General features: G+C 41.5%; 9 protein-coding genes and 2 long non-coding RNA genes across 21 annotated transcripts; 7 read left to right on the top strand and 4 right to left on the bottom strand.

The window, feature by feature from the left end:
- Positions 1-3584: 3584 nt before the first annotated feature.
- Positions 3585-11512, bottom strand: LOC118125389 (CD276 antigen-like). Its single transcript, XM_035183895.2, has 10 exons — positions 11474-11512; positions 10450-10510; positions 10092-10348; positions 9086-9182; positions 8532-8798; positions 7350-7460; positions 5577-5645; positions 5090-5137; positions 4620-4743; positions 3585-4498 (listed from the first exon to the last, which is right to left on the bottom strand). The coding sequence occupies exons 1-10, from the start codon at positions 11498-11500 to the stop codon at positions 4033-4035; spliced, it is 1527 nt and encodes a 508-aa protein (XP_035039786.2). The 5' UTR covers positions 11501-11512; the 3' UTR covers positions 3585-4032.
- Positions 11513-14823: 3311 nt separating this feature from the next.
- Positions 14824-22643, top strand: plgrkt (plasminogen receptor, C-terminal lysine transmembrane protein). Its single transcript, XM_035184279.2, is given in 6 exon segments — positions 14824-14890; positions 15386-15486; positions 20899-21029; positions 21296-21405; positions 21808-21905; positions 21908-22643. Coding segments are annotated over 5 exon segments (543 nt in total). The 5' UTR covers positions 14824-14890; positions 15386-15405; the 3' UTR covers positions 22031-22643.
- A 231-nt stretch (positions 22644-22874) lies between these two features.
- On the top strand, positions 22875-24675 carry rln1 (relaxin 1). The gene is made up of 2 exons (XM_035184277.1): positions 22875-23331; positions 23781-24675. The coding sequence occupies exons 1-2, from the start codon at positions 23136-23138 to the stop codon at positions 24116-24118; spliced, it is 534 nt and encodes a 177-aa protein (XP_035040168.1). The 5' UTR covers positions 22875-23135; the 3' UTR covers positions 24119-24675.
- jak2a (Janus kinase 2a) lies at positions 24669-50600 on the bottom strand. The gene is made up of 24 exons (XM_035184276.2): positions 50211-50600; positions 41568-41853; positions 37424-37547; positions 37222-37342; positions 36378-36523; positions 35596-35890; positions 35259-35378; positions 34728-34885; positions 34525-34636; positions 34012-34198; positions 32909-33030; positions 31400-31534; positions 31221-31308; positions 30569-30696; positions 30314-30452; positions 29969-30120; positions 29309-29459; positions 29061-29194; positions 28450-28639; positions 27868-27992; positions 27544-27716; positions 27169-27286; positions 26886-26999; positions 24669-26463 (listed from the first exon to the last, which is right to left on the bottom strand). Exons 2-24 carry the CDS (start codon positions 41827-41829, stop codon positions 26356-26358), a joined length of 3402 nt encoding a protein of 1133 aa, XP_035040167.1. The 5' UTR covers positions 41830-41853; positions 50211-50600; the 3' UTR covers positions 24669-26355.
- A 2750-nt stretch (positions 50601-53350) lies between these two features.
- LOC118125932 (zinc finger and BTB domain-containing protein 26-like) lies at positions 53351-56781 on the top strand. Its single transcript, XM_035185016.2, has 2 exons — positions 53351-53666; positions 53909-56781. Exons 1-2 carry the CDS (start codon positions 53358-53360, stop codon positions 54959-54961), a joined length of 1362 nt encoding a protein of 453 aa, XP_035040907.1. The 5' UTR covers positions 53351-53357; the 3' UTR covers positions 54962-56781.
- A 905-nt stretch (positions 56782-57686) lies between these two features.
- Positions 57687-83488, top strand: rc3h2 (ring finger and CCCH-type domains 2). Of its 3 annotated transcripts, none has more exons than XM_035185060.2 (20): positions 57687-57955; positions 66273-66595; positions 66704-66821; positions 67045-67278; positions 67935-68110; positions 69601-69801; positions 69929-70061; positions 71255-71373; positions 72724-72836; positions 73168-73488; positions 73787-73986; positions 74105-74415; positions 74599-74745; positions 75957-76094; positions 76990-77154; positions 77246-77522; positions 77810-77894; positions 78966-79176; positions 79288-79451; positions 79606-83488. In XM_035185060.2, the coding sequence occupies exons 2-20, from the start codon at positions 66365-66367 to the stop codon at positions 79733-79735; spliced, it is 3474 nt and encodes a 1157-aa protein (XP_035040951.2). In that variant the 5' UTR covers positions 57687-57955; positions 66273-66364; the 3' UTR covers positions 79736-83488. The 3 variants fall into 3 exon arrangements, with proteins under 3 accessions (XP_035040951.2, XP_035040952.2, XP_035040950.2); XM_035185061.2 differs by lacking the exon at positions 57687-57955 and adding an exon at positions 63477-63633 and having other exon boundaries at positions 74108-74415; XM_035185059.2 differs by lacking the exon at positions 57687-57955 and adding an exon at positions 63477-63633.
- A 1342-nt stretch (positions 83489-84830) lies between these two features.
- LOC118125959 (rab GTPase-activating protein 1) lies at positions 84831-148858 on the top strand. 3 transcript variants are annotated; one of them, XM_035185063.2, is made up of 27 exons: positions 84836-84958; positions 93729-93964; positions 95996-96025; positions 96939-97197; positions 97565-97778; positions 97913-98087; positions 101860-102020; positions 105443-105553; positions 106469-106535; positions 106624-106726; positions 107184-107353; positions 107535-107703; positions 108868-108961; positions 110344-110494; positions 128684-128797; positions 130624-130698; positions 131275-131400; positions 131555-131698; positions 132056-132097; positions 132302-132430; positions 135492-135584; positions 136946-137056; positions 137594-137698; positions 138880-138963; positions 142467-142538; positions 144974-145174; positions 146752-148858. In XM_035185063.2, the coding sequence occupies exons 2-27, from the start codon at positions 93812-93814 to the stop codon at positions 146872-146874; spliced, it is 3276 nt and encodes a 1091-aa protein (XP_035040954.1). In that variant the 5' UTR covers positions 84836-84958; positions 93729-93811; the 3' UTR covers positions 146875-148858. The 3 variants fall into 3 exon arrangements, with proteins under 3 accessions (XP_035040957.1, XP_035040954.1, XP_035040956.1); XM_035185066.2 differs by lacking the exon at positions 93729-93964 and having other exon boundaries at positions 84831-84958; XM_035185065.2 differs by lacking the exon at positions 95996-96025.
- On the bottom strand, positions 86759-89371 carry LOC118125963. 2 transcript variants are annotated; one of them, XR_004698900.1, is made up of 3 exons: positions 89059-89371; positions 87678-87767; positions 86759-87274 (listed from the first exon to the last, which is right to left on the bottom strand). It is a non-coding gene; the product is annotated as an uncharacterized LOC118125963 (long non-coding RNA). The 2 variants fall into 2 exon arrangements; XR_004698899.1 differs by having other exon boundaries at positions 86759-87767.
- On the top strand, positions 117241-124210 carry LOC118125961 (probable G-protein coupled receptor 21). Its single transcript, XM_035185073.2, has one exon. It carries the CDS (start codon positions 118117-118119, stop codon positions 119347-119349), a length of 1233 nt encoding a protein of 410 aa, XP_035040964.1. The 5' UTR covers positions 117241-118116; the 3' UTR covers positions 119350-124210.
- A 6795-nt stretch (positions 148859-155653) lies between the features above and the next one.
- Positions 155654-235276, bottom strand: LOC118125960 (spermatid perinuclear RNA binding protein). Of its 6 annotated transcripts, XM_035185068.2 has the most exons (20): positions 233085-233297; positions 232304-232562; positions 209941-210044; positions 191149-191328; positions 180887-181137; positions 179641-179815; positions 178028-178307; positions 174841-174956; positions 174028-174123; positions 173800-173911; positions 172810-172907; positions 171500-171605; positions 169972-170055; positions 169128-169336; positions 167706-167882; positions 167376-167510; positions 166738-166878; positions 166159-166288; positions 165476-165529; positions 155654-161794 (listed from the first exon to the last, which is right to left on the bottom strand). In XM_035185068.2, the coding sequence occupies exons 4-20, from the start codon at positions 191149-191151 to the stop codon at positions 161700-161702; spliced, it is 2262 nt and encodes a 753-aa protein (XP_035040959.1). In that variant the 5' UTR covers positions 191152-191328; positions 209941-210044; positions 232304-232562; positions 233085-233297; the 3' UTR covers positions 155654-161699. The 6 variants fall into 6 exon arrangements, with proteins under 6 accessions (XP_035040959.1, XP_035040960.1, XP_035040958.1 ...); XM_035185069.2 differs by lacking the exons at positions 232304-232562; positions 233085-233297 and adding an exon at positions 235183-235276; XM_035185067.2 differs by lacking the exon at positions 232304-232562.
- Positions 159554-170856, top strand: LOC118125962. The gene is made up of 3 exons (XR_004698898.2): positions 159554-159667; positions 169136-169851; positions 169982-170856. It is a non-coding gene; the product is annotated as an uncharacterized LOC118125962 (long non-coding RNA).
- Positions 235277-239428: the final 4152 nt, after the last annotated feature.

The raw sequence follows: 239428 nt of genomic DNA, 5'->3' as shown, positions 1-239428 counted from the left end.
CATTTTCAGGCCTCATATTTCTATCAAGCAATTTTCCTCGGAAGCCAAAAGTCACAGTTTCTTACAATAAAACTGATTTAATTTTTTTAAATCTGCTATTGCTTAGGTATTTTGCGAGTCGTTTCCAATACACATCGGACTAACTTCACCGAAACAAGAGAGAATAAAGCAGAAGGCTGCGCGAGAAGGAAAAAGACGACACTTGGAATCTCTTGCTTGACATTCATTTGTCCTGGAACGTCTCCCTACACGGCCAGATTTATTTTGCAGTTGCTTTTAAAAAAAGATTCAGATTTTTCAGATCCATTAATAGACATGAAAATAACTCTATGAGGGTTTTTGCAGTGCAGTAGCCACCACTTCCAGGACATGTAACTCCCATATGCTGCAGCTCAACAAGACAAAACATACGCTGCTCAAATAATGAGGCGTGGAGGCTGTTGAATGTCAGGAAAAAGCATGAATGTGCACACACACAGACACGCTGTTGTTTTGGACTGAGTCATTGTTCATTACATGTCCGCACATATCAGCACCCCCACCCAAACCTCAACCTCCAGCCTGCAGCGTCTCATCCATCCTGAGCAGAGTCATTCATCCTCAGCAACGTCACCGCGTGCTCGTAAGTACAAGTGACCGTTAGGAAGGCAGCGGCCAACGGATTGGACAGGAAGCCTGTTAATCTGCAATCCAATCCGGTCCGAGTCGAGTGAAACGCGGCTCAGCTCGGCCAATCCAGGCCTTCGCAGGAAGGAAGTGAAGGACTCAGGAAACAGTGTTCAGAGCTTTCACCAGTCATATCCATCACAGTGTGTGTGTGTGTGTGTGTGTGTGTGTGTGTGTGTGTGTGTGTGTGTGTGTGTGTGTGTGTGTGTGTGTGTGTGTGTGTGTGTGTGTGTGTGTGTGTGTGTGTGTGTGTGTGTGTGTCCGTCCCTGTTTCACCAGTCATATCCATCACAGGGCTCTGTCTCCACGCCTGGGCAAAAGAACTGGAGAGTCATTAGAGGGGCTGGGCTGCAGAGCTGCACTTTAACTAAACATCTTTTCCATAAAATAAATGCTTCCAGGTTACCGTGGGTCCCAGAGAACCCAGGTTGCCTCGCTTCTGCTGCCACTCATCTGATCCCAATTACCCGACAGGCCGAGTCGGTGAGTGCAGAGTGTGGCTGCAGACTAAAGTCGTGTGTTCAAACTCCAGAATGGAACCCACAACTCAAAGAGCAGCATCGGTTTTTGGGCTTTAGTGGACACATCGTCACCCAGTGTTACCCCCGGCCCAGTCCCACCTGTGTGCTGTATCATTTAATACAAGCCATAACACACGTTTATAACCAGTATGGTTTTTTTGACACTTTTTTGTTTCAGCATCTTAATGTTATGAGTATGTGCAGATTTTAAGGGAGATGAAGTGGTTGTGGTGATCAAACCTGTGACCTTATCTGCAGTGGGAATCTAACCACTAAGCCACCATGCCATTTATCTCGCTGCCAAGTTAAAGCATTTGACCTTTGAGTTCCGTGAGCCTGTTTGACCCGTTTCACTGTTTTTTCCACATATGATAATATTTACACTCATTAGCTCCACTAAGCAGATTGTCTTTTCATTCCTGTGTGTTTGTTTTGTTTGTTTGTTTGCCAGCAGGATTACATCAATGTTGCACAATGGATTTCCAACAAAATTTGGTGGAAGGATGGGCGGTTTTTTGTTTTTTACACAGATTTCCCAGGGAATAATTTATTAATCATGATGAAAAACATCAGGCATAATTAAAGGATGGATTTCTGCGAGTGTGTGCGATTGGGTGCAGTTTGATTGAATTTCAGGGGCCTGTTTGGAAAGTATGGGCTCGACTAAGTGTCATTCATGTGTTTCAACTATTGTCATTGCAGACATTCATTCTAGTTAAGTGGTATTTGTATGGCAAGGTTATTCAAAATGTGTCTCAATCGAAATCACATATGTGTATATGCTTCTAAAACTCTACATGGGCTTTTAGTAGCTTTTTAATGAAAACATAACAGTGTATATCATGGTGTGTAATGTCTTTAAATCCTTTTGCATGTATGTCTGTAGTAAAAAACCTTCTATATCCCATGATTGCATCTGATATTTATTGTCATATCTGTTAACATCATGTATACATGACATGAGCATCATGAAAAACCCATCACATAGAAATGTTTTTTTGTTTAGATATAATTTCCTTAGGGAACACTTGTAGAAACATTTTCCAGCTTCTGTCTCCAGCGGCACACTGAGCACATCATTAAAGGGAGGATGGCACCATCTAGTGAAATTATGAAACCACACATTTTCCTCTTGGAATAGAAATCTTGTAGAAATGAATGGTAATACTTGTTTTTTTTAAAAAGCAGCTTACAGTTAGACCTCATGGTTGGGGAAACACTTTTTTGACAGGCTTCTCGTCAAACATCATAAACCACTTGTTTTTGTTTGTTCCGGTATATTTGTGTTTTCCAAAATGTTGCAATATGTTTGGTGTTTCCCTTGATTCTGGCTTTTCGCAGTAATTCTTCTTAACAGTTGTTTTTTACAGAAATTTTACTGAAATGAACAAAGCAGTCATTTGTGATGGCTGTCAAAACATTTTCACTGAAAAAAGCTTCCTACTACTGTGAATAGAAACAAAGTGAATGACGGGGGGGACTTGAATAGGAAAGTTTTAGGCCATAAAACCTGAACAATTAGCTGGAAGATGCTAAAATGAACTGTAGAGCTAAGAGGAAGAGTTGGATGATAATTTTAAGATCAAAAAACCTTCCATTACTTGTAATTCTTTGACCGTGTGCTATCATAAAAATGTGCATGATATATATATATATATACAAGTGCAGCTTTAAGCAGCATTTGCGGCTTATCTTTTGGGGGTCGTGGGGTCGGCTGGAGTCGATCCCACCTGACGTTGGTTATACCCCGGGGACGTTCAGGGGATTTTGAGGAGTGAGAGAAGGGGAGTGGAGCTCACATGGGGTCAGCTACAGAGATAAATCACACAGACATTTTGAAGTTTCCTCTCTCCCCATGTGTGAAGGTTGATTTCACAGTTGTTGACACACAGCAGAATAGGATGCTGACCAAAAGAAAAAACGACTGATTCATGAATTTGTTCGCATTTAAGAGAATTACCAGAAAATAAAGAACAAACAGAAATAAAATCCAATGTTACTGGCATCAGCAGTCTCATGCCAGGAACACTGAGTCATTTCCCTTTTACTCTAACAGCTAATAGAAACTGTTGCTGCTTTGATTGCAGTAACTGACCCTAATCTCTTTCTCCTGCTCTGACACAGAACAGAAATTGAAACAACTTTTGCAAACTATCACATCTAATGGAGCCTGAGTTTAAAGTATAGCTGAAATCACTACCAGGGGTTTCATGACTGGTGCAAACTGTAAAGGGATAAAACTGGAATTATCACCCTTCAGTTGTAAGCCTCCACCAATAAGTGCAGTTTCAGTTCAAATACATTTGTTTTCCAGGCACATATGGGGTCACTGTGACCTTTGACCTCTGACCACTGAAATCTGATAAAGGCAGACTTGAGATATGTTCAAGAGGCCAAAAACTCTGATCTGCTCATTCTTCAGTCCAAGTACATGTTTTTGTCAGATGTAATGAAATTCTCGATGGTTGTCCCTGATATATTACTTTCACAAGAACATGAGGTCCCCATGACCTTGTACTTTGACCTTTGACCGCTAAAATCGAATCAGTTCATCTGGGAGTTCAAGTCGACGTTCCTGAGATGTTGCGTTCACAAGCTGAGACATAATAAAAGATGTAGCTACTTTCGTTTTTTATAAACTTTTATAAACTTTATAAAAAAAGTTGACATGTAACAAAACATAGAACACAAAATGTAAATTAATTACATTTCCTATGTAAACGGAATAATACTTTAAATTTACATTTTGCAGCATTTGGGCTTTTAAAAAATTGGACGAGACAACAACTTCTTGAATATAAAAAGAATAAAAACGTAACAAGTGCATTGTTGTCATAAATCAGTATCACACAGTTTGTGTCTCGAGCCTCAGGATCCCTCCTGTTCCACATGTCGCTTTGAGCGTTGGGCAGTTGGCAGGAGAGGCCATGACCAGCACCCTGCATCCCCCCCTCTCAGTCAGGAACCTCTTTAAGGACTCATCAAAAGTTCTGCATCCTTCTCTGTACCCGTCCAACAACAGCAGAGCCTCGCTGCTCCTGGTTAACACTGTCCTCAGCTCGTCCTCTGTCGTGTTTATCAGCGAGCGTTGAGACAATACTTCCTGGAACAGTTCGCCCTCCACTGCACTGCAGTCGACGTAAACGAGAAGTCGGAGGGTGCTGAGATCGATGAGGTTTGTCCGTCCCTCGGTCCAAGAAGAGACCAGGATCTGGGCTAGGGTCGTCTTCCCGCTCCCTGGAGGTCCCTCGAGGAAAAGTGTCTCTCCAGCTTCTGGGAGCACAGCTTGAAGTTGTATGGCCTTGCCCTCACTGAAAAAACAAAACAAGAAAATGTATAAACTACAGGCCTGAAAAAATCACAGAATACAGACTTTAGCTTTGAATGTCTTGCTCCCTATGTTCCGTTCTGAAATGACAATTTGTGACTCACTTGTTTTGGAGCCTGCGAGGTAACTCCTCCACGGTGAGAACGTCCCACGAGCGTCTCGACTCTTTACTGAAGGAGTCGGAATAATGCTCTTTCAGAAACTCCCCCAGATTTTCCTCCATGCCACCTACACACAACACAACACACTTGATAATGATCCTATCAACACTTTTGATTAAGACCAATGAAATGAACATTGACGTGAGGTAATTGGCTGATATCTTTGTAATAAAGGATGATTGTTAATCGTCTCCAGTCTTTTTTAAAGGGTTGTTCAAAACTGTCCATATGTTGATGTCGGTATCTCAAGTGTTAAACATCTGAGCTCAGTCTTACACTAATCCTTTTTTGACTGGTATTGCTAAACAGATAATTAATAAAGAAAACACAGAAACCTATAAGATGTTATTTAATTATAATCATTTATACTGAAAATCATAAATCATGTTATAAATACTCTTAGAGTCACTTACATTTTAAAATAGTTCTCTCCTCCTCGTTTTCTGTATGTATTTGTAGACCTGATGGAGAGAAAAGTGTTGTTAGAACACACAGAACATTCACATAATGTATTTTAACTTTATGTAATTTACTTTATTAAATAACTTATTTCATATATAACGTGTATATAGACGGGTGCGTAGGAGAATCATTTTTTAATAGCTTTGTTTCAGTCTATCAAACCTCATCAAGCTTTTATAATGTACAGGGTGAAATGAATCACCACGGAGACAGTACAGGATGATCTCAGCCTTCTGAACGCAACACAAAACTATCTGTTGCAGAAAATCTTTCGTGTTCACAGTTTCCACCTCTCACAACCTGAGGCTGTATATGCTACCCTCAGCTCTGTCTTTGTAAAGGGAGCACTGAGCTACTGAGTCATCGTAAGGTAATGCTGACAGTGAGCAACAGATGAGACTCAACAGTACAAATAAAAAGAGCTGTGTTCAGACTTACAGGTGGCAGAAGGACAATATCGACCCAGATCAACACCCAGAAGGTTCCTGGCACTCAGAGCGCTGGATCCTACACAAAACACATTTCTTTTAATACAGGTACAGAGTGTGTGTGTTTGTTTAGAGCAGTGACAGAGGGGAAGTCATTATCTGTACATGTTTGTTTTAGCCCTGTATGTGGTTTCAGTTAATCATTTAAATCAGCTTCATTAAAATGCGACACAATTGTGTGTGGAGAAGTGATTAACATGAACTCATCTCTCTTCATGTTTGACAGAATGCTGAGCTCATGTATCCTCTCTATGTCATGACCTGTCCCTTCTGTGACTCGACACGTGGACTGCGAGTTATAACCTGTTTTGTTTTGGGAAAATCACCTTCAACATGTGGTTCTACTTCTTGCTCCGACGTGTTTTCCACCTTTGTGATTACCTTATACTGTTTTCCATCATGTTTTGAATCTGCCTGCCTGTCTGGACCATCTGAGTCTCTTAGTAAAATATCTGTCTCTACCTGCCTTGGGTGGGCATCTGGGTCTTATGCTGTTATGATGATATAATAAAGAACGATTGTAATGTTTGAATATTTGGTATATTTTAGTACCGATACAACATTCTTGCCTGTGAGTCCATGTGCTATACTTATTTCCTTTTTTTAAGGTTCACTCTTTCACAAGTTTCTATTTTCCCACACATTTCCCGACAAGTAATTGAGGGAAGTCGTCTTGTTATCGTGTTCATACATTCATACAAATATAGAAACGTGTGATTAAGTCTTCTGTAGAAACGATGGAGGTGTTTGTTTGGGGATTACACAAACGTGCAACACTTAAAAACCAGCCATGCATTTACAAATAACCCTGAATTCCCCTGACACACACACACACGTACACACACTAATAACGGGATGTTTCTGTAGTTTTTTTGGTTGTGACACATGTCAGTTCCAAAAGAACAAAGTCATGTGCTGATAAAATTCCCTCGAAAGGAAGATGACAGAGCTTTACGGTACCTGTTCTGTAAACATGTCACAACACTTCCTCTTTTCAGTAGGAGAATGGTGTAGGTCAACTTTAATCTCAGTAAATATCAGAGCTCACGTGGACTTTACTGTGACGGTTACATTTTTAATGCTGAGTAACGAATCCAGTGATAGTGTAAGTTAAGGTGAAACTAAAGATACGTTTCCAGATCAGGTTTGACAATTAAGTTCTTTTGTTAAAGTTGTTCTCTTAAAAGTTTTTCTCTGTTTCAACTCACTGCAGTATTCTCACTTTTCTTTTCTTTTTTAAACTAAACCATTGTTAAAAACAAACCAGTGTGAACACCTACAATGAGGAAATAATAAAGTTAAGAGCTGGTACGTCCCCAAATAACTGGATTCTACACCTTCCTTTCCTAAAAATAGTTTGAGTGTCAACATGCCCATCATAACCACAGCCTGTTTATTATAAATTTAATAATCTTTTGCAGTTGTATCTGTTAGTTTCTGTTGTTGTGTTACTTCCACTGTGGCCGATGTGCGTTAATGTTCTGCAGGATTTATCGCTTGTATTGCCTTGTACTGCCATTTGTCACTGTGTCACTTTAACATTTCACTGCAGCTGTTTTGAGTTATGATGCATTGCTGTGCCGAGTGTGCACGTGCCAGTGGACAAGACCATTTTTATTCTGATTTAGATTTTCAATATTTTTCTCCTTTCTGCACCTGCGGTCTCTGTGTTGTTGACTTTAACGCTTGTGCTGTACACATGAAGAACAGAATGAATCGTTACCTTTTCGTCGTCTGTAGATGAGCACCGCAACGATGATCACGGCCATTACGGCTCCAATGCTCAATATGATGTAGAGAGCCTCGTTTTTTATCTGTGGAATAGGTATTTCATCTGTGGAAAGAGGGACAGAGTCAGGACAAGTGTTGGCATACAGTCATTTACACCCATGCTTTTAAGATGTTAGGCCCATAGACTGCATATAAAGATGGACGACACTTCCCCACTTCCTCCCGTTATCCAGAAATAAAGCCAAAATATCTACGGTAATAATGCTCATAAACATAGTGTAAAAACTTAACACTTAAACATTTATCAGTGTGATTAAAACTACCTAAAATGAGAAAACATCTTTGAGAAAAGTTTGGTCCATGTCCCATCCACTAACATGGAGGAGGTGGGGTTTATGACCTACACTGCAGATGACGATCGAGACGCCTTGCCTTCACTTGTGGGGAGCTGTCATGTCTGTCTGATTTACAGTCTATGGTTTGGCTACAGTGGAAATCACCAAACATACCAAAGACCAACACGACAAACTTCCTCCTATCTCAAATAAATGCAGCTGTTAAAGTTTCTCATGCTTTGCGGAATTGTTGTTTGGATTAGTATTGCTAAACCTTGGTCTTTTCACTTTGGTCCATTTCCCTTTATTCATCAAAAAATTAACAAACAGCTCTTATTTGATTTCAGGTGCAGTAACCGCTGAGAATAATATATTCATTTAAAATACTGACGTGCAGCAGCCAATAGAGCAAAAATAAGCATTGGCACAAACAGGAAAAGCCTTGATGTCACACGGCCCCACACATGAAAATACCTCTTGCGTCAGACCTCAAACACCACCTACAGCTTCACTGCTCATACAGGAATCTATACTGTCAGATGTCTCTATCTCAGAGAAGTTATGTAGACCATGGAAACTGATGATGTATTTCCTATGCACACCCACAACTTCTAGCTTATCACACATCAAACTGGGACAGTTTTATTTTATTTGTAGAAAATGGCCGGGACGTTGACGCGTTGGCTTGCATGAAACCCCAAAAACTCCAAATAACAACACAGAATGCAGAATTCAACTGATTCTTTTTTTCTTTTTTAGATTTTGTTTGAGCAGCAAACAGGGACTGAGGAGAAAAGGGGGGTTATATGTCTTCATAGAAAGGCTCAAAGGAAACGTACCTGGAACTCGAAATGTTGCGACGCGGCCGTCATTTGTAAAGTTGCATGTGTAGTTGTTTTTGTCCCGTGCGCTGACACGTATCTGACTGGTGACTTTAAACAGCTGGTTTGCTGTTGGTACAGTGGTGGTGTTGGGTCTGAGTTCCTTCAGGCGTCCATCCTGCCACACAACAGACGACTCGGGGTATCCCTCTGATTGACAGGTCAACAGCACGTGATGCCCCTCTGCGGTCTTCTCTATGCGTTTAGTCACTGATTTATAAGGTGCTGGAGGAGAAGTGCAGAATAAATACAAGAAGAGAAATTAGAACCAGAGCAGATGATGATACGATCTTGCATAATGTTGATGGGAAGAGGCAGATCTTGAGGCATGTTTAAATAAGCCAAACAGACACTCGCTTGTAGGTTTCATTTTCAGAATGATTGAGATTCTTCACTTCCCAGAAATGTCAGAACACAGATCATTGCCAAAGAGCCTTCGCAGAACTAAGCCCCCGAAGACTTTACTTTACCAAAGTTACTGTTGCACTGTCACAGATGTGGTGTGTACATACCTACAACGGACAGAGTTATTGTTTTATAGTCGGCTCCTTTTGCCGTCGCCACCAAACACTGATACGTCCCAGAGTCGTTGATCCGGAGATTGGAGAGCTGTAAAGTGAGCAAAGAAGAACATTCCTGAATTATCCTCACAAGTGACACGTTAAAGTCACATACACGAACGGTTTGAATTCTGTGTTCCATGTTTTAAATATCAACAACTTTCTGAACACTTCATTAATTGAACTTTCATCGACGTAATAACATACTTTTTATGTATCTGCGAAGATTCTTATTCTCATTCATCCATTCTTTAAGAAAAGCAAGTAAGTCCAGTATCTTATGGACACATGTAGAACTCTTAAACTTTTGACAACTGCATTTATTTGAGTTCTTCACCAGAAAGAGGAAGTTTATGATGATTATCTCTGGTAAATTTGGTGATTTCCATAGTGGCCAAACCATAGACTCTAAATAAAGATGGACGACATGACCGCTCCAGAAAAGTGAGGCCAAAGCAGCTCCTAAACCCCACCTCCTCCAAGTTAACAGATGGTACATGGACCAAACTAAAAAGTCAAAGTACATGTTGGATAAATTTATCTCAAAGATGGTTTCTGTGATTGTAAGTAGTTCAAGGGCTCATTTTTCTGGAAACTTTATCCACATGTGAGACTGACTAGTGATTGGTCCTGTGTGTGTGTATCGAAGAGAAGCGTCATCCATCTGTAGAAACAGACGTTGGTACAGTTGCTGAAAATACCAAATTATGGGTTGGTAAAGTGAGAGAGGCACCAAATCTTAACAACTGAAAGATGGTGATACCGCAGATATTATTTCCTGGATAAATATGAGACTTTTTCAACTGTCAGCTGTCTGGCCCCTCCGCACGACAAGGGAGAAAGTTGACCCTCACATGAGTCATTCCCAACAGGATGAAAAGGAGACGGCTCATGTTTTATGTCACTTGGGAACATTTTACAGGAAATAACCTGCAACAAATGTTATATGAGAAATCACCTTTAGTTTGGCCCAGCCATTTCTCAGCTGCTCTGTCAGGAGTTTTACTCTGCCCTGATACTCCGGAGTTGCGGACTTCTCCACGCCATTATTCATCCGGTACACCTCCCGGACATCGCCACTTTTGATCCAGTGCCAGGTCACCCTCAGCTCTGGGTCAGGATTTGACAGTTTAGGCTGAAACCTGCAGCCCATCACCACGTCTCTTCCGAGCTCCGACTTGTACGTGTTTCGATCCGCCTCAACAGTGAACAGGTCTGCACGGAGATAATCCAAAGGTTCATGTAGAGTTTAGGTTGAACAAGTCTCATGTAGATTCAATTTGTGCTTTTAATTACATTTCAGTTGTTGTACACACCTGAGAGCGATGGCTGAAACAAGACTTGCAAAATTACAAACAGGGCCCAGTCCATTGAGAGCTAAGGGAAACACACAAAGGGATTTTTTTCAGATGCTGACTCATTTAACCACGTTTGACCTCATGTTATTTACAACATGAGTCATTTTACTGGAGAAGACGCGATGTGGGTTTAATCACTTTGCTATTAACCCTGAACAACCATGAGGAGCAAAACACATGGTCACATGATTATGAGCCAAAAATTGTTTACCCCTATCTAAGCATGACTCAGCAGCAATACTTCCTTTTTTGGTTTAATCAAGATAAAGAAACAAAAATAGCTCAAGAATGCTGCGGTTTGGCTCTGTGTTCAACCGTCACCTTGTTTACATTAGCATGACTGTTTATGTTTAGTTATTCCTTCAGGACAATGCTCTTCCCATACATACAAGTAAAGCTTTTAATATATCATACACACATTTTGACTTGAGTGAAATGTTGACGTGAAAAGCACAACAGTTTTTATTTTCTGTGCTGTTTTCCTTTCAAATGGAGCCACAACTGTAGACTGTATATAATATAAAGATATATATTCTTCATATACAGTCTATGGCTGCAGCTCGGCACAACTTTGCAAGCATTTGAATGAAGGTAAAGCTGTCACTGACTAAGCTTGGTGACCTGTTTTTCTACTCACTGTAGGTATAATTAAAATAAAAAAGGTTAACTGCATTTCTTTGTGTTTCTTGCACTTAGAGTCCATCCAAATAGTTTGTTCTTATTTGAACCTCAAAGTTAAGTGACATGATCAAACAGGTCGGCAGGGTTGTCTACAGTAATTCTAAACACACACACATGACATATCATAACTAATTCCTCATAAATAAACTTCTACTAGCACCAAATGATTAATAGTGAAAAACAATACAACAATACAATAATAATAAGAAACATGATAATATATAATAAACATATGAAATAAGAACAAATTAAGTTTTAAAGTTGCTGTTGTTTTATATGAGCTCATAAAATGCGTTCTTACCTGCAGTGACAGTAAGTGGTATTTCATGTGGTGTTTCCTTCTTCCTGTAGCTGTGAATGATTCGAGCTGCTGCATGAGCTTTTTATATGAAGGAGTTTCCTCTGCCGTTTAACACACCCACTCACAAACAGAGGCTCCTACTCTCAAAACTGATCTTTCAATAATCTGACATAATCTATTGATGGGAAACATTAAAAAGATGCCTGGCAGCTAATGATTGTTCTAAAGGAAGTAAAGAAGTTTCATGACTGTAAAGAAAGAGGCACTGTTATTTCATAATGCAACTGAACAAACCCTGGAAATAACAGCTGGAACTCTATGAGACTATCTACCAATCCATCTATCTATCTATCTATCTATCTATCTATCTATCTATCTATCTATCTATCTATCTATCTATCTATCTATACAACTACCTATACATATATATCTATCTATCTATCTTTCTATCTATCTATCTATCTATCTATCTATCTATCTATCTATCTATCTATCTATCTATCCACATATAGAGAGGTGCAAGAGAGAGAGAGAGAGAGAGAGAGAGAGAGAGAGAGAGAGAGAGAGAGAGAGAGAGAGAGAGAGAGAGAGAGAGAGAGAGAGAGAGAGAGAGAGAGAGAGAGAGAGAGAGAGAGAGAGAGAGAGAGAGAGCAAGAGAGAGAGAGAGACAGAGAGAGAGAGAAAGAGAAAGACCGTCAGTTTTAGAAACTGCCTGACTCAGTCTCTGTGATCAGTTCTGTATTGTGTATGATATGTCATAAATTCAGTTTAGTTTTACATCAGCAGTTCACGTTTCACTGTGTCTGACAGTTTACAGCGTCATGTAAGGGTAATACTGTGGTTTACACTTCAGTGAGAGTTATTTCTGTCAGGTGATGACATGTTGCCTTTACTGTAACTGCTTTGGTAAAACCCATTAAAACCTAATTTGATGGAATCACAGCAGCAGCAACTAAGTATTCAGGTTTGCATTATCATCAAAATCTGCTTGAGGAATCAAAAGTGAAAGTATTTCTTATCCAGCAACATGGCCCATAACAGATATTTAATAACAAACATACATAGTTTGCCAGTTTAATATAAAGAAATCCATCATATCTTACAAGTTGATCTCATGGTTTTTGTTTAAAAACCTAACCTGCAAAGTAAATCACAGAAAAAAGTATCTCATGAAACTTTCACAGGTTCTTTCAGATCCATCTCACTGTCTTCATCAGCAAAAAATGTTGATGATTTTCATCCAGGCTTTTGAAGACCATGAGATATACTTAAAGAAAAACATAAAATCAAGATAGAACATTTTTCTCTACACACTACAACAGAAACAGATTTTAGGCCATGGCACTATTTATATGTAAATGTGCTTTATAGACGGCACCCATAAAAACACACAACATGGATATTGACACACAAAAAGTCAACACACGTCATTTGGGAAACCTGGAAATTTGACACAGCACATCACAGACAGAAGTTTTACATATAATTTCCATCATAAATTCCCAGAGTTAATACGCAGATTAAGTGGTTGGACCAGAGATCTGACAGAGTCACGTTATCCGGTTCACTGTGTGACTCTGTCAGGGATTTCCACCTTTTACTTACTGGTGCTCACATTTCATGTCAGTTCTTTTTTCTAATATGGGAACATGACTGAGCTTAATGTTGTTGCTGTTGGAGTTTATTTAGGTTTTGTTTTGTAGTGCTCAGTGTGTTTTGGAAACCCCTCCAGGGCTGTCTTGCTGCTGTAACGTTGCAAATGTCCGCACTGTGGAACTAATAAAGGATTATCTTATCTTAATGTGTTCACTTACTTTGATGTAACCAAAGTTAGTTTAAGATGAACATTTAAAAAACATTTTTACTCTGCAAAGTTACTTCAGATATAATCAGAGGAGAGAAAATTGTAGCAGTGAAGTAAATTTATATCTAATTTATTTTATGTATATATTGCTGGCTGTGTAGATAAGTGATATTTTAATAACATAACATAAGGATTCTAGAACAACTTTTTTGGGGGGTTAGCATCAGTCCACTTTTAGTTCTGACACGATCAGACAAAGTGAAAATGCATTCGATGTGACAACGTCATGCTTTAATCAGCCACATCAAACCAAGCTCTCATTTTTCTGGCAAGTCATTACTGATCATTTTCATCACTATTGTGAAATCTCATTCGTCCTGATCAGATCACACCTGGTTTTCCAAGAGTATCAGATGTTCCCTGGAAGGGTTTCCAAAACACACTGAGCATGACAAGTTCGTTAGAAAATACTAAAACAAAACCTAAATAAACTCAGCCAACAACAACAATAAGCTGAGACGTGCCGCTGTCATGTTCCCATATTGGAAAAAAGCCATGAACTGACATGAAATGTGAGCGCCAGTAAGTAAAAGGTGGAAATCCCTGACAGAGTCACACAGTGAACCGGATAACGTGACTCTGTCAGATCTCCAACCAACCAACCACTTAATCTGCGTATTAACTCTGGGAATTTATGACGGAAATTATATGTAAAACTTCTGTCTGTGATGTGCTGTGTCAAATTTCCAGGTTTCCCAAATGACGTGTGTTGACTTGTTGTGTGTCAATATCCATGTTGTGTGTTTTTATGGCTGCCGTCTATAAAGCACTTTTACATAGAAATTGTGACATGGCCTAAAATCAGTTTCTGTTGTAGCGTGTAGAGAAAAATGTAATAATAGTTAAACCTAAAGTAAAGGTTAAACACTAATATGAGTACATTTGTAAACCAGTGCATACATAGGCAGTAACTCAATTATTTTTTTTAAGAACAAAGTTAGATTTCAGCATCATTTCAACAATTCAATTCCAATTCTTCTTTCCTATGTGATTCCTGTTATTAACTCATTGAATTTACAATCTTTGATTTCTAAAACAACACAATGACCAACAGCGGGAGCCGTTTCTAAACTTACAGCATCCAGCCTGGAACCACAGTCACTGCACCTCTGTAACACATCTGTAACACAATGTGTGGTGGAGTGTGTAATTCTGCAATCCTAGTTTTTCATTCACTCAGAGCAAAGGCCTGCTCGTGGTTTTGTGAACTTCTTACATGAAACTCTCTCACAGTTTTCATAGATTGGACCTGCACACATTATTGTAACATGGTTCAATAATGTATTTGTTTATGTTTATTAATTTATTATCCTGTATTTATCATTTGTCAGATTAATGTGAACGCACAGCACGTTTTAACCTGTGCAATAAAATTCTATTCCATGACTATGATGTTAATAAAATGCTAGTTTGGACATTTCTAAATCTTCCTTCTTGTCTAGCATTACAAGTGCATCTTTTTTGTTTTATTTTTGAAAGTCGGACCGGAAGCACAGTCCTTGCCTCTTCCGGTTGGAGGCTGGTGACATTGACAGAGGAGAGAAGTCCAGGAAGTGAGTTGTGTTTTAATGGCGGGTTACTTTCTCTGGTTTTAATAAAGACATGCCCGTTCAACTCCTCGTTAGCCACGTAGCTCTGTGACCAGCAACATTAGCTTAGCATCTCCGGAGTGTAGCAGGTATGTGAAGCTTTTATTTTCGGCCATTAGGAGCCACGATTCAAACCGAGCAGGGTTCACACCAGGTGACGCACGAGCAGCTGTTGTGGTGACACACATTAGCACGTGTCGTTGGCTAAAACTACAAAACTACAAAACCGTGCGTTAATGTCTGTTGTTAGCAGCTAGCATGTCAAAGCTAACTGTGTGTGTGTGTGTGTTTGACAGTGTTAGCATGTTGGTATCAGATCAAGTTCAGACTGGTTAACCAACACCAATGCCTGTGTAAGGTGTGTTTTTGTTTGTGTGTGTGTGTGTGTGTGTGTCTGTGTGTGTGTCTGTGTGTCCCATGTTGTCACTGCAGCATCACTGTGCCTCCTTGTGTCCTCAGGTGAACAGGAACAGGCCATCATGGGGTTTCTTCTGTCCAAATCCATGGATGCCAACTTCAAAAAGCAGCAAGAATTCATGCTCCACAATGGACGGCTGCAGGTGAGTGAGGGTCCGAAAACAAGGTTGTTTCCTTGCTTGTCATTTAACATCCATGCACCTGCAGCCCTGTGGTGAATGTGGTGGACGACTGGAGTGAGGGCTGCTTCTCCTTTCTTTTAGAACACAGGACAAGACTGTCAATGTTCGTGTGATGTTACGTGTGTCCTTCGCGATTTAACTCACTTCTCATACATACTGTATTTTTATGTTATTTATTATAATGCTTGGCAGTAAAATAATATCGTTTTCATCTATATCAACATAACAAAAGTAGAAGTAGATTTGTCATTGTGCAGCACAGTGAGGTGGTGAAGCACCGTCTACCTCTGATTTGTAAACGCGTTTGAGTGGGTTGAAAATAATAATGTGACATTTATCATGATAATTAACAATACTGACTGATGAGAACATTTTTATCTCGATGTAATATTGACCATGTTTTCCTGAATCTGTAAAGCAGCCTCGGGAAAGATGCTTTTAAGATGAATTATTATTGTTATAATGTAATGTAGAAATAACATCTGTTCACCACTGTAAATATAGAAAAACTGGCAAACCCAACAGTATCGGTGAACCCTATCAGATCTCTTTGATACTCTTTCCATCTATCGTTTATTTCTATCTATCGTTTCTTTCTATCTTTTGTTTGTTTCTTTGTTTCTTTCTCTACATATTGGTGAATTGTAGCAATTGTGTTTTTTTGTATTGTTTTTTTCCTGTTCCTTTTTATAAAGAACAATTTGCTGTGATTTATGTTCGCCTGCGAGCGGCTGAGCAGCAGGTGGGATGTGAGTGTCATAACACCAATGACATTACCCGACTCACACCCAGGAGGTCTGTTTTGCTGCCTTCCCGTAAATTTTCTGATGCCCTCGCAGCTGTAAATGCGCTAAATGATGACTAATATTATTCAGTGGTGGCAAATGTTTGGCAATTGAGTTTCAGCGTGCCCTCATTCGGATCAGGACAATGAGTCACCTGTGAATATTGGATTTGTTTAAGCATTGCTGTAGTGGGTTAACATAGTACATATACTTTTATATTTATTATACGTATTCATTCAGCATTCATATTCGAGCACAAATGAATGAGATATTTCTTCTAGCTGTTATATTGGTAACTTGTAAATTAATTCATGCTTTTAACCTCTCAGACCTTGGTTGAACAAAATATACATGGAAAACGTCAGATGTTATGTTACTGCCTTTTATCAGAAAATTATTATTCTGCCTTATTCCACATTCAACATTTGAATTGTGTTTTGACATTAGCAAATTGAATGAGTAAGATGGACACCAGCAATTTTAAAATATATATAAAGCATCACTGTTGCCTCCCCCTGCATTAAGATGTCAAAGGTAATTGCTTCCCAGTGTTATCAAGTCACATCAGTCATCGCTAATTGATTCTGGCCACACTCTGGTCTTGTGGATTCTTAAGTCAAAGTCATTGGTCATTGTGTTTGAGTCACAGGTCCATCTTAAACATCACCTTAAGATTCACTGGCTCTGTGTCCGCTCGCCTGACGCATGTCTTGAGCACAAATGGTCGATCTGAAATGACGTAGATGATGTTTTTGTTCATTTAACATTTAAAAAAAGGTCTAGATTGATAATAATATGGTTGTGCTTTTTATTCCCAGTCCCTAGACTTAAGTGGGTTTGAGTTTAAAGCAGATCTTCCCACAAGATATTTAAAGTGGTTTAACCAAATCCCAAAATAAATAGAAGCTTTGTTTGTTTAGCCATTTTTAAAAACTAGCTAATCCAGAAAAAGGGAATAAAATTAACGAAGTGAGTAGGATAATGAAATATAACTGGTTGGAATTATGAAAAAACGCAGAGGTCGAAGGTGAATTTGAACCTTCAACCTCTCTCACACTGGAACACTTCAAGTCAATATTGGAGCCATGTAGGGGAGTGATAATAATTGTAAAACAAATTCTTATTCTAGCCCAAACACGTAGCATGTAGTGGACAAAACAGCTCAGGATCCGATCGAAGTTAAAGGTCATGATCAAAATAGCAAAAGACGAAGGCATAAATCTATATTCTCAGTTTTTAATTTTAAAATCTGTTGTTAAACAGCTATTCCAGAACGGAGGAAAGGACAATACTTCAAATTTTGTTTCGTCTGGGACCAAGAATGGTTCCCTGAGGAACTCCTACAATTGATCAGATATATCATAATAACCGATGAGCAGGCTTTTTGTTGCTTCAACCTTAAAAATGTTTTACATCCACTATTGTTTGTTGAAATGATTTATAAATTATTCAAAAAACAAATATTCAGGTTATATAAGACTTAGACAAATAACACTGTGGCTACAATGTCTGTGTGTGTAATTTGCTGCTCCTCCCTCTCTCTGTCTATAAGGTTTTACGTATTTCAGAATGTGCCTTTAGAAAATGTCAGGGAACTTTCCCACCTTTACATTTCACCTCTGATTTCACTCTGCCACCTTCATAGTGGACTCACAGCGACTAGTGTCTTATGTTTCATTCTTTAGTGACGTCACTGCGTCTTCCAGTCTCCGTCTGACAGTAAATGTGTCATCATCCGCTGCTCATCCAAACTTTCTTCAAAATCTATTGCTCATCCCTTGTTATTTTGACAAGAGACATTACTTTGTGTGCTTTTAAAGTACTCATATGTAAAGGTAACACATTTATAAAGTGTCAGGTTGGTTAAACCTCACCACATACAAATGTTTTCCCTTACACAAAGGTGACTGAAAAGAATTAGATAATACTAGTGACAGTAATTGGGTATTTTCCAGATCAGTCTCTGTCGTCCCCTTCCTGTTTTCTGACCCCGATGAAAGCCAGTGGCTTCACGAGAGGTGAAATCTCACTGTCACCTGTTATTACACATTTCCCACTCTTGAGGACCGTAATGGCTCTGGGAATGGAAATGTAATTTCCCCTTGCTGTCATTGGAATGGGGTCTAATGGAAAGATAATTAAATTCTTGGCTCATGAACAACACCTGCTGTATTTGGTTTCTATTTCAACTTTGTCTAATTTTAATGAGGCGTCCTTGGGTTCTCTATTTGTCACTAATTTCCCTCAGCGGTCACCACAGTGAGAGAACAAATGCTGTTGATTACAGAAGCTGTTCCTGTCATTTCCAGTTCGTTGAAACCTTATTCCACTCAGTCTATGTCTAGTATGTGAAACTCTGACCATGGTGCAGCTTCCTCCCTGCCAGATGAGGGGGGGTTGTAGAAACCTTGGTAACAGCTGTGGATTCCAGAGGGTAGCAGGTTTCATGATGAACCAGAGTTTTAATATGAGTATGAAATGTTTCATTAGGGATTGTGTCTGTACTCTGTAGATGTTCTTTTCCCACCAAGCTTCGTGAAAATCCCATGACTAGTTTTTGCATAATCCCACAGACAAATTAGAATGGCTTTCAAAGAAAGTGTAAAAAAAAAAAACAGGATCCTCTCTAGAATTGAATTGGCTCTTTCTTGCCCCATGTCCCATCCTTCCACCAAGCTTTGTGGGAATGTGTCCAGTTTGTCTAGCTTGCAAGTTCTTGTCTTATATGTGAAGTTGATCTACTTTACCTTCACCTACAAAGCACATGTGCAGACTGTCACGTACACACACATATATATATATATATATACAGCACCTGCCTCAGATATGCTGTATGTTTTGTGCCATTTAGTTTTTGTTCAAATTAAAAAGACTCTGTTGATTATACTCTCCATAATCAGGTTAACAGCATGCTTAAAATCCACATTATATCAAAGGGTTGATTGCATTCATTACTTTATTTAAACTGTGACGTTCATGTCTGAATGTAGTTTAACCCTCCTCCTCTTAATTTGAGGCCTTTTCTCCACATCTGTAACTGACTTCTATTAGAAGCCAAGCACTTAAATTAGCCATCACCCAACGTGATGGTCATTAGTTGCTCACAGCAGGAGAACAAACGATGTCATGTATTAGCCTGTGATGGTATTTGATTCATGCTCTTACATATAATTTTTTGAGATTAGCCCACCTGTGTAGGGATAAGTGACAAATGTGGAATGCAAAACCTTTTTTAGCCCAATTAGAGAGCGATGAATCATCAAGTGTTATTTCAAGTAGTTCAGCAGGGAAACAGGACTTTTGGATGTTTGGCCTGGTCTTTGCCACATTTGCCACAAATCACATTTTCATGGTGGTACAATATCATATTGACTTTGTATGATATCATGAACCGTTTACACCAACTAACTGTTTTTAAATTGTAAAAATATGGCCCATTCATCAATCCAGTCATATAGCTGACTAATTTTCCGTCAACTAAAACCTGTGAAGCGCTGACCAAAGAGTTAACCGATCATACCTGCCAAGATTCATCCGGCTTATCCAGTTAAACCACTTTTAGAACCACAAGTTCATCAGTTTCATCCTTTGTTCAGAATCTTCTTCCCGACAGTTTAGTTCATTTCAGTTTTGTCCCTCGTATCTTTTGAATGATGCACAAAAACAGAACAGGGCGAGAAACCTAATAATAATAATTTTGTAATTCAGTCAGGAATCAGTTTTTATTCATCCATTTCTACAAGTGTTTCATTTTGAAATGTTTACCGTTTTATTTCCTTTACTATAGGAAATAGCCGTTTAAGAGGCAAGTCTCCATTAGTCTGTTCAACAGGCTCCATCTATGTAATGGTGATGGTGAATATGGGCAGAAATCAAAATGCTGTTTGGCCGACATGTTGTAATTTATGTCTCTGACTCATTTAAATGTCACTGGCCTTTTTTTTTCACAATCATTATTGAGTTAGTGTCATATTTCTTTTATGTGGGAAAAAAGACTCATCTTTGACACATTCCCTTTAAGAGAATAAAGGCTTTTTAAATGAGAATGTGACTCAGTCCGCTCAATACGTGTAGGAAGCATGTGTTTGTGTGCACATACATACATACAAGTGTGTGTCCAAGTAACATTTAATTTAAGTAATTTTATAACATTAATACTATTTTTAATACCATCTTCTCCAGCCTTGTGCATATCAGTTGTGACATATCTACTCATGTCTTTCCACAGAAAGACATGAGTAGATCAACACGTTACCTGGAAATTACCTCCACCAGCATGGTCATGTTTTCATTGCTTCCTGTCTCAGCAGGATTACTATGTGACTTGTGAAATTACTTCCACAGAATCTTTGTGTGGGGTGTGATCCGGTCTGGATAAACAGGCGGATCCAGGAATTAAATGTTCTCTGTCTTTAACATGGCGAGATAAGGTGTTGGGAGAGTGAGGAGCTATGAACTCTCCACGAGCCCTTCTTCTTAAGAATTGGGACTGTGATGTGTACAAAGTGGGACATTTTAGCTCTGGAAAAATAAACATTTAACGTCTTCCGTTTCCTTTCTGTTTCCCTTTGTTTGTGTGTGTGTGTAGATGGAGCGTCAGATGCTGTTGCAGAACCAGATGAGGGAGAGGCAGATGGCGATGCAGATTGCTTGGTCCAGAGAGTTTCTGAAATACTTTGGTACTTTCTTCACAGTGGCCACAGTGGGACTGACTGTAGGGTAAGTTTTGTATCTCGTCCCCTCAGAGGTTTTAGTTTTAGGATGATTCAGAGTTTCTAACAGTAATAATCCACAGTGAGGGGCCCACCTGTAAAGTGTGATCCTCACTGAGCTGATTCTTCAGCTTCAGGGTTGAATATGTCAAACTTTGTGGACCAGTGGTGCAGCTCTGTGTTTGTTTAATAAGTGTTAGACACAGCGGTCACATCCATAGGTGGCAATCAACTCAGTCGTCATGGGTCTGACTCACCCGCTCTTTTCCACAGTGCCGTGAAAAGAAGGAGGCCGGCGCTGTTTGCTCCCCTCGTTCCCCTCAGCTTGATAATGGCCTACCAGATGGACAGCGCCTATGGGACGTTAATTTACCGTATGAGAGGTGAGGACACAGTCACCGTCCTTTTTATCATCACAGCCAAAAACAAAGGTTCAATATCACCTCAGAAAAAATAAGCCTCATTCGGTTATCATTAGTAAAAGTAGTATTTAAACATCTGCATCATCTTCACTGACCAGCTGTTTGTTTTTCTTATTTTCTTTTCAATGTTGTCTTATTTATTGGTACCAACAACATAAATATATATATATATATATACTACATATACTAACAATATATCACATCTACATCTCTTTTTAAAGGCAGAAACCCAATAATTATAATTAATAAGTTGACGCTTTAATCGATCATCTGGATATTTGTGATCGAACAGAAAAACGACTGTGCGTGCAGGTGAAGAACGACTGGTTCCACATCGTAACGTGTTTGTTCTTCTGCCTTCAGGGGAGGCTGAGAGTATCATGGCGTCTGAACGTGACCGTCTGGACTTGCCTCAGGGGACTCCGACTTTCGACAGCATAGAGAAGGCCCGCCGCGCTAAGAGCAACCTCACCTCCCTCTTGGAGAGATGATGTGTTGGTTGTTTGAGAGAAAATCAGAGTCGTCCTGTCGGTGCATTCACCAGAGCTGCTTTTCCATAGGTATGAAAAAACAAACTATTCAATAGCAGCCGCCTTTTTTTTTTTTAATAGTTATCAAGTCCTTGTTTTTACACAAAAGCTTCGTCAAGGCTCTCACGTCAAATGAGTGTTATATTCTGTAAATGAATATAAAAGTCTTATCATTTATTTATTATCAGCTTCGGTTTCTTCAAACATCTATTTTCATATATACAGTGATTTTTCTTCTAAAGCTGCATGAAGTCATTTCTCACCACTAGGGGGCAGAAAGTCTCCAAAATTCAAACTCGCTCAAGAAACTGCTCCACTCAAACAGTCGTGACAATGTTGATGTAAAAAATGATTTAACGTAGCTTTGATCGTGAGGACGAAGCAGACGTTTGTCCCGACAAGAGGACAGATTTTAATTACTCCAAATGATACTGATGAAAATCTGTCATAATAATTAAAAGACCAGTTAATTTGCCAAAGTTGAATTTGAGTGTTAAGAGTTTTATATGAAAGCTTTATTTAACCATGGTGCTCCTGTATCGTCTATTTGTATCATCATGGAAACATTACATGGATGTAAAATATTACACGGTGCTGATATTCATGCATTATCTATTAAAAATAGAAAACACATTTGTAAAAACGAATGAATAAAAAAATGTAAGACAAGTTGTTTCTTTGATGCAAAATGCAAAGCCACTCTCTTCCCCCCTGTTAGAATCACAGTGTGAATATAAACCTAAACTGCTAATCGTCTGAATTTCTTCCTGGTGACATTTACAAGAAGCCGCAGATGAATAAAAAATTCCTCTAATATCACTCATAACAAACAAAGAAATAACTTCAAGTACGTCATTGTCATCAATCTAAATGACATGTGAGTGTGTGTGTGAGAACGAGAGGCAGGGGAGGGAGGGGTTTGGGGGTTGAAAGCACAGGTTGATGAATGAACTACTGAGTAAGACTATAAAAGGCTGCGTCCACTGACCAAGAGAGAAGAAGAAGAAGAGGAACCAAACGTGGTTCACAACGACGAGAAGAACAGAAAACCTCAAGGGAAGCAGCAGCAGCAGCAGCAGCAGCAGGAGATCCAAGCAGATCTGTGCTCCTCTGACCCAGACCGGCTCCGCTCGTCTACTCACTTTCAGGAAAAAGTGCAAAATGCTCTGGAGATTGACTGTTGCCGTGGCCGTGGTGTGTGTCGTTGGCATGTGCAGCTGTGGGAAGGCGCATGTCATGAGCAGGCTGATCGTGCCGAGGGACTACGGCGTGAAACTGTGCGGGAGGGAGTTCATCAGAGCCGTCATTTTCACCTGCGGAGGCTCCCGCTGGAAACGAGCCACAGGGGGCGACTCAGGTGGGTTTGACATTCCTCCGCTCCTCTGCTCGCTGACCGGACAAATGGAAAAACATCCACAAGAGTTACTGTAAAATCTACTTTTAAACATTCTGATGTGGCTCAGAAATAATGAGAAGATTGAAAAGGTTTTCTATTGACAAAAATGTGTAGTTGATTACAAATGATAACATTATGGTTTAAGATTTAAATTCAAGATTGTGGTCCATTTCAGTTTTGAGAATTAAGACATTACATGCTCAGAAGTGGAGGATGCCTCAGGCTTTTCACCAGGCTGATTTGCAGAGCTTCATATTTCAGCACCAACGCTAATGTTATAAATTGTTAATAATAACATGAACCCTTTATCACCATCGTTCCTCCAGAAATCACCTTCATCACCACGTCTCTATTTACCTTTGACATGTGATGAACAATTAGCTTTGAAGTCCTGTGTGCTTTTCCTCCAGATTCTTTCCAGTGGAGTTCTCTCAGCGACATCACAGTGGGTGACAGCCTGCACAGCTGGCAAAGTGACGCCGAGCTCCCAGAAAACCGCTCTCCTCCCCAGATCGTCTCCTCTCAATCCCTGGCAGACCTCCTGGCTCTGTACGCGGCCACAGGGGAGCGACGGCAGCAGCCGCTGGAGAGATCTCTGCCAGCCACACTTTTAGGTGAGCAAGATGGGAGTCCAGGGGAGGACGACTGGACCATGGTGAGCAAGAAGAAGAGGAACTTTTCTCTGGGTGTGGCGGGGATGTGCTGTAGCCAGGGCTGCACCAAGAATGATATCGGACGATTGTGCTGAGTCGGAGAAGAAGAATGGAGGAGGGGGTGACATGAAGGTTGTGTGATGGACAGTGATAGACAGATGTGGAAAGATGGAGGAGAGCAAGTGCACATCTATTTATTCTCAGTCATGTCTTATTGCACAAATCCCTGTGTTGTCATATTTTATTTATTCTCCATATTTTGTCCCGGAGATCCAGTTGTGTGTGTACGTTCAGCATCATTTACAATAAAATTGAAATACTGTGTAAATAGGAATATTGTATATTGTCTGTGACCCTTGTTTTTATGTGTTGAATGGATTTGGAGCCTCTGTCGTCTCTCCTGCAGTGTCTTTGCTAAAACAGGCAAATATCCCACTTTAATGTCATTTAAGCTGCTGTGAACGTATCGTCGTCGTCTGCTCACAACGTTCCGCCGCCTGATCATTTTCTGTCAACAGCCTGAGGACACTGCTGAGTTTCTTAAACCATTTCTGACTCAACAAAACCCTCTGAACAAAACCTACGAGATCGTTTGTGGCCTAAATGTAAATAGATGAAGTTTAATGTGAGGAAAAAAAAGCCACATTTAGATTTTAAACAGTATAATTTTTAATGTTCATAGTACTGCATTGTTTTGTTTAGTAAACGTATAAACACTCTTGGACTATACAACATCCACCTCAATATTTACATCTATGTACATGTATTAAAAGGTAGCTGCATCAGATGACAATCCATTTATTTCAAAGTCAAATAAAATTGAAATGAATGCAAAGAAAAAATATCACTTTAACATTCTGTTGTTCATATTTCACAATAAACTGATATTTGATGTAACACAGCCAAAAACTTCTATCACAACAGAAGCTGTGGGAGTAAAAAAAATGACAAAACAGTGATAAATTCAGTCACCGCAAACAAAAAGCCTCATTCACGTCACACTTGACTCAGATCTTCAGGACGGTCGGATCTTCAGTATTAATATGTCCCAGAGGTTCAGGAGCTCACAGACACACTTTGTGTGAGAGAACTTTGCTCTCAACAGTGACTCATTCATGCAGAGGGGACCCATCCTTTGACATTTTGTGTGCCTGCGTGTTTGTGTGTCTCAATGAACCTCGGAAATTCAAATCAAAAGAGGCCGTTCCACAAATTTCGAGTTTCCTCTCACGAATCCCACACTTCATCCAATAACATTTGATGTGTAAAGTTTTAAACTTTCAAAAAAATCGAATCAAACAAGCTTATGTTTTACAACAACAAAGACTTCCCTTCATTACTTTCAACACACTTTTCACATCATGTATCTACAGGCTGATATAGCATTGTAACATTAAAAACTTCAAACTGTATCTATAAAATATATATTCATATAGTAATTAGTAACAAAAACAATGTCATCATTTCCCTGGGTGTAATCCCTCAAAAACAACTGCTATTGTCCCTGTCATTGTCTGTACTTCGTTATCAAAGAGCTTCATGAGCAGGTATTGCTGTTTGAAACATTTCAACTTCACGTATTGATGTAAACAAAGAATTTGAGTTCCACTGAAACTGAACTTCTGCTGCCTCAGCACAGGATCATCCCCAGTGGGTCATGAATATCTGCCAAGTCCAGGTTCACGGCACAAATGTGACTTCAGCTCCACCTGTAGGGATCTTCATAGAAGTACAGCAGAGGCGTGATGTCCTTCATCAGTCTTACAAAGTGTTGAGCAGGGCTGACATCGTAGCCGAGTGGTTTGGGAGCTTTTTTGTTTCTAGTGGAATCCTCCATCTTTAGAGACACAGTCTGTGCTCGGCATTGTTTTTGTCAAATAAATGCTACGACAAATACTTGCAAAAAATATGCATCAAGCAAGAGTCTGGTCAAACAGTCTGTTGAGAATCCCCTCGTCTCTTTAGTCGAATAAAACAAGTCGCTGCTCATTTTCCAACAAACCAAATCCAAAATAAAAGGTTGGGAGTTATTCACAAAATGATGCTTGGTGCTGGTTCATTTTCAAACCAATTACTTAAACTGCAGGAAATATTTGATCCACAAAAAGTATTTCCTTTCTCCAGTCCATGACTAACGTATGAAACCATTTATCTCACTGTGAAATGTAATCAAACGCGTCATAAATGATTTGTTGTTTGGTGTCGAGACCAACGTCTTGATTTAGGTGCTTGTTAAGGAGGCTGAACGGCAGGTAGAGCACAATGAGAAGGAAACAAGTGAGTCAGACTCTGGACTGAACTGCTGCGGTGGACGTCACAGAGACATTCATCCTCATCCTTCCTTAGCCTCTCGCACCGACTCCACACTGTTGATTAATGTCTTGAAAGTAGGCCGCAGACCTGGGTCTTTGTTCCAGCAGTCGGCCATCATCTTGTGAATCTGAGGGAGACAGAAACACAGAGAAAATGTAAAAAAGCCAAGTCTACACACAGTGCTGTGAGCTGGAAATGTCTCGCTACCATTCGGCTCAACGTTCACACCTTTCTTCGACAGCTGTGGTGGAAACGGACGGGAAATATTTCGCAAGAAAGTAATAGAGTAACACGTGAAGCAAAACGTTGGTCCATTGAACCGTGGGACCCAAATCTGTGGTTTAGAGTGAAATGTCTCAAACTGTTGGATCGTTTGTATGAGATATTTGTTTCCACTTCAGAATTCATCATAATTACTCTGGTAAATTTTTATTTATCATGATTTAGATTTTCCATTATAAGGTCTAAATTGTCATTCGAATCGCTCAAGTGTTTTATTCAAACATTACTGGGAAAAAACATCCGTTTTTCTTGACTGTTGTTGCTGACCTCTTTCGGACAGTTGTCAGGAGCCGGCAGCCTGTAGCCTTGCTTCAGCAGATCTATCAGATGGTAGACGATCATCTGGCCCTGCTTTTCATTCCCCATTTTGTCCATGAACACCTGGAGCAGAGGAGAATGTTTCAGAGCAGAGTCCTCAATCATGTGATTTCTCCAACTAATTACACAGCCATTGTTTTACAGCTGGATTATAAACAATTGTGGTCAGAAGAGGAAAAACGGTTTCATGACAGACAAGTCAAACAAAAGTAAAATAAAAAAAGTGTTGTACTGCTGGTGGGCTGCAGTTCTTGTCATTGCAAGTGAAGAGTTCGTAGAGGACGACTCCGAAACTCCAAACGTCCGATGCCACAGAGAACTTGCTTTCTGTCAGTGACTCGGGAGCATACCTGGAAAAACAACACAACACATGATTCATACACACACAATTGCAGTCAACACTAGTCGTACAATCTACGTAGACGGGTATGAAGGAGTGAAATAATCGGATGTACGAAACAAAATCCAACTTTTCTCTCTGTGTGAATCTTACAATCTCATAAGAAATGCCAGTAAAAGCAGTGTCAAATCTTTATTCTTAGAAAAATCAACCGAAAAAAAGGTGGAAATACTTTTTGAACAATTGCGTGCAGTGTGTCATCCTCACCAAAAGATGGGGCTTTCTCCCGGCTCTCGGACCGTGTAGTACTCTTTGTCCTGCGGCAGCACCTTGGTCAGACCGAAGTCACCGATCTTCACCCTCATCTCGCTCTCCACCAGGATGTTCCTCGTCGCCAGGTCTCTGTGGATGTAACGCTTTATGGCGAGGTAGTTCATACCCTGGAAGAGACGAGTTCACTCAGGTGTCGTTAGTGTGTGTGTGTGGGGGGACAACTGCTGGACAACTGCTGCTGGGGACAACTTCAAATCCTCACAGCAAGAGTAAGTATGGACTGATGTCATAGGATTTAACACCCTGCACCTACGTTACCTTGCAAATCTGTGACGCGTAGTGCAGCAGTTTCTTGGAGTCAAAGTGGTCCTTGTGTTTGATGAGATAATCTCTCAAGCTGCCGTAGGGGAGGTATTCCATGACCAGACGCAGGTTCCTTCGTCCTGCACAGGGAAAATAGTCAACACATGAGAACAACACATGACGTGTGAGTGAGTTAGTGCGTGGAGGCTTTTATAAGGAAATCTAGACTTATTTGTTTCACAGACTCGGTAATTGAGACCTTCAGCAGTGAATGTGGAGACTGTGACAAGGTTTAAATCGTAATTGTGTCGTAATTTTGCTTGTCAACATGTTACAACTATTATTTAGTATCAAATTATTTTGTGTTTATTGTTTATTAGGATCCCCTGTAGTCATCACAATGCAACAACACCTCTTCCTGGGGCCCAAGCTAATAATTTAATGTATAGTCATGGGTTCACATACATGCATGTGTCATAATAAATGAAGTAATGTTAAAACAGAAGAAAATGGAGCAGGATATCTAATCTCACCACTTATTGTGATTTTTCTAAACCACGTCATGAAACAAATGGAAACTGGACAATGTGCTCGTACCTGCGCTGTAGCAGACGCCTTTGTATTGGACGATGTTTTCGTGCTGGAGGGATTTGAGGATCTCAATTTCCCGCTCAAAGTCCCTGATGTGCTCAGCCGTGCTGTGCTGCAGCTTTTTCACAGCCACCACCTCCCCTGTGCTGTCCTGCAGGGGGTCGTACCTGCACATCTCCACACTGCCAAAGTTCCCCTGCAGCGTGGAGTCAACGGGAGAACACACTTAGCGATTCAGAAAGAAAGAAGTTCCATCATTTCAATCGCAATATCTAATTTGATGTGTTCCCACCGAATAGGATGGAATCAATCAGCTGTGTTGTCAAAAGTAAAAGAAGTAGTTGTTGTAGAAAACAATACACCTCCTCGACACAGAGGGAACAAATTCTGCTTTGTGTCATAAGTCATGAAAATAAAACTATGATAGCAGCAGACACTGGCAATTCATAAGTTATCTAAAAAAAAAAATCCATCACCAATTTACAAAATTAGCAATCTGACAAAAGCAAAAACCCCAACATGAGACTGTGAAGCTTTACGTTTTAACAGATTTAGCCTTTTTTGTTTTAATAAAAAGTATCTCCACGTTAAGTGTCTGTGCCGTGTGCATATCTCACTTTGCCCAGCTGCTTGAGAAAGATGAGGTGTCTCTCCTCAAACTGTGCGGGCTCCTGTGTCTCGGAGGACCAGGGGAAGCCAACGCCTCTCGTCCTGCTTGGTAACATGTCGCTCTCCACCAACAGCTCGTAGTCTGCAACACAACAGGATGCAACAAACCATAGATAAACCCTGGATCAATAATATGTGTGGGACACGATCTGTAGATCTGCCTGTCAGACTGGACAAGGAAGTGTAGACTTCCTACCTGGTGTGAAGAGGCTGTTGAGATCTCTGATGATTGCTCTGAAGGACGGTCGGTGCGAGGCCTCGTAGTCCATGCAGCTGTTTATCAAGTTGGCCAGCTCTGTCCATTTGGGAGCTGGGAGCTGGTGCCTGTCTTCGTAGAATAAGTTCTTCTGCAGAGGAAATGAAACAAAGTCAGGAGAGGAGCCAGGGAGAGAAACGATACTAGACTTTCCTAAAATAATAACAAGAGTTTGTTTAGAATTAGCACAAATATACGCACAATTTAAAGGAATTGTTCAACATTTTGGGAAATGTGATAATTAGTCATCTTCGTGAGAGTTAGATGATAAGAAAGACAAAGCAGCCAGTTCACTTGACTGGAAGCAGGTGGAAAAAGTTAGACTGGCTTTGTCTTACATTTTCAAATGTTCTACCAGTACCAGCAGCTCTAAAGTGGAATAACTGACGTGCTGCATCTAATTTGAGAAAGAAAAGGACACATTGTTGGTTTACACGTTTTTTTGGGGGGGGTTTCTTGTTGAGTAGTGACCTTTTGGAGCGGGTGAGTTCAGGCAGCCAGCGGCAACTCCATTTTTACACTTAATTCAACATTTCCCTTAATGTTGAACTCTTCCTTTATTACAAGTGGTTCTCTCAATGCATCCTTTGTGTTTGTGACCTTGGAGCAATCGAGAGTGCTGAGTGGTTTGTCTCCACCACTACAGATCTCCCACAGCGTCGTCCCGAAGCCCCACTTATCTGTGGCTGAACTCAGGTTCTGGGGATTCTCAATGCACTCGGGGGGGACCCATGGGATACGCTCTACCAGCACTGATGAATGGACATGTATAGAAAAAGAAACGGATACATAAAGGGAGTTAGAGATGGGAAATACAAAGGTAGAAACTGTGACTGTCGGCGGCTGAGACGATCACACCAAAGGAAAACTTGGTGAATGTTAATCCAACACGGCTTCACATAGGTGTGTGTGTCTTCTCTTATCAGATCAATACATGTGTCTCACCTTCTTTGGGCAGGACAGTGATGCTGATACCAGGATCACTGAGCTTTATGAATGGCGGGTTGCCTGTCTTGCGATCCTCCTCTCGGATCAGAAGGACGTTCTTGGCACAGACGTTTCCGTGAATGAGGTTCTTATCCTCCTGTGTGCACATATGACAGGGACGACGTCAGCTGTATGGTGTGGAGGCGTTTCTCATTACAGTTTTCTGTCTGAAAGAACCTGGCGTGTTTGTGCTGCATGTGTCAGCAGTCTTACCAGGTAGTGCATAGCCCAGGCCAGCTGCTTGGCCACTTCCAGTTTCCACGTGATGTTGACACAGCTTTTATTCTTTTTCAGGTAAATGTCCAGAGAACCAAATTTGCCACACTCCTGCACCATCATATCTGACACGCAGAGGAGAGAGAGAGATGATTTTATTATTCAAACTATTACCCATCATCTATATCTTTCAAACAACACTAAACACGTTAATGTTTTTCTGAACTGTTATATGCCCAACAGGAAAGTGTTAATGACCCTGGCCTGCAAAGAAACCGACAAAAACCTTGGCCCTACAAACAGTTTCTAAATCACTTCCCCACTCTTCCAATATGTGCATCATTTCCTTCCCGTCTGAAATCTGAAGAGTAGTTTCCAGGTCTTAATCCAGTCCAAATGGGCAGAGCACAAAGCCGGTCAGCAGGTCAGAAACCTTATATCCTCCCTGTTTGATTCTCTGTATTGATTCCTCGTGGGTGTTTGACGGACCACCTGACTCTGTTTTGTGTTGTTCTCAGCATCTCTCTTGATTACACAAATCTCTTCAAACTGTCCCGTTTACAAGCCACAGGTGAGAATAACCACCACAGAGCACTCCTTTGTTACATCTCTGCGTGTGTGTGTGTGTGTGTGTGTGCTGTAAACTTACTCTCATCGCCGTAAACACACACGCCGTAGTTGAGTATTAGGTGCTTGTGGGAGAGCTGGCTCATCATGCTGGCTGCTTCAAAGAACGACTACAAGGTAGAAAATAGACAGAATTTGATTTAAAATGTTTATTTAAATCAGATCCAGTCACTCCCTCATTCAGCCAGACGGCGAACCAACCTCTGAATAGCTGCGATGAGCCTTGTCCAGGATCTTGATAACAACGTCCATCTGATGTATCTCTCCGTAATCTCTCAGCTCCTTCCTCACACCGCAGAAGATCTTGGTGAAAGTTCCTTGGCCCAGACTGTCATTCTACAACGGTTTTAAATACAATGTCAAAAACCTGCTTTGGAAAGGAGGTTAAATGCATCATATTCATAATTGCTATGAGTAGACAACCAGATCTGTTGTCAGCATAGTTGTTCACACACTTACTACATGTGTACTGGGTATATATGAGGTTACTCTATCATTGCTTCTGAGATTGCGGCCCTTCAATGATCACTATCCCTACACTGCCGCTACTGTTCATGCACGAGTTATATCTTGCAGATGTGTCACATTCATTTCTGAAGATGTGCACGACTGATGTAACAAACTGTGCCGGATGGACACGAGGCCGGCATGATGCTTACTCGTACACTCGGTTAGAAGCAAATATATCTCCAGCCTAACCAGAACTCTACCCAAGACCTAGACTGTATACAATGACAGATTACCAAATATGCAAGAAAATATTTATAAGACAAATAGAGAATCATGTGCACCACAGCTACTCAGTTTAGGATTTCATGATGAAAAATAAACATTTTTTAATGCCTCTTTACCATCTTATAATGTTATTTGCTAAGTTTTCAGTCTCATTGTTGCAATTTCAAGTGTCAAAGGGGAAATCCTTGGAAACGTGCACCAGACTCTAAAGAGAAGCACCAGAGAGAAACTAATTCATTCATTAAATCTCGGTCATGAGAACCGAAAACAAACTCAATCATGCCCACCCACCCCCCACGCCTCCACCAAGTTGTGAATCAGTCAGCTAGAACAAAAACCAAATGGTTTTAACTGCTTCACATCTCACATCTCACACTAAATTTGAGGTCACGATGTCCAAGCTCTAAAACACTGCATGAAAAAACATGAAGATGAAACACTAAACAGACTAAAACATGAAGACAATATTGTAATGCAGGAAAAAACCCTGAGTACTTTGATTACTGGAACTGCAAAATTGTGGTTTTCCTGTGACAGACCTGGCGTAGAAAACATCAAGAGCTCAAACAGCAGAAACTGTGCTGAGACGGAAATGGACAAACCACTGAGGTGAACGCATGACACGCTGTCACATGGATTCACGCGACGCACACAGGGACTGCAATTGATGATTCTGAGCTACATTAGGAAGCCTTTTTGTTAACTGTGGTGTCCTCACTGACCCTGCACGAGTCCCTCTTGTCCCCCTGAGCTGTGGCCTGATACCTTGTCTACGAAAAGCCTGTGTCAGTATACTTTGGCTAAACAAGAGCCATTTAAATACGGTTATAAGCTTCTACACATAAATATGTGTATAATAAACACTGCATCCTATACATTAATCCATCTTATTAAAACCAATAGTCAGGTTATGAGTGTCTGAGTCTTTTGCTGAGACAAAAAGCTATAGCAGGAAGTGAACATGGGTTCTCTTACGATGGTGAGGTCCTCTTTTCGAATCTTGTGGAAGACCATCTGGCTGACATGTTTGTGGAGGGAGGGCGTCAGAGGAACCTCTGGCCCCTGGTTAGTTCTACACACCAGCAGGTTGGATTTTTCTTTAAAAAACAAAAGTAAAGGTGGACAGGGATTAGGATCCGTCACTCACATTTAGCAGTAAAGCTGGGTTACTGTGACTCTTTACATGGCAAATCAGAGTAGAAATGAAGCTACTTATTAAACTCGTATTGCTTAATCTAGAGTTCTTAATGATCAGCATGAATGAAACCTGAGTGGTTTGTATTTGTTCCCTGAAATCAGGTAATTTGGGTCTTGATATAGTGTTTTTATTTTATAAAAATTATTACAACTAGCTTCACCTTAGCTGATATTTAACCCAGCTGTTTTTTAATGGGTTAAAATGTGATAATGGGAGCATGCAAACCATAAAGAGCTCAGAGAAGGAACTCATGTTGAGGATTAGGAGCTAATGTGCTGAATGAATTTAGAAACCAGGTTATAGCTGCATGGTCTAGGGAAGTTGGACAATCATGTAATTAAATCCAACTGATCAATAAATAGGCTGCAGACATGACGGAACAAAGAGTTGTTCATCTTCATTGGCTCAAATCCAATTTATTAAACAAACTTCTCTTCTAAAAAACTCTTTATTTGAAAAAACGATTAAATAGATGTGAAAAGTTCTCAGCTGTACTTTGAGGGAAAACTGCTGGACTTTTGGATATAAATATTTAGATATTGGATTGTGCAGATTGTAAACTATGTGTTATTACTTCTGCCAATGACGTTATGTCTGCATCTGTTAGCTAGCCGAATTACGCAATAAACACTGAGCAGATTTCCACTCAGACACTTTGCGGAGGGTCGGCGCATGAATCAAGGAGTAAACACTTAAATTTGGGGGCAGATTTAGATAAATGGCCTGATCCAGGATTCTTTTTTTCACTTCTTTAACAAGGTGAGATGCGGTGTGAGCTCTCTGAGCGCCCCTTATCGTTTTACTTGTGTTAATCTCTGTAGGGATACACATCTGCATCAGTGCTCAACTGTACAGCGTGGTCTTGTATGTGAACACTGACCTTTATGGCTGGGGGGGCAGCACCTGGTCAGCTGAAATGTGTATCCGTCTGTGCGCAGCGCCTCCTTCTGATAGCAGTGCAGAAGCTCGCTCAGTGAGCCAAAGCTCCTCTTGGCTCCACTCAGAATGTACTCTCCTGACTCCATCCTCATGATCTGACAGTGCTTATAGTCAACCATGGCTTCATACTGAAAGTCAAATGAAAATGGATGAGTCAAGAGAGAATTACGACAGTTGAGTTGTATTGAGTTGCTCTTAAATGTCAGTCATTTTATTTCAGTTAACAGAAACAGCCGCTCATGCAGCAGTTACTAGAACATTTTATTCCTTACCTGAAATAGGACTATCATACCAGAGCACTACATTTAAATTGGTGTAGTAATAGTGTAATGGCCCTGGTTGTTGTGTCAGCTAATGGAGGAGATAATTTGATAGCATGTGCGCTGAAGCAAAGACCAGGTATTTCTACAGTCATGTACTTCACAATGTTGATGACCCAACATTAACTTCTTACCCCCACAACAAAGGACATGAAGTATTTGTCATAGTCTCTCGGGCTGCAGCGAAGGATGTACAGGCCTTGATGGTTGCCAGAGCGACGCAGCTTACCAATCGTAAAGTCCATCCTGTGATCAAAGAGACAGAATGTGTTTTTGTGCATGCGTGTGTGTGGGTGTGAGTACATGTGTGATCTGCTTGCATACGCTGGATACTCACGACACAGGACCGTGGTAGTAACTCTGAATGCACTCCAGGAGTCTTGGGGGAGCCACCTCTTTACAAAGGTAATGATGGGCATCAGCCACTAGTCTGTAATATCCATCAACTAATGATACAAACGACAGAGCCTCTGATAGAGAATGAAACTCCAGTTCCTTTGTGGACATCGACACGGACACAGGAATCAGGAGAAGAAAAATATACCATTCAGTACCTGATTTGAATTTAAACCACTGTAAACATGAACTTTTCAATCTGTATTGTCATGATATTATCAAACTAGTTGTGATAGTGGTACTAAGTAAGTTGAATTCTTCTTCTTTATGTCCTGCAACTACTTACGTGTTTAAAACTGTCTGTCTAACTTTGTCACTGCTGTAACAAACCACTAGAGCCCTTTGCTTTAACAAGAATGAGGTTACGAGGAAACCTGTCCCTGATATAATTAGATTAGATTAAAAGTAAGTAAAGTAAACTAGCTAATAATCTTCAGAGTGATAGCGGATCATGAAGTGGATGATACTTTACCAGGATCTTGCTGTCCTGTTTGGTCAGGGTAACTATGCGACTCTCTGCAGATCCTTCCTTTTTAGACTGTTTTACGCTGATGTCAATCACCTCTGGGAAGTCACAGAATGTTTGTAACTCCTGGAGATGCAGAAAGTACAAAACAGCAGTTTGCATTTGTATTAGATGAAGATGTATGCACACCCATGCACTCTTATTGTTACAGACACTTTTAACCCACTCCTTGAGCTCCATCTATTGGTAAAAAGAAAACAGCCATGATCGTTTCACAGTGTTGCCAATTGGTAATGTGCAAATGCATTACCAAGGCAACATGAACCGATCTCCTGGTCCTCACCTCCTTTGCTCCCTCTTCCTCTGTCCCTTTCGACCACTGGATGCCCTTGTTGCCCATGACAACGATGGTCAGCTCGCGCGTGGATAGGCCGGTGACTTGAAAGCGCTCGGAGTAGAGGGAGGGCAACAGCGTCTCCAGGTTCATCAGGTATTTGAGCTTGAGGTTACACACCGTGGCCTTGCATTCACTGAACTGCTGGATGAACTTCTTGAAGCGATAGCGGATCCTTTTCCGCGTCAACATGTTGTACTCCTGGAGGCGGCTCCGCATGCACCTCGGCAGGAAGGATTTGTAGCTGAAAGCAGGGAGGACGAGTTGATGACGATGAAAAGTGGAAGGAATTGGATAAACTACTTATATGAGTATATACAGTGCATAAGCTTTGAACAGGTCAGATAATAATCACACATTTTCAACTTAAATAGTCTCTCACAGAGATAATTCATTCAGCTGCATGCACACACATAATGAAACTATCTTCATGTGTCCAGTGAAGCCTGTCGCACTGCTGTGAAATCGTTATTCATAGGCTGTAGCACATGCACACCAGTGTAACAGCGAGCAGTTTACATCATTTAGGGAGGAGAGTGTGCAGAGTGAGGCAGGGACTGGAGCTGGGATTTTGGTGTAGACAGTAGCACAAGTTTAATGTTTTATTTTCTACTTCACATTTCTGCACTTATCTGACTGTTACTACCATTATGATGATTCTATCTTTGACACCATTCATCCTCCCCTAGTTCAGATTAAATATTGTCACATTATGGTGGTGAGCATCCTACCTGGTATCGTTGTAGATGTCCACAGGTGACTGACCATTCTCTTTAGCAAGCCTCATCATGTCCAGCACCGCCATGCCCAGACACTCCTCCTGGGTCTCGTGGCTTACCAGGATTTGAACCCAGCCATTAAGAAAGTCGCTACGCCACTAGAAAACAAAATGAAGAAAAGATACACAAAATGTATTAACTGATCATGTCCACAAAAAAATAAGGAGTAGGTTGGATGTGGAAGGAGAATGTTAAACAGATACTAAATACAGGGGAGCAACTGGCTTAATTCCCATGCCTGTAAAGTTCACTTAATTCCAGCAGAGTGTATATGGAGCATGATGAGCTCTTGGCAGATTTTTCATTTATTTAATGATCCTGTCTTTGTGCAGTACTTTAGTCAACTGTTTTTTTTACTTTACAAATACATTCTTAAAATTCACAGACACACACAGACACTGTATTCATGCATAGACAGACAGACACAAACACTGACATGAACCCTAACATAACCTTGTACCAATTATGTGTGACTTACGCACTCTTGCTACCACTTCCTGTTTTCTCAGTCTACAGAGAAGAATGGGTTGACATGACAAACAGACTGTCAGAGAGACATGGGGAAACAAGGACTTTTTTTTTTTTATCTCTCACTACCATGTTTCTCTCTCTCATACTGAAAACAATGAGGGGGGCATTAGTCTTGAAGATTCTGACCCCTAGTTTGCACCCAAAAACACAAATGATGTGGACTAGGAATGCATTCTAATTTTAAAAAACTAAATTACAAAGACAGAACAAACATAAAATACACATAAAAACATCAAAGTACAAAATTCAGTACTTGAAGACTGACCTGAAAAAACAGGTATGCCATCACACAATCATCCATAACAGGGCTCTCCATCCCCTTGGACACACCGTAACGATGGGCATAAAATGAACTGTTGTTGTTATACCAGCCAGGAAAATAGTATCTGGACAGAAAAGAAGATCAGAGAAGTTAAAACAAAGAAAATGTATTATGAAAAATCTGAACCTGCTTAAAATATCTCTACCTTATTCTGAAGTGCAGGTCTTCACTTGCTGACTGGTTGACTTTAAAGATGTGATTTGGAGGGAACCATATCCGGTCACTTTCCCTCATCAGGCCAAACAGGTTGAAGAAGACTGGAGCAATCCCTGGAACGAGTGAGTCAATGTTTACTATAATGCAGCACAGGTTGTTTTATGCTGTTACTAAAGGTCAATGTACTTCACAGAAGATTGTTGTTGTTCCTGCAGTAACTGTAACAGATATGAGGAAGCAAGTCAGCAGTTTTTCCATTTTTGAGTCAGTCTATTTTTACTCAGGCATGCAGAGCATTCTGCCCATTAAACATGAAAAGGGCCTACTTATCTACTACTATTGTATTCATGTCTAACAGAGTTGCCACTAATGACTGACCACCGGCCAATATTTAGACATAAACATAGTCAAGCATATACTGCAACTGTTTCGACAATAATTCTTTAAAAGACACCAGGAAGCACTAACCAAAATGAAGCAATGGTGTGTGGACAGGAGGGCTGTGTAAGAGGGAGTATACTCAACCACAACAGAGGAAGTCAAGTCAAACTACACACTAGAGTTGAGCATATACCTAACTCAGTTGAGCATATACAGTGCCTTGCATAAGTATTCACCCCCTTTGGACTTTTCTACATTTTGTCATGGTATAACCACAGATTAAAATTTATTTCATCGTGAGTTTATGTAATGGACCAACACAAAATAGTGCATCATTTGGAAGTGGGGGGAAATATTACATGGATTTCACAATTATTTACAAATAAAAATCTGAAAAGTGTTGAGTGCATATGTATTCACCCCCTTTACTGTGAAACCCCTAACAAAGATCTGGTGCGACCAATTGCATTCACAAGTCACATTTGCAAGTCACATAATTAGTAAATAGGGTCCACCTGTCTGCAATTTAATCTCAGTATAAATACACCTGTTCTGTGATGGACTCAGAGTTTGTTGGAGATCATTACTGAACAAACAGCATCATGAAGACCAAGGAGCTCACCAAACAGGTCAGGGATAAAGTTGTGGAGAAATATGAAGCAGGGTTAGGTTATAAAAAAATATCCAGAGCTTTGAACATCTCTCTGAGCACCATAAAATCCATCATAAGAAAATGGAAAGAATATGGCACAACCGCAAACCTACCAAGAGGAGCCGTCCACCCAAACTGAAGAGTCGGACAAGGAGAAAATTAATCAGAGAAGCAACCAGGAGGCCCATGGTTACTCTGGAGGAGTTGCAGAGATCCACAGCTGAGGTGGGAGAATCTGTCCACAGGACAACTATTAGTCGTCTACTCCACAAATCTGGCCTTTATGGAAGAGTGGCAAGAAGAAAGCCATTGTTGAAAGGGATCCATAAAAAATCCCGTTTGGAGTTTGCCAGAAGCCATGTGGGAGACACAGCAAACATGTGGAAGAAGGTGCTCTGGTCAGATGAGACCAAAATTGAACTTTTGGCCTCAATGCAAAACGCTATGTGTGGCGAAAACCAACACTGCCCATCACCCTGAGCACACCATCCCAACAGTGAAATATGGTGGTGGTAGCATCATGCTGTGGGGATGCTTCTCTTCAACAGGTACAGGAAACTGGTCAGAATAGAGGAAAGATGGATGGAGCCAAATACAGGAAATCCTTGAAGAAAATCTGATGCAGTCTGCAAAGACTTGAGACTGGGGCGGAGGTTCATCTTCCAGCAGGACAATGACCCTAAACATACAGCCAGAGCTACAAAGGAATGGTTTGGATTAAAGAATGTTAATGTCTTAAAATGGCCCAGTCAAAGCCCAGACCTCAATCCAATAGAGAATCTATGGCAAGACTTGAAGATTGCGGTTCACAGACGGTCTCCATCCAATCTGACTGAGCTTCATCTTTTTTGCCAAGAAGAATGGACAAACCTTTCCATCTCTAGATGTGCAAAGCTGGTAGAGACATACCCCAAAAGACTTGCAGCTGTAATTGCAGCGAAAGGGGGTTCTACCAAGTATTGACACAGGGGGGTGAATACTTATGCACCCAACAGATGTCAACTTTTTTGTTCTCATTATTGTTTGTGTCACAATAAAATTTATTTTGCACCTCCAAAGTACTATGCATGTTTTGTTGATCAAACGGGAAAAAGTTTATTTAAGTCTATTTGAATTCCAGTTAGTAACAGTACATAATGGGAAAAAGTCCAAGGGGGGTGAATACTTATGCAAGGCACTGTACCTCTGCCAAGGCCTCTTAAATTCAGTCAGGCTGCGCCAAATTGCACACACTCATAGATATTGGTCCTTTAAGTATGCCTGATATCTTCTTTATTTCTTGAGAAATAAAAAAAAAAGTCCTATCTTGCAAAGTTTAAGACAGTGAAAAAAATATCCTGGATCCTCCCCCTTGATCAAATCCCTTCCTAAAGTGAATGAGTTCTTTCTGGGCCCATGTCCGACCTTTCCACCAAGTTTTAGGAAAATCAGTTCAGTAGTTTGTGTATAATCCTGCTAACAAACTCAAAATGAGAGAAAATGACTATTTCCACACATGAACAGTTTGGATCCATTGCATTGTATTTTATAAAGCTTAATAATGTACTTATAACATATCTTTCCATTCAAAGGGTGGACTTTGAATTGGCTCAATTTTTTTCCGACTCTCTCTGCTAACTCATCTCCCAGTACCAAGAGTAACCAGGTAGAGAAAGCTCATAGAAATACCTCACATGATTATTATTTGACGTTGGTTAAAGCATGAGTGAGACAGATGGAAGGAAGGTGGACTATAACAATAAAGAGAAAGACAAGCAGTGAGTAGGAAATTACAAAAATGAAAACAAAAAAAAAAGAGGAAGATAAAAAGGGGAGAGAGAGAAGGGTTTGTTTCTTATCAGCTTGAGAGGGAATGAAGCAAGAGAGTGTGGCAGAAGGAGATAGAGCGAAGGCGGAGCGGAAAACAGACACAACAGTCGACAACTTCCTGATTTGAGTTTGCTTAATAGAGAGGGCAAAGAGACAGACTTAGGAATGCAGCTCTAACATTATACACATTTTTTATATACACATTTCCTGACCAAGGCGATGCTTGTGAAGAAACAGGTTTGGGAGATGAAATTACAAACAGGCTTTTTTCTGGATGGCAAGTGATGGGATAGTTGACTGGTATATGATCATTCACGTCATACATATTTACAGTTTATCGGAATTTAAAGAAGATTCACAGGCTGAAGATTCATCAGAAGGATTTTCATCCTAATAAACAATAATACAATACACTTCACATTATAACTGAAGGAGACATGTAAATTAAACCTTGCAGTAACCAGTCTGTTTGATTATTTACTGTCCTACCACTTGCTTGACTGGTATAGGTCTGAGCCAAGAAGATCATGCTCAAAGCTTAAAACTGTAAATGTGGACACTGACCCCAGCTACTAGATATTCGCTCCAAGAATTGCTGTAAACAAGAAGAGACCCAGTTTCTACAGCATAACATGTCTAAATAAGGCATTGGGCCACCACATGCCGCCAGAACAAGTTTGAAATTACATAGAAGTTACAAAAAACATCTTGTTTTCTTTAGTGTCATAGGTATGAGATGTATGTGTGTCATTGCTTGACTAAAATGTATTTCTATCACAAATACCACAGCTGGCTATTGGGACTGATGCTTGGTCGTGCATGAAACTCAAAAACAAGTTTCAAAGACTATTTATGGCCTGGTACAAGATCAACACAGACCAAAGTAATGCAAGTAGCAATTTTGCAACCTAATATTTACAGGTATATGTACTTGTTACTTTAATACAAATAAAAACACTATTTTATTTGGCGGAGAAGGAAGATAACTGGACAAAATGGAATGCAGGAAAATGGGATCCCTGGTTGTGTGGTGGGGGGTGTTGGTGTTCAGGTCGACCACTGTATACCCTCATTCTGAATTTGATGGCTGCAACACGTTATTGAAAAAAATCTTGGGACAAGGGCATGTTTACCACATCATGTTTCTTTTTAACAACACGCACTAAGCGTGTATTTGATTCATGTTTCATTTGTATCAGGTAAAGTCTGTTTGAAACGGATGTTACTCAACAATGATGATGGTGTAATGTGTGTTGGCAGACATCATTACTGAAATCCACTCGTGACTCACCACAAGCTTTTGCCGCAGCGATGCACAGTTCCTCCACGACATAATCCCCAGGTGGAAATGTGAGCACACTTTCTGAGACCTTGGCCCCATTCCCTCCTCCGGCCTTCCCCAGGTAGTAAAGGTGGACAGTGAGACAGGTGGCATCCTCGTCCTGCTTGGGGTTTGGTTCCATGGCCGGGTCTTGGTCAGGCTCGAGGCCATTGTGCTCCGCTGTGGGACCAGAGGTAGGCGGGTCCATGTCTGTCACCAGAATACAGGCCATGTGCTGCTTAAAACACACATTCACCTGTCAGAGAGGAAGGAGGTTATCTTTAGTGAATCCAGAGGCAACTTTCTCACTGACCATTGTTAGCAGCCCCTAGCTGTGTCACATGGCAAGTAAGGTTTTGAAATTTTAATTGATTACTACACTTTTAATCATGGGGTGTGACTCAAAAATTGTGTTTTGCTTTTCACATTTGAAAAAGCTGATTTTCAAGTACCTGCACTTGAATAATCTTTTCACACTGATTACATTTATGCGAATCCTTTTCCTCCAGTGCATTTTATCACTATGTAATGTATATCTCTATATTGATCAATCTGCTCTCTTGTATAGATTCTCTTCCATTAATCAACTACATTTAGTGAAACTAGTGCATGTCCAGCTGGAGCAGAGATGTTTCAGGAGATCAACCACTTAAAGAAAGTGCAGTTGTGGCTCTGTCTGCCCAGGGGCATTGCCAAGGTGGCAGCTGAGTGGCGAAAAGTGGCTATAAGAATGTGACCTTTGATGACATCATTAGTGACGTTGTATCCAACTTGCATTTGATCTTAAAATACTGTTGAAGTATTGCAGTCTGGTAGATTCATGGAGACCACGGCCATTTGGAGCAGGGCCTGATTAAATTGCCTGAGATTCTATTATATCCCTCTCTCTTAACATAAACTGTTAGCAAACACAAGATGATGATCAATCACCTTGTGGTTGCTTATCAGAAAACACAAATTCTTATCACAAGACTGCAGTGCAGTAGGTTCTCTGTACAGACGGCACTGAGCAGCCCTCAGTGGATTTCGTATTCAAACTATTTGCATATGAACTGTCTTTGTTCCAAATTATAATATTGTAATATACAATAATATTGTAGACAGAGGAACATGTTTTATGTGTTTATGTCTTCCTGTATCTAGACATATACTGGAGCATGCATAATTATCTGCTCAAAATGTCTCCTATGCTAATTACATTCCCATCATCAGTGCTGTTTTAAGTTAATTATCAATCTAGGTATACCATGTAAGTGCTAAACTAAAATGGTGACTAATGGTAAACATTATACCTGTTTATAGCAGCAGCTAAAAGTATTGGAACTAATACTAAATGAATACTGAATGTAAAGGAGGCTAAGAGTTAACAGAAACTCATGTTCAGTGTTGTAGAAATGGAACAAATCTATTGTATGAAAATGAAGTTACCCGTATAGGAATGATCTGTTTAATCCCAAGACTTGTACAGCATGGTCCCTTAACCCAGTTACAGTACAAGGAATGTCACAGTAACCTGATATACTATATGTAAGCCTAAAGGAGCATGCAGTATGTCAATCCAATTTTCTTTTCCCAAAGCTATTAATTGTAGCTTGTAAAATAACCTATATTAAGTCTCTTTAAGCTTTTGGCTTAGTTATGTCCACAGTACATTGTTTTTGACTTTGTTCTCCTGGTTATGTTTGTGTGCTTTGTTTGTTTTATCTCTGTGTTCTTATTGCTGCACTTCCTCTTTATTGTTTTTCGACTGTTATCAGTAACACCCTTGTCTGTTTGGGCCACCTCACCTCAATGGTGTGAGAGCTTTTGAATGTGTTATTGTTTTGTATGTCACCATGTTCTCCTGGGGTTTAGCCTGAATGACCCCACATTTTGATAATCGTCTCCACTGTACAGAACAATGATATGTAATTCATTTTTCTGCCTAAAAACATAAAACATTAAAGCTGAATAGTATTTGTTTCCTTAAATGTGTATGAGCCAACCTAGATTTTAGATGGAAACATGACTTGTTTAACTGTAAGAGGACTAAGAATATAGGATGTTGCATGTCATCTGCGTCTGCCATTCTAATGCCTGCGGTAATGAGAAGCAGACTCTCAGTGCAGATGTATGTACCAGACGAGTGAGTCAGTTTCAGTACTTTAATTCAACACTCGTAATTGTCTTCACAGATTCTGTCTACTGTGTAAAACCTCTTAACAATGGCACTAGCTCTAAAATACATACAATCATAACATTTTATTGCAAATACAAGCAGTCAAAATGAGTTTTCTCTGTTGGGCGTGGAAGACGATATTGATGGATTCAATAAAAAGGATTAAAAACATTCTTGGTCTAAAGATGTGTGCACGTTGATCTGCAGCTCAGGGTTTAGTGAGGCTTTTTTCATCATGTAAAGTTCAACAGTTGTTTGTTTAGAGAATCTGTGTTTGTCAAGAACCAAGGACAGTGGACATACGAAAATATATTGATCCAAAGCTGCATATCTTTACTATGATGAAAACAGAATATGGTACAGAGATTTGCATAAAGCAAGGATCTCTATGCACAGTTGAGATCTGGTACTTTATCGGTAACTGTAAAAATGCACAATATGTTCATTTAGAAGAAGAAAATCTGATCTGTCCAATGTGCTGTCTAAATGATGCAGGTCCATTTGGTTTTCTTCTGTCCCTTTTATTGCCCTGTTTTGTAAGATAAAAGAAGAAAGTGATTTTGTAACTATAGAGGCTGCATAAAGACTTGCCTGCTTACATTATGAAAACATAAATTAGCCAGCTATCTGGAAAAAGCCTGGGAGAAAAGAAAGAATTGCTCTTTATCGAGTCAGTCCACAGATACGTAACATTTCTTGCTTTTTGAATTTGCTTTGCAGTAGGATTTGGATAGTGTCATTTCCTGCATTACGTAGTTTACGGTATTAAAGCCGGAATTTGAAATGAATGACTTAAAATAACCTCATCAATTGTATATTGTGTACAAAGGATGTCTGGATTCGCTGATTCGCTTCCATTCCTCCCCTCTGGTGCTGTGGTGCACAGAGAGCACAACTGTTTCATCTTAAATTCTCTCTCGATTTTAGTAGGATTTAATAATTAAAAAAATTCTTTCAAGTTGTTCTATTAGCATATTTTTGTGGTCTGATTCAGGCCCTGGGTCATTGGTGGCTAAATCATGATGTGGTTGTTTTTGGCGTTATTCACTGTATATCCATTACATTTAGACAAAAGTGCAGCTGTGACTCAAGGACACTGAGCTGATGGTCTGTTTCTTTAGCCCTAAATCTGTCAGACTACAAGGGGAAGTTTCTCTGTCAGTGCAGACATCTACTTTTCCAATTATCTAGAACCTGGTCTTATGCCATTTTGACTCGTGCTTTGACTCACTATTTGATGAAATGTTCATAGTTTATATTTTGAAATCTTAGTCTGGCAGGAGAAAGACTTTTTGGCCAATGATCACCATAAACATAGAGAGACACACAATATGTAAAGCCAGCTGCTGATCGGATTGATGTGCAAACATAACAGTTTGATAACTGAAGATAAAACTCCAATGCTTTGGTTACCATGTAAATAGTTGCCATGTTCTCAGTGCTTGTTGCTGCAGGCAGCTCTACACTTTGAATAACCTTGAACCAGGTCCAAAAAAAGGTGTAACATGGCATAACAAATTACTTCTAGCTGTCTGTACTTATACTGCTCCGTAACATTTACATGTAGGCTCAGTGTTGCACTGTTGCCTGACAGCAATAAGATTCTGGGGTTCAAACCTTATGTGGCAGACTGGCGACCTATCCAGTTGGGATTGGCTCCAGCCCTTACATTCTATATATATATATATATATAGCTGATAATGACTATAGCTGATGAATGACTATAACTTGATGATGGTTAACCAACCTTATTATGATTCTGGAAAAGATGAGGATTTATAGGATAGGTTTTTATGGGAGAAAGAAGGTGTGCTTGTTGTGATGCAGCTAATCAAATTAGAAATTAGGTCCCATATATACCTTCTGTTTTTGAAACCTTGATGCAAACAATGATGCATTAAAAACAGGAACTAAGTTACAAATGCTGGCAGTCAGATTTTAAGTGCAATTTAACTGTCACAATCATTCAGTGTTTGACCTACTTTGTGTAGGGTACAGCACAGACGTGGACCTATTGTTTTGGTTTACGAGCCCTCAGCTGCTGAAGCTACACAGTAGGAGACCTTTGAGAAAAGTCTGAGAAGAATACAGGGAAACACTGCTCTCTTACCAGTGTGTTTACACACCCAAAACGTTTATCATGGGGCAGACAGGCATAGAGTTAGATCAGCTCCTCACTGGGTCTTATCAGGGCCTCGGTGCTACTAGAGGTCAGGGCTATCAGCTCTGACACATTTTTTAAGTGGCTCTGCTCCACAGCTGGCTGCATAAACCACTACTTTAATTGCACTCTGGATATTTTCTATCAATCAACTTTGTTTTGTATAGCCCATATTCACAAATCACAAGTTGTCTCATAGGGCTTAACAAGTCAAGTCAATGATAAATTATTCTGCAACAATTCTGAGTTTTTGTTTGATTTGCCCTTGAGCAAAAATACAAAGAAAATCCCTGGATTCAACCTCTCCTATCTGTAAATATATGCTGGTTTTTAGTGGTTTAGTTATTTTCAGTGAACTCAAATGCTTTAGGTTAAGCACTGTTGGTCTGACAAAGGAAGCTGATTGAACAAAGGATATCACTTTGGGATAATGATGAATCCAGACAATAGCCATCACCTTTTCCTGTGAGACAGTACGTAAACAAAGGCCAATTACCATGAGACATATGATAACTCTGACAGAGATACAGGTTTCCAAGGTTGCTTTCAAGGTTGCTTCATCCATCACAGCTTTATGAAGCAATGACTGCTATGAGGCAGTATGTCTACTAATACCAACACATAAGCACATCAGCCCCAACACAGTGCCTACCACAAAAATGAAACAGAGGACAACTCTTTATACTGTGGGCTTGGTACACAGGAGCGTGTGGTAATCAATCATCCTGCTCCGTGTCTTCAAGTCTTTAAACAGCTGCTCTCACACTGGCACATGATGGAAATACATCCATCGTCTGAGGGGTTCCGAGCAGCGTACGAAATGGGACCGCACAGCAAACACAAATATGCAGTGAAAAGGCAAAAAACATATAAAAATGCTGGAAAGCAGTGTATTGTGTAGCACTTGTTGCTGCTGTGGCCAGAGAGGAAGTAGCTGACTGCCTGATTGTACAGCCAAACAAGACTTTACGGGAAGTCAGAAATTACTGGATGATACCTGTCATAACCAGACATTGAAGATGGTCTGATTCGATTTCATATCCCTCATCTTGACTACTAAAAGCTCACAAAGAACATTGGTTCAATTGGGTGATGTAATGTTGAGTCACTGACCAAACACTACAATGAGAGCTTTGTGGCAAAAGTTCATATGTTCCTTTGTGTGAATGCTAACCCACTTCCGACTTCCAACTACATTGATGTAACACTGTGGTTGATTCAGAATGTTGGCACTTCCTCTAAAGGTGTCTGGAAAACACAAGAAGAAAGAAAAGAGGAGTGGGTAAAAAGCATCACAGGCAGCTTTGTCAGAGAAACTTCTCATAAAGCTGAAGGTTATCCACATGTAAATAAAGCAGTTAATATTGCAATAAGTCTTAGTTTGATGAGAAGAAAGTCATAATACTACGAGAATAAAGGAAAATCACACTTTGTCTTGAGAGACAAGTCGATGTGATTCTTTCCTCAAAAGAGACACTGTTTCTTGCTAAATCATTTCCAAATCCTGATACTTCTGATAATGTGGTGCTGATGATTTGAAGTATTTCAAAATTCACGAAACCTATAACTTAACAAGATGCTACACATTCCTCGTTTTAATGCAGGCTACTGGCTGACCTTCTGATATTCCGCCTACAAAATGACACGAATCCTAAAATTACGACCTTATTCTTTAAAGCTCTGTTATTTTCCCCTTAAATTGGCCCTAAAGTCCGCTGAAGTTCAGCCCTGACACAAAAGGGTAAATGCTGAGGTTCCACTAGAGAAGTTAAAATAAATATGTGTGGCTGTTGGAGCAGAAATATGCTAAAGCCTCTAGTACAGAGGTAGCCAACACGGTGCCCGTGGGCACCTGGTCGCCTGCAGGGACCCCGCGAGTCGCCCGCAAGGCATGCTCTAAATTAAACAAAGAAAAAGAAAACTGAAATTTGAAATAAAAAAAAAAGTCAAACCGCCATCTCACTCTATGCTGAGACAAGCTAGCGGGAGCAGCAACGATGGCGAGCTAGATGTGGTTTTTACCCCCCAAACTAAAGAAAACATGGCAGAAAAGCGAAAGAAAACATACTATTTTCATAATGAAGAAAAATGTGTGTGTCTCATTTGCGGGGCAACTGTTGCGACGGCAAAGCGGCACAATGTGGAGCAGTGGTCGCCAACCCGTCGATCGCGATCTACCGGTCGATCTGCCAGTCTTCACTGTCGATCCCCCAACTCTCTGGACTCACTGGCTGTGTGTCCGCTACTGGCGTCTGAGCTGCTGGTTTATCTCCTGCATTTCCTTCAATACAAGTCGGATTATGTACGAGACTAGATGTCAGGACTCCACGGTATTAAGATGCGCATCTTTCGGTCTGTTGATCAACAATCAAAGCCCCATTGGAACAAATGAGTGGATTCAGAAAGTGAAACGCTGGAGTGCTTTTACTTTGAAACGTGTTCGGAAAGTGTTGTAAATACATTTGTGTCATAAACAGATAAACATTTTGGTTCACAGCAGAATAAACAGAGAAAATGATCTTTCCCCTGAGTTTTAATGCTTATCTGATGAATTTATGTCACAAACAAATGGTTGCAACACTTTCTGTAAGCCTTTTCAAAAATAAAAGCACTCCAGAGTTTGTTAATGATATCCATTCCCTTGTTTAAAAAGGTTTTTTTATTGTGAAATATTTGCGGGAGCGGAAAGATGCACGGCTTCATACTGTGTAGTACTGGTATTTATTTGAGTACAAGGGACTTCTTTCATACAAGGCAATAATCAATAATTTGTGGCCATATTCAAATCAAAGCCTATATGTAACAACATTGTGCTGCAGTAGCAGCTCCTCTGCAGAACATGATGTGGAACTGAGAAGCTACATATTTTGCATTGTAAATATGAATTGATATTAATTTGAATATTGTCATTGAATAGAAAAAGTTGCACAACTGCCTCTCTTTGTGTATATTTATTTCTTGTACATTCAGCCTTTAACAGAAATTGCAAAAAATAATAAATATGACCCTCCTAAGTGGGTTTTTTGGAAGATATCAGGGTGGTAGCTCTCGGCTTACGTTTGGAATTAAAAAGTGCTCTTGGGCTCGAAAAGGTTGGTGACCACTGCTCTAGTGTGTCCTTTAAACATCACTTATTATCTCAATCAAAGTGAAATGGGAACATAGAGGCATTTTCCTTCCCCTGATCCAAACTGTGTGTGTTTACCCAGAGTTGGCTCCAGCTTTGCTTGAAGGACAGAGGCACTTTTTTGAGAAAGGGCTCCGCATTAGAAATACCTCTTTTTAATTGATTTAACCTTAAGTTATGGAAGAATACACAAGCAAAAGCGTGTTGGCAAAGCTTTTCAGTCACACATCTTTCCCTTAACCACACGGCACCATAGTGTGGTATGTTTTCATTCTCTCTTGTTCGAAACGAGCTCCAAGTCTCCCCATGATCCAAAAAAATCATAGATTGTGCCAAACGTTATTTTTGGCGAGAAAGTGTGTGAAGTGGAAAAAGCTGGAACCTTGCTGCTGCTGCTTGTTCCAGTTCAAACTGAACCGACTCATTTAGTCTCCATTACATCAACTTAAAGGGATATGTGACCTGAATAAAACTCGGAGAAAGTTTGAACATGACGCGATAAGTGTCTGTGGCACTGGTCACACCATTCCAGTAAATAAATAAGAAACGCCTGTAAGTGCTTTGAAAAGAAACCCAACAAATTGCACGAACCTAAACCTCCACATTATAAATAACACAATCGTATCCATGTTTCTTTGAAACATAAACAGGATATTCACAGCATGTACGACCCTGAAATAGACAAGACTGCTAAGTAAATAATGGCTCCCTCGGGCCAGCAGTCCCCTGAACCACAGCACACAGTCAGCTCAGAAACCATATGAGTCTCAAGGGAGAGGGATGACTAAAAATAAAAGCTAGCAAACCGGGCAAACACCCTGAAGTGTGGACTGGAAACTCAACTGACTGTTCTGCGGAGAATGAACTTGGAAATGAATGACTGATGATCAAAAACAGTTGCTGGTTTATTTTCCTATCGATCAACTAATCGATTAAAGTGTGAGTGTAAACGCGTGGAGATGAAATCCCACGTGTTGCGTGTTATTAACAACATGTAATAAAGTTTTGCAACTCTTTATTTGAACACTTCCACGTTGTTGCACATCGACAAGAGGCGCAGTCAGGGACGGGACCTGTGGCGTGCTAGGCTAACTGGTGTTTTACACAACAACAACAACAACATCAAAACAACACGGACACACACACACACACTCACACAACACTTACTCCGTGTTGTCGCCTGCTTCGCTGCGGGACTTGGACTCGGGGAACCGGCTGGTGGAGTTCACCGGGGGACGGGACGGGCTCGCGGGGTTAGCTAGCTGCGGTCCTAACGGCTAGCTGTCAACTGAAGTGCCGCTACTCTCCGTCCGTCTTCACCGCTTCTCCTCCGGGGCATCGTTCACCTCCCAGTCCCTCTGAAGCACCGCCTCATTGTTGTTACTTTCCTCCTCCGCTCCGGTGCTCCGGTGCTCCTCCTCCCCGGCTCTCCTCTCCGCTGTGTGGGCAGAGGAGCGGCTGACAGCTCGGTGATGACAGAGGATGGTGGAGGTGCTTAGGGCGGAGCAGGTCGTCTCCTCTCGGCTCCTCGCTCCTCGCACCCGGGGCTCCGCTTCTTCCGTGTTTCAACTCTCTTGCACATGAATGTAACAAAGTACACGTACTCTAAAGTACTGTGTAGTTTTAAGGTACTTGTACTTTACACAATCGTGGATTTGGATTGAGTGTTGGTGTTTTTTCTCCACAGTTGTTATGTGCATGAAGACAAAGTGATTTAAAGCAGCATCACAGTCAAAATATCAAAGATAAGTATTATTAATATAATTATTGTTGTTAAAGTAGTAGTTGTAGTAGCAGTTGTAGTAGGGGTAGTATTACTGCATTCTCTAAATAAAATATGCACGAGGAAATGAAAAGTGATTTTATAGCAGCATCACAGTCAAATCAGCAAAGATTTGTTGCTTTATTCCTATTATTATCATTATTGCTATTATTATTATTGTTATTATTATTGTTGTTGAAGTCGTAGTAGTAATATAATTGTGGTAGTTGGATGTATGTATTCTGTTAATTATGCACAAGGAAATGAGAAATTAAAAGTGTTTTTAAGGCAGCATCTCAGTCAAGACTTTTTGGGCTTTTTATTATTATTACTTTTTAAGTAGTAGTAGTCATAGTAGTAATAAAATAGTAGCAGATGAGTAGTAGTGGTAGTAGTAGTATTAATGTATCTTGTAAATAAACTATGCAGAAGGAAATGAAAAATGCAGTTCCTGTTTAAATTAGACTGCAGGAAATGACGCTTTTAACACTGTTTAATTATGTGCACAGGGCTCATGTAGTTTTATATAATCGGATAGATGCCAGTATGCTTTAGACAGAGAGTAAACCTCTGCTGTACTGAAATCATTTTATTAAAACACACCAGAGCTTCAGCCAGAGCTTTAAATGGCAAGAAGTCACACAAGATTAGGGCTTAGTTTAGTTTAATTTATTTAGTGAGCTGAAAGCCTCATTTTCATCAGCAGTCCTCTGCCAGATGTTGATACGTATCCTGCTGTGATAAAATGTAGTGCAATGATAATAGGTAATAGATAAAACATTTTCTCCAGCATGTACACAGGTGTTATTTATTTCTGACTGTAAAGAATACATGCAGTAAGTGTTAAAGCAAAGAATGTAAGTGGACATCTATGTGTGTAAGTAAAAAATGGCCTTTTGAAGTCTTTGGCTCAACAAGATAAACGACCCTGACACATCTCACTCTCTGACCCCTGCAGGAGGCAGTTTTCTGCTTTGATGTGTAAAAGCCTCAAGCAACAAGTAGAGTTTTTTCCCCCCCAAACAGGATTCTACGTGATCTCTGAGTCTCAGCTCCTCACAGAGAAGGTTTGATTATGGTGTGATGTGATTGTGGAGCTTGTGTGATGACCAGTGATTTAACCTCATCACATGTCTCAGCTTTCATAAGTGTGGACTGGAAGACGTGGAAAACGATTTGTTCCAGGACAGTCACATGCTCACTTTTCTTTTTGTTTAATATAGTAACTGATAATACATTATGCTGATAAGACTACGGATAATCTTCTGGCAGAATATAAGTACAACAGCCTCACTTACAAAAAACAGACAGATGTCTCACGATGTAGCCTAAAAGAAGTTCAAAAGCCACATCCTCTGTAACAATCATCATAATAAAGTTTATTAGCCCTTTGGAGCCCATCCATCCACTGGCCTATCATGCTTTCTCTTTTGGATCAGTTCAATAAACAGACAACTGTACATATCTTATTTACACGTGAAAGTTGGCAGCATTTACCGTTATATCATTTTTTGTTGTGAAGCGAAAAAAGAAAAGAAAAAGTTAATGTTCTCCACTGCAACTTCTGTTTGATCTTTTGGTGGCGCCTGTGGACCGCCAAAAGAGAAACAGTATAAACAGTATACAGAGTTTATTAAAAAGGTTACTATAAGTGATATTCAAAAGCAGGGATCTTCTATCTTCTATTTTTTATGTTGACACTGGTGCACTCTCAGCTCAATTGCATTGCATTAGTTTTACCTTTAAACCATCACCATATGTTTAGGACCTTATGGAAAATATATATATTTTTTAAAATCTTTTGATTGTGATTATGTTGTATGCAGCACACAAATAAAGAAAGTCACAACCAATCAATCAAGTAAACTGTGCCGCTCTGTTGTATTGAGAGACTTAGAGATTTATCGCCACCATGTGGGTGGTCTTTAGCATTGCATCTGTTTGGGATATTGCACGCTGTGTGCTTCAGTCAAATCTTTAACAGGCAGTGAAGAGGTTAATTAGTTCATGCTCAGCAAAACCCTCCTGCCTCGATTTAGGGTCCTCAGCAGAAAACCACAGGAAGAAGGATGACCACTGCCTGGAGGATGCATGTCGTCCTCTTGCGTGTGTAGCTGATTAACATTTGCTATAATCAATTCGAAGTTAACAGTGGGGTTCGAGCAGCTCTCCTGCAGGATCCATCGTGGCGGGATGAGCCTGTTGTAAAAGGTGAGGCTGGATCAGCATCTCTCTCATCCTCTCTTTGGCATTTCACTGACTTCACTGCGTACATTTAGATTTATTTGCAAACTGCAAACCAACTCCACCTGGTGGAGGAGTTGTTGTATGGCTTTGATTTAATCGATTGTCACTTGTTATCATGTTTACATTTCAAAGAAGATCTCTCACTCTGTTCAAACCACAAGAGGCAGAAAAGGCCCACAACCTATGTGAGATTCAGGAGTTTGATTTAAGTGTTACAGACAATTATGAAGTAATAAAGCTAATCCAACATTTCTGTCTTCACACTCTCGTAAACATGTGTGTTGTTTTTCCCATCAGAGATCATTATGTCAGCCTCCGTTGACACTTTAAAGTTTCGTCTCCCCACCCACGGGGACGCCATCCTTAGCAAAATGAACACTCTGAGAGAGGATCACCGCTTCTGTGATGTCACACTCCTTCTCGGGGGTCATCGGGGCACCGCCGTCCAGCCTTTGCAATTCCATGGCCACCGAGTGGTGCTTGCGGCATCCTCAGACTTCCTGCGTGACCAATTCGTGCTCCACGAGGGCCGGGCAGAGCTGAGCGTGGGTGTAGTTTCCAGCGTGGAGGTCGGCGAGAGACTGCTCCTGTCCTGCTACACCGGGTTCCTGGAGGTACAGTATAAACTACAGAATCTCTGAACTGTACAGTAACAACAGGGCAGAGTATACAGAATATATAAGCAGCCCTAGGTTATAGAATCAAAACAGATGAATAAAAAAGACTTCCATCAGGGGGTTGTGGGTCTGTTCTTGTATGCAACTTTAAAGCATTCAAGTGGAATTATGGCATTAATCTTTTTTTATACATTGTTAATTCTGTGTTTTCCTTTATTTCCATAATACATCTACTCCAGGTCCCTCTGAAGGAGCTGGTGAACTACCTCACTACAGCCAGCGCACTTCAGATGAGCCAGGTGGTGGAGAAGTGTGCCCAAGCTGTGTCCCAGTACCTCAGTCCGACTCTGGCTTTCTTGAATCTGGACATACGATCAGAGGAGAAGGAAATCCTGCAGCCACAGGGTGGTTGGCCAGGCCCCAGTTCCAAAAATCAGGAGGAAAGGGACGGAGCCCAACCCATTACCAGTATCCAGGAAGCAAACACAGAGGGAGGTGGCATGATTGTGATTCAGGCCAAGTCGAGGCTCGGCCAAGGAGCGAGGGCGGAAAGTCAAGGACTGAGGGAGGTTAGAGAGAAGAGGAGGGAGATAAGAGCTAAAATACAGTCATCTGAAGATGCAGCCTGTTGTTTCAATACTTGGGAGTCAGAGGAAGGGAGAGATATCCAGCCAATCGCCCAGGCTGTTCACAAAAATGAGCAATCCTATCAAGTTCACCAAATGTCAGGTGTCCTGAGATGTGCTCAACATGAAGAGGCGCTGCACAGCTCCCAAGGCCCAAATGAAAAACTCTCAGCTCAACTGCAAGAATGTAGGGAGCAGATGGACTCTGGTTTATTCTGTTCCTCTGGAGCACATCTGTCAAAAGGTCCCAGATCTGGAGATGAGCTGACAGAAGGTTCAGACAGCACGTCAGTCCAGAGGCCGTACCTGTGCAGGAGGTGTGACAGAGTCTTCCAGCACCTGGAAAGCTACGCTGGACACCTGAAGGAGCACAGACAGCACCTGTGTTTGGTCTGTGGGGAAGGCTTCTCCCAGAGGAGCACTCTGTCTCACCACATACGTGTCCACACCGGTGTCAAGCCTCTCAGGTGCCCGCTGTGCCACAAGACCTTTTCTCACAAGGCCCCACTGCAAGACCATTTCAACCTGCACACTGGGGAGAAGCCCCACAAGTGTAACTACTGTGCAATGCGCTTTGCACACAAGCCAGGCCTCGGGCGCCACCTGAAGGAAATTCATAGTAAGAGTAGCCTGCAGAACATGCTCGAGGAGGTGGAGGAGGACTGACAATGAAGTCGCAGTTTTAAGCTTGTGTTTTTTTCATGCAGTTCTCAGAAATTGCAAAGTACAGGTATCACAATCGGTATCAGGAAGGAAAAATATATATATCAGATGTTCTCTTGTGATTATTGGAACAAATCCCAACGTTTCCTGGCTTGTTTCCTCTTATTGTGAAAGAAATTGTTAATACAAAGAGATGAATTGATTGATAGACGAATTTCTTCATTCATACATTCTCCCTGCATTGCAGGGAGGCTATAAAGCTTCACCCTTTGACCCGACTGAAATTGTGTGCAGCTCACTGAGCATTACGTTATAAGTGAGTGGGTTGTCCCACATGGCTGAGAGGGTTTTCATGCTCCCTCATTGCGTTCTCTCCCTCCACGCGTCTCCTCATTCTCCGCCTTTTATCCTTTTGGCCCAGAAATGCCACTCATGTAAGTGAATGGAGCACTACCATCTGAGATGCCATGGGCAGGGAGTATGAGACGAAGAATGAATGCATGGTGGAGGAGACACAAAATATAGAGTTAGATATACCAAAGTATGTGAAGTGTATCTCCTAATTTCACTTTGCATCTTTAGAAATACCCAAAACATACCTCATAAAACTTTTCATACATACAGTAATGCTGTGAGCAAGTTACAGCCAACCAAATGTCTCTTTAATGAACATGAGCCATACTTTACATGTGGTTTAACATTTGATTAGCTTTCACGCATTCTTGCACACGTCCATGCACACACAGTTTTACATATAAACACACAAACAGTGAATGTGGAATTAAGGGCAGCTCCATTATGAATGAGAGAGAGAGAGGTTTAAAATATGAGGAAGATCAAGGTCATGGGAGAGATGGAAGAGGAGGTGTAGATATAGTGATGGCATCTTTATATCTTCATATTTAGAAAAGTTGCATTTAGCCCAAATCTTCTTTGTTCTAAAGATAATAAGAACCTGTATGTATATATGTACGTGCATGACCATGACTTTACCTGTTCCTTCTGATATTGGTGGAAAAGATGGTTTTCACACACCCATGCCCACAGTTTTGGCAAAAATGTCCAGATGAGCCATGAGGAAGGAACATGAAGGTGAAAGAGCAGCAGCTACTCCTCCTCCATAACCACAGCCCAGGTGCCCTTGAGCAGGGCGTTGAATCCACCTGCTGCTTCAGTACAGCTGAGTGAAGCTGTTCAGCAGCCAAGAGATCACAGTGGTCGGACAGGTGTCAGGGTGTGTAACTGTGTGTGTCGAGCAGACTGTTCCAGAAAAAGATGCTCTCAGCAAAACTATACCGTTAATGAATAACAACATAACAACAGCTGCAACATTTTGTGTCACAGAAACTAGTGTCTGTTCAGATTGTCGCTGACTAAAGAGATTTTTCCCAAAGCATCGGGATGCTGCTGCAAAAACAGTGATGAGCAGGATTTGGGGTCAAGATATTACATGTTTAATAGAAACACACAGTTTTGTTTTTGAATAATGAATCGTAGCACAAAGACTGTTGCTTTTGACTTCAATAAGATTGTGGCCAGAAGATAAATATACATATATGTTCATAAGTATGACATATCCTTCCTCGACTGCAGTGAACAGCAGGTCATTGAAGAGTTGGTTGATAAATGATAAAAAACACCAGATGTAAAACCACATGGTCAATGAGCCTGTTGAATCCTGTGGAGATGCAAGTCTATTGTATTGTACAGGATCCAGCTCATAGCATTAAAACCTTCATAAGCTATAAACATAATCCATTGTTTTTACTGAACAACACAAGCTGTTGATAATCTAACAGCAACAGATACAAAATAATATAAAAAAATGGGCTAGATTTGAATATTTTCACATAGAAGTTACTTTAGTGAGGCCTACTCATGTCAAAACGTACTTTTATCAAATAGATTTTACTTGAGTGATTATTGCTATTATTTCTTTGGCCATTACTTTTGAATTATGTTCATCTGTTGTCTTTAATTATATATTTTGTATTGTATCAATTGCTGTATTCGATTTTTTGGGATGTTATGTCCTCTTGTATTTATTTGTCCTGATGCTATTATGACTATTATCACTATTATTATTGTTTTTATCACTTTAAATGATATTGTTGATTATAATGATAACTGTTATTAAAATGAACTCAAAGTATTGTTTGTGTAATTGAAGCCTGGTCAAACCCACATCCAGTATTTGGAGTAAACAGAGATGTGGAGGGCAGACTGAGCTGAGGCACTTTCTCTTCTGCTCCACTTCTCCAAACGCAGAGCTGCGATACAACGAGCGGTGCTGCGTGAGTGTTCGTGTGTGTTCGTGTGTTCGTGTGTTTTCGTGTGTGTGTGTGTGAACTTCCTCCTGACAGGCGCACTTGTCGAAGCGCATCCTCCTCCGCCGCCTCTCGGTCTGTTCCTTTAAACGCAGACAGCCCACGCCTCGAAAAGCGGCTTGTTCCGGCTAGCCCCTTTACATCTTTTTTATCCTTGCCCTCAACATTAAAATAGTGCCTCTCCTCTGACGCTCAATGATTTATTCGTATTATTGCCATTAAATAAAAAAAAAAAGGTGGAGGTTTGAGGAAGCATTTTTTGCAGGATGCGTAAACGCGCACCAGCAGCGGCGGATCTCCGGCTGTGCAGCCCGGCGCTGAGGCTGAGTCTGAGGCGCAGTTCAGGCACCATCACCGGCGGAGCGATACCACCATCTCCTCTCAGCTCCGGTTCGTCAAAGCGAGGGTGTGTGGCTGCTCACTGTACCTGAGCGCGTCCGTCACGTACCACAGGGGCGCAGAGGACCAGAGCTGGACCGAACGTTACTCCTGTGCGTAATTCTGTGAAATGCATCAAACGTCGAGGAGGATCTCTGCGCGCCTGCTGCTGCTGCTGCGGATGTTTTGCATCTGATGAAGATTTTTTTTCATTTTTCCGCTCGTTCTTATTTTGATGCGCTCCCGTGGATGATGAATATGTTTATTCTGGTGCTCTAGTGTAGTGCGTGAGGTAAGTGACTTATCCAGAGGTGCGCACTACTTTCTCCCGCTCCTCTCGTTCATGAGTGTAAAGCCTTTTTGACATTTTAGGGGATGCTCACTTGTTATTGTTTTCCTCCGCTTAGAGAAATTAGAGTTCAGTTAGAAATGATCAGACCTGGGAACTGCAAACATCCCCAATTTCTGCAACTGGTGCTGATGGAGTAGAATATCATAAAGATACAGCTTGTACTGAAACTGGGGGCCTGTAGCTTGTGTTCAGCTGCGAATGCAAACCAGGCTTCTCCAGAAAGAGAGTTGAAGCACCTTGAATGCAATGTTGTAATGGTGGAGTCTGGTTGCATCCCATGCATGGTGATAGGGATTTGTGCAAAACGTGATTTCTACAGAGGAACATCTCCTTAGCTCTCAGCATGTTGCTTCTCAGCTCAGGTGGTGCAGCAGTGTCATAAAGTTTAAGTACATGTTGGAGGTTATAACCTATAACCTATAACCTGCTGATTTGCAAGTACAAGCAACCTGATACTCTGACAATATTTTCCAAGGCAGTGATAAACTGATGGCTGCACAGCTCCTGTTACTGCACAGACACACACACACACACACACACACACACACACACACACACACACACACACACACACACACACACACACACACACACACACACACACACACACACACACACACACACACACACACACACACACACACACACACACATACAGTATCTTGTAATAGTGAAGTACAGGCTTTTATTGTATTTGCTGTATGATACAGCAGCTTGTGGGCTGCATGACTGCCCTGCCTCCTATCCAGACACTACCCCCACACACTGTGATGACAGGCCTAATGAATAAGTAATCACACAGACCCACATACCCCTGCTGTACTCTCAAAAACAAGTCGTGAAACAACTGTAGTAATCCTGTACAACACATCCCTAATATGACAGTGGAGCCACCCACTGTGTCACCTTATAAACCAGTAAAACCGTGTAAAAACGAACGATGTGTATGATTGATAATGTCGGCGTGTGGTGTTTATTTGCCTTTTGAAAGTCTTTTACAAGCTTTGTCACTTCTCAACGTTAAAGTTTAACTTTCTCTTCATCATTAATGCTATGGTGACAGGCAACATTTACACTTTACAGCTGAGATATGGAGGTTCCTATAGCAACAGATAAATGAACTTTAGAGGGTTTTTGTTGTTATAAACACAACCTGATTTAATTTGTTTCAATTTTAACATATTTTAGGACTCAATTCACGTCCTTATTGTAGCTTTTCTTTAACTTAAAATTGAGTATTTCAGTGGTTTTTGTTTGGCAATGTGGTGGGTGTGAATTTTCCGTGTTGTGCTTTGCCCAGAAGGCTGTACAATTGAGTGCATGTGAAAAGTCTGGCTGTAGCTCACGTTGTTGAGGGGGCTGCGTGGGACATATTTGCAGAGGGACTTGAAACGTCATTAGCACATTTATGAAAGTGAAGCAAAGTGAGCTTCAGACAACAAAACTGGCTCAAGTTGCTCATATTTCATACTGTGGGTAAAGTACAGGAGTGATATTGTCTTAGATACTTGCAGTCTTAAACTTGAATGATTTCTCTCTTTGGTGTTTTCTGCTGATGAACAGAAACACTGTAAATGGTTAAGAGGTTTTTGTGATTTATATTGATTTTTTAAAAATCGGTGTCCCAGGCCTATTGTCTTCCACCTTTAGCCTCACATTCAAACATGTCTTCACCTTAGAGTTGAATAAATGCATTATAGGGACTTGTTTATGTCCCCATAAGGAAGACGAGTCCCCATAATGTCAGTGGATAAACAGATGTAGGTCCCCACAACACGAGTAATACCTGGTCCACACACACACTCTTGTTTAATGGAATGTTCTAATTCTGGGGTCTCGGTGACGGTGAAAAGAAGCCGGTAACTTGGGAGCTCATATTACTTCAACTCATTTTCTGTGGTGTTGTGTGTGTGTGAGTCATATGTCCACACATCCATTTATTATCTCTTTTTGTGTAAACCTCTTTGTGTTCCTGTAGCAGCGATGTTTCTGGGGTGACATGATTTTGAGTGTTCATCCAACAGATGACGACCGAGGCAGCTCGTTCTGTTATCTCTGCTGCTACTGGTTGTTGTGGCTCTCAAAACGGATCAAACCTTTTACTTTTAGATTAGTTTTTATATTTTCTGGCCTTTTTTGGCGAGATTTTTGTTGGAGATTGGCGGGAAAGACGGTGTGAAAAAGTTTGGATAGAGATACCAAAAAGTTCTTCATTACCCTGGAGGTAGAGCGGGTCATCCACTAAGCAAAGGGTAGATGGTTCGTTCCCTGGCTCCTTCAGCCTGGAAATCCCAAATTGCCCATGATGATGCACCATTGCTATGTGCGTGAGTGTGAACAGGTGTTGTATGAATATGTGTTTGTGAATACCACCTGTAGCGTAAAGCGCTTTGTCCATCAGAATAGCACTTTATGAATGCTCTCCATTTACCATAATCATCCAAGAGATGTTGCATTCAGACCTTGAGGCCATGAGAAGGCTTCAAACCTATAGCTTTGTAAACTGGCATAAAAATCTACTTCCCACTCCACACAGACCTGTCAGTCTTGTTCTTTGTAGGCTGGTTAAAGTGGCGCTGCCGTCCCTGATATGTCTCTGTGCAGATACTGGGGTATATAATAGAGGTAACTGTGACACCTCAGTCAACAGGGTTTACAGGAACACTAAAGAGTTGCAAAGTGACAGTTAAATCCATGGCACAGTACAATCAGAAACTGACGCCTGAGGGTGTGTGGAGAAAGCAACACACACATTAGGCTTGAGGAGGCCGTAACAACCACATCCATCCATCATTACCACATGCCAAACCTTAGCCCTTATTTCAACTATATTCTAATCCTTCACATCTAGTGGGTGTGTACCATCATGATAAGCCTCCTATTCACTGACTGCTGCATTTTGCTTCCTTCTTCCTTCTTCCTCATCCCTTCCTTCAGTTTAAATCAACAGAAGGTAGAGTTTATACCTTGAAATAACAGCTAGTTCTGGAAGGTCATATTTGTCGGCCGCATTTGGAGGAGCCTTCGACTTGGGACAGTCTAGTCGAGGCGCTGTGACATAATTGGTCTACAAATGTAGCCTCCCAAGGATGTATCCCCTGGATAGAGAAATAGCTAACTTAGCGGCTCGCCATAAGAGACAACCAGTTTGCCAATCTAAAAGACAAGTAAAAGAGGCTAAAGGATGCAGGACAGATGCCGACCTGGCGTGGTTGTTAGTAAATCATATTCTCTGCTCGTTTACTTTGTCTTGTGCTGTTCTGCTTGCCTGACGTTTTTATGTTGCAAGTGGGGTTGTTGACTCGCTAGTTTATCATCAGAAATCAGGTAAACGCTTCAATAGAGGTTTAGCTGGTTAGCCAAGCAATTCGATGTGATTTGATACACCAGACATGATAACTGCATAGGCTACTTTTAGCTTGTTAGCTGCTGTTCTACCCTGTGTTGAGTTCAGTGAATGTGCAAACGTTTACTACCAGACATAAAAAACTATGAGAAAGAATGTGAGCTTAGATCCGGACACGTTTTGAAGACACAACGTTAAAAATGCTACGACGACTATTCTCTGTCAGCTTGTCAACAAATGCACTTGTGTATGGCTGTTTGCATGGTGGGGGGGAGACTCAGACCACAACTTGTATTTACGACAGAGTTACGCATCCATCCTCTAGGGGGAGCCCAAGAGTGGCCGAGAGCGGATATTGCATTGTCACTTAAGAAATTGTTATACTGTGGCAAAACTTGCATTGTGCACAATACTGGAGCTTTGTCAACAGTGTGTCACTTGTGGAATTATATTTTGCGAGAGCTCTGTTAGCCTAAGTGCTTAAAGCAGCATGTAAACACAACACTGCCTTTTTTCCAGTTATGCCAGAATCATTCTACCTGCTAAATTGCTAAAAATATTTAATACCTTAAGACTCAGGAGAGAAAAAAACACCTTCAAAATAACCTCTTTCTCTCTCTGTCTGTGACGAGCCAAAGAAAACTCCAGATGCCCTCCCCCACACAGAGGGAGCCAAGTGAGGACTCACTGTCCTGAGCCAGATGATAGCTCGCCAACTGTTGGCTGTAAAGACACAATGTACTTCTCATCCTCCGCTCCTCAGAGTGAGCGGCTCGACAGGTCAATGCAGAAAAAAAAAAAAAAGGTCTGAATATTTATCCATTTCAAGCATATCTTATTGAATACACAGACGTATAATATGCTGGATCTTTCTCGATGCTGTAGCTTGTTTTAAAGAACACATATTCCTGTTGACCCTTGATAAACTGAAAGCATAAACAAGTGCGAGAGACAACAGGTCGATTTCCTCGTTTTAAAATGTTCCGCGAGGAAGAGGTGCCTGATGAGGAAGTTGAGGTCTTCAGTAACAATACAACACACCCACCTCTCCCAGTCACAAGACTAGACTTACACATGACTGTGGGGGATTTTTTTGTGTGTGTGTGTGTGTGTGTGTGTGTGTGCGTGTGCATGCTTTCAATGATCCATTCAGCGATCCAATCTCATGTTGTACTTCCCATGTCATATGAGGTATTTTTGTATATTATTAATCTAGCTGTTTTGTGGCATTGTTTAAAAGGGGGTTTGTGTGTGTGAGCAGTGGTGGGATGTAACAAAGTACATTTACTTTTTTTGTACTGAAGTACATTTTTCAAGTATCTATACTTCACTAAAGTACTTTTTAGTACATTTACTCTCCTACTGTACAGTACATGCTTCATGTATCTGTACTTTACTTAAGTTGACTTATTTTTCGGGTACTTTTTACTTGTACTCCATCATTACTAAATATCTGTACTTAATACTCAATTGTTACAAAGCATGGCATTACATGTTTACATAATGGTTTACATTTACATGTATATATCGGTAACAAGCAGCGAATTGATCCACTGATCCAATCAGAGCAGGCAGGTACCATTAGACCCTTTTTGCTAGAGCAGCAGCAGACACATGAGTTCAGAAGAGGCTGAGACTCAGTCATAATGATGTAGGAGAACGATGCATTTGGAAAAAGGCTTCACTCTGCAAGCACTTTTCATACTTAAAGAATATTTAAAACCAAGTACTTACTTTTAATCAAGTAGAAAAGTCAATTTGGTGATTTTATATTTAAATTTGTACATTTTTGTGTATTTATTTGTACTTTTATGTTAAATGTTTGAGTACTTCCTCCACCACAGGCACAGACAGACAGGGGCTTGGCACAGCAGGATTTTTGAGTTGTGCCATGCAGGGACTGTGTTGAACAGGATGTGGCAGTTGCACAGACCAGAAACAGGTGTCTGTCAACGTGACTGCAGCCAGTGAATGACGTTGAATGTTGAACTCCCCAACTTCTTCATGTGTCCACCCCACCCCACCACCACTCCCCCACCCCACCCCACCACCACCCCCCACACCCCACACCCCCACACCCCCAACCCCCCACCCCCCTCCCTCGTCCTCACATGGTGGCTCAGTCAGTCAGTATCAGGACTCTGTGTGCTGCTGCAGCTCCTTGACGTTTGGGCTCCTTGCAGAAGGAAATATGAGCCATGAGGACAGATTGGAACTGTCCTGGAGACAGAGGAGGACAGGCGGGCACCGCGTGCTGCCTCTGGTTTGGAAGGTGCGTAGAAAACTGACGCGTGGCTATAAATATATATCGGTTAATATTTAATTCCGAGAAAACTAAGGGGGAGTCTTATTTATGGTTTATACAGTATATATCCATACTGTTTCCATAATTAAATAAATAGTTAATAGATAAAATAAATATAATGGTGTGTTGTGACCAAGCAAATGCACTACGTTACTGTACTTGAGTTCTTTTTCACGTATCTGTACTTTACTTTTCGCTAACTACATGTATCAGCAAATATCTGTACTTTCTACTCCACAACATTTTCCTCATTTTGTTTTCAATATTATTAGAAGTAAACAAGAGGGGAACTGGTTCTGGACTCAGCCATAATGATGTTGCTGACCTTTACTCTAGGGAATAGCCTATACAACTTTTACTTTTGATACTTTTTATTTAAAAGCTACTTTTATGCAAGTGGAAGTAAATAAGTAATTACAGATGTAGAATGGTACAAATTACAGTCACTTAATTGTTGTCCTTTATTAGAATAGATTTTTTATTTTTTATTTTACTCCACTACATGTATTAGCGAGTATCTGTATTTTCTACTCTACTCCATTTTTACATTGCATTGCATTAAATGTAATTTTTTAAAATATTATTAGAAGTAATCATATAATTATAAGGGTACTGGTACTGGCCTCAGCAATAATGACATAGCAGGCCTTTGCTCTAAGGAATAGGCTACACAAGTGCTTTTACCTTTGATACTTTAAGTTTTTACTGACTTATTCAAGTTGAAAAGTTATTGTGATACTTTGTCTATTTATTTGCACTTTTACTCAAGTACTTCTTCCACCACAGAATTAACAATTTAAATTCCGAATAAATAAATATACATGTTTTTGTAAATAGTGCTGGTTTTGTGCACATGTAGACAATACACGGCTGCACAGGCTCTCAGAATCAAAAACACTTGGTGCCGAATATTTTGAAATTCATGTAGTCTCTCTTTATCTGTGTGTGTGTGTGTGTGTGTGTGTGTGTGTGTGTGTGTGTGTGTGTGTGTGTGTGTGTGTGTGTGTTTGAGTGTGTGTGTGTGTGTGTGTGTGTTTGTGTGTGTGTCCATCTCTCACCCATTTGAATGGATCGTTTCATGTTTTTGCTCCGTTAGGCTCCAGCTGTTATTTTTGGTGAGTGGTGTGAACAGATGTATCAGAGCATAACAGCAACAGGTGCTCTCTGTCAGAAGGCCATGTTCAAAAACACTTGGCATAATTGAGTCAAAAGAAGATGGCTCTGTTTTCATGTTTGCATGTATTCATGTGTTCATGTCAGATCCTTCCCCTGGCTAATGGGATGATGTGGCAAATAGCATACAGGAGGTCAGAAGAAGAATATCAAAATATACTTTTGTAAAGTACTGTTATGTAAGAGGTGGCATATTTCCTGATATGAAAAGTACAAAGTTGAATACATGCAGTGCACATTACATTATAATTTCCCCCCCCCCATCCATATGGAACTTAATATTTTATTACTGGTGTTGTATACATTTATTGTAATTAGTCTGTATCATGGAGCATTGAGCCAAGGTCAGTCTTGTAAACTGTGACCACACAGAAAGGAAAAACTGTCTGAGATGCTTGGGAATGTTAAAATTTTCCCTTGACACACACAGGATGTTGGTATTATTCAAGCAAATCTTTCTCAACCTGCAGATACTGTCTGTGTGAATATAACCTCTGTACAATGGTTATTATTATGTATGAAAGTACAATATGACGCGATGTGATGCGATATGACAAATATACTCAATCTTGAACCTTTATTTTCAAAAATGTTGGTCAACTGTAATTTATAAGCTAAGATTTTAGCATCTCACTGTCCTATTTGTCATGTATTTTATAGGCTTTCCCTCTTTCTAGAAGAAGTGTGGAAGCTAAAATTAGCGAATGAAGAGCAGTGTCTTAGTCATCAGTGGACCTATTACGATTCAGTCGAGCAACACTAATTCAGTGAATTCAATGACTGATCCCAAACAGTCTGGATTATACTATATATAGCCTATACATTATGATGTGTAAAAATAATTTCCCAAAATAGTCTTTATGTGCTGCCTTTAATACAATGTGGGTTGAATGAGATGCTGGCAGCGGCTGCTTTTGAGAGAGAGATAGAAAACACTTTTATTGCCCACGTTACATTAAATAGATTTATGACTATCATGACTTTTATGACGGCAGAGACTGAGCTCTGCTTGTGTACTTTGCTAAATGCTTATTACTCTTGATAGGACTCGGAAAAAGTCATAATGTTGCTGCTGCTCATTTTTTTGTTGGACGCCGAGGACATTGATTACTGTGACATACTGCGTCTTTGTGTGTTTGTTCTTACGAGGTACAAAAAGATTTTCATTTTTAGTGTAGCTGCTATTGAGATTGTGTTACTGCAAGTACATGCAAAATAGGTTGTTTTGCCATTTGGTGATTTATCTTTAGTAGTTTTTTTGCCATTTTGTGCTAAAAAGATGAGTCAGTTATTCACATTTAGTCACATTTCATTATATTTATTAATCTACAGTATTTTCAACATATGAAGACATATTTTATATTATTAAAACAGTGTTTTACTTTACATAATGTGTTTCTTTACAATGCGTCGTTATGGGCTTTTCCTCCTAGTGGCCGTCGGCGAGCAGGAGCTGTTGTCGGGGCTCGTTGACATGTGTTCCCCCTGAGCTCGACGACGCCCCCCCCGGTGGTGTGGTGACAGGATGCCGGTGCAGGCAGCCCAGTGGACAGAGTTCCTGTCCTGTCCCATCTGCTACAATGAGTTCGACAGCAGCGGCCACCAGCCCATCAGCCTGGGCTGCTCCCACACGGTGTGCAAGACCTGCCTGCACAAACTGCACCGTAAAGCCTGCCCCTTCGACCAGACGCCAATCAGCACCGACATCGACCTGCTGCCGGTCAACTGTGCCCTGCTGCAGCTGGTCGGAGCTCAGGTGAGTCAGGGAGAATGAGGGCGGGGCTCCACGAGGGTAAATGAGACAATCACAATAAGCTCAAACTCAAAATATTTGTTCCATCTCTTGTGTATCTGGGCCTCCTAGATCCCTGATATGCAGCCGGTGAGCCTGAGTGGTGCAGCAGAGGTGGAGAACTATGAGGTCTGCAGGGTGTGTGTAGAAGAGCTGGCTCTCTACCTGAAACCTATCAGCGGAGCAAAAGGTAGAGTGTATGTGTGTGTGGATGTTTGTGAAAGTGAATCAGACTCTTTGTATTTAATGCTGCAGTTGAGTTTGCCAGTGTAACTTGACATTTGTGCTTTTCACACTTCTAATGTCACTGAACTCCTCTGCACTTTCATGGTACTGGAGGGAAGTTTTAGTTCTTATCAAGATGAAGCTCCACAGGCACACTCTTTTACCAATATAGTTGTCACCCGTTGCAGGTGTCGCGACCCTGAGTCCGAGTGTGCTCAGTCGGCCCATGCAGAGGAAGCTGGTGACCCTGGTGAACTGCCAGCTGGTGGAGGAGGAGGGCCGTGTGCGGGCGGTGCGGGCCGGCCGGTCGCTGGGGGAACGAACCGTGACCGAGCTCATCCTGCAGCACCAGAACCCCCAGCAGCTCTCTGCCAACCTCTGGGCGGCGGTGCGGGCGCGGGGATGTCAGTTCCTGGGACCTGGTGAGTGTGGATGACAAAGACGTGTCCTGCTTTAAATACGTGATGCAGGGTTATACATGTAATTGTACAAAACTTCAAAACTATCAGTTAACTTAAAATGTAATGAAGGCTGTTGTGAGAATTTTATTTTACTCCTGTCTTATACATATTTATTTTAATTCGACCTTTATTTCAGCATGGATAATATCAGATTTGATGATTTGATATTCAGTCAGTGAGTCATAAAATGCAGCCCGCTGGATTTCATTGGTAGTGTTTCAGTCGACTGGGCTCGAGTCCAAAACTTCTGATTGTTTAAATCAACGGGGTAGAATCAATATGACGGCTGGTGCTGGTACTCAGTGTCCTGTGATGATTACTCATAGGGCAGATTCTGACTGGGAAACTTGTTTCTCATCATGATCACAGAATGGGTTCATTGAAAAGTCTGAGGACACCTAGTGTCACAGCAGCCTTTGTTTGATAAGTGGAACAAAGTGAAATATGCACTGTTTGGAGTGTCGGCATGCAGATGCATGCACACCTGTGAGCAAACATGTTTGTGCTGAATATGTTTTATCTGATTCCCTCTCCATGCTATCTATTCCTTTGTCTCTGTCTTACTTCCTCCCGCCACCTTCTGTCCTTACATCAACCCTCTAACTCCTCCTCATCAGCTATGCAAGAAGATGCACTGAAGCTGGTTTTACTGGCGCTGGAGGACGGCTCAGCTCTGTCCAGGAAGGTGCTGGTTTTGTTTGTAGTCCAGAAGCTCGAGGCTCGGTTCCCCCAGGCCTCCAAAACCAGCATAGGCCACGTGGTGCAGCTGCTCTACAGGGCCTCCTGCTTCAAGGTACTTTGGAATGAGCATACACACACACATCATGGATACACAACAGACCCACAAATGTGTGCACATACAAGAGATGCATTATTGCAATGTTAAAAGCTCCATTTAAGAAAAACAAGAAGCTCATGTCAGGAACCTTAATTTGCTGATGTCCCAGGAACCCAAACCATAATAAATGACCTGATTAAATGAAGGGTGTTTAAATAGATCCTCATTTACCACCACATGTCTTGCCACAGAGACAAAGCCTCAAATTGATGTTTTTCTAATGCAATCGCTTGTCAGCTGTAAGTGCAATAGTTTCCCTGAAATAAACAACCAAATTAGAATAAACAAAGTTTAACGATTTTCTATGAACTAGTCAAAGTGTCTGAGTGAGCTTTGGAAAACAGTCTCAACTGTGGATTGTTCTCCAGATTAACATGACATTAAAGTAAGGCTGTTACTAACATCTAACAGTACATAAGTCATACTTGTATTACGGATATGGGCTCTGTGGATGTATCCTGTGTGTGTCTGTGTGTGTATTTCTGTGCCTGTTATCTGATGACAGACATCGCTGGTAGGGCAGAAATGTCAGCTATCTGCTCGTGATGTAACAGCGGTCTATATTTGCCTTTCCCCGCCCTGATGGACAGAGACAGACAGTGCAGAGATACAGAGGACGATAGCTGAAAGAGCAGGAGACCCGACCGAGCAGCAGCTTGAATAATCATGAAATGTGATTCTGTTTGATTGATTTCCTTCCACGGGTTAAGTGTGCTGGTGTCTTATGATGATTTCTCATAGGGCAGATTCTGAGAAGGGGAAAATCCCTTTATCTGATCTGAATTTGAGTTTGTAAGTCTGAAGACACCAAACACTGACAGATGACTGAAAAAAACAATCTGCTATGTTCATTGGAAAAACCCAAGTACCACTCAGGAAGCATCGTAAGATTAACCAAACCAAAATACCGTCACATTCACATTGATATTTACGTCACCATACAATTAGTAGGGAGTATTAGGGCCGTATTAATCAAACCATAAGTATGAGATTTTGAGAATGAAGCTGTAATTCCTAATTTAAATTAGAAAATAATCTTAATATTACAGGAATAAAGTCACAAATTAATTTGAAAAAAGTCATAATATTACATGAATAAAGGCGTAATTTTACCAGAATAAAACCGTAACATTACTTTTAATGTGTCTTTCTTCGAGACGCAGTTTCTTGCAGAATCTTTTATTAATATTATGACTTTATTCTTGCAATATTACAACTTTATTCTCAAAAAACTCTTTCACACTTAAATGTGTCTGAGGGCAAACTTTGCGTTCAAAGTTGCTGTACTTATCACAGTAACTGAAGAAGTCAAAATGTAAAATGATCAGCTGCAGTTAACTACATTTTTGATGTTTTTATAACACATACAAGAGTGAGTGTTTGTAGTGATGTAAGATTTTGACTGTTCTCTCCCCCTGCACCGTCTGTCCACTCGTCCCTGTAAGGTGACTAAGCGTGATGAGGACTCTTCACTAATGCAGCTGAAGGAAGAGTTTCGCACATACGAGGCTCTCAGGCGGGAACACGATGCCCAGATTGTGCACATCGCCATGGAGGCGGGCCTACGGATCTCACCGGAGCAGTGGTCGTCTCTGCTGTACGGAGACCTGGTCCACAAGTCACACATGCAGTCCATCATTGACAAGGTACCGCTGTTCTACTGGTGCAAGTGTCGGCATTGTTCATCGATGAATTCACTTTTAGAATTTCAAATGTTGCAGGAGAAATAAATGCCTCTTTGAATTCTGATTCCTTTTCTATCTCGTGCTCCAGCTGCAGTCTCCAGAGTCATTTGCAAAGAGCGTCCAGGAGCTGACAATCGTTCTGCAGAGGACAGGAGACCCGGCCAACCTCACGAGCCTCAGACAGCACCTCGAGCTGCTGGCCGACATAGACCACAATCCAGGTACCTCACTTTGTTTTCCACACTCTCTCAGAATAAAGGGATTCGTCCAGTTCCAAAGAATAATGAGATCAGAAAACAGACGAGCTGTGGCACTCACATGAAAACTGCAATTGTGTTTTGAGTTTTGAGTTTTCATGGCGCGTATTCTGGGGTTCCCTGCCAAACTCTGCACTTATATAGTCATGAAGCAGCCTGGTACTTGTTGCATCATTAAAGCTTCGGACTGTTTCATTCTGCCTCATTGTTGAATCATCTGCATTAGCACAGAAAAGGTCATTTGTCAGACTTGTGTCTCTATCGTTCACTCCGTCCCTGCAGAGGTTCTGTGCCACCTCAACACGTTTAGCCACACTAGTCTCGTGGATGTTGTCAATATCACAACATTTGGAACAGACATTAATGTTTCCTTTAGGATGAATTGGAATATTTCCCTTGACTTTCATTCAAGTCCAAATACTTGAAATGTGTTTCCTTTTCATGTCGTCCCATCATCAGGTAAAAGTTTTCATTTGGCCATTAGGTCAGTTCATGATTAAATACCTGAAAAACTAATAGCAATCCATCACCATCATCAGCACCTACTTTTGATTGCGATAGCCTGCTAGCATGCTAAGCTAAGATGTTCAACTCAAACTTTGCACCTGCTAAACATGAGCATGTTAACGTTGTAAGTGAAACCACGTCAGCATCGTAGATTGTATATATATAAATACGACAGCTCCTCTTAAGTGAACCAAAATCATCTTGGTTGCCACCTGGTGGCTGGCTGCAGTGTAGGTCCCACCTCATCCATGTTAGTGGATGTGACATTGACCTAACTTAAAAGTCACTTTCTAAGAGGAGGTTTCTGTTATTTGAGGTAGTTCTTATCAATTTGATATATAATCACGTGTTTTTTTTCCATTCAGTTTGGTTTTAATTTGTTATTTCATGCTATAAAAACGGCGTGAAATGTCATGATTGACAGCTGAGACTTGCGATTAGCCGAGCACATATATCTGGCTCCAAATGACGTCAAAGGAAAGAGATGGCGGTGCACCAAATTATGTTAGCCTAATTTCTGCATGACGGTAGGAAGTGGAGACGTATCGTCTAACTTTATATACTTGCCTGTCCTTTTGATCCAGGGAAAACCACCGAGACCTCGTGATAAGAAGCTGCACTAAACAGATTGTTTGTTGATGTGTGTGCAGACGCCCCAGCACCATCATGGGAGGAGCTGGAAAGCGTGATGTTGGCTGTGAAGTTGGTGGTTCACGGACTGGTGGAATTCATACAGAACTTCAGCAAGAAGAGCCACGACACGCCGCAGGTATGCTGACACAATGGGAGGAGATCGTAAGAGTTAGATATTTACACAATATTTGCAAGGTGAAAAAGTGGAGGATAGTAAAGATGGATGATCCTGGGAGGAGGAGTTGTGCTGCTGCCTCATCCAGACACTGTGGAGGGCCGTCATAATGGAAGATAAGTTGTTCAGGGTGCAGCAGCACACTATGTTCCTCCAGGCTGGGTCGTCTTAGATACTTAAAAGGACACGGAATTATCTCAAGCCACAAGCAGTTAATGGGTCGCAGTTATCGTTGTGTGCCCGGTTAAATTACCATCAATTATTTAAATGATCCCGCAGCATTAAAATAACTCTTAACAATTTGCAGATAATGCATTTGTGAAGACTGAAACTGGTCTCTAACGGGCTCTCTAAGAGGCTCAGCCAGCCTGTGTGTCAGTATCAACTACTTTCAAAAATATTTTCTCATGCCTGATCAGATCAAATACATGTACATGCAGAGGATCATTCATTTCTATGAATCATCCTTGACATGCTGTCTTGAAATCCTGAGCTACTTATCTTGGAGGGGAAAGTCTTCAGGTCTTTGATGGATGAAATCAGAAATACCAGTTTGCATATCCACCTCTGTGTTTTCCATATTGAAGGCGTATCTTATTTTTCCCCATGCCAGAAAATATGCTGAAGAGTGGGTGAACACACCATGATGCTTTCTGAATGTTCAGGGGTCTGTGTTCTGAGCTTCTTTTGATGGTTTACTTTGGTGTTTTGGAAATGCAGCGCTGCCATGAATACAAAATTGGTTTTCCATTGGGAACGTACCACAACATTGATTAATTTAAGTCTCAGACGTTCTTCGGCTTTATGATGTTTCCAAGCTCCTCTTTTCTGTCCGTCCGTCCCTGTTTGTGTGCTTTGACATAATTTATTCTTCCTAGCACAATGTCTCTGACATTTGTTTGACTTTAACAGTCATGAAATTTTATGATTTTACCTTTTTGGGATCGACTGTAATGAGTTGTAACAATCTGCAAATAGATAGTGGAATCACCATGGATACTATTTGCCAAAGACCGATGTGTAAACACTAATCGAACTTTACACTGCTTTTATATTTTAGTATAATAACACAATTCAAAACCATTTAAAAATATTACCTCACTTTGTGTCAGTCACGTTGACGCACGTGGTGGAAGATGAAATTATCCTTGTATATATATATAACGTATACAATAAACACAGACTCGGTGTGCAATAACCTGAAGAGTTGCATGTTCATTTTCACCCTAGTATTAGAGGATTAATTAGGGGTGATGGTAAGGGTGATGCTTCAGTTAACTTTTACCCTTGTATTGTATCTGTGTTTTGCAGCCTCAAGCCAACAGCAAGTATAAGACCAGCATGTGCCGGGACCTCCGTCAACAGGGCGGCTGTCCCCGAGGAACCAACTGTACATTCGCGCACACACAGGACGAACTGGAGAAGTGAGTGAGCCCTAAGAAACACTAAATTTTCACTGTAATCAAGATAAATAACTCTCAAACATTACTAATATAATTTTAGACAGACGTCTGGTGGTCTAATTGTGTTATTTTATGTTGTTATTCTTTTATGTACTGGCAGTACACAGCCTCCCCCAGCCTCTGTTTTAATTAAATTTGTATTAATCTGCTCATGTATTTATTTACAAGAGGCCCACTGTGGCAATAATACTGCGATAATAAGGCTAGACACACACACACAGACACACACAGACACACAATGTTATCAGAGCTAATCCCTCCCCATTGTACTGATCCTTCCTCCTCTCCCCAGATTTAGACTGAGGAACAAGAAGAGCAACAGCGTGGGCCGCGCATTTCCGTTGGCGCCCGGGGTTATGGGTAAAACCTTCACCATGGAGGGCAGCCTCCACGAAGACGTGTCGGCGGGAGTGGTAGAGGGGCTCAAAGGCACAGGGGACAATGCAACTAACCTGACAGACGGTGTTCCTGGCCTGACTCACCCGCAGTTTATCAACAGAGGGGCTGACATTATCGAGGAAATGAAGAGGGTGGTGCCAAATGGAACCAGTGGGGCGAACGGGTGCAACGGGCTACCTGGTACCAACAGAACCACGTCGGGTGCAACGGAACAGTACGATTTTTCTTTGCGCATTTAATAATGCTTGTATGTCTCCTTTTGTTGGCATATAACCCACGAACAACCCAATATTATTACTATTCTAGTACTAAAAATGTGTTTAATGTCAAAATATCATATCATTTACACGTCACATAATGTGTGGTTTTGTGCACGCAGGGTATTTGTATATGATTTGGGAGAGAAATAATTCTTCACAATCATTTATTTATTTTGGGAAGGTCTGACTTTTGTTATAACCAAGTGCGATTGTGTTCATTCTTTCTCTTTTTATTGACGTTCTGTCCCCTAGGAAGCCCATCTCTCCTCCCAGGACTCCAGTCAGCCACTCAGCATCATCCCCCTTGACCCCAGTCGCGCGGGGTGACGGTGGCGCTCCGATACCCAAACACGGTCAGTTCATGCTGCGTGCGCCACATCCTTCACAGGCGACAGAGCTGTACTATCAGGAGCCCCACTCTGCTTATGACACGCCCCATTATCAACAAACCTGTGAGTCGAGTTTTCAAATAGGAGTTTGAATTTAAAAGCATGAATCCTTGTTGTGGCAAAATGCAAATAAATGTTCTTCTTCTTGTCCGTTCCTCTTCCTCCTCCTCCTCCTCTTCAGCAGGTTCTTATTACCCTTCTACTCTTCATCATCCTCACAAACCCTGCATGGCTCGCTTCCTCAGGTCGTCCAATGTCCCAGAATCCCCTCTGCCGCCCTCCATGGGACCTCCACCAACTTCCTACCACAGTGACCCTCAATCGCCTCACCCACCCTCCTCTTCTTCCTCGGGGTACCCCCCACACCCACCCAGAGATCGGATGGGTCCCGCCTTCCATCCCCACCCGGGGCAGCCTCAGTATGGGCCTCTGGCTCCCGCTCATGGGGTTTATGCTCCGCTCTATGACAGCAGACGAGTATGGAGGCCTCAGGTGAGCCTCCGCCAAGAAGGTTTTGTTTTCAGTCAGTTTGTTTGTTGGTTGGTTGGTTTGTTGGTTAGCTGTATTACTCAAAAACTACTGGACTGATTATCATGAAACTTAGTGGGAGGATGTGGTGTGGGTCAGGGAAGAACCCATTAACTTTTGATCTAACTTTGAAAAATGCCATTGCAGCTATACCACCGAGAGGACGCCAGGAGTAACTCGCTGCCTCCAGAGGTGCTGCATTCCTCCGTCTACCAGCCTCCACTCAGGGAGAGATTCAACTCTCTAGACAGCAACTACTGCTCCGGAGCGGACCATCGCACAGGGCTACACAGGGTGAGGGAAATAATGCACCATCGCTAATACTCACCTCTGACTGGCCAGAGGAATTTAGTTTTTCAGATACTAACACACGTCATCACTGATTTAGTTTAATACGCACGTTGCTACAGCTTCTCCTACTTGTTTCAGTGACGTCTATTCCAACGTGGACGGAAGCAGTGTCAACCCAGCTTCTATTTTCAGCGTATTGGCTTAAAAAACAATATATATTAATTATTGACGTGGGCATGTTATTAGAGAGACAATGCTCTCTGAACAAACAGTAATTAAAAACATAATGTGTTTGATTTCTAAATGTCGTGATTGGGTAACATCCAGTATATCCAGTAAAGCCATCTGTGTTAATTCTGTTTTAATTGACGCAGGTCTGTTTTACACTGAACACATTTATTGCTGCATTTGTTTCAGCATCATTTCCTTTTACTTCGTTTTCTCTCTTTTACACCCACATCTTCTCACCTCTACCTTTCCTGCCAGCCACAGAGCTGCAGTATGTAGCTTCAGCCTCCTCTGTAGTCCTCCCACTCCTCACCCAAATATGGCTCTGCTTCCCCCACTCACTTCTCTCATCGCCATATCGCAGTATATGGCTACTACAGAACAATTAAAAAGTATATTTTACCAACACTGTGATATAGAGACTAATAACACAGTTGAAGTATTTAATTTATGGGCACTGATTGCTCAAAATTAAAAAAAAAATGTTGTTGTTGTAATATAATATAATATAATATAATATAATTTAATATAATATATAAACAACCCAATATTGAAAAGCTTCTACTGAAAATATTATGTATTTAGACTAAATATAAATGCACCACGAAAGAATATTTCATGGAGATTTACAAAGTGTTGTATAACAGATTAGTTTGGTTTTGATTAGTTATTTGATGCTATACAAAAAGAGGGAAAATAATTATGATTGACAGCTGAGACTGACTCAGATGTGCAAGATGGTGGCGTTTGTATCCAGGATATTTTGGCTTCATTTCTGGATAGTGGAGGGAAGTGGAGACATGTCGTCCGTCTTTATAAACAGTCTGTGGTCTAAACCTAAACAACTTAAAACTTGGTAGTTGTCATTTATTTTTGTAAATTCCAGATGGCATCATTGTCACTCATATAAATATATTATTAATATGATAATGTAATGATCAGTTCTCTTTTCTCTTCCTCACTGTCTCTCTCTTGTCCTTTGTCAGGATTACAGTCGTGTTCCTCTGGGCTACGAGGATCTGTTCAGGAGGAAGCAGGAGCAGTGGGCGCATCATCACCACCATCACAACACCAACAGACCCTCCCAGTCCTCCCCCATCTTCACCATCGACTTTGGAACTGAGGTAGAGAGCAACACACACACCCACACAAACACACACGGCATCGTTGAGAGGTTTCATAGGCACGACGATAAGATTTAAATTCCACCATGACCACGTTATTAACAAGCGCGATTAATTTCTTATGCCTTTCACCATTTATTAAATTTGTCGCATTTAATTCCTATCCCTAAAGCTTGCATTTCCACTGTGTCCAATGCTATTTAGGTGGGAGATAGTTGCCTAGCAACTGTGGAGGAAGATATCATAGCATTGCACAGTGGTGGCGTGCATGCATGTGTGGGTGTGTGTGTGAGAGAGAATGGGAAAAAGCGAGAGGAGCGACTTTAACAAGCAGTGACTCAGGCTTTCAGCTGAGTAAAGCTTTGTTTAACACAAAGTCAGATGTGTTTTTTTCTGAGGATAACCACTTTCAAAACGAGGCTGTCATTACTGAACGCACGAGGACATTTTAAGTGATTGTTTACCTGTCGCAGTTTGATGTTGGATGCGTCTGCAACAAACAAACAAATAAACCATCAGTAAATAGACGGTTTATTTTTCCATGTTATGATGTCAGCAAAGTGGCAGCCTGTCAGCACTGGCAGTGACAGTATAAATCCAAATGAGCAGCTAAGACTCATACATTTCATTCATATAGACCTTTTCAAGCTAAAGCACAAAGTTTTTTCCAAGTGAAATAAGAATTAAGATCAGAAACCCGTGAACCATCCCTTGTAGGATATACAAAGTCTGGAGCATGAGTCAGTACATAAATGTGAAATATGTGCAAGTTCAATATTGTTATAAATAAATAAAAAGACTCCAAGACAGAGGAAGCAAGGAATAGCAAGTAGAGTAATATGTCTCCTGGTCATATATAAATCTCTCTCTCTCTCTCTCTCTCTCTCTCTTTCAGCATTTGGAGAGCAGCGGAGGCCAGTGCGCCGGGTGCCGGTTCAGAGGGGAGGAAAGCTTAGCCCACTACTCCCCGTGGTCCTGTGGCACCATCGGCCCCTGCCTCAGTCCCTTTGAGCCTGAGACACTGACGCACAGCTCCGCTCACTCCTGCTCGGAGCACCCGGTGAGACTCTTCAAACTCACCCACTACTTTAGCATCACTGTATGTATGCACGTGCTCTCTTTGTAACAGCCTCCATGTTTTTCTCATGCAGGAGTTGGAGGCTAACGGGGGCAGAGGCGGCGGCGGCGGTGGCGGTGGTGGCGGCGGCAGCAGCAGCAGCAGCAGTGTCGGGAAGCGGTGGCTGCATTCGTTGGATCACTACCGGCGCTTAAAAGATGAGGACCCCATCATTCCCTTCAGCGAGGGGCCCATCATCTCCAAGTGGGGGGCCATATCCAGGGCGTCACGCACGGGCTACCACACCACCGACCCGGTTCAAGCCACGGCCTGCCAGAGAAGCTCCAGCACCACACCCATCAACTTTAAAGGTACACAAGGGGGAGAGGAAAGAGAGAAGAGAGTAGATCATCTCTTAAATCAATTCTAAAAATATAAGTGTAGGTGTCTTATTAGTTTATCTTTCATCATAATAACATTTTTACTTTGATGTATTACATTAAATTAAACATTGATTGTATTTAACCTGATTTTATGTCTTTTTTGTTTTGTTTTTCAACTGTATAAAAGTTGTACACTGTATTTCATCATGTTAACATAATACATACACACGTTATATTTCTATATCCTTGTTGCTTTATTCCTCCGTCCATCACAGATTATAACCCACACTTGGATCACAGTGACTACAGGTGGGGCTCCAGAGGATCAGACTCTTCCAGCCACTCCAGTTTCCTCGAAAGGTACCACACATTTTTACCTTCGCCAAAAAGGTTAATTTTCCCTGTGTGTTTGTTGGTTTATTTACTTCTTAGCAGGATTACGCAAAAACTACTGAACCCATTTCCATTAAACTTGGACCTGGGTCAGTGAAGAATCCATTAAATTGTGGTGCAGATACAAATTAATCTCTGCAACAAACAGCAATTTTTTCCATAATGTTTTTAATACTCTCAGGGATTAAATTCATGAATCTTCATTTTCTTATATCAGATCTATTTAGTGGCCTGATGTTTATGATTTTGTACAATTTAGTGCATATCAAACTGCTGCATATTTTCAGATTCCTTCAAATAATTTGTTCCACAATAGTTGTCTGTTGTTGTTAAAGGGGTCGGCTGTAAATTTATGTTGCAGTGGTTTTCATGTCCACTATTTAGGACAATTTATTATGACCAATAAATCACTACATGTTATATTTCAACGATAAGAACTAAGAATCATGTGTAGTATTATTCGGCCTTGGCGGAGGTATTAGTTTTTATATCCTTTCGTAGCAGTTTATTTTTCAACAGGTCTTATATATTGCTGGACTGTGGGGAATCATACAAACTAATAATGAATATTAAAATCAACACTGTACCACATATTATTGACTATGGAGAGGCACGTACAGAACTTAATATCTAATTGTTCTTCGCACAGTAGCTCTTCCTCCTCCTGTCTCTTCCCTCCTCTGTCTCATTGTGCAGCAGTCATTTCCTCTCAGTGGTCAGACTAAAAATAGAGCTGCTGGCTGCTTGGTGAAAACACACTGAGCAGCCAAGAGGAGTCAGGAAAGCCCTCTGCACGGATCTGGCCTCTCGTGCACTGTTAACATGTTTTCTAATGTACTGACATTGATTTAAACCAGCATTGTTGTTTATATTGTTTTGTTTTAGTGACACATTTTGTCTGACTACGCTGCATCGTGACCATGTTGTTTAATCAGGTTTTTATTTTTTCCTCTTTATGTCGAAACTGCATTTTCTGTCGCTTCATTGCACTTTTTTTAGAATTAGAATTATTCTGTTTGTCTGTTTACGTGTTTTCAGTGAGCAGCTTTGTGCATCGGAGCTTCACGGCCGGCGAACCTCGATAAGCAGTGGAGAGAGAATCGTGACCTGTAATCTGCAGGCGCATCACGCCGTCTACAGCCAGGACCGGGAGCGAGCCGAGAGCGAGCCGGACCCGGGCCGAGACATTGAGCTGGAACTGTGCGCTCTGGACATGGAGGATTCAGACCCCCAGGAGAGAAGGTCTCAGGTTGGTGGGGATGGGATGTATCTTCAGGGATTTTGTATTGTAAACGTAATCCAATTTGTGTACAACCAAAACCTCTTTCTCATCTTTCTTTCCTATCATCTTTTCTTCCAGGAGTCTTTAGACCTGATTACTTCTCCGTCTCAGGATGCTTCCCACCTCCTGCCGCCTCCCTGCTCCTCTCCCCTCCTCTCATCCCCTGTGAAGGAACGCCCCCGAACAGAGGGTACTTTGACAGAAAAGATGGATGCTCACCTGCTGAAAAAGATGGCCTTCAGGTGAATTACCATGGCAACCACTGTTTCACGGGATCTCCCTCACTCTGAGGGTTTTTTGACTTGATTGACATCGTCATGTTTCGAGCTGGAAGTGTACAGAGAGATTTTCACTTTGTTTCCTCTGACTTTTCCTTCCTCTCTGCCTGTTTTCCAGAAAGTCTCTGTCTCCCGGCGGGTTGGTCTCGAGGGGTCTTGGCGTCGGCAAGCTGGTGCTGCGGACCGGACCCTCTCGACTGGGGGACCCTTCCACGCCCGGCACAGAGATGCTGCTGAATGGAAGCTAAAGGGACACAAAGTCAGACAGTGCGACACGTGCTACGTTGGCGCTGAGCTGCCAGCACACAAACAGATCCTGTTTGAAGGCAGTTCCATTGAATTCCAGCCTTCATATATGTAAATCGTATGCCTAAATAAAACCTGACAGATACAGCTCGGCAGTCTGTGACAGGCCCGCGAGACTCCAGAGAAAATCCACTGTCCTGTCTGCTAAGTGCTAATTTTTACTAGTGTATTTACCACAGAGAATTTAGTGGAATCACTGTTAATGCTTAATAAGGTCCACGATCAGTTCACCCTCACAGACGCTGAACTTGTTTGTTAAAAACTGGAGATCTCTTAGCATCTTTACTCCTTTATTGAGGTTTACACATTATCCAGTTTGTTGTGGACATGTGGAAGTTTCTTAAGGCCACTTTTTCAGTTTACTTTAGGATTTCTTTGCTAAAACACTGGTTTATAATCAAACCCCAGATAACTATCCAAGCTAAATATTATACAAACTTGGCATTATTCCTCCCTTTTTGTGGACTCATGGACATGTAACACATTTTTCTCCATATCTCGTAACATGTTAATGAATTTGTTTAGGCCGCTGGTTTCGTTTAAAGGCTTCGTTGTGTTGCTGCGTAACATTTACATAACTATTTCCTGAAAAAGAGAGATAAGCGCAATAATACTGAAAACAAAACTGGACCGGCCGCTCAAACCCTCCAATAAAATAGAACGAAAATTTGCAGACAACAGAAGTTTCCACTGTGGCGACAGTGAAACAAGCCTCTGTCTTTTGTGAGTCATATGATCTTTTAAACGTTGACCTCCAAATTCCCCTTGACTGTCACGAGATCACAGAGCACAACGACACAGTCATAAAGAGAATTTGTTAATGATCATTGATCAGTGAAAGTCACGAGGGAGCAAAGTAAAGATGTAGTTTTTTTTTTATATCCTTATTTATTATTAACCCTCAACATATTCCCTTAGTTCACTCATGTCGCGTAACTAAAGAACACAAAGCAATTCTTGTTTTGACGTAGCTGCATTTTGTCTAATTTAGTCGATTTCTCTGCACGCCACATTAACTCACAGTCAACCTCTCTCTTGTACACATAAAATACATGTGTGCTCACTCCTTCATGCACACACATACATGCAATACAGTGGCCTTCCTGTCCCTGGCGTTGTATAAAACTCAACATTGGGCTCTTCATATTCTCCTTTCAGAGGCGTGATCTCAGAAAATGACCACTGGATGTCACATTTCTATTTGCCCACAGCTTTTTTCATCCCATTTACACACTTAAAAAAATTCAATGGTCGTGTATGATTTTTCAAGCCGAAGCAAACGTGAGGGACGCCATTTCATTTAGCGTTTCTTCGTGGTGGTAAAGTTTTTGTTTTATTTTGTTTTAGGCGTTGCTAACTTCCGTGAAGTTGTCCGATCTTTGTTACTGTCGTTCGTCAAGTTTCTAATTCACAACAAACTGATCACGTCGTCTCGTGTTCCTCTGCGTCCGCTCGTAATCAGATGTGCACCTTAAACCACCAAAGTCTAGTTCACTGTAACATTGTGCGGTATGCGTGATTTCCATACAGACCAGCCTTGCCTCGCTCCCCTTTTTTATAAATATGAGGCGTCTTGTTGCATTTGCCCATCTTATATATTTATATACTGGATTCATGGACTGGAGACTCCGCTGAGTTTGTTTCCACCTCTTCTAAATCTTATGAGATTTGTCTAGAAACAAATCTCTGTATCTTTCAAGTTCCCTCTTCGATTTCCTCTCACCTCAGCTTCCGTACCTTCTCAAAATTTTCATCGTGAGAGGCCAAGCCCTTCAAGTTATATCTTTAATCCAGTTTTAGAGGATGGCAGAATGGCTGTACATCTGAGGAAAGGTTTTGTGACCTTTGGTGGAAGGATTCTGTCTTAGCTCCCACCCGACTGCTGAGACAAGCGAGTGAAGAAAGTGAATAACGGGACTGAACGATCCAGTCTGACTTGATGTGACGATGCTTATTTGCCGTGTTCATTTCTGACCACAAAAAGGCGAGAGCTGCCGCGGGGATTCAGCCGCTCCTATCCACAAAGATAAGCCTCAGCTAAACTGTCGCTCTGCATCTGTTTACAATTTCCCCTTTGAGGTCATGTAAGTGCCATGTTATGTACAGTATAGTACAGTACAATCAATCCCTGCAATCTCTCCTGTTGCTTTTCATATTGCTCGGCTGGGGCGAGGAGGTGGGGGAGGCCGAGTCAAGCTGAGGAATGATTGATACTCCTCTCGCAGTTCCGATTTTTCTCCATTAGAGGAGGCTACATCCTCGTCTGTGCGAGTCGCTCAGGGAAGACTTCAGTTGCTCAGCTGGTATTTTGTCTTATATTCATCACTTCAAATATTCAGTGGTGGTATTTAGCGACGGATCCTTTCGTCCCCGAAGCATAAATGAGTCAAAGTGTTACCGCTGATAAAATTGTTTGCCAGTGTTTGCTTTTGCCTCTTAGTATCAATATTGGCTTTGCTATACTTGCTCTCATGGGAAAGGGCTGGGCACTGCTGTATGTAAAGAAAACAGTATTGCGAGTACTGGTGATACTCAGTGTTTCCTGCTGTAGTGGCTAAAACTGCACTGCACTGATCTCCACTCCATCACTGCCAACAGGTGCACTCTGCCCCCCACTTTCCTTTTTTTACCCCGTCCCTGCATCCGGCCTCATGCATGCGATATAGTCCCTCTTGTGATGGCGGATGAGTACTGATGATTCTGTAGTTGTGATACAACACACCCAGCGCTGTAAGAATTCTGCACATGCCCACTGTGTGGCCACGTCAAGTGCTGAAGTTTGCTTGCGGCATTTTACTCGTTTGCTCATGAAACTGAAGTATTGTTTAATAGAGATTATATTGTTATTACTATGATTATTGTACCACATTTGGTTGTTGCTGTGGTATTTTTTTTCTTTCCTTTTTAGTATATTCTAAGTCTTTGCTTCTTTGTTTTGGATATTGAGAATTTGCTAAAAAGAAAAAAACTATGAAATTTTTTATTAGACAAGAAAGTGTCTCATCAATCTATATTATATGGAGAAAAAGTAAAAAGCTTGTTTGTTGATCGTGAAACTTATGATGAACTGATGTTTTCTGACTATTCATGTCTGTATTAGACATTTTATTTGCGAATCTATTGTTCGATTGAAATGTAAATGAACTATTAAGAGATGGTACACATCTGTCATTGTATACAGTCTGGCACCATCATTAGATGGACTTAAATAGTATAGACGCTCATTTATACAACCTGTGATAATCATCTATATTTAAATGTTTAAGTCATTGGGGCAGCTGTGTAATGTTTCAGAATGAGGAGAATAAAAATCCTTGAAGAGACAGCATATCTAAAATGTCCCCATATTGAATAATACTGTTACGTATTCCATTTATTTCCTTGGAAATATCACATTGTGAAAGGTTTCCCTTTTACTTAACTGTACGGTAATTCAGGACTGGAGTAGGTCTAACCTATGGTGATGACGATTTATTGTACGTGTTATTGACGATTGATGAAACTGTTTGAGTATCGTTTGACTGACTGATTCTTCTGTGCATTTTCTGGCTCGTTCACTTGTATGACACTGACGTAGACAGACAGCTTGGCCAAGCAGCGTTCTGCTTCTCTGTTGCACTGAGAGATGGATTTACAAAAAGCAGGATTTTTTGGCACATGGAATTTGCATGCTACAATAAACCGAGAACAAATAACGCCTGTTTGGCTCTTGTCATCATTTGTGAATCTCAGTGTCCTCTTGTGCCTGTGGAAGGTCACTGTGGGGACTTGACTCCTGACACAGTGAGTAACTGCAGGGACACAGAAACCGTCTCAGCAAGTGATGTTAACGAAAGAGGCTGCGTCACTCATCAACTTTATTCTGCATGGCCATGTTTTCTCAGGGCTCTTGGATTTCCTGCTCAGGGAGATGGTGAAGGTGTCTCTCTCATTGTGACGTGCGGAATTCAATCTGATCAGGAAAACAAAAGAGTTGAGAGAACACAAGGGGGCGTTAAAAAACCCCAAATCTCATTGGAATTCTTTGAGGGGAAACTGCATGATAACTCTTCATAGTCAATTGAACTGTAAACTGTACTTCAGAAGTGCATTTACACTTAAATAGCTGTTTGATTTTGTGTGTTTCCTTAAATATTCTAAACTGTTTGATAAATAAATTGCACAATTGTGTTACCTGGTCCAACTGTGAGGAAACAACAAGCCCCGACATGCTGGGCAGGAAGGACCAACAGGACTGAGACACAATGAGAAGAGTGGGTGTGTTTGTTATGACTGAAATCTGTGGTTCGGGGATTTAAAGGTGTAGAGAGTCAGCCCCCATCACTTTTCTGCTTTTAAATAAGTGGCCATCCACTAACCAGGGAATTATGTGGGTTTACATTAGATTAACGGGAGTTTGAACTTCAAAAGCAAAGTGTGTTCTGTGTTTTGGGTTAGAGGGGAACATTAAAAGAAAAAGAAGGGAAGGAAATAAAGCAAGAAGATGATTCAAATTATTGTGATTATGGTGCCACTATGTCAAAATAGTTAATAAAAATGCAGCATTTCTTCTGTATGTATTTTAAAATAAACATTAACAACAATATATTGAGAGTTGGACTTATCCTCCATGATACTGTCTTGACTCCATGAATCCTTGACCTGAGTCATGTTTCTTCCCAAGTAGGTTTTTCCACATACAATTGTTAGTTAGTTAGTTAGTTAGTTAGTTAGTTAGTATCTATCTATCTATCTATCTATCTATCTATCTATCTATCTATCTATCTATCTATCTATCTATCTATCTATCTTTCTATCCACTCATCTATCTATCTATCTATCTATCTATCTATCTATCTATCTATCTATCTATCTATCTATCTATCTATCTATCTATCTATCTATCTATCTATCTATCTTTCTATCCACTCATCTATCTATCTATCTATCTATCTATCTATCTATCTATCTACTCATCCATCTATCTATCTATCTATCTCTCTATCTCTCCATCTCTCCATCCCTCTCCACCACCTCCTCTTCTCTCTGACAGGCGCATGCGCAGTGCGGCGGTGAGCGGGTAGTGTTTACAGCTCTGCTGCTGGATGCAGTTGCTGCTGATGTTACTGGGAGACAACAATGTTGTGTCAGCCGCCGTTGGAGTAAACACACCAGTGGGTTTGAAGGTAAGCTGTCGTGCACGTCCGTGTGTGTCCGACCTCACAGTTAAACGCTGCTGTGTGTCCTGTTGTGAGGAAACGTGTGTGTGTGTGTGTGTGTTTGCTGGCTGCAGGGTAGCATGGCTAGCATTCGTTAGCTAGCCCCGCTACATCCAGTAATGGCCTCTCATCTGCGCCCTCCAGAGAGGGACAGTCGGCGGGTTCGTTCGCCACGTTCACTCCAACACGTCCACACAACCCGTCCTGCTAATTGCTTTGCTAGAGACGCGACACTTTGGCTAAACGCCCCCCCTTCCACCCCCCGGACTGTGAATCGATGAGTAGCTGGGTAAGCTAACGCTGGGCAGGTTGGTGAAGCTAGCCGAGGCTGTCAGTGAACTGCACAGCTAGCTACATTAATCCCTCTGTAGCATCGTGGAGCCAACACTGTTCAAGTTCTTTGTGAAACTGTGAGGTTCGATGTGCACTCGGGCCCCGGGAGGCTGCACACGCTGCTTTAACACGGAGCAGGTTCACTGGCATCCAGATTAAGGGCTGTCCAGAAATCCAATTAAAGTGGATGCTAATGTTATATGTAATTTATCTCTTATTACTGTCTGGATGTGAATAACCAGCAGTTATTACAGTTATGGCGAATGTTTTCTCTTTGTTTCTTGCCCTGATGTGTCACTGTGGTTGTTTGCAGGTATAAGTGACAGGTGGATGTGCTCTTGTTTTTGTTTTTCACTTAAAGTGTCTGCACAGGTCTGGAATTACTGATGATGTCACTGCAAGCTATTGTTATTCTTCATGGCACAGTGACTCATTCAGTAATAATTTTACAATACACTGATGATCACATCTGTCCCCCTGTGCAGTGCTAAAGGTGCTTTCACCATAAACACAGGATCATTTTAATATACATAATGAAGACAATCATAAACTTAGATTAAATTAAGCAACATATTTAGCTTGGAGTGTTACAATAAGACAGGATGAAAACAATTCATTGCATTAGTACGTTAAATCTTAAAATGTGAAGCAGTTAAACTCCCCTACAGAGGTGTACTGGTGAAATAACTTTTGACTGAACCTATATTAAATCAAGTTTAAGACACACTGCACATTTAACCCACTCTATTTTATGTCGGTTGTATGTTTATTTGTTGTCAGGTGATATGGGTGGGGGCAGAAGGGACACTTCTACTTGGGTTTCTTGACCATCAAGAAATGAGAGTTGTCTATTGTGAAGCGTTGCCTGATTTAGCTTAATCAATAATTCAACCACTTCCTCCAATTTAATAAAATACTCATAACAACACCTAATATCTGTGCTATAATACAAACTACCTGTTTAATTATATATAGGTTAATTGTGTTTCGTTAACACCATATCTTCTTGAAAAACGTAATGCCTATATAGAGTTAGTCCATTATATATTTCAATGATATGTTTGTGAGTGAGTGGTGCCAACAGACAAACTGGTATTATTACAAATACTACATTCTATATCTGTCTCATTTTGTGATAGTAAGACGTTTAGTTGCATCAGCAAACTCTCTCAAGGTTAATGCCCAAAACTGTTGTGACCATGAAGAATAGGATTGTTGAAATCTACAGCTTTCCTTTCTTGTTCAGATTTTTGAGCTGTTCTCATTATAGACAACATATCTGGTAACTCTGAGCCAAATGTGCCAACTGTCACTCTACTTGACTGAGCTCTTTGTTTCTGTTTGTTTCCTGAACCACAGGTATTGCAGTAAATCATTGTTGTAGGTCATACACAGTTACACATGCATGCGTGAACAAGAAACACAGCAGTCAGATTGGTCTGTATGTAAATATTTGCTGTTTTAACAAAAATGAATACAGGTTGTGCCAAGTGACCAAAATCTCATATCTCAATTTCATATCCAGAGAACAATACATATCTTTACTTGTTACTCTTTAGTCTTACTTTTTTCTCAATGTTGTAAATTGGAGCCATGTCTTTCCAGATGTGAGTTGCAGCAGCAGCTGTGATCTCCTCTTATCTTCGTGGTTCTTTGCCATATGTTGTGCTGCGGGCAAAAGCCTCTTGCAGGGTTTGAGCCTGAGGTATTTCTTTGAGCTCTGGAGTTTACTTTTGTGGCTCTCATTCGCAGTGTTTTGAGTCTGTAGTGGAGGCTGGTCTGCGGCATAGTTTGCAAAAAAATACGGATTCTTAGTCTTTTTATACCGAAACCAAACCGGGACCACGGCTGGTCGGACTTCTGTGACACATTCATTCTCCTCCATGTTTGTTTTTGTTGCTTTCAAGCAAATTCCCTGTCTGCAGCTGTGTTGTGTGGTGTGTCTGCATGCTGAAAAATAAAGTCACAAAGAGTGATTTGCAGAACAATGAAATATACGATAGAGCATAATATGAAACAATAGATGTTCTTCTATTGTTAGATAATGTCACATCCCACAACACCCAGGGCTTCTTCAAATATATTTTCTCAGATGTATAAGACAGTATAAGTATGATATTTTTTACACATTTCCATTGATCGATTGTGCATATACTTTCTTACGCATTTGAATAGAGTTTTTAAAATTCAGTTCCTTTCAGCATCTCTCTGTCAGTCACTCTGCTTTGCTTTGAGCTTTCACATATTTTCTTAGTGTGTTTTCTTGTATTCCTGCTGCTACAGCTCGGTCTGAAACACATTTTAGACTGAGGCCTGAATGTTCTGAAATCCCAACAACGCCCCTCAGATGCACCTGTTATTTGCAGAGCTGGTAGAGACTGAATGGCGGCGGAGTTGGCATCAACTGTAGTGGATTAGTGTTTCCTTCATCCAGTTGCTGAAGCTGAAATGAAAACAGAGTATGTAGGGTCGAAAGCAAAGGAAATACACTTCATAGCTTAGAGTTACACGGGAGGTTAACAAATTTGGGAATCTGTAACATCTGCAGAACTTCTTCCTCACTTATTATTGACTCGACGTGAATCGCAGTAAAGTTTTAAAACATCCATAAAGGAAATAGTTCAATAGTTGACATTATGCAGTGACTGCATGAGTCGTCGTGGGTAGTACTAGAGAGATCTCTTTGCTGATCCAGATTGTTGCCTGAACTTCTGAATGGATATGTCAATTTAACAATTGTGACCAATGTACTACTTGCTATCAACAATTGGTACAAACCTATTGCTTCTACCACCAATGATGACTTTTCCTAATACACTTACTACCCTATCATTGCTGATATTCAATCCTTCAAATATTTCACATTCTCAGTCTTCACCCCCAAGAGGACTATAACCTTAATTTGTGTTATGAGTCGTATAACATAACAACTGTATAAATACCTAATGGAATGCAGATAAAGCTATAATTGTTGTTAGTTCATATTTTCCTTTTTTAAAGATGAACATCCTGTACATTTAAAACCATTATCCCCCATTCTGAGGCCTAATTGATGGGATATAGAAAATTAAATCATTGATTACACCCTTCAATAATGTAAAATATCAGTATATTACAATTGTGTATTACAATCAGTATTTTGAGAGTTATTTAATACATTTCCTGTCATATTTGTTACCCAGAATAGACATAAAATGCTTGTATAGTAAACTTACGCTTTCATCATATCTTATATAAAGGGCGCCTGCTGCTTTCACTTCTATTGCCTAAAGGCCCAACACCCTTAGCAACTATTTGTTCTAAAGGATCACATATTCACTTACACGCAGGTGTCAGGTTTCCAGTATAAGCAGCATAGTTCTAGTCTTCTTAACCCATTGCTATGTGAATCTTAATGAATTGCCACGTTGCACATTGTGCAGCTCAGTATCTCACAGAAGAGGGTTTTTCTAGCCACTGCTTCATGTCCAAAGTTAAAGGCAGGCCTGCACTGTGTCCTCAGGTCATGTGAGATTGTTTTGTTGTTGAGTGCAGTCACATGCAAAGGTTTTCATTCCTTGATAGTCAAATGAGAGCCTATGCTCAGCTGTCAGCCTCAGCGGAAATGATAATTAGCTGCTGTGTGTGTGTTTATATGTGTTTCCAAGTCATTTTACATAATGACTTGATCATTTGGAGCTGCTCTTTCATATCTTTTCTTTCTCTTTCCCTCTGTACTGCACCTTGTGACTGACCATGTGGTATTTCAGCTTTTCTGTCATCCTTTCCGTCCCATCCTTTCTCTGTGGTGTCTCTGCCTGGCTGAAATCATTGCTGTGAGGCGCGTCGAAAGGGACTGTGTTGCAAGCCTGAATGCTCTTTAGCTGTGTCTGGCAGTGTCTTCCTCTCCCTTGTGAGGTGCACGCAGCGCCCAGCTGGCAGCTCAGAACAGGCCATTCAGCTGGAGAGTGGTAGGGAGTAAAAAAAATAGAAAGGCGTAGGTTTCCAGTGTGCACGGTTTTACACATGGATTGGTATATCAACCTGACTGCCTCTATCACTTTGTGTGTTAACAGTTATGTTTTTAAAACTCTAACTCACCGCAGCTTGGATTGTTTATAGCCATCCGTCTGTTTGTGGGCAGATTTTTATCACCATGATAGTGTCATAATTGGGCCAGCTGCAGTCACGAAACTCAGTTATGTAATTGATAAAAATAAATGCAGAGTGCGAAGAAGGGTGTGGTGTGACCTATAAGATTCTTAACATCTTAAAGTCCCACTGAGTACTCATATATCAAAGTACTTGTGTAGTTAAGGTTGTGTTGTTGGATGGAAACGGATACAAGAGGTGTAACATTTTTAGTGAGCCTGAAAATATCATCAAGCTAAATCTGATTTTGGAAGAATCAGTAGCACGATATGAAATGGATCCTGTGTGTTCTGAGATGGCACTGGGGCTAAATTAATCTAGATACTTTTGACATCAATATGCTTAAGTGCAATAATCAGATTGCATAAGCTGCAACTTTTTGGTATGTGCCATGTAACACACCATTATACCACTCTACACACTCTACACCGACGACTGCCCGAGCCCCTCACCCGTCACCACATACTTCAAATACTCTGATGACACTGCCATTCTGGGATTACTCAATGACAATAACTCTGTTACAGACTATCACAATTCCATTGCTCACTTCACACAGTGGTACACTAACAACTTCTTACAGCTGAACATTGACAAGACAAAGGAATTGGTTGACCTTTTCAAATACCTCGGACTCAATATTGACGATAAACTCCGCTTTGATCAACACATCACTGCCATACACAAACGATCACATCAAAGTCTCCATATCCTCCGTAAACTCAGAGCACTGTCCTTAGCCTCCTGTTGCTATTCTAGTAAAGCATAGTCCAGCCCATCCCGCTGTACTGTTCCACCACTGTCTACAACATGCTCTCTCTATGTCACCAACAAAAACAAACTCACCGGCATCACACACACCGCCTCTGAAATCATCGGCCTTCCCACATCCAAAGTCACAGACCTGTGCGACAGAGCCATCACACGCACGGCACTCACCATAGCAGACGACACCGACCAACCCCTTAATTATATCTTCACATTTGTGCCATCCGGACGTAGGTACAGAACACTTAAATGGAGAAGGGCCTGATTCAGTAGGAGCTGCGTACCCTCTGCCATTGCAGCACTAAACAAATTGCCCCGATGAATGTGACTTGTTTTTATGTTTCATGTGATGTTTGGTGGGTTGTCTCTGCTGAAATGTGTCCTTTTGTGTTGACTGTACTGCAGTGACTTTGAAAACAAATTTCCCTCAGGCGGCAATTAGGTCTTGAATCTGAAATGCTGCAGAGATGCCCACATACTGCAGTTTTAGTATCTGTTAAAAATAGTTCAAATATACATTTTCTTCTATCATTGCTCAGCCCTATGTTGCACTAAAAGTGTTGATAACCAACAGTGTATCTTGGCAGGAGCAGGCAGAGAGGTTAGTGAGGCAAAGGAGGGAAGCAGGGTGACAAGGCAGCCATTATGAGCCTGTTAGAGTTGCCAGCCAGTCAGAGACAGAGTGGTAGGTTTGTGTGTGTGTGTGCACGTGTGTGGCTGTGGGTGAGTGCTGACTTGTGCTAGGGGGATGGACCTGAGTCAGGTTGATGAAGGCTAATTATTGTGATTGGCCAGCGAACGTGCACACTACTTTCCGGCTCCGATACAGGTACACAGAGGGGGCCGGTGCTTTGGCGAGGTCTTCCTGCCTGTCTGCTGAGGACAGTAAAAACTTTGTGGCCGTTTTGATGATCCTCCTGATTTGGCGGCATCTCTCCTGGTACTTCCGATGGCCAGAGACAGAGAAAATGACCGCGGGACAAAGCTCTCAAAGTTCTTTATTGTTGTCAAAGTTTTGAGGACTTAGTTGCATCAAATTAGACTATTCATATCTTTTATCTAAGTATGTAACAAAGATTTGGATGTCTGGGGATTCTACTTCAGAGCTTTAAGAATGTAAAGGACTGAAGAAAGTCTCCAATATTGTAGCTTTAATTATTTTGTTGATTAGTTTGTTTTCATGAAAGCACTATTTTGCTAATTCTTCCCCCACTGCTAATGCTTTCATAGATGTGTTCTTAGAGTGTTTATTACACTTTGGGAATCAGCCTTATCAGCAGCAGCCACTGTGGCAAAACAAACAAAGACCAGAATATGTGAAAACAGAAAATTCCATCAACACGGAAAAAAACGACCTTGTCCAATCACTCAGATTACAAGTTTTCTAAAAATAAAAGCTGCAGCCTTTAAGCCAAAAGTAGAGTAAACCTCTTCAAAGTGTCCTGAAGATTAAAAGTATGGGAATCTAACTGAGGACTGTCAGATGCTATAAAATTGCTGATTTATATGATTTAAGAAAGTTCCTATAAGATCCAAGCAGATAATAGAGTTTGTGCCACATTTCTGCAATATTGATATTTGGTCTCACAACTTTCTTTTGGGGTAACATGGTGACATGTATGTAAATGAGTGTTGAGATTTTCTCATGATATTAGGAAGTGTAGAGGAGGTAAACATGGTGTGACGGGCTGGTGTGAGCTCTGTGTATCGTCCAAGTTCCTCTTAAGAAGTAAGGAAAACATAAGTGCTACCTGTCATACATGAGGCCCAGCTGCAGCCTTCACTTCAATGAAATAAACACAAAAGCGATTGTTGCCCATACCTCAATGTCAGTCACGCTACATGTCATGATACAGGACGACAGTCACCACAACAATGAGTGAACTACCTGTCAGGTCATATGGCTTCATGATTACTCCCCCTGGCTTGTTGATAATAAGTCAGTGTTGTCATGGGAAGAAGCAGCAACTGCACAACAGCAATAGATCTTTCTTTCTAAGTCTTTTAGGAGATGTTTTCAGACTTGAACTCTGGAAAATGTACGTGAAGTTGGGCACGTACAATTTCCACAGTTTGCCTTTAAGACAGGAGATTGTTTTGGTCAGACGTATTCACAGTAAGTTCCAGAAAATGTCCTGAGCATCTGACTCTGCTCAAAGTGACCTACTTCTTAATAGAACTTACACTGAGTGAAATTAACTGAGTGGAGGGATGTTAAAGTCTAGATTTTAATTTCTCCACACGGAGATTCTGATCATTCTGATGCTTTGCTACGTTTCGTGGACACGATACATCCTTGTACCCTGTAACTATGCTTTTCAACTGCAGTTTAAGTGAAGTACAACACCCAGGACTTTAGGGTGAATAACAGTCACACATTTCTTTAGTTTGTTTTGAAAATATAAAAAGAGCAACTCTAAGCTGGCAGCTTATCGTAGCCTAATATAGACTTTAATAACTAAAAGCTTCTAGTCACAAAGACATGGCTACTCATTTTAGGGTTATCATAAGTGGGTTAAATTATTAACTGCTTTGGCCTTTCCAATTTGTTCCAATACCAATACCAATGTATTCTTCCTATTACTTCTCCATTGTGTGACCTGATTTGAATAGAGAGGGTGGGTCTTTGACAAGAGAACACAGTCCAAGAATCACCAACTGAAACCTTTTAGAAAAACCTGAGGAGGGAAAGGGCAGAGGAGAAAAGAGGAAAGCGATAAGGTCTGAGATACACCGAAGATTGGAGGGAGGAGGGATAAAGGAGAGAAGAGTGAAAGGAAAAGGAATGGGAGAGAGTGAAAGGGAGGAGTTGAGATATAAATAGCTTGTTATAGTCTCTGTTTAAACCTCTGCCAGAACCGTCTGTTGTCTTTCTTCCCGTGTTACATACAGGGGCACCTCCCCCTTTTCAGTTGTTACCTTGTTCCATAACTGTAAAGATGGAGATTTTCCTCATTTCTGATGGTTCATATGGTTATACACTGTCATATTTCACGATCTGAGGAGTGCATGGAATGCCATTAGCACATTGTGTGTTAAGGTAACAGATCTATGGTTTACATGTCTTATGGGGTGGTTGAATCTTGGCAACAGGCATCACTGACATGTGATAGACAGGATGGTTGTACAAAGCTGCCTTGTTCATTTAATTCCTCACTTCCATATACATGAGTCACCTATACCACCTTTCTGCTCCAGACACCCACAACTCCTTGTTTCTTCATTGCAACCTCCTCTCTAATCTAACACTTTTACATGAACTATAGTTTTTCGCTTGACATCTTTATCGTTCCTCTCTGGGTTTTGTAACGTTGCCGCAGAGTTTCTTTAAGGTTTTAGAAATACCTCTAAAAGTGAAGAATGAATGGTTTCACTGTTTTTAGAGGGTTAATGTCCAACAGCTAAGTTTCCACTTGCCTTAAAAGATGCTTTTCATGGATTTCATCACATCATGACTGTTTTCTGCTTTTTTTCCTTTTCTTTATTATTTTTTTTCTTTTTCCAGGTGATTTTGCTCATCATCTCCCACCACTTCCTCCTCCCGTCCTCCATTCATGAGCAGCGTGGCTGAGTTTAACAGCGGCAGCCATGGATGACAAAGTCTCGGTGGGGAAGATTAGCGTCTCCTCGGACTCAGTGTCCACTCTCAACAGTGAGGACTTTGTCCTTGTGTCCCGCCTGGGGGACGAGACACCCTCCTCCACTAATAATGGTAGTGATGACGAAAAGACAGGACTGAAGGTAAGGATGGTTGGGTGTAGGTATGGACAGACGTACAAGGAAGAGAAAGGTGACTTCACAGCTGTACTTGTCTAGTTAGAGTAAGTGATAAGTACAGTCCTTTTGACATTTGCTTCGTTCCATATCAGGAGGATGCTAAATACTTATAAATGTCACAATCTGCTCTTGATATTAGAGAAATGACAGGAATTGTAAAGTTATATAATTTTTTTAAATATCCAGTCGGGAAAAAAAAGAGATTTGGCAGAATTTCATCTTAACTTGAGCCAGACAGATATCTTGCTTGGCCAAAAAGCTGATTTAAACCTTTAATAAATTCATGAGTATCAGTATTTATTTTTGCTAAGGGTGTTCCGATCAGGATGTTTGGGGCCCATTGCCGATCACCTATCGTTTGAAGTAGGATCGGCCGATACCGATCCCGTAGTCTATAACCCGATCAATCGGGGCACCCTTAATATTTGCTGATATAGGCCGACTTTTCTTGTGCTTATGTAAAACATTTTTTATATCTATGAAGTTCAATATATTTGGCTTTATTTGTGTTGTGTTAATGTTTTAAACTGAAAAATATGAAGCCTCAATTCCACGTCCTTGTCATGAGATAACATCTTTGGAATCATTCCCAAATCTTTATACTGGAAGACAAATTGAAAAAAAAAAATTCACCTTAATCTCATTTTCAACATTAACACCCAAAACTCCATATTGCCTCGGTTTAATTTTGACCTCTGTTAGTGTAACATGTTTAAATTTTGCATGTTAGGGGTCAGAGGTAAAACAGATTACTTTGTCAACGGTAGTTCATCCCTCACCTGTCTAAAGATCTCTTCCATCTTTTTTAACCATGCAGTCTCACACTCTAACCATAAGGCTAACCATTTCTTCTTTTGCCTTTTCAACATCCTCACTCTTCCCTCGTCTCATAGTTGATTTGTGTGTTTTATCCATATTTGCTACTTGCTGCAGGGAAGTTGTCAAATATGTGCACCTCCTTAAAAAATGATAGCATTTTCATCGGCTTTGTTTGTTGTGCAGAACTTGTTCTTGTCGCTTAAACCTGTTTGAGGTTTTTCACTCATTGGCAATTATTATTTGTTTAGTCAGGGTTTTCCTGGCTGAAAATTAGGCAGGAGTGGTACTGAGCCGGCAGCTCCTCTCTGTGTCTCCGCCGCCGGAAAAAGAAAAGGGATTGTCTTCAAATCGTCACACAAGTCAAACAACAGAAGAATCACGTCATGAATTTATTTAGTCTCAGCTGATATTTAACCAATTTTTCATTTGTTTTAATGCGACTGATCTTTAGGAAAACATCTCCCAATCAGCTGCACTTGTTAGTATACAGCATGTGCTATCACGCCGCAGATGCCCTCTGTGCGTCAGTTCAGTGCTGCACTCAGCAGATATTAGTTTACCAACAGCGTGGCATGCAGCTGCAAGTGCTTTGAACTCACTGTCAGGGAAAAGAATGGTGTTTTGTGACCAGGGTGTGCCTGTCTGCAAAGAGAAAGACGACTCTGAAGCAAATGTAGATACGAGCCACCATCCTGCGAGCGTCCCTCATGGATTCAGGTTACCTCCCCTCCTCTCCTCTCCTCTGCAGATACATCTTGTACATGAGTGTACTAGTTATCACCTTTCCTTTTATTGAATTTATTAATCGCTGGCTCACATCTTCACACTCTGTCCATTAGTTTATATGATTACTTCGCCTCAGTTTCATGAATTTGAAAGGAATCTTGGCTTGGTGTTGGAAAGGGACCAAAAGCTGGAGTTTTCATATTACATGATCTTAATGAACTGCAGTTATTTTGATGCACAGTTAAGGTCAGTGTCGTGCTGCCTGTTGTCTCAGCGAAGAAACGCTCTCTTCGACACACATTCACTGTTGTGAAATCACTACATTCACTGACACTCAAGTCATCCAGATATCATGTTTTTGGTTTTCGCCCAACACACTCTTGTGCACATCTCCCCTCCCATCCAGTCAGAGAAGAGTCAGTGTGTCTAAACTTGTTGTTTGTTATGCAGGTGATTTCTGAGGAAGGGGTCAGCTTTAAGGTCAGTCTCTTATCTCGCTATCTTCCCTCTCCACCTCTTCTCTCTGTATCTCTTGCTTGTTTTGTATCTTTATTCCTCTCTTTTTTGATGTCATTCCGTGGTGATTTCTGTCTGTGATTATTTGTGCTTTCTGTATATTTGACAGCTGTTCAGTGATGGCACTAGCCAGTTTATTCAACAGTTTAGTTTTGAGGATGGTAGTGGTAGACGCTCCTACATGTAGGAGTGCAGATTAGCATCACACCCACCAAGGCTTTTAGCAGTACCTGTAAATCCCAAGCCCTAGTATAGCTGCAGAGAGACTCAGTTAGATTTGTGAAAAAAAATTAGAGTCCCTACTCTTAGTAGCCTCCTCATCCCCTTTTTGCTCTGTACAGTAGCGCCCTCTGCAGTTTAAGTCTGCTCTTCACTGGTAGGATGCAGCCACAGCCGTCAGGAAAACTGAGCGTTCCCTTCTTTTGTGGTGCTTCATAGTTTGTCCAGCCTTTGACCTGCTTTTTTTCCCACTATTTGGTAGAATAAGCTGATTTACACATTTACCCACTAATCACTAATATGATTTAAATTTTTTTATCAAGATATATCTCTGACTGCCAACATAAAACAAGGCTTCTTTCCTCCTTCAACCTTCACCACCCTCACTTGAAATTAATCACAAGATCACTGTTGAAGGCAGAGGCACTGCACAGTCAATGGTTGAAGTGGGCCTCGGGTTTATCTGAAAGCTGATTTGTTGTGGTGATTTCAATGATGATTTTGTGGATTAGCATGTGTTCTTGTGTTTAATAATATGTGTTTGGGTTTAAATGTGTTGTTCTCTGTGCCCTCGTTTGTCCCCGCTCCTTGGTGTGGTTGTGTGCACGTGTGTTTCTATGTGTATGTGTGTTTCTGCACCTCTGTGTGTGTCGATCAGATTGTGGGGAATGGAAGTGAACAGCAGCTCCAGAGGGAGTTAGAGGATGTCCTAATGGACCCATCGGTAGCTGACGCTGGGCACGGACCGGGAACAGGAATGGACAGCTTGGGTGTAGGGGGCCGTAGCCCTCTCCCCACGACAGCGTCACCAGTAGCGCCAGGCTCTGACCCTCTGAGTTCATCCCCGCCCAAGTTGGAGATAGTGCTGCCTGTTCAGACGGCACAGGAGAGTGAGCTGAATGAGAGATCGTATCGCGGTGAGCCATCCTACTTTTCATTTTTCTATTTTCATTTTTCCTGTCTTTCAGAGTTTACACAATGGCTCTTTTAGAGTAGTATCATAGAAGCACTCGGGTTTTTCAATTATATAAATATTCACATAACTCTCATTGCTTTTTTTAATCTATATATCAGAGGACTGTTGCTTTTTCTTCTCATTATCTTTGTCCATAGTATTCATTTGTTGCATGAATATCTCTAATTGATTTAACTTTTGTCCTTCTCACCTCTCCTCTTAAATTCCATTCCATTATGTTCCCAGTGAACATAATTGAGATGAGGACATATTTGTTTTGTCATTAATTTCCTTTCTTTTCTTTGCATCTTTCCATTGCCACTTTGCAGGAGACGAATCATCATCCGATGGCAGTCCCGGCAGTCCCATTCCAGATGAGGACAGCGTTGTGTTCAGCCAGCTGACATATCTGGGGTGTGCATCGGTCAACGCCCCCCGCAGTGAGGTGGAGGCCCTTCGTATGATGAGTATCCTCAGAGGGCAGTGCCAGGTCCCCCTGGATGTCACCCTATCTGTGCCAGGCGTGTCTGAAGGCACTGTCAGGTAAGAACATGTGGAGAACTAGTTAAAATAACAGTTCCAGCTGATGGACCAAAATCCTCACAGTGTACATATAACAAGAATAGCTTCAGCTGTAGTTGTGACTATTATGAACATATTTATTGATATTTTAACAGGTTGCTGGACCCCAACAACAGTACGGAGATTGCCAACTACCCTATCTACAAGATTCTGTTCTGTGTGCGCGGCCATGATGGTACTCCAGAGAGTGACTGCTTCGCCTTCACTGAGAGCCACTACAATGCTGAGATCTTCAGGATCCATGTGTTCCGCTGTCAAATTCAAGAGGCGGTGAGGATCATCCATTGATTAATGTGTAACTACGTTTAACACAGACTCACACATGGAAAAAAACAGGTGCCAGTAATGTTGCTGCTGTTCTGATAGAGAACCAGAGGGGGAGCAAAAGCTCCTCTGCTGCACTCGTATCCACTCACGTACTTAAACATGTGTTTCACACTCATATGACCAGCAGTATTCTGGTTGACCTTGCCTGCTGTGGCTGATCTCCCCTGTAGTCTGTCCCTCAGGCTTCAGTGTCGGTGCAGGAGGTTTCTCAGTGGTCCCCAAGTGATTATGTCATACAATGCAGGTTATGCTGAGATGCACATGTACACCACACACAACCCCCCAAGCTGACTTATAGGAGAGTCATTGCTTATATACAGTCTGTTCACCAGACGTGTAAAAGAAAAGAAAAGGGAATCCACTCATGAATCTGGGTTAAAGCTTCGATGTTCAGTGACCTGATTTCTCCTTCATGGAAGCACTCAGTGCCACCAAGCACCTTCAGACAGACGCTGCTTTATCAGTCCCTTTCGTGCAAAAATCCACTTTCCCAGACCTTCACCAGTGACACTCGTGCTCACACTAAAACACGAATGCATATTCACACACACACATCCCCTGCTTTTTATCTACAAATCAGACATCTCTGTCTGCAGCTCTTGCTTCCTTCTCATCTTCCTCTCTCCTTCTTCCTCCCTCCAGTCCTCCAGCAACAAAACAGCTTACACTATCTCTACTTTTTTTTAAATCTCTCACTTGCACTGTTAAAAAGGAGTGAGTCAGCCCATTGGTTGTCTTCTCCTTTACGACCCCCCATTATTCCAAAATTAAAAAAAATTGGTAAGCTAAATAATTAGAGGAAACTTATCTTATTATTGTATGTTATTTTGAGATTTGAATAGAAATGTTCACAAGCAAACCACCTCCCCAGTCCTGCTCCCCCTCTGTAGAGCCAGACCTCCTAGTTGGGCCTCAAGGCCACTTTCTAAACAATTCCAAGTCTCCTGGTGTTGATAGTAACGCCGAGCCCTGCTGAGTCTCATACCCAACCCCTCCCCTTTTTCTCTCCTGTCCAGAGATCCACATCTAGTGCTGTGTGATTGAATTATTACATGTTTAATATATTTGTCTCACTAAAGTGATTTGGGCTCCTCACACAAATGTAATCACATGTTTGGAGAGATAAACAAAAAACGTGGGCTCTGACAAATTGGTGCAGATCGTTGCTTGTGACATCAGTTAAAAAATGTCTCAAAGATGAAAATAACGCTGCAGAGGAAAATATAATAATCGTTCATTAATAGTTATCGAGGTAAAAAAGTCATCTCGCCTCGCCCCAAACCAAAGAGTGGTGTTAAAGGCTGATCATTTATCCTCTGTGTAGGGGCATGAACTTTCCAACACACGCATTAAGTTTCCCTCAGCAGTACAGCTGTTCATATCCTGCTCCTCTCCATCGCACACAATGAATAAAACGGGCCATTTGTAGGCATTCTAAATTTTTCATCTTTGGCTGGAGCATTAATTGTAATAGTCAGAACAATAATACCTTTGTTTAAGATGTCACAATTTCTTCAATACAGGGGGTGACCCCCATCTAACTCTGCTCATCCCCCATCGCTTACATCCAATCCCCGTTGTTTCTGAATAAATAAACCCCCTGCAATCCCCTGACAACCTTCTGCTGTAACAAGAACATAACAAAGGCTTTGTGCAGGAAAGGTTGGAGGCTGCTTTATAAAAGAGCGTTGTTATTTATTGATAACAGCAGTTTACCCCGCACCATCTCGTAGTCACTAACCCCCGGGCTCAACTGTTAACCACAATGAGAGGTGATCCAAAACCACTGTGCTATGAGCCTCTATATGAGGGAGAGCTCTGTTTATTATCTCACACATGTCGCTTTTGTAATAATCAAACACAAAATATAACATTTGCTTGGCAAAGCTTTCAATTCTCAAGTCTTGTGTGTGGAAACTTGTGTTTAATGAATGTAAATATATCTTTACCACTCAGTTTTCCACACTTGGCCATCTGTAGCTGCCCCCCCACCAACTCTGCTCCTCTTTGAGGGGGGGTTAGCAGAACCCTACAGTCTCTGGTAGTAGTTAGTTGAGAATATGTTGATAGTAACAGTACCTTCATGCTCAGATTCACAGACGAATATCAATCATTATCCTGATCAAAACTCAAGATGGTTAATAGTTTGGAGGGTCCACAGGCAGTAGAGTAGTGGGTCATTAGGTAACTTTTCTTGCTGGGGCTTGATTGAGTTTTTAATCGATGCTAATGACTCACTGAATGCTTTGCCAGTTGCCGATAATTTTGGTTACGAAACTCAACTTTCGAGTCATTTCAGCTGCATGTGCTGCTAAACCTTGTGCCAAAGCACAAAACCATCACGATGATTAAATGTCCTTGTCTGAGAATAACGAATAATAATTAACCCATGGGCTATTTGGAGTATTCTTTGTTGCAAATGCAACAACAACAGTAATAGGTCAACCCTAATAAATTGTATATTTGTGTTATCAGACATCCCTTTGATACACTAAACCAACTGAAAAATTGGGTAGGACTGTCTGACATTCCACAATATCTATTTGTAAACTGCTTAAAGGACTGGAAAGACTTTGTTTAAGTTATTACACATCTCAGCAGACAAAAATGTTATGGCTCCAAGGCTCTACCTTGGGGGATATTTTGTTTAACCTCTACATGCTCCCACTAGCTCGATGGAAAACAACAAAATATGCCACCACAATTCCGCAGATGACACACATGTTTGCATGACTTGATCACAAAGGGGACTATAATCACATTCAAGCTCTGTACAAGTGCAATGAACAAGTTAACATCTTCTTTTACTTAAGTAATTGGCTTTGGAGACAAGAAAGAATGACTAAAAGTCAGAACTAGGCTGTAATCGGTGAAGTTAACAACCAGTCCCGATCACAGTTCTTGTGGAATTTTAACAGTCACATAAAGACAATTACAAACAACAACATATCGGGGATTAAAGAACTTATGTGTCAGCAGGATTTGAAAAGTCTTGACCATGCGTTTATCTTTAGTTGACTGGACTGCTGTAATTGTGTGTTTACAGGTCTTTGTTAAAATAACAAAAAAACAGCTGATTCAGAACTGCAGCTGCTCGAGTCCTCACTAAGAAAGAGGATCACATCCCTCCAGTTTTCAGATGTTTACACTGGTTTCCTGTCTGTCAAAGCACCGACTTCAAAGTACTGCTATTGGTTTATAAAGCACCGAATGGTTTCAGGCCAAAATACATTTCTGATCTGCTGCTACCTTATGAAACATCCAGACCCCTCAGGTTGTCTGGTGCAGGTCTGCTTTCTGTCCCCAGAGTCTAAACATGAAATGGTAGCGTTGAGTTTTTATGCTCCACATATCTGGAACAAACTGCCAGAGAACTGCAGGTCTGCTGCAGCTCTCAGTTCTTTTAAATCAAGGCCGACTTGTTTTTGACATGTTTGCCACGGCCTTTCATCGAAGAGAATGATTACTAATACTTTCAATGCACTGTAAATTGTACTGTTGTGTTTCTAATTTGACCTTTTTTGATTTCTATCTGAATGTTTTTTTATTGGTCATATGTTGCTTTACCATTTTTTCCCCCTATCTTTTAAACACTCTTTGAATTACCTTGTTGTTAAAATGTGCAACATAAATGAACTTGCCTTGTTTTGCCTCCCCAGTATAGTGGCTTAACAATAAACTATTATTGTTTGTGTTTACTTCTCTCTCTCTGCAGGTCAGTAGGATATTGTACAGCTTTGCCACAGCGTTTCGGCGGTCAGCGAAGAAGGCTATTCTGTCATCTCAGCAGGCTGCTCCTCTCACCCCTGACAGTGACTTGTTTACCTTCACCGTCAGCCTGGAGATCAGGGAGGACGATGGCAAGGGTACCTTCAGGTGGGACAAATATTTACACATCAACATTTTTTTTGCAGAGCATGGCAACATCATTAATGATGCCTCAACAGCTGCTTTGGATAAACACAGACGTCTCAAATCAAGTAGATAATCGATTTTTGAGGACTTATTGTCTTTGGCGAATGCGGAATGACCAAATCATGATACATACATTCGACATGTCCACTCGACTTCCACTGCTTCATATCTTGTAGCCAGAGATAATATCTTTTGTCAACTCAAAACATTGTGCAGTCTTTTTTTCAGTCAATTTCAGTCTAAGGCTCAGTGCTCACGTTAAGATCAAATCTACCTATTTATAACAAATTTATAAAACATAAGAGACCACAGACATAATGACAGATTTAAACCATTCTAACATTTTAATCGTAAGAATGCCCAAAAGAAATGACTGGAGATTTCTAGCATGTCCACAAAATCTTGTGTGATCCAATTTTATTAAAACAAACTAGTTGTACTCTCTGTGTGTTGTATTGTAAAATGAACAAAAACAGAATCACCAAGACAGAATCAGCATGGCTCATACCTTTGGAGAGTGAGCCGCAGTTTCGTTCAAAATTAAAGTTTATTGTTCGTTTGCAACATCCTGCCGCCTTAATGTTTAACGAGTTCTTAAAGGGGACATAGCATGCAAATTCCACTTTGTTAGTGCTTCTACAGGTTAATGTGGGTATCTGGCATGTCTACCAACCCAAAAACTCTGGGGAAAAAACACTCGCGCGTTTTGTTATAGTTCCTCTAAGTCAGAAACGTCATGCTTGAGCGACTCGATTGCGCTTCCTGGGTATTGTGTCGTAACAAGGAACTGGAAGTCTCCCTACATGGTCTTGGCCCACCCACCCCCGTCCCCCCACACTCGTTACTTCCGGGTTTACACCGGAGGCAGCAGCACCGTTCCCAAGCACGCAGCCGGGCTGTTCACACGGGGCGAGCATTTCTCCGCTGGTCAGCCCGCGATTCACTCACATGTGGCATTTGTCTGGATCGTTGGGACTGGGAGGCTGCAGCAGTTGCTCGGGAGCGACCGCTCGCTCTCCCGTGCGTGAGCTGGAATTTGTGTCAGCGCCCGCAGCCAGCAGTGTGGAAGACTTCCGCAGTGTTCAGCGCTACTGTAACCCCCGAACCCCGACATTCAACGGGTACAACAACAAGCGGAGAAAGCAGAATCGCGGGCTGACCTTATATATACAGTCTATGGGGCTGACCAGCGGAGAAATGCTCGTCCCGTGTGAACAGCCAGGCGGCTGCGCGCTGAGAACGGGCGCTTGCTCGCAGCGGTCTTCCACACTGCCAGCTGTGTGGAAGACTTCCGCAGTGTTCAGCTCTACTGTACGCCGGGTTACAGTAGTTACGCGGGGGTTACAGTAGTTACGCCGGGTTACAGTAGTTACGCCGGGTACACTGACGCGGAAGCGCAGCTGCGAGGCAGCGCAGCCGCCTGCCGCGAGCCGCCTGGCTGTTCACACGACGAGCATTTCTCCGCTGGTCAGCCCCATAGACTGTATATATAAGGTCAGCCCGCGATTCTGCTTTCTCCGCTTGTTGTTGTACCCGTTGAATGTCGGGGTTCGGGGTAAATGATGGTCTTCATAGCCCCCCCCTCTCTTTCTCTCTCTGTCTGTCTGCTTGTGTGCTTGTAGTGGATGGGCAGAGGGGACATTTAATTATGTGATTGGGAAAATTAAAACTCCAGGACAACAAGGGAATACAAAGTATGGGATGCATATTTGATAATTTATATCATATAAAATATGTAATTTATATCGTTTAAAATCATGGGGGGAGAGGGGGGAGGGGGGAGCTGGCTCATTAGCATTTAAAGGAACAGGCACTCAAAACAGGTCACTCTGTGGAGGGCTGTTTTATACAGGGTAAAAAGGGTGCTGTTTTATATGATCCTTGTGGTATTTTGACCAAAGTATGTTACAGACATTTCATTAAGACCCCAAGGAACCATATCAACTTGTGGTAAAATGGGCATGCTATGTCCCCTTTAAGAAAATTTCTTCCTAATGACCAGAGTTTCCCACCAAGTGACCTGTGTCATGCACATTAACACAGTAGAATGCTGCTCCACTTTTAGTGTTGTTCCAAGTAAACAGACTTTTGGGTGACCCAGTTGCTAAAGTCACAAGCCTTCCTGAGGTTAATAGCATGTGGAATAGATGTTGCCCATGAGGTATGAATCATTTAATCATCATCGAAAGAACATGCCAGAAAAAGAAATTATTAAACATGATAAAAATGTACTTATTTAATAATACAATTAAACGATTAAAACCTGCAAAATTATTAAAATATCACAATAGAGAATCACACTAGTTTATGTTTTGAGCACTTATTATCATCTCACACTTGCGCACCTTTTCACACAGGATAAGAGATCATGAGAAAGTTCCTGTGTTTACTCCAGTTCAACCAATCTGTCCTGACCTGTTTTGTTTTGTTTTTCACATTAATTTCCGCATGTTCACAAACAGCCTTGGATACTTGGCTTATCAAGAAAAACAAAACAACATTTTACCAAATGCTTGTGTGTGTTTTTAGCCACAAACATTTCCTCCTCATTAGCTCCTGGTTGATTATTTTTAGTTTGCTAATTTCCAAACAAACAACTTTAACATGCAGGTACATATGTGCTGTTTTTATGTCCAAGTAATGTTTCCTTGTACAAATAACATGAATTAAATGAAATAGAATTTGATTCGCTGTAAACAAGCCTGTTTATCTGTAGTCAACCCACATGTGAGCTCTGGCAGCACGGTATGTTTTTTAATCTTAAATCAGTGGATTCATCGGAAACTCAAGATTCTCTTTATGTGAGAATTTCTTTAATATTTCCTCAGAAAATGTGCGTCAGCGTCAGTTTGGAGGCCGTTGATTACTGTTCCTGTTTCAAATGTCTCTGCTTTCAGAGCAGGATAAGAATCAGCAACAGAAAATGACTTTTAATCACACTTCTATTAACTATTCTATGATCTGTGCAAAACATGAGCCATGGTCTTCATTTTTGTTAACTGATTGCCAGATTAGTGATAAGTTCCACTGATGTAGTTGTCCAACAGAAGAAAAACTATTTGCTTCAATTGTTTGTATAAGTTAGAAAGCCCTTGTATTTTAAAATAGAAACCCCTTTTATTTTTTTCCCTTTCGCAATATCAGTGTAGAACAAATGACCTGTCTTCTCAGCCTGTGGTCAAATATTACGTTAGAATGTAATGTCATTTGGTTATTTTCCAATTTAAGGTTTCAGTTTCAATTGTAAGTAAATCAGCTTTACTGTGTCACCGGTAAACTTTTATCTTTCACCCAATTTAACGATGACTTTGTTACTTTTATCTCTGTTTTTCACTGAAGATCCTTTATCTAATAATCAGTGTTTCTTGTTTTTTCATGTACAGCGCTGTAGCAAAGGACAAGGACAAGCAGAGCTTCAAGCTGCGCGCAGGGATGGACAAGAAAATAGTGATTTATGTCCAGCAGACTTCCAATAAGGAGCTTGCCATTGAGAGGTAAAATTAAGGACATACACTCACACACACGTAAAACAGATTACTGTACAGTGTGATTGGCTCGCTGAATGTTGTTGTTTGTTGTCAGTGGTGACACTACTCTCAAAATACAGTAAAAATGTCCATGAAAACACTGTGAAGCCCTATTGTTCAATGCTCTTTTTATTTATTTAAATGAGAGATCCTTTTGGTATTTAGACAACACTATTTACAGCAGATTTTACAACCTAGAGCATCTAAGACAACAAACTCAGCAGCATATCTCTCAATGTGATTAAAAACATGCACAAGCAGAGAATGATGGAGGATATAAAATTCAATTCTCCGTCACACTTGAGTTGTCGTGTAGAAGGAAAATATCTGGCCTGCATCTGTCAGACTGACCAGACATTAACAAGAAGGGAATCACTTAGCTCTTATTGATAAACACACACCAGTGAACATCTATACATCCGCATTTCTGTCAGGTTTTAAGTGTCCCGGCACATTTGTAAGACAGTGATTAAGGTGAAAATGTCTTCGCGGCTCCTCATTTTCCATGGTTTATTAAATCTGTGGAAATGTAAACATTCCACCACTTTTTATGGTTTGTTATCGCTTGATAAATCCAGAGATGGTGAGGAGTGGAGGGCTGTGTTTAATATTCTCCATATTCTGGTCTTTGTTAAAGGCTCAGTCCAAGAAGCTATTTGCAGTAAAATATGTGGTGTTAAACAACTGGTTTAAATCTATAGAGAGATTTATTGTTCTGTCTTTGGTTCCCGCTCTTGTTTTTTTTGTTGTTCTTCTTCTTACGTAATCTTTTTTCCTTTTGCTTCTCTCCCTAGTCTCCCTCTGTGCATGTGTGTTTGTGTGTGTGTGTGTGTGTGTGTGTGTCTTAATGTGTTTATTTATTATTGTGTTTTTCTTCTCTAGGTGCTTTGGTCTTCTGCTCAGCCCAGGGAAAAATGTGAAGAACAGTGACATGCACCTGCTGGACCTGGTAGGCGGCTGTTTTCATGTGCGTGCGTGTGTGTCTGTGTTGTTGTGTGTTTGTGTTTTTTCTAACTTCCTCCAACTTGTGCCTCCAGGAGTCAATGGGAAAGAGCTCTGACGGGAAATCTTACATCATCACAGGAAGCTGGAACCCCAACACGCCTCAGTTCCAGGCTGTGAATGAGGAAACGCCCAAAGGTGACGGCCAAAATCCTGTCGAAAATTCTAATAAAACTCAACTATTTTCTACAGTTCTTATTCCCTTGGTTCATATTTTACTGATTAGGTGATTGTTTATTTTCACACCAATATTTTCTCACATTCACTAAGTGTTAAAATCACATTCCTAAGTGGTAAATTCCCTTTACACTTGTAGCATAAATCCTAAAATCCTTCTGTAAAAGAGCAAATAATTGTAAAATTATGATATGACGGTGTACTATAAATTAATTTAGCATACTTCATAGAAAGTACAATTTTAACATTACCGTTGTCAAGGACAAGTACACTAGTCTACCCAGGCATACTATGTATTCCATCGATATGCCACATGCAAAACCACCATTAATTCAGCTTTAAACACAGTTAAGTCAATCCGCAGCATTTTTGAATTATTTCCATTTTAACACTGCAACTGTTTTTCTTGTTTTTCTAGATAAATTCATGTACATGACGACAGCAGTGGACCTGGTCATCACAGAGGTGGAGGAGCCGGTCCGCTTCCTGCTGGAGACGAGGGTCAGAGTGTGCTCGCCCAATGACAGGCTGTTCTGGCCCTTCAGCAAGCGGAGCTACACTGAGACCTTTTACCTTAAACTCCGCCAGGTATGTCAAGTCAAGGCACAATTTCTCCAGTCATGATTAAATCGGTCCAGACGATGGTCAGTGGTCATTATGAATGGCACCGGATATCAGCTTTGGGCTTGAATAGTCAGAACAAAAGAAAAGAAGTCTAACATGTGTTTTATCAGCTAATCAGAGGATGTTACCTCATGTGTTGTTTCAGATGGAGCGTAAGGAGCGCAAGAGTCCTGCCTCCGACACACTCTATGAGGTGGTGAGTTTGGAAAGTGAGAATGAGAGGGAGAAAAGGAAGACCACGGCTAGTCCCGGCATCGTGCCCACTGGGCCTGGTACCGGGGTTCCTTCACCACCTGAGGATGATGAAGAAGAAGGTGATTGGATCCTGTCTTACTTTTTCATCACTGTAATTAAAGTCACAGAATACAGAAGGATAAGAATATATAATAAAAAATCAGGATTTGATATTGCAATCGCAATCATTTCTTTATATAAGCCATATGAAAATGTTCCTCACTAATATGACAACATAGAGCAACATGTGGTTCTGACTAGCTAAACCATATGAAAATGGTTTTCCACCTTTTGAAACACTTCCTGTACTTGATCTTGTCAGACACATAAAGCAGCAAACACTTAACTGACAAGATCATATAAATTATGGTGAGCATTAACTTTAGAAGACTGGGCCCTGATGGTGTCCTTGTTCAGGACCAACCTCATTCAGAAGCAAGCACCTTCAAGACACAATAATAAAACTATTACTGCTGTGAAATAGAATAGAGTATGCCGCCTGGAACACTTTTCATCTTCTGACTCATGCTGTAACAGTAAAAGGCTTGTGGTCCACAGGAGTTCAAATCCAGTGGGTGATCAGACACTGTGTTACAGAACTGTATGTACTGTATCATCACAAAGTACTTAGCTAGCAGTGGTGTGTGTGTGTGTGCGGTGGTGTCGGCAGCAATGAAACTATTAGGCAGAAAACATCAGTGAAGTACTTTCTGTATCTCTCTCTCTCTCTCTCTCTGTGTTCGTCTTTGGTCTACTGGTCTTTTGGTACAGCATGTTCAGTGATTGCTTGTTATGAATATTTGGATACAATATTCAGTATAGATAGTACAGCTTTGAACAAAACTATTTGTTTAGATTATAAAATGCCACATCAAGACTCAATTTACTGGCATTTATTTAGAGAGCTGTAGTTCAAGTTCAGTGTTATGTACACAACTCAGATGCAGTTCAGCTTAATCCATCACAGTATACAACATCACAAAACATAAAACGAGAGGATCTATAGTCTATGATATGAACATATCATCCATCTAGAAACAAAGTGCCTCTAAGTGGAATACACCTTGTTAACACCATCAAGCAGGAAGTTTGACTGTCGATGAACACACACATTTTAAGTTAATCATTTTTTATTTCCCATGCATGAGTTTTGGAGTGTTTAAAGGTTACATACATCATGCAAGATGGAAACAACGATCACACAAATTTTGACTGTTGTTTTATGCATGTGTGTGTGTGTCCAGATAACGACGAGCCGCTACTCAGTGGATCAGGTGACGTTTCCAAGGAGTGTGCAGAGAAGATCCTGGAAACCTGGGGAGAATTACTATCTAAGTGGTGAGGCTTTGTTCCCTCGTTCTCTGTGTCCTTCCACTTTTTCTATCACATTTGCAATGAAGGTCTACGCACACAGTATTCATTTTTGTGGTGGTGGGGGTTTAGCGGACGTTCTGCTCATGAAAGAAAAAGCAGCAGGCAGGCATTCTTGATAAGCAGCTTATTAACATGGCTTCCTTCTCCCTTTACTGCATTTGTTTTTAATCAAAAGCTTGTGATGAACTGAATAGAAACTGTCTGGACTTTAATTTGCTGCAAGTTAAGCCTCCTCCACTCACACATGCACTGTTCAGCATGCCTTCCTCTTTCTCCCTCTCTATCCTAATATACAGTATATACCTGAGGTACAGAACATACATTTAAACAAAGGGTATTACCATATATCTATGATAATACATAAATGATAATGAATATATAATAGTGCATCAAATTGTCTTTTTCAATGACTAGATTAGTGTATTTGTAATATCCTTTGATGACCATTAAAGCACTGAATATTTTAGAGATATATGCCTCCGATAAAATGGCCGAATAAAGAAATCATAAGACTAGCCTGTCATAATACCAGGCTTTGTATGTGAGATTGTGTGTTGTGGCATAGTGAGATACAGCGATGTAGTGTGGGGATGCAGCGCAGAGAGGCAAATCACAGAAAGCCCTTTACAAACTTAATGCCCCTAAGGACCAGGCCTGGCATTACTTACGTCATATGCCTGCACACACAAGTACACAGCACACTCTTGTTTCCCCTCTTAGCCTCTGCAGAAAATGCCTCATATTGCATAACCTAACACTCGGAACAAATAAACACAACAAACTCAGAGAGTAAAAAAGTGAGAGAATCATCAGGGATTCAGGGATTTTCTGTCAGCTCCAGTCAAGCGACAGTTAGCTGCAGCTGTGCCTCGGAGTTTATCTCCTCCTCCTCCTCCTCCTCCTCCTCTCTGTATTTCTAATTCTGCCTCTGTCGCTTACAAGTGGGTGGGCAGGTGACTGAGTTCACTTGACACTTCACACAGTTAAGTTTACTGTATGCACAGGATGGAGAATTCCCCCAACAGATTTGAAATTTTAATGTAAGGGAGGAAGAAAGAAAGAGCTGACATTTCCTTCTCTGTATTCTACTGTGATGTTATATGAGTTTCTTGTCTTGTCTATTGTTTTCACATAAAAAATTCAGCAGGGGTAGAATAAGGGAAGTCTAATGTCAGGGGAAAGGGTGCAAAATAATTTCGGGGATGGATTAATTGTTGTGTGTGCATGTGATGAATCTGCAGAGAACCTTACATCAAAGATTGATAGAATAAGCAGTAAGTAAGTAATAAAGTTGAAATAAGTCAAATAAAGTAAAAAATACAATCTCCTTTTCTCTCCTCTATCAGGCATTTGAACTTATCAGTGCGGCCCAGGCAGCTGCCAGCGTTGGTGCGGAGTGGTATTCCCGAAGCTCTTCGTGGGGAGGTGTGGCAGCTCCTGGCAGGGTGCCACAACAATGACCACCAGGTGGAAGAGTACCGCACTCTAATCACAAAGGTAAGACCACATCAAAATATTGTCTTTGTAAAGATGATCAAGAAACACCAAATTGCCACAATCCCCTAATTTTGGTGGTGTCGTGATTGATTAGAAACAGGACGGCACAAACCTTTCACTTTTAGGTGAATCAGCAAACTGTCTACATCATCTCTGACGATTTCTAAATCTTGCACTCAATTCAAACTGGTTTAATGTCTTTGATGTATTTATGCCTCTGTGCCGGTGACAGCGATGGTCGGAGGCTTTATCTTCTGGGGATTGTAGTCCGTCTGTCTGTCCCACTTCTCCTCACTATCTCAATATCTTCAGATTTGGTACAAGTATTAACATGGACTCAAAGATGAGGTGATTTGATCATCAAGGTTAAGGTCACTGTGATCTCACAAAACACATTTAAGGCCATAACTCCACCATTCATAGTATAAATATGACAACATATACCTGGTACCTTTTGAAAAACATTCCTTCAAAATCTTCTTTACATGTCCAATGAGACTTGGAAAACATGGCTGTAAACTGCAGCTTGATAAGTCCGAGGAAGCAAACAGGCGAGGCGTTAATTCTAGTTGTTTTTCTCCTGTGTGTTATTGTTCCTGTTTGTTGGCAACAGTTGCTGTTCAGGTTTATGTCTTTAAAGCATTCCCCAGGCGCCACTGTTCCCTCTCATGTGCTCCAAACTTGTGACGACTGCTGCCATGTAGACAATACCAGCTGATTACTTGGGGCATGAACTAGATTCTGATCCCGAAAGGTTTATAGAACTTATTTAAAAATAAGTTTTGTCGATGTTTCTGTAAGAAGGAATAATCATAAAGATTTGACCATAACTTCTCATGATTTTGTGACTCAGTATAAACCAGTAGTTTTTAACCTATGCTCAGTTCATAAACGGAGAAACAAAATATATAACTGCCTCTTTAAATATGAAGGAATCAGATCGTATGATGTGAGCTGTTCAGCTCAAACAGTCACAGTCAAAAAAGATTCTGAAAACCTGATCTAGTTTTGGGTTGTATTCAGTTTTGCAAATTCCTTCGGGACCTGGGTCAGAAATTTCCTGTATTAGGCGATGCACAATGGTGGCTCTGTCATCGGGAAGGATAATTTCATTATTATTATTCAATTATGGTGATTTCAATTGGGTATTTTTAACATTAGGTTTGTCATAGCTGCTTTTCCTTGTTGTGACCTCTGCCTCATTTCTACAAACCTGCGTCTGTATGTGTTTAAAAAAATGATTTTTTTGTGTCGGTTTGTTAGAGAATCACAGTGTGCTGGCTTACATCTGTCTAAGGGGACATGTGTTAAGGGATCCGAGGTGACTGTGTGCTCTCCTGTGTGTTGGTCTGTGTAATTTTGTTCTCGGCCACAGCTCCGTCCACTGTTCTTATGTAAAGGCAACATCCCCGGGCAACAAGCTGGGTCCCAGGTGGTGACAAGATGTTGGCTTTGCCCTTTCCTCCCCTCTGCTCTCCTCCCCCGCTCTCTTTTTCCTCACTGTCCCTGACCTCCCTTTCATTTCTCCCTTTGCTCTTTTCCTATCTCTTTCCTTTTTACCCTTCTCCTCATGTTCTTGCTGACGTTAACCTGTCCGTCCTGTACTGATTTGAACGCTTGAAGATTGCCAACTCAAATAGAAGTTTTACACCAAAATAATGTAGGAGCCATGCTGGTTTTCCGCTTCCATGAGTGGTATGAACGGAATCTGAACTTTCACAAAGACAACAATAACATTGGATCAGAATGCCACTGTATCGATAGCCACTGGACAGAAAGTTGGATAGGAATTCATTGCAAAAACACTAAAGCATTCCAAGTGTGTACAATAGCCAACAAACACAAGAGAAAAGTGTGGAGAACACGTGCAGCTAAATCTGACTGTGACAGAGTTTTATTTAGTCCCAGAACAAGGCCGGGCAAGGTAGCAGAGAACATTCGCAGAACAATATGATGATGAAGCTTCAAACCAACATACTGATGTTATTTCTTTTTCATCAAACTAGAACTAAGACACAAAAGGTCATGTTCATAGAAGCTCAGAAGAGAGTATTGAAATGTATTGCATAATTGTACTCTGCACATTATATGTATTCATTAGGAAGGAATTTTCCTCCACATTCATGTTTCTATTGGTATTGGTACTAATTAAAGTTTAGCTTCTCATATACGAATTTGTTCTTTCCCGTTTCAGCTCCTATTTTATAATTTGTACATACCACAAACATGTTCCAGCTCCTAATTAGTTTTGTGCGCTTTCTATATTCAGCCTGTGTGTGTCTCTTTGTACTCAATTTCCCTCTATGTACATCATGTCCCAGCAAGTGCCCTCTTTTGTGCTATCCCCATCTGAACTTGGTGTACATCCATATCTGAAAGCAGGGCATTGATGGAAGTGGAAGCAGGGCTGTAGGTCGTGGATATTTAACCGGTTCCTTCCCTGGGAAGCCCTGATGAACTCCCTGATATGAGGGTCCCCGCTGCCAAGTACTGGAAATACCTGACTGACTTCAAATGCTGACTAATTAACACTCCACCAGTTACCAATAAACTCATTAGTCTATTTTAGCCATGGCTCACATTTTGCATCAGCTCCATAAATGATAGTGAGTGGAGGCCAGTCAGAGTTACAGAGTTTCAGCAGCATCCTGGTCCGGTGCCAACTGATTTTAATCGAAGGATGTTGCGAAAGACGAGGTGACATATTGGCTGGCAACATTTAGTTTTGTGCTCAGGGGCTGTAACATCGTGACCCTATTACAGTATTATGGTCATAAATAGTTATTAAAATTATCTTACGCTTCAGTTACCAGTAAGTGTAGCCTTTGAAAGAAATGGCCATGGTGTTTTAATCTAATTTTATGCTATAATCAGTTGTCTGGTGGTAATATTGAAATATAATTTAACCATGGACATTGCAGTTTTATAGATAGGGTTCATCACCAATACAGAAGCATTCAAACTCTCACTACAGGGAGAGCTTGAGAGTCTAGACAGCAACCAGCTAACAGCATTATTCCCATGTGTACTTCTTGAAAGATAATAGGAACACATGCAGATCAAGTGGATCAAGTTGCCACGTGGATGATGACTCACTGATCCCCCCCCGTCAACTTAAGTTCACAATTGGTATCAAACAGGTTGCGCCAACTTTAAGGGAATAAGAGTCTTTTTAATACAATTATAATTGTTGTTTGTTTGTTTTCCATTAATTATCTAGACTTGGCGGCCCGCCATATTCTGATTTGTCCAGCCACAGTTTCATGGTGATCCAAAACATTTTTACATTTCGCATAATAACATAAGAAATCTCTATCTGTGTGTGCAGCAACGCGAGCTACCGTGTTCACGTGCTATGGTCAATAAAGTTTTTACTGTCCATGCAGACAGTCGGACTTCATAGTTTCAGATGGAGTTGTTGCATTCAATGCAGTTCATTCTCTCACGTGAGAACTTATCTTTCACTCTTTTGTCTGTGTCATGTTGGCCCTGTGATACACTGGTGACCTGTACAACGTCAGCTGGTTTTGGCTTCACCTTCCCCCGCGACCCGAGGATAAACAGTATAGATAATGGATTGATGGAGGATTTTTGAGGTTGTATTTTTCTTGTGCATGTCTGGTCAATGGTGGTGATGAGTCATATTGGTTCACTCATTTTTCATATTAAAAGATGTTTTAAACCTCATCTACCTCCATAAGTGGAGCAGGATGTTAGAAATTAGGTTAGGTTCATAGCATAGACACACAGTGACCTGCTAAACACAGGCCCGGTCCCCAGACCCACCGCACCAACCTCCTTTGGAGAGGAAAACAAGCACTCACAGCTACCTGCCTGTCTGCCAGCCTCTGTTGGACCCACATTATGACCTCTCTGTCTGCCTATCTTTTTTTCGCATTTGTATTTGTGTACGCCTGACTCTTGACTCTCACCGACTTCTACTTAGACCTCTTTGTGCTCCTGTTAAGTCCTCCAGCCTCTCTCTTTCTGCCTGTTCATTTGTATTTTGTCACATTAACTACTTGCCTTTTTTCCTCTTTCCTCTCCTCCATCCTAGTGAGTCTGCTTTTTTGACCGTACTTTGACTGTATGCCTGCCTGCCTCTCCCATAGGCCTCTCCCATAGGTTAATGTGTTAATTGCTGGTCAGACTTCTGCTTGCAGACATGGAAATACTTCAAAATGTGCTTTATCTGGCTTCAAAGCCAGTTTGCCATTAAATACACGTGACTGCCATAAGTCAGTTCAAAGGTCACAGTTATTCCTGGAGTTGAATGTAGGGAGTCCTCATTATCCATAGAATTTGTGTCATCTTCAGACAGTAACCTGTTTGTGTTTATCTGCTGACCAGTGTCAGGACCCCTGCCTTATGTTGCTGTTACTTCTGTTCTAGCTCTAGGCTCATTGTACAGAGATAAATATCATTAATTAACGGATGATACGGTGTATTGGCTGTCCACTTCTTTGCTAGTTGCGATCTATTCAAATGTATTTATAGTTTTGTAATGAGGTAAAAATACAAAACATTTGCAGTTTTCCCTCAAATAAGTGCATTCCACCCCAACTGCCTGAACACCAGCAAAATCATTGTTAACTAATATTGTGATTTGATGACCACAACCTTGTTGCCCGTACACCTTTTACAATCTGACATGTTTACATCGATACCTTTTGTGGGCGTTTTGGCAAAACAGCTATCTGCATGTGAATTCAGATAAATTAAATAGTCGACAGCTGATGCATTTCAGTCAGTGTGTTCCACCTATTTTGCTCTCCACACACTGTCCACCATCGGCCAAATTAGAAATGGAAACCAGAGGGCTTCTTGTCCCACACCTAATGATTCTGCATATTCACATGCAGAATCTGTTTATAGAGATTACATGAACAGTAACATGCTTTTTACTAGACATTATTGTAAGCATCAGCTTTTATCTTTCCTCTATAACTGCTATATAATACCAGAGTTCGGGCGGTTGTTTGGTGTGCATCAGTTACAGGCGGCTTGTCCTTGAGAGGAACCGTGAGGAAGCAAACTGTAAGTTCGACATCTAACAGGAGTGTGTGGCACTCAGTTTAGGAGCCTGGTGACAGTATATTCCCAGCTCCCTTCCTTTTTCCTCCCATCTTTTCACAGCTGTATTTTCATCTTACTGTTTTAGTCTCTGCTATCTTGTTTTCCTTTCTCTCTTCCACCTCTTCCCCCTCCCATCCTTGATGAGCTCTGTGTTTTCCTTTGACCCCCTTCCACATCCTTTTCTCCCGTTCCTCCTCTTCCAACCCTTTTCATCGTACTGTCATCTATTTTTAGCTCCTCGTGTGGTGGGCAGAGGAGGTGCGTGAAAGCATGAGAGTGTGTCTGGATCGCGGAAAGGTGCAGGCTGGTGTGCGTGTGTGTGTGTGTACATGTGTGTGTGGCTGTGTGGGTGTGTTTGGGTCTCGATCACGCTACACCAAATTGCCCTGCACGAGACAAACTCTGCAGTCTTCAGAAAGTCATTAGGACGAGGAGGATGAGGCGGATGAGGAGCAGAACTAAATCTGACAGCGATTACTACCCACTAAGTTTGTAATTTTTAGTGCCAGATTCTGAGTAATGAAATGTAAGCATCACATCCTATGATCCAGAAATTACACCGTCATTAATTATTCGTGCACAGGGACAGTAGTTGTTTGTATACAGCTTATATAGTAATGTATTGCTGTTTGTTTAGTTGTTTGTCTTTAAGTATCTTAACTGACATTCTTTTATTTTTTATTTTCTGTGTCAGCCTCAGGAAGAGTGGCTAATGCCCCGACAGCAGGGACTTGCTCATTCTATTTAAGAAGATAGAATAAAATGTTTAATAGAGTCATAACCAGACCTTTGAGAGCCTTGCAATAAAAACCTGGCTGTTGATATTGCTGTGAGGGAGACCTGGTACGGTCATGCTACCCGGGTGTATCTGACTGTATCAAAGCAATTCTTGAAAAGATGTCAAGAGATGCAGCGTGTGCTGATGCATGGTAAATCAGGAGCAGGTGCATAACTGTTTAGCGCCAAATAGATAGAAAGACATGTACAAGCACACACACACAGAAAAATACACAGACTCGCGCACACACACACACACACAAATACATGAACAAATTAAAATATTCAGCAACATGGAAATCATAAATACAATCAGAAGTATTTTGATCTTCCATGTTCTTGGCTTGATAATGTTTTTATGAGTATTCGCCACTTTGTACATTAGATTTACAACCGTGCATAATGTTGGAGTCTACTGAAAACAAAATAACTATTGTTTATCTAAAAAAGCTAAAAGGGAAGATTATTTATAGAACTATTTCCCATAAACTTCCCCCCAGGACATGCATTCAATGGTTAACAGAAACAAGTCATAACATTTCTGGATGCAGAGAGCAGGACTGGGCTAATACTGAGTGTTGCTAATTTTAACAGTGTGAAACAGTATTTGAGGATCCGGGGTAATTATTCGGAACAGTCAGACACACACACACACACACACACACACACACACACACACACACACACACACACACACACACACACACACACACACACACACACACACACACACACACACACACACACACACACACACACACACACACACACACACACACAGGAGGAGTGAGAGGGTGGGGGAAGGAGGCAGCTTCATGCCCTTGCAGTTGATCATTGGTTGAACTCAAGGGGAAGGGGAGGGGCTTCAGTGCCACTGTTTCTAGAGAGAGAGAGAGAGAGAGAGAGAGAGAATAAATGAACACGAGTGGGGGGGGTTCTCCCAGCATCGGTATGCCTGCCTACCTCATTTCCACTCCAGACATAGTTGCTGCTCCTCTGGATAGAAATAACAGCTGAGGTGTGTTTGTATGTGTGTGTGTCTGTGCGTGCATGTTTTAAACATCAGTACCCTGTGCACTGCCTTCATCCTCCCAGCTCACAACAGTCTGCGGGGATCTTACAGCGAAGGTCCGGACAGAAACTGAGACAAGAGCAAGCAGACATGGAACAGTGGTGAAAAGGGGGTAAAGGAGCAGCACGAAAGAAGAGGAAAAGAAGAAGAATCGGGAAAGACAAGCGGGACAGAGGTGGAGTTCCACGACGAATTAAAAGGAGAGATTATCCTGAATTTCTCCTTCCCTCAATTTATGTTCGCAACGCATTACACAGTAATGCCCTCTCATTGGAAGCTGTGTTTGTGACTCTGGACGACGGACAGATAAAACGGCAGCTTCAGTCTGCGCTTTCTACAGCTGTAGCAGATGTGGAAGACATCTCTGACTTTATAGGGAGGGGAAGCATTTCAAGAGCATCGGACGAGAATTCCTTGAACAAAGTCTTTTTTTTTCTTCTGTTTTTGCCTTTTTGTGCCTTCACCTTGGACGTTTGCTTCACTGGAAAAAGGGAGACATTTTTTTTTGTGATAATTTCATTGTGCCTGGTGGTTTTAAATCTTCCTCATCCTTCCCCTTGCTTTGCATCCCTCCTGCATTTGAAATGGCAGATGGCAGCACTCTCCTTGTGGAACCGCAACATGGAGCCTTTATTTTGAACTGAAACCACAAAGATACTTTCAGAAAAAGCTCCTCAGATAAGGATCACTGCCCAAGATGACGAATTTTTCCCTGGATCCACTGAACCTGAGCTCCGCTGACCCATCAAACGCATCTGCTCCCTTCTGCCTGCTGGAGATAGGCTATTCCCAGATTTTCACCACCTGCCTCCTTGAAGTGTCTATCATACTTCTCCTCACTGTTCTCATTATTTCTGGCAATCTGGTGGTGATTTTTGTGTTTCACTGTGCCCCCTTGCTGAGCCAGCACACCACCAGTGCTTTCATCCAGACTATGGCGTATGCTGATCTGCTGGTGGGGGTCAGCTGCCTGTTCCCCTCCCTGTCCCTCCTCCATCACCTGCAGGGCCTCGACCCCAAACTCACCTGCCAGGTGTTCGGGTACATGGTGTCTGTTTTGAAGTCCGTTTCAATGGTGTCGTTGGCGTGTGTCAGTGTGGACCGCTACATCGCCATCACACGACCTCTGACTTACGCGTCGCTAGTAACACCTTGTCGAGTGCGCTGCTGCATCATTCTGATATGGCTTTATTCTGCTCTGGTGTTTCTCCCATCTTTTCTTGGGTGGGGTAAACCTGGTTACCATGGCGATGTGGTGGAGTGGTGCGCAGTTGAGTGGAGGACTAGTCCGGCTTTTACAAGCTTTATCGTTGCACTGCTCTATGCCCCAGCAGCTCTCACTGTCTGCTTCACCTATGCCAATATCTTCAAGATCTGCCGACAGCACACCCGGGAGATCAGCGAGCGCCACGCGCGTTACCGACCCCAACAGCTGCAGGGCCCAGGATTGACTGTGGGATCTGTGGTCAAGGACAACAGCGCAGCAGAACATGGGCAGTTCCCCCAACCACAGAACCTCCAACACCACCAACCGCAGTATCAGGAGCCCACATCAACATACTCAGACAAGCGATACGCTATGGTACTGTTCCGCATTACAAGTGTGTTTTATATCCTGTGGTTGCCCTACATTCTTTACTTTCTGTTGGAGAGTGGAGGGATCTACCACCACCCTGCAGCATCGTTCCTCACCACATGGCTGGCCATCAGCAACAGCTTCTGTAACTGTCTCATCTACAGCCTCTCCAACTCTGCCTTCAGGAAAGGCCTCAAACGCCTCTGCTCCTTCTGTTTACAGCGCAGGAGCAATGGCTTTGGGGTTAGCAACACCAAAAAGACTTTCGTCGGCTCCGTGGAAAAGGGATGTGCGGGGCCAGGGTATGGATACGGCCATGGCGAAATCCGAATCGGCACAACATGTCATGTGTAGAGCACACACAGAGTAAATCCTTGTGCCAAATAGGCAGTTGAACTTTTTGAAAAGATGCCTGATGTCTGTGTCGTCGAATGTCTCCTCTGCTGAGCTGAAATATGCAGATAAAGAGACGGAAGGAGGCGTCAATCTGCCACTGCTGCTTCTGTGGCGTTTGGAGGTTACACAGGCATCCTCTCTGCACAAGCCACAGTTGGCAAATGCAGAGAAAGGGGGTGAAGAGCAGAGCACTGACTTACAGAAAGACCCAAATACCCTTGCAGAGTGTTTGAAATCTGTCACACCATGCTGTGTATACGGACAGGGGTGATTGATGGATAGGATGAGAAAAAGGTGTCTGTAAAATGTCTGGAACTCTTTTGTGGTTAAACAACATTTTTATTAGTTTTTATTTATGGAAAGTGAATTCTTAATTTATTTTGCCGAAACTGTTCCAAAAAGCTGTCTGTGCTGTGTGAGAAACATAAGTGACCAAAAAAAATGAATGGAAATGGAACAGTTGACTCTGTGTTTTAGTTGTGTAGCAATGAAGTGAACTGCCAACAACAAAGTGTTTAAACAGTTGTTACATGCCCTCAGTCTATCTACATACTAACAGTGGAGAAGCAGCCATTTTATTGTTTGTTTGATTGATGAACTGATTCTTGTTTCTCTGCTTTGACATTTCAGATTCTGTGTGGACTTTCATATTATTTATTAATGTTGTAATACAAGATAAACATTCTGACTTTAACCAAGTTGTGGGTTCACACACTGAGCCAGCTGTTTGTAACATATGACGTGAGATGCTGCCCAGCTTTGGTGTACGACTGTTAACTTGACAAAAATCTAATTTTTAGTGAATTTCTAATTCAAATAACTTCTATGTTAGTTTCATTGCACCTTTGTTGTTTGGATTATACAACTAAACCTTTTTCATAACTGTGTCCGAGGCAAAGAAAGGAAATATTTTTACACCGATTGTACACAGATTTTTGGTACATTATAACTTAAATTTTGACCTTTGAACTGTGTTTTGGATTCGGTAGCGACTGAAAGAAACAATCAAATGACCATTACACGATTACACAATGTTTAAATTTCAGATTTACGTATTCTTGCAGACAATTACCATGTCTAGGTCTGCTCTGAATTGTGAATACATTATTGTGCCTGCTTTTGTGACTAGTGCACGCACTCACATGCACACAGGAAGATCATGCGTAAACCGAACAGACAAATAGCCCATTCACTCTGCCAGCAGGCTAACCTCTGCAGCACCATGAAGAGGGACTGACCCCTCGACCATCGGGAATTGCAGTTTCATGTGTGTATGTTTGTGTCTGTGTGCATGCATGCGTCTCTTTCCGTCATCTTGTTCCCATGTGTAGTTTTGGGATCACCTTTTACTCTAACTTATTCAAAACAAACTCATCTTAAACTGAAAAGAATCTATTTGTACATATGGTGTCATAAACTCAATAGTTGTGAAGAAAGTATCTCTTTTTTGAACCATAGAGAATTTCACAGTTCATTTAGGTGCAGATATTCTGGCTTTATGTAACTTATCGACCAAAGAAAGTTCAACAGTTTCAGATTATATTTTTTTCTTAATATTTGATATAATCAAGATTTAGTCAAAGGCAAATGGATTTAAACAATGTCTGTGTAGGTCCACTGCTCTGTGTTGGCTCAGTGCTGCCTTGTGTGCATGACCTTGACTGTTTCTCAGTGTATAGCGACATATTGTTGCCTTGACGCACAAATGAAAATGAGCTGTTCGGGAGGTGGTTTCCTCTGACAGCGAGGGAGGGCTTGATTTATGGACGTGACTGTTTTTTAGAGGGAATGACACTGACTGGCAATCGTACATGTTCATTGGTCAGCCTCTGTCGCTTAATTCCACATTCAAGTCATTTAAAAAAATGTGACTGTTGATCCAGCTACTCTTCAAAAGATCTTTTGTAATCATTGTTTTTCTCTTACGTGAAACTAATCAGGAGCAAACATATGACTCAAAACTGTTAGACTTTTTTTGCATGACTTTGTTCTTAGGTGTACCACTGGCTGAATTGGACTGTTGAAGTTAACATTACATTACATTACAGTTAAGTTAACAAAGTTATCCCCTCTCAAAGCTTTATTAGCTGGACATCACTTCCCTCCAGTACACTGTATTCTGTGAGTGTGATATATATAGTGGTGGTAGAGAGATTGTTGACTTTGTATATAGTTTGGCTTGACATATGTGAAGTATTGCCAAATATTGTAATACTTCCTTTTGGAATGGCGTGTATAGGCGTATTGAATGTCTGATGGCTGAACTACACAGATTTATTTTTGTAAACTTGCTCTTTGTCTAGTTTCTTGTGAAGTGATAAAGGTTGCAGACACAAAGAGGGTTTAGCAGCTCACCTGCTGAAAGGATTGAAACTGTTTCTATAAGAAGATTCATTTTATTTTACCTTATAGTTTCTATTAGGGTTTCTCAACTGTCCTTTTCTATTTGAAAGATTTTATGGTAAAAACGTTTTTCATTAATACAATATTATTTCCTACAGAAGTTAATGGTACAATTTCTCACATTTGTCTAGACTCACACACATGTTGTGATTGGTCACTTTTGGGGACCTCACATAGACTTAGACACAGAATCTGGCAAACCTTAACCACTACTTGTGTAACCCCAACCATGACTAATGACCAAAAATCAGCGGTTCTCCCAAATTGATTGCTTTTTAGTCATTGCTTTTATGCCAGACACACACACACACATTCCCTTTTTCCTGTGGGAAAACAATTGGCTCCCATGTTCTCAAGGGAACAACACTCTCGCTGTGACTCTGTCAAGATATAGTGTGATGTTGGGTGGGGTTACACAGATGAGGTAGAGTGAACACTTGGCATGGTCTGTGTTAGTTAATCCGTTTATCAGAAATCATTAGTAAAACATTTAAAACGCTATCTGCAGATAGTTACATTTGTATTTTGGTATGAAAGTGAAAAAACACAGTAGTATGTGCAAAGAAGGAAGTTTAAACAGTCTCTAGCCTCGATAGCTACGGGTTGTATTGTCTTTATAGAGTCCTTATATTGTCCTTTATTTTATTTCATCTTAATCCCATTAGACTGCAGCTTCCTAGATGTGTATGTCTTGGGAAAAAGCGTATAAGTGTATAAATTGCATCTGTATAAACTCCAGTAACAGAACATGTGAAAATTGGGGCCTTATTTAACGCAAACTCTAAAATCCATTTTGAGGCATGAGAATTGTTCTCCTAAACATATAGTTGATGTTATCAATGAACAACAACTGAGTACTGTTCAACTATTGTATCTTACAGCCTCACTATAATTTGTGCACTTTAACTCACAAACACACACACACATGCCCACACTGTGGTATTTTCTCATGTCTTTTAATGTCTATTGGATTTTATCCTTTGTGTTTTTGTAAGGCTCTGAATAGACCACACCAGACCCTAATAGTGACCCAGAGCTGGTAGGAGACACACATTGTTATCACATTAGGATGAGGCCTACCACAGGTTTTTCACTGGAGCCGATTCTGCATTTCTCTTTGACCACACTGAACGCTTAAATCTTTGTTTCTTTAGATTTCTGTTTACCAAGCCATTACCACGTTCGATCATGCCACACACATGCGGGTGTTGAATTTGTGATAAGGTTTTTGTAAGATGGCTGCTTTCATACATGGAAAATGTTGGGGTATTGTAAAATGATCAAACTAGTCTAATTTCACTTTAATTGAAAGTGATTGTCTGTGACCAATAAGACACTTTTCATTGGATGATGCTTTGCAGGTTACAAACCTGTATGGTATTGTAATTGTCCATGTTGTGTATCTGTACCAGGCAAATAAATGTAATATTGTCTCAAGTATTTAAACTTCCTTGTACTGACTACTTTGCTATGACAGAGCCGTGAATGTGTATGTGTGTATGTGTGTGCAAGAAAAGGAGTGTGAACCGCACATTACTCTATTCATCATCAGTTTCTCTACCTCTGTCTCTACCACAGGTTTAATACCATTAGTAAACACCCCTGTTGTACATTACCACACTGCTATTTGTGACAAATATCATTAACTTTGGTAATAAGCAGACCCTCTGTCAAATTTTTAATAAGGTGGGAGGCTGCTGGCCAAAGAGTAAGTAGCGCAGTTGATAAGAAAAGTAATAGCTCTCTTTAACATGCACACAGAATTTTCCACCATTTGTCAAATTGTGAACAGCTCATGTAGATTTTTGGAGATTAAAATAAATTGCTGTTGCCTTAACGTGCTGTAAATGGACTGTAATACGGCAGCACAATATTTGTGCAAGCGGCCGGTCTGCTGAATATGCGTGCTGGCAGAGCGGCTGTGGGAAACGTTGGTGGACCCGACTGGCAAATAACACCAGAAGAAAATGCCAGCCATTGTAGTGCTGGCACAAAAAGTAGGGCATGAGACAGACAATTAAGATTTAATGACGGGCAACGCTAAGGTGAGGAAGCAAGAGCTATGGGAAGCTTGAGCATCGGTCGATCACAGTAAAGGATAAAAAGAGAGAAGGAATCACTGCATCAAACTAACTAGTGTTTGATTTATTAAAAAATAATTCAACATTTCACCTATCCAATATTAAATACACTGTTACACTTACCATTAATTCAAATTTAAATCCAGTGACATAATCAACGTGTGTCGCTCTGGGTTATTTGAGTTGGGGAACAAGGTTTGTAACAAGCTTGATAAATATCACCCCATGTTCTCTTGGCATCTCAGCAGGGTCCTTTAGGAGCAGAGAAAGAATAACAGAATGACATGTCAGCCATTGTGTTGAGTCAGAGAAAATCAGGGACAGAAAAACAATAGAGGGCTAACTACTCAGCCTTCCCACGGAAGCCCTACTGTGGTACTTTATTCCTAGCTTTAGATGGGCATGTACACACACACACACACACACACACACACACACACACACACACACACACACACACACACACACACACACACACACACACACACACATTGTAACTCTGCCATTTTTGGCTTACCCTCAGTAATGTGTTTTTATTGTAGCTTCGTTAGAGAACATGTTTTGCCTCTTGACGTTCATTAACTTCATAAAGGCTCTTTGATTCCCCTGCAGAACTCCTGAGGCAGTAACATCATGGACAGTTGACAGCGCTGCAACAGTCATAGTATTTGTGTAGCTTAAACTGGTGGATTCTTTGGCTGCTAGACACTTTCTTTTCTGTTAGTATTAATGTGATTTAAGGGCATTGTTAACAGGAGGTGAGCTCTTTGGCTTGTGTGGTATTTTTTATAACCGTTTTTAACTTAAATTTATGACATTCTTTCAGATTTGATTATCATTAATTGATTTTTTATGTTATCCTCAAAGGTCTGAAGCCGTGCTGAAAGTAATGCATTAAACTATTTCAGGAATAGATGCATTGGGAAATTTGGGGAGTTGAATGATAATAGATTTTTCCTGTCCATGCATCAAGTATGTAGCTACAGCGTTTAGCCGTGGAGAAACAGCTAGCCTAGCTTTAATTAGCATATTTCTTTTCTGAACAGTGGCAGAGGCAGCAGATTGTCACTGTTCCTGGCCCCTGGTCACCAAGAAATTCCCTGTAAAACCATAGCTTGAGGTTTTTACCACTATGATGAGGTAGGCTAAATGCGTCCTGGCTCTATATCACGTTATTTGCTGTACAAACATGAGAGTGAAAGTGATCTTCTCAACTAACTTGCAACAAGAAAGCTGTTGAAATAGTTGCACTGTTAGAGCCTCAAGGGGTCAAATGTTTTAAGCATCACTTGTCTTCGTATTTATTCTAATACATTTGTCTTTTCATTGTCTTTTCTACTCTTACATAGAGATACACTATTCTTAGCACCATCCTATATCTTTTCCTCTTAATCACGTTAACTCTCACTTCCGTCCACTGCCATGAGACACTGGATATGTTTTCCCTCCCAACTCACGCTAGCCTCATTCCGAACCACTGTTAAACCGAACAGACAGACGGACAGAGAGGAAGCTAATTGGCCATTATGTCAGAAGTCTTTGTACGTGCTCTCAGCACTTCAGATAAGTATGGCTAAGTGGTGCTCGTGTAAACATGGATCCTTATCATTCACTGAGAGACTGAAGCACGGTGTAATGGGCCCTTCACACTGGATGCAGTAACTCCACCCCTGTGCTTTAAAACACATCAATACCAATAGTTTTTACCAGCCAGAAAGGACAGAATATTGAAGAAGCTAGAGGACAGCTTTTGAAAGGACTAAGCTGACCTCTCAGATCATTGGATGGGATATGTTACGTGTTATGTTGAGTGGTAAAATACTGTTTCTATTAAACACAAACAGTTTAATGGCTGAGAAACAGACCCTACTTAATTCTTAACAATCAACATTACTCAAACTTCTCCAAGCATCTACTCATGTTTACATTGCTTACACACACACACACACAAACACACAAACACACACACTCTCACGGCATTAGCTATGACTTATTGGGTGTGGTGGAAGTTTTGGAATGGACTTAAAAAAGGCCACTGTTGTTGGTCTCTGTTCCTCATTTGTTTGCTTTGTTTTACTATTCCTTTCTTCCTGCATTTCTTCTTATTCTTGCCTTATTTTTGTTTCGCTCTCTTCCTCTGTGGAAGTTGGAACAGTAACCTTGGGAAAAGGAGGGGGGGGGGCTTAATGTATAACAGAGGGAGCAAGAAGGTATAATTAGCTACGAGGGGAACAAGAGAGACATGAAATTGACTCTGACTTACACCACAGGGTTGCAGGATGGTACTGCATGTAGGGAATTTAACTGGAAGTGCCGTTGAGCAAGGCAATGGACGGTGAAAAACTCTACGATTGCTTTACGACTTTCAAGTTCACATCAGTGGAGTCTCACATTAACTGGGTCATTAAACACGAATTTATTGTGACGTACCGCTGACTAAAAGGCAACCCATCTTTGCCCCTGCTGACTGTCTCATTATCTACTGATGGTACCAGAGCAGATTCTCAGCACCAGGCTATATACTTAATGGATTTCTGCCTAACAAGTTAAATGAATTAACTTTTTCTTTGTATTATGTCTTCCAACTGGAAGTCTCTCTGCCTCCAAATGCCACACTCACCCAGTACTTTATTAGGAACACCATATTAATACTGGGTAAAGCCCTTATTTGTTCTCAGAACAGCCTTGTGGCCTTGATTCCACATGATGATGGAAACACTCTTTTGAAATCCAGCTCCTTGTTGACATGCTTGCGTCACATTACTTTGCACATTCGTCAGCTGTACAGTCATGTGACGAATATCCCATTCTGCCACATCCCCAAGGTGTTCCTCTGGATTCAGATCTGGTGAGTGAGGGAGGCCTCTGAAGTACACTGAGCTCATTGTCATGCTCATGAAACCAATTTTAGGGAGGACTTCTGCTTTGGTGCATTATCATCCTAGAAGTAGGTATTGGAAGATGGGTAATTGTAAGGGGATCAACGTATTTGGCAGAAATACTCAAATAGCTTGTGGCCAGAAAAAAGCGTATAGAATGTGTGAATATATAATACTGGTTAGTGAAAGGGTGAAAACGCCTTCTACTGTAAAATGATTTGACTGGTCCATAAAACTGGAAAGGTATGATATAAATACAGTCCATATGTCATATCTGTTTAATATAACAACAGCTGGACTGACACAAGGCAGGAAGGCTCGATGGATTCAAAATTCAGCCTCAACAAAAATCCAGATTCATTAGAGAAGGCAATGTTTTTACGTCTTTAAGTGTCGGATCCTGTTGAGCTTGTGTCCACTACAGCCTTAGATCGCCGTTCTTGGCTGATGGGAATGAAACCCAAACTGGTTCGACGTGTTGTCCCTTCTAAGACGCCTTTCTGTTCACCACAGTTTTGAAGAGAGGAAGTTATCTGAGTTATCGTGGCCTCTCTGTCAGCTCGATCTACTCTGGCAAATTCTTCTCTGACCTCAATAAAGCATTGGATTTTTTTAGTTTTTTTTTTGCCGCATTCTGAGTAAACTCTAGAGATGGCTGGGGAAATCCCAGGAGAACAGCAGTTTCAAAACTACTGAAAACAGCCCATCACGCACCAACAATTATTCCACAGTCAAAGTCATTGAAATCACATTTTCCCCCCTTCTGATGTTTTATGTGAACATTAACCAACGCTCCTGAAATGTATTTGCCCGATTTTATGTTGTGCACAGATTCCACATAATTGACTGATTGAATAATTGCAGGAATAAGCAGTTGTGCAGATGTCTCCAATAAAGCGCTCAGTGAGTGTTTATGAAGACATCTTTAAATGTGCATCTGATTTGTCATGTAATGGCGGTGGTGTCTTAGAGTAGCATTAGTTATTTAGAAGCTGTTTGTTCCAAACACACTGATCATCAATAATGAAATGAAGTGTGATTAATCTTTGAAAAGCGAGGCCGGTTTGGAGTATTTACCGATCTCGCCGGGTTTGCGTGTGTGTGGCATTTCCACTGTTCGGCTCTCCGTCATCACAGTGGAGGGGTTTCCCACAGAATTATGTTTGTCCCAGGCTTGTGTAAGGCAGTTGGTGTTGTTGTTCCACCTCTGTATCCGGATGCTGGCTAATCTCATCTGATCTTGTGTCCTTGTTTTTATTTTCTAAATCTCTATCGATGGTTTGCCTAAAAAAATCCCTGTTATTTTTCCTCTTGTGCCACCGTGAGGTTGATGTTTGGAGTCTTGAATGAAATGCAAACATATTTTTTTTATTAGCATCAGCATGTTAGCATCGAAACTATGAGCATATTAGCCTGTTTACAAAAGTAAAGGAGATAAAGCCGTCCCGCGATTCCTCTATGACCCACATCCAGAACACATGATTACGTAGCCTAGTGTTAGTGCGGACTGACTCTCTTTCTGTTGTCTTTTTCAAAATCCTTGATAATCATGATGTTTTCCATCAAGGTCAAGGAAAGGCTAGGAAAGGATGTGGAGCATAACATCAATTTTGTAAATGTGTCATTTAATATAATGAGTCTCCCCTTGTTTTGTGTTACAAGATGTTAGTATTAGTCAAAGTATTATTTTTGATCTTTTAAAATGAGAGATGTACTGTATACAGTGTGTGTATTATGGAGGATAACACGCTGTCACTGCTAATTCCTCATACCCCATTCTGTGTGGGACCACAACAAGCTTCCCCCACTAGTTTCTATTGAAAACATCCTGTGGATTCTTAAATCTGCCTGTCTGTGTCTGATTCTCTTCACTTGTTTCACCCATCTTGACTTTTTGTCTCTGTTTATCCTCCTTTTTCTCCCTGTAAGGAGTCTCCCCAGGACAGTGCCATCACCAGAGACATTAATAGGACATTCCCAGCTCATGACTACTTTAAAGACACTGGAGGAGATGGACAAGACTCGCTCTACAAGATCTGCAAGGTGGGACTCTAACACACACACATAAAACTCTTATTGATTCCCATCATGGCTTTAAAATGTAACTCTACACCTTCCTTCTGTATTTCAGTTTGGCCCTGACATGCATTTATAGTTTCATGATTGCTGAGAAACTATAGTTTGACATTTAAACCGTCAGGAGCAGTGGATTTCATTACTTTAAACAGGAGGAAATAAATGACCACCTGCATGTGAAATTGAATCACATGTTTTCCAATAATACAGTGTAATTATTATGTAAAAGATTTGCTATACAGTAGGTCAGGTAATAAAGTTTGTTGAGCAATAGCTGGAATCGCTAACACCAAAATGAACTGTTCATTAATTAACTGAGCAGCCACTCTGTTTCTGGGTGGTTCAGCGAGTTCATAACTGTCACCGGCTGTCTAGGAAAGCAAAATAAGTTTCTAATCGAACACACACTCACACACAGGCTCACACACACCAGTCTACTGTAATTAGTCCTGTTGCATAGCCTTCTCGCACATACACACACACTCTGTATGTGCAACCTCACAAGAAATACTTACTGATGGTGAAGTGCTTGTCCTCTCTTTCTCAACACATGAGTTTATAGTTAGCCGTACACATATTTCATCCTATAGTTCCATATTCCCACATGGATGCAGCGTGTTCACACCGTTTCCTTAATTTTCATTTCATTCATTATGTATAACTCAGGTGAGGGCATCCATCTCTTCTCAGACAGGCACCTCCTCAGGTGCGTTTGAATAATTCAGTGGGCCCCCCCCCTTTTTCTCTGTGTTGATTGATCCACACTTTGTTTGACTTGTACTTATTGTTTCGGTTTGTAGCTCAGTAGGCCACACCACCACCACCACCACCACCACCACTGCAGCAGCAGCCATTTTTTCAAATTCTCTCCTTTCATCTCGAGCCTCTTATTTAATCCCCTCTGCTCCTGATGATTTTTCCTTTTTTCCATCCCTACATCCAGCTCCTCACATCATTTATGTCTTCGTTTACAGGTCTAATACCATTTACTGGTCACTTTACCATAAAGTATTAACAAGCAGAGATGACGCTCAGAAGCTCATACAACATAATTCAAGTACTCTATTGTCAAACAAGTGTGTTCTCGGTTCAAAAACAAAATATCTAAGTATAACTGGAGGAATCTGTCTGTCCGTCTGTCTTTCTGTATTTCAATTTTCTCGACAGCCACTAATCCAATCAACTTCACACTGCAAGTAAAGTGCAGTGTGGACTGTGATTATTCTTTAAGTGTGGTTCTTGAGAAAACTTCAATCCTCCCCCTTGATGAGAAGAACAAGATGGAATTCACCACGAAGGCAGTGAAGCACCTGTACAATTCATCTCAGGGTTTTTAAGAAAGGTGGAACTCAAGTGTATTGGCCCTTTCTACACTGTCGGCCAGACACTATCAGAGCAAAGAAGGCGTTGGGTCTCTTTAAATGATATTATAAAGAGCAGGAACAAATTCATAGAAAGTTGAAACTGCCATGGATAGACAGTAGCATTATTTTTTGTGTGTGCCATTTCTCAACTTCTCTTTCCGTTTGAAGCCATGTTACACATACAGTGGAGCTTGAGCAACTTGTTGAATAACAATTCAGGATTTATTTATTCACCTCATGTTTTATTCCCTGGAATCTGTTGATATCATAAATACCATGTCGCGAGGAGACCGTAATATTTGAACTGCCGTCGATTTTACAGTTCTTTTTTTTACATGCACTTTATCATAATTTGATTTCCCTCATTACCCCTTGAATTCACTGTAAAACTGACTCACCGACTCTGTTTGTCTTTGTCTTCTCCTCCAGGCGTACTCTGTTTATGACGAGGAGATTGGATACTGCCAGGGACAGTCCTTCCTGGCTGCCGTGCTGCTGCTGCACGTGAGTTCACATATCAGCAGGTTTCCCCGAAAAGCTTTTCAAACAATTTCACGACCGGAGCGGAAATGTCTTGTTTTCATTAGACGTCTATATCTTTTTGAAATTCCACGAAGGTTGAGAGTGGAGAACTTGTCTGGCATGTTTTGAACATCAGCGAGCCTTTCCTGTGTAGTCAGTTTAACAGCTGATTGATATGATGGACTCTTCTGAATAATAGCAGAAAGATGTTAGATGGAAGGTTGTTTCTCTCGGATACCTACTTTTATTATGTATAAATCATTTTTACGTTCATCTTCCATCCTTTTGCTTATAAGCACACTGTAGTCAATCGATATATCAACACTGCCACCTAGTGGACAAACCGTGTACATGCCTTTTTAGACGCTTATTGAACAGGGAATATGTGTGCCAAGTTATCTAGTTTATTTAACAATTTAATAAATAACCTGTGAAGTCTAAGGCACATATTTTGTCTATAGTGCTACATATGTAATACAACATAAATTTGACTCACATCTTTTATTCTTAGTGAAATTAGAATCAGAATTTGAATTAAATCTCTTGTCTCTCCCTCAGATGCCAGAGGAACAAGCTTTCAGTGTCCTGGTCAAGATCATGTTTGATTACGGGCTCAGGGATCTTTTCAAGCAGAACTTTGAAGATCTACATTGCAAGTTCTTCCAGCTTGAGAGGCTCATGCAGGTGTGTGTGTGTGTGTTGCTTTTATAGATCTGCAGTCGTTTTTCTGATCGCACGCCGTAGCAGCAGGCCCTCCTTAATTTACCTCTCTCCACATCAACCCCTCTACATCTCCTTGTCTCTCTCCCGCTGCCTCTTTTCTTTCTGTCTTTAACAGGAATATATATCAGACCTTTACAACCATTTCCTGAACGTGGGTCTGGAAGCTCACATGTACGCCTCTCAGTGGTTCCTCACCCTCTTCACAGCCAAGTTCCCTCTTTACATGGTCTTCCATATCATCGACCTGCTACTGTGTGAGGTTGGTAATAACAGACAAACACAGACGGATCACAGTTTGGCTACAAGTCACACATACTTTTTCTTATTTGTACATTTTATTGTTTACAAATTAAATTGGTTTCAACCATTTATTAAATTTCTCTATGCAAAGCTGCAGCACACCAGCTCAGCCAAAAGCACTAATATAATTGATCTGATTCTAAATGAATTTGCTTACTGCCTGTCCATTGGTGGTAAAAATATACTAAAGTAAGTCAGTAACTCAGCAGATACACAACTTTTATTTTGTGTGCACACTCCTGTGTATGCATACACACCTAAAATATTATTTTTCTTTTCCACATAAACATAGATTTTCTTTATTCTTTCCCCTCAGGGCATCAGCGTGATCTTCAATGTAGCCTTGGCACTTCTGAAGGTAAGCTGGCGCACACACACACACACACACACGCGCATAAACAGAAATTAAAAATATACCGCTTATTTTTCATATATCATAACAATTTATTTCAACAATTGTGAATTATTGATAAAAAATGCTGCTTCAGAGGAGAAAAAGAAAAAAAAAGAAAGATAATCTGCTCCTCTGATAAACATGCACATTATTAATTTTTTTCCTCAGACATCAAAAGATGATCTGATCCAGACAGACTTCGAGGGCGCACTCAAGTTCTTTCGCGTCCCGGTGCCAAAGAGGTACCGCTCTGAGGAAAATGCAAAGAAGCTGATGGAGCTGGCCTGTAGCATAAAGGTGAGTGTGAAAGAGAAGAGAATGGAATCTCAGAAGCTGGAGCCTGTCGCCCTCACATGCATCTTATAAACTGAGACCTCAGGTTCAACTCTTTAATAACTTAATTATGACCTTAAATGTGCTTAACTTAAAAATCCCTACCAGTACACTCACAATTTTGAGAAATTTAAAGAATTCATTGCCAACCTCCTCAACATGTCTACTTAAATACCAGTAGGGGCCACTGTTGAACTTTAATACAGACTAAATTGATGCTACTCAAACACACACACAGACACACTCACGCACACCTGTGTCCTGACCTGTTTGGAACAGTCTGGCCTAGTTTAGAGGGCCTGACTTTGAAGGTAACTTTGGGCAGAGATATTTATGAGACCTGTAAAGGAGCCCACATGGAGAGAGGTTTTAGCTTTCTGGTTTCCAGTGAGACAACAGCGAGCTCATCCAGCAAAGAAAAATCCAGTTGATGTTAAACCGAGCCAAGAGAAGCTGTGTGCTGCCTTGAAGATGTTTTAGTTCACATCTTATAAGCATCAGTTCATGAGTTTGGGCTGAAGGAGCCTCTCTAATGGGAAGCAAACGCTAAACCCTAATCCTCTTTTGAAGAATCTTATATTATATGCTACTTTTGCCTCGTTTGACATGTCTCTATGATTTATTTAGCTATTAGGTCAAATCTTGATTTTATTTTACGGGTTCTCTGCACCCGTTTTCGAATAAAATCCCTTCAAGTTGGTACATAGAAGCAAATTGAGGAAGTTATTGCCAGAGCATGATTAGGCAAGAAAAAACAATTCCTAGAAGTCATTTGACAAGTTGACCTTGGTGAGTTCAGTTCAGTCAGAGCTGGAAATTCAATCTGAGTGAAGGTAGACGAATCTGAAGCTTGGATGTCTTGGATTTGCTGACTTCTGAGTGATGGTGACCTCACTGACAGATGTTACTGATTGGACCACAAATCTTCACAGGACCTACCTGAGGGAGGATGCATGTTCCTCTTGATGCTGATAAAAGCACAAAATGACAGACAGAGATATTGGCTACATTGATTTAAAGAGTTCATTTTTATAGCTCAGGTTACGGTCACACATCGTCGTCCTTGACCCTTAAGGTGTTGACTTTTTCCTCCCCTGCTTCTGTGCTTCGTTATTCTTACGTTGGAAGCAGCACAGAAAGTGCACAATCAGGATTATAGTGCTCCTGTCACAAATAGAGGAAAGACATAGAGGTTGTGAGGTTAAGGTTTCAGTAAAGCTATATGCTGCCTTTACCCCTGAGAAGAGATGCATCTATTTTAAATATATAACCGTCACTGTCACATGCTTCAATGCGTCGTTTACACTGGCATGGTTGTTAGGCAATACATCCACTAAAGGGCAGCACTGAGTCAAAAGTTTCAATGTTTGCTGTTGGCTCCATCCGATTCTGTTTATCTAAAGTTGAGCTTTTTTTAACTATAGTAGTAGTGTTGAGTTCAAGTGGTAGATATCGGGTGGAAAACTCCATTCCAATGTTTACTTTGTAATTGTGGTTGAAGGTCGTTAGATTTCTAAGGATTTCAGGTGAATATGAGACAAAACCCTTTTGAACGACAGTCAGGTCACATAATTTATTCAGTAAACAAACTTGAGGTCAAACCAGGATCATTTTCTTTTGTCTCAGTGTGTAGTTGTTACACCTTCTGGCTTTTGAAGCTGACAGATGCAAATTGTTGTGGAGATTTAAGAAAAATCATGAACGTGCTTATTTTCTGTCTCTTTAAGTTCCTCCCATAGTGCTCTCTGATTTTATACCAGTATTTATAGGTGTATATAGTTAACAGCTACACACAGTATCAGCTTGACCATGAAAAATATAGTGGATGAGTCCTGCCCTCATTGACCTCTTTCTTGTGTCTGTCTTCCATTTATAGAGCAGACTTAATACACTTAAGAGACCGCACGCACACACACAATGTGCACACACAAGCACTTACAGAATGACAACATGTGGGCCATGCTGTCCGAGTTATGCCAACCTCAGTAGGTGATAAGTGCTGGGAGCATTTAGATCATCAGATATACTGTAGTTTAATACTAAACCTGAGATTGTAACACATACAGGGAGTCGCGCACGCAACACAGCTTTGATGCCGCAGCTGTTACCAGACACAGAAAGGACCAGCAGGTCTCAGTTTGCAGACAGTGTTGGGTTCTTTCTTTCATGCAGAAAATCAGCCACATACTGTTCATTGTATAGTAGCTGTCTTTTAAAAAGCCAATGTAAGGCAGTGGCTGGGCAGTGAAAGGCCCGTTGATGAAGCCGCTTAAATACAGTGTGTGTGTGAAAAGTGCAGCTGTAGGCATGAATGTAACATGTGTGTTTTTAAATGGGAGACTGTTTTGCTTGATTGGCGGTGAACCAGATACGTTTTTCTTTCTTTTTCATCGGATCTGTCACATGTTACAATTGTCGTTAACACGTCCACTTGCTCATTGTGTATTTTTGCACACGGTTTCCTGTTGTATTCTCACATGGGCTCACTTGGACGTTTTCAGAACATTTTACACGGGGGGGGTGGCCAGGAAAAGTTCTTAAAAATGTCTGGAGCAACAGATTGGGACATTTGCGTTCCCACGTACAGCCCCTCTGGATAATTCAGAAAAAATGTGAAAACTTCAGTGCATGTCTGAAAGCAGCTTGAGTGTTATTTCAAAATGCTTAAATCCTCTATTTCTGGATATTGTAGCTCTACATCTTAAACTCAAAACCAAATTGTATGGTTATATGAGTAACGATGGATTGTGTGGACAGAGATATCTCAGTGAACCAGCTTGTCAGACAGAATTCACATCGGAAATCTCTGCACATGTAAAAATTACATCTCATTCCAATGCTGGACTAAAGAACGCTGCAGTCCAGCAAAGAGTTTGAATCCTGTGTCTGTGTTTACTAAAGATTATTATGAGTCCTCTGGCAGCCGGAGACTATTTTTTATCCCCTTTCTTCCTCATGTGTATATTTGTGCTTGTTCTTGGTTTGTGTGATGCAGCTTTTTCTCCTCTCTCACCCCCCCCAACAGATCAGCCAGAAGAAGCTGAAGAAATTTGAGAAGGAGTATCACACCATCAGGGAGCAGCAGGAGCAGCAGGAGGCCCCCATCGAGAGATACGAGGTGGATATAATCATGGGCCTTTATATACATGCACACTAAGCATTAACAATTTGGAATTCGGCCAGATATAAAATTACATCTTGTCAAATTGTTGAAATATGATCTCACAACTCTTTAACAAGGATAATGCCCCTATTACATTAGATAGTATTGCTGTAATCTAAATAAGGATGCGTCATTACAGGGTTCAATTTTCCTCTGTGTTTCATTGATTTTTCAATTAAGATTAATGTGTTAAAATAACCACCACATTCACAGTAAACCTCCTTTATTTACCGTAGAATTTGACAGTCCCTGTTCTAGAAGACAAACTACATAGGACCCAAAAAGCCATTAATTGTAAAATGTCGTAGATCATCTCAAGGGTAACGGGTTGGTTGTGTACAGTACAACATCATCAGTCACAGTGACTCAACTTCTTCTGTGTTTGCTCTTGAAAAATGCCTTCAGCGTGCAAAAAGCTGTTCTTATATTTCTTATATGTTCAAGCATTACACCGAAACATAATTGCTTCAGCCAGTCGGTTCAGTCGCCATCATTATCCTCATGTGAAGATGCTGAGACATTTCACATCCTCACAAATGAAATTCTGCTTTACTGAATGAATTTGAATTCTTTTCAACATCCCCCCCTCACTTTTACATCACTCAGTAACATTGATGCTACTTTAACGTGCACATCAGAGCATTAAATTGCCCACTCGTGTCTGTTTTCATACAGTTTCGAACTGATATTACAGAACGACAGGTTCAACAGATAGATAAGCAGGAAAATTGTCTGTGGTAAATTTATATAGTGCTTTTCCAGTCCTATTGACCACTCAAAGGGCTTTACAGTACAAGCCACAGTCACACATTCATACAGTGTTACTATATGCTGCGCTTCTTCTAACACACACTCTGTGGTTCTGTGTCTTGGATGTCAACATAGACTTGAAATTTATTATTTTAAGTCAGTGCTTGAAAATAGGAAGATTTGAAGATTTCATAATTTAACTCCTATGCTTGTCACCCTGGGAAAATAAATTGTGTTCCTAATACGTATGCATGTCAGTGTTCATACAATTATTTGTTGCTGTTGATTACATACAAACAGGTTGTGCTCAGTTAAACATTACCGACAACTCTTACTGTGTAATTATGCTCTCACCTGATCACAGTTAACTATTACTCTCACACAGTTTCACTCTGTAAAAAAGTTGCTTGTTGCTTTCGAGCAGGAAGAGATGCTTACACATTCATGATTAACTCCTTTCCCCTGCTCTGCTTTGTCTTCACTCTCCTTCCTCTTTCACGTCTCTCCACTTCTCTCCGTACACACGATCCAACCTTTTCTTCCTCCCTCTCTCTCCTTGTATCCAGAGGGAGAACCGTCGTTTGCAAGAGGCGAACATGCGTCTGGAGCAGGAGAACGACGACCTGGCACACGAACTCGTCAGCAGCAAGATAGCTCTGCGCAAAGACCTTGACAACGTAAGCCACAGATTGAGAATGTGCTTGTGTAATTTTGCGAGCAAAGCGTGTACCACAAACATGTGACACCGCTGTAAAGAGACCTAACGGGCAAGTTATGTGGTTCATGAGGCAACAATTTAGCAAGAACTGAAACGACGTGAGGGAGAGTGAAATTATAAATGAGATTGTGCAACAGGAACACGTACATCTAGCAACAACTTTATTTAAACTGAACCTTGATTTACACTCAATTATGTGTGTTGTTCGTAGTTTCACTGAAAAGAGACTGTAGAGAGAACGCTTGAGAAGAAAGTAGGGCAACTCTAACTTTCAGTGACCTCATCATCATTGGGTTATTTTGTGTGTCTGTGCGTGTGTGTGTGCGTGTGTGTGCGTGTGTGTGTGTGCGTGTGTGCGTGTGTGTGCGTGTGTGTGTGTGTGTGTGTGTGTGTGTGTGTGTGTGTGTGTGTGTGTGTGTGTGTGTGTGTGTGTGTGTGTGTGTGTGTGTGTGTGTGTGTGTGTGTGTGTGTGTGTGTGTGTGTGTGTGTGTGACAGGCCGAGGAAAAGGCAGACGCCCTGAACAAAGAGTTGCTGCTGACTAAACAGAAACTCGTGGACTCTGAGGACGAGAAGAGGCGACTGGAGGAAGAGTCTGCACAGGTTAGAGCCAACGACAGAAACCTCTTCCTGTTTCCTGCTCATGTCTCAGATATATGTTCCACTTTAAAACATTACAGGGTCACAGATGGAAGACAAACACTAGAGTGTCAGCACTATTGCAGCATGCAGGCATCTCTATCAATGAGAAGAAAGACAGTCTCTCTCGTGGTCAGAGCCTGTTGTCTGCATGTTTTCATTCCAACCAAACACTTTGCTGCACCTGATCTTACTGGTATATACTGGAAAGGTGTCTTTCTAAGGGAATAAATTCCTGCCGTGTTGTTCAGTGGGATTAAAATCAGACACACTCGTACGTGGTTTCTTTACGCGTTTTATTCTTTAAGAACCAGGCTGTAATTTACATTTTTCGGAGGCTAAAGGCACAGACTAAATAAACCAGAAGCCAGAAATGAATCTGCAAAGACCAAATCTAAACCAAATATGAATTAAACGCACAAACATCTATTTGTCCCTTTTGTTTGTGTATTTGCATCTGTCAGTTTCTCTGTACTCATCTCTTTATCCTCTTTGTCCGTCTATACACCACTTTATTTTGTATTCCGTCCATGTCATTGTTACCGTGTCTGTTTTCAACAGAAGCCGATCTAATACTTTTATCTCCATCACTGTAGTATAATTGGTGGAAAATACTTTATTCCAAACACGTTCAGGGCTTCCTCCATCATTCTGTTATTTATAAAAGGGCTCATGCTCTCCACGGTCAAACCTTCCAAGTCTGAGGTTGTCAGTTCATCTTTGATGTTGATTTTCTTGAGTTCGGTGAAGAATCCCCTACAGGCAGAATCGGACCTGCTGCCCTCTGTTCCCCTGTGTGTTCAGCGTTGTCCTCCAAATGCCTCCTGTCTTCTCGTGTGTGTAGGTGTAGCTCTGAGTGATGTATGTGCCTGCATGGAGGTTGTGTTGAGGGCGTGACTTTGCCCTCAGCGTCAAGTCTGCCAATACCTTTCTCTGACCTCTTTACATTTCATGGCAGTCACACGGTCTCTGGGGCATCCAACTCCGCGCCTGCCCTTGGTTTCTACCCTGCTAACACTGTGTGTGTGTGTGTGTGTGTGTGTGTGTGTGTGTGTGTGTGTGTGTGTGTGTGTGTGTGTGTGTGTGTGTGTGTGTGTGTGTGTGTGTGTGTGTGTGTGTGTGTGTGTGTGTGTGTGTGTCCACAGCTGAAGGAGATGTGCCGACGAGAGCTCGATAAATCTGAATCAGAGATTAAGAAGAACGGCTCCATCATTGGAGAATATAAGCAGGTATGTATTGTGTCTGAAACTTGTGCTTTGGAATTTAACGTGTTCAGAAATCACTGTTAAATGTTCCCTTCATTTCCAAAATGAAACACAAAAATGGAACAGTCTTTTTCAAACTACATGCTGGTCCATTATGGAGCTAAAAGGTGTTTAACATAGCGAGGACCGAGACCATTAAGAACCTTAAAGGTATCAATAAAATCTTTAAATCACTCAGCCTGTGTAAAGTGACAAAAATTGGTGGCGATAGGTCACATCTCTTAGCTCTGTACAGAAAAAGTGAACTACACACAAAAGAGTTTTAGTATTTGTTATAGTCTGAGGCTGAGATTATATTTCATGAGGAGCTTTTAGAATCTAAAGTAGCTGAAGAGAAAGCTGCTCATTGATCTGGAAGAAACTTCGAACAGAGGAGCTTTGCTAATTAAAGATGCAAGTGAATGTGGAGTTGTCTCTTGTAATTGGTAAACAGATGTTTTTAGTGATATTTAAGGTTTGGCACAAATAAAAGACTCAAAAATCAATAACTCATAATGTTTAACAAGACTGAACGTTATAAGAGAACTGAAGCTGTTTCCCCACAGCAGCAAATCATGAGCTGAAGCTTTATAACTTATTAAGCTAATTTATATTTCAGAGCACAAGATAAATACCAGGTCAGACAGTCATTAGGATACATCCTCACAATCAGCTCAACTGGAATCACCAACCCCACAGAGACTCCGCCTCTTCAGAATTATGCATTTATCCTATTTCTGTCGCTGTGAGTTTTAGTTTTGTTCTGTTACTTCGAAGGCGCTTTTGTCTATTTTGGTTTCTTTTATGTCTCATCCTGAACTCTGGAAGTTTGAGAAGTGAGTTTTCAGCACCTCTCCTCCTCTCATCTCTCCTTATTTGGCTTGTCCCTTCACATCTAAAGCTCTGATCAAGCCATTACTGTTGGCAAGATAAATATTTAAAAAATAATAATAATATAAGAGCCTTTTGTTTTCATTTATTCATCGAGTTCAGAAATATCTAATTTTGCAAACTGTCCCTGAGCTGAAACCCGAGCCTTTGATTTGAGAGCTCATGTGCTTTTTCTGAGTTCCTGTCGCCGGATTCCTCTTACGGTGGTTTTCATCCTTTTTAGATCTCATCCTGTCACAAAGTGCTTAAATATAAACCCATCAAGTACTATTATCATCAGCAGAGACATTATGCAACCATCCAGCTCCTATTGCTCCTTGTGCGGGCAGACAGAAATAGCAGGAGGACTAATTTAGAGACAGACCTGAACTTCACCTTTATCTAAAAATGTTGGCGGCAGGTTGCAATTGACAGCAGATGTGAAAACTGGTGACAGGAGCCATCATGGTGGAGCGGCGGTTTTGATGGATGTGTGTTTGTGTGTCTATTACGGGGGGAAAGCAGATTGCTCGCACGCAGCTGAGAGCTGCGCTGAGCAGAGCTAAGTGTGAATATGAGGCTCCTTCAAAAATAGTTCTCCTTTTTGTCAGGGAGGAAGATGGTGATAGATGGAGAGAGGCAGAGAAAATCAGCAGAAGTCTGTGCAGGAGAGAGCAGAGGGAGGATAGTAGCGTTCAATCCTCTGGGATTGACAAGTTGGCGAATTCCCCCGAAATAGCCCGCGATGATTTGAGCCCAGATAACTCGAATTATTCTTCAAATGGCATTTTCTGATTTTGGTGCCTGTTAATGCCAAGTTTCTTTTTTTTGTGGGATCAGAGCCAAAGAACATTTGTGTGCTAATTGCCCCTCCAGCCCACACAGACAGATAAAACTGTGTCAACTGGTGCATTGTAATCTCTGTTGTAGGAGCAGCCTGTCTAGATACAGTCAGGCCCACTGGGCGATTGCCAGGTAGCAGCATCATGTGCCAGGGCTTAAGTCTCTTAGGTCCGTTTAGCATTATATATTTATTTTATGGAGTTTAAAACTACTTTGACCCTGGACTGAAGCATTGGATTATACTTCTCTGCTTCTATTTCTAACCTTTAAAATACAATGTTTTAAATGTGATAAATACTTTAAATTGCATGTGCTTCCAATATGCACATCTTATGCACTGCAAAATATACATTGACCTACAAAACAGAATTTGCCCCAGGCATTAAAGTTTGAGTTGCACTGAATGAATTATTGAGTAGAAATATTAAAATAAGAACTGAGATTGTTTGTTGGAAAAAGATAGAAAAACAAGAAATGGCCTATAGCTCTTGAGCTGGAACTAGAAACTAGAAGACAGATTGGTCTTTGCACACGAGGCTGAGCAGCTCGGGTTAAAGTAAAAAGATGAACTGATTGCTGAGGAGAAGCTCGAAGTAAATGGGCAGGGGAAGTAAAAGAGCAGGGGACAGCTGCAACATCAAGAGGGATGAGAGATTGGTGGTGATGAAGGGAAGGTAGAGAGATGGGTACAGTAAAAGCACTTGAGAGGAAATGAAGGCGAGGACGACAGGAGGAAAGAGATGAAAGACATGTGGGAGGAGGATGATGCATATCTGCTGGGCTAAAGATACCCAGATAGATGTATATAGGTTTATCTCCTAAGGAGGAGGATGAAGAGATGTACAGTATATGCAGCAGAGAGCAGATCGAAAAGATGGAGTGACCCATAGCGCCCATTAGGATGAATCATGCCACGTTGATCTGCATCTGCAAAGTAGAGCTGGTGTGCCTGTGCATTACAGGTATAGAGCTAGATGTGCAATCAAGCGTGCAAACCAGCAATACTTTATTCATATACAGTAGCACATTTCTTTCCAGGTGAAAGCATATTGCACAGCACAAAGTGTGAGTTATCCTAGAAGCTGCAGTCGCGAAATGATATGGAAGGTGTAAAGATGAAAGATTCGACATGTAAACTAACTATTAGGGCCACTTAAAGGGGGGAAATCGGAAATTCGGTTAATAAAGTTAAAATGTTACAAGAAAGAAGTCGTAGTATTACAATTTTTAGTGTTCCATCTCATTAAACACAATGAAAACAAATATATGATACATGTGGATGAAAATCATAAAACAGTTATATAAATGCACCTCAGTTATGGTGCACGTTCATACTGTGAGCTCTGCTGCACCAACAGGACTTGACATAATGACGTTACTAATTGACTTAGAGTTAAGAGGATGAAGTCTCCTCCACGAAGACTGATTTACCTCCAGCCACATGCAGTCGGGAATGGAAAATACCAGGAAGTCCAGAGTTCTAAGTTCTGTCGGGACAAACAGAAATCATAACAGACTATAATAAACTAGTTGAAGTGGAACAATACAATAAAATATTTTCTCAGAAATCTGGAGTTAATTGTAAAGGCATGGATTGGATTATTCTGCACACTGACCACACACATGTTCTTGGTTTTGACCTGATCTTGTTTTTAGTAAACCAAATGTGTCCAGATGTCATGGACACATTTATTGATTGATGCATCCGAGTTTAGCTGAATTGTTGAAAACACGTCACTGAACCGATCCCTCGACTGTGTCTGTGGTTCCTATAGATCTGCTCCCAGCTGAGCGAAAGACTGGAGAAACAACAGACATCCACCCGAGGAGAGCTGGAGAAAATCCGGGTGAGTTTTACACACACACACACACACACACTAACGCACACACACACACACACTCATAAACCGCTGTGTGCCCTCAAACACATGCTGTAGATTCACAGCCGGAGCAGTAAGTGGAGCCTAATTACACAGCATCAAAAGAATAAATATAATCAACAGTATGTGTGCATCTGTCATTTGTAATTTGTCGTTCATACCAACATATTAGACTGTAGAGAATGTGACGTACTAAAGCTGACCCTGTTTAAACCATCATCATCCTGAGCTCTGTCCCTGGTGAATTCAGGATTTTAAACGTCATAGATCTAAAGTCTCCCACAACAGCAGCCAAGTTGAATGTGTTCCACTTTTATCCCCAAACACCAAAAACTGATGGTTTATTGTGATTGAAAAGGTTAAAATGAATTGGAAACACACTTAATGAGTCATTAGATATATAACAGAAATGCTCAACTAAGATATATTCTGATTTTTATTTACATAGATTCTATTTTATACAAGGCTGAGCAGGTCAACATATTCGTATCCATGAACTAATCTGCCGCTGTAGCACCTGTGCAATACAATTATGTGTGCGTGCTTGTGTTTGAGACACATTATATAACTGAGTTTCAGAAAACCTGGTTGCTTCTTTCTTAGTCAGTATCAGTCTGGCAGGATCCAGCTGTGATCTCCATGTTAAACCACAGATGCTGAAATGTACCGACAGGTTTTGTTTTCTCGCCCCCTACATTTGCAGGTATGATGTGTTGTTGTCTTGACAGGTAGTGAAATCAAATCTTTTTGGGGGGTGAGGAGGTGGGCACAGGGTCCAGGGCCAGATGTCTGACTTCCAGCACTTGGCTCATGTACTGTTTGTGTCGACTGTAGCTGGAAGAGAGGCCATTTTGGCAGAGAGCTCCATCAGCGCTGCCCAAAGACAGACAACAACTTTATCACACCAAGGACGCGTCCTGTAGAGGATGTAGCAGGGCTTGTGTGTGTGTGTGTGTGTGTGTGTGTGTGTGTGTGTGTGTGTGTGTGTGTGTGTGTGTGTGTGTGTGTGTGTGTGTGTGTGTGTGTGTGTGTGTGTGTGTGTGTGTGTGTGTGTGTGTGTGTGTGTGTGTGTGTGTGTGTTTACATTTAGTATGGTGCAGCATAACAATAAGTCTGTCAGCACTTGCAATTATAATTGATTCAGGGGGACATATTTTTGTTATTTTTGTTGTACGTTACAACAGTGTTTATTAGACATGTTTAAATAATATACTGACATTCTGATTCGCTAAAGGAATTTGAGCTCAGATACTTCTGCTGTGATAAGCAGACTGTAAAAACATGACGTATAACTCCGATCACCTTTAAACTCAGATGACAGTTAAATCCAAATGAAATGTTATATTGTTATGAAATATTAATTTTAAGAGAATAGCTATAACAACAGTCAACGCACGCACACACACACACACACACACAAGGTTGTGTGTGTGTGTTTGTGTGCAAAGTCACACACTAACATCTATTTACAGTGTTTTCATTCAGGACGGATTCAGCCCCAACAGTCCTGCCATTGTGACGTGTAGTAGCTTTGAGCAAGTGACGCAAGAACATTCCGTCTTTCTATATATGTCTTTGTGCTGCAGCAGTTTTAACTTTAAGATTAATCTGCGGAGCATTTTTCCACCTTTTAAACACCTCAACTTTATCCTGTTTAAAGCTCTGGGAAAACATATTCCTGCAGCAGGATAAGTACTCAGATGAAAAACACTAGTACCTGTCTGGCAGCATCGTCGTTCTAATTCAGTTTACTTTGATTTTCTTTTGCTGCTTGCACAAATGCTCTGCACCCAATAATATCCCCATCACACCCACCAATTAGAGCACTTTGACTGGAGGGCTGAACACATGAATCAACAGAAAAGGGAAACTATAGCTGGATTTTACAGCTCCCAAAGTAATAAGCTAACAGAGACTTTCTCTTCTTTCCATATTCTACTTTCTACATTAAAAGTTACGTGTCAATATAACGTCTCAGTGCAAAAATGGCATTAATCCAAAGAAATCACGGAGTCCGAACACTTTCATGCTTTGTTGTCTTTCTAGGTTGAAGGAGTCTTTCATTTTACTTTACTCTCACTTGTGCATCTCTGTTAGATTCGTCTAAAGTCCAGTTTTTCTCCTCACAAAAAGAAGCTTGTAATGTAGTGCCCAGCTCAATCCTTATCTGATGTCTTTCTGTTTGCCTTTATCTGGAGTCTTTCTTTCTTTTTGGCTTTGTCCCGCATCTCTTCATCTTTTTTAATCTCCTCCAGCTTTAAGGGGAAAATTCTGAAAAGCATTTTGCTCCAACAAAAAAGGAGCGTGTAAGGTCAGACTGGTACAAAGATGTAATTTATTACCTGATATTTTTCTCTAACCTTTTCCATTCTGTCTCTCTTCCCCCCCATATCCGTCTCCAGTCCAAAGTCGAAGGCTGTGAGAAGTGCAGCAGCCTCTTCAACAAAGAGGGTCGTGTGCGGGCCGCTGTGTCCACGGCGCCTGGCGGAGGGAGTGAGGAGACCGACGAGGAGAAGGAGGCTTTGAAGAGCCAGCTGAGGGAGATGGAGCTGGAGCTTGCTCAGACCAAACTGCAGCTGGTGGAGGCTGAGTGCAAAATCCAGGTATGCCAGCACACAGTTGTGACTGATATGAATGTAGACACAGACACGTTGAAAGAGCTTCTTTCAAACATGCACTGAAGTCCGGACATTTTCCGAATGTCCGAGTCAGTTGCTCCTGACATTTTCCTACCAGCCCCTTGGGAAAGTGCCCAGAGAATGAGCCCATGTGAGAATACAGCAGGAAAAATGTTAGATGCAATATATTTGGTGAAATGGGCCGATTTTCCTTACGTTGTAACCACATCTGACCCGGACAATCTCCTGCTGCATTCTTCATATGTGAAAGGAAAACTCTGGAAAATGACTGGAGTTCATGTCTGAAAGCTGCTTCTGCTTGTGAGTCATGTTCTGTGTGATCGTACCGGAATAAAAGAACTTGAATCTCTTCTCCCATCACGATTTCTTAAATTCCTCCAGCGGCAGAGAAGTTAATAATCAAACAGACCTGATCAAACCCACTCATTAAGCTGAGGGACATTAAGGGAAATCACTTTCTTAATACTAAGCTACCTGATTTAATATATCACACTGTAGTAAGTAACCTGCGTAGTTATTAAGAAGAGAGGTCGGGAGTATTTTATACTCTTGTGACTTCATCAAGCCTTAAAGAGCAGCACAGTAAAGAGAAGCCAGACAGGCGGAGGACCCACAAACCACAGAAGAGAATTTGCCATTAACCAGATATGGTCGAAGTGAGACCAGCAGTGGGGGGGGGGACTCGACTTCATTTAGTAGCTGAGTGATGACTGTGCTGTGATCAGTGTCTGAAGTTGCATTAAGGTCGAGTAGTATTAGAAAAGATCAGTCTTATTAAGCAGGGAGCCTCAAAAACACAGTGGAATCATTTCATACACATGTAAGTGTCAAGAGTCGCTGTCGTAAAACGCTGATTTACAGTCAGTTTGGAAATAAGCTGTGGTGAAGGAAGTCTGAGCCACAAGAGAAGACTGTGAACCATCTCTGATAAAAGTGTGTGACCGACAGCAACAAGGAGCTTTGTGAGGAGTTTATTGGGAATTATGTCAAAGAGGAAAGATGAGGACTTCGTATGATTAATGTCTGTTAGAGTGGGGAAGGGGATCTGGGTTCAAAGCTACTGACAAAGTTGTGGAAATAGATAGTAAAATGTTTAAAGTGTTCACATAGAGTTCACTTCTCAAAAACGGTTCTTTTTTTCTCACATCCTTGTTTGGTTCAGATCTTCAGACTTCTCAGTTTAGTCAGGACCAAAATAACGGGTGTGACAGGTTCCTCAGACTATGATCAAGAGACCAAAATATAGTCTGGACAAAAGAGGTGGCCTCGATCAAACTGAACCCTGGATTGGTTTGTTTCCAGTCTAATAGTTGAGACTTTCGGACCTTTCGTTGCAGGAAGTCGAGACAGCATTAAACAACAGAAGAAGAAAAAGTAGCGGTTCGCAGGATTGCGTGTAGTTTTAACCACAGACGATAAAATGTCCGAATGAAATTTTTCAAGCAATCTATCTATTTATTGATTTATTTAATAATGTCAGGAGTTATTTTTTGGCAGTTTTCTCGCACTCATTGATATTCTTCTCTTTCTCCTTCCGTCAGGACTTGGAGCATCACTTGGGTCTGGCCCTCAACGAGGTTCAGGCCGCCAAGAAGACCTGGTTCAACCGGACGCTCAGCTCCATCAAAACCGTCACTGGGACCCAGGGGAAGGAGACCGCCTAACCTGAAACCCCCCCCCCCCATCCAGCCAGTTTTACCAACCGTGTGCGGAGCTCAGAGCAAGTGACCACACTGAAAAACGCCTAATCCTAACTGGGCCATATTTAACTTGAACACTGACAATTTAAACCCAGGACGACCATAACTACAGACTGTGTTACCTAACAAAAATGTCCTCGTGTCCCTCCCCCCCCCGCTCCCTCGCCTACTGATCTAATCACCCATTTCTCGCCCTCCTCACCCCAAATGACTACAGCCGACCGTGCTGATGAGAAGGGGTTTGGAAAAACACAAGATAAAGTACAACGGTACCATCGTCCCCCGGAGAAACGACGAGAAAAGCGTTTAGAAAATTGGAGGATTGCTTCATTGATTTCTGTCTTTGTACTGCTGATATTAAAAAGTGGCAGAAGGAAGGTAGGACACCTGGACTGACACTGTCCTCACAGGACAGAGAGAAACACACTCCGTCCTTCCTGACTCTTCTGCATGCTCCCCTCAAAACTACTGGCACAAACAAACCAGTCCCAGTAAAATGTTTGTTTTTCGGTACGAGAGCTAAAATACGCCTTTTCAAAACTGAGCTTTTTCTAATTTCCGTTGAACAAAACCTTTCTTTTTTTTTTTCTATGTATGTACACGAATGTGCTTATGTAAAGAGGATGTATGTATGTGTGTGTGCGCGCGCGTGTGTACAAGTGCACATGTTTTATTGTTTTGTGTTCTTTGTGTGTTTGTGTACATGCGTGAGGCTGAAAAAAAAAAACACGTTTGAGTGCATAAATAATTGACTGAAATAACGTTAAGCTGAGTGTGAACGAGAAACAGAGTGTAAGTCCAAGGGAAAGAAAAAGCACTAAGGTTACGAGTGTGTGTGTGAGCGCATGTGAGGGAGAACAGTCCCCCATTGTGTAGTTTCCTTAAATGTCCAAATGTGTTTTATGAATGAAGCTAAAGAGACGTTTGCTGACGAAGCCTTGATCCGAAGGTCGATAAAAGATACGAGCTGAGATGAAAATGTAATTTACAATTTTAAAAAAGGCAGACGCTTAAAAGCTGTTGTGACTAAAGAGCAGCAGCATTAATGTCCTTCCATTGATTTCAGACGTAAAACATGCTCGAGGTTTTTGTTTGGTTCGGATCTTCCAGCACAAAGAAACTTAAAAAGCTCCAAATCATGAAAACCTCTGCATGTTTTACACCGAATGTGTCTATGTGAGAAACCCAGAATGAAGCAATGATTGTCAGAAACCATAAACACGGCTGAGGGGAGTGTAGAGTCAAAGATTGAAACACACACACACACACACACACACACACACACACACACACACACACACACACACACACACACACACACACACACACAGAACATTGCAATTCTGTTTTTGAACACACCTCCCTCTCTCTCTCTCTCTCTGTGGGCGCCAGCTGCTCTGCGATCTTTGACCTGAACTGTCACGGCCATGTCTGATATATTGTCGAACTGTGTGACATGTTGTGGTGTGTTTTACAACAGTTTTCCCCATTCACTCAGACCACTGGGATCGGTCTGAGCACCACACACAAGCACTGAATTACAAACGCATGCAGAACACTCGGCGGCCTCTTCATTCAGAAGGATCCCACAAACACGCAGACGTGGTCGAGACGTGTGGTTATTTATTGTGAAAAAAGCAGGAAGACGTGATTTGAAAGATGGTTTTGATGTTTTTTTTTATTCAAGACGATAGTGTTTGCAGGAGACTGTGAGGAAAACAGAAACGTGGTCACTGAATAAAAAAACAATGATCAGAAAATATGTTTAAAAGTAAGAGGAAGGTCATGAGGACACAGATAAGAATTGTTGAATATTGGCTTAACTTAAAGGTTCAGTGTGTAGGATTTAGTGACACCTAGTGGTGAAGTTGCTCACCCTCAACTTACCCTCCCCTTCCAAACATGAAAGAGAACCTGTGGAAACCTTCAGTTGTTATAAAAACTCAAAAGGTTTAGTTTGTCCAGGTTGGGCTACTCTAAAAAAACATGGCGGCCTCCATAGAGAGGAGCCACCCCGATGTAAATATAAAGTATTTAAATATAAAGGGCTCATTTATGGGTAAAGAAAACATCAATAAGATTGTTTTATATTCAATTTCTGCCAATAGATTTCCTTTCATCTAAATCTAACACACTGGACCTTTTAAGTTTCCGCTAAATCTATTGTAAAAACAAGAATGAGGCCATAACAGGCAGGTGATTGATAAATAGAAACTTCTACAATAAGAAACCACTTGTAGTTCCTGATGTCACTCGCTGAGATGTGGTCAGATGTGGCTTTAAAGGCTTGAATCCCTGTTTTGACTGTTCGGTAGAAACAGGAGTGAGGAGCGTGTCCTGGTTTGTTAACGTCACTGGAATTTCCACAGTGTCTGTCACCGTCCTGTCGAATCTCCTCTCGCTCGTGTGACTCGTCATCCGGAGACGGATCCAGGAACATGACAGGAACCTGTGTTCGTTCCAGCTGAGCGCTCTCGACTCAGCGGAGCAGGTTTGGGACGAGGTGGAACAGGGGAACTACGGCGAGAGGATGGCTCGCAGGAGAGAAACCTGCAGGAATCGATCGACTTTATCGAACCAGAGCCGAGCGAGAAATAAAATCCCTGTAGAACATTTCCAACAACTTCACGCTTCAAAGAATTCAACGTGTTTGGAGGAAAACTCGATGTTAGTGGCCACTGAGTGTGTGTGTGTGTGTGTGTGTGTTACACCCGACATGTAATTCTGCACCTACAGCCTGAGTTACACCATCAGTCACAGACTTTCAGTGTAATGTCCTCTGAGGTCACAGCAGGGGTCCAACTAACAACCTCTAAATCAGGCCAAAGGGAACATGGGCAGGGGGTTTGCAGGTGTATAAGTGCTTGTGTGTGTGGGGTCATTTTTAGGAAGAGGGGGATAGACAATGAAATGATTTCTTCCAGCCTAAAATGAGTCTTCACTGTAAATTGCATCAGGTGGAATGTGATTGGCTGGAATCTACTTGTGAAAAGTCCCCGATGAGACGAGAGAGAAGCTGAAGAGTCGTTCCTCGGAAGGCACTGGGTTGTACATAACAAACATTCAAAAGAAGAATACTGAGTTTTTGTTGATGATTTTTTACTCTGTAACTTTAACTAATGTTGCCTCCTCGTACCGACCTACCTGCTGCCGTGCTACAGTTTAATCCACAGCTACGTTTTTGGTTTTTTAACGTTTTGGTTTTTTTGCTCCAGGCTCCTCGGCCTCACTGCTGTTTGGTTATATTAAAATGCCAAAACGTAGCTTTATCATCCAGCAACAGAAACGACATTATCAATGTGTGGAACTTGTAATAGAGTAGGATGCATTGTGTATACTTCATGGATTTCAATATAAAGATATCGACACAAAACCATCTCCGTTTCTTTCTTTCTCTTGTCCCAACAAAAGCGTAATTTATTACATATCATTTGAAAACATTTGTTTTGAATTATTTCTTCTCTTTTGTCATTATTTTGATGTTGGTTAAACAAAAGACGTCTGATGATGTCACTGTGGGAGCTGGAAACTTGTGATAAGAGTTTCCATGACCCATCAGGTCTGAGGTTAGAGATGTTGATTTAAAAAAATTAAATTCAAAGAGCTGCCCCCTGTGAATTGTCTAAAAATGTTTCAATCAAGTCTTCATAAAATACTTTTATTTTACATGAAACTTATACTTTGTCATATTTTAGAAGAATCCAAAGTTCTCAAATGTTATTAAAACATCAGCTGTGATACAGGAACGTTTCCCTCATAAAGTAAAGAAGTTGAAGTCAAGAGCTTTCTGAATAAAAAGATGCTAAATCACAGGTTTTGTGGTTTGATATTCAGCCCTCATTACATTTTTAAATCAAATCCATCAGCAGCAGAAAGAGGGAGACTTCAAAATCAGTGTGAAAACAATGAGAGGCAATAAATGACTTGCAATGATGCAATGATTTATAAACTGTCTGACATGTTTTTATAGATTTCTAAACAAATAATATAAGATGATACTTTATGTCAGAAATGTTACTTTCACAAAGCAGCTGTTCGATCCAAACCATCACCTGTGCTTCTTTCACCGTTTTCTCCTCCTCCTCCTCCTCCTCCTCCTCCTCATCATCATTATCATCACTCCCTCTGTCAAGTTAAACAGGAGCTGAGGTTCTGTTCGTTGCCTCTGAGGCTCCTTCTACATAAAGATGTCAGACTTAGACGAGGTATTGTTTGTGTGTTTGCATCTTTATCCGTCACCAGAGTTCAAAGCCTCCTCTATATATAAATGTATAAAGCCATAAATGCTGTTTTCTCTCCAGCTCCTATCTGAGCTGAGGAGGAGAAGGAGATGAAGGAGACGCAGGCTGTTGTTCTAATGAGACTTCTCTGTAAATCACCTCTCGGGAACATGTCTCTGGACATCTGAGGGAGTTCTGAACATGAAAATGAACCTGTCTTCTCTCTGCTAATTACGTCCTGTGAACACAGCCTCTACCTGTCAGCCTCTTGAAGGAACTGTTTCCCCCCCGAGCTGTGAGGAAATCTCTGCGTAGCTTTTACGTCCTTTGGCTGCAGCTCCATCGCTCATCGTGTCCCTCAGAGAACGTCCCCTCATAACATATGGCTCCGTTATCTGTGTCAGATCCCAGCTATATTCTGCCTCAGTGCATGAAACTGAGCAGGAGGTCTTCTTACATATATATAATGTGGAGTGTTTATACCTCAGTGAAGATCTATGAAGTTATCCCCTGTATTGGGGGTCTTGGCTCTGCCTCGGGCCTCTGCAGCTGCAGATTGCAGAGCAGCAGGCAGGGCGAGGTGGAAACCTGCTACCTGCAGGAAATAAGCGTCAGCATTATGCAATATCAGTTTGACACCTTCACCCCCCCTTCCTCCTCCTCTTTCTGTCATGCATTACGGAGCTATAAATAAAACCGACAGGCGGTAACACAGTCAAACGCAACAGTGGAATGCTGAGGGGACGGACATCTTCAGTTGCTGCTCTGTCGGGAGTGATTTGTGATCTGAGTGTGTGTGTGTGTGTGTGTGTGTGTGTGTGTGTGTGTGTGTGTTGTGTGGGTGCGTGCGTGTGTGTGAAGCCATTTGAACCTTAGAGCCTCCTAACAACCTCCTGAACTCCCTGTCACCTATATAAGAATACACACTGACCTTGTGTTGCTTTGGCAACCAGCAGGTTGGACACGTTTATCATCAGATTCGAAAAAAGTATTGATCACATACAGTTATTAAATATCTATTTTAAGATTGAGAATTTAATAATTTATTTGCAGACTCACACTTACACTCACCATATGAATATTGAAGATTTACATAATTTAACTCTGATAATTCTTCTCTGGTTGTTTTTATTATTGATAGTTTTGGTTATTGGTTGATCCAGTGGGAACTTTCTTCTGAGGGTCACAGAATGATTCCAGAAATCAAATACAATTTGAAAGTTAGGTTCAAAATAAAACCATGAGAGTAATCCTCAGGCCTCTGATGTCCTTTGTCCCCTCATGACTCCTGAGGTGATTACAGCAGATTAGTGACAGCGTCAGTTTGCAGCAGGTCAGTTTGCAGCAGCAAGGGAAACATGTGCAGGTATTTTCTGTGAACTCGCTCAAACCAACATCCTCTGGGATTTTAGGGGTCGCATGTGTCTCACACGTTTATTTTGCGGTCTGTAAAGTTCAGGAATCCCTGGATTCATCTTCAGATTGTTTTCTTTATTAATTGATCATTTGTTTATTATTTTGTCTCATCAACAGTTTATTATCAAAGCGATTTCATACACTTATAAAGGAAATGTCTCTTTAAGTGGATGTTTACAAGCTGTGACGATTTTCAATCCATTTTTATCTCCAGTGGTCACTGTGGAGCCAGAAGGTTTGGCAGCCACCTCCACTATCGTTTTAAGCGACTAAGTCAATCGTGTCGTCTATAAACAGACACTAATGTCCTGCGTCAGGAGGGACCAAACCAGTCCTGTCAAATTAATCTGAGTTGTCAGCGTATCAGTGTTGAAACATAATCGGGGCCAATCCAGGAAGTTGTCCCCAGTCCAAGGTCATTCATCGACGCACAGTGACTGAATGTGGACAACGCAGACGCCTCTGGTGTCGTGTTCCTTATTGGTTTTCCAGATTAGCGTAAACATAACTCTGAGAGCGTGAGCGGAGGCCCACGGCCAAGTTTAATCATCAAACTGGGATCTGACCATTTCTGCTTCGGTTAAACAGACAATTTTGATTCCATGTGCAAGTTCTTATAATGTCTACAGACAGAATGAGAAGTTTGAGACGGTTGCTTTGTTGTATTTACAGGTTTTCTCACACTGATGGAGGATGATCACACACCAACACAGCATTATATTCAGATTTCTACAATGGCCTCGTTTGTGTCACTTTCTAGGAAAATTATAACATGAAATTAATTAATTAAAAAGCAACTTTCATGACTGAACTGCCACATTTGACACAATCTGCTGATATCTGACAAGCAGGGTTGAATCTGTCAGGATAACTGTCACCATCTGGAGAGTTTAATCCTCGTCCTCTCCGTCTTGTTTGCTCTCTTTCCAACAACAAGTACGTTCTCCCTCCAGTTGTTCTTCTTCTGAAAACGCTCACAGTTGCACAAACGCCATCTCGTGGCTTCCCCGGGATGATTGGCGGCGGTGGCTGTGCGCTGACGGCGTTGACAGCTGGAGATGTCACCGGATACTCGGACTGAGTCGTCAGCAGTGCCGCTCTGAAGATGACTGACAGCTCATGTTGCTGAACCGAACCCTTTCCCTGAAACTCCTCTTCCACAAACCTGACAATTATCGGCCGTAACCTGGACTCTGTGATTATCGTGTGACATAATGACTCAAGTATTATCACCTCCGAGTGTCAGAATGTGGCCTTAACCATGTGGGCGTGTTCACATTGGGACGGTAATAACATTTGAATACAAAAATAAACCCAAAATATTGTGCTCAGGATGACATTTAGGAACGTGTACCCCGAATCAAACAGTTCACTGATCAGGCCCCAGTGAAGTCAATGTAAAATATATCTGTGTATAAAGGTAGCGTGTTTTTGTTTTGGTATTTCTAATGAAGATGATTTAGCATTTATTATATTAATATCAATTCCCCCTGCATTACACAACTCTTTGTCAGCCATGTCTCTCGATGTTAGAGTCAGTTTTGTCCTCAGACGATGCATCATACGGACTTTAATGAGTTTTTGGGATTGTGCCTTTGTTGTGAGTCTTCAGGGACATTTTGTAACTTTTTTGTTGATCTTTTCTTGGAATTATTAAAAAAAAATTAAAGGCCTTGTTGTTTCACTTTTTGCAATTGTGTCTCAGTTGTTTGCACTTGAAGTTTGCAACTTCCTGTTTGTCTCTGGTTTCAGAGGCTTCACTTCCTGTCTTTGTCTGTTTTCCCGCCCTTCCTGATCACCTGAGTGTCTCTTCACCTGTGTCTCTTTGTCCAGTTTGTTCCAGCATCTTCTCAGAGTTTGCTCCTCCTCCTCCTCCTCCACCACCACAGGGTGAGTGTAACACAGCTGTTGGACAGTTCACCATCACTGTACAAACATTTGTGTTGAGGATGAATTGTTGTAACTGTTCTGTGACGTTTTTTCATCATATCTCATCTTCATCATGTGTACATTTAAATCCCATTTATTATTAACTCCTGCAAGATTGGAATTAAATTCCAAACAGTCTCAGCTACATGTGGGTCTGGTGCTAATTCACCAGTGTTAGCATCCATGTGTGATTTATTCTTGTGTATATGTATCTGTTTTGTCTTTATCTATTTATCTAAAACAAATGCTAGTCTGCTAACTACACTCAACTTTACTTGCTATGGATAAACATGTTAACATTTAGCTTAAAGCATAGCTATGCTTATGTATAGCCTGCTGCTAGCATAGCCTATTGATAGCATATAGCTGTCCAGTTAAACATGTCTCTTTTAGATGCTCTAACTTAGTTTATTTAATTTGAGCAAATGTTAGCGTGATAAGATATTTAGTGGTAAATTGTTTACTGTTAACCGTGTATGTGCAGAACATTAGCATGTTAGCATTTAGCTTCAAGCATGGGTGTACCTAAGCTTAGCCTGCTGCTAGCATCCATCTGTTGATTGTCTTGTCTGTATTTGTGTCTACCTTAAGTAAATGTTAGCATGCTGCTACACACTTGAGATGTTTCTAATGCTGTAAACTTGCAATACAAAAGCATGTTAGCGTTTAGCTTAAAGCAAAGCTATCCATAGCCTTCTGCAAGCATAGCTAGCTGCTAGCATATAGCTGTTGATTTAGTCTTGTTTTTAAGCATTTGTTCTGTCTTTTTAAATGCTGAAACTTTGTGTATTTATTTCTAGCAAATGTTAGCATGCTAACCACACACCATTAAGATATTGACTGGTAAAGACTGTAATTGCAGCACATCAGCAGGTTAGCATCTAGCTTAAAGCATGACCATCATTATGCATAGCCTGCTGCTAGCATCTATCTGTTGATTTAGTCTATTTAGTATGTATTTGCTCGGTGTATTTCAAATGCTATAATGGTATCACATTGTGCTAGTATTGTTTTCTTTATATTTTTTTAAGCGTGTCCTGTAGCGTAATGTTGAAATACAGCAAAGTAAACACCGGGTTATAAAATAGATTTGATAATCATCAAATGTTCAAACACACGCCGGTCGCTTCCTCAGTTTCAGTTTTCAGAGATGATGAAAAGAAACGTCCATCCAGAGATTCAGCACTTTCTCAGTTTTATTTTCATTTCATCAAGCAGAATATGTCGAGAACAGTGACGCCCAGAGATCTTCACCGCTGTGAATGTTGCTACCAATTAAAATGATCAATACAGTGACTTAAAATAATCCCACATTCATTGTCATCGGTCTCTTTTGAAACACTCACCGTTTACATGTCAAAATTGACTCGGATCAAATAGATTCTGAGGACAGATATAACTTTATAATTTCATAGGCAGCATCATGAAAAAGTCTCTTTTAATCCCCTTTTGTCAAAAATAAAATAAATTGATAAAAATAATATTTACAGGAACAACTTGTCACTCATAAAACGCTACCGTTGTCAAAGCATCATAAATAAAAATTTAAAAAGGGGAAAGAAATATTAAATCGTAAAAGGGTGGATGCGCCCAAAACAACTCACACACACACACACACACACACACACACACACACACACACGAGTAGTTCAAAAGATATATAGATGCGTGTGTGTATATATATATATATATATATATATATATGTATGTATCCATATATATTCTGTATATGCTTCTCTACAAAAAGTAAGTTTACTCTTTCTATGAGTAAATACATTCTACTCTACAATCACTTCAACAACAGCGTACATTCTCAACCAAAATGATGCTTTGATCGTTTATCAGGAGGAAATTGGATATCAGTTGACCAGGAAGTATGCAACAGCATGCTCTGTGTGTGTGTGTGTGTGTGTGGGTGTGGGTGTGGGTGTGAAATATCTCCCCTTCCCCACGAGTTTCTGTGCAGGTCAGACACACACACACCCATTTTCCTCAACTCGACTCTCACACGCACACACCCAGAGAAAATGATCTGCTCAGCAGTTAGTCTGGTTAACTTTGCCTCAGCAGTTGAAATGTGATCCAGGATCTATTTCTGCTGCTCTGCAGAGCTCAGTTGAACTTGTTTGTGTCTCTCAGGCTCTTCGTGAAACTCTTCTCTCACTGCTCTCTGCGCTAATACAAGAACGAGCAAGTTTTCCTTAGAGGATAGATTTTCAGAGCTGCTTTGTTTTTTTTTTCTCACTAACCTGACATTTTGTAGCTGTCTAGACGGTGAAGATCAGACCACGTACTGAATAGAGTTTCACTTCTGAGGCTGCCGAGATGATCAGATTTGTGTCACAAAGGCTTTAGAGGCTTCGGTGTCTGGATAAATCCCGTCTTAAAGAACGAACCTAACCCCATTTCCCAAAAGCATCTCTGCATCAATTTGCTTCTTGACCTTTGACCTGGCAGCGAAGATAAAGAGGAGCCTTTGGGAAACGGAGCTTACGTGGTCTCCAGATAGAAAGTCCAAAAACCTGATGTTACCTGGCAACAAAAACACTTCATACTGATCTAATGAACAAACCGCAGCATCTAAACATGCAAAGCCTCTTGTGTTTGATGCTAAAATAACGTTCTTTGATGACGGAACTCCTCCCTCTTAACATGTAACTGCTGTTCTTCCAGAAAAGCAAACTAAAAAGTGAAACCTATTTTGTACAGTGCTACAGGCAGCCCATTGTAAAGCACCAAGATAATACATGGAGATATGGGGACGTGTTTTCATACATGGCTCAAATCCTAGAGTACAAACGAGGCCTAACCACTTGTATGACTGACCACATACAGTACAATCATAAGTGTTATATACAAAGCAGAGAATGTCATGCTGTCTTAATGTGCTCGGACCGAATGCTGAAATATTTACATATATGATTACATGTGTGCTCGGAAGTGTGTGGCCATTTGCATATACATGTGTCAGGTAGCCCTGAGAAGGATGTGTGGGTGCACTGGTCGTGTTTGTTTTGTGCTTCTTGGATTACAGGTGTAAGTTGTTGTTGTTGTTGAACGCCCACAGACGGGCAGTGTTAGTAAAACTGTAGATGCAGGGAGAGGGAGGCGAGTATGTTGACAATGGCTGCCACGGTTAGAGAAATTTCTAGGGATCGCTGGAGCAGGAACAACATCCATCAAAGCTCAGGTCCAGCACAAACACCCATTAGTCTCTAGAAAATCTATCCACACAGACGTGACCGTCCCGAGCCTGCCACCGAGAGCCATTCTTCAGGAAAACATATCATTCTGAGGAGTTTCAAAGTAAAGTGTGGCTGGTTTTCATCTTTATTCAGTACGGGGAAAGGTACTAGGAGTAAAATTTTAAATATAACATCACTGATTTGTTTTTGCACCTCAATACATTTATAAATAACTAGAATGGCACCCAGTAGACCAACAGTCCCCTTAAGTTCAATCAAGCTGCACCAAATTTCACACACTCTCAGATAAAGTATTACCTGGGAAATCATATCTAGGAATTTTAGAAAGTGAAAAATCTTACTGGATATGCATTCAAATCTAACGGGTTCTTCCTGGTTGATGTCCTGTCCTAGTGTCAATTTATTTGAAAATCTGCTCAGTACATTTTTGTAAAATTCTGCTGACAAAAAAACCAACGAACCAAAAGACAGGGCCAAAAATCGAACCTCCTTTTTCTGAGATACAATCTGTGGGACCTCTGCCTAACGAGATGAAATGACCAGCCAGCTGTGGATCAGCTTGTACAGTCCCACCAGACGCTTTCTGCCACTTTTAGACTGACTGTGTCTCCCTGGGCTCTGCCACGTTTCCTCTGAGAGCAGTTGTCCAGCCAACAGACCAAGAGGACAGGGTCAGTAGCCCGGGTGACTGTGTCTGTTCCGTCTGAGGGGAAATGAAAAGGTTGCTCACTGAGGTATGCGTCTGCCTTATTAATGTGGGCCATCTGGAGAGAGGGAGAGTCTGTTTCAACACAGCAAAGCTCCAAGTTATTCACCTGTGTGTGAATTCCACAAGAGGATGAAAAGTCTCGGTAAAGCAGCGTCAGATTCTTGTTGGAGAGTTTTTGGAAATGAGACGACTACACGTGCGCTGGGATCTGCTGGAAAGCCGCAGGGAAAAGCTGAGAATAATCAAAACTGTGTGCTGCAAAGATCCATAAACGATAAACATGGAGATGCAACGATAAAACTGTCAGGGAAGTATTTTAATGCTTAAGCAATTTAAAGCTGCTAATTTACTCTGGTAAATTCAAACCTGATGCATTTCCACACTGTATGTAAACAAAGATTAGCAAATAAAATGCTGTATCTATTAAGTTTTAATTTGCAGCATAGTGGTGTAGCAGCTTTTGTGCAATTAAACATTTTTAAGGGCCAATTACATTTCTAAAATGGATTAATGGCTGTGTATAATGAAGTTTCTGTGATTTTAAATACAGATTCCTGCAGGGCAGGACGACACATTAACATGGCAGAGGATTAAAACCAGTGGTAGAATTGACTTCACTGCTCTGACACAACCGCACAACCTCCAACCTCTTCATCATAGCTCGGTGTCGCACTTTCTTCCATCTTCAGTGACGTCACAAACATTTGAGTCTAATTTTACCTGTTTTGAAAAACCTCAGTGAGTCTGTTGTCTCGTTCTCGAGACGTTTTAGTGGAATCGAAGTTGGCACAACACAGGAGATCAAGCTGGCGCCCAGATCAAGGCGAGCATGAGGAGAATCAAAGCATTGTGATGCACATTCTGTTCAGTTTACCTCTGCTGACTGACATATTGTCTCTATTAGAGGGTAAGAAAACGAAGAAGCATGTAAGCACCACAGACATTTGCCTGAATTCTCCCTGGTACTGTGTGTGTGGAGATTTTTAAGCCCATGCAGCGCTGTGACACCAGAAAACCACAGTTTGACGCCATCTCTGTCTAATAATTACCATGTAAATTGACTATGTGCTGGGTATGACTCACAACACTACCATTATACTGTCAAGTAGTGATAAGAAATTAAAACCAACAAAACTCTCTCTCTTCCATAAATTCCTCTGCAGAAACCAGGACAGTGACAGGGAGCTGAGGTCAGTGGGAAAAGAAGATGAAGAACCATAAATGACACGAAGAGGCTTCAAATCTTCAAATGACTCAACCTCTGCCTCAAATACAAAGTCAGTATCAACATTTTTCTTTTACAAGACATTTTGATCTCAGAATCTAATTTTGCTTCCTCACATGTGGTTACTGGTGTCTTTAAATAGTTCCATTAAAAAGCACAGTAAAGGCTCTGAACACACATTTTTACAATCAGCTTCCTTTTATAAATGACGGGGTCTCACATGAAAATAAGCTCCACTACAGCTGGAACTGTTTCTGCATCTGTGTTTGTTCTTTGCTTTTCTCACTAATTTGACCAGAGGTTCAGTTGTAGAAAAGTGATGTCACAACAGGGGAACCAATCACGAGTTGGCAACGCTGATCAACCAGGAACAGAACAAGTCCAACTGAAACAGATGAACTGAATCTAAAACTCTACTTGATAACTATGATGGTTTATGCTAAACTTGGACTTTGTTTCTTATTCGGATGAGTTTAATGTCATAGACCAATACTCTGATCATTTGACAGAGTTTTTAGAGTCTTTAAGGCTTTTGAAGGAGCTTCTGGTACATTTTCTTATATCTAGGTATCTTTTCCTCAGTTGGTCACAGGCAGCCGTGGTCGCTGAAACATGGATCTTGGGTCTAACCAGGTTTTATCTTCTTTGCTCAGATGTTGTGGCAAAGGCATCATATGGTAAAACACTAATAAGCTTCAAAACATCTATTCAGTTGATGTCAACAACTGCTGAAATGTGTCCACCCCCATAAATCCACTCGAAAATGCTACAGGAGAAATCAGTTTGGGCAAATAATAAGAGACAGAACCATATGAATCCAATTCAATGTCCTGCTCTCTAAAATCTTAGCCGGGCTTTATCTTTAGATTGCCAGTAGTCTGTGTGGTGTCCTTCCCACTGTGTTAACTTGGCCTTTTTGTGTTCCTGCCACCAGCAGCATCACTTCATAGTGGAGACGGGCCAGAGGAGGATGGAGGGAGGAGTGTGTGAATGTGTTTGCAGCAGGGAGGAGCTTTTAGCGGTGTCATAGAGCTGTGCTTTGTGTCCCTAAGGCCAGTGTGTCGATGGGGGAGTCCGTTCATGTTAGAAGGGAGGAGCACGTACATCAGAGTATACACATATTATACACGTACAGTATTTGTAACAACAGTGTTCCCTGCCAGCAGTGAGACTATAGAAAATGTGCTTTCTGACATGAAGTGTGTGTGTGTGGATCAGGTTATGAGTGTGTGAGCACTTCTTTGTCCAGCCCATGTAAACAAACCTCGGGCAGCGGAGAACGTGCTCAGAAAGACATCAAAGATAGAGGAAAAGTGAAGGAAAGAAAGAAGGAAGCATTATAATTCTAACAGCACAGGGTTAATAGGAATACCAAAGATAATATTGCATCTTCTAGAACTAGCTTCAATTGCTCAGTGTATATAAAATTGGAAGAAAGCTATACTGTGATATTAGTTAGATTTCACTTTATAATTCTAAAATAATTTATACCAACAATAGTTATATTTTGTAGAGTATTTACATAAATACATCATCGTATAGTAATATTATCATCAACACATCATTATAGAAACATACACCATACATATGTGTATATAGTAACGTTATAGCCACACGTACACACACACATACAATGAATATACAATCAAAATGAACTATTGCAATGCTGTGTTGGGTAAAACTCCATCGAACATTCACATCTTCTCAAGTAAGTTGAGCTCAAAGAGACGAGTTCAGATGTATTGCTATAAGAAAGACAGAGGTTCAGCCAAAGCCTCGCACAGTCGCAGCTGAACGTTTTCCGTAAAATCCGAGTATTGCTTATTGGAAAGTCGCCCTCCTCCTCCGACGAGACCATCTGGATGGAGAGGGGAGAAAATGGGAGAGAGGCGCTTCGAGCCTCTGGGTCTGTGGGTTGGACAGTTCTGCTGAAAAGTTTTATTTCCCCCCAGTGGACTGATCAAACAAAAACTGATAAGCATCCGTGAGTCCGTCAGCCGGGGTCAGAAAGGCAGCCCACCCACAGGGACAGAAAAACAGGTGGGCATGTGAGAGTGACAAGAGAATCCAAAAACCTGCTTCATCTAGAAGTCAGAGAAGAGATCCTGGGGGCCCAGGTGGATGATAAATGGAGCGAGGGTCCGCGGCTGGTAGAAGGGATTGTCAATGAAAAGTCCCCCTGCAGACAGATGAAGGAAGGAGAGAGAGAATGGGAGTAATTTATGAATAAATCAGACTGTTATAAAGTTCTTTGTTTAGCTAAACACAATGAGTTTAATGGGTTAAAGAGATTTTTGGGGTAAGATAACTTCAAGTCCACTGGAGGATGCAAAAATCAGGTGTCAAATGGGAATGGCCCCTTGATTTAAATTAAAAAATGTTTGGGACATTTGGGTTAATGGACTTATTTCTGCTTTTGCTGCCGAGAGCCGGGTGAGAGGATCAATATCTCATGAGTAAATTAGAAGTGGAAATAAAGATGGACGACGTGTCTCCACTTCCTCCCGTTTTACAAAAATGAAGCTAAAATATTTTATGGCATCAAATAACTAATTAAAACAAAGTTACTGGAAACAGTTGGACAAACATCAATGGGATGAGAACGACCTAAGATGACAGTCTAATAATTTTCAACTTGGACATTTGAGTTTGGTTCATGTCCCAACTGATAACATGGAGGAGTCAGGGTTCATGACCTTTACTGCAGACAGCCACCAGGGGGCAATCAAGAGGATTTGGCTTCACTTTTAAGGATTTGTCATGTTAAAGCCAGCCGCTAATTAGCTTAGCATAAAGACTGAAGGGGCTAAGAGGAAGCCTGGTTCTGATTGATACGGCTACTGTTGCTCTCCGTGCTGTGAGTTTTTATGGTGAACTAATCAAACCAAAAATGAGTTTTTAGAATATGTATTCAGGTATTTATGCGGTTGTAGGATGCTAAGAATGTAAAGAGTGAAAATGGGATCAGACACAGATTAATCAGATTTGGAGGTAAATCCTCTCTGTGGGGCTTTGGCTCTGTGTGCAGTAAGAAATTAAATCAAACCAAAGTATAAAAGGAAAAGAATACACACACTAACAGATGCAAATAATCTATCATGTAAGATTGAAGTAAAGCTTTTCTGATGTGAGTTTTTATAAAAACCAACCATTGGACAAGATACAGTATCCTCTCATCCAATGGCTGCGCCTCATGGCCGTAAACATGAAGACGTCGTCAGGGTTTATCTCGCTGGTTGATGACCAAGACGTGGAGAACGGCCGGTTTAACTCTAGATAGACAGGTACTGACCTTTGACCTTTAGTTTATCCACGTTCCTTGTTTTTAAATGATCAGTTTGTTAATTTTTTACTTAAATATTAGGTCATGCTTGTGATATTCATCATGGGTTGTTTTGAGAACAAGCGTCAGTGGCTCAATTGATTCTTTCTAATGTGATAATTATGAGGACATGAAAAATGTTAATATAGAGGGAGTCTATGTAGAAGTAAATATTTGTCTTTTATTTTGGAGCCTTTTTAAAGCAGATTAAATTCATCCCGAATATTACACTGCTGATGAAAAAAGCAGCACGCTGTATATAAGCCGTCCGTATGTACTGTAGGTGGTGGCTGTGGGAAGGCTGCCAAACACTAATCCACATCAGGTAATGAGATCGTGCAGCCGAATGCAAGACGCAGGATCTAACAAGAGCTTTCTAAATTCATCCTTTGTCTTCTCCTCCTCGTCCGACTGTAAGCTGAGGGTCAAAAGGATGCAAGTAGAGATGCCGGGGAATGGGGAAAGCTTTAAATCCAATCGATGAATATATGAGGCTGGAATATTAAAGCTTGATGTTGAAACGTTAGTTTAGATCCCTACTGTTTGTAGTTTTTATAGAGTGCTTAAAAGATCCTTCTGCAGGAGCTGAAAACTTTTAAATCAGATATACACCAGGCAAGTCTTACTTTTGTAGGAGATAAACTTTATTCATTTTTCAACATAATTTATTTTCTCCTATACATCCTTCGCACAGCTCACATTGTTTCTTTTTACAGAGAATGTGTGTCTTGCTTGTCTCGTATCGCAAAGGCTATCCTCGTCCGAGCAAAGAATAAGCAAAATAACAAAAGGTCCATATAGATATATAATTTAGACTCAGAGAATGAGGTAACAATTCACAGTACAAATCCTTCAAGTTTCTTTAAGAACTTAAACCTGCAGTATTTCAAAGTTTTTGGAAACGGTATGAAAAAGAAACGCAACAAAAAGCAAAAAATAAAAGCGCTTTACAAATCTTCAGCTCAAGTCCTTAATCCCCCATCACTGATATTGTAGAAAAAAACAAACACAGACCGAGATTCCCTTCTAGAAAAAGGTGCGTTTGGTTTGCATGTCTCCTGAAAGGCTAAAAGAAGTGGTAGTGGGGGACGGGGTAGGCGGGAACTTTCATGACAGGCAACAGAAGCATTCTCTTGGGCAAACCTAGAGGGGAGACACGAGAAGAGCACAGCTCTGCATGAGTCCAGGGCAACAAATCACCAAGTGTTTGTGTGCTCACTACACAACAGGCGTCCCCAACGGGGTGTGTGAGGACAGGCAGGGACGTTTGTAGTCAGCTGTTAGTCAGCGGTTAGAGGAACCGAGGTGGAGACAGATTCAGGGTTAAAGAGAAGAAAGCAGATGGCTGAAGCTAATTTCAGAACACACGTGTTCTAATTTATTAGTCTGAGATCTGTTGACGTTTAAGTGTTTTTGTTGGCTGTTCATGAAGTAATCTACTGACTGCCCTTTTTAATTTTTAGATGTCACGGCCATTGACAAAATAACATTGAAATGTGCTACTTGGATAAGCAGCACCTACCATTGAATTCTGAGTATTTCTCCCAGTGTGGCCTTCACAATAATAACATGTGAAGTCTGTTGACAGTGAAGGAAACATGGCAAACGGACGCAGAGTTCCAGATCTCGTGAACACTTGAACTGAGGTGCGCTTCATGTTCGGGACTGCTGGGTCCTCCGGGGGCAACTTAACGCCTGCCCGAGGCCTCAGACCAGTTTCTCCAAGCACATAAGAGCCTTTCAAAGGCTGAGCTGCAGCGTGGACAGAGGGGCCTCAGCAGTGCTACATGTGTACACACACCACACAAGGCCCAGTCTGTTGGTCAATATGACTAATGTTCAGTTGAGATGTATTCAGTGGATTTTGCACCAATAGCTACGCTGTTAAAGTTTAAGGACAAGTGTAGAGTTAAGTCATTAATGTTTGTGTGTGGGAGAGAGAGGGAGGACATTGAAACCCTGTAGCAGCAGCATCATCATGACGGGAGCAGAGTAAAGTGCCGGAGCTGCCCCGCCAGCCCGTCTTAAATAACAGCGTGAGAAGTGAGGAACTCGCACTATGTCTCCTGATAAGCTGAGCAGAAATGAATCTGACGGCAGAACAGTGGGTGTCTGGGTTAATTTACGGTCTGTGTGCGTAGGTGTGTGTTTGCATGTTTGTTTCATCATAACAGCCATCAATTTCTGGGAATTTTGACACTGGCAGCTCCATTAGAGACGAGGGTTTGAGAGGCAACAAGCAGTTTAAGAAACCAGTGAGCGGACGAGGCGTACACACTAATTAGTTTGAAGCAACAAAGAGCCATTGGTCAAACTTGGTTAATTATGAATGAAAATCAGAGCCAAACACTAGAACTATCGAGACATTGGAGCAAAGAGGCAGTTGGCGGTACAAACTCACTGAAGAGTGATTTAGTTTTGTTAGCAGTTGTGGTAGATTGAGGGGAAACTGTGGTTTAGAGAGGGGAGAAGGTACGAGAAGCTTAAAGACGGAGGATGGATGAGGAGTGGACTGGAAAACAAACATGGAGCACATACCGTATGCAGGAGCAGCTGCTGCAGCAGGGCTGTAGCCATATGGCGTCCCGAAGCCTGTTGAGGAGGAGGAGGTTACAGGGGCCAGTTTAGTTGTGCACTTGTTAAATTCCAGACTGCTCCTTTCAACACTGAGTTCAGATGAGTGTTTCGGGCCTGTCTAGATTCTAGAGTAGAAGCTACACTCCTTCATAACATGAATCTAAGTCATATTGGTTGATGTTCGGCACTAACTGAGATCTTAATATCACTACCAAAAACTCCAACATAATCACAGGACAGTTTTGCTGCATGATTTTCTGATAACCCAGTTTATCATTGAGTTCTCCAGCTACTGTCCTGCACTGCAGGATGGTCGCCTGTGATATTTCCCATACGACTGCAGGGGAAAATGATGCTAACTTCCTAAAGCAGAAGAAAAGGTCAATACCGTGAAGCTTGGGGTAAAAGAAAATGCCAACTCTGCAAAAACCATGTCAAATATGAAATAAACCTGATAAAATATTCTCCAGAACAAAAAGTGGGAAGGAATCGCGAGGGAGTCGATCCTGGATCTGCACAAAAATGTAATGAGTTTTTTCTTGACTCGTATCACATCTTTTCCCCAAGTTCCGTGGTAATCCGTCCAGTAGTTTTTGTGTAATCATGCTAATAACACACTTGTTGGTGGAGGTAACGCTCCCTACCTTGCGTGACGTATCCAGGTGCAGCTGCACTGACGAAGGCTCCTCTCGCGAGTGCTGCTCTTCCTCTTCCTCTGGCGACCTGAGCTGCTACTGCTGAGGCCGCTGCCGCTGCCGCCAGGGCTCCTTTAGTCTGAGCACACACACAGTATACACCACACGTGAGTTTGCTTCAAACATTGAAATGTAAAATAATATTTGGAATTTGCATACACAGATATCTGCATGAAGGGGCCACAGAAACAAACCACACACGTATTGAAGACACTGTTCTAATGCATTACGGGCCTCATTGTTCACGAGTCTGTTAGACCACAGGCTCAGTAACTAAATCTGATCACTGTCCAGTACTGATCCGATTAGACAGTTGTTAAACTCAGTGTTATTGATTACTTCCAGCAAAACAAATTGGACCAATGGTCTTGTGGCTCTGATGTGTTACTGGTGAGAAAGGAGATTTTAAGCGTAATCTTTTTTTTCAAGCTGCACTGACTTGAGAGGAAATCTACTAGTGGTTGTTGTTTCATGTAAAAGCACATTCCTCAGACAGGAGCAGTGCCCTCTCTGTTTGTGGCTCCTTACCTGAGGCAATATCTTCTTCTTCTTGTTTGCAGCTGCGTTGGGACCAGAGAAGAGTTTTTCCAGGGCGGCTAGAGCAGCACTGGCCTTTGCTACCTTTTTGTTGGGGCCTGCCCCACGAAACTTCTGCCCGTCCACCTCCACCTGAAGATGTAAACACACAGAAAGTGAAACAGAAAACTAGTCCGGAGCCATATGATAGTTCTACCACAGTAGTTTTTCTTATCTAATTCTAGTTGTAGTGGTTTCCACTCGTGGTTTTTATCGTGGTGTTTATCAGTCATCAGCCAGTGAGTCAGGCTGAACAGGACAGCTTGTTTAGCAATGCCCTTCTGTCAGGCAGGCCTGCTAATCAATCAGCAGAGCGATGGAGCAGCCAGGCGTGTCTGAAAACAGCACACCCCACGGAGAACAGGCTTGCTCCAGGAACCAAGTTGACTGATTGACTCTGCCGGCGATCAGCCTGTTAGTGTGTGGCCTTGACTCTGCCTCTGTATAGGTCTTTGGCTACAGTGCACATTGATGTGTACTCGTGAAATTATTTTATACCTTATACCTGTTTTTATACCTTTGTGGTTAAATTATACGGCTCTGCACTTTCTTTTTTTATGTGTGCATGCATCAGAATATGAAACTCTCACCTCCATAATGAAACGTTTGTCATGGCTGCCTCCACTTTCAGAGATGAGCTCATATTTGAGGCCTCGTCTCTTCTCGTTCAGCTCCATGACAGGATTCTTCCCACTTGCTGTCAGTATGGGACCCTGAGTTCGCACCTAGGGGGTGAGGATGAAGTGATTTAATGTCAAAGCATCTTACTTCTAACTTAACTAGATCCATCTCTACTTGAGGACAGTAAACATTAGAAATAGCATTTTTGTGCCCTTGAATCATTGACTGTTACATTTCATTTACATAAATTCAGTGCCAGACTTTAACAAAAAACATTAGAAGGGATTTGCTTTAATTACTTCTGTACGTTTCTTATCCCCCACCTCCAGTGTGTTGGAGCTGTCCGAGGTGTGAGTTGGGTTATTGCTCGTATGTGAGGACGTGTCGCTCTTCCCTTCACCGTCCGACTTCTCATCTGAACTCATGGGGTCCAGGTCTGAGTCGAAACCCGTCGGGTAGCCCATCGCCTGGAGAACCTGGGGAGATGAGACAATCACGTTTAGACCAAGATCAATGATGTACCCTTGATATTAAAATCACAAACAGCCTCAAGTATGACTGTTTGAGATCCTGTGCCTACTTGTGATCAGACCTTGCTCTGTCTGTAACAGTTCAACTGTGTCAGTGTGAGAAGGACAGATTGAGAGAGAGGAGCCAGGACGTCTGACTGAATCACTGCATCGCTTTATAATCAAACCTGATTTCCCTCATTTAAAAAAACAAAGTTGACATGTGGCGGTCAGTGTTAATGATGTGCCCATGGCCACAAATAACTCGATGTATGGACAGTGAGGAGTGTAAATACTTTGGGGTCATTGTGAAACTCGAGCTGGTCAAAGCATGTTTGAGTAGGCGGTCCTTCAGCCGAACCATGTGTCCCAGACCATCTCCGAATGTCTGAGTGATCAGATCTCAAGTGCCTCCTCAAAGCATCTTGGGAGTATTCATGCCTGTCCACTTATGATCAGGTTACTCAGGATGGATGTTAACAGGGTGTTTGAGTGTGATGAAATGAATTTACTGCTGTTATCACAGTCATATACCTGGGCAGTTAGAAAACAAACAGCAACCCGTCAGTTCTCTATTTTCATATTAAACTCTTCCAGAAGCATCATTAACACAGCTCACTACTTATAGTGACCTAACCGAGCCACAGAACAGCAGAGACATTCAGAACGATGTGCAGGAAGAGGAGAAAAGCAGAGGAACAAGTTTTTGACCCAAATAGGCGATTGTGTTACAGCTGCTGAACCAGAGAGAGAGAGAGAGAGAAAACTGGCGAAATAGAGGCAGAGAAAGAGAGATCAAAAGGTGACAACATGGGAAAAAGAAAGTGAGAGAGAAGGGGAATGGAAAAGGGGGGAGATGGGGAGATGGGGAGATGGAGCCTTTTATGGGAATGGAGTGGATAGCGGATTATCCCAGCTCTGTGCTCTGGAGAGCCTCTTTGTTCACAACCACTTTGGGATTACATGGATTTGCCCACCTCCATCCATCCTCACGCACACACACACCAATAGGCATATTCATAGATGCACACAGGTCTGTCCGCAGCTGGAGCTAAGGAAGTTCTTCAGGTAGCCAAATAAGAATCGTCTCTTTTTAATTACTGGCTCTTTTGTGATTTCAGAGGATGAAATTCATTAGATGTACTTGCTTATTGATCTCCTGTTGGTTGAGCATGAATATCATCTGATTCTGTCTTTATATTTTGTTCTCACCTTGACAGCGACGTGGAGCTTGGCCGTCTTCTTGGACGATCCAGATGCTTCGTAAATGGTTCCATCCAGATCCACAGACATGGTGAAGACCGGAGCGTGAACCGGGCCCGACTGAGACAGCAGGCGATACTGAAGCCCCGGCCGGATCTGGTTCAGCCGCATCAGGGCGTTCATTGGCTGGTTGGAGTCTATGGCTTTGCTGTCCAAGACTAATGCAGAGAAAAATGAAGGGTTGCAGTAAAAAGCAGAGCAGACTAGGGTTGATTGAGTAAGGGTTTACTGGGGGTGTATCAATTATCCAGCTGTAGTTGGACAAACTGGGCCCATTTCAGAGATGGTGTTTGCAATAAATCCCATTTAGCAGGTTTTTAGGACTGACTAGTTTTCATGATGAATAAAGGTGCCAGTTTATTTTACTTTCTCCTTCAATCTTGTTTCTCCCGTTTGTCAATATCTAAAAATGCCTTTCTGCTTCCATTAGTCGTGGTTCATCTTCTCCTTGTATGAAGAAAGAGCTGGAGATGATTGGGTGGCCTACTAAAAAGCAACCAATCGATAATATTGAGCTGCCTCCGAGGAACTGAAGGAGAGTGGAGAGCAGAGAACCAGACGGGGGGGAAAAGACACAGAATGGAGACAACTGGAGTGCGGTGCTGCTATGTACTTGAGTCTGAATACAAAAAAATAAAGACAATCCAACACTAAATGAAACTTGTATAAGATGGTATGTATTCTCATATCTACTCTTTTTTTTTTTTTTTCAGTTTTAGTCCAATGGGCAATAATTTAAATACCGTAAGAAGAAACAATCAGATAATGACTATTTTATTTTGCTTCCTTGTACCTTTCCTCAGATTCCTCTTCATCTTCTTAATGAGGTCCTTGTCGTCCATAAATCCATCCTCGTATGGCCTCTTCAGACCCAAGCCTGAGAGCGAGAGAGAGAGAGACGTGTCACTAATCAATCACTTTCTACAAGAGGATGTTTATATGAACGCACACAAAGGCTCTTGTGTGTGTGACAGAAATGCATGGGGCGGGGCATAACATCGCAGAAAACAAACCATACAGGAGCACAAGCGTAAAGATGGATCAATTCACAGATGAGACAAACAGAAGAGGCAGAGCAGCAAACCTCGAGGAAGACGTGTAAGCTCCTTTCCTACACGCAGCCTAATCTTTAAATGCTTTGGCAACTTTCCATGTTGGTGTCAGGAGAACCGAAAGGCCTGAGATGGGTTGTTTTTCTCCATGAAAGTCACTTTGAAAATTTGCCAACTCTTGAGTCTCTCGACTGCAAACCGAGGCAAAAACAATCCTGCGTAGAAGCATGGTCCACTGAAGACACTGTGACATAGACTGTTTATAAAGATGGACAGTGCGTCTAATATTTCTAATATTCCTATTATTAATATAACCCACATACACGTGCTACCATCTTTTGAAGTCATTTGGAGCCACAGTCTGTGCCGTAGTGATCGGTGGATGGAGCTGTGCTATTGATGTACCACCTGTTTTACATTTTGCATTTTACATTTTGCATTTTACATTTACTTTACTTTTTATATCTTTTTATTTTATATTTGTTTTTTTCTTATGTAAAGTACTTATTGTGTTTTTATGTTTTATGTTCATTGTATGCACCTATATACCAAGGCCAATTCCAGGTAGGTGTAAACCTACTTGGCAATAAATACCTTTGATTCTGATAAAAGCACTTCATCCATGACGAGTCGGTCTCACCTGTCAATCATGTTTCAACCCGTTTTTATCGTATCACATAACTAATTATGATAACTGAGATAACAACTACTCAAAACGTTAGAGAAAAAAGATTTGACGTGAACTTTGACTTAATAGTTTGGTCCATGTGCCATCTGCTAACATGGAGGAGTTGGGGTTTAAGGCCAATATTGCAGCCAGCCACCAGGGGGTGATGGAGAAGCTTTGGCTTCACTTTGTGGGAGAATATCAAACAGCTTAACATCAAACAACCTTTCTGATCTTTGAAGGTGTCGACCTTATTGAAGCTGCTGTCAGTCGTGTGTAGAAAACCACTTAATCTGTCCACAAAGGTCATGTGTCAACAGTGGATAGGCCCTCATCTGACCCTGATACTGTTATTGAACCCAGGTACGTTCTATCCAGACTCCCGTGAGAAAGGTTGATTGATTAGTCTGTCTGATCCTTTCTCACATGATTAGTGGGCAGAGGGTGGAAGATGGATTCATAGAGGCCTGAAAGCCTGAAGAGACCGATAATCAGGAGACTGAAAGACTGAGATACAGACAGGGAGGATGAAATGGATAAAAGACAGAGGGAGGGACGAGGGATAAGGATGATGCAGACAGTCTGGTGAACAACGTACAAACCTTCTTTATCAGACCAGGGGTATTTCTGTGATGGTTTATTTGAGGGGAGAGGCTCCATCTCCAACACCTTGTAGATCTGTCCGAACGCCATGAGTCTGAGAGCATGCTGTCGAACCAAAAACACAGGATAAGAGATCGAGTCATTTAGAATTGTACTTCCATGAAAGCAACAAGGAAGACAAAGATTTAAAACTAAATGTTACATTTAATGCAGCAGAGACTTTTCTAGTATAGGTCGTTTTCCCCAAAAAACTGGATCCAATTTCCCACAATGCAACTTGATAGACCTTTTCTTCCTCCTACATGCCCACTTCTTTTGAACCTTGTCCTCCAGCTAGCAACACAAGCTTTTTGTTAAAAAAAAAAGTCATTGCAAGTTGACTGGCAAGGGAAAACATTCTTATTCACTTAACTCTGGATTATTTATTTTCAGTATTTTTTCCATTAATAAGAACTGTTCCTAAATTAAAAGAACTTGCAAGCCACAGAGGACAATATACAGCTTCAAATTGAAACATTCAATTTGAATAAATAATATTTATCTTGAAACACTTGCTGTTCACCCCCCAAAAATCCAAGAGTTGCTGTTTTCAAATGTTTCCCTACGTAAATACCACTAACACCAGCAGACACACTAACCAGCATGTCCCAGTGTTAACTCATCATTCTCCGTCGACTGTACACGTTCATAATCTGCACGACCAATCAGAGATGAGCCGCACGGCTCCGCACATATAAATCCATTAGGGAGGTGGAGTGTCTGACACATTCTTGAGGCTCTGTGTAGCTCATTGACGGAACAGCTCCCTCTCTCCTATCTGCACTTGTATCTGCAACAATTATCCCTATTGACATTCCAGCGTCGCCCGGGCTGCCTTCAAAGGAAATGGACGGCGGGATTCACTAAGCTGTGCGGCTCAGCGGCTGCCCTGCTCAGTCGTGTGTGTGTGTGTGTGTGTGTGTGTGTGTGAGAGAGAGAAGAAGGTCATGACAGCACGCACACACAAAGGTGCATGCATGCAAATTCTGTCCTCAGGGTGTCAGAGATGGATTTATGGTTGGCGGTGGCAGTAGTTTCCCACACCAATCATTAAAATGCAGCACCACACAATTGTTTCTGGAGAGACACATGCTCACTCACACCAGCATATGTGTGTTTGCGGGCATGCAGATAGCGGTGATGGGCTCTGTCTCTGTGGTTACAGGCGGGTTCCTCACTGATTCCCACACACTGACAGCTCAGGGCAAGTACAGCTGGGTGATAACAACAGTGTCTTTAACCTGTTCTCTGTGTGTGTGTGTGTGTGTACCTGTGCTCTGAAGGTAATGGCTCCAGCCTGCTGGTCGGTCATGTTGGCAAGTGTGTTCGTTGGCTCTTTCTCACATGGGTCGTGCAAACCTGGACCACCTGGGGGGACAGCAACGTTTAATTGGGCTTCACTGTCATGACACAAGTGACAGAGGAAGTCTTCATCATCATCATCATCATCATCATCATCAGTGGCAGCAGGAACAATAGAAATATCAAAATCCGCTTTTGAGGTTTTCAGACCAGTCACTCAAATTAAAATGATAAAAATCCTGAACTTTAAATTTGTATCTTAAATCTCTTTCCAGTATTGGACAGATTTTCATACCTGTAAATTAAATGTGATGTATATATATTTTTTCTCTTAATATTCATGTAAGCTGCTCTGTTCTCTTATTAAAACTAATAAATCCTTTAAACTACCCTCTTAATGAGCCTCAATGGATTTTAAATCTACCCAAATAATTCTGTAAGGTTAAATACAGTAAAACTCAGTTTTATGGATACACATTTTGAATAATTAATTTTGGAGTATATGCTAAAACATTTTGAAAAAAAATTATTAATGCCATAATTAAGATGCTCAGAAAAATGAGGATTAACTGAAATCAAATCACAATATATTATTGATGCATGTATCATTCAGCTTACTGACAAGGGAATCCTAAAGCTAAAATTTAGATTTTATGAATCATATTGTTGTGCATGACTTTGTCTTTTTGCTGAATATTTAGTACAAGAATTCTTCTGCTGCCATAATTAAGATGCTCTCCTAATGATCACCTACGTCAGACAGCTGTTCTCTGCTCGGTCATTAATAACATTTTTCCTCTGTTACAGAAATATCTAAAAAATGTGGCAAGAGGCAGAGTCTCCATGAATCTGCTCCTCTGCCCAGATTGGACCTGCTCCTCTGCCCTGGTATTCAGCAATGGCAAGAATTTGCATGAAAACACAGCTGTACAGTATATTCATGGGATCCATCACGTACCTGGTAGCAGAATGCCTGAGGCCAGACACTCCATGACTCGGCGCAGGGCTTCTCCCGCTCCGAGAGGTCTGTTGCAGGTGGCAATTGCCTTCTCGCAGATGAGCTCTAATGGCTGCAGGAGCACACGCAGACACAGATGAATGTGCAACATGCAAAGAAAAGAGGGCTTAACACTTTATTTTCATGTGACTGGATTAACACTCCAGGTAATTACAGTGAAGCTCTCACCCATCCTTTTAGAGGTTCCCAGACAGGGTGTCTATTGCACATGTCTCTAAGTATCCTGAGAACAATTACGCAGGACTTGAGTCCGTTCACTCGAGCCTGAGAGAGAGATGGAGGGATGGAGAGAGGAGAAGCAGGAGAGGCAGAGGGAGGCAAGAAGGAAGGTTAAACAGAAAGAGGGAGGAAGGGAGAGATTGAGCGCAGAAGTGGCATTTGTGCAAACACAAAAATAACAGCCTGCTTTGAAATCATAATGAAATGATCCTATCTGTCTGAAACTCCCCACAGAGAGAATATTCTGAATTATTAAAAAATATATATATATTTCTGAGTTTTGCCTCTAAACGTGTACAATGCTTTAGTAAGACAAGTGAGTGGGGGAGACAGATGGGGAAGGGTATGGGAGGGGAATCAAAGGGAAGCACTGACATACTGTACAGAGCAGGCAGGTTCACATAATAGCCAAAAAGAAAAACAAGTATCAACCATTGCTTTTGTAGCCTAATGATACGTATGTGTTGTGTGTGATGTTTAATATTTCCAATTCTTGATGTCTAACAAGATCTTATAAAATTTAATGAGAGATGATGTAAAATAAAATGTTAATCAAACTACTAAACTTGCATTTAATCATTATAGGATTGTAAAATTAAAATTCATATTGATAATTGTGTGCATCTGTTCTTGATTAAAGTGAGTGGGCTTATTAAAGCACCAGAGTATCACTGCAGCTGATAGTGAGTGTTTTCCCTTTGGCTGAATCGTCAGGCTACAATAAGCATCGGGCAGGAAGACAGGAAGTGAGCGGGTGCCGACCTGGAACCACTTGGCGTGTCGCAGCGCTGCCAGGGCCAACAGACATCTGTGTCTATCCAGCACCTCCCCCTCCTCCTCCTCCTCAGCCTCCACTCTGTGCGCAGCAGCACCCAACACTGCCACAAAACAATAACAACCCGGTATAGAGAACGTGAAACACACACACGTCATGTCTGAGCGTGTGTGTTTGAAGTTGTGCGTGTGTGCAGGTGTGCAAACACACACGGGGGCCGTTTTTCCTGTGAGTGCACACGTACACACACACATGCATGGATATTTTGGTACATACAAGGTGCTTTTCATGCCACAAAGTTGTTCCTCTCCTCTACCGTTCACAGATCTGCAATGAATGCTCGTAAAAAACCTGCACACGGTGTCGTTTTCAACACCACGATCAGTCTCGTGTGTGTTAACTGCATCGCATGTTGACACACAGTAACACAGAATGCGCTGCTTCTTCTACACATGCATGTGTTGAAAGTTACACACGCTGTTCAACGGTGATTGAGTAATCTACATCCATCTGTCGCTGACAAATCGGTGAAGAGGAGCCACCGGGGTTCACAAGAGAAGAGGCAACTTTGTGGGATGGAGAGCCCCCCCACAGACATACACCAAACAAATACCTAAGGAGTGTTTGATTTACTGTGTGTGGGCGTCGTTAAAGACACATCCAGTCTTTTCACAGGTGCCCAGCAAGGTAAATCAATCTCGCCTTTATGTATTTGAAGAGGATTGTATTTATTTTGATCCAGTCTGCACCAGGCAGGAGTCAAAATAGGAGTTTTGTTGTTGTGTTTTTTTCTCGTAATGTGCACTTGATTTCACAGGCTCGTAAAGAAATGGTGCAGAGAAAAGCAATTCAACACCCTGTCTGGGCAAACACAGAATCAAGTGCTCCTGAAGGAAAACTGAAATAAAATAAAAGAACAAAAAATAATCTTAAGATAGTTTGACCCAGTCCGAGGCAAACGCAACACAGGAGGAATCAAGGCAGGGTTTAGTCAGAGTTGGTAAAAGAGGAGCATTCGTATACTTTTATATCAAAGCATTTGATTCATGTCGCCCGACACACCAGACTATTTTTGAATTCCTGCACACTCACTCGGCACAAAGCCTGGGATGTGCAGGGCGAGCTGAATCAGATGAGGCTGTGTATGAATGAGTGTGGTTACATGGGGTTTTAAAGGAGTGTTTATTATGCGTGGGGGCCGACCGGGGGTGAACTAAAACACACTGACGAGCCCTCTCCGTCCGTTTGAAAACTCAAACTAGGTAAATATTTTCCTCATCAATCTCCCATGAAGAGAAAAAATCCCTCCCTCGAGTTATTGGTTCGAAATGTCAAACGTGTAGTAACGCAAGCGAGAAAAATCCATCCAACATTATCACTGAACTCTTCTGGCCGTTATGGCAGCGTCGCTTTCGCTCCGGCATGAGGACGTGTGTTTCTGTATCTCAGGTGAATCTCAGGCTGCGTGTTGAAAACTCTGCTGCTGCTACTTGTGGATCACTCCAGTCTTTCTCCTCTCATTAGCCCTCCCACTGTTCTCTCAATCGCTGAGTCAGCACTCGGCTTTTATCATTATCTCCTTCTGTGTCACTGACGTCGTCTTCTCCCTCAGTCGCATTAAAAAAACAAAAGAAACGGAACAAGCCTTTGCTATTGGGTCTCCTCTGATTTACGGTCACAGCGCCCTCCTCCCCAGAGACCACAAAATCTAGAATGTAATCTGTGGCGATAGATAAAACCACTGACTGATTAAAACTGTTTAAAAGTGATATATAGATGATTATTAAATTAGAAAGCGATATTAAATCATTTAACAGAATTCAAATATCCAGAGCTGACTGAGACATTCTGCACACATGGGAATCCCACAGCAATTTTGATTTTTTTACTTAACAAGTGTGAATTGTGTTGTTATGTTACTTTGTGTCTTTCAAGGATATTTAATATCTCTAATGTGTTGCTAACAACGTTCTAACACAGGCAGGATCAGTTTTAAAAGAAGAGATGCTGACACCACCACTGTTTTTTGTACCTGTCGAATGTGTTAAGCCGGGCTCAGACTACAGTTGTTAAATAAAAACGATTTTAAAATCCGGTTGCATCACGGAGATACGCAGAAGCTTCGCAGATATTTGTCTCCATTATCTTAAACATGCCCACACTACAACGTTAGAAAACAATGGCGCATCGCACACACTACAGGAGATTATTAAGACTATTGCTCCAGTGGCGTGGAGCGAGAACTTGCTCTAAGCAGAAGTCTAAGAAGGCTGAGAAATTTGGCCTGAGACACGGGTTATCTATTCTTCCAGTGAGATTTCATAATATCTGTCAACAGTAGCACGCTTGGTGAAGTTACCCTCAGAATGAACCATTGCTTAGCTCTGGGGCCTCATTTATAACCATTGCGTATGCCACTTCTCACTGGGCCGAACGTGGATACTGACCAAAGCTGAATCAGGGTTATACCTGCCTGAAACTCCTGTAGTCTGAGCCCAGCTTTAATGTGCACGAGTATTACACCCTGCCTTTTTAAGAGATAACCCTATTAGACAAACTGTCCCACCCCCCTCGACCTCCAGCGATGCCTGATGAAATCTCAGACATCTAGTGTGACTGCTATCTTCATCCGTCAGGTACAAAATACGACTGTGTGTGTGTGTGTCCTCTCTTGAGTGTGTGTGCTTTTCTCCGTGTGAGGAGAGAAAATACGAGCGGTCTTGTCCGTCTTGCCGTGGCACGTGGCGTGATGTACGGCTAACCTTCGAGCTATCTCTCATCTCTCATCTCTCTCGGAGACCTGAGTGTCTAGTTGGACGGGAGCCACAGGATGGATGGCCGGCTCGCTACTGCTCGGTTATTGATTTCCCCGACCTGCTGGCCTTGCTTCCCCGTCCTACCGCCCACAACCAATTATAACCAGTTCCTGTTACCCATGAAAACGGACGGGAGGCTTGGGGACAGAAGATTGTTACTAGACTGAACAGTTATTGTGTGCTCGGCTCTGGTTTGTGTCCTGTAGCTGTCGCGTCTTGTTTCAGCACAAGTAAATAGGGTCAAACCTCTTGTTAAGTGAAACAAAAACATCTGAGCTTTACACAATAAAATATACATGTGCAATATAAAATTAATTTGTCTGTGTTTCAGTGTGTTTTCCTGTCTGGAGGTTCCTACCTTGCCCGTTCTTCTCCTTCTCTTCCTCTTCCTCCTTTACTTCCTCCTGCACTTCCTCCTGTTCTTCTTCTCCATCCTCCCCGTTCTCCACGGCCTCTTCCTGCTCTTCTTCCTCCTCCTCTTCCTGCTCCTCCTCTTCCTCCTCCTCATCATCATCCTCCCTCATGGTCGGTGAGGTGAGAGTAATCTTCAGCGTGAGTTTGGGTTCTGTCGTAGTTTGTACCAAGATGGCTGCCTCGGGCAAGGAGCTTGTGACTTCATATTTCTCTTCTGTCAGCTTCTGTCATGTGTCAAACAGACATAAGTGGATGATGAAGGTCACAACGTGGCACCGATCGAAAAGAAGAAGTAAATATCTGAGCCTTCTGCTGAGATATCACTCATTCAACATTATTTTAGGATGAAAATAAAACTGCCTTGGTGATTCTGTTTCACTGTTGAATTCTAAACGGGTCTATTTCTGGCCACAGGATGTTGATATTCTGAGCTAAAATAACATTCTTTAAATAGGAGAAGTATCAGAATCTTACTTGTCCACACGTGATACACCTTCACAGAATGTGTGTGTGAATGCAAACAAAACAAATTGGACAATCAGTGCAACGACAAAAGTCTTACGAGATAACTTGCTATAAGTACAAGTATGTGGGGCTGTTTTTGGTGTTGTCAAAATACTGGCCAGTTGACTGCATTTGTGTGTATTCACTTGTATTATTTCATTGTTTTACACTCACCATCGAAGTGAGGCCAAAAATCTGGTCATCAAAATACATGACTTGTTTTAAACTTGGGTTAAAGCTTAGGATAGAGATTATGTTAGTTTAAGAATGAACTATTAACTATTGAACTAGATTGAATTAAGTTCAATCTTGTGTATTACAAATAAATAAATACAAGACTCATAAACCACAGCACATAAAAAATGATCTTGCATGTTTAGTGTGGCCTCTCTGTAGGTGTCAGTTTTGTATTGTGTGTGTGTGAGAGCGAATGTAAGGAGCTCCACTTCTGTGCCATGACTTGTTAATGAGGAAACATGACACTGACGTAGTGACAAGAGTATTAATCACACATGACTCATACAAACACCTCTCAACTTCTCACTTGCAGATATTGCTGCCTACTTATGCCAACACTCACGACTCACCTCTTTACACTTACACATGAACTTATACACACACACACACACACACACACACACACACACAGAGCTGTGGGAGTTAGCAAACTCAAGCAGAGACACTCATAAAATGTGGAAGCTTATCCAAATAGCTTCATTTCTGACACTGGAGAGGATTATGTGATAAAAATAGTACTTTTTGGAAATAATTTGTCAGACTGGGATGTCACTGCAAGGCTAAGATGTTTGTGTGTGTGTGTGTGTGTGTGTGTGTGTGTGTGTGTGTGTGTGTTTGTCAGCATCAGTTTTGTAAACAAGTGTATTCAAGAAAACAAAAGGCTGAGAGCAGGAAGCAGCATCATGTGTCTGAATGTATGCATGTGTGTAGGTGTGTTTGTGTAGGTCTGTGTGTTGTTGTGTGTGTGTGTGTGTGTGTGTGTGTGTGTGTGTGTGTGTGTGTGTGTGTGTGTGTGTGTGTGTGTGTGTCTCTTACTTCGATCTGTGTGGGTAAATGGTGACAGACAGTGTCCAGCAATGTCTGTGTGGGTTTGCCTTTGCACATGAGCACCAGCTCCAGGTCCATGTCGCCTTTAACCAGGAGGCCTTTGGCCACGAGGCCGATCCTCATCACGCCACACAGCACGCCACCGCTGCTGGACTCCTTGTTGCTAAAGGGGAAGAAAGGACATAGACAGTTCAATGTATGGATGAAAAACTCTAATTTTACCATTTTTACATTCATATATATGCCTGGATATCAGAGATTTAGCAAAACAGTATAAAAACTGAAAGGAAAATGACCTTGTTAATGTAATAAGGTCACTATGATCACTAATACTTCATAATTAATCATAATTACTTTTTTTGACACATCTAATCAATCGAATTACTCTGCAGGCGTGATGCCCAATATAAAAACTCAATTTGCCTGACATAATAGCATAACTCCATTTAAAACCAACATTATTCTACTGTTGAACTAATGTTTGGTAAGGAGCTCCGTTAAAGATGAAAATATAAGGTGCCAGCTTCGCAAAACAAGATCTGACAAGGCAATTTAAGGCTTTAATGAGAAGTAGTGAACCCTTAATAAAAGAGATTCATGGAGATCGCTGACCATGGCGACTCTGCCCAGAGATTGTCAAGTAGTGAAGTGAATTTCCTCAAGAGCCAAACATGCTTCTGCTGCCTGGGACTGAGGCCTTTGAGCAGAACTGTCCGACTGTCCGAATATATGAAAGATATTGGTCTATACACGTTATGCAATAAAAAACTATTTATTAGCACATGTTAGCACTAAAAGAGTAATCACTTCATCTGTATAATAATCGACAGACAATTAATTGACGAAGAAAAAATAAAAGCTATTTAAGCATTTGGAGAATTTTACAGTTTCTCTTGCTGGTCTGTGATGACACGACACAGTCAAGTCATTTTCACACAAGGGATCAGTGCTGAGGTTGATGCGGGGGTGGAATTGCCGTCTTTGTAAGCCATGCACAGCTCTACCAAATGTGAGAATCTGTTTGAGCAAGATGTTTTGGCTAAAATCAGCTGTGAGTAGCATCATCATCACTACCCTCTGACATCAGACACCTCGTCAAAGAGAAGCAGCTCCAGCCATTGCATGAAAAAACAAGAGGATGTCACCTTCTGTGTCAATCGAGTTTCTGGGATTTAATAGACTAAATAATGAATCTATTGAATGTAAAAAATATAAAGTGTTACTTCTACTTTACCTGCAGCTGTTACTGGATTCCACTGTTTCCTCGCTAGGCTCATCGCCAGGGTCGTCCTCCTCTGTGCTGTCTGCTGGTTTGCTGTCGACGTTACTTCTGCTCTTATCCAGCCAATCGGAGACATGTTTGAGGGCACACTCCACAGTGGACACCAGCGTCTGAACTGCCTCCAGCTCTTGAGAGGACGGGTAGATGGTGGAGTGTTTTGCCATGACATGGCGGTCATCGTTACTGAAGGACCGGAAGGACCTCTGAAAGGGAAAGGACAATGATAAATAACTAAGTTGTTATTTCTGTAAATCACATTAGGTTTATATGATTACAATCGACCGGGAGCCTTAAAACATGGAGGATGCAAGCATACCGGTACACAAAAACCAACACAAATACACACACACACATATGGCTATAGCAGCGGCACCACTGATGACAAACTTCCAAAAAAACTGACTTAGCTCGAATCAAATTGAGCTTTGGTCTCCCTGTTGATGACACAATTCACTCTATCACACAACCAACAAACACACATTTGCACCACACGTACGTTTGCACCACAACCATAAAGCAAAAACACGGACCCGGCCACTTCCTTTCCCACCAAGCATGTTTGTGCAGAAGTGTTCGTTGTGCTCATGCACACAGTATCTCTTGTAGGTGGGGGGGGAAATCAATTCTTAATTCAGCGGCAGCTCCCATTTAATGGCCCTGACCCTGACACGCTTGCATGCACACATGTGCACACAGCTCTCAGAAATTCATCTGACCGCCACACTCATATCCTCTCCTCCACCTGTGCTAATTCAATCAATCAGACATTCCGGCTCGAGGAATTCATGTGGGCTCTTTAGACTTTCTCATTTGCTCCCTCCTACTCTCCAGGAGGTGTAAAGAGGAGAACCATGGAAGGAGGGGATCAGCAGAGAGGAGGAATCACAGAAGAGAGTAAACAACATCGAATAGAAGTGGCCTGAAGATGGGAGAGAAGACAGCTGAGGATGTCGATGGGAACAGAGCAGAATCTTTAAAAGGGACAAGCAAGGTTGTGGGACTGGAGGATGAATTCAAAGTTGAAAGGAAGAAGAAAAAAAAAGATGAAGGAGAGGAGCAGGTGGAACTGAGGCTTTTGTGATTTGCAATCTGCAATTAATACCTCGCAGATGGGGCCCTGAGCTTTTACATTCATATGGAAACACCTTGTAAATTGTACGTTAGCTTTTAACATCCTTTCATCCATCAGTGTTTCAGTGGGTGGTTGTTTTTGTGGCACGAAAACACTTTGTGTTGGGAGATCAATTAAATATCTGACCATTAAGTCTAATTGAATATTAATGTACAACTGATACAGCAGAGTTTTAAGTGGCTATATAGAGAAGTGATGATGGTGTAAACCTACACATCCGTGGTAATATAAACTAAGTGAGCTCTTTGGAATTACCTGCCTTTATGTATGAAATTGTCGGAACACATGCAGAGTGGTAGTGTGTGAAACCATCGAGTAATGACATGAACAAAAGCTGAGCGGAGTCCTCATGCTGTGGCCACGTGTTCGATTCCGAGCTGCTTGCTGCCTTTCTTTCCCCATTCTCTCTCCCTATTTACATTACATTACATTACATTTCATTTAGCTGACGCTTTATCCAAAGCGACTTACAATAAGTGCATTCAACCATGAGGGTACAAACCCAGAACAACAAGAATAGAGAAAGTACAATTTCTTCAAAAGAGCAAAACTACAAAGTGCTATAAGTAAGTGCCATTTAAGTGCTACTAAATTGTTAGTTTTAAATATTTCATGCTTGCACTGTCCTGTCAATGATGGTGAAAATGACAATGATAGTCAGTGAAGATGACTCCAAGAGCACAACACAGAATTATCAGTGAGGTAAAAAAAAGACAATCACGACACTCTACAGTGCGACTGGGACGATGTGATAAAATGAAGGTTGAAACGTTTGAAAACAACCGTTACCACATATGGTGTAAAAGTGGCACTACAGAGCAACATCATCCCAAAAGGTTAAGTTTATCCAGGTATCTTCCAGTATATTGTCGTGGTCTCTGTCCACCAGCTGAAGCTCAGAAGAAGTTGGGTGATGCAGCAGAACAATGACTCGAAACACTGAAGTCAATCTGCTACAGAACGACTTCAAACAAGAAAATCCACTTCTGGTAGAGGCGCGGCCTGATGGAGATGCTGTGACTAAACTCGAGTGGGCAGTTCACACCAGACATCCTGGGAATATGTCTGAGCTAAAGCAGGTCTGTGGAAAGAATGATCCACAAAAAATCCTCCTGCACAAACAGCTGCTAGAAAAGCTGGTTTGAGGTCATTGTTGCTGAAGGAGGTTCGACCAGTTATTAAATCCAGGGTTTATTTTTGCACAAGCCTTGTGAATGTTTCACGGGTGTGTCCATTAACAACCCAACAGGTTATAATTACTTGTGTTTTTATTAGCTTTGGCACCTTTTGTTCATGTACTTGTGACTTAGATAAAGATCAAATCACATTTTAGGACCAATTGCTGCAGAAAAACAGGAAATTCCAAAGGGTTCACATATTTTTTCTTGCCACAACTGAGTTAAAAAGCATTACCCTTTTGTATCAAAGAACAACATGTAAATGATCATAGGAGGATAATAAAGTACGATAACAAAATATGATACAATGCTTTTATTCATTCAATCATTTCATATGAACTTTGGTGTGGTGTAAAAAATCAAGTATCCCAGCCAATGTGACCAAACACGACCCGAACCAAATTATTATTTCAAATCGTTTTTCTGAAATATCGACACTTTACACTGTCAACATAAAAAAGTGTATGAATCAGAATCGTCGTAAGGTTACTAGGGTTTGGATCTTTTTACTTTTTCACAGCCTGGATCACTGATATGCGTCTTCCCGGCTTTTCATCCCTTCTTTCACTTTCTCTCTTATCTTCTTTTCCTCCAGCTTTTTATAGAAATATAAAGATATTCTATTAAAACAATTAAGATCACAAGCGCCTGTTTAGATTATCAGTTGCTAACCTGAATCTGAAGGAAGAGGTTCATTTTTAATCATTAGTGGTTATCACGCTATGCTGGGGAGCCTGAAGTGCACAACCCGGTTCAACATGAGGAGGCTGCTCTCAACAAGCTGCAAAGTAGGGCTGCTTATCTCAGAAAGCCACATTTCCTTTTATTCACTACACTCACACACTAATAGAAACACACACCAAGCATGGCAGACACACACACACACACTGCAGAGAGATGACCTTTTTGGCGTAGTATGGATAGGGAAGCTCGAGCGCTACTATCAATCTACTTGAAATCCAAGGACCACCTACACACACACACACACACACACACACACACGCACACACACACACACACTTCATCCCATTCCTAATTGAACTGGGGGCATTCTCTTTCATCGGAGTGAGTGAGATAAAGCCATCAACAGAATCGAGGACAAGCGCTGCACAATCAGCACGGCCTCACAGCTCGTGTGGAGTGGGGCACCGAAATAGAGACTTTGTTCACACAGGAACTCAACTGTGCACCCTGGAGTAACACAGGATGAATAAAGATACCTTGAAAGAAAATGCGGCTCTTAAAATGTTATGAAATAATAAATGTAGTTCAGTTTTTGGGATCACCATTACATACGTGGATTCATTTTATCAATGTTTGTCTGTTAGCAGGATTACAAAAAAAACCACTGGACAGTTTTTCAACGTTTAGAATAATTCTTGATCGATTGATGGATCTTTATTAAAAATTCAGGCATCTTTAGGGGATTGATATTTATTGGTGTTGAGCAAAAATAAAAATCTATTAGATTTAAATCCAGTTTCATGAGGGGACTCTTGAGCCTTGGCGGAGATATGTTTCTACAGTTTTTCATTTGACTTGTTCAGGCCATCAATAATTTGCTCTACCTTGAAACGCGGTTTCCAATATATCTTTATTAGTGTTATGAGGCATCTGTCAAAAATATTAAGCTCCTTCGTTCAGAAGCTCCAATGGTAGTAGTGTCGAAAATATTACCGGATTTCTTTATTTTTACTGATTTATTTTGATAAATAATGAATAAATAAATAAATATGAGGTTTTCCTACTTTCCTCTATGATTATTCTCGAGTTTTTTGACTGTTTGTCGAACAATAAAGACAATTTGAAGATTGACTCGACAGATTACTCAATAATGAGCAACGTAACGTAACTGAACATAAAATCCCTGCAGTTCTCCTTTATTGGGCTATGAAGGATATTTGGAGTCTGTGAGTGTGATGCAATGATTTTCTTCTCTTCACTCTTCTCAAGCAAAAAGCGTTGCATAAAAAAACTGTGAGCGTACTGACTGTTTATCTAAATGCACGTGTGTGTGTGTGTGTGTGTATGTGTGTGTGTGTATGTGTGTGTATCTTTATACGTGTGTGCCTTCTCCGAGCAGTGTTTAACAGACCAACAGTCGCAGATTTTATGAGCCGTGGCTAATAGGAGCTTCTGCAGCCATAAACCACACTGCGAGCAGAGTGTCTGTGTATCTGCGTGCAGGTTTGTCACTACTACTCGACCATGAGGGAGTTGTTGCCCAGCCGCTCTGATCACCATGTAAATCAGAGCAGTTAAGGAGGACTCGCTGACAGGAATCGACCCCTTAGGCCAGCGTGTGGCCTGATTTATGACATTTAGATAAGCGACATGATAAATAAGTTACTGCCAAAAAAGAACCGATGCAGGATTTTACAGATTCACCCTGATATGGACAAACATTTAGTGCATTCCTGAAAAATTAACAGTTGGTAAGCGCAGTTTTCTTTGGAAAAACAGATTAAAAGAGAAATATGGACATAACTGTCAGTTTTATTTTTGCAACTGCTCTATGTTGAAGCCCCTGATGTCCTCTTAACATCCTGATTATTATCATCAGGGCTGTAGCTCAGCGGGTTGTTTGCCATCAACCTAGACGCTCACTCACGCTCAATCTGTTAGAGAACGTCCTTGACTCCGCCCTGACCTCCACACAATCTGGAGGTCAGTCGCACAGTATGTTCAGGAGTCCAACAGTTTGCCTGTGAGTGAGAGGATAAATCATAAATGATGGTCAGGTCACAGAGGACCTTGAGCCAGATGCCTGGGACAACCCCCGGTGTCACACAATGACACTGTGTGTAATTACAGCAGGTTGACCTCACGCTGGTTCTTGGAAGCGAAAAATGTAGTTGTAAGGGCAAAATCAAATCTGATATGTCTCCAAATTCAATTTATGATGCACAAATTGAATTACATTGCTACAACGACATCTGCCGAGGCAATGAACGTGAAAGATTAGATGAAGAGGACATAATGAGCCACTATGTTTGAGGGTAAAACTATAAGTAAATGCACATGAAATGGCTAAACTGTTTTTTTCTGGGGGTTTGTTTAAAACCTGCCTGAGTGCATCACTGCTCTTGTTGCAAAATATCCCACAAAACCATCCTGCAAATTACCTCACTGGCTAAAACAATACACAACAACACAGACAACTTCCTACTAAGCTGTTATATTAGTCATGTAGTAAGGAATGTGTCGTAATGAAGCTAAGTGAAAGTTCAGTCAGGAGTCAGTCTTCATAAGTCACAGCCACAGTTCCTGTTGGCTCCGGCGGTTTCACCATTCTCTCTCATCCAATCACAACCTGACTAGCTCACCGATTTTAAAATGTTCTCTCTCTCTCTCTCTCTCTCTCTCTCTCTCTCTCTCTCTCTCTCTCTCTCTCCTGTGAAACATCTTGCTCCAAAGGAAGTGATTCCACCAAAGCTCAGATATCCAAAGAAAAAAAAGGGACAATTCAGGAATCAGTTTGGGAGACACAATAAAATACCACTGCCTGAGATTCTTCTCACTTACCAAGGCATCAGCAACAGGCATTTACATCTGCAAGCCACTGGCACACACCATGCACTATGTGTGTGTGTGTGTATACCTTCTGATGCCATTGTTGAATAGAGCTTTTAGACCACACACTTACCAATTACATTCCATTTCATGGTCCACTGAGGCCGACCGGCTGGCAGGTCCATGTTACATAACCACATTACACAGCATTTACAACTCGCTGTGTACGAAACTAACGTGCACACACATAGACACAAGAGCAGAAACCAGGCAAACGATTCAAAACAAAACCTGCACGCGGCAGGTACGAATGGCAAAGACACGTAAAACACATACAAGCAAAGACAACACGCATGGATCCACTACTTCTATCCATCACCCTCTGCTCAGTGCTCTGCAGTAAAACCATGTCACTTGGAGGTGTTATGGTGAGACCCTGTCAGTGGCAGCTACTTCCCTTCAGTAGCAGCAGATTCCAGTGACGTCCTGTTCCTCTCCGCTGCCGCTCGTCTCTCTCAGCCTCTTCCTGTCTCTCTGTGACCATCTGCTCGAAATTTCACGACCCTACGCCAAGGACAATCTCGCTGGAACAATATCAGCTGTGATTGACGGATACCTTACACCTGTGTCTTTGCATGAGAAGTGTTTCCTTTCACAAAATAACCTATTCGCTATCATTTCAGAGCATCGCACTTGTGTTTGTGTGGTCTTACTTTTAATGAGACGGGAGCTTTAAGTGTATGCTGAGTGCTTGGATGATAAAACACGCGATATGGGGCTTTGTGTGGAGAGAATGAGAGATGAGGATGTGGAGGATGCAAACAAATAAGGTCGACAGAGGTGAGCAATCGGCAGAAGGAGATGAGATATGAGAAGGAAGATGAAGAAAAATAGGATTTTTAATATTTTTTGCCAGCTGCTGCAGAGACAAAGGTTTGTTAGTGCCGACGCTGACAAAACAGGCCACAGCTCCCTCATAGTAAAACGCACGGGCGATAAACACCAGGCAAAAAGCACCTTAGAAGTGGTGTTTGTGAAAAAGTCACACGGCTTCATTGGAGTACAGAGTAAAAGGAAGAAACAAAAATTCGGAAACCATCAAAAACAGGCCAGGGAGTGATGGGACAAACAACACTGGGGAAAAAAGAACCCTGTGGCGTCTCTGTAACATTCAGCAGCCTTGGGGAGATTTCATTAAAAATTCATCCTGTGATTTATCTGCACTCTGCTTGGCAGGCCGGATTGCCACAATCCGCTATATCCTATTCTATTGTGCTCTCTGTCTCTCTCTTTTTCTCTCTTGCTGTCTTTTAAATTACCACATGCGCTCAGTCACACACACACACGACAGCAACATATAGCAGCAATAGCGCCCTTGTGGCTTCATAATCTGGCGGCAAAACAACAGACAGGCCGCCGGTGCCAAACTGGACTTTTCAACTAAGCTGATAAACAAAAGACAACAGGGAGATACATGGAAGACTATAATGCAGGACAACATATAGGACACGTCATCAGTGTCTGTGAAATTCCCAGCCTGTCTTGGTTCTATTCTCACCCCTGTCGGTTTGTTTGTTTGTTTGTTTGTTTGTTGGCTGGTTGGTTTGTGTGGTTGTCAGTATGATAATGCTAAAAATGAAAACACAGACTTGAATGAAACCTGGTGGAATGATGGGACACGGGCCAAGAAAGAACCCATCAAAATGTTCCCACTTTCTTTAAGGTTGTGAGATTGGGCGTTTTTCCCATTTTCCCCAAAATCCCAGGGAATAATTCATGGATCTTGAATCTGGCATATTTAGGGAACTGATATCTGAGTGTGTGCAGTTTGGCGCAGCTTGATTGACTTTAAGAAGACTGATGAGCTTGGAGGAGGTTTGTGCCCTACTCAGTGCCTTCAAGTTTCATTTAGTTTTTTTGTCAATGTGCAGTTCTGATGGCATCTCATACCCCAGATTTAATTGCAGAGTAAGCGCTCATTACTTTCACACTGCTCTCCAGGGGGAAAATCCTTCTACCCATTGTCCTGTCTGCTTGGTGAAGATGTCTGCGATTGGTGCAGGCAGCTGCAGAAAAGAAACATTTCCTTCTGTCTTCAGCGAAGAAGCTGTGAATTTACAGCTCACAGTATCTTAATATGATGTTAGCGCATTGAACTTTAGGTTGGAAACTCGTTTACTATATTACGAGAACGACGCTGTGACCCTGAACATCCCTCCAAACCTTCATTAAAAAAACTGGCAGCTCAGTAAAGCTTAATCGTCTTTTTGATAAATAGTAAGAAATTGTTGAGAATTCACATTAAAAAGTCAAATCTGATTAGACTGGAAAAAAACCGAAGACTCCCAGAACATAATAAAACAAACATAAAATGATGTAATATTACAGAGCGGGAACACTCTATGAAATATGTTTTCTTGCTTTGACAAAAGCTGTTGAATAAATTCAGTTACATCTCATATGAGTATTTTATATTAAAAAACAAAAAAACTTTTCAGACTTCTGCAGTGTTTCCTAAAGACGTCTTAAACTAATGATGTGATGAATGCGCATGGAGACGCAGACATACTGTGGACATGTGTATCCATTAAATACAGAGAGCTCACAGCAAAGTCGATATAAGAAGCGGTTCACGCGGTGACACCCTCACCAAGGTCACCCACAGTATTTGCTGCATCACCATAACTGAAGACTAGCTGCTACACACACACACACACACACACACACACACTCGTCTCATTACCCTTGGTTATTTATGAGCACCACCATGTATCCTCTTCTGCAATGTCCAACCTCAGCACCTTCAGCAATGTCTTGTTTTCTTTCAATCTCTCTCCGTCATTCAATTTGCTCCTCCCCCACCTCCTCTCCGTTCTCCTCTCCTCCCTGCGTTCTCCCATCCTCCCAAACGAACCACTCTTCTACTATCTTCCTCTTTGTGCTGATTTCTCCTCCTCCTCCTCCTCCTTCTTCCTCTTGTTCTAGTTTTTAATAATTCATCTTCTGCTCTTCTCCCCCCCCCTCTCTCCTGGGGAAAAGCTCCTACTGTCACAGGCCAAGACCATTAATCAATTCTTTCTCTTTCTCTCCCCCTCCTCTCTCGCTTTCTAGCTACCTCTCTCTCATTTCTTCACCTCCCTTCTCTCTTTTCCCACTCTCTGCTTCTCCTTTTGCTTTCCATATCCTTTCCTCTTTTCATCCCTCATGTTTCTGTCCATCATTTATGTTATAATGGTCTTATCTGCCCCCACTTGTCATTCTCTGCCTTCACTGCTCTCTTTGATCTTTGGAGCCGTCTACTCCTCTTTTTCCAAAACAGCCCTTGTTCTTTCTCCTGCATCTTCTTCCTCACATAACACGCCTCTAGTGTTGTTTTGTAAAGAAAAGTTAAGTAATTTCTGCTCTAATTTGTCATCTATCCTTCTTTTTTACATATAACAAATGAAAACAGGTGGGATGTATAACTTTAATTCCATATCTTATTAATGTTTGTGGACCAAGTAAGAAGAAAGAGATCTAACAAACCCAATGGATAAACTTGCATGGCACTCAATAGAGTGCATACCTCTGCCAAGGCCCAACAGTCCCCAACAGAAACCATATTTAAATTCACCACAAATTAATTTTTATTTGGATCTGCACTAAATTGTGCACACTCATAAATATCAGTCAACTAAACATGCCTGATGTTTTCATCACAATCCACCCCGATTGAGATCCACACCAAAATTAAATAGCTTCTTCCCTGGTCCAAACCACATCCTTCCACCAAGTTTTGTGGTAATCCGTCATTTAGATTTAGCATAATCCTGCTAAATATCAAACAAACGCAGACAAAAGACAACCTCCTCGGCGGAGGTAATTACTACTTATCCTGCTATAGGAATATGAGTATACTGTAGAGAATAAATTCTTAGGGACCATATAAGAAAGACATCTAAGAACTAAATGAAGAACCAATTGCAATTAAATTGCTCTTTTCTCTCCCTCTTATAATCTCCACTCTCCTTCTTTTCAACATCACCCTCCTTCTCTTTCTTCCTCTATTTCCATTCACTGTTCTTTCCCCTCTTATATTCCTCCATGTCTTTCATTCCTCTGTCTTCTCCCTCTTCGCTTTCCTCTATGATAACATATAGTTCTCAGCTGACGTCTACTGCTCCAAAACGCAAAGCTACACACTCTCGTCTGCACCAGCTCTTATCAGGCATCTACCTCGCTCTCTCTCTTAGTTGTCATGTCTAGTGCAGGGTTATCAGATTGAACTCTCAACACCCACAGTCTGGAGGCTGTTTCCTTACATGACTGTGGATCCACGTGCACGGTGGCACCCGAGAAGCACACGCACACACACACTCACACCAGCGAATCTGCAGAAGAGAGCTCATTACCATGCCTGCAGGAGGGGCGGTCGCACGTTTCCTTCCTTCTGATGCCCGCTCGCTGGTGCTGCCGGGCGCGTGGTCGGGTGCAGGAGCGAGGCTACCGGTCAGGATGCTGCTGTGAAGCCGTTCGCCCTCGTCATGTGCTCTTCTGTCACTCTGGCCACCGCTCTGCGAGAGGTTGTACTTCTAAGAGATGGAGACACATGATGGAGAAGAGAAGAAGGAAAGGTTAATGCTACCTTAACAACTAGGAAGGAAGTTTCAAGGAACATTTTCATTGCTGCAGATAAACAACATCTACAAGAGGATGTCGATATATAAAATAACACACACACACACACACACAGTTTTCTCAGTGGGGGTGCAGTCCCTTTCATTGAGTAGAAGATCTAACAGAATGGCTGATCAGCCTATGTTGAGATCGACACATGGACACACAAACACACACAAGCACGCACACAGGCCTTCATTCATTTTTCATGAGCTAGCAGGGGTCTGAGGGGGGGGATGTAATACAAACGTCTACTTGTTTTCCAACACTGGGTTACACACTTTCACCTAACACACCCAACGACACACACACACACACACACACACACACACACACACACACACACACACACACACACACACACACACACACACACACACACACACACACACACACACACACACACACACACACACACACACACACACACACACACACACACACACACACACACACACACACACACACACAAGCAAACTAGTTAACACACATGGGAATCCTCTCCTCTTTCCTGGATAATAACGCAACATTAATGGGTTTCATTAAAGTCAAAAGACAATATTTGATGATTTAAGTACACACTATATATAGTAAAATATATTCATGTGATTTCTTATATTTTATTAATGAAGAATTGTGTCTTTAACTTCAAAATCATGAATGCATAAGACATTGCCAACTACTTCATACAAGGAGCAGAGAGAAAACTACTATGGGACTTCTGCTTTATTTTAAAGTACAGTTTTACTGTGCACTTCAGATTCACCTCAGGATGAACAGTGCAGAGGGAGGAAGTGAGAAAAAGGGATTTCAAATTACAATGTGCAGTGCTTAGTGCCTCGAGAGATGGACCATTGTGCTGCCGAGTGCTCCTTCCACCACAGTGTGTGACTTTGACTGTGACTTTTATTCTTCTCAGTGAACAAAAGACAGAGGTGACAATGAGGTAGTACGGGGGAAAAAAATAAAATGCAGAGGGACTTTAGACTCTCGTAAAAAATAAACTGCTGAATAAGTTTATTATTGGGTATAAAGTAAATTGAGGTTAGTTGTGACTTCTACCTTTAGCTCATCTTCGGGCTCGGTACAGTAAAACAAACATGTGGTGTTGCTATGAAAAACACAGGCCAGTTTTATCAGTGCGGAGAAAAGCCGAGGTGAACATATACACAACGTTCCTATTCACAACATTAAATGTCAACAGTATCGCCACTGACAGAACACAGACGCATTTGGTCACACTCAAACCAGAGCAATGACATTTATAGAGCTGAGTGTGTCTGTGTGTGTTCCCAGTGTAAAAGATGATTTGTCAAAGGTCTGGTGGATTAAGGGTTTGCCCCATTCAAGCAGGTGTGGTGAAATAAAATAGTTTGGATTTAATTAATGAAATATAATATAATAATAATATATATACTAATATATATCTAATAATTGAGCGTGCAGAAGAAAATTAGGTATCATTTAAATAACAGATATTAAAATGGCTTAAAGTATTAAAACTATCAGACCATTTTAAAGAAAGTGAAAAATCTGATCTGCCCATTTATCTAGATGCGCTTTGCAATTAGATTTTTTAGTAGTGTTTGAGTAATCCTGCTTAACAGACTTACGACAGTGAAAACATAATTTCTTTGGCAGAGGTAATCATGGGCCTGGCAGCAAAACACTAATTAGATTAAAATGCTCGTACTTGATCTTCACTTTTAGTTATTTAAAATTTAAGATTTATTCAAAACAGATCAGATTCATTTATTAGATCTAACAAAAACTATGAATAACACAGTGAATCAGGCTTTTTGTCTTGGGGCTACAATAGAAACAGCTTCCAAAATTTGTGTCAGAGCCTCATTACCTGGATTTTAGTCTGATCTGCAAAAACCTATAAGATGAGGAACGTTCGTGGAAACAATACAGATTCACAAAGCACAATCCCTTTGAATGTGAACTTTAAATTTTTAATCTCTCTGCTGCTGCACTGGCAGTTCTTTTATTTACACTGTGATAAATGATAAATAACAACGTGTCCATCATGTGCTGAGTATCTCATCACCCTGAGACTGTGTGTGTCCAGGGTTCTAGTATCTGGATCCTGTCAGGAGACACAGACGATAAACACACATGTGATTGTCGGTCTCTTTTGGAGGAGGCCTGCAGGGGGATTAAATCGTAGCGAAGCTGCAGGGGGGAGACGGAGGGAGATGCGAGTGAGTGTTTCGAAACAAGATAGAGAAAAATGCAGAGAATTGGAAATGGGTGTGAACACGAGCAGGCAGGACAAGGAGAGCGAGTAAAGTAGGTAAACAGCTAAACTGTTCGGAGAATGCAAAGCCGTGCGAGGGGACAGAGGGGAATGGGATAAACAACAGCAGCAGATATTGAGCTGGCCCCTCAGACAGACTCCACCTGAGGCTGCTCCTCATTTTCTCTCCAGTGGTCGCTCCCGAAGCCGCTGGCCGCCGGCCGCCGGTCTGCCCCGCTGACTATTACCTCCTCAACACACCTGGCAGCGACAGTGTCTGTGTTTCTGCAATTGTCAGTTAGCTTACAGCCAACACTCCTAACTGGAGGCTCTAACATGTACTGGCCACTTGGGATTGTGCGCACATGATTATAGTGCATGCTCACAGACACGGACGCCCCTGCCAAGAAGCATAATAGCAACGTGCCAGCCCCCATTCGATTCTCATTACGAGAGCAATTCAATGATAAACAACACCAGCGATTCCCTCGCTTTGTTTCCCTTCCCATGACACTTTCCTTTTCATTTCTCCAAAGATAAAATCAAGAGTGAGAAAATCATAAATAAAGGGCACATTATGTATATTACCTTATTCTAGAGAACAGGAAAGTGTGGTGGACAGTAAACCCACTCTCCTCTGGCTCCCACTGGGACTGCGGCCCACTATGGGCACTGTATTTTCACATGCTTCGTGCTCCTGTATCTAAACGTTCACTTATCCTCCTGTGGCTTCGTCTTCCTCGGGCCCACACTGACCAATTATTACAGTTCTCTCTGCATCCACACCCTCCATCTCCTCTCCTTCGCCTCCCACCGGTATCCAGTCGCCATTTTTTTCTGCTCCTCTCTTTTTCACACCATCCTGGTGGACCATTATGTGATTGTGTGTTTTTCTCCAGAGAGGGAGAGGAGAGAGGAGGGAAAACTGGCTGAGGCCCTGCCTCATTAACGGTTGTGGTGGCTGGACATGGACATTAGCATTTGCGCACACACATTCACACAAACACACACACACTATGATTGCCACAGTTTGGCCCCAGAGTTATTGAATTTATTTTACTAAGTTTATGCATAAGGAAAAACTACCACACACACACACACACACACACACACACACACACACACACACACACACACACACACACACACACACACACACACACACACACACACACACACACACACAACACACACACACACACACACACACACACACACACACACACACACCTACACTTGCTATGTGTGTGTGCCGTGTCTTTCTCCTTCCTGGTGATTACCTGTTTTCCCTGCGGAGATGAAAGGGACCGGGCAGAGGATAAGGAACGAGGGATGGGAAATGATGGAAAGATGAAGGAGTGATGGCAGCGCTGCAGAATCTGCTGAGGCTGCTTGTGAGCGGCAATTCACACCTTTCTCATCCGATAACCATCAAATGAGATGAATAGGAAAAGTGAAGGGAGACAGAATTGACAAAAACCAGGGAGAGCTAATTAGTGCTGCAGGAGATTGTTTTAACAAATGCCTCTGATTTCCATCTTTAAATTGTAGTTGAGATTATCAGACTTCTGGATCGTTCTGCTTCCAACTCCACACAATGTTAATGCAGCCCCCTCTCCGGTCAGGACCAGAATAACTGTAATACAAATTTAACTTTATAGAAAAAATGAATCTGCAGGCACTTTATAACCTTATGAATTATAAAACTCAAGAATTTATGAAAACTCTGAATCTAATAACCTCCATCAAAAAATACTACAACCAACAAAGCCTTGGATCCTGTCCCTGGAAAAAGCTTCCAGCCATAGTGTGAATAAAACATTATCTCAAAAGCAAAGTTTATATAAACTGGCTATAGAGCCCAAATGGTGACTTGAAATATCTTTTTTCATTTACCAGAAGTCTTGTCATTGACATCCTGTCTATAAACGAATTGATCAATCAGCTCATAGTTCCATCTTTAGGGTTAAGGTTAGATTTTATACCTAGACCTTTTTGAGTTTGTAGTTTTTTGATGAGAAGTGGTGGGATCTCATGTCGTGTTACGAAAAGGTGCCGAGGGACCCGTCATGAGATAATGGATGTCATGTGCTTGTTGCTCCGTGCGTTAGTTCCAGCTCTCACCCCGCTGTCACACGTCGTCCTCCGCCATTCTCCCAACCAACAACCTTACCGACGTCTCTGTGCACTCCAGTGAAGCAGACAATGAAGCTAATACACAAAGACACGAGCAGGTAGAAATATGGGAGATATTTCTGGCAGTGAAGTCTGTGTGTTATTTGGGAAGTTATTTCTGAGCTCCAGTGTTGATTTTCTTCTATTCCTAGGTGAGGCATTTTTGGTCTCATGCATGCTTTCCTCACCAACGCTATTTCAGACCCATCGTATTTAAACATTCATTAAACACTTGAATGGCTGTTTGAGTGTGTGAGTAGCCTGTGTGTTATAATAGTGCTGAGTTGCTTGTGGCATGCTCCTGGGTTACTCAATGTTTCCCATCAATTGCCTAGAATGTGGTGGCCCACCATGGTTCTAAATTGTCCCAACCACAGTTTCTTAATGACCCGAAAATCCCCAAATATTTTTACACTGATTCATTTGTGGTGACATGCGACAATATCAGCACTGACTGCCACGTTTAGGTTTTCTAGGTTTAAAGTTGTTATTTTACTTCTTAAAGTTTGAGCATCATCCTCTTACTGGCACAAGACAAAATATGCAGCCTCTCTTTCTCCATCATTCTCTCTCTCACTTTCTCCTTCTTTCAGATTCACATTAGCTGCCACAATGGTGATCCAGTGGACCATCGAAAAATCACAAAAGCTTTTACCGTACCTGAAGGTTTCTCTACCGGCCTGTTCTGTGTGTATGAGTGTGTGCTGGCTGTGTGTGTGACACAACTCACTAGCCGATCACAATATGTGATCAACCATCACCAAACTCAGGGTGAGGGTTGTTAGTTGTTAAACCTTATGTGAAGCAATGGAGCTGCATATTTATTCAGCGTAATTGACATTTAAGATATTCGAGTGGAGCAACTTGTGCACAGTAATATTTATTAGGTCCCCCTCTTGCATATGAGACAGCAGAGAGAAAATAAAGAACAGTGTGATCTTTGTTCTTCTTTGAAATAATAAAGATGAAAATGCTTGAATTTTGATGGATGACGAAGATGTTGACGTCTTGTGTATTTTCTCTCCATTTCCCACACAAACTTCCTTGTTTGATATTCATGTCCCATTCTTCCTCCGACGTAACGACACCTCATTTCCTCATCTGTCTTTTTATATTTCTTTTCATCTTTGGTGCCGGGGAGAAAATGGTTACTGTGCTGGATGTTGGACATAATAAACTCTAACGGACTAGCGGACTAACGGCTGAGTGATATAGAAGCCTGAATAATTTGAGAGTAGTCCTGACTGGATTAAGCACATCACAAGAGTAAAGGTGTGACTGAATACTTATGACCATAAAACTTTGCTACCAAAGACTACCTGCCATGTTTAGGGTTTCGTGATCAAACGTCATCAAATAGATGTTGGAAGAAATTGAATATAAAATATTCGTAGTGATGTGAAAGAAGCAAAGCCAGTAACAGTAACCAGGGTGTGAAAGCAGCCAGAATACCAAGAGCTGGATCGTGTGCTTCGTCCACTAAGAAGTCTAAAGTCAAGAAAAAAAAGAGAGCCAAACAGGAAGAGACACTTCAGAGGGAACCATTGTAGTTAAACTGTCCCCCTTCAGGTATCAGGTCGGGAGGCTGGACACTCTGACCCTCCTTTTCTTGTGCCTGTGTGGAGACCATTTATCAAGATGTGAAGAAAAGATACAGGGGTCGGTCAAACGGCAGGAGGCTGCAGTCATCGTGCCCTGCAGTCAGAGGAGGAGCCTGTATTTCACTGCCCGAGACACTAAGATAAACCTGCTTGTTCACTCGTTAAATAGCATCTTGTAGTTCGTAATTAAAAGAAGAAGAAAAAACAGTCAAATGCTCTAAAGTTGAGCTCCCAAATAAATGGAACTGCAATGGTGAGATCATCACTTACAACCTGCTGCTGATGAGATTTGAACAACCTATCCTCGGGGTTATGGAGCCACCCGCTAAAGCAATTAACAAGCAAACAATGCAAAGAAGATCTAGTGAGAGGCCACTTCAATAGAAACATAGGGGAAGATATAAGCTGTATTCCTGGAACGCATATCTCGAGAACCGCTAATCTTATCGGCAGGTGACCTCTGCTCTGTAGCAGCATCTGCTGGGTCCATGTTCCCAACAAAGACATGACATCTGACCCTATAGTTCAGGGTTCTCTGCAAACTAATTTGAGCTTCTCCGAACTTTAAATGAACTGGTGAACAGCTCTTTGTGCAGCGGTGGTGGTGGCACAGCTCCTGAATCCTGCAGCCAGTCTTACTGCAGGTCCCTTTTTCAGTTTCAACCGGCGTTACCACAGCAAACAGCCCATTCCAAACAGCCACAACACTAGTATTCTTAAATTTTCATCTCCACAAATGCAACGTGCACACAAGAGCTGCCATAAAACATTAAAGACAAATAACTCAAAGGTATCAGTGTTCATGCACTGATGCCACTGATACGTCACTCATCCTTTAACAAACAGCCCATAGTAGAGATACGATCAGGAGGAAAATATCGTGCTGAGATATTACCTGCATTATGTCTCATTAATGCAGGACTATGCAGCAGGCGAGACACATGCTGATCGTTTATTAGAACAAAGGACACCAGGGAAATGGTGTCAGGCGTGTCAGCATGACCGTAATGGTGCCGTCGTGTGTTGTCGTCCCTCATTTCCTTTTTCCTGGCAGCATCTCTCAAGGAGGTTTATTTTATACAATGTAGAGAATGTAGAGAATGTAAGAAATTCATTAGAAGCTACAAAAAGCTCATATCCCATTTCTCTTTCTCCAGTTATCTTTTCCCGGACATGTTTGTTTTTCCATTTTGTTTTCTCTCCCCGTTCCTCTACAGCAATACTAATATTGAGCACTTGGCAAGGAGAGTGCTTAAATAGTGTGACAACATTGCTGATGACCTCCTCCTCCGAGGTTATGTTTTCATTGCCGTCTGTCTGGTAGATTTTCTTGAAACTTGCTGGAAGTGTTGAGTGTGAGCCAAGGAAGAACCCAATATATTTTGGAGCAGATTCGATTTATCGGGCAGTTCCAGTAATTGGTTTTCACTTTCTTTAACATTGCCTGAATTTTGTGAATTTCTCAGACATGTGTTGAGTGCTGATATCTATGATCAGCTGAAATCTGGTGCAAATCTAGATAATGATGCAGGTATATGTATTACATAGTGATAAAGTGGCCAATGAGCCTTTGTGGAGATTGCGCACTCCTCTATTTGCAATCTGAAAACACTGTGAGGAATAAACTCATTGATGCATTAGGTGTTCATTTAAAACTACAGCTTGTGATTCCAGTTCCAGTTGTTCTCTGCTGCTGGTTTTCATTCCAGGGAGTTTTACACCCGGGATTCAGGCGGAACGCAATTTAGACTCTAATAGAACAGGGAACAAAATAAGAATGAGAGAGCAACTTACCACTCTAATGAAATATATGTATCCTTTCCAAGCCACGTCACTTCCATTTAGTCACTTCCAAGAGTTGACTTTGTATCAGGCAGACTTGAAAATATATTCATTGAATGTGATGTATTAACCTCTCTGTTAGCTTGGGAGCTTATACCAGACATAGTTGTATATTCAATACATTTATCCTGTCTTGTTTTGAGCAGTGGCAGCAAAGCATTTTGAAACATTTATCCACGAGTGTGTTATTTAATTGATATTTTCAGCAACAGGGAGAAACTATTTTAACTGTGGACCACAGCTCAACAGGAAAGTGATCTTTTGTACCCGACTATATATTCTGAGGTATAAATTAAAATATGGATTGGATAGATCTGGGTCGGTCGTGTCTGGCCTTTCCATGTGATGTTTTCATGTTCTCCACCTGATTTTTCTCTGGCCTCCTCCCAGAGTCTAGGTTAGGTTGATTGGAGACTCTAAATTGCCTGTATAGGTGAGAGTGGTTGTTTGCCACCATATGTCAGCCCTGTGATAGACTGGAGGCCTGTCCAGGGTGTACCCCGCCACTCGCCCAATGTCAGCTAAGATTGGCTCCAGTCGCCCCCCCCCGTGACCCCGAGAGGAGAGGCAGTATAGATAATGGATAAATGGATGGATGGACAGATCTGTTTCATGAATAAGTGAACACGTTTCTTCTCAGCATCACAGTCGACACACACCGACTCTGCCGAACACACACGCACGAAAGCAATTACTTCTCCTTCTGACTCTCCCGCTGATTTCCCCCCTGATCTTAACTTGTGCACCTGGTCTGTTCCAATCTATCTTAGCTCTCTCAGCTCTCTTATGTGTTCCTGCTGTTATTAACTCCTTGTCCAGTCTCCAATTCTCAGTCTTTCTGGAATCACACTTTGTCTGTCGCATTCAATTTTGTTTTCTCATCTTTATTGTGATTGTTTATTGGTTCTTTTGCCGACAGAAGTCCCTCAAGGTTTTTATTTTATTTACAGATTCTTTTGAAGAAGTCCACACAAATTAATACATACAACTTTCTACTAGCAAATTGCTATTTGCCATTTTCCTGTTCAAAACATAACTTGGTGCTTGTGTTGTTAATCCTCTATCTATTGTCCTGCTGGTGTGATGAATGAAACACCGCAGATCCACTTCTGTAACAATAACACGGTCTCCTAGCTACAGGGATCATATTTTCCATTCACTGCTGTGAAGGTGATGATGCTATTGTTATCTGGGTGTATGGATGCATCCTTGATACTTTGATGTGTATAATTACCTCAGTTACAAAAAATATAACATTGCAACTGCCGCTTCTGAAGGATAAAGTCGATTCTGTGATACTTAGAGTTTATGTTTATTCCTCTACTGCAGAGGCGAGGAACATTTTACCTGTCAAGGACAATTACAATAATAAGAACATCCTTGAAAGGCCATACTAAATTATAGACGGCTGGTAGGGATTCTCTTTGGTGAGATGTCTGATGTCAGATGGTAGTGATGATGATGACGCTGAACATTTATACTAGTATCTGTTTTGAGTGCTGCTCATTCTTACATTGCACTCATGATTCCTATCAATGAACAAACCTAAGTTAACAGCATCATCTAACGAGGAAGACATTAAATTCACCAGTCTTAACTGTAAAGGCTTAATAACCTTTTAAAATGTAGCAGCAACGTTTTACATCATCTCCATTTCCTGAGTGCCCATATAATCTGTTTTACAATAGACTCATCTTAAAGCCGTAGATCATTTTAATTTGCATGTTTCACTTTTGTTCATTCTGGATAGGGTATTTTAGCTTTTATCACCCTCGCGGCCAGAGTAATATTGACCGAATGGAAATGATCACATCCCTCTCATACCCACTAAAAGAAGAGACATCCTCTATTCTCTTAGATTAGAAAAATAAACCGACTTCCTTTTCTGGTTTCTCACTCATTCCAGTTTGAATCAACTTCTGTCGTCTGAAGGGATGTCGACAATGTGTTGCGTTTCGGGTCACATGCTACTGTACAGATTGTACAGAATCTATGCACAGGACAAATGCAGGTCCCTAGGTAACAAAAAAATGAAGATTAATTATCATGCCTTTGGTTTATCGATTGAATTTGGTATTTCAATCTATATTAACAGCAGGACAAGTTTAGATCAAGTCTTATTGAACCAGGTCATTGATGTGTATAACTGATGAGCTTCCTACAGTTACTATCCTCACTTTGGTCCCTCTAATCTTTTGAAAGGTTTAAAGGTTTTCCTGTCACCCTGTAATTAAATATAACCCTATTGTAAGCATTATCAGTGTGTATTCACTTAAACAGGCTTTGTTGCCCTGCGTATGTTTTAAGCTACTACACTGTCCTTCTGTCTTAACCGGGCCCAGGTGTAGGCAGACGGAGGTCAGAGTATTGATGAGATGGCAGAAAGCAGAGAAAATGCTGATGTTGTCTCTGGGAGGGAAATAGATAACATTGACAGGGGAGCGTAACTCCCGGTGGTCGATTATTAAAATGGAGAAAGCTGTATGTGTGTGCAGTTTCTGCTGATGGTGGGTCAGACTGGAGGGACGTGGGTCACAGGCTAACAAGGATAAATGAACGTGTTCATTGACTGAGTGTGCACATCTATCTATCTATCTATCTATCTATCTATCTATCTATCTATCTATCTATCTATCTATCTATCTATCTATCTATCTATCTATCTATCTAGCATTAGTCATTTCAGGTACACCTGTCATCTCCATGGGTTACTTTATTTTTAACTGAAAACTTATCTTCTGTACACACAGCTGACACAAATGTTTTGCGTCACTATGCCAGCATGCTCTTACTGTGTGTGTGTGTGTGTGTGTGTGTGTGTGTGTGTGTGTGTGTGTGTGTGTGTGTGTGTGTGTGTGTGTGTGTGTGTGTGTGTGTGTGTGGTGGTGTGTGTGTGTGTGTGTGTGTGTGCAATGCTAGCCTCCTGCTGTGCTGATTTCCACAGGAACAGATGGTCCAGCCCGGGCTCTGTCAAGGCTCCACAGTCTGTGGAGGACTTGTGAATGTGCATATAGTGTGTGCACATCCTGCTGGTTTCCTCTGCTTTTATTTGACATACTACTGAACACACACACACACACACACACACACACACACACACACACACACGAATGCTCAGCATCCACACACTGACGCTGATTGTTGCAGTGTAAGTGATATCCTAGTGGTCTTTGGCCTATTTGACTGATCCATTGACACTTAGAGTCTTAATCCTGCTTAAAAAGGCTCTTCACTGCTCAGCTCAAGTTTGCAAACACACTCGGCTGTTACTGCCCCACCTCTTTAAGTGTATGTGTATGTGTGTGTGTGTGTGTGTGTGTGTGTGTGTGTGTGTGTGTGTGTGTGTGTGTGTGTGTTTGTGTGTTTGTGTGTGAGTTTCTGAGCAGGTTCTTCTATCTGGAGAGTTACTAGTTATAAACATATATATTCACATAGATACCACCACACAGCATGCATGGTCATATTCTACTAGTATGAAATTCAGTTATTGTGCTTCTTAAACCACTAACACATCTATTAAAGGTTAAATATCTATATGGTTCTGATATATCAGTGGTTTTCAAAGTGGGGTAAATGACTGGTAAAGGTAAGGGACAAAATAAGAAGACACAGAGATAAAAGAAGAGACAAGAGCGGTGTCCCAATTCAGGGACACCGCAATTGACAAGACATCCGATAATAACTTTTAAATATAAGTATTGTGGTTCAACTCAACCGAACAGCTGACGGTACACAGCTGGGCACAGCAAAAAAAAATCAATGGGCAATAAAACTTTCTCATAATGTCCAACTGCAGCTCTGTTGCAAGACAACAGCAGGAAGAGAAGGAAATCCTCCGTAGACCAAACCGTTTAAATTTCCTTTCAGCCTTTGTGGTCGACCTTCATGGGCCGATTTATAAATCATACAGCAACCTGTTATTGGGCAGTAATATCTGCTTGGTCAGTTATTTGAAAGGTGATTTTTATCACTTCGGATAATTTAAAAGTCAAAGCCAAAAAAAATTAAATAAATATGAGCTCTTAACAGGTCTCTCAGAATCGAGGCCGAGGTTTGTTGTCAATAAAATTACATTGAAACCTTCCAAATTATGAAGCATGTTGCGAGTTGTGAGGTCATGAGGACAGCCAGGCTCGTCCAGATGTGCACTAATTCCCTAATGCGCTTTTACTCTACCACACACAAAAAGGCACACAGGCGTAGTACGACTTGGTATTCCAGCGATGTGTCCCTCTCTGTCAAATTTCATTAATAAAAGCAGCAGTACGGTGGGTGGTTCCAGATTAGCAGATTACCAAAATGCATTACAAAACCCAAATTACACTGTAGGATCAAGTGTTTTTAAGAAATTGGTTTCGCAGAATGTTATATAATCTTACGTTAGGAGTTTCAGTAAAACCAACATGGGAGAGTGTGTCCTGTCATTCTGTCTCTTCCCGTTTTTCTAGTTTTCACTCTCTTTAGCTGTTGCCTTGCCTGTCTGCTTCCCGGTTCTCTCTTCAGACAGCAGAGGAAATCTCCTGAATGCAGATTACGTTCACCTCTTCAACTTAAAAGACTGAATTCATGGCAAGAAAGGTAATTTTTCCGTCCTCAACTTCTGTTTTCAATAGCTCACAGACAACCGTTCCAGATGCATTCCATAAGTAAACACAAACAGAGTTGTCTGTGGTGCACTTTGATGCACAGATAGACGCGGTTTGCCTGAAACCTGTCTGTAGTATTCACAAACTGTAAACCTGCATTTTCTCCCCCACCCCCTACACGCCCCCATCTACAGTGCTTCAGCAGGAGCCGATCAGTGACTCCATTCATTCCCGGTCAATTTGGGCAGAGTGCTCGACGTGGCCGTTTCATTGCGCACTTCCTCTCCCGCCTGTCTCTGTGACTCAGGGGAGATGACAGATTGGGCCGAGAGGGAGAAAGGAAGGAACAGGAGGAGAGAGAGGAGAGGAAAGGAAAGGCGGGGTGGACGGTTGTGTATCGGGGGAGAGAGAGAAGGAGGAAAAGCATTTGGCAGGTTTGAAGGGTATGAGAAAGAGAACAAGTAGAAATGAGCACAAAGAGGGAGACAGGAAAGGTTTACAGTTAGTGCTGCACGGTACATTCACACTAAAAGAGTATTCCATTATCCTGTTGTGAAAAATGCTACGACACCCCATTTCACCAGTATCTGTACAGTGTTTTAATGAGAGCCATAATTCCTACAAGTGTGTGTGTGTGTGCAGCTCTCTGCCTCAACCTCTACTTCCTGCAGGCATAATGGGTGTGCCATTTGCTTTAATGGTGACAACCAGTTGAGGTGTATGGATGCTAATAAAAGTGCTCTTGTCGACTGTCCGCTGCTTGTCGACAAGAGCAGAGCACAGCATTATTTCTCTTACAAAGCTGAGAGCCTAGTGCACTAAAGTAGACTGACCACAAATGATTCAATAGCCCTCCATTGCAGAGGTGTGCACATGTTCTAGTTTTCTAAAATTATATTTCATCAAGGCAAATAATTGTCCATGTTCTGTCATCATACATGCGATTACTTTTCCTGATGTTTTATGTTTTGCCGTGGTGTCGTTTCATTTTCAGTTTCTAAATATTTATGCAGGTATCCTATCAAAGTGGATGAAATAGATTAGAAGAACAATGGAGTCGCAATGTAAGATATGCATGGTCAATAAGAGGGAGAGAGGATGGTGAAACAATGAGGAATATAAACCAGTGGAGGAAAACGCTAAAGACAATGGGGAACGGTTGGGGACCAAAAAGGATGAAGGGGGAAAGGGAGGAAAGGGAAATGGAGGAAGGAAGGGGAGGCACAGGGATGAAAGAAGAAGGGTTTTAGGGGGGATAAAGGAGGCAGAAGGAAGGGATGAAGAGATGTAGTGAAGGAAGACAAGAAGAGCCTGAGAGACTTAGGTCTTTCATTACAGTTGTCCTTTTCACACTTCACACATTAATAATTAACAATTAAATTATTATGAGTTCACAAAATTGAATTCCCCATTTCCAGTTTGTCTTCCAGACTGTGTCTCCCCCCCGGCTGCCTCCATTAAAAACACAGATTAAGCTAAAAAGGAAAAGTGCCTCTTAGGTTTTTACCTGAGCTTTGCTTTACTGCACGTTTTTTTCAGACAGGAAGCTGCAGTTATGAGATAAATGCAAAGAAACTTATCAAAAGGCACATGAACATTTATTCAGTATCGACCAGGATGGAAAATCTATTGCTTATCAGAGGAAGCATACCTGCCCGGAAACAAATGAAGTAACGATGCTGTAAGTCCATGTCCTCAGGAACGTATTGGTGAGGTTTAGACAAAGGTCTGGTGTGAAGGATTTATTTGTGAGCAGAATATTGATATTCATAATTACGATTTTATCGATGTATAATCACATGAAAATAAGAATAACTGTCTTTTTGTTATCTTATCATCAGCCCTTCATATCTGTATAAGCAGCAGATCCTCTTCCTCAGGCATCACTATGTTGCACCGCCAGAGTGAACAGAACACACCGGCACTAGAGAGGGCCTTTCACGTTTTTATGTTACCTGAGGGCCACTGTGGGTTCTCCTACACGCTTGGAAGGGGAGGGTAAGTCTGGGTTATTCAGCTGGTTGCAATATGAAACCTCAAACCACACCGTGGAGAGTTGATGGTAGAAAAATAAACCTTTAGTTAAGGGTATGGAACAATCACGGTCATGCTTTAACAGAAAATCTCTTCTCTATGTGCAGTTTGTTGCTCTGGGACAACATCACCTGTCTTCCTCCTTTGCTGACTACCGTTTTTTCTCAAACATATGTTGTTGTGGGCTACTTGCTAAAACAACTGATAATGTTATACCTACTTATACCAAATACACACTAAAAGTAAAGTTAGACAATTGAAGCCCCTCTGTAGGCTGAGGTCTGACTCAGTGAGGTGCAGTTTTTAACAGTAAGAGGATTTTTTTAAACAACAACTTCTGTATTCTGTGTCCTCACATCATCCTCTTTTAATTTGTTCTCTCCGTCTCCACCAGCCTTTTTGGTGAAAGTGTTTACTGCAATGGCCAAAGGTTCCACTGTCGCAGTGTTAGTCACTAACAAGCAGGAAGACGAGCAAAAAGCAAAACGGTAAAAAAACAGGAAAGAGAGAGAGAGAGAATTTCTTCCTCTGCTGTGTCCACAGTGTTTCTCTGTAATTAGGTCACTTCTTTTAATCAGTACTGGAAAACAAAGGAACCAAAACGGCATCATCTCAACATCCCGGCCTCATTTTGACGTGTTTGTGTTTGCATGTGAGTAAAGCACGAGACTGAAACCAGGCAGGAGACAATTGAGGGAAAAGAAAGCGAAGAGAAAAAGGGATTCAGCCTCAACTTTTCCCCTTGGGATTGGTCGCCATGGCTACGGAAGCATTCTCAGCCGAACGTGGGACAAACACGAGGAAGAGTGAGAGAGATACACACATAGACAGAGAGAAACATGGCGGCGTTGAGATACTGTTGTGAAGTATGTTAATTTAGATATATGGATTTTGATGACTGAAGATTAAAAAGCAATTCAGGAATTTAAATGATGTAGATTACAAAATAATAGCATATAAATGCATGGTATAATTTCAATCTGTCGTATAAAATGTATATTTAAGATGCAAGTACACAAACACGGTTGCAGTACACAGCACCTTTAACTCGCTAACCGCAAGACACTTGATCTCCAACAGAAAAGGTAAGGTGTCGTCAGGTGGCAGGAAAAACAAGTGACCCAATACGCACTCCATGAACTCTGATGGAAAACAGAAACCGGCGAGAACAAACAGCAATCGAGAGACTATAACATCTCATCTTACAAGCAGACAATCAGACTCCATCTATATTTCAAAAGCTACGGAAAACTGCGACAATGGGCTGTCATGATCCAAGATTAGTTGAGGGCCCTTTTAATGAGGAGGAGGGCACAGGGCGATCATGTTTCCATGCTGGCAGCCGGACGACAGTATCACCTGAAGGCAATTTGTCCAAACTTGGTAACAAGCCCAGAGTAAGAGTAACTGTACTTACGTATTAAATCATGTTTTGTCAAACACTTCAATCAAACAGAGGTGAGGTCAGAGGAACGGTCCCCTTATGAAACCACATTAAAACCACATTTTTGTTCGGATTTGCAACAAATCGCACACACTTAAAAACACATCTTATCTCACAATTTTAAAGCAATTTTTAAAAAAAAACTTAGATCTGCCCCCTGATCCGGATCTGCATCAAAGTTTAATGGGTTCTTTCCTTACCCATACCACATCCTTCCACTAAGGCTCATGGTAACCCGTCCTGTACTTTTTGCGTAAATGACAAACAAACGCAGATGAAAACATTACCTCATTGGTGGAGGTAACTATAACATAACTTTCTTCGTCTATCTTATAACAAATCTGATTGGCTCTACTGTGCCCTTGCTTAAATATAATTTACCTGTATCAGCAGTTTGTTGATAATTTATTATATATTTCTGAAAACAGCAAGTGGGCAAAAGTTGTGCTCAACACAGGAAACGACTGTCTCAATTTTTCTCTGCAATAGATTTGTCAATATTTGCATAATGCACAGCCAATGTTACTGCCAATGAATTATTTATGGGGACTAAAGGAACAGTCTCGTTAGCCATGGACGTACTGTGTGTGTGTATTTGGGGAGGGTTGAGTGGGTGTCAGTGAGACAGTGTGCGAGCAACGGAGACAGAGAGCGTAAGAGAGAGTGATGCGCTCGGCTGCGCTCACCGACAAAGTCACTGCCTTCTCAAGGACACTGCGGCTAAGGGGCAGGAGAGAGAGAAGGTATGACACATGGGAAGGAAACGCAAAAGTGAGACAGAACAAAATAAAGACGTTTAGAGTGAGCGAACGCCGAGTGAGATGAAGAAATGAGCAGAGAAAACTGTGGAGAAGGCAGCAGATGAAGTAGGAAGGCCCCGGGGATAGGATGGACATGGATCATCTTCACTGTGTGTGTGTGTGTGTATGTGTGTGCACTAGTCAGTTTCAGTATTCAAATATTTACTTATGTAAACTATCCAGTAAACCCTGTTTGACCTATTACTCAAAAACTGATGACATTTTAAATATTTGCTTGATTTTACAAATATATTCAATTTTCAACAATATAAAAAACATGAATGCAGCAAATCTGTACACTTTATAGATTGGAACCAGCTTATGTGGAGTTAATTCATTAAGTAAATTATCTCAATGATATATACCAGATTCAAACTACGTATTATTGCTGGTATGGATTTCCTGTGATTAATCTACTAATCCTTTCAGCAGCACTAATACAAACTAAACTGACTTAACACCAGCAAACCGACCACCACAGCCAGAGCAGCTTTTCTGCCCGGTTCAGTCTCATTCACTCAAACCTCTGCAGCAATCAATTTTCTACACATAAACACACACACACACACACTCAGACCCCAAAATGCTCCCACTGAGATGATAGTGGGGAAGGCCACTGGGTGAATTGCATAAAAGCTACTTTACATACATAAGTAGGCAGCTTATCAACGCAGTGAGCGGACTGCTACCACCAGGACCACAGGCCCTAACCAACTGTGAACCGAAAATGTGTTTAACCTAAAAGCATCCTCAGCGTGCAGCTGTAATACTCGAGGCAAGCGCGCAAGATGAACGTGGGGCTTTTGTTTATTCAGATACGATAAGAGAATAGGTGAGCAGATGTAAGAGGCTGTAAGAGTTGGAGTAGTAGCTTGAGATGTGCAAACAGAGAGAGATAGAAGATTCAAACTTGCACAAAAATCTGAGTGAGGGCCATCTGTTATTACCTCTGCCCCAGTCTGTTGACTTTTCTCTCGATTTCTGTTTGTTTGTTGATTTTTCCGCAGGATTACACAAAAACTACTGAATGAATTTCCAACATGGGACGGGGCATGGGCCAAGAAAGAACCCATTAATCATTTGGTGCACATCCATTGTGAGATTGTTTTGTTTTTTTGACATTTTGGCCATTTTCCCAGAGTGAGTTGCGTCGGGCAGATTTCCATCGGCAAACGTGGTCAAGACAACATCTCCCATGACCCCCCGCTGCTTCAAGACGTCATCAAACTAGGTCTTTTGCTGTTGTTTTGATTGAGATATCCTTAGCGGCGGAATAAACACATTGTACGTTTAACTGTATTCAAGGGGACTGTTGTGCCTTGGCAGAGGAAAACACTATGCTAGTTTTACATGTGGCACCACATACAGGCTTTCCACTCTTGGCCCCTACCAGGCTTGTGCCAACATGTGAAATTTGAAGGTATGTTGTTTCCATGTGGGAAAAAACGGCAAATCTGTGATGGCAATCTTGCTGCTCAGTACGTAGATACGTCTCTTGACAATGTCCTCCTCTCCCATCCTTCACTCTCCAAGTTTCAAAAAAAGCCCCCTGATTTGAGGGCGCATACACACGAGCCTGCACACACAAACTCTCAGTAGTGGGCTCAGCAGGGGGGGGTGTACCAACCTTCCCAAATACAGCGCTGCTCTTGTTTTCTGGCTGACTGGGCAGCACGGTAAACAATGAGCCAGCAAACCCGGCAGCAACTCGCCACAGACGGAGCGAGACACAGCGCCAGATATAGTGTACAAAGATATATAGATAGAGAGATAAGAATGGAATCCGTTATTCATTTCACTCACCTCCTTCTGTCCTCCTATCTCTTTATCGGCCCACTTCTTTTTTTCAGCGTCTCTCAGCCAGTCTGTCTGGAGTCACTGTGTCAGAGCGGGACAAGCCTCAGTACCTGAGAACACACGGGGTCAAAAGTCAGGCAAACATCAGAGTGACGGCACTTAAGGATCATGTTCAGGGTGACTTAAGTCAAGACAGGCTGCAATTAAAGATATGTGTGTTTACTTAAATAGTAATATAACCATCATGCAGCCACACTAAATCATACAAGGGGCGTGCAAGCACACAATCCACTGCTGTCTATAAGAAAACAGGTGAAAGACAGAGAGCTGCACGAAAGACAAAAGAAAAAAAACCTCCATTACGCACCCTGGTGAGTGCATCTTTAATCTCTGTGTGATAACAGTAATCATTTTCCAATGAAGAATGACTGATTCACTTCCGCACGAGACAGAACCTCACTGGGAAAGAAACGGAAATAACCTGAAGACAACCACAGTGGCTCTGTCCCTGCAAATCCACATTCACTTTACATGCAAACAGTGTGCAGAGAGAATATGCAAATTGCTTTTTTGTTTTTTATGCCTCTAAATTTAACTCTGACTCTCACAATATGTCAGAAGTTAGCAATTACCTTGTCTGCTGAACATAACCTAATTTCCAAAGCTTTTATAATACAGTGCTGACCCGAGAAAAAAAAACATTGATCACTTATCGTCAATCAATTATTGTGACGTGACCTTCAACTTTTCACCTTCAAACTACTTTGTACAAACAGATTATCAAATATTGAAACGTAGACCTCAACAATTTATAATCTCAGATAAAACCTCCTTCACTCTCATGCTCATTAGACTGCTGCTATTTCACAACAGAACTCATACCCCTACTCTTTGCCTTCGCAAGGTTTCAGCTGGATTAAGTGAGTTTATCATGTTTGCTCTGGTTCGTTCTCCGTGTTGTTCTTGCACTCAGACTTTGAGTTGGCGGAGAAAACACAGATTTCTGTGCAGTAGCAGCAGTTTTCACCTTCCATCCCCTGATTTCAGATCAATCTATTTCCAGAACGCGATATCACATCATGTGAAAAAAAACCTAAGAGCTATTGTCTGGCAGCTTTGAAACACACTGTTTTTACATTTTACATTCTTAGCACTGGATTGGGATTTTTAATTATAGGCCACTGTGACCTCTTCTTTCTATTCGCTACAACGCCTTGAGGCACCGTTAACTGAACAACCAACTACGGTCATTAAATAATTTAGCAAATTTGTATTATTGTTATTCAATAAAAACAATAGTGTTTGCAGGGCCACTCTGAGATATAAATGTATCTGCTCAGCTCAGTGATTATGAGTTAAACGATGCCAGAAAAACTGAGTGAAGCTGCAAAAAAACATGACAAGTGCATAAAGTACAGCTCTCTGAGATATATGTAATTACCTCCCTCATTGTGTGGAGAAGTGTGACAGTGGTTAACCTGACAAACCAGATACGACAATCTGAAGGCGGTGCTCCCGCCCACAAACATGGCAAATAGTCACACAGCCAAGTAAATCAAAACAGAACAAATGTACCGTGTTTGCTGTGTTTTGTTTGGAGAGGAGGCCGCACCTTAGATAATTGTGCATAACTTAGGAGGGTGGTGGTTGGTGTAACAGACGTAATGTCATGGTCCTGCAAGACAAACTGGTTCCCAGCTACGTTTTAACACACACACCACAGTGCGGTACGTGCTATAAAAAGCCATAAGGTTAATATAACTCAAGATATTCTCTTTATCAAGTAATTTCTCACAGGTTTTGACAGGCAGAAGTAAGGTGTGTCAGGTAGATTTGACTTGTAAATCATACTTCACACCTCTAACAAGTGTAAATCAGTATAAAGATGGAGAAAACAGTCTCTCATCTGTATTTCTTCTCTGCATCAAACCATGACTTTTGGTGACATAACAATGGTCTCCAGTGACAGGCACACGTGTTCTCAGTGCTCATGAGAAACAGAAAAATAAACCAGACAGCATTATTATTTTGTTTGCTAATCCTTCACATCTCATTTGTAAACCCGTTACTGATGGTGAGGGATAAGAAGCAAACTGTCAAACAGAGGAGCAGCGGTGCAACGAAGCGTGAACACAGACTGAGCGACCTGGAGGAAACTGAGCTTCTTAGAGGCAGATTGACAGCAACAGAGATAGTTATTCTTCAATTAGAGAAGATGATGTGAACATATGGACAACATGGAAATCTGCACAGACACCAATGGCCACACACAAGTTTAAAACACATCGCCTGCTACATGGTCGCTCTCCCTTTGCTTCATCGTGAAAACAGAGCGGAACTCTCTCCGTCTCCTTGAATAAAGCCAAGCACTCTGCAGCTCTGTGAGTCAGCCCACCATTAAGCTGTTCATTTCCTAACTCATTAATAGGAACATTCCCACCCGGTGCCATTCACGACAGCGGAGCCCTTTCGAATTCATGCGATATATTTTACTACCTCCCTGTTTCTGAGTTTTTATGTTCCTGTGAGTGCAGGTGCTCTTGTCTGCAGTGAAGGAGGCTGCTTCGCCAGGCTGAGCCCTCACAGTGTGATGTGTGGGGATGTTCACATAACCCAGACAATGATAACTCAGTTGTTGAAGTGTGATCGTATTATACATATATTTGCTTTAAACCATAACAACACTTTACTACAATGTCCCAGTGCTGTAACATCACTGTTAGCATGAGCTAGTCAGACAGTATGAAACCGGTTTAAATGAAACTGAGACCACCTGTTATTTTGGTTCTGACTACACTGAAAGATTAAACGTTCGGACCAATCAAGGTAGATGAGAAAAAAAATCGCTTCATGGTGATCTGTTGTTATTTTACAGGAAAATAAGTTGAAACTAAAGTGCGTTCATTTTAATTTGTCTTGTCTCTAACGAAGAGAGATTGACATGTCATTGGAAACACATTAGTTGATTCCACTATGAAACACCAGCGTGCTCTCATAATAATATGACAGACCATTTCATTTAATTCTACATTTGCTCCTCGGTTCCATTTGTGAAATAAAATAAAAATGACAATTGCTTTTCAATATTCATAAACTCTCATAGTAATTACTACATGATCTCTAGCCTCATTCTCTGTTTTAAAATTATTACATGCAGTCTTAATCTAGATAATGTCCGTTATGATTCTTTTTCATTCCAGTGATGATCTAGCATACATGCATGTCAGCGTTCAGAAATATAAAGCACAATTTGTGTGTGTGTGTGTGTGTGTGTGTGTGTGTGTGTGTGTGCATGTGGGCATTTTCTTGCCACTGTGACTCTTAAAGTCTGGGATATTGTGGAACCATAAATGCTTGCAGAACGATTGCAGTACATAGAGAACCACTTGGCTCAGAGGAGAAAAGCCCTCTCTTAACCTAAAAATACACACACACACACACACACACACACACACACACACACACACACACACACACACACACACACACACACACACACACACACACACACACACACACACACACACACACACACACACACACACACACACACACACACACACACACACACACACACACACACAGTGGGGGAAGCCCTGGAATTGCTTTTCTGCTTCTATATTTCCTCCGTTATACGAGACAGGCTGGCTGACATGTCTCCACTTAGCCTTGGCTTTGGAATTCCAATCAGGAAACAACTAGAGGGTGGACAAGAAAACAAGGGTTGCAGCCGGACGGAGTGTGTGTGGGTGGTGGTGGTTGCTAGTTGAGGTGACATGAGTACGTCAATGAAAGAGAGATGGAAGGATTAAGGGAAGGTATGAATGCAAAGAGCTCTGGTTTGTTTATTTCAATCCATGTTTGCATTCCTTCTCGAGTCACAACAGGGTCCAGGCTGCAGCCTGCAGCAGTGAAGTGCTGGTGCGAGTCTAATGTGGAGTAAAGGAGGCAAAGAGCTTGTGTTTGCAAGAAGGCACATGGGAAGGAAGTGAGACAGGATGTGGTGGCAGAGTAAAGCTGAGCTCAGACTACAGGAGCTTGTGCCGATTCATAGGATTTGAAATTGGGATGATTACGACTTTCTAAGTGTAAACAATGAGAGAGACAAGTCGAGCTTTTGAAATGGCTTCCACAAAACAATCTACTGTGAGTGCAGAGCATTACAAACTAGCATTTTGACTGCGTCACACTAGTCTCCATCTTGTTTCTTTTGTTTGCACCTTCTTCCACATGAGATCATCTCAGAGAGGTGACATGAGGAGGTGCATGTTTGAGATTAGGGAGAAGAAAATCTGCAAATATTCTCCTCTGGTGCGTGATGCAACCCGACTCACTCCTGCGGTCTGAGCCCAGCTTTAAAGGTGCCAGAAAGTTTCCAGGTTCAGCCCGTTGTTCCTCATTCCTCTGGGTGCTGCGCTCTCCCTCCTTCCACTCAACTAGAAAAGCAATTTAAGCTTATAAAGATGCAGCCATTGCAGAGTAATTTACTCCTTATAGCATCTCTTTATTCCCAGAAGCAAGTGTTCAGAGAAATCAAATAGCCTTTCCTTGTAAAATAAATTATACTGTGACAAGTTCAATTGAATCATACATTTTGAGTTGGAGAATAAATCACTTATCTTTTCTACTAGAAAAACTGAGTATAGGCTTAAGGTGATCAGGGTTTGACGTAAGGAATATCACAGAGGATTTCTGATAAAGACACACGCACACAAAAGGACACACTAACCTTTAATGCTGGGTTTGAAGTAAAATCCCCAACTTCTCTTAAAGCCACAAGTCCAATTAAAGATTAATAGATTTCTATGGCGGAGGAAGACAGTGTAATGCTTTTTCAGCATTGTATCTTTCCACTATCGATCAAAGTGCTACTCTCCCCTTTGTTCAGCAAAAAAACAAAAGTAAAAACAATGGCGTCTCTACTAAGCACTTTATTGTGGTGCAGTAACCTTTTGTTTTTTTTATATAATTTCCATTATGGCACAAGGACAGACAAGACCTCCTTATTCTGTTACACTTTATTAAAGCAAAGCGTTTTGGGTGGAGCGCTGAGCCGGGGCTCTAATAACCGATGATCGCAAAACACGTACACACTGTTCTGTTCTACCAAATCCCATGTAGATTCATGCACAAAGTCTGCGAAGTACAAACACACACACACAAGCAAGCCCCAGTGGTTGGTTGTGCACTGGTATCTACAAAGACATCTCTGTTTCAAACATCACTAAAGGCCCAGTCTATGTTATCCATACAGCTACATCAGCTGCGGCTGGTTTGTGGGCACACATGTTCGAGTAGGCGTTGGTCCCTTGCACTTACAAATGAGCCAGTTTCAACACTAACCCTTTCTGCAGCAGAACACGCAAACACACACGTATACATAGGACCCTGTGGATGGTGCAGTGCCTTTGACACTAGCGTATGAGTGTAGGAGGTAAAACTCGGTATGATATATGATATTAAAGGAATAACTTGTTTCTGGCTGACAGCAGACTGAAGCAGGGCTGCACTATTCCTAATGATCACATTTTAACGATACCTGACAGGTCGCATTATATCAGTACAAATCACACAAATGAAAAGTCTTGTATGTAGTGTATTATCTAGAGTTTAAACTATAAATTGATTATTGGACAAATAGCAAACTAACAACTGCATTACTGAGTATGCAGGCAAATGATTCAGGTGCAGAGATTAGGACTGAGGGTTTGAAACTGACGGCTATAGCTGCAGCTTGTCTGTGTGAAGTTTGCATGTTCTCCTCATGTAAGCGTGGGTTTTCTCAAGGTACTCCAGCTTCACAGAATCTTCCCCGCTCTAATCTTTTCGTAGGTGTGACTGTAAATAGTTGTCTGCCGCTGTGCGTTGGCCCCTTGGATAGATTAAACCCTGCCTCTCACCCAGTGTCTGCTGGAAATTGGCTCGAGCCCTAGGCCAGCATATAATGGATGGATAATGGATGGATATTTTGATAATCAATCAATAATTTCTGTAATTTTATTCTGGCTCTTAAACATTTATTGGTTCCTGCTCCTCAATCGTAAGGACTTTCTGTTTATCTTTGTCTTGTGTGATAATAAACTGAACGATTTCTCCGACAAGCATCATAAAGCAATGCAGATGTCAATTTCCTGACTATTTTCTGATATTTTATTGATCAAATGATTAAACAATTAATCAAGATACTAATCTGCTAATTAATTGATGATTAAAAAATATGTTGCAGCCGTAATTTAATCAGTCTTTTGTCTCAATGCATCATTTGTATTACAGATTGAAAAAATCATATCGTTTTTTTAACGGTTTTATTAAAAGAAAATAGTTCTGCAGAATCTCTGTGGCTCCAGCTCCATTCTCTAACCCAACTGTGAACCAGCAACAGCAAGCATCCATTGTGCCTGAAGGTTATCCACAGAGGGCTGGTGTGAGCTGAGTAAAAAGAAAAGATGTGTAAAATATAGATTTGTATAAAGTATCTTAGCAGATCATTCTGATCATTTTCTTGTGATACAGATTTCATGAAATCTGCAAAGCGGAGGCACAGGTGAAAACAGAGCTGACAGTTCTGACGGCAAAGACACACAAGTGTATTAGAATTCTTAAAGACACCAACACAACATCAGGTTGAGGAGTTCTCTAAAGGCAGAGTGTGACCGTATGTTTGCCTTCCAGTGACTGATTTGCTGATTAGATGCTCTTTTTTACGTCATGGCTTTGCATCTCCCTGTGCAGTCTGTCATTCCAAGTATATGCGTCCAGTTGTCTTTTTATCCCGGTTCATAGTCCGTGTTGCAGTGAGTAAGTGTAGTGCTCTCCCAGATCTATCACATCAGCCTGACAACTGACGGAGCGTTGAAACAGAAAATGAAGAAGGCCGACAGGAGGGGTCGACCGCTTGTGTTCCTCTCACCCACACTTCTATCAATGCACACGAGCACACAAACCCTAAATGAGAAAGAGTGACTAAGTCTTGCCCTAGGCTTCATACAGTAGCTCTTAACAAATTCAAGTCTTGCCCAATCACTTCCCCTCTCTCTGGGGTTGCCATAGCAACCTGCCTGCCTCCTTGTCAGTACTTCGGGAAGGGTGAGACTTCAGTGTCAGTGTGTGTATACGTGTGAGTGTGTGCGTGTGTGTGTGTGACTGTGCTAACCCCACCAGATGGGGTCTTAACACTTCCTATCTGGCAAGCTTTCATTCACACCCTTACTGGACATCCGAGTGGGGAACGTGTGAGACGGCGGAGAGGTGAGTCGTGGTGAAATTGCTTGTGACCCCCCCCCACGTGTCATCCCATAAAGAACTGAAACCATGTCTAAAGAAAAATAGTCTCTGAACTCTATATTATGAAGAGAATGAACTGTGCTCCATCATCTGTGGAAAAAAAACTAACATTTTACAACTGAATGCAAAAGAGCGGGTTTGATAAAACATCTCTAAATCATTTCTCAGTCAGTGTCATCTTACTTAATGCTCTATAGTATAGGATTTAGTGCTTCTCTTTGTGTTTTATCTATATATCATCAATTAACATTTTAAGGTTTTAAGCAAGCGATTAAAAAAACCTCACCTTAGACACCAGGAGATTTTAATGAGCTCGAGAGTGATAATAAAGTAATTATAGCTGTAGCCTTACTGCAAACAACAGTATTTATTCTCACATCACAGGTTGATGTACTGACTGCTTTGACTATGTGCACTGCTGTAAATGTGTGTGTCATTGTGTTGAATGGTTCTCATATAGTTTTTATTTTATTTTACTCTATTCTGTTCTTTCTTACCGGTATTTATTCTGCACCTGTGCATCCTGGGATATTGTCTCCTTTGTCTTCTCCTACTTCTATAACGGGGCAGAAAAGTCCAGGATTGGCTGATATGGAACTGCGTGTGTGTGTGTGATTGTGTGTGTGTGTGTGTGTGTGTGTGTGTGTGTGTGTGTGTGTGTGTGTGTGTGTGTGTGTGTGTGTGTGTGTGCTTGCTCTGACGTAGATGACAAGAATGATAGAAACACTTGAGGATCAACATTTCACTAAAACTCTCACCATCTGCCCGCCAGCGGACAAATATAAACACAGTCCTCTCTTACTCTGCTATTTCTTTATCTCCCTGCATCGCTCCACTTTTCTCCCTGTTCTCGCTCTCTGCAGCTCTGCCATCCATCATCATTAGGAAGCGAATCGATGACCTGTCTACACCTGCAACCACTCTCTGTCCCTTTACTCTCTGGGGAGGAGAGGAGAGGAAAGGAGGGCAGGGCAGAGGAGAGGAGAGCAAAGGAGAGGAGAGGAGAGGGGAGGAGAGGAAAGGAAAGGAAAGGGGAGCAGAGCAGAGGAGAGTAGAGGAGAGGGGAGGTTTACAAGTTGAGGAAAAAAGATTTTCATTCCATTTATTTAAGTTATAATAATTAAATGATTTAGATATATATGATTCTACTACTGTTCTTTATTCTGGTGGTTTCATAATTTGCACCTTTGATTGCTTTCCCTGAGAATGAGTTTGGGGAAAATCAAACTATAAGCTGCTCTAAAATTATTCTCGGCCATTGAATTTATATTATTTATTATTTATTTACATACATATTATTCACCTCACAGCAAGAAGGTTCCCGGTTTGAATCCTTCCTTTCTGTGTGGAGTTTGTATGATGCAAACGTGTCTGCAAGGGGTTTCTCATCTTTCCCCTGAAGTCCAAAGACATGCAGATTGGGGTTGGATTAATGGCGACCTGTCCAGGTTGTATCCTGCTCCTCGCCCAATGTCAGCTGGGATTGGCCCCAGCTCCCCCCCGCAACTCTAAAAGGCTAAGTGGTATAGATGGATGGATATACTTCAGACATCCCATCTAAATGGACGACCCACAATTTTAAGCATTGCATTTTTGTAAAGTTGAAAAACGCAGCTCTTCCATCACACGACTGAGCTGCTGCACCAGCTACAGCAACACCAAATAAAATCAAGTTTCACATGAATGATATAATAATAACTGGGATCTTAAAATAATAGTTATTCACTGTCTGTCAAAGTACGTTTTAATGATTTGCTTTTTTTCCATTTTCCCTCAGATTTTCCTCAAATTACTGTCAGCCTGTATCCTGAACCAAGCGGAGGAGGGAGCTGATGAATCTTTACATCTCTACTGGAGCACAAACGATCAAAGCCTGCACAGAAACGAGGAGAAGAAGCGCAGGATAGCGAGAAGGGAAAAAGGATGGGAGCAGCTAAGATGGAGGAAGAGAAGAGGGGAAGGATACGGATGAGGGGAGGACGAGCAGAGGACAAAGTATTGTCTCCTGTTAATATGTAAAAATAACTCTGTTGCTGCCTGGTGGAGGAGCTAACTGGGTCAGAGAATTCCCAGAGAGCGAGAGAGAGAGATGGAGTGAGTGAGCAGAGGGAGAAGAGAGAGAGAGAGAGAGGTATCACATTGATTCAGTCTGTGGAATCAGTGTGAAGCAGAAGTCAGTCTCTCTCACCTCAGGCTGTGAAGGCTGGGAGGCATCTCATGTCCACGCCATGTGTCTGTTCATCCATCAATCAATCCTTCTAATGGTCCGTTCTTTCCACCCCACCCTCCCGAATATCTTCATCTCCCCCTTTCCTCTGTTTACACCCCCCTTCTTTCCTTCCTCTTCTAATAAACAAACCCTCTGCTTCATTGCAGACACTTCCCTCTCTCCTTCTCTCTCTCTCTCTCTCTCTCTCTCTCTCTCTCTCTCTCTCTCTCTCTCTCTCTCTCTCTCGCGCTCACTGAGGTCCTCTCTTGCATTCAGCCCTGACTCTGTCACTGTAAATACACTCTTCTAAAATATGTCATTCCCAAGGTGAATACAACTTAGTGCGTAAAACATTACCAGTCAGTCTATCAACTAAACACCATCTAATCACCCATCAATTTGACACATGTTGAATTAGAACGCCCCTCAGTCGAACACATCCCTCTGCTGAGGCCCGACAGTCCCCTTAAATTCAATCAAGCTGCACCAAATTGCACACACTCATATGTCAGTTCCCTAAATGTGCCTATTCTTTTTTTATCAAGACTCTTTCTCTGGGAAAACAGTGGACATTTTTCAATCTAATGGTGAAGAAAGTGAAAAAAGAAATTGCTGGATCCGCACCAAAAGTTAATCGGTTCTTTCCTGACACAAACCACATCCTTCCACTAAGTTTCAAGGAAATCTGTCCAGTTGATTTTGTGTAATCTTACTTAAAAAACTAACGGACAGGGGTGAAAACATAACCTCCTAAGCAGAGGTAACTAATACGATACAGATCATTTGGATCGTAGTTTTGGTCACATGCTGTTTGCTTCCTCTTTTCTTTGGACTTTCCCTTTTTTATTGATTCTCATTTATACGTATTATCACCATTCACCTTTTCGATTTTTCTCCAAACTTTGTCCCTTTCCTATTCCATCAAATCTATCATATCTCAGATTGTACCTGTCTGTCATATGATAGAATGATAACTACTGTATGTGTTCCTGGAAACAGATTAAATGTGAGTGTAATACCACCTTTAAATACAAAAAACTAATCTGTAAAGGATATGGAGATCAACAATTGTATACATTTGAGTCTCTTGAAAGAAAAGCAATGCTGGAGCTCTGTCTAAATTTCCCTCTTGCAGGTTTTTAATCTACAAAATGTAATCCCATAAACCACATGTTTCATGGTCTACTGTGTTTCTGGGATTTCACTGTTGCCCCAGCCAACGCTGCAGCTATAAGACTAAACCCATAAACCATACGATTTGTGCGGGTCAGCAGTTCTGAGCAGTAATTAAAATCTTTATTGATGAAGAATGCTGTAAGCATACTAACTATTATGCTGACTATTAATCAAGCTATTGTATGTTCTGCACTAGCTGCATGTGCATTAGCCACAACCATACATCTGAAAGACAAATTAATACCGGAGAGTCAATGCAATGGGGAATTTCCCACCTGTGTATTTTCTCTTGGATCAGAATAGTGAGCATGACATTATTTTGGCAAAGGTAAAAGAATAATGTGAAACTAGGGGTCATGCAAATAACCTTCTAGAGAAAGTCAATTTATTGCAGAATAAATATGCTGTAAGATTTACCTTTCTTTCTTGTTTTAGGTGAGCTCAGATTATTATTTCAATCCCATTAAAAATAGGATATAAATTGGTTTTACCTGTTTACTTATGTTTTTTAATGCATGAAAGACATCACTACAAAGTCTTCCTGACCAATTACACACTCTTCAGTATGAATTCATATACGTGACAACAACATACCAGCATGCTTTAACGTGTGTGAGAGCTAAATTTACTGAAAATTATTCCAGAGCTTAAAATGATTAAGGACACAAGGTCTAAATGGATTAACCTGCAGGGCTGGTCCAAAATGGGCAGGGCTGTTTCTTGGCTGGCTGACTAGGAGCAACAGAAATAGCCTGAGCTGACTGTGGCATATGTAAAGCTCTGCTGCAGTCCAACAGGGCTCCATGTTTTTGCATCTACAGTAAATCACCCTACACCACTCTGCGTACTGGAGCGTACATGTGATGGTGACAGGGGTGGCACAGGGTGTTGGAACATTTACATCCGTGTGGAAGAGACGAAGTGAAATATGTAACAGTATTTACTTGGTTCTCTCCCGTTTTTAATGGTTGCAGTGGTACACTGCAGTCTTTTTAACGCAGGGCCCAAACACTAAATTTAGTGTGTCCAATTGAAACATAAAACACAGTATTATCCTTGTCATCTGGGGGCCTTTAACTGCAGAAACACTGTAGTGCAGTGTTTCTGCAGCAGAACTTTGACAGCAAACAGCCACTCAGGGTCACTGAGAGAAAGCATTATATAGTGAGGCTTCTGTGAGCCTTCTATGGGTTTGTGTGAGTGTAAGTGGAAAACTGAAAAATATTAGATTGTGTGTGAGCTGAGGTCATGACATTATATAGAAGAGATACTACAAAAAATCAAATACAGCTCAGGTTTTTAACATAAACACAAAAGACACAGAAAGTAGTAAGTCTATGTGTCTCTTTTCTTGCAATTAAATTATTAAATGTATTGTTAGTGTCTCCATGATAATTTTAATTCGCCCATGTGTATCTACATGGTTTTAAGCAGCAACCGTTGCAAGCTGTTGTATGTTTCTGACCGAAAACAATGCTGTGCGTTGTTCTCAATCCACTAAAAATAAAAAAGGTTTAAAGTCCATAAGCATTAAAACAATAAAGCCATTTTACAACTGAGCAGGAGGCTAGCAGAGTCAAAAGCCGTTTTCTTTAGTGAAGCTTTGCTCTCTAAAAAAACATTGTAATACGCCTGACTGAACCACATTCTACGCTCTCTCATACAGACCTGTGAGTGAGCATTTACCTGAAAGAACTCTGCATTAGATGCAGATAAGAGAACAGCTGAGACATAATCCACAGATAAAGTCTGACTAGAGGAAAATGTTATTCAGAAGTGCTGAAGTGACCACATGGTTTGAAATTAGGTTTATATTACACAGGAGGGACTGTGGTTAAACCTCATGAGGAAAGGGAACACGGATGTCCTATTTATCATATTTGTAACAACAGTTATTCTGTTTGCACCTGTGTGTGGTGTATCTACACACAAACACAAAATACACACAACAAAACAAAGCAGTAAATGCATTTCAAACTGTTGGCTGCTGCATAACTACACTCGACATAATGCAGCTAATACAGTGGCAAACATGAAATCATGACTATAAGCTGCACTCTAAGGCGACAGTAGATCTGGCACTGTACCAATAGTATGCCAGTGAAGACCAGTGAAGTGCTGACATCACCATAAAGCAGACGCCACAGTACAAGCTGCAGGTAGTAATACTCTTCACTGTTCTATAGTATTTGAGGAATATTAACCTATGGAAGCCTATGGAATAAAAAACTTTGTCCTGCTTGTTTCCATCATCTGTCCATCATCCCAATATGCCAGACGCAGACAAAATTGGGTCTAAACTGGGAGCTAAAATCCTGATCTGGAAAAAAGGCTGTTGAAAACCCCCGCCTGTGTCCGTGCTGATCTCTTCTTCATGCACATTTAATTTAATTTAGAAAATAACTCGCCCCTCAACTTAACTAGTTGTTTGTGTCGGTCCATTACACTCTGCAGTAACACGCCTTGCTCTTTGGCATCCTGTAACAGACAGGTCTCAGAGGAGATGATCCCCCCGCCTGATGGGCGCACAGCTCTGCCGGGGAAGGGAAGTAGTTCAGACTACCCATTTCCACACTTTGTATTTTTGCTTCTGGCCCCTGACATATCCTGAAAGTCATTCGCTGCTTCTCTCTTTGTGGTCTGCACCCTCTTGTCATCATTCAGCTACTTATCGCAAAAGAGACAAAATAAAACCTGGCATGGATTACCAATTAGCATCGACCTGCATCGTTGCCCCAACCTCTTCCTTATTTATAGTAAACCAGGTTGGAATTTCACCATCTCCTCAACACAAAACATAATTTGAACGTTAAGGCGTTAATATTTAATGGTAAGTTTGTGTTGAGTTTCTGTTGTGTGGACGCTCCGCTAAATCCATTTAAAGTAGGAACTCAATGACATTAAAGACAACAATAGTGGATGCAGAGGATACATCTGAAATATACATTTTCCAATAAGATCCTTAATGCGGACACTTTAATATCAAAATCTCTGAGTGTATAAGAGATTTAGAATAACAGTTGCAGGCTCTGTGGGGTGGACAGCTCACAGATGCACCACAACAAACCATTAGTTACATACTGTAAATTTGAATTCAAAACATGTAATGCTTTATTCAACCTTAAGCATAACCACATTGTTGATGAGGTACTTATTCCAGCATGTTTCTCACCTGTATTTAGTAGCTATAAATAAATCATTGCCACACAAGATACAGGGACAAGAACTCACAAATGCTTACAACTACAGTTACCATGGCACATAAAGTAGAGGTTGAGAAAGATGTGTGTACTAAACTCTAAACGGTGTAGAGAAAAGAGTGTAGAGTGTGCAGCAGGGAGAGGCAGACAAAAAAAATGCCAATAACATACACATATACACATATTAATAACTGCCTGGCTTTAATAACAAAAAAATCTTGTTTGCCGAGCAGACAATCATTACCCACTTCTGAAGTTCAGCACCACGGAGAGCAAACATCTCTAACGAAATATAAAATACAGCGAACTTCTCTGGAGTTCAACAGATCTGAGCAAAACAAAAACAAAAACGCATCATTGTAAACGGACTCACCAGCAGCTACTGTCGCTGTAGACAATCCACATGTGGATCAAACAATGTTACATGTTTCAAAAATATATGGTACCTCACACGATACCATGACATCATATCACGATCAGTCTGCTCACAGAATACAATCATTCAGATGAAACCATGTGGAGAGGAGAGTTTTCTCTGCTGTGGAACAAGTTACCTCACAGAATCCGACAGCCTCAATATTTAGGTTCAGACGACTGACTTATAACAATGTCTAGGGGCGTAAGTCACAATCACGTTCCCAACACACGCTCGTTTAGAATGCAGAACCAAATCTTATTATGTCTGTTTAGCAGCTTGACTATGACTGCTCTTTTAAGATATAATCATATTGATAATAACAATATAAAGTCCCCCCCCCCCTGTGCTTTATCAGACCTCATTTTTTAATCACTCATAACAGAGCCTGGCTGCTTGTTCCACAGGCTGAACTGAAATCTGTCAGAGCTGCCTGCAAGAAGAGCTCACACCACAAGATCTTGACAAGACATCAGCGCAGTGTGGCTGAGTGTATGGGGCTGGAAACTGAGAGGGATGTAAGCGGCCCTGCTGGGAAAGACTCTTCAGCCTTCTTGAGGTGTCGTGTCTCTTACTCAATGAGTCATTTGTGAAGGAAGGTGCCCACTTGATAACCACAATGTCAGGCCCACACTCACTCAGCCTGAAAGCTGAGAAGAATAACTAGTGTAAGAGGTTCCTGTGACTGATGGTGCTGTAGAGACTCACGCTTGTTTGCTATGGTGCTCATCGGTTTTACGGTGCTTTCAAACCTGCCTTGTTGAGACAACGGTCTAGACTCTAGACCAATGGGAAAAAATTTAGTCCAACCAAAAGAGGTGATCTCGGTCTGGATCAAAATAAATCATGGTTCGGTTCAGTGCAGTGTGAAAACACTATATTTGGATAGTTTGGATTTCTAATCACCTTGACGATATAATATTTAAATGACGAAGACATTCATTTTGCCGGAAGTAATACCATATATATATTACAGTGGCAATTGTCTCCATTCTAACAGAAAGACTACTTTTTTCAATGCACAAAAATGTTGTGAATACACTCCAACATCAGACACACAACAGTCAACAAACCAATCAGTGTCAAGTATAGGTAGATGCAGCCAGGACGTATGTATGTCAGAAAAAAGTCTTTAATCTGCTCTCAAATGTAAACAAAGTAACAAATACATGAACCTTGGTCCGGACCACAGTCTGAACTTTCAGGTGTGCAAACGCCCTCATTTCTTAGTTATGAATTCTCACTAATCCAAGCTCAACATCACTTACATGTTTCAGCCAAGTCCGTTTCAGAGGCACAATCTGCATGTTCTAGCCAGCATGGAGGCTTTTCTGTGTTTTTCTGAGGGGTTTTTTGTGCTGGCAAGAGAGAGTGTTTGGAGAGAGCTGTTTGGGAGCTGCTGGGTTGTAGCTCTAATGAGATGGGGATGAAAAGCCAGTGTGTTGGATCAGCATAACATTTCTGTATTCCAATATAAGGTAGAGTCCACAGTGGCATGGGTATAGCTCACACATCAAATAGAGAGCAGTAAATACATTGCAGTGCTCTTAAATTACTGCATATATACAGAGCTCTGTTTCTCAATATTATCACAAGTACAAGCCGCATGCTATAAGCTAGCAACCAAGACCGTTTAGACCAAACAGGCAGTCAGATGGCCTATTGATTCAAAAACAAATATGCAGATGCACACATGCACACATGCAAAGACAATTTTGCATACACATCTGTTGCTCTACGATCCTTCCTTTACCTTTCACAACTATAAGCACACAAACAGACACGCACAGACATAGGCAGCTGCCTGAGGGGTGGCTCCGCATACGCAAGTCAGGCTGACACTGATGTGTGTGCTGGAGTGAGACGATGATGTGGCTCCAGAAGAACTCCGGAGAAATGTGGTGAAGCTTCCCTGCAAGTGGCGCTGCTGTGTGTCACAGCGTGCTGCTCTGTTGCACACTCTGCTTTTTATCCCCATCCTCCCAGCAAGAACAACAAGCACGGGTGGATACGCCTCGGTAGCTTTGAGACATACGACACAAGTACAGTATATGTGTGTATTCATTACAGTGGTATCTCTGTTTCTGTCCATGAAGTTGCACACATACTCATACCGATCTTACGAGCACTTTACAATAAAGACTTAATTCCATATATAACAACAATAAAATCGTTACTATTTTGTTATTTCATCTCATAGTTTTAAGCCTTGAAAAAGAAGTGAGGTATATGTAACTGTAAATCCACCACATTATACAATATGATTATTTCAATGACATGGAGCGCTCAAGAGATATTCTTTCTGTTTTAACAGTGATCCTGGGGAGCGTTGTGTGCAGAGGGGAGAAACCACAATCCCATAAATCCTACTTTACTAGATGAACGTCCTAATCAGATAAAGAAATCCGAGAACACACACACACACACACACCACACACACATACACACGCTCACAAAACATCTCTCTGATAATCTCCATTACCAATTACGGGGTGATATGCCACAGCTTAACATTAAAGCAGCAATTAATCTGCTAACACCGGTCAGTGGGTCATCGTAGTAGGAGAGCAAATATTGCTTGCAGGCACATATATGCACAGACTAAGCAAAAGCATCATGGGAGATAGTTTTTTAATAGCTTTTAAGTGCAGTATATTTTTATCTTATTTCTCCGGAGATGCAATGCTGCTTTTCAATTATTAACATGTGTTGTCTGAGTTGCCAAAACTGTGGTGCAGGACTCAAAAGGAATCCCTAGACTTTATCTTATAGATCCTTATCAAAGCAGAACAAATGCATGTTATAGATTGCTCTATTGTCTATGGTATTTTACGTGGTTTTAAAACTGCAAGGTTGGAAGATGCTAATGTTGCTGCTGCTGCTGCTGTTTTCTGGTATTTGTTATTCAGGTCAGGTTGAGTGAGTAATCAGGTATGATGTGTTTCAGCATGTCTCTATATCACACGCTGACAGATCGCAGCCTATATGGGTTGTGTGTCACAGAAAAATAAATTCTGACTGGCAATTTTTTTTTAGCTTTCTGTTTTTTATAGACATAGTGAAGAGAGAGGAAATGGGATGACAGAGAAGAAAGATAGTAAATGGTCCGACCAAGCAACATTGGAAGCAGGGATCTGTTTCTCAAGTCGTATGAGGACTATGTGGATTGCACCCTAAACATTCAGCGGCAGGGTCACCCCTGACTGGCCATTTTTTTCCCTTTTATAATCCTCAGCTTTGCCTTTCTGCCTGCCATCAATCCATCAATATTTTGCACAGGCGGACTGAGCTGGATTATAGTTTTTCAAGGCACAGACATCAAACATAAATAGACAATACAAACCTACAACTAGAGCTGGAATTGTGTTTCATATTTATTAACAAAGAGCGAAGCCAACTGGCCTTCATCTGCTCGGCCTGATGTATTAATACGAGATGTCTGGAGAAACCAAACAAAGACAGATGAAGCTCATAAACACCCTGTTTTACATTGTGATGAACAAGCAGCCTTCAATTTGTATGAACTGCTGAATCATTTATGTTATATGTTAGTTCTAAAAACATGATTTGAGTCTGTTAATCATTTATTCTATAGAGCAGATTTATAGACCTGTGTGTGTGTGTGTGTGTGTCTGTTCGAGGAAGAGAGGTGACACTCCATGAGCCATAGTTGAGTGATAGAGCAGATGGGCCTCTCATATCTGTCAAACTGAATTCATTCACTCCTTCTGTGCCTCCACATGAATGTGTGTTAGTGCATGTTATAATATTTCTGAAGCCAGATACATCCACATTCTGATCATGGTGCTGATAATATATGGACTTTGAAGGTGCAGTGATACTTAATCTACGACTGTGAACAGCTTCATCTTTTTTAAGATCTTTAAGGGAAAAGAAAGCAAAAAGGCCTTTTTGAATGAAGATGAATAGTTTAACACTGAAAGACAAATGGCTTTACTGTCACACGTTATATAACTGAATCCTTTTATACAACCTTCATTCATTTCTGTCCTTCTTTGCATCGATAAAAAAACAAATTTCTCCTTAGAAATAAAATGTGTGTGAATAAGAGCAGTACGTGGTGTCTGCAAGGATAAAAACTGAAAGTCAACAAATCTGGATATGAACAATTGGTTTGTTGAATCTTTGGATCTGTCTGTGCCACTGTGCCACTTCTTAATCCCAGTCTTCTTTCCTGTCGGTTAGCACCACCTCGGTCTCCAATATTCCGGTCTTGTTCTGCTGTATGTTCACTGTCTCGCCTTGTGCTTAAATATTAAATATGTAGTTTTATCAGCCTATTAAAATGAATCATAATTAGTGTAGAAATAGCTGCAGTGGTACTGCTGACTACAGAACACACCAATGCACTGAAAAGGCACATTCTTCACTCTTCTCACCTTCATGCTCGTCACTATATTGTTCCTGGTAAATTTATCATCATCATATCGGCAAATGAAATTAAAGATACAGATACAGACAGTGGACTTCTGCATGCTTGTCTCTATGAATATTGTATGTCCTTCACACAATGATATTTTGTGTTGTCAAGAAGTCGAGATAAATGTGGCTCAGATTTTCTACATTAGGTTTGTTATGTGTATATGCTCGTGCAGGACTCTGTGTGACATTCATCAGATCATTTACGGCTTTCTGATTTTTACTGTTAAGCAAAATTAAGATGATTGTTTTTCTGGATTCTGTGTGAACCCACATTAAGAGGTTTACGATGCCATCTGGAGCATTTCCCTTGTAATAAAAAGTGTCAATATTTGATTTTCAAATGCCTGCGTAGAGCAAAGATGATAAAAACCCTGCAGCATGTCATTTTCTCTGCACTGGCCTGACTAATTCAATAGATTCTATGAAAAACATCGTATCATAGATTGAACAGCTTTGTGTAAACTCTGGCTCTACATTAATTTTATGATTGACCCTTTATATTAAACCAAATGAGTGGAAAATATTTTCCCATCTGTGTCTGTGTGCAATAATTTTCACTCAGATGCTACAAAGATATAGATTACTCCGTAAAGATTTCATTACTGATCAATTCTAAATGCATCAACCCTCCTAATAAAATTGCTGCAGCTTAAATAAGTATATCTCTTGACAAAGTTACAAAAGAACTTTCGGGGCTACCTGCATAAGTGACATTTAAAGGACAGGGTTTACTTTAAATCTTATTTTTGAAATATCCACGTCCTTGAGGAAATTAACTCATCATACACACTTCATTCAGAAATTACAGCGCTATTGTGTTTTTGACTTGAGAATGCAAGCCATTCTTCAAGAGCTCACTATTATTTCAGTCAGTTCCCTAATGCATCTTATGATGAAGGCTGCCTTTGTTTAACGCAGCCACAAGAAGCCAAAGTTCAAGTTAACAGCAACTCCGCAGGGACCAAACCCTGCGGAGTTCAGCTCAGGTTCAGTGTTTGTGTGGACTGGAGTGGTACAAGCTGTGGTGCAGGAAACCTTACATGGCCATCTCTCACACTCACTGCCTCTGTCTGTGTCCCTGTCGGTCTCCCCCTTTTTCTCTCCCCCCCTTCTCTCTCATCTCTTGTCTCTGTCTCTTTCCTGGATTCCACACTGAGGTGAAAGGAAACAGGAACGGCTGCAGAGGCTGTTTTCACCGCGAAGAATCACTCTTCCTCTTGTGATGCAAGCACACACACACACACACACACACACACACACACACACACACACACACACACACACACACACACACACACACACACACACACACACACACACACACACACACACACACACACACACACACACACACACACACACACACACACACACACACGTGCACACAAACAGCAGTATTCCTGTTTCGATGCCTTTGTTCCGTAGCCAGTTTGGAAGATGTTTCCTCAAACATGTTTGTATGAAAAGCCATTCTCGTTTCTGCAGTTGGAATGAAGGGGGTGAGTGTGTTTGCATGTTTGCGTCTGTGTGCGTCTGTGTGCGTCTGCGTGCGCGCGCGTGCATGCGTGTGTGCGCGCGCGTGTGTGGGGCAAACAGCACAGTTGAAAATGAGATATGGTCATCTGAATGGATCTGAGTCAGCAGACTGCAGATGGCTCCTTAAATATTGCCAAGTGGAGGAATAATCAAAACAGTGGTGCACTCTCCTGCTCTCTGCCCTTTGTTCAGTCTCTCCTGCACCACAGCACCACTGGGACTCTCCTCAACTCCCTGTTGTGCTTACTGGGACCTTGGCAGCCGGCTGCTATATCAGCCAATTATGACAGCTTTTACTAAACCATCCAGCCAATTGGATTAAGGCTACATTTCCTTGCCAGATGAGACTCCAAATGTGCTGCTGTGTGCTAGAATATGAGAAGTGGTGGGCAGACTCCTGTTTCGCTGATAGGCACTGGGCACCAGAATACACACACGCTGCAGAAGCAGTGGCTGGAGAGAGAGACATCCCAAGACTGCCACTGTGCGTCGCCGCTGACTGAGTGTGTGTTACTGAGATTTTAAACAGTTTAAAGCAAGAACAGAACATGAAGTAAAACAGAACCCAGGCAGACCAGGAACCATGATGGTGCTCCAGGGGCAGATAAAACAGACACACACACACTCGTTAAACATTATTTTGCGATTTTTTTCCTCTTCAGAACTGAGGATCCATGGATGATGGGTGTTGTATACTTTACAGATTGCACAACCCGTTGAGACAGGCTAAATAAACAAAGCTGAACTGGAAATAAACGAAGAAATGTAATTTGGCTAAGTGTGGAGAAGATCTCAACAATTTATCAGAACAATTTAACATAAATCTGTGATGTTTCTGGTTGTGGCAGTGATTCTACGTTGTTATTACACTGAGTCTGTGTTAGAGCATGTTTGTCTTTCTCCTGCATGTTCCCTGTACCTCGTCTGTCTTTAATCTGGGTACCTGGGCCCAAAGAAGTTCCATTAGTGTAATTTCCAATCCCCTGAAGCAATTGAAACTGACTGGAGGTGCTTCAATCTCCTGTTTGCTATTAGTGGGAGCAAAAAAAACTAAATATAGAGCAGTAAAACGCCCTACTTTAAATGGAAACGATCCTGTAATTCTGGTCGGATAGGTCTAATTAGCATCAGATTACCAGATAGATAACCAAATAATGCACAATGACAAGGGATAAAAACTGTCATGCAAAAAAAGACACGCACATGTAGGTGAGGATGCAAATCAATAAGACAAAAGAAACCAGAAAAACAGTTAAAACCCCCGTCCACACATGAATAAGGAGAAAAGAGGAGAGACAACTAAACTACATGATAAAAATAAATCATAAAACGGAAACAGCCAAAACAAATGTGCAAATGTAATTTGCCAAGATAAATGAAGACAGAAATAAACAATAATAAATCCTATGAGACGACAATGCCTTGAGAAGAAAAACAGAAATACAGAAAAGGACAAGGAAAGAGTGTGTTTTGTGATCGTACAAACAGCATCTCACTCGCTCTCCCTCCTTCTCATCCTCTTATTTTGTCGATATTGATAGAGAGTTCATTGCCAAGTCAGCGCTTAAGAGAAAGAGTCTGGGTAAGTGCTCATGGGGGCCTGAAGCATACACACTCAAATGTAGAGTACAGATTCACACACAAACATACATACACACTTTCTCTTTGCTCAATGTCATCCACTCATAAGATATTTTTCCATCACAATCCATTGCGAGAAGACGCTCAAATAAATAAGCAATATGCTTCCAAACCAAGGATGTAATAACACATGTCCAGTTCAGCAGCACAAGAGGAGCATTGTGTGGCTTCAACAAGCCGCAGCTTAAAGAAGTCCGTGTTAAATCAATTCTACCCAGGAGGGTGAGGTTTATAAGGGCAGGGCACACTGACACAAAGACACCCTACATTTCTAACCAACCGGGGCAGGTGTGGCTCAAGTGTCAGACACTTTGAAACACATAAACAGGGTGGAGACAGAAATAACCCAAAGGCAACAGGCCCCGGGGGGACCACCAGGCATAAAGCCCCCATACAGGGGACCACAGCAGAGGGCAGACACACTTCAATTAGCCCGTCAGTCAAAACAGAAAACCAGAAACCCACCATTCTGCCGCTTCAGCATCAGGATCTCACATGATACCGAGCAGGCGGGCGTGAAGGGACCTTTGCACACCGAGGGGCTGGTAGTGACGGTTGTGACCTCTCGGCTGGGAAGCGGGTGTTTCTGGGGTTTCGCCGTGCCTCGTGTTGAGGTATGTCAACGAGCCGGTTCAGCAGGAAGAGAGAGAGAGAGAGGGGAGCCGCGTTTCCTCTGTCATTCACACGGATCACACGCACGGTGCAGAAACAAAAGGCACGCGCGCTGAATGCAGAGGGAGCGAGGATGAAAACTGCTTTAAAACACAGGCTCGGGGAGGGGGGGGGCAAGGGGGGAAATGCCTGATCAATTAAAAAATACCTTCGCTTGTAAGTGATCATTAAACGTGGCTTTGAATGTGTGAGATTCTGAGGGGGATAATCAGGCTTTAACAATAGAGCTCAGTGGGCTGATGGTATCTCACAGCCCCAACGCGGAAGTGGGTTACCAGACACCTGCTATGAAAGATGAGATAAAGATGAGTGTGGTCTCCTCGTGTCACTCCTCTCGGGTTATTTCAGTTTAACACCGACACACACTCCGTAAACAAGCGCCTGGTAAACCGGGAGGAAAGTGGACGTTTACTCACGTGTTAAAGTTCCTTATTTTTACTTTATTTAAAAGCGAAAGCAAAGACGCGAAGAAAGAGGGAACTACCACGTTAAACTTCTGCCTCTGCGTGTTGTCTCTCTGCGTGGAAACACAAGGAACAAACGCTCAGTTTAAATGAAACATGAACAGACTTACAGTGTTGGGTGGTTAAATGTCCGCCAGAGAAAACAAATCCATCCACACGACGGAACAAAAAATCCGACAGGAGCCGGTGTGGGAGCTGTCACCGCCGCGCGAGCTGCAGTCACAGACTGTAGGTGCCTTGACAACCGGGACAGCGGAGCGCGAGGAGCGCGAGACGGTTCAGAGCAGGGAGCGCGCGAGGAGCCGCCTACTGGTCTGCACGGGACATGAGAGAGAGAGAGAGAGAGAGAGAGAGAGAGAGAGAGAGAGAGAGAGAAAAGAGAGAGGGGGTGGAGAGAGAAATAGTGAGGGGGTGGAGAGAGGGGAGAGAGAGTCAGAGACTCATAGAGAGAGAGAGAGAGAGAGAGAGAGAGTCAGAGACTCATAGAGAGAGAAGAGAGAGAGAGAGAGAGAGAGAGAGAGAGAGAGAGAGAGAGAGAGAGTCATAGAGAGAGAAAAAGAAAAGAGAGGGAGAGAGAAGAGAGAGAGAGAGAGAGAGAGAGTCAGAGAGTCATAGAGAGAGAAAAAGGGGAGCAGTGCATGCGCAGACGGGTGGGTTCCTTCTGGAGGAGTGGGGCTGTAATAAGGCAGAAACCCACTGGAGGGGAAATAATCATCTTGATTCAAATTTTATTTTTTACATTTATGCGTTTTTGAATTTCATTCATCTCAATCAATCAATCCAATTTGATTTGTATTGCCCATTTTCACAAATGTTTACAAAAGTTCTATAGTTCCATGTGGAGCCTATGACACTATTGAACTGCCACATCTGTTGTTGTAAAATGTATACTTTGATATAGTTCTTCACTCAGGGAGACATGCGACAGCCGCTCTTGCACACACACAGGACAACGTTATAGAGACGGCAGCATCTCGCTCGTGATTTATTATGTGTAATGGTGAAAAGTGAAGCCAAAATGTCTTGATCGCCACCTGGTGGCCGGCTGCAGTATGGCGCCTAAACCTCAAAGGTCGACGTAGGCCTCAAAGACGGTTTCTATCATTTTAGGTAGTTCTTGTTTATGTTTCTGATAAGTTAAACATCACGATTGGTCGAGCATGTGAATCAGTGAGATCTTGCTGCTGCTGAATCTCGTGCAGACTCTGGTTCCAAATGCAACATATGGCAGCGCTAATAACTGGGATATTTTGGCCTCAAAATTTTGATGGTGGGAGGAAGAAGTGGAGACACGTTGACCATCTTTACTTACAGTCAATGGTAGTAACTGGTTTTAATGATATCAATATTGTGGTCTATTACAAACAGTGATTAATTATTGTAAGTATTGTAATCTATAAAAACATATCGTCATTTATTAGTTGATCGTATCTGAATCTACAGCCCAACTTGTATATATATAAATGTAGTGGAGTAAAAGGTTGAGTAATTCCCTCCAGAGTGGATTACAAGTATCTCAGTTTTCTTCTACTTTACATTCAACCGCTGTTTTCAATCTCCATTTTCTTATTGTAATAGTTTTAACACAATCAAACATGCAGTTAAATAAGATGCCACAGGCTACATTTAATTGCTTTAATGAGGGTTAGAGGGAGCCCGGTCTAACCTACATCCTCGCCATGACTTCTCCATCCAAGAGAAGCAGACAGCCCTTATAAATAATTCAGCAATAAAAGCTTCTTGCCTGTGCTCGGCTGCAGGCTGCATGCAGCACCAAAAAGAAGAAGACCCCCACCTCCCTCCCCTCCCCTCCCCTCCCCTCCCCTCATCACACCATCAATCCACGCGGGCGTCACCAATTCAGACAAATCTCCAAGCAGAATAAAGTTCAATCAACATTCCTGTGTCGCAAACGGCCGGTGAGCGAAACCAGCCGAGGGATTACACGAGGCTTCTGTCAACTATCAATAGCCGAGAGACGAAGGGGGAGGAGCGGGTGAGTTTCACTGCGCACCAGCAGCCACCAGAGCCCGTGATGCTGCTCCGTCCTGTCCGGAGGAGAGCAGGGGACCACCCGCACGAGACGATGCGTTTTCACCCCAGAGCCCCGCACGTCCCCCGCATGTCCCCGCGCACACTGTCCGGACACAGCACGGACAGAAAGAAAAGAAAGAGACGGGAAAAAGAGGAGACGCATCAGCATCTTACCTGAGCTCTGCTGCCGTCCCTCAGTGTCTGAACCGCCGATCTGTCCGAGCTGCTCACCGCTCAACGGGAATTCAGGCGACGGGGTTTGTTCACGTGGTCACGCTCGGTGATTCTAATTGGCGGAGCAGCTCGAGCCTCACGCTCCCGCTCGCACCTGTGCGGTGGGGCAGGTGCGGGAGGGGAGGAGTGTGTGTGTGTGTGTGTGTGTGTGTGTGTGTGTGTGTGTGTGTGTGTGTGTGTGTATACGTGTTATACGTGTTGTACAGTGTGTGTGTCTGTTTGTAAGGATGAGAAAGAGAGAGAGTGTGTGTGTGTGTGCGCGTGTGTGTTTGTGTTATATAGGTTATATGTGTTGTACTGTGTGTGTGTGTGGGTTTGTGTTTTATGGAATATATGCGTTGTGTGTGTGTGTTATATGGGTTTAATGTGTTTAACAGATTGTGTGTGTGTTGGTGTTATATGGGTTATTAGTGTTGTACTGTGTGTGCATGTGTGTGTGTGTCTGTGTGTGTGTGTGTGTGTTTGGGTTAAATGGGTTATATGTGTTGTACAGTGTGTGTGTGGGTGGGTGGGGAGATATGTGTTACATGGGTTAAATGTGTTGTACAGTGTGTGTGTGTGTGTTATATGGGTTGCAGGTGTTTAACAGATTGTGTGTGTGTGTGTGGAAATTAAGCCCCTGGTATCATCCAGGTTGGGCTATTGGGAGGCTTTACACTGACATGGAAAATGAATAAAGGCTCCAGACCACACGTTAATAACAATCAAATAAATATCAATTTTTTAAATGTGAATTATTATGAATAATTACGAGTTGATATTGACAGTAAAAAAAATCCGATCAGAGCATCACACTTACAGTATATACCTGATATACAAATATAGTTGAGTTTATCGTTTGGCCTGTTCAGTGTAAAAGTCTAACCAGCATGATATGATACAGGCAACTGCAAATAACAAATAAACTAATGTTTACTGTAGCTACACCTTTCTAATAATTCTGTTATTACTTCCATTCAAAATGTGATTAAATATATCCAAATTTAAAGTGAATGTTGGTACCTTTGGTTAAATCTCTGTATTTGTAGGAAAGCCTGTGCAAACGTTGCTGTTTAATCATGACTAATAAGGACTTTAGATTAAGTAAACATCAGCTATTTGAAAAAGGCATTTGAATTCACCAGAGGAAGGAAAATATTGTTTTTAAAGTAAACAAGGTATTTGGCTACTTATCATCACATAAATTGACTGGAAATGGATTGCCTATATGTTTTTGAACATGTGAGTGACCTTTGCATATTAGAGAAGTTAGTTTTAGTTTCAGTTTTGGGAGTGCATTGTGGTGATAGCATGGAGGATGAAGCCACAGTCCTTACGGTATAAATATATCCTTATTAATATCTTTTATTAACATTATTACCTCTTTGGAATGACTTGTAAACAGACCACTGTCATACACAAGCAAGCTGACAACTAACTCAGCTACAATCAACATACCTGAGGGACACTGGTGGCTCCTCATTAGCAGCCACTTCTGTTATTGTTGCTGCTGCATCCAACTCGTCTTCCTGTTGGTAACAATTCATTTAATAAGATGATAATGATATCAGCCATGTCAAACCTTTATTTTCTTGCCATTTGATATATGGCAAAATCTCATGAGACACTGAAAAACTACACATTTACAAGTGGCGAATGCAGGTCAGCGGCAAAATGGCGCTAAAAACTATTTCCTTAAAAGCGTCATAGTGTTGTTTAACACCTATACTGTAATTGTTGCATCTCAGCAAAAGAAACACAAAACCTACAGCCAGCATATTTGTGGAGAAAAAAAAAATGAAATAAATAAATGGCATTATTAGCAGAAGCTAAACAAGACAGCCCGTAGCCCATTCCCACTTCAACACATGCACACCAGCACACCATGCTCGCAGCTATTCATCTACCTACTGAGGCCACAGCATAGTAGCAGTCAATGGTGCGGGAGTATTTTTAGATTTCATGTGGGTTGCAGATGCTGCTCTAGTCAACCAGGTCACAGCAAACAGAACAGGGTTTTTTCGCTATATCGCTGGCTGTCTTTAACTTCCTCTCGATTTCCCCCATCACCGCTTGCTTTCCAATATTTATCGTCGGCCTATTTGAAGACATCTGCGGACAGAGATTGCGATCGTTATGCCTGTAGCTGGTGGTATCGTCGTGGCATTGCGGTCCTCTCCGGCTCTACCCAGACTTTTGTCATCTTCGCTGGGCCTGGCAGATAAGGACAAAGACACTCCTCTGACCTCCAGGCTGTTGGCAGTGATGCAGCTCTATGTTTTCCCCCTGCTCGTTTTTTTGGAACCAATTAAAAGCATGTTGGGTTTTTTAGGGCGAGTAAGGACATTTATAATTGACTACGAGAAAACTGACACAGTTGCAGCTCGGCGGACAATCATCCTGCAATCTTGGAAGACAATCCACTGTATACTACACCTTGATGGAGATTATTATGGTATTAATAGTCGTGTAAAGTGTTAGTTTCACTGTTCACCATGTTTCCAGACTGGAGGAGGAGGAGGGGGGTGGAGAGTTATTATCAAGGAGAACAAAAGCCGAAAGAGCAGAGAACAGAGCAATCTTCCCCTCCTCCTTTTCCTCTCTTCTCTATCCCTTCCTCCATCCGCCCCGTCGTCTCCTCCTCCCCTCCACACACCAACACTAACGGCTGCCATCTGACACCCCTGAAAGGAGTTCTTTTTTAGAAGTTGTCTTCTGAAACACACACCACACACACACACACACACACACAAACATTGTTAGTGGAGGCAGAGCTCTTATGTGTTCTTGGTCCAAGGCGGAGAACGGGGCCAAGTGGCACACAGAGAAACAGACGGAGGGACAGACAGATAGACGGACACACACACACACCCTAACTGTGTTTTAATCAGGCCTATGTGCACATATAGAAAGAAGGTTGAGGGGTGTGTTGGTGTAATATGGGTCGCAGCATGTGTGTATTATTTGATTTGGTGTGATGCCACCTGGCTGTCCGACCAGAAGCAGGACACAGGGAGTGTGTGTTTGTGTGTCTTGCTGGGCCGGACAGAACTTCAATGGGCGGCAGATGGTGCTGCCAGCGTGATGCGGGCATACGAGCAAGGTGGACTCACACACATGGACGCATGTCAGAGAGCCAGTGTTTCCAGGAGGAAGTTCAATAAATACTAATCGATCATACTTCACCAGCCTTACTACTTCCTCTTTTCACAAAAAGACTCCTCCGTACAGTTTTGTCTTTGATTCGCCTCCTCTCTTATTAGCACCGATGATTATGCAGCCCACGGTTCCAATTTCTCCTCTAATTAAAAAGTTTCCTTAATATATCACGGAGGAGATGACATGTCAGTGTCAACAAAGGAATAATCAATCTGCTTAAGTGTCTATAAACGAATGCCATTCAACACGCTACAATGCTGATGTCAAACAGGTGATGTGGAGTCTTGTGTTTCAACATGGAGGGAATATCAAGATGGTATCGTTCTAATTGAAGCTCATTATACACAGAAACAGTTTCTATTTGCACACACGTAAACACAAACATACAGTCGCACAGGACACACACACACACACTTGCAAGGGGGCTGTGGCTGAGCAGCTGTCAGGGGAGTGGACGACATCTCTATTGTTGGGGTGTGATGGATGAGGCGGCAGCTTTGAATGCAGCAGCACTGTGGTGGACTACATGATGTGAAGAGTGGGGGGGGGGACGTTTCCTCTGCACACATTGTGTACGTTCATTATTGCCGCCAACGGAAAACGATGTTTCGAGGCTGACATTTCCACCAATGACGTCTTCTCTGGTCTCGTGTAAGGTGAAGACAAGAGCAGTCAAATTAGGGTCAGGCAGAATGAGGACACGATGACATGACACCTTCACAACGCAGGTGTTGTAGGAAGGAAATGAATTTACTTTGAGAGTGTTGTCGAGTTTGGAAGAACTGCTTCATACCCCTTCACACACACAGACACACACACACACACACACACACACACACATTCAGAGAATCGCAAACACACACATTTTAGTTGGAGGGTAAATAATCCTGTCGCGTGAACATCTGTTGTCAGTGACAGGTGATGGTAAGGTGAGACCACACTTTTGCCCCCACCCAAATAACACACACACACACACACACACACACACACACACACACACACACACACCATAATGCAGTGTGTAGCTCACGCCAGTGGCTATCAGACT

Source organism: Hippoglossus stenolepis, chromosome 18 (genome assembly GCF_022539355.2).
Source record: "Hippoglossus stenolepis isolate QCI-W04-F060 chromosome 18, HSTE1.2, whole genome shotgun sequence".
Classification (NCBI taxonomy): Eukaryota; Metazoa; Chordata; class Actinopteri; order Pleuronectiformes; family Pleuronectidae; genus Hippoglossus; species Hippoglossus stenolepis.
The sequence above is the reverse complement of the archived record's forward strand: the minus strand, read 5'-3'. Positions and strand labels throughout refer to the sequence as shown.

Excerpts from the sequence above, each read along its gene's own strand:
- LOC118125961 (XM_035185073.2), top strand. The coding sequence starts at position 118,117 with ATGACGAATTTTTCCCTGGATCCACTGAACCTGAGCTCCGCTGACCCA.
- LOC118125389 (XM_035183895.2), bottom strand. The coding sequence starts at position 11,500 with ATGAAATACCACTTACTGTCACTGCAG. Across the intron at positions 5,646-7,349 it reads CATCTACAGACGACGAAAAG|GATCCAGCGCTCTGAGTGCC; the intron begins GTAACGATTCAT and ends TGTTTTGTGTAG. Across the intron at positions 5,138-5,576 it reads ATATTGTCCTTCTGCCACCT|GTCTACAAATACATACAGAA; the intron begins GTAAGTCTGAAC and ends TCTCTCCATCAG.
- rc3h2 (XM_035185060.2), top strand. The coding sequence starts at position 66,365 with ATGCCGGTGCAGGCAGCCCAGTGGACAGAGTTCCTGTCCTGTCCCATC. Across the intron at positions 66,596-66,703 it reads TGCAGCTGGTCGGAGCTCAG|ATCCCTGATATGCAGCCGGT; the intron begins GTGAGTCAGGGA and ends TGGGCCTCCTAG. Across the intron at positions 73,489-73,786 it reads ACGTCGGGTGCAACGGAACA|GAAGCCCATCTCTCCTCCCA; the intron begins GTACGATTTTTC and ends TCTGTCCCCTAG.
- LOC118125932 (XM_035185016.2), top strand. The coding sequence starts at position 53,358 with ATGTCAGCCTCCGTTGACACTTTAAAGTTTCGTCTCCCCACCCACGGG. Across the intron at positions 53,667-53,908 it reads GCTACACCGGGTTCCTGGAG|GTCCCTCTGAAGGAGCTGGT; the intron begins GTACAGTATAAA and ends CATCTACTCCAG.
- LOC118125959 (XM_035185063.2), top strand. The coding sequence starts at position 93,812 with ATGGATGACAAAGTCTCGGTGGGGAAGATTAGCGTCTCCTCGGACTCA. Across the intron at positions 128,798-130,623 it reads CGCTCTACAAGATCTGCAAG|GCGTACTCTGTTTATGACGA; the intron begins GTGGGACTCTAA and ends CTTCTCCTCCAG. Across the intron at positions 132,098-132,301 it reads TAGCCTTGGCACTTCTGAAG|ACATCAAAAGATGATCTGAT; the intron begins GTAAGCTGGCGC and ends TTTTTTCCTCAG.
- LOC118125960 (XM_035185069.2), bottom strand. Across the intron at positions 174,124-174,840 it reads GACACGCCAAGTGGTTCCAG|GCTCGAGTGAACGGACTCAA; the intron begins GTCGGCACCCGC and ends TCTCTCTCTCAG. Across the intron at positions 170,056-171,499 it reads CCCCTGGTCTGATAAAGAAG|GCTTGGGTCTGAAGAGGCCA; the intron begins GTTTGTACGTTG and ends TCTCGCTCTCAG.
- jak2a (XM_035184276.2), bottom strand. The coding sequence starts at position 41,829 with ATGGCCTGTATTCTGGTGACAGACATGGACCCGCCTACCTCTGGTCCC. Across the intron at positions 35,379-35,595 it reads AGGAAGAGGGAGCAAAGGAG|GAGTTACAAACATTCTGTGA; the intron begins GTGAGGACCAGG and ends CTGCATCTCCAG. Across the intron at positions 34,637-34,727 it reads TACTACCACGGTCCTGTGTC|GATGGACTTTACGATTGGTA; the intron begins GTGAGTATCCAG and ends CTTTGATCACAG.
- rln1 (XM_035184277.1), top strand. The coding sequence starts at position 23,136 with ATGCTCTGGAGATTGACTGTTGCCGTGGCCGTGGTGTGTGTCGTTGGC. Across the intron at positions 23,332-23,780 it reads AGCCACAGGGGGCGACTCAG|ATTCTTTCCAGTGGAGTTCT; the intron begins GTGGGTTTGACA and ends CTTTTCCTCCAG.